The 288,358-nt window shown below is 38.9% G+C and overlaps 2 protein-coding genes and 1 pseudogene across 2 annotated transcripts; 2 read left to right on the top strand and 1 right to left on the bottom strand.

Annotated features, from left to right (window-relative positions):
- Positions 1–77,955: 77,955 nt before the first annotated feature.
- On the bottom strand, positions 77,956–265,214 carry LEKR1 (leucine, glutamate and lysine rich 1). The gene is made up of 13 exons (XM_027587434.2): positions 265,150–265,214; positions 262,222–262,289; positions 250,511–250,725; positions 187,214–187,333; positions 176,896–177,071; positions 167,462–167,647; positions 140,356–140,437; positions 128,880–128,957; positions 128,277–128,480; positions 111,057–111,150; positions 99,550–99,714; positions 96,209–96,508; positions 77,956–81,373 (listed from the first exon to the last, which is right to left on the bottom strand). The coding sequence occupies exons 1-13, from the start codon at positions 265,199–265,201 to the stop codon at positions 80,960–80,962; spliced, it is 2,154 nt and encodes a 717-aa protein (XP_027443235.1). The 5' UTR covers positions 265,202–265,214; the 3' UTR covers positions 77,956–80,959.
- Positions 265,215–272,622: 7,408 nt separating this feature from the next.
- Positions 272,623–274,048, top strand: LOC113918519. Its single transcript, XM_027587022.2, has one exon. It carries the CDS (start codon positions 273,380–273,382, stop codon positions 273,752–273,754), a length of 375 nt encoding a protein of 124 aa, XP_027442823.1. The 5' UTR covers positions 272,623–273,379; the 3' UTR covers positions 273,755–274,048.
- A 6,393-nt stretch (positions 274,049–280,441) lies between these two features.
- On the top strand, positions 280,442–281,814 carry LOC113918581 (annotated as a pseudogene).
- Positions 281,815–288,358: the final 6,544 nt, after the last annotated feature.

The raw sequence follows: 288,358 nt of genomic DNA, 5'->3' as shown, positions 1-288,358 counted from the left end.
GCATCTCAATTTTAGGTATAGAAAGTCCAGGCTAGTCTCACATCCAAGCTTTAGTCTCTGATCTAAGATACAGCTTTTTCCCCGCCCTAGTTGGGGCCTGAGAAAGAGTCTGAAGCCTGCGGAAGTGCAGACGGTGTGTTGGGGAGAAAGAAGGTTAGCTTCCTGACCAGTTTCCCACTGGGTCCTCTCATTCCTCCACCGCTCACATTGCTGGCTCTGGCCCCTTCCCGGTGGGGAAGTAAGAGGCAGGAGGACTCTCCTGGCTTGGAGGGTGGCAAATATTCCTCAGGGAGTATTCTGGACATGTCCAATCTCACAGTCCCCTGACGAAACATCCCAATCGCTGGCTGCCTCCCAACAGCCCCTCCCTCAGTCCCCACCGACAGCACACTCCGGAAAGAACCCAGCTCTGTTAGGAACCCCTCACTCCGTCTTGTGGGGTGGGGGTCTCTTTCGTGATGACACCTTCCACAGTCTCCACTGGACCCATGTGAATGCACCTCTTTGCTTTGCCCAGCACTGGGGTTGCCTGCCATCTTCACACAGCCCTTCCTTTCTACTCTCCTGTCCCAGGCAGCTCCAGCCAGAGCCTAGTGCTTAGATTTTCCAGGTTTAAGCTGCAGTTTTAGGAACTGTCCTAGGCAGCTGGGCAGTGGGAAGTTAACAGGAGCCATCAGTATGTAGAGGTAGGTGGGGATTAATTATTCCTTCACAATTTTGTCACTAGCTAATCATGAAAGCTCTTTGTCTTTGCACAAAAGAATCATTTAAGGGAAACATCATGATATTGCAGAGGCAAGATTCAAATAAACTATAGGGTTAGCATTAGACAACCAGATTCCTTCAAACCAATTGCTGGTTACAGGACATTAGACATCAAGCTTCTGGTGCCTTTAAGGGCACAGGTCATAGGCCCCCCAGACATACGCTCAGTCCATAAATATTTGGCTAATCCACCTAACTTGAATAATATTAATTTCACAAAATAAAACCCATTTTAAGCATTCATTATGCTAATTAGCAAAGCCCCTGGCATTGCTCAAAGATAAGGTAACTATGTATCCTGTGGGGTAGCTGCCCCTGGAGTGTGGGTAAGGCTAGAGCTTAACAAACACACATGATATCACCCTGCCTGTGTTGAAGCAGCGATGGGGATGATTCGTCAGGGGACTGTGAGGTTGGACGTGTCTAGAACGCTCCCCGAGGAATATCTGCCACACTCCGATTACATTACAGACATCATAACAGCCAGGCTCCAGTCTGTTTCCCTAAACTCCTGATGACACAGGTCAAGTCCTCCTAAGAAGCCTCTTCCCACATTCTGTCTCGGTACTGTGACGGCATGGGGCCGGGCAGTTTCCACAGCTCTGCCTTGCTCAGCCAGGAGGCGAGATGTCGGCTTCCCTCCTGGGAGACACCCCACCTTCCCGTGGTTCTCTCAAAACCCCTCCCTGCCCTCGGCCCGTGGTGGAGATTCACGTTCTCAGCGTACCCATGACTCTCCTCAAAGAAGTCCCACTGCCTTCCTCCCCATGAACTTTCTCCTCTTCTCTCCACCCCCCTGTAGAGGTGATAGGCTCAGGGTCACTGGGCTGGGTTTTATAGGTCACTGCTTAGCAAACTCTGTGTGAGGGTCTAGCTCCCCTCCAGGGAATAGGTAAGGGCCACATAATTTCCCTGTTTTTAGCTCTGAGGGATGAGCTAAAATTCCGTAGTCACAGAACAGCCTCCTGCCCGCCCCCCACTGCCCCTTAATGTCCCCTTACAGGGCAATGGGATTTGTCTTGTTTCCCTTTTTACTTCGATTGCCAAGGCTGACTTTGAGACCTGCGCACAGTAGCTTCTCCTCAGCCTAGATTTCAACCCCCCCCCGGAGGAGGGGGGGGTCCAGCTCTCCCTCTGCCTCCCTCCCTCTCGTTCCCTGCTAATCCCTCACAGCTTCTCCCTCCTGTTTCCTTCCCCGTGTCGCTCTCTGCTGCTCTTCTTTTGCCCTCGCTTTAACAACTCCGATGTTTGCTCACTTGTTTAAAGCCGAGGCAAAGTTATCTAGAAGTAAATAATTTTTTTAAAAGTTATAAAGTTTTACTGTAAGTTTCTCAGCTGATGGCTACATGAAGGCATGGGAAAAACATGAATATTCTTCCCTGTGAGAAGTCACGACACCAAAACACACATTTGTTTTGCTAGTGGCTGCAACGGCATTTCTCTTTAGTCGGATGATGAAAGATCAATCGTACGACATCAGAGAAACATCTTCTGATCACAAGTTCCACAGAATCTGGAGAAGCAACGAAGGTGAATGTTTAACACAAACATGTTTTATTTTCAGAAGAGACTAATGATGGCTAAAGGAGTAGGAACAAGACACACGTGAAGGAGAGTTTGAGCGCTCTGAAGAGTTGCTCTCTACAGAAAAAGTGGGAAGTGGATACCCATCGCTCCAAGAGCGATGGGTATAATGTGCCTACTTCACAGGCCTGCTGGGAAGGCTAAAAAAAAAATATTGCCAAGTACTCCGTACAGCGCCTGGCACTTAGCTGAGTTGCAAGAAATGTTCTTCCCTTTCCCTTCTCCGTCAGCCTTTCCTCTAAGGGTCCTAAGAACCCAAAAGAGTTTTTTTTTCCCAATTGCTCCTTGAGCGACTTTGCAAATACAACTTTCCTCACAACTGACTGAACAAATAAATTTGGGGGGAAATGAGAAGTTTTCCTGCTGGATACAAGGAAGCACAGATGTTAGGCTTTGTTGAACAATGAGTTGCGCACTCACGACACTTGAAATTGAGGAAATCTGTGCTGCTAGTCGAGGGGAAGTCAGGAATGATTCACAAGCTGTGGCATCCCAGCATATCCCAGAGCAGCTGCACTGCACCAAGGGTCGGGGTGCTGGGTGGGGCACCCACAGCTGCAAGGTGTGCTTTGAGTCAGTTGTTACTAATAAAGAAAGTACTGAAGCTTGTGACTCACTCAAACAGTGATACATTCAACTAGATAGGTTTTCTTGAGGGGAGGGCAGAAGCAGAGCCTAGCTCACTGGGATGGTACACAATTCTGGGTGGGCCTCTGGGAGTCTCGCAAGTGAATGTCACCCAAATGGAGGCCAAAACTAAAAATGATTGCATATGCCATTTAAGGCAGATCGAAAGAACATTTTGAGGCAATCGAGAATAACTAATTTTTATAGCCTCTCACTTCTGAGAAGTTTTGAGGGGAATCATTAAAGAAGACGGAGGTACCTCAAACAAAGATGGGCTGAGTAAATCAGACAAAGAAAAATCTGGTGGTGGTTGGGGAAAAATAAGGGATACAGAATGGGAACTAATCCAGAAAGCCTATGCTAGGAGAGATTCTTGAAACCGGGCAGAAAAGCTCAGAAGCTCTGAGACTCCTGGTCGTGAAAGCAAAAAGTACTGTACAAGGCATTCCGTGGCTTCCATTAATTGATAAAAGAAAGCACAGCCCAACTTTATCCTAGTACTGAAGTCCAAGTGAAAATTAATGGCAAGGGTTTCTTATATTAGACAACATCATGTCTATGGCAATTTTACAGAGATCTTAAAGTTGTTCTTCACCCGAACATTTCTTAAAATGATGCTGGATTAAAGTTTAGGGGCCTAATGTTAAATTATCTGAGAAAACATCTCTATTGAGCACCGGAGTGACCTAATCAGGAAGAGAGCCTTGTGATTCCAGAGAAGGAAAAGTTTAGAAAATTGCAAAGGACCTTGCATATTACCACCATGCTGACTGTTTGAGCAACATCTGACCCCATTTTATTTTATTTTTTTTTAAGTAGGTTCCACGCCCAGTGTGGGGCCTGGACTCAAGACCCTGAGGTGGAGAACTGAGCCGAGACCCAGAGTCCAACACTTAAAGGACTGAGCTACCCAGGCACTCCTTTAACCCCTTTTTATATGCAAATATAAACATCATTTGAGAGCACCATTTAATAGCTCCTCAGTAAGAGTCTATTGAACAGTGAGCAATCTGATGTGTACGTAAATTTCGTGAAACGCAGTCTGTGGAAGGAAAAGAGAAGTACACTTTTGGGCTTCTATTTGGACAAAAGGTGTTGAGGTGAAAGGAATTTGTGCAAATTCCAAATAGATTTTCAAATCTAGAGAAAGAAAACCTCAGTTATGGACTAAGTTGTGTTTCAAGCAAAAGCTGGAATAGCTCGCTTTCATTTCTGGAGTTAACGAGAGCAAAAAGGGGACTTTTGATTTTAAAAGAATCTGGGTGAGACAGAGCTAAAAACAATAGAATTACTATCGTCTTCCTAAATTTATTATCATTATTAAATATATTAGCTTTTTTAAAAAAAGTTAAAATTTAAATTCAATTAATTAACATATAATGTAGTACTAGTTTCAGAGATAGAGGTCAGTGATTCATCAGTCTTATATAATACCCAGAATATATTAGCTTCTTAAGAGTAAAGAGGGCTCTGGAATGGTCAAATTCTACTAGTCTCTGAATTGTGGCCCAGGACACCCTTCGTTGTGGAACTTGACCTAAGGACGCTTAAGGAACCTTCAGAGCTGAGGGCAGGGCCCAGGGGTTCAGCCCAAGTGGCCAGCAGCCCCTGGTGCGTCCAGGGTCACCTCCCATCTGGAATGCGAAGCCTTCCACACCGGCCTTCAAGCCTGCAGCCTGCCACCTGCAACCCCCTGACGCTGCTCAGGTTGCTGAGCAAACACTGGCTGTTTGCAAAAGTACAAGGTTCAATTTTGTAAGACAGGGCAAACCAAACACCCAAGCACCGGCACAGACACACGAGCCCACGAGCCTTGGCGAGGCTGCGGGCGGGAAAGCTCGCTCGCTGGGGTCCAAGGCCAGACGCAAGTCCGCAGGGCCCCAGGTGTTGGGAGGGCCGCGGCCGGCGGGCCCAGAGCCCCGTCCTCCCCGTGCTGTGCGCCAGCTTCCAGCTGGGGCTTCGCGGAGGGACGCAGGCACAAGCAGCCCGTGCACGACTGCGGCCACAGGCTGCCAAGCACCTCTGAGCTCGGTTCCGGGTCGCCGCTTCCTAGAAGCGCAGTGGGTCCCTACCTTGAGCCTGCCGGTCCGGTAACCCCGAACGCACCGAGCCCCAGCCGGCGCGGGAGGGCCTAGTCCAGAGCTGCTGCGGCCGTGGGACTCCAGCCCTCCTGCCGAGGGCTAGCTAGTCACTGAATTGTGGCCCAGGACACCCTTTGTTGTGGAACTTGGCCTAAGGACGCTTAAGGAAACTTCAGAGCTGAGGGCAGGGCCGGCAGCGGCAGAAGGCAGACGGGCTCTGGGCCGCACTGCCGCCGCCATTTACAGCATGCAGTCACGCCACCCGCCTCAGGCTCCTTTCCCGCTTCCGCGCGGTGGGGGTGACAGCGCGGAGCACCTGCCCGCGGCCCCGCGTGGGAGGGTCCTGCGAACCACGGAGTGTGAAAATACGTTCCGTGGGCCCTTAACTCACTAACTTAACCCTCGTGAATCGCATTTCCTTTCCTGATGCCTTTCTAGATTAAAGGAGAGTTGGTTTTAGCCTTTGGGTTTTCTTAGCTTCTTTTCTCTTATACTGACTCTGTAAATTTAGCTTTGTTTCCCACACCTAAAAGAATCACGTGACCTGTGGTTTCATGTTTCTACTCTGCTGTTTTTAAAGTCCTATGCCTATGCGGTCATGGAAACTAATGGCCATATATAAAATTTTTCTGGACAGGGCCTGCTTCAGAACCACTTTTCTACTTTAGTCTTCAAACATTGAGAATTGAGTTAACGGTGAAAACAATTTTGGGTATTTTAACCTTTGCACAATAGTATTTTGCCTCTTTTTTCAATGTACAGAAGCAAGTGCATAGTGACATAACTATGCAATTTTACTAATAGATTAACTTTATGTAGTTTTGTACCCTACATTTTTCATTCAATATTATAAGTGTTAATATTTTTCCACCTCTCTTAAAAGTCTGTATGTAAATATTATTAATAATGGCCATTTCTCCAGTTAGTAGGCTATATCATAATTTACTAAATCATTTCCCTATTGTTAGATATATGAGTGGTTTTCAGTTTTCCACTCTAATAATACTGCAGTGAACATCTTTCTTCGTCAAGTTTTTTCTGCTTTCTATTTACCTCCTTAGAGTAGATTTCTATAAGACGAATTTTGGGTTAAAGGCTATGAACATTTTCAAAAGACTTTGATGTGGTGGTATAGAGGGGTAGCACTAAAATAGTTTTGAGCAATAGGAATTTCACCAAATAACTATGATTGATACTTGAATACAGAAAGAGAGAAGGATGGCATGTGGAATCTTCTTGAGCTTTAGGAACTTGTTCATAAATATATGAAATAATTCTGTGCTTTAGAGAGTCTTATCCCTGGGTGTTTAACCAACTTCACTCTTAAGTAGAAAGTTGAAGAGTATTGGCAATGTGGTAAGATAACTGATTACCCCAAGGACAAACTGGGGCTTCTCAAGCAGCAACTGTCCCCATACCACTGTCATCACAGTTCTGGTGGCTACAGAAGTAGGAAGGATCTTAGAGATGTCTGTCTACATTCCTCATTTTACAGTTGGAGAAACTGAAGCACAGCACACCTAGTATAGTGGTTCTGAACCCTGATTTCATGTTATAATCATATAGGGAGGTTTTTCAAACTCCAAATACTACCCCCAGCTATTCTGATGTCATTGGTCTGAGGTGGAACCCAGGCATCAGTATTATATAAAAACTCCTTAGGTAATATTAATATAACCTAGGATTGAGAGGCTCGGGTAGAGCAGGAAAAGAATGGGCTTTAGAGTCACTAACATCTGGGTCAAATCCCAGCTTTGCCATTTATTATCTGTGTGATTTTGAATAGATGAATGATCTCTCTCCTCCTCAGAGTCCTTACTTGTAAATCATAAGATTGCATGAAGACCACATGATATAACATATGTAATGTGTATTTCAAGGTTCCTGGCACATGAATGGCATCCAAAAATGTCCTTTAGTAGTATATACCTAAGATCCCATAGCTAGTTAATGGCAAAACTAGAAGGGCAGTTAGAACCAAGCTGTGCACCCAGTAAGGCACTTAATGAATGCTTGAATGATGTTCCTTTATTTTTTTTTTTTAAGATTTTATTTATTTATTTGAGAGAGAGAGAGAGAGAGCGTGCACGAGATCCGAGAGGGTCAGAGAGAGAAGCAGACTCCTCGCTGAGCAGGGAGCCCGATGCAGGACTCGATCCCGGGACTCCAGGATCATGACCTGAGCCGAAGGCAGTCGCTTAACCAACTGAGCCACCCAGGCGCCCCTTGAATGATGTTCCTTTAATAGGATAATCTTTGAACATCAATATGCATGTTACTGAGACTTCCAAACTCTGTGTTGAGTTGATATTAGAACAAGGTCTTACCTCACACAGAGAGAGATCTCATTTACTAGGTATTAATTTACATTCTACCTTCAGTTCTTCAGCTAAAAAGGAATCTATTTTTATTCTGATAAAACAATTGATTATGATTGAACTGCTAGAAAAGAATTCATATTTTTATAATTACATAGATGTATGAGAATGTTTATGTAACTCGTGTTTTAAGCTAGGGATAGATCAGTTAAAATGTCCTTCTAAAAAAAATTGACATGAATATTATAAGACCCCTCAAGCAATGAGCAAATACTATTTCATCTTTCACTGACTTTAGCCTAAAGGTCTTTAGCATATTTTCTATCTGTCATATTTTTTATAATAGATAGATAAATACAGCTGAATTTAGTTTCAAAAGACCCAGGATTGAGGCTTGGTTCTGTCATTCACTGTGTGTAAACCTTAGATGATCATTTTTCTTTGCCCTTTTGCCTTCTCATGAGTAAAATGAATGCCATCATGGCATGATCTGTCTTTAGCACAAAGTGAGACTTGTGATGCTGACCCAGTAGGACATAATTATTAAATATTTATTAAGCACCTGCTGTGTGCCCTATTCTATGGTAGGAGGCCCTATGGGAATTACAAAGCTCTTGGCTTTCTGGAGGGCAACTTGGAGTCCAGCTAGAAAAGAAAAATCCCACATATGAGGAATAGCTAAGGACCAATTTCCACCTAAGAGCTGTGGTAAGTCCAGCCCAAGTGACTCATGCAAGAAATAAATGGAAACATTTAAGAGATGACAGTCATGGAGAAATGAGAGGGACTTGAAATTCAATTTCTGTCTCTTAGCTCTTTATTTCTCTTCAGTCTCTTGCACAAAGTCATGGATAGCAATAACCTGAAACAAAACTGTTTCAAGCTGATGGAACCAGACATTTTCCCAACAGCACATTCCAGCCCTTTGTCTATGTTCTTCACCCCCATTACTTTGCCTGGTTTTCTGCAGACTTTGCAAGCCCTAGGGTTGCCCCCACCCCTATTTAGCCCTTGTGTGCCTCATACAGCTTTCGACAGAGCCCATACTGTGTAGTGGATGCACAAAGGGGACACAGTCTGCAAATAGCCGTGTAGGAAGTGTGGTGGCAGGAATGTTTGAGCTGTGCCATCTCACAGATGGCCACTGGGAGGGCAAGTCCTTGCTGTGAGTCACAACCCTTGGCATGGGTGAGCAGCTGATGAGATGGGTGGGCGTTTTTGTCTGACCCCATTCTAAGCTACGTTCCGAGTACTTTAATTACCCATTTGTAACATTCTCTTCCAGCAGCCGGGGGGAAAATAATAATAATAGTGGCAGCCCATATATTGAACCTCAAAAGTAAAGCTCTCTGGATTATGAAGATGGAAGAGGAAGTTTGAGAGACTCATAATGAAAGGATTTAACAAGAGCTGCCTGTGAAAGTGTTGATTCGCAAACTCTTGGAGCATTGGAAATGATTTCCTTAACAACGGAAGGAAAATTGACCAGGGCCATGAGTGTTTCATTCACTTTTCAGATGAGTACTGTGGCATTGCCAAGAGAAAGTGAATGTCGGCTCTCGCCAGAGCTTTAGCCCTCCGCACAGCCACCGACTCCCTGTGTGTCCTTGCACAAATTATTTCATCTCTCTGGGTCTCAGTTTAGTCATCTGTAAAATGACAGGTTGATCTAAGTAAATTGTGAGGTGCTTTTTGACGGGAACATCCTGATTCTATGTGAGCCATCTTGAGGCTTGCTAAATTATGCATTGCCTAGAGAGATCAAACTGTGTAAGAGCCAAAGGAAGCATATTCATTGACTTTCTGACTAAGTGGGGCTCAGGCACCTCCATGCTGCTGTGCAGGGGAAGGATGACGAGTCTCCGCCTCAGGGAAAGAGAGCTATTTTGAGGCAGGGCTGATTAGAGATAAGGTGTCTCCTTTCTTCACCGTGCTCTGGCCCTGACTCACCCAAAGTTCTCGGGCTTAAAGCTTAACCCTTGATGGATGGATGTAAGCTAATTCCTCTGGTCGCCTATGAAAGTGGCGCCCAGTAAATTGCTTCCTGAGCCCCAGCTTTATCAGCGTCCGTTAGGAACATTCTTTGACCTCTCCTTGCTTAAGGAGCTTCCCTGAAGTGCAGCCCTTGCTTGTAACCTCTCTCCTTGACATCTCTTGTTTGCTCTTTCCTGTTATTCCCAGAGTCTTCTGGGTTATATAAAGGGGAACGTCTCGGTAATCCTCTTAACACCAAAGAAATCCGGCCACCCCTGTTAGGTAGGGGGGTTGGAAGTGTCACAAAATTCTTGAAAGAAACACTGGACAAAGCAGAAATACTTTGCATGGAAAAGCCCAGAACATGAATGGCACAAAAGACCACTAGAGTTATACTGCTTTGCGTGCCAACAAAAGTAAACTCTAAGGTACAGTGATGCTAACATTTTAATTAAAAAATTTAAAAAAATCAGACCATGTTTTTTAAAAGATATAATGTTACAAAATGTTTTAATTTCTTTCCCTTTTTTTCATTTCTTTCCACTCTTTGATTGATTTGTTTATTTTTTGGCTTGGGAATGTTGAAAGCACCCTTGTGACACTTGACATGATAGGACTGTGGGGCCATAGCTTGGACCGCGCTGATTTTATTCAGTCACTTTGTTCCTAACAAGCTGGATGCAGATGGAATTGTTAAAAACTGACTCATATTTCAAAGACGCTGGAGAGAGTTCACTTTAAAAAAATACGCACCAAAGCCCTTTCTAATGAGAATAATCACCCCTCTGTTTGTTTTGAAAATTAAGGTTTTTGAATTTTAAGGTTCTTGAAGTAAGAGACCCAACCCCGTGTGGGAAACACTGCTCTTTAGAGAGAACTATGGAGTCAAAATGACCCAAGCCCATGGGACAATTATATTCGCTTCTTTGAAGTTCTCTTTCTTTACCTCGGAAGATAGGATGGCCCATATGTGTCAAATTCCCAGCTACAGAGCTGGGTGCCATAACAAAAAGGGGCTCTGAGTTCCACCTTAGGCTCTGTCCCCTACCAGCTGTATGACCTCAAAAAAGTCACTTCTCGGTGTTCTCATCAATAACACGAGAATTTTGTACAAAGTGACCTCTAAGTCCCTCTCAATTATGATAGTTCAGGATTTGAACAATTTATTGTTTGGAAACAGCTGCAAAAGAGAAAAGAAGAACTTGGTAGTATCAATTTCAGTTCAAGTTAAGAAGCAATTTGAGGCACCCGTGCTATCTTGGTGCTGTGTTAGGTCTTGGGTAGGATAGGATATAGCGTTCAACATCTATTCACTCAACAAACCCTCATGAGCACCTACAATGTGCAGGACACTGTGCTATGGGTTCAGGATACAGATACAAATAAAACCCAGCACCTGTAGGAAGTTTACACAGGAGATAGGCACGTGAAAATTTTTAAATTTTTTAAAAAAGTTAATTATTTATGTATTTAGTCCATTAGACTCTCAGATTCTTCATTACCAAGTAATATACCAAAGAGACATTTTTCACCATACTGCTCAGCTTTTACCTCATGTCTCAGAGTCACTGGGTTGAGGTGAAACCAGGGTTCCCTATTGATTGTTTTAAAAATTTTATCATGAAAATTTTAAATACGAAGAGAGAGAGAATACAAAGAACGCTTATGTAATCATTACTCAGCTTCAATAATTATCAATTCATGACCAACCTTGTTTAATCTGTAACTTCCCTTAACTCCAAATGATTCTGAAGCAAACCCAAAACATCATCATTTCATCTGTAAATGTTTAAGAATATATTACTAAAAAAACAGTGCTTTTTTAAATTTATTTTTTTAAAGATTTATTTATTTACTATAGATATAGAGGGGAGGGACAGAGAGGCAGGGAGGGGCAGAGGGAAAGGGAGAGAGAGAATCTCAAGCAGACTACCCGCTGAGTGGAGCCCCATGTGGGGCTTGACATGATGCTTGATCCCACCACCCCAAGATCATGACCTGAGCCAAAATCAAGCGTCGACGTTTAAACCGACTGAGCCATCCAGGTGCCCTGCTTCTTCTTCTTTTTTTTTGTTTGAACATACTATCATGCTTACAATGGTCTGTTTCTTGATCTGCAGGCTGGCAATACAGACAGATAATTCCCCTTTTTAAAACATTCATCAGTTGTGTACCTATGATTTTTTTCAGTGTAGACATTATACTTCAATAAAAAGATAAAACAAAACATAACCACAATAGCACTACTGTGCACACGAAGGGAGTGAGCATGGCCTCAGGGGCACAGTCTCTGGTAAAGCTCTCAGAAGAGAGGAGAAGGTCGTCAGGGTTAGCTAGGCGCCCTAAGTGACAGGGGAGAGATGAAGGATTTTCCCTGTCTGCCCAGAGCAGGGCTCACCCAGGTGCTTAGCATTCTCAGAGCTGCCCACAGTGGGACCACACGGAGCTGGGTCTAGGTCACGTGGGTGGCCCCAGAGAGGCCTGCCCTGGCCCGTGGCCTATGCACACACGTGGCTATCTTGCATAATAAAGAAGAGGCAAGGAACTCTTTCTTTCTCACTGACTTATTTTCCTTCAGATGTGCCCGTAAGCGCTATAACTTTTGTGTGGAATCTTTGGAAAGGCTTCCTTCTTATTCCCCACTCTCAGACTCTCTCTGTGTGTTTTGAAACAGTCAAGCATTTTGCACCTCCCCTGCCATCACCCATAGCACGCCACCCTTGGATTTTTCAGCTGCCAGGCCTGCCCACACCGTGGAGGCAGCTCCCTAAACTTCCTTTCTTCCCTGCTCTCTGGCGATTCCTCAAGGCCAGCACCTCTGCGGCTGACCCTCTGGTATCAGCAACCTCAAGAAGGCTACTGTCAGGGACAAAACTGCGCCCATCTCCAGGGTGGCTGGGAGAGCAACAGGGGATGATGCAGGCAATGCATCTGTCATGTCAGTGAGCCTCAGTAAGTTTGAGCTTTTGGTAGTAGTTGTTTTTATTTTTTTCAAATTTCTATTGTAGGAAATTTTATTTATTTATTTATTTATTTGCGAAAGAGAGAGAGCATGAGTGAGAGGCAGAGGGAGAAGCAGACTCCCCGCAGAGCAGGGAGCCCAACGTGGGGCTCCATCCCAGGACCCTGAGCTCATGACCTGAGCCGAAGGCAGTGCTTAATCGACTGAGCCACCCAGGCGCCCCTGTATTTTTTTTTTTTGAATAGGTAATATTGACATGACTCAAATTCAGAAAGTACAAAGGGCTAAAAGAGAAAAGTCCCTCCCCACCTCCTCACTTCTGCCCCACCATGTGGTAGATGAAAACTAATGTCCATTATACTTTAAGCCATGGAGCCTATTTCTCTTCCTTGAATTTGGGCTTGGTTGTGTGAAGTGCTTTGGCCAAAGAGACTCTAGCAAACAACACACAAGTAAAGGCTTAAAAGTGTTAGTGCACTGGGTCTGCTCTCTTTCTTTTGGGGGCTCTGACATCACCATGTGAAGAAACCCCAGACAACCCACAGAACTGTGAGCTGGATAAAATGGGTGTTTTCAGCTACTGAGTTTGAGCTGGATTGGTATACACCACAGGTCAACTGATACCTTCCCAGCTCCCACACCTACCTGGGGACACTGCTTCCCAGGGGAATACGATATTACCAGCTTGTGAATCTTTCCAAAGACAGCCTCTGTATAAATATACATCTCCTCCCTCCCCCACATCCCCTTTTTCAAACACGCAGCTCTTAACCCAGTTGTACTTGTTTGACATAAAATATTTTGGAGAGCATTCCCTCCCAGTGCACGAGGAGCTTTATAGTGTGTCATCGTAGGCACAGATCATAAATTATTTAATCAGGCCTTTATTGATAGCATTTAGATTGTTTCCAGACTTCTGCGATTTGCAGCAACACTTGCAATGAACGATGTCGCACTCCAACACCCGCACACACGTGAGCATTTCTGCAGGATGAGTTCCTGGCTGTACCTTGCACCATATAAGTACAATAGGGCGGCACATGGAATATAACCTGTGGGGAAGGAAACGTTTTCTGCTCCTCGGGCTCCCCTTTTCTCTCGGGCCAGTTGTCCAGCTGCATATTTCCAATGTCCCTACTTGTCTCTTTCGCCGATGAGGACAAAGCTGCCAGTTCTGGCTCAGCCCGCCCTCTAATGCCCCGGGATGAGGCCAGGCGAGGACTGGTGCTCCGGTGGTGAGGGGGTTTCTGACCCCTGCCTCCCTTCCCAGCCCTAGAATTTGCAAACACTGATGTGTGCAGCTTTGGGGAATTGCATTACTATGATTCTGGGGACAGTTCAGATCAGTTATCATTTACTGACAGACACTGACAAGTCCAATAAAGGCAAGGGTCTCCGCGCAAACAAGTGGCTGGAGCCGCAGGACAAAGGAGCCTGTGTGTAATGAATTCTAATTAAATACCCCGCTCCCCACTTTGCCTCCAGGCCATTAACTCCAAGGAGCACTCAGGCTCGCAAACCTCAACAGAGCTGCGGTCACCGTGAAGTGTCCTTGGCGACTGTGGAATAGGAGTTGGCACAAGCACCTGGGACCATGCCTGGGTGCTGGGGAGCAAAGGGCCCACGCCCACTCCCTGGTTCCGGGCCAGCTCCCTCACTTCCCTTTCTGCCAGCCCAAGGCGGGCTTCTCCAAAGGCAGGGTGGGGCTGGATCTCCCTGCTCCCTGGGAGGAAGCACATTCTGGAGGAGACTGGATCTTCATGGTGACCTGCTGCCCTTTGCTGGTGTCCTGTTGCGGGCCTGAACTGGGGATTTGCTGTCTCTCTCCGTCGCCCTCCTCCCTTCTCTCCTGTTTGGCAGAGTTCAGCATCGGCTCTGTTCCTTGTCAACACTTACATAAACCTTCCCTTTCCTGCCGGAGTCTGGGCCCCACGGCCGTGCTCGCAGACCTCTGTGGCTGTTCCCGGTACGGCACGTGACCGCCTTGCTCAGTCTCCGAGGTGCCCGGCCCTCCTCTTCCCCGGGTGTGAAGAGAATCCTGGGCTCGGAGCTCCCCGAGCAGGGAGACAATTCTGTCCACACCTGATAAGACTGACGCCGAGGTGAGGTCAGAGCCTGGTGAGGAGCCAGCCAGGCCTGCCGCAGATAACCTGAGGATGCTCTGGATCCTCGGTAGCTCTCAAGGAGAGTAGATGCACAGAGCAAAAAAGCAAACTCTGGGGAAGGGAGAGAAAGGACCAAGGCATGGAAACAAAGCCTCTGAGGAGGACCTGTGATGTGGCCTTGGGAGGTCTCAGCCGGGGGTCTCCTAAGGGCCTTCATCGGCCCACACTCACAGCCTTTACCTCCAAAGCTGCAGACACCCTGGAGACTTGTATATCTCACTTCCGGTATCTTGGATGCTTGAGCTGTTGGAAGTTGCTCATTACCATGGGTTTTATTTACTCCCTGCCTAGCGCCCTCACTCCTGAAGTAGGTGGGCAGGGTTTCTCTCCACCTTCCTGCCTAAAATAAATCTTCAGTAAACACTTGTTAGTTCATGGTTTTTAAAAAACTCACGACTCTGCTTTTAGGTGGAATTTAATTTGGGCAATAGTAAATGATGACTATTGATTGAACAACCCTGTACTTTTGTTACCCAGTTGGAACCTCTCTGCACGGTAGGTATTGCCTCCACTTAGTGGGGAGAAAATGAAGCCTCAGGGAGGCTTGCACGAGCTCACACAACTTGTGAGAGGTTGGGCTGGGGTTTGAACCCTTGTCTGCACGACTCCTGAGTTCAGGCTCCTTTCTCTTAGCACCCAAGTGCTGCTTTGGGTTGAGGGAAAAAACATGGAGGTCAGAAGCAAAACACTGTCAGGGACCAAAACTTCCTCTCCTCCTGCTCATCTTGGTCGTGGGCCTGTGATCACCCCTGCATCTCTTGGCACCACGTGGAACGCAGGCATCCACAGACCACTGAGAATAAATACTGAGCAAGGACCAGTTGAACTTTGGTTTTGCAGCCTCCCCCAGAGACTCACCGGTGGGGGAAGAGATGAGCCCAAACCTCTTTCCTACTCCCCTGGCATGAACTATAGCTGGTTCTGGGTTAGTGAGAGGGAGGCTTACACAAATGTTGGCTTAACATTTCTAAGGCTCCTTAAGTGGTACTTAAATGATAATAAAAATAATAAACTGTCAGATTCGTTCCCTTTATTCTAGTTCCAAGTCTCTTACAGACTGTGTGGCTGTGGGCAACTTGGGGAAGTCGTATAAGCTCCCTGAGGCTCACCCCTTCACTTTTAAAGCAGGATAATGACTGCAATGTGCTATAAAACCCAGTGCTGTGCACAGTGTTTGGTGCATCGAAGGATCTCAATCAATGTTTGATGCTTGACTGAATGGAAATATAGGGATTGTTCTACTTATTTTGCATCTCCTGCAGCACCTAGCATGTTCTGGGCTTGTGCATAATTAATGAATATTTTGAGGTTGTCCTCATAGTTAAGAATGAGGACATGCTCCATTAAAAAAAAAAAATTAGCTCCACTTAAACACAGAGAAACTCTTGTTAAGAGAGCCCGTGATTTGCTGCAGGACCCATGGGGTGTTATGGTATTGGAATTAATAATAAAGATTTGCTCATTCTCTGCTTTTGCCCCGGCTGCCTTCTAAGAGGTGATGTGGAATCCTGCTGTTTCTGCTCCAGATAAATCAATGATCATCTTCAACCCAGTGAGGGGCAAGTCATAGGGATGTGCTCCCATGTCAATGGCGGGGCTAAAAGCCGATTTCTTGGAAGTCATTTACGAGAGGCTTTGAATTTGCCAGATTGCTTGCTGAGCCTAAAATACTGCACCCATGTGGCAACCTTGACTTGACGAGTTCCATGAATCCTCTTTTCCCTTAAGCCACGGCCGACATTTCCAAGTCACACGGCAGAGATCTCTGTCTTTCCACTAATGATCATTGTGCAGGTCCAGCCCATTCTCTGTGCACCGCTCACTTCCTGGCATTGATTCCGCTCTGATGGGAGTGGAGGGGAGGGGAGGGGGCTGCATGTGACCTTCTCTTCCCTTTTGAGATCCTTTGTTGGGTAGGAGAACCTCTTCTCCGTCCTCTGTCCACTCCTCCCTTTGTTTATCCACCCACTGTTGAATGGGAAGCATCATGGCAGCTGAGAGCCTACAGAGAGGGGGCCAGGTGTGGACTTGGCTTTTGACGAGCTGAATGTAGGCAGAAAAAAAAGACATGAGTCTGAATAGTGCTAACACCCCAAACATGAGCAGTGATGATCTCCAGGTGGCAGGTTTAAGAGTGGTTTTTATTTTCTTCTTTGTGGGCATCTGCATTTCTGATTTTTTCCTTCACTGAGCATATATTAGTATGTGTGCAATAAAAGTCATTCAAAGGGTGAGTACATGGTCAGAACAGGTGCTGAGTGCACAGGGAGGTGCGGATGAAAATATGGGAGAATAGAGAGGAGGACAGTGTTATTGCCTGTCCGGGTGGATTTGAAAAGGCTTCTGGAGAAGGTCGTCATTGAGTTGAGCCTTGAAGTTGGAGGGAGGCCTTGGGTGGATATCCGTGGGATGGTCTGCCCTGCACTCCTCTCGTGTGACTGCCCCCCAGCTGAGAGCTGCCTGGTTCTCAGATGGCCTTGCCCTTATCCCCACAGTATCGCATTGCTCCTTAAGAAAGACCCTTGTCTAAAAGCTCGGAAGGGCCTCTCTTGGGGGAAAGCAGGAAAGCTAGGGGCACAGATTTCAGAGATGAGGGTTAGTGGTCATGCCCCCTGCTCTCTCATTCTGTAACTAAGGATGGGCAGCTAGAACCCAGGCCTCGGACAATTTCAGTCCTTGTCACCCTCTGCCAACTGGCACACTCCAGCCATTTCAACTCCTCACTCTCTACACCCCACCACTCCCTGGCTTCAACATCTTGTCTACCCAGGAAGAGTGTTCAGAGAATATCGACTGCCACACAGCTCAGGTGTTTCTTCTTCGGGGGTTCCTCACACCCAAACACATGCTTGGCCCAAATCGATCCACCTGACTGTGGCTTTCTGGATGAGATGACCATGTGGGTAGAGGCAGCAAGACCACGTGGGCTGTTTCTGTTTTATGTTCACCCAGTTGCCTTAGCAACAGGAAACAAGAGGAGGCACAGCACTCTCTACTAGGGCCTCGATCCATCCATCAAGAGGCAGGGGGAATGAAGTCTGGAGGCTAGGCTTCCCACCTGGGCTCTGCTGGCCACTGGCTGGCTGCTTCCCACAAGTCACCTCCCCACTGGCCTATTCCAGACAGAATGGGGACTGAGGGCTCTCTGACGGGCTAGTGGTAATGTCAAGGAGCACAGTCCTCTGGGGAGAAGGCCCTACTATTTCTGTTTCCTGAGGCTTCGGGCACGGGAATGGCATCAGGGGGCAACTCTATGTCAACCAATCTTCAGTGACTTAACTTGCCACCCGCCACCTGTGATGCAGGAGTGTTTGCTGACCAAGCAGACAATTGAGCTCCAAGCAAGCTGGCTCTTGGCACTGCCTGGACTACCAAGATGGGTATCCCTTTATCTGGGGTAGGAGGTAATCCGGACTTGGATCCTTGAACACGAGCATGTAGAAAGGAAGCTGAAGAAATCAAAAATAATTACAAGCAACACAACTGTACAAATATCTGTAATAAAAGAAATGATAATAAAAATAATATCCTTGGCATGGTCTTTGAAGTTTTCAGAAAACTTTCATCTCCATGCTCTTGTCATGTTCTCATAATCATCCGGTGAGGCAGGCAGAGCAGATATTGCAACGTCTATGTTTCAGTGGCGGATACTGAGGCACAGGGAGGCTGAGATCCTAGGGTCTCAAGGACAATGGTGGAGCCAGACCTGGGCCTCTGTCCTCTGCCCCTTGGCCTCAGGATCTTTTCACTGGACACGACCCATGAGAGCTATTACGATGTAACAGAAGGCTTCTCTAACCTTGTTTGTGGCCATGATTGTTGGACTTAACACGTGTCAGACACCTATCTGATAAAGAAAATCAAGATTCATTCATTCAACAAACAATTTTATTGAACACCTACCATGTGCCAAGCTCGGAGCTAGGCCCTAAGGCTTCATAAATGAACAAGATGTGGTCTCTACTCCCGAGCATCCATCTATCAGGCAGTTACTCTGGCTTAATTAAATCTCTCCCAATAACCCTGGATAGAGTTGCCAACCAGGAAATCCCCAAAGTGTCACCTCCCACCCTGCAACCATATTGGTATCCTAACAGAATTCCACTGGGGCTTCATCTGTGACAGGAAAAGGCCTACTTCTCCTAAAGTTGGTGGAAGGAGAACCAGGAACAAGGAGCAAAGCTGGAAAGCCTTAAGCCAATGCTCACACACCTCTGGCTCTGGGCCGGGGCTGAGGGAGAAGAGGGAGGCCCCTCAGGTTGCTGAGGAAAGCCATTTGGAAGCAGCCTCCTGGGCAAAGGTTGAGGGCTGACAGGGAGTTGCAAAACAGCAGCAAATGGACGTCAGAAGAAAACCTGAAGCTCATTCTTTGAATGTTCATGCCATTAAAGTCCCATTTCCACGGATGGGGAGTTGGGGGCCACACTCCAACTACAGCAGATCATTTCCTGAAATTGACATGACAGGAAGATGAAAAGACATCTTCAAGGCAGAGGTCTAAAGGTCCAAAGCAGCTCGACAACGGGGGATCCCATCACTAAAGCCTGAAGACAACAGTTTAGCATTTTTACCTTCTTCTCTACACTGGGCCAACCACACCTTGTTCTACGAACAGAAAAAGCATTCATCAGCCTTTTATACTTTCTTAAAGCAGCTTTTATCTGCCCAATAAAATGGCAATGAGGGGACACATTGCCACACAAAGAACCCACATTTCCAGGCCAACGTAGGGTTTCAGCGATACTCTCACAGAAAACCACCTCTAACTTAGCTTTCTGCTTTCCTCTGCAGAATTTGTAGCCCAAACACATACTGTGGGTTAAACTTGGCAGATCTGAAGGCACAAGTGTAAGGGATTCGAAAACCCACGTCTGACTGAGTTCATGATGCAAGTAGGAACATCCGAAGGGAAATTAGGGCCCACATGGTTTCATTTTTAACATACACAGACGTAACCCACATTGGCGTAAAAGATATGCTTTGCTTTGTTTTGTTTTGCCTTTTAAGACCACCTTTACATGAGCCCATCCTTTAAAAAAGCAAAGAAATGCCGTAAGAACTGGACCACTGGGGCAAGTGGCAAGGGGAGCTGGAGTATCCTCATGTTGTCAACATAGAAAATTAGACCCAAAACTTGGAGGAGGCCTTAGAACTCATCTCACTCACAGGCTTTATCTCCTGCAGCCTCTGTAATAAAGGTAGTAACTGGGTCAGCTACCCTTTATTGGTCTCCCACTTGAAATCTGCGACCTGTGTAAAGAATGTATATTTGTTTGCTAGGGTGGCTGTGACAAAGTTCCACAAACTGGGGGCCGTGAACACCAATCTGTCTCACGTTCTGGAGGCCAGAAGTTTGAGAGCAAGGTATCGGCAGCGTAACTGCCTTCTGAAGGCTCAGTGAGACGGACGTTCCACCCTTCTCTCCTAGCTTCGGGCATGTTTCTGGCCATCTTGGGCACTCCTTGGCTTATAGAAGCATCGTCCTGATCTCTGCATTATGTATTTACGTGGCATTCTCCCTGACTACCCCTCTGTGTCCAAGTTTCTTTTTTTAATAAGGACACCAGTCATATTGAATTAGGGCTCATCTTAATGGCTTCATCTTAATTTAACTAATTATATCTGCAATGACGCTATTTCCATAAGGTTAAATTCTGAGGTACTAGAGTTAGGACCTCAACATATGAATTTGGGGAGGAGACACAATTCGGCCCATCACGGCACTCAGCCTACACTGTATCTTGTCCTTACAGCAAGGCTGCAAGCCTGGTGGACTATTCTGCAGACACAGCATGCCCTGAGAGGTGGGCAGTACTGAGGGGCACAGCCAGGCAGATGTGGGTGGGAGCCCAACCCCACCTCCCATGAGTTAATGAATGTGGATAAGTTGTTTTATCTCCCTGTGCCTCAGTTTCTTCATCTGTAGGACAGGGACAATATGGGTTCACAATTTCAAAACCCTATAAGCTCCAAATACCAAAAATTGGATTTATAACTCATTTGACAACAAAACTTGACCTGAAATAAATTCACTTGGCCCCCAAACCTGTCTTGAGTTGCTATTAGGCCACTTATGGTCTTTATTTATACAACATATGCATCTCCCTATAGAAACATTAGCGTGTTTGATTGCAGGATACTGTTGCTGATGCTGTAGGATGTTAAGTAGCTGGAATACACGCACGCACCGTATTATCTTTCTCAAGCTCCCAAGTTCTGAGGCCTTGGTGTGCATACGGCTGTCTACTTACTGTGTCCTCGCATGCTCTTTCCTCTGGGGCTGTCTGTGTCCTAATCTCTCCTTGTAAGGACACCAGTCATATTGGATCAGGGTCCATGCCAGTGACCTTATTTTTCATTTAATTACCTCTTGAAAGGCCCTATCTCCAAATGCAGTCACATTCTGAGGTACTGGGAGGCAGGACTTCAATGTACAAATTCAGGGGTGGGAGTCACAATTTAGCCCATAATACTATCTTAAGAAACTAGATGAATTACCACTCACACCAGATGTATATCCTACACTTGCTGGCTTATTTCTGCCCCAGGGTTTCTCAAAGTGTGGTCTGGGACCACCTGCAATCGAAATCACTTGGGCCCTTAATAAAAATAAGCCTGCCCCATGCCCCTGAGTCAGAATCTGGGGGAGATGACCACAGGGCCCGGGGATGGAGCTTGCTTGTTTCTTGCATCCATGTGAAAGCTTAATTAAGGGGATTCAGGAGGAGCTATAGAGCGAGGTTGCTCCCCATCCCCACCCCGTTGTCACTGCAGTCTCCCAGGTAAAGGGCAGGAGACAGGGAAGCAGCCCGGTGGGAAGTCTGAGTGAGAAGCACAGCTCATCCTGACGGCTCCTACCGTGTGGTTCACCCCACACGGCTACGACACAACCTGCATTTCTGCTCAAAGCTAGTCACCTGGTCCCGTCAGAAGAGAGAGCGCAGAGCTTTGCAGTGTAGATACCAGCAGAAGAGGCTGCCGGTGCTGGCATTCTGCAGAGCCAAATGCTGAACCAGAGAGCAGAGGTGGAGGTGGTTCAGGCCCTTGCGGAGTCTGCTCCAAAACGTCAGGTGCTGTCACAGGAGGTGGGGGAGGGCACAGTTTCACCATCCATGTGAGCGCAGCCTTTTAACCATGACCCAGATAGCCAACGTGAGCCTGCTGGGGGGTGTCCGCTCTAGGTGCACATACATACCCATGGCCGTGGCGATGCCCCGCGCCTGCATCAGGGAGGCCACCAGTGTCCCATGTCAAACAGGCCAGCAAAACAGCGGGGAGTGGGACTCTCAGTGGAAATGATCTTCCTGGCACCATGACAACAAATCATCATCAAAGCTAAGGGTGATGATCCATCCCTCATCTTTCTCTGCTGGTTCCAGCTTAGATTTCTCATGCCTTAAAATACTCGCCTGACTGAAAATGTGGGGACTCACCTGGACTGGGATTGAACAGAACAGGCAGGAAGTGCTTTCTTCTGAGGGACTGTCAAAAACCAGCATAGCCCCTGAGGTCCTTCCTTTCACACATTGTGTCTGTCAAGGGGGAGGCATATTTCTTACTCCCTCATCAGAGTTGGAGCTGCCAAGGAACGTAAAGCGGTCAGGATGTGTCAAACTTTGGCATTTGTACTACACAGAGTTTGAGGAAATGGGATAGGTTCCCCTGAAAATCTCCTCCTCATTCTCTACCCAGTGCAAGGTGGGTCCCATTTTTGATAGGGCACTGTCTTTGAATCCTGAGTACCTCAATGACTTAAGAACTTTCTGAAGCTGGTAATTTGGAAACTGCATGGTCTTTAAACTTGAATTAATAAAAAAAAAAATAGGATAAAAAATTGTACTGTCAACTAAACTGTGTTCATGGGTCCCCTCAGTTCCACCTGAATTCCACAAGCTATATGCTGTGGTATATTGGGAAATGTAGCACTCCAAAGGCAGACCTGGATTCAAAGCCTAGGTTTGCCACTTATTAGCTGTGTGACATTGGCCAAGTCACTTTACCTCTCTGAACACGTTTCCTTCACTGCCAAATGGAATTGATATCATCTTCCACATTACGCTGTAATGAATATTAAGAGGGATCATGAATGTGAAAGGTGCCGGTAGAGTCTGGCCCATAAATGCTCATTCCTTTTCCTGTCTCCTGGGTTTTTTTCTGCAATTTGAAATGAGCATAATTTCTGGTCAACTAATATTCTCATATTGGCACATTTCCACATGTGACTTTGCATACTTTTAGAATGTCATAAATAATTCTCCAAGAAGAATTAGAAATGACAGGGATACAGACCCTGAGACCAGCAGTCGCTGAAGTCATGAGAGGTGATTTGGATGGTCCAGACGCTGCAACAGGGGCAGAGCCTCCGGTGTGACTTCCAAAGTCTCCGGGGGAGTAAGTTGGAGTTTCTTTTTGAAAGGCCTTAAAGAGTCTCTGAAATGGGATGAACCGGGGCAGCTCCAGCACCAGCCCCGGGAGCCTGCCCTCCCGCACGTGCGTGCTGCCTCCTTCCTACATCCTGTCTCCCGTGTCCTATCCTCCTTCCCCGCAGTGCCCCCTGGTTAGACCCAGCTCCAGTCCCAGCTGACCTCTTCCGGACGTCCAGCCACAAATCCAGAATGCCAGGATTCCACATGCAGAGAAAGCCAGCCCCTTCTGTCTTTCTCTCCAGCTCTTCCAATCAGAACTTTAGGTTTTAGTGTTTGCGGGGTTTCCCCCTCATTCTTTCATTTGTTGGTCTCCAAAGAGAGTCCAGTCACACCCCTTATTGGCTAGATCATTACGGAGACATTACTTGACTTCTTTGAAACTCCATCTCCCAATCTGCAAACGGGGATCCTACATTGTTAGGTTGTCGTGAAGACTAATGGGAATAAAATGCGTATCAGGGTAGTTTGTAAACTGCCAAGTGATGAGAAAAGGATAATTCAAATCCCTCTTAGCAGGTACACCTTACTGGCACATAGTAAGTGCTCGAACATACATACCAGGTTACTTTTGGATTAAGTCTTTGCCGTGGGAATGCTGTTTTAATCCCCAAACTCACCAGGACATGTCCTGAGCAGTCCCCCAAGAGCTCCGTTGGGTCCCTCATGTGGTTTCTGAAGGGGATCTGGATCTGACATTTACTGTGTTCTTGCCACATCCAGGCTCATGCGTGGGAACCTCCTCACTTTCAACCAAGAGTCTCTCACCTGGTGGGGGGCAAATGAAGCCACAAGGCCAAGAATCCAAATGTTAGTTTGTTCCCAACATCTCTCAGCTAGGACTTCATCCCAGCAAAGTACCTTGCCCCCTGTACTTTTGGGGAGTCCCTGGGGGAAGGCATCTTGCATGTACTCACTAACAAATCCGTGCCCAGGTGCCAGGCACCACCCCTTCCCCTACTCTGCTGTCCTTCTCTGGCAAAGCTGCCCATGGAAATGATGTCTTTCTCCTCTGTTATGCTCCTTTATGGGGGTGCTCATCACAGTGACCCTGTATCTCAGTGTCTTATAGAGTACGTAGTAAGTAATCCCGTTAGCTTTTAGTGACAGCTCTGTCCAGGAATCTCATGGATCCAGCATGGGTAGGGCCAGGGAGAGATTCAGCCATTGTTACCATGGGGTTCTCAAAACTACTCCTTTCTCCGACACGGACACTTCTCCACTTGGTAAGCTCACTGTACTTGGCTCCTTGCAGCTCTTCAAGAAAGGCAGATTGCGTGATCCCTGTGGGGTTTCCCACTGGCTCGCCAAACATGACTGAATCTTAGCGCAGGCTCCAGCTTGTACCCTTCCACTACCCAGATGAAGAAACGAAGGCTCAGAGCATCAGGTCACTTACCCAAGGTCATACAGCTGACAGGTGGCAGAGACCAGGGCCAAGCCCCAGAGCAAAGTCCAAACCCCATGTTCTTTTTGATCCAAATCCCATGATCAAAGTGGCAACATGACAAGTTGTTCCGGTCCTGGCGTCCATACAGGAGAGCATGCTGTCCTGGTCAGTTTATTGTACGTACTTTTATCCTCCCTAGGGACCTAAGCCTCTTTCTACTTGGTTTCTACTGCAGTTATGCTTTAGGCACAAAATATTGGAGATTCCTTGCCACTTCACCTTCCTTCTCTCTGGTCAGTGTGAGAAATGCAAAGCCCTCTCACCTGGTGGGGGCCAAATGCCACAGCTACCCTCTGAGCCATCCACTCTGCTGAAAAATCAATTGACTTTCCTTCCTACAAGCCCTCAGCATGCCTGCACACCTCTGTGGACCTCCCTGTTACTCGCTTGTCTCCTTCCTTCCCAGACATGAGCCTGTCTGACTCATCTCTGCATCCCCAGTGCCCAGCATAGAGCAGGGAAGCTATAAGGGTATGATAAATATTTGATGAATAAATGAATGCCAGGATTCCACATGCAGAGAAAGCCAGCCCCTTCTGAATTAATTATGTGACTCAAACACCAGGGCATGATGAGTTTATTTCTACTTAGTGTGATTAATGATTTTTTTTTCCAAAGAGTTTTTTCTTTTTTTTTTTTTTTAAGATTTTATTTATTTGACAGAGCGATAGAGAGAGATCACAAGTAGGCAGAGTGGCAGGCAGAGGGAGAGGGAGAAGCAGGCTTCCCGTTGAGCAGGGAACCTGATGCGGGGCTCGATCCCAGGACCCCAGGATCGTGACCTGAGCTGAAGGCAGACGCTTAACTGACTGAGCCACCCAGGCGCCCCTCCAGAGAGTTTTTCAATTCTGAGATGTAAATTTTTTAAATTGTGAATTTTAAGATATCCCTTATGGAATAATACTATTTCCAAAAAGACACAGCATAAATTTTAGAGTAAAATTGATGATTATTTTTCCTTTCCTGAAAACTTAAATATCTCCTTTTACTTAGAGCCGACTTTAAAAAAAAAAAAATTACGGAGTGGAGTGTTTTACGATATTGAAAATAAGTCTGTGAAGAAAACCCAATGCTGTCTTTACTATCTCTTCTTGGATAATTAAACTATTTATTTATTACAAAAAAAATTTTTTTTTACAGGCAATAACGAATTACCTAGTTTCTCTAGGACTTAGGAGAGGGTGATTTGCTTTAAAAAGAGAAAATAATACACAGAGGAAAAAGTAAGACAGCTGTTTCCACATTCACAAGAGAGGAGATAATTTTCTAAATGGATTTATGAAAGGCACTATGCTTTAAACCATACTGGACACTTAGTTGATTATATTCCTCTAATTCAATTATTAAAAATTAATTTAATCAGTATCCTAAAAAATTTTAAGAGGGGAAGAATTCTGCTTTGATTTACTGTTTTTCTATATTAGTTATCTACATGGATCAATTTATGGGTAAATGCTCAAGTGACAATTCATTTCATGCTGTGGAGACACCCCACTCTCCCTGAGTTTTAGAAAGTTAAATCCCAGAAGGCAACAAAGGTGTGTGCCTCAGTGTTCCTGCCTGCCCAAAAACCGGTACCTCATTTTCTACTAAGAGCATCCTGATTTCCCTTGGGGAGCCAGGCCTCTCCCCACTCTCAGTCCCTGAGGTGAGAAATAGTCATGTGACCTGGGCTTGGCCAACTAGGGATTGGTTCAGAGATGGGTAGGTGAATAAAGCTGGACCAATGAGAATGTGTCCTGGGACTGTTGTCGGCACTATTGAGAAAGACATGCTTTGCCCTTCGGGATTGCTAATGCTTGGAGCTACTGCCTGACAGTGAAGCCAACATAAAGGAACGCAAGATGGATGGTAAATTCAAAACACACAGCAACGTGGATATATCAATAAGATGTAATTTTTCTCGTTTGTCCCCATCAGTCTGGAGGCACTGGTTAGTAGGGGGAGACACTGGTTTAAGTCTTGGTCTAATCAATAGTTTCAATATCCCCTTCGAGAACATGCTCAATTTCTCAGATGGCCTTGCCCTTCTCCTGCTTCACCAGTGAAGATGATGGTGTTTGGCTCATATTCACCTATACCCACCATTATGATTGACCTGATTGATACAATACTGAAATATGCCCGGGTCAGCTGGTAAACAGGTGCCACCCTGAGTTCCCTGAGCAACCCCAAGTGCCCCTCATCTGGGACTTTTCCACAAGCTCCTCACAATCTGTCAACAAAATGGTGAATGCTGGAGCAGCAGAACACCTCCATTCAGGTGCCTGAGCCTATAAGGACTTTTAAATGTTCTGATCACCCTGTAGGGTGTAAAGGGTAGAGGTAGGGTGGTGTGTGGCTTCTGTGCCCTCATGGTATTGAGAGAAAGGGAACTCTTGGCTTTGTATGGTCCTAGAGCATAGCTGCCTGGTGTCTGCCCATCTCAGTGGCCACTTTTCCTGTCCTGGGCGGCCTGCCAGCCTCTTATGTGCATGTCTGTGGATGTTGAGTTGGCGGTCCATCCTCTATTCTGAACTAGTGCTCCCAAAGGTACTCCCTGGCTGATTTAGCCTCTTCTCTGCTCTCTCAAGTGCTTCTGACTTCTGGCCATGACCTTCTAACTGTCCTGAACCTAGGGGTTTCCTTGGCAGTCCACATTACTGAGTCCCCTTGTTACAGTGCTCACCTCTGGAAAACTGGTCACAGACTTGCTGCTACATCCGGGTAGGGTCTAGGCTATAAGGGGCCTAGCATAGCTTGGGAAGTCCATGCTGGGCCTCCTTCTGCCTGACCAGCGCAAGGCTACCCCGGGTCTCCCTCTCATAATTCTAGGGGGGAGGGGGTAACGGGAGAGAAGGTCTTCTTAAGCCTGTGGGGTTAGTCATTGCTTTTTCAATACTATTGCTCCTCCTAGGCCGCCTTCTTGTCTTGTTCTGCTGCTTCTGTCCCCCCACAAGCCCCCCTTCTCTTCCTCTCCAGACCTCTCATACATAAAACTCCAATTTTAGTCTTAATCCCTATTATTCCTAACAACATATTTTAAGCACCTAAAATCTAACCATACCTAAAGCCAGTCTACCCAGTTTAGCAAACTAATGGATTCCATTTTTGGTTTAGCTAGTCAGAGTTAGGTTTCGGTCACTTGCTACCCAGAGTCCTGACAGACCTGGTAATAACAGGATCTATGTCACATTATTTGTGGTGGCGTTGATCACAGCTCCACATGCAAATGAGGTTAATTAAATGCATTTGGCAGTCATATTGATGCCATGGCTAGATCCATGACTCAGACAAAGCTTGTTTTGAAGAGCTCCTCAAGTCCATCCCTAAACCTTTCAAGTGCCTTGCTTCCTCTCACATGGTAGAGGCAAAAGAAGGAAGAGGAATCCTTCGTTTGCGTTACATGGGGACAGAACACCTTTTCCACCCATTCACTTCTGTGGAGGCTGTACTGAGACCTAACTCCATTTCTCCCTATTGACCCGTCCTGTCTCTCTTTACCCTGTCAGCATGTTTCAGTTTCTCATAGTAAAAAGACACTGACAAAAAACTTACCCAGCCTCCCTGGTTGTCATTTCCCCTTCTCTGCCCAACCAACTCTTCTGAAGCAGTGAGCTATACCCACTGTCCCTGCTGCCCCTCTTCCCTGACTCCATTTGCCTCTAACCCCTTGTGACCCGGTTTCTGCTCTCATGACCCCACCGAAACCGGGGTTGCACGAATCATCAACGACTTGACTTCCTCATCGTCCAACTCAATGGTTACATTCCAGTGTTCATGTGCTGGGCATCTCTGTGGCATTTCCCACTCCTGATCACTTCCTCACCCTAGAGAACCTCTTCATTTGGACTGCTTGATGCCATTTTCTTCTCTAGTTTTCTTCTCACTTTTCTGCCCTCTCCTCAGGACCCCTATTTGACCCTTAGGAGCTGGTATCTGTCAGGTTCACTTCTCATCCATCCCATGATCTTCCCATTGGGCCTGCTCTCTCCGGACCATCTCAGCCCAAACCCAGCTTGACGACCTCTGTGTTGACTATTTCCCAGGGGGCACTTCCAGGCCTCTCTCTGGTGGGCTTGGCACCCATGTTCTTAACTGCACTCTGGAGGTCATCCCTGGAAGTCCCATGCACATAAAAAAAAATCCGTTCAAAACATGTCATCTTCTCGGAGGAGTTTCTGTTCCTCCAGTCACTATCACAGTAAATGGTACCACTATCCATGAAGTTGCACAGAGAACCTGGGAATCCTTCTGGGTTCCTATTTTCCTTTTCCCTTTCTCTGCTTACTGAGACAGAACCTTGTACCTGGCAGTATATAATGTACCCCTAAAGCAGTGTGCATGAGTGGATGAATGAATTATAGGGACACAGAAAATCAGGGCTCTCTAACTTGAATCTAAAGCTTGATGTCATTTTACCTTTTACAGTTTTTCAAGGCTCCTTCATTAACATGAAGGCGTTGTCCCAGATGATCTTCAACTCTGATGATCTCTGATCCCAGACTCCTTCAATCTGACACCTTAGGTACTTAAACACCGTTCCTTCTTCTTCACTTAAATCGATTGCTCCTTCTTGCACCTACCCTGCCTGTAAAAAGAGAGAGGCCCCTGTAATAAAATAGGACTTCAAACATAAATTAAACCACCTTTGCAGAACGCATTTCACTCTAATAAGAGGTCCTGAGGTATCTCTGCAGCCACCATGAGTCACAGTGAGAGTTGGAAAAGGAGGAAGAGGAGAGGGCGGGTGGGAGCAGCGGGTGGAAAGATAAACAGAGACCATTTCCTCTTGTCTCTGTAGTGCCAGGTCATGTCACCCTGTGTGAGTCTCCCCGAGTGCTGCACAGGGGAAAGTACCTTCCCTCTTGTTCTGCATGACTTCTGTCTGGAAACAAGTATCGTGATGGTCTCATGAACGCCTATGTGCCTACCACTGCTACCTCTCAAAATATTGCATGAACACTCATTTGAGTGCCTTCCCCGGGCGGTGGCCCTGCTAAGCAATGTGCACCTTAACTCTTTTAAACTCTGCCACCCAGCAGGTCGGTCCTATTTTATCTCCTTTATGCAGACCAGGAAAACTACCGCTCAGAGAGGTTAACCACTTCACTAAGGCCAAGCAGCTCATAGTGTAGTCCCGCAAATCATCAAAATCAAACCCAGGGCTGTTCATTCTATGCCCAAGTCTGGGGCACCCATGTTTACACTGCTTCTGATGTATCCGTGGTTATCTTTCATACCATACATACATTTAGTACACCGCATCCAGGAGCTTGATAAATGCTCACTGAAGGAGTACCTAAACCATGCCAACAAGAGCTGGATCTGGTCCCAGGTGTCAGAATTCAGAAATGCAGCTTTGGTCACTTCCCACCCCTTCTTTGGATCAATTTCCTCATCTGTAAAATGGAGGCATGAAGCAGATGCCCTGTAAGGAGCTTGTGCCTTTGGCTTTCTGTGGCTCTCTTCCAACGGTGCAGCGTCCCCGAGGTGCAGCCAGGAAACGGGAGGAGAGCCTGACCCAGGTAGCTCCATGCCCTGGGACACACCGCTGACGCATGCGCCACCCGCCGGCCGCGGGAGCCCGGGAGCCCGGGAGTCCGGGAGCCCAGAGCGGACGCGGCCCTCTCCACGCATGCGCTGGCCCCGGCCGCCTGAGCGGCTTTGCGGGGAGCAGAAGCAAGCCCCTCCCCTCCGCGGTGGGGAAATCGGGGTTCCCCGCCGGGAGGGGGAGCGCCTGCCAGGAACGAGCCCACAGGGGAGGCTCTCGGCTCTCATTAGGAAAGGCCAGAGCTTCTCCCAAGTCCCCTGAGAAAGCTGCTCCCCGTGCGGGAGGGCGTGTCCCGGCCCGGGCGCCCTCGGACAAAACGTGCTGGGCGGCACAGAGAGGCGGTTCTGTCCGAGCACAGATGGAAGCGGTCTCCCGGCGTGGAAGAGGGCAGCGGGGCGGGGGCGGGTTTTCCTCTGAAAAACGACACTCCTGATCAAACGAAAATTTCTAAGGTCACTGAAGACCTGTATCTGGCAAGGGGTGGGGAATGGGAAGTGTGAGGCGTCACCTGCTAGTACAAGCCCGCTCTGTGTGTGTGTTGGGGCTGTGGCGGGGGGGGGGGGGGGGGGGGGGGACAGGTGGGGGGGAGAACATGTGCAGCCTTTTTTCTTCTCATCCTGTGATCTTATTCCTCTTCCTGCTGCAGAGTCCCTCCTCAGAACTTAAGGATTTTTATTTTTTTGAAATCTGGGAAGGAAAAAGGAGACTAATCAAAAAGTTCCCTGATGGTGAAAATAAATGAGATCTCAGCATTTTGATTTTGCCTCTTTGATCTCCTCAGTCCTTCCTCCACTTTGCTATCTTTTGGAATGTTCAACTTGGAGGTTATCTTTTCACCGTGGGATGGCCTTTCGGAGGGTTGGATCAGTGGGCTGGAGAAACCGGGAAAATGGAGCCCTTCTGCCAAGTTGCCATTCAGGTTGTCACTGTTAAGGGTATGACTTTGTCCTGCTGGGACTTAAAGGAAAGTCCTTCCTCAAACAGGGATTTTTCAGGGCATGATAAGTGCTGGGAAGGCAGAAAGTGGTCCAGAGAGGGTGGTTGCCTTGAATTTTCAGCTGGTCTGGGCCAGCCAAACTCTGTGTGTGCTTTCCTCTGTCAGAATAAATGCAGTGCTGAGCTCACCACTCCCAGGAGATGTGATGTGGGAGAGAGCTGCTTGCAGAATCATTGCTGACATCAATTCATTTCGGATTACTCAATTTACTTTGAGTTCATTTAACTTCATTCCATTTTCTTCCCAAGCCCAAAGAAGTCTGGAAAAGGAGATACTAAAAATAATTTAAAAAGTTAAACTAGGCATGAAATAACCCCCCAAATTAAAGTGAGGCTGTCGAGATTCACCATCTTAAGGGTTTGCTTAGGTGACTTTTAGCTTTCTTTTTTAAGACTTACGGAGACAAAAAAAAAAAAAGCAAAGAAAACCTCATGGAGACAAAAAGTTTACCTGGAAACTATTTAATTCGTCACTTCTAAGATTCACCAGATCATGATAAGAATATAGGGTGGGAATGTGTGGGGTTGGGGGGTAGTTTTAAATGAGCTTCATCCATGACTAATGTCTCCAACAACAGGAAGAAAGTACTCCTTGCCTTCTGCAAAGGGAGGTTGGACTTCAAAGTTATGGAGAAGCAATGTACCCTGAAAGCTGCCACAGCCTCCTAGGTTCCAGCACAGCTGGGCTCTTTGATATTCATTTGCTTCTGCCAATGGCAGATCAAGGAAGATGGTGTTTTATTAAGGAGAAAATACAATCCAGGGGCTCTTTTCATAACAGAAAACCTCCAAACACTGACATTATCTATATGCCAGTTGCCTTTTAGCCAAGTTTGAGGGGAGACCCTCAAGTTATCATTATTATTGTTTGTTCTCATGTATGTTTGTTTTGCTTTTAAAAACACAGGAGAACTTCTGTATTTAAAAGGATGCAGACCCTGAGAGCTTTCAGATGAACAAAAAAAGTGGGAGCAGAGCCATCCACATACATCTCTGGGGATAATTCTGTACTAGTCCTCTCTCCTCCACCCTGCCCCCCCCGCCCCCCGCCACAATGCGGTATACTTCAAATGTGGGCAAGTTGCTCTCCGCTCTAGTCACTCTTACCAGCCTGTCACTCTGTCCAAAGCAATTATACCCAGGGCTGAAAATCAGAAAACCAGACTTCTGAAGAGATGAGGTCTCAGAAGAGGTTAGTGTCAATAATCTGCCATTGTGGATAGTCTATGGGATATCACATTTATTTGCAAGAAAAGAAGCAAAATTGAAACTGTCAGAGTTCAAAAATCAGTTTCTGTTTTGTAATATAGTACAGGAGAAAGGGTTCCGGAAGTGGCAACTTAATTTGTGTCTAATTTCAGCTAAGTAATTGCAGACTGCTTCCAGCTTGAATAAACAGTGAGGTATAGCTCCCAGTGTTACTTGTTTCAGTGGCACTCCCCCAGGATGAATGTTAGTTATTTTCAGTTGCATGTGGGAAAACCAAGGTCCGCTGCCAAGCTGTGGCAAGTTGGCATCGCGTGTATGAGCTGTCAACCACGATACTTAGTTCCACTCAGATTCATTTCTAATTTTCAGTTGGCGTGTGACCTTTTTCTTGATTCAATTTGGGGTCCTGATCACTTCCTTTCTCTGCCTCCCTACCTTCCCACCTATCTCTACCCACACAGGCAGCTTTTGGCTGAATCCATCTAATAATAACAGCGTGAGTGCCAAGTGGGTTGTATAAAATCCTTAGAGAGAGACGTGAAATGAAGCACATTGTTCTTCAGGGCTCCTAGGGACCAGAGTGTATCCATCAATGAAAACAAACTAATATGCAGTGAAATTATATGTCTCCCTATATAATTTATGCAGAATGGGATGATGCTGGGATTGTGTTTTAAATAGCTCTCCTCTGTGTGGTAGGTGGCCTCTAAAATGACCCCAGGGATCATTACCTGCTAGTATTCACACTGTGAAACTCCCCTCACTTGTGGGCATGTGGGTTGGATCTGGTGACTCTTTAAACAAATAGAATAAAAAAAGTGATGGGATGTCCCTTCTGTGATTAGGTTTAAAAAAGACTGTGTCTTTCTCTCAACCTCTCTCCTTCCATCTCTCTCTCTCTCTGCCAACTGACATGTTCTCTCTCCTTCCATCTCTCTCTCTCTCTGCCAACTGACATGTTCTGAGCTGCCCTATGGAGAGGCCCATGTGGCAAGGAACTGATGTCTTCAGCAAGAAGTCAGCAAGGACCTGAGATTGGCTGACAGCCACGTGAGTGAGCCTGGAAGTTGACCCTCCCTCAGTTGAACCTTGAGGTGACCACAGCCCTGGCTGATACTTTGATTGCAGCCTGTGAGACCTTGATTGAGTCAGAGGACCACTAAGCTATGCCTGGATTCCTAACCCACAGAGATAGTGAGATAATACATGTTTGTTGTTTTATTTATTTATTTTAAAGATTTTATATATTTACTTGGTGAGGGGGGAGAGAGCACAAGCAGAGGGACAGGGAGGCAGAGGGAGAAGCAGGCTCCCTGCTGAGCAAGGAGCCCGATGCAGGACTTGATCCCAGGACCCTGGGATCATGACCTGACCTGAAGGCAGACGCTTAACCCACTGAGCCACCCAGGCGCCCCAGTGTTTGTTGTTTTAAACACCTAAGTTTTGGGGTAATTTGTTACGCAGCAATAGAAATGCTAACACTAACGTCCAAAGCAGGTAGTTCAGAGCCTATTTGACCCACCAGTGCGGTCTCCAGTCTCACCTCTTGCTACAGCCGACTATCACCCCTGGGCCATCACTTTTTGGTCACACCACATTCTTAGGTGTCTGTGTATAAGCTATTTTTTTCTGCCTGAAACAACCAGTCTCCACTTCTCCAGGTAAATTCCTGTTCACCCCTTGACATCTGGTTTAGCTATGCCCTCTGGAAAACCTCCCTAATTCTGCTGGGCAGAGCTATCCCTTGCCCGTGCTGTCACACATCACACCGTGCCGTCCTGATTGACGGACCTGCGAGGCTGCAACTCCTGGAGGGCAGGAGACTTTTCGTCATCTTCTAGTCCCTGATGCCTAGCCTAGCACAGAGATAGAACACCATTCCTGAGATGGATCCATGGCTGTGTTGTAGAAGCAAGGATCCTAGCAGGAGGGCATCTGGTAGCTAGGTGCATTCCCAGCTGATGCAGGAATCTTATGAAAGCATCCCCTAAGTGTGTAGTAGAAGAATACTTTGATTAATTGAACAATACATGAATTTTGAGCACTCGATCAGCCCATCTAACGCTATGGATGCCCTTGGTGTTGTTAAGCTCTCTTGGTCTCGTCCCAACCCTTCAGCCCTTCTGCTAAGGTCAGGGGAGCTTGGAAGTTGACAATCCTCTAATCTGAGTTGTTATCATCATTTCACCTCGTGACCTTTGAATTGATATGTTCCAGGCATCATGGACCTTCCCTCACTTCATTTTTAGAGAAAACTAGAGAGGAATCATGAAGGCATCCCTAAGGACAAACCTGACAAAGAGAATGTTGTATTTGTGTCTCAGATAGTAATCTAGCCATGAAGAGAGGGCTTATTGCAGGGGAGGTTGCTGGAAGATTGGACAGGTGTAGAGTACCTTGTAAGCCTATCTATTCCATCACCATGTTTTGACAATTGTGCATCCTAAATAGGATTGCTCTCCTCCTGGTCTCGAATTCACCTGTAACGACTTCCTAACTGGTCTCATGACATCCACTTGAGGCCTTTTCCATGCTCTTCTCTGCAGGGCAGCTGGGATAATCCTTCTGCAATGCCTGTTTGATCACATCGCCCACCTGCTTAAACCCTTCAGTGGCTCCCCAGGCCACGTCTCGAGGCCAGCCTTGTGCCTCCTGCCTGCCTTGTTGTCTGTGCTCTGGTCACACTTGAATCTTTCCGCGGCCGAGAAGACACAGACAGCGTCCCTCCACAGAGAGGCTCAGGACCAGCCTGGCCTGGTTAATCCCATTGTTCCTTCAGATTTTATTTCACTCATCGCTTCCTCAGAGAGTTCCCTGACATCTCTGATTAAACCAAACCCCTTATTATAGCCTCAGAGCTCCACGCACTGCAGTGTCACATTAACTTGTGTGGGTATTCGATCAAGGTCTCTCCTTTTCTACTGTGCAAGTGCCATGAAGGCAGGGCTCTGTTTGTTTTCGCTGACATCATATTCTTGGTACCTAGCCTGACCCAGAAAAAGGCGGGCCTTCAGTTAGTATGTATTGAGAGAAGGAAGGAATTACGAGTGCTCTTGAGGGTCCATGCAGGGAAATGCAAGGGGAATGAGGGTTGCATGGCACCTAAAGCTGGGGCACGGGAAGAGAATCTGAACGTACACCATCCTAAAACAGGATGGTGGAATGTCTTTAGACTAATTATAAAGTTTGCAGAAGGCACAACATTTATAGTTGTGTGTAGTTGTGTGTCGCTTCCCTTCCTCCAGGCCCCAACAGCCTCAGGGAAAGCCGCAGATTTCAGGTCTGTCCCCAGAGCTCTTTGGCGCTGCCTTCCCACCTCCTCCACACTCTCCAGCCACATCAGCTCTGCCCCCCGGGGCCTTGTGCCAGGGCGAAGGGCTGACTTGGGCAGAGAGCCCCCCTGACCCCCTTTCTCAGGGGTGCCAGTGTTTGCCCCCTCTAGCCCAGCACTGCCCTGCGGTCCTTATCCCGGGCACCGCCTGCTGCTGACGCAGCCTCACCCCTCCCCGCAGGGGCGCGGTGCCCACATTGCTCTGGCTGCCCCTGCTGGTGTTCCTGCCCCAGGGAGGGGCATGTGCTTTCCTCCGAGTGTGGACAATTTGTCAGGCAGCCTACAATGGAGCATAATCCATTCTCCTCTCCTCTCCCTTTGGGGGATTCCCACCCTTCCTCGAGTGTCATCTTTCTTAGCAGTTTTGTAGCAGGTAGGTTACTTCCTCTTATTTGTTCACGAATCTTCAGTCGACAAGTCTAAGGCCTGCCAGTGGTTTCATTTCCCAACCTCTGTTCCTTTCCCAGGTAGCCTGACAGGACTCAGGGTGGCAGCCATTCTTCCCACAAACATTTACTGCCTCAGAGGGAGAGAGAGAGAGAGAGAGAGAGAGAGAGAGACAGAAACTGAGACAGAGAGAGAGAGAGAGGAGCGAGGTGATGCCCTCACCCCAGGAACTTGTCATCTTCTGGGGCTCTTTACAGGTACCTTCACCTCTGGATGAGAGGCCTTCACCTCAGCTGTCAGGCCAGGGCTGAGAGTCTGTCTTCTCTACACTAATTTCTGCCAAGAGGCAGGAGTTTAGAAGAACATTCATCTGTTTCCTTCCAGCTTTGCCCACACAGATGACAATATTATTACCCTCAGGCTTTTCAAGTGAAAGTCTACACAGAGATCACAGAGTCCAGGAGGGCTCCTGAGTCATTTGAGATAATTATCTTTTTTTTCTTTTCCATATCTGTGAATCAGCAACGTGGACAACAGGGAGCTTCAGAAAAGTTAAGGGAGGCTTGAAGTGAGCAAAGCAGAGCAGAATGTGGGCAGGAGCCGAGGGCTGCCACAGTGGGAAAATCATGCAGTGCGTCATCTAAGGGAGCCCCCGGCCACGTCTGCCTCTGCTGGGAGTCGGATCACTGTGACTCGGGCAGAGGTGAAAATACCCCGTGCGGCCAGGGTACTCTAGAGGTGTGCGGTATCAGGACGGCCTGTGCCAGCCTCATGTATTTTCCTGAGTCATTTGAACAAAGCAGTTGCCGGACTGACTGCTGTGGCGAGCGTCCGTGACACATTCAAATGCCTCTTCCCCTCCCACCTTTGCTCCCACGGCACAGCGCTTATACCTTCCTAGTGGCACGGGCCTGATCACATGGCCGTCGATGGATGAGCTGTCCCTTCCCTGGGCTGTGAGCTCCTCCAGGTGGGAACCTTGGCCTAGTTTCTTCCATGTCTCCAGGGCTGGGCATCTAGCAGGTTTCTGACAAACGAATGCCTCTCTGGACATACAGGAGGCACAAGAGGCTCCTACAGAGGGAACATGTTCAATAGACAGCACCCTGTCGGTTCTCTGCAGTTGGTTGGACCCAAAGAAGGAATCATTAGTCTCCTGGGGAGACGGCACAAGGGAAGGCGACAGCAAGTTGGGGATCAGGGCGGGCAGAGATAGACAAAGGCCCCAGGAAAATGATACAGGAAGCAGAGGTGTCCATCCCAGGGAGACCCTGGGGCCTCCAGGCCGAGCTCTGATTCTCCAGGAAATCCACAGACAGCGCTTGGGAGGAGGGTTGGGGGAGACACGCTCTCAGGGAGCCATATCTCAGTCCCCACAAAGCCGCCCCGCCACCCCCCGCCCCCCACCCGCGGGCTGACTCCCGCGCTTTCCCAAGCTTGTCCACTAGGGGGCAGGCAGAGGCAGGGGAAGAAGTGCGGTGGTGGCCAGCGGGCTCCCGCGCTAGGCTCAGCAGGCGGCAGTACCCAGGCTCACATCCAGCACACTGGGCTGTTTGTATTACTCAGACAACAAGGCCAGGCCTCTCTTCCTGCCTGTCGTGGCCTCTGCGATTTTATATGCTGTGGCTTGTGACATCAGATACCACACGACCATGGTAACCAAAGTATACAGTTTGGTGTGAATGTTAATGAACAGGGGGGGAAAAAAGTGATCCCTGGTTTTCTTATTTTACTCATCATTGGTGGTTTTCCTATTCATGTCTCTTGTATCCTTTATTATCCAGAACAATCAAGATGTACCCGAATTCCGCCACTTTCTAAAATGAGAAGGTAAATGAGGAAAATGTGCACCGGTCTCCTGTTCGTCTAACCTTCAAAACATCTACTCATTTCCTCACGGGCTGGGTTACTACTTCCTCTTGCTATCCTGCCCGGCACTTCTCTTGCCCAGCACTTACCAACACATCATTTCAAGGGAAAATTATTTTCTTGACAATTCCCACATGCCTTGCAAAGTCATTTCCTCCTAAGAAACTCCAGGTGATGGGAATCCTTCACTGGTTTAAGTATTTTCTAATCACCAAGGATTAAATGAAAACAGCGCACCTTTCCTTCTGTACACATCATCCTCTTACTGAAATTACTGGCCCATAGATCTGGGCCTAAAATAACCAAGCTGAGCGTAAAGGAATTAACATTTTACTAGGTCAGACTACAGAAATGAAAGTCTTTGTGTAGAAAGGCGAGTGGCTTCAGACAAAATCAGAGGGTTTGAAAGTGGCATTCTCCAGCCTGCAGAGAATGTCCGATTAGAAGCCCATCAGTGCTTGATAACCTTAACAGAAAGCTTTGCTTTCATGAAATTAAAGACTCTTTAATGAATTGCATCTTTAAGTGGCACGAGAACAAACCAACCATATTACATGAGCCAGTGGGGAATGGAAGAACTGGCCTAAGGAATGGTTTTCTAATGGAATCAGAATTCTTATGCAAACCTTTTTATGCTGCAGTCTTTTTTGAATGCCACCCCGATTTCATTCCAATAGTAATCACAGCTGAGAAATATCTTTTAAAGATAAAGCATGATGTCGCTACTTTAATGGTTTGCAAAATGCTCTCAAGAATTACCTAAAATATGCATTTGCAATGATACCATAGATGAGTTCATCTAAAATTGTTTGATTTCCAATTAAAAACATAAACAGGATTGGATATATTTGGACACAGATGTTGCTGGAGTTTCCAGATTCCATTGTTTAAAGGTATTCCATAAATATGACAAAAAGTGTTGAGAAGGCATCCATCTGATTGGGTATTCAGGCTTACAAAGAAAGTAATTACAGGGCCAGAGCCTGTGAGCCAGCCCTCATTCATCTAAATTCCCTTTCGCATATCAACATAGCTTGACCTTGATTTTTTAAATGCAAGTAAGGGACATTGATGTAATCTGAATAAACCAGTCTTTCAAATGCTCTGAGGAGTCTGGAATCAAATGACAGACCTGATGGACAGAAGCTTGAAGGACTAACCAACTCTTAAGTAATTGTGGTGGTTTTAAAAACAATGTCTTCCCTTCCTATTGAGCTCAATTTTCATCTTCTTTCTAGGGAACATTTGTTTGCCAGGCCCTTTGGAAAGTGACGGCTCTCCCTGCCCTCCTGTTTTTGAATCTCCCCACCGCCATCCCCAGCAGGCCCTTGGTGTCTCCACGGTGGCCTCTGTGATCAGCCACCACCTCTGCGGCCAAAGCGACCTCCAGCCTTCCTGGCCTTTCTCTGAGGGCAGGGGCCTCCCTTCTCTCCCTGACAAAGCACTTTCAGTCAACTCTTGGATTTCTTCACGGGTGATTAAACTGTCTGTGTGTATTCAGGACCCTTCTCCTCTTTCTGTGTCCGGCTGCTGACCTTTCTGCGAGTTCATTGTCAGAGGAGAAAGCTCACAGGGCAGTCCATCTGACTACTCGTTAGCAGCTCTGGTAAAGATTTGGTCCTGGAAAATGTTTAGGCTGCCGAAATATTAGTACCTCTTCAAAGCATATGTCTTTTCGTCTGGGTAGGTTTCTGAGTTGCTGTTTCTGAGTGAGGCAGAGGCACGGGAAAGGAAGCAACACCCGATAGCCTGTGAGGTATAACCACCAGCATCACCAACGTTGGTCGGTTCGCCATTAACCTCTGCAGGGCTTCCCACGGTCCGTGATTCCTAGTAAGGGTAGGTATGGCCTTATTGCTAGGAAAGAGGAGGGAGAAAAACGGAGCACGGAAGGTTTTGTTGAGTGACCAAAACACAAGCCAGGACAAAATCCTTTAAGCTAGAAGCCCCTTTGCAGAGATTCTTGGCAACAGGACAACCAACAACCCCCACCCCGCCGCCCCAATGGCCGCCCGGGGCTGGGGCTCTCAGGCAAGTTCAGCTCCCCCAGCAGCCCCCAGGCTCCAAGGCCCAGGTCACGTGCAAGTTCTATCACGTGCAGGCAGCGCTCCTGCCGAGGAACACCGTAACCTGTGCTTGCGGTACCTCTCAAAAGGACATTTTCGTCTTTTGCTTATTAGCGACTGAGTCCTCCGTCCGACGTGACTGCGCGTGTTTGGAGCGCGGGGCCGGTGCCCTCCGTGAAGGCCTGCCCCGGGGGCGCAGGGCACTGCGCGTGTTGCAGGGAATTTATTTGGATTCCTAGGATCAATATGGAGCAGCTTTGTGGATCACGGGGCGGGGAGGGGGGTGGGGGACGGAGGTGACATGGCCGCCCTTCCCGGGCCTTCCCGTACATTCCTCGGATGCCACCATACTTACCTGTGAGCACTCTGTCCTCCCCTCCGCGTTTCTCAGCATTGGACTCAGCTTCCGGCTTGGCTTGTGCAATCAGTGGGGCCTGTATTTCAGTTTTGTTATTTGTCCGTCTCGTCTTTCCCTGGCTGGTCTGTCCTTGCTCTCCATCTCAATCTGTAAGCTCTAGGAGGGCCCGAGGTCCATGGAACCCCCTCGGCCTCTAACTCGACAGCAACACTGCGAGTGGCTAGATGCTTAATGGACTTCAGAAGATGGTGGTCGGGAAAGGGGGCTCACTCACTAGAGCCCATCGCCCATCCACTTAGAACTCATGTTTAACAGTCCAGGAATTTGTGCATGTTCTCAACCACTACTGAGCCTTCCCTCATCATGAATCGCCCACATACACTTTTTCTGGTGTGGCTGCAAGCTGGTTGGTGAGAGATCAGAGAATCTTTCTCTGCAGTTTCTCAACAGGGGCACTCTGACACTTTGGGCTTGACAGCTTGGCCGTGGGGGCTGCTGTGGGCGTTGTGGGATGGTTGGTGGCGGGCCTCATCACCCTCTAGATGCCCGACTGGCATCCCCTAGTGCAGCAACCGAAATGTCTCCAGCCTTGGCGAATGTCCCCCTTGGGAGCGGAACAAATAGTATCATTTGGTTTGTAAGTCTAGTTTCTGGTGAGTTCAGTTTGTGTGAGCTATTGTCCCAACCACGTATTAATTGCCTGGTTAGGAGGCAGTACCCTGAGGGATGAGGAGGAGTGGAGGGAAGGGAATGAGCATCATAACCAAGAGTTCTTCCTCTCTTTGGAGGTTTTGCTTTGTTTTTGTTTTTGTTTTTTTCTTTTTTTAAAAAAATTATTTACTTAAGGGAGAGAGAGCACAAACAGGTGGAGCTTCAGAGAGACAGGGAGAAGCAGACTCCCCAGTGAGCAGGGAGCCTGATGTGGGGCTCGATCCCAGGACCCCTGAGATGATGACCTGAGCCAAAGGCAAACACTTAACCAACTGAGCCACCCAGGTGCCCCTTGTTTTTTAGTTTTTTGGTTTTTTTTTTTAACGTAACCAGCATGGTGTTCTGCCCTAGTCATTTTCGGGCATTTCCCAAAATGCGTTTACATTATACAGCACTTCACCACTTTGCCCCCTTTTCCCCCTTAGGGGCCGTTATTTTTCACCATTATCACTGGGCTGGGTCCTGCTTTCTGTGGTTCAGTCTCATCTTGTTTTGGAAATTCCACTGGCTTTCAGAAAACTCTGAGGGGCACAAGAGAAACTGTTAGGAGGGGCAGCCAGTCAGAGGTGTGTGGCAGGGCTGCCTGCTGTCCCAGAGCCTGGGGGAGGGGGCGCTGTGCTTGGGGACTTGCTCCTCTACCTTGCCCATCCGGGCACTAGATTTTTATCTCTTCCCTGGCGATTCATAAGCCGTTGGGGCAATAATTCACACAAACTGAATTCACCAGAAACTAGGCTTACAAACCCGAAGACACTATTGCTTTAAAAATGTGCATCTTCCCGGAGCTCTCACCCCGGTGTGGAATGCAGGGCAGGCAGCATGAAATGGGGTCCAGAGTGCACTCAGGGCCCCCGGGCCAGTGGGCTCCAGGCTCTGGCCCGTCGTCTGGCTCCTTCTGTCGGCCTCAGCTGCCAGGGAGATGACCCTTGTGGGCTGGCTGGGGAGAGGGCAGGCAGGCTGGGATCTCAGAGGAGAGAACTGAAAGACAGCACAACCTTTAGAAATCATTTACAGTTTCTGCTTCATTTCAATGTCAGTGTCCTGGGGCCCAGCGTCAGTTGTCTGTCCCCAGTGGACACCTTTCCAGCGTTGCCACCCATTATCAGGATGACCAGGAAACTGCAATAGCTCTGGCAGATGAGGAATTAGGACAGAGGGAGTGGGGCAGCCTCATGAGATATTCTCTCTGGGCTGTGGAAAAACCTGATGAAATCGTCTCGCTTCTGAGACGAGCTCATCTCCCGAGAGACGGAAACTGTCACTGCTAGCCCGGAAGCGCTGCTTTCTTGCTGAAGGGGGCTCACGGCCCCAGCAGGCTCCGGCTCTTCAGATCCCCTGGCCCTCCCTCCCTTGCAGACCACCCTCTTCTGTCTTCAGGTGATTTACCCAAAGGTCGGGTAACCCACATTTGCTAACATGGAGTCTCCCAGGTGTGCCCCTTGGCATTCTGTGCTTGCTGAGCATTGCTTCTAGAACCCAGGGATGGGAAGGGATTTCTCCTGAATGGAGCTGCAGCTTCACAGCTGCCCTGAGCAATAACCCAGGTTAGGTGTGTTCTCCAGGCTTGTCTGTTGGCTGGATCCTGTGGGCTACCCCTTCTGCGTAGATGTCCTCTCCTTGACTGGCGTCTCACTTTGATGGACACTTCTTCGAAGTGGACAGTGAATGCCTTTGTAGAGTTTATATTTCTCCTACTAGAGAGAGAGGAACAGGGTGGTCTCTGTGTTTTCAAGCGGTGGAAGCAGAAGGCTGCCTCTTTTTCCATGCTGTCGAGGTTCCTGGGGCTGCCCTTTGAGCCCTGTCCGTCAGAGGTTCTCTCTGGCTTCGGGGCCGGGCAGGAGTGCAGCCCCGCAGGGCTGGCAGCGGGCCCTCTGGGTGTGGAAAAGCATCGGCTCAACCCACTTTCCAGGCAGGAACCAAGTGGGGCAAGAAGCTAGCTAGCCACACCGAGAAGGCCTTTCTGCCACTGAGTCATTCTCACTCCCGCTGCTGGGCCTTTGTCAGAGTCCTTTGTCACTTTTGAAAATGTTATTTCTTTGGAAATAAAAGAACAGTATGGCCGTGGTTAGTGTTGCTGGTAAGTTCTATTACTTGAGGCGCATTTACTGTAATAGAAAAATATGAATCTGATCAGTGTGTTACGAAGCCTATTACTGCCACAACCGTCATCTTTGTCCCCAAACACCACGGTACCTGAACTTCAAAAGCATGTTCTTCAAAAGCCATTGTGCTGGGGAAACAGGATGAACAGTGCTTATATGACGCTGATTTCCTTTAAAAAGGAATGAGAAACAGACGTGCACTTCCAACAGGGCTCTCCGCAAAGCGTTTCCACACTGGGCTGGTTCATCATTGATTCTGGTCAGGGATGGTCCATAGTTTCCCTGTGTGTTTAATTTGCGTGGTTTCTTCGTCAGCCCTGTCTAAGTCAATATTCTTCATGCTTGTTTAGGTTAAGTATGCCTTTGCCTTCTTACAAGCATCTCTGCTTCTTGGGGCTTTCACACTTGCTATGAACCTCCTCGAAGGACATGAACAAGTGTGGGATAGGGGCCTGGCAATGGGGTTTTGGATTCCTAGGATCAATATGGAGCAGCTTTGTGGATCACTAATTTTACTCACAGGCTTTTGGAAAATGTTTTTATATTAAATAGTGAGGTAACAATGGATTTGCCTGAATTTTAAAGATAATGCACAACATTTCAAAAACATCAGACTCCTGAAGTGGGTAGTGTTACGGATTGAGTTGTGGCCCTCCAGATATCTTGAAGTCCTAAACACTAGTCCCTCAGAATGCGAACCAATTTTGGAAAGAGGGTCATTGCAGAGGTAATTAGTTTAGTGGAGGTAGTACTGGAGTAGGGTAGGTCCTTTGAAAAAGGGACAATTTGGACATAGACATGGACCCAGGGAGAATGCCACGTGAAGATGGAGGCAAAAATGGGGGTGATGTGTCTACAAGCCAAGGAATGCCAAAGACTGGCAGCAAACCCCCAGAAGCTGGGGAAGAGGCCTGAAATAGAGTCTTCCTCACAGCCTCAGAAGGAGCCAATGCTGCCCCTGCCGACTGTCGGTTTCAGACTTCTGGCTCCCAGAACTGGGAGACGATCAATTTCTGTTGCCCAAGCCACCCTGCTTGTGGTACTTTGTTGTGGGAGTTCTGAAAAATTGAATCGAAGGTATTAGTCTTTTCTCTTGCTGGAGATGCTTCACCGGTAGAGTTTGAGAAGCACTGAACTGTGTTGTGGAAGGAGCTCAACTTTAGGGGCCGCCAGACCCAGTTTTGGATTCTGGCCATGCCACCTACTGGTCACGTGGCCGTGGGTATGGATCCACATATCCCACTGTGAGGATTAAATGAGAGACTTCCTGTAATCCTACCACAGATGGGACCCGGCAACGCGTTGGGTTCTTAGTAGGTGTTATTCTTCTTTGCCCTTTTCACTTGGACCTTCTTGCCCCCAAAGGTCATTTTGTCTGAGAGTTGAGGCTCCTGCTCAGGGCCTGGAGGGGGAAGACGATTTGTCTTCTGTCACTCCATGGGCTGGTGCAAGGCTGGGTATCACATACGAGGCCATCTGACTCCATATGTGTACTGTGGTTCCGCTTGATGTCGTCTTTCAGAGCTCCCCAATAATAGAATTTCTCCATGCATCATCTCTTACAAACAGTTGTAGAGGTGATGAAATGTGTGGGCCTCTAGGCCCGGGATGCTCTTTACACCACCTAGTGAGAAGTACCTTATATGGAAAGGTTCTCACACTACCTGGAAAACCTTCTTAACAGAAGAAATGCCCACTTCACTTTATTCTTTCTACATATTATTAACATGTAATTGTTAGCAGGAGGTAATTACTACCTCATAACAAATTATGTTTTGTTCAAAAGTGTTTTGCAACATTCATTACATGATAAAAGGGCTTAAGCCTTTTAAGAAGAAGCCAAATAGGGGGCCACCCGGGTGGCTCAGTTGGTTAAGGGTCTGACTCTTGGTTTCGGCTCAGGTTGTGATCTCAGGGTTATGTGATCAAGCCCCACGTCTGGCTCAGAGCTCAGCGTGGAATCTGCTTGAGATTCTCTCTCCCTGTCCCTCTGACCCTCCTACCCCACCCCAATCCCACGTGTGCTCTCTCTCAAATAAATATATCTTAAAAAAAGAAGAAGAAACCAATTAAAGTCTGAGGGCTGATCAAGGTTTAACAACTATGGAGGCCTGTCCTACAGGAACTCACCTCAGTCCCTGGTAATAAGGCATTGATAAGCAAGGGATTCTAGCAAATTAGTGGGTGGTGACCTGTGCCCGATGCAAAATGGCCTGAGTTATGTTGTTGTCCTGATAGAACAAAGGTATCAGGGAGAAATCAGTCTGCAGATCTAGGACGGTTGCCTAAGTTATGTGTCAGTATGGATAAAGATCGTGTGCTGGAGTCAGACCTGTGTGGACCTTGCTCCTTCCAAGAAAGTTGGGCACCATCTGGAAAAAGCCACAGGCCCCCTGCCCCAAACATGCCCCAGTGTTGCAAACAATCGTAGGGTGTTCAGGCTTCTCCTTCCACTCACTCTTAGGTCCCCTAAGCTCAGGTGAAGACACAGCACTTTCTCCCTTCTTGGCCCCTTAAAGGAAAAGCTATATGCTAGCTTCAAGGAGCATTTATGGCTTCTCTCCTGCTTAATGACTAGAGCTGACGTGGAAAAAAAAATTATGTGGCTGGAGTGAAGAGTAGTTACTGGTAGAGAAGCACTGGGGGAAGAAACTAAAATTCACAGCTTCCTGAATGAGCAGCACCGTCAGAGGAGGAAAGCCTTGGCTGGGTTTTAGGCTGCCACCACATGGTCATGGGGTTCTGATTAGTCACTGGGCTTCTCTCGGCCTCAGTGTCCTTGTGAGCACCTGTGGAAGGGATGGCGCCTGCCTCACCGCTGCCTTCTGAACAGCCAACAGGATAATATCCTCCCTCTCAATGCACTGTGGAAACTGTCACATGGATAGAAGGTGAGCTTAATATGAAAAATGAATGTAGTGACAAAAATACCGAAGCAAGTATATTTTTAGAAATTTGTTCTGAATTTTGAAAAATTTAACGCATCTAATAAAGAGTATATGTCACGAACAAAAAAAGGGTCCCATTTTATTCTACGTGTGAATGTTTGTATCTAGCAGAAAGCCTACTCCATAAACTGCAAACCAGCCCACAAATGTCCTACTTCACCTGCAGGGTATTAAACAGGTTTTGTTTTGTTTGTTTTTTAATCAACTGCCAGCAGGTAAAACTAGAGGATTTCCCATTAAAAAAAGAAAAACCCACTAAACCAAATCCTAGATTTCAGCTTTTCTTGGGGAAATAGAAGCAGAGTTGCTATCACCACTGGTGAGGTTTCTCCCAGCACACAGATCCCCGCTCGCTCGGATCCTCAGTTGTTTACTACCTGCCCCCACCCCCACCCCGCACCAGCCACACCCACTTCCCTGGTGTGGCTTTCCCACTGGGAGGTCTAGAGTTGGAACAGCAATGTCCTTGCAAAATCAAACCGGTAAGTCTCTTACTTGCAAATGTGTGATGGATGCAGGGGTGCGGGAGGGGGTCTGCTCTCTTATCCTTAGCTGGTCTACATGACCCATGTGTGCTGAAGTGGAGTTTCTTTCTTGTAAAATGAGCACTGGATCCCTGGGAGGATTCAATGAGATAGCATAAGTGAACCCCTCACAAGAGTCAACACTCAGAAATGGTAGGTGTGAGCCGGTGCAGCCCAGGCCCCTCAGGGCACCCTCAGATTCTGACAAATGATCTGCAGTTCAGACTCCAGGAGTGATGCTCACCGTCCAACAGGAGGTCCCTAGAGTAGTCAAGCACCTTTAAAGGATCAGGCTGAGGAAGAAAGTGCTCTCTGAGACCATGGTTTCTGAGAGCAAGAACGCAGGCTGCCCGGACTCGCATGAGACCGGAACCCCGAGGTGAACACAGATCCTCAGAGTAGCACAGACACCCTCTGTTTTTGGTGAATCACTCCCATGGCACCGGGAATGCTAGAAAGCCAGGGTAAATGTGATGTGCCAAGAGATGTCTCTTTGTTTTCACAAGGCAACACGTAGCAGATTTGATATGTACCTGCATCTGCTCCGAAGAAACATTAACCCCAGCGAGAGCCCAGGGCACCGGCGCCAAGTCCTCACCTCCAAGTCCTCACCTCCAGTGCAAATACACAACTGGCTTCCTGCATTGAGTCAGAGCCCCGGAGCCTGGAAACCTGTCCCTACCGCCTGAGCTGCTTTGGGGTGGGAGGGAGGTCGCTGTCGGGCACTGCTGTGACCCGGATTGTGGTTATCTCTGAGGATATCATCAATCCCTAGAAGCTGTGCCGGGGAATGATCTCACTACTCTCTTCTCCCTGCCAAGGGTTCCGCCTGAGCCTGTTTTATACAAAGGTGCCTTCCTTCTGAATAGAAGGAGACTACCCCTGCGTCGAGCAAAAGATGAGTAAATGATTGCTGGATTCCCTAAAAGGATCTCGTAAAGCATTTCTGTTGTCCCACGAAAAGGATCTGGTTTTTACACATCTGCCTTTTTTGTTCATTTGTCACAGGTAGAAGGCTGCCAAAGCCCTTCGGTGACACCAGGAGAAAGGCTTGCTTTGGGAAATTGGGGTAGCCAAGGATTTGGGATTTCCCCACAATGCTTCCTTCTCCATCTCATGACCAGACAAAAGTAGCTCTCTGTGTCACACCCTGAGTAGACTTGTATTGAGGAAATAATCCATTTGCTATTATAAACTAGGGAGGCCCTTAGAAAGAAAACCAGGGCTTTTTCCTGGGTGGGCTGGCCCTAAAGTGGGGCAAATGATACAGCAATGCGGATGTCGAAATGAAGAGGGTGCATTTTTGAGGGAAACTTGAGGTCATTTAGGTTCAAGCGGCAACCCAGGCAGAGATTGGGAAGCAGGGTGGGAAGGTCCCCAGGGAGTCTGGATTCAGGGAAGTCTGGGCTGGATCTCCAGATGTGTGTGTCTATTCCACAGATTCCTTGGAATGCTGTATGAAAGTGGGAGTGACACTGACTCGATGTTGTCAGGGTTTCCCAACTTTGGCACAACTAACATTTGGGCTGGATCATTCTTTGTGGGGTGGAGTGGGGGGGGGGGCCGCTGTGCTGTGTACTGTTGGGTGTGTAGCAGCGTCCCTGGCCTCTGCCCACGCGATGCCCGTAGCTTCTCCCCCTCCACCCAAGTGTGACAACCAGAAATATCACCACTGGCAATGTCCCCTGGGGGCAGAACTGTCCCTGGGGGAGAACCACTGAGGTAGGAGAGTCCCCGAGGAGGCAGAGAGGGGGCATGAGAGGCGCCCTCCCTGGTGAGGCTCCCTCGCAGGCCTGCCCCATGCCCCTCTAATCATTGTTTTCATACATCAGCCTCAGGCAGCTCCTTATGCCTTCTGGCCAAATATTTTGCCCTGACAGCTAGTCAAATGTTAGAATTTTCTTTCTTCTTTCTTTTTTTAAGATTTTATTTATTTATTTATTTGAGAGAGAGAGAAAGCATTACTGAGGGGGAGTGGTAGAGGGAGAAGCAGGCTTCCCGCTGAGCAGGGAGCCCGATGTGGGGCTCGATCCCAGGACCCCGGGACCCCGGGATCATGACCTGAGCAGAAGGCAGATGCTTCACCAACTGAGCCACCCAGGCTCCCCAAACGCTGGAATTTTCTTAAGTGAGGTGGAGAAACGGAGAAGTAGGTAAGGCTCTTCCCTTGTGAAATATGAATATTTGGGGGGGGGGTTGTAGCCTTGGAGACAGCACAGCAGCTACCAGGAGGTGCCTGGGGTCATACCAGCAAGAGCACAAAGGAAAAGGCTAACAACAAAATGAAATGAAAGACATCTTTTTTCTGAGCAGGTGGTGGGGGACCATCCCCACTTAATAAGCGAACACCTACAAATTCAAGGAAAGTACACATCCTATTTTGGCACAAGCCCCGGACCTGGGGGTAGGAATGGTCTGAACGTTTTGGGTGTGCAGGGAGGTAACCCCCATGCATCATCACCCCGGCCTCTGGGGGCGGGGGGCCATCCATCAGTCGCACAGCAGCCTACAGGCAGGTGGAGCTGCGAAGTGCATTTGCTCGGAGGCGGCAAATGGTGTGAGAACAAACCACCGCGCTCGCTCTTCTTTGAAGCTATTACACTCTGTCCTGTCCGGGGGATGCCCAAGTGGCCAGCAGGCACTGGCCGTCCAGGGCCCTGGAGGAGCTGCAGGATTGTCTTCTCTCCCCCCCCCCACCCCTCCCGCCCCTCAGGCAGTCGGGATTGGTCTTTGATGCAGTGACTGAGGCATTCCGCATTCAAGCCCAGGTAGGGACTTTCATTTCACACGTCACACTCGGACACTGGAAACTGGGGCTGTTACGTAAAGCGTAGGCTTGATGCCCTTTCGTGCGTGTCTCCTTCCTCACGACATCTTTCACCTGCCGGGGGCCGAGGCCTGTGGCGTGTGGCTGGGCGAGCAAAGGCCTGCGGTTGGGTGCGGAGCGTCTCAGGCCGCGATCGGAGGACTACCAGCGGCCGAGATGCGGAGGTCGGCCTGCCGTGGTCACGGCCACCCGCTGCTCTCAACGTCTGACGTGCTGCTGGCTCCATCTGGCTTGGGGGAGCCAGCGGGGTGGGGGCTCTGATGAGAAAACCAAAGATTCGAGGCAGCTAGCAGGTTGTTGAGATCCTACTCTCCTCTCTGACACCAGGAGAGAAACTTGCTGGCAAGGGATGCAGCTGGGCTCTGCCAGGCACTGCTGCGTTAGAAGCCAAACATCGTCACAAAAGCCAGAATGATAGGAATTACAGTTCTGCACTGACGCACAGATACTGATGGAAGAGGTATTTCTCCTGTTGATTTTGCACTTCTAAGGGCACATCTGCAAACCGATATCAAAGGAGACGGGAACCTGGGCAAGGAGGCACTCAGAGCAGCCTGGAGGAGTCTCTCTCCCAACCTCACTTTTCCCACCTGCAAGACGCACGTCACAATGCTTGTGGCAGCAGCTGTTAGCTTGGTCGAAAGAGCCAGTTTAAACAGGGGCTCTTAGGGGCAACTGGGTGGCTCAGTGGTTAAGCATCTGCCTTCGGCTCAGGTCATGATCCCCGGGTCCTGGGATGGAGCCCCGCGTCGGGCTCCCTGCTCAGCGGGAAGCCTGCTTCTCCCTCTCCCACTCCCCCTGCTTGTGTTCCCTCTCTCGCTGTCTCTCTGTCAAATAAATAAATAAATCTTAAGAAAAAAAATAAACAGGGGCTCTTAGCTTAGGGTCAATGGCTGGACAGGCTTTGTGGGGGCTGCAGAGCCCTGAAATTAGCACAAGCATTTTATTTACACATGATTATGTGCATCTTCCTGGGGAGAGGGTCATAGTTTTCTATTCTCACGGAATAGAATTACTCTTAAAAGATGAAGAATATTGGTTTGGATAATGCGTGAAAGTGATGTACAACTGTTATCAGCGAAGATTTAAGCTGTGATCAGCGAGGAGAAAGGGACCCAGAGGAGCACCGTACTATGTGTTAGGGTTTGTGTGGGACACACAGAGAAGTAGGAAGATTTTTGGCCTCCAGGAACATCGGACAGATTTTTGGACAGGGGAACAAAACAGATCAAAAATTAAGAAAAAAAGGTAACTATCAACAAGGTGGCTGAGAGGTCAGAGGAATTTAAATGCCACATAATTTCAGAAGTGGGAAAGGGTCTGGAAGGAGGGCAGGGCTGGGCGCAGGCGATGGCAGAGAAGGGCCTCCGTGGAGGACTGGCCCCAGGGAGAGCCCACACTCCCAAGCTTGCAGGGTGAGGGTAGATACACTTGGGGCTCGGGGCGCTCTGAGAGGGACTCGGGGTCTCAGAGGAGGAGGTTCCCAGGGTGATAGTCCATCCTGGATGCCCCTTCAGACATTTGGCTGGTTCTTGGTCCTTCAGCCCTTGCCCCATTGGAAGGGGCTGAGAGGTTCCCCTGGAGAATCCCTGCGGGGAGCACAGAGCCTGCCCAGGACAGAAATCCTCTTCCTTGGGAAGGGATCCCAGTGACTCACAGGTTCTGGGCAGGATATTGTTCACGTCTAGACTTCGTACTTGCTGTGATACATCCAGGCTGCCTCCGCACAGTTAGCAAAGTCCCTCTGGTCAGGCTTCATGGAGTCAGCATTTAGTTACCCCAGGCACGCTAAGCAGACAGAGCACTGGAAAATGGAGAAAAAAATTGGAAATAATTTGGTATTTCAGAAAAAAAAATTACTGAAGTGTTCCCCATGAGAAAAGTCACGATGTAAATGTCTTTGCACTTATCCTGTGGTGTGGCAGCTTCTAAATTCTCCATATGGCAGGGCTACTGAAACCCTTCTTTAAAAAAAAAAAAAAAAAGATTTATTTATTTTGAGAGAGAGTGGGGGGAGGGGCAGAGGGACAGAATCCTCAAGCCGACTCCACACTGAGCGCAGAGCCTGAGATGGGGCTTGCTCTCACAATCCATGAGATCACGACCTGAGCCAAAACCAAAAGTCGGGGGCGCCTGGGTGGCTCAGTCGTTAAGCGCCTGCCTTCGGCTCAGGTCATGGTCCCAGGGTCCTGGGATCGAGCCCTGCATCGGGCTCCCTGCTCAGCAGGAAGACTGCTTCTCCCTCTCCTGCTCCCCCTGCTTGTGTTCCTGCTCTATCTCCCTCTCTGTCAAATAAATAAATAAAATCTAAAAAAAAAAAAAAGACAGAAAGAAACAAGAGTCGGACGTTTAACCGACTGAGTCACCCACGTGCCCCCATGTAACCCCTCTTGTGCCCAGGGCCCCTCTGGCCCTGCTCTGACCCTGGGCCCACTGACTGACAAGACCATCCTCCCCAACTCAGCAAGGCCCTCGAACAAATGTCCATCTCCCCACTCCCCTTCAAGGTGCTGGAAAAGTTTTCTTGGGAACTCTTGAGACCTTGCCATGGTTCTGCAGATGTAAAAATCCTGTAGTTTTTTTTAGAATATGCTCTTGAAAACAGAAGTTGACTCTAGCAACCAGTACAGGACCACTCTCCCCACCTTGTACCCCAATACCAATGTCTCAAGGGAGCAGCTAATTTACCTACCTTCCTGATGACTCAAAGGGAATATTTTAAGAAGTCTGATCTTCATACCCTAAGATGATTCTCCCAGTAAGGGAAGCAATGGGGATCTGAGACCAGGGCTCTTGGCCTCTTTCCAGAAAGAGTGGAGTCTGTCATTCCCTGACCACCCTCCCATCTTCATGGGCACCTCTTCCCCTTTATAACACTCTCCCAACCTAAGAACCCCTCCCTGACCCTGACTTTTCATGTCCTCTAAGTGCAATGAGGCTTGTATTACCTTGCTTCCGTCCTTAAAACTTACCTGTCCTTTTTGTTATGCTGCCACTGCCTGGCTAAACAACAGGAGTCTGTGAGGGGGGAATCTGGTCTCTTCTTCCTGTTTCCAAGCACCAGAGGTAACTTCAGGGCCAATGGCCTCATTTTCATCTGTTGTCAGCTATCAGGGAATGACAAGTCTGGGAGATACTGCCCTAAGGGTGTCCTCTTGGAGAGAGCCAGCCTCCTAAGGTTACACCCCTGATCCATGTTTGGCATCCCCTTCAAATGAAGCCACGTGACAATTTCTTTTGGATTCTCTCTTCTGCACCGGGCTTACCAGGCGGTGGAGGGACTCAAACCTTGCCGAAGGCAGCATGCATGGTGTGGTTCTGGCCCTCTTTTGGGACTGCTTCCAGTCTACTTGCTTTCTGGTTGCTTTTAATCTAAGCCCAGATTTCCAAACAAAAAGAAAGTGGGGAGGGGAAGAAGCTAACACTCAGTTCAAATTAAAGCAGAATTATTTATTTTAATTATTTATTCATCTCATCATCAAGCACGGTGCCTCACACATTGTAGCTCATATTTACAGGTTCCCATTTGTCCCTCATCAAAACCTAACAGGCCCTGGGTCTCTTATTCCCACAGATTCCTACTTTGGTATGGTGGGGTGGCGTGGGGTAGAGAGGCAGAGGCTCAGTGTGGCAAATGAATTTGGGCTCAGGGATTAACAATGGTTAGGTATTAGTGTGCCTCCCCTGCCAGGTAACATGGTATGGTAGATAGTTTTTGGTTTGGGCTGGCTATTGATTTACCTCTGGTAGTTACTTCTCCCATACACGGGAAGCTGTTTAGTCAAGGTGCCTTCCTGTCTCTGGCTCCAGGAGAGGCACTTGAACTTTGGGAGGTTGGTTGGATCTGTCTTCCCAGGAATTTGAAATTTGAGCCAAGTCATCAAAAGACAGAAGCCAGTTGGAGCTTATTCATTATTCATAGCGATGTACCTTAGCAGGGAACCCTGCTAAGAGGTCCTGTGTCTTAGACCCTCGATCTATGCGGCTTCCTGCCCACTGAGTTTCCCACTTCCTGTCCATTATGTTCTGGTTTCTGAGCCTGGTTTCCCAGCCATTGAGAAATCAACTGTTTTTCCAGTAAATTCCCCCTTGGTTTAGATGAGCTGAGGTTGGCCGCTATTGCTTACCACCTAAGGAGTCCTAAGTCACGTCCACAATGAACCTAGGTTTCTGACTGTCCCTTAAGTCACACTTAGTTTTAGAACATTGCCCCCAAGCTATGCTAGAAGCCAATGAAGCCTTTACATTTACCCTGACTCTGCAGTAATCATTTCCTAGAATCCATCTCTTTAGCTGCCAAGCCCACGCTGCTTATTAGTTGACTACGGTTTATAACCGCCTTTGGTTTCTTTCAGTATTTTTTAGTTCAATTCAGACCGTGCCAAATCTCTCTACCCCAAACCTGGGGAACAGGCTTTCTTTCCATGTGGTCTGCAGCTTGATGCTCCTCAAACACATGCTAGGGAAATGTAAACCAGGACAGCACTTTTTTTTTTTTAAGATTTTATTTATTTGGCAGAGAGAGACACAGCGAGAGAGGGAACACAAGCAGGGGGAGTGGGAGACAGAGAAACAGGCTTCCCGCAAAGCAGGGACCCTGATGCGGGGCTCGATTCCATGACCCTGAGATCATGACCTGAGCCAAAGGCAGCTGCTTAACCGACTGAGCCACCCAGGTGCCCCCAGGACAGCATTTTTGCAAACCAAATTGGAAAACTATAATCAAGAGCTTCTAAAAGTTCTTACTGAATTAGTAATTCAACTAACTCAGAGATTAATCCTATGAAAATTGTCAGAGAAGCATAAAGATGAGTAAGTATGTTTAGTACAGTATTATTTGGTAAGTAGCAAAAACTTGAAGGCAACCTGAATGTCCAACAGCAGGGAAAAGGTTAAATAAACGATGGCCTATTCAAACGATGATATATGATACATTCATTCAAGATCACAGCTTTATAGAATATTTAATACAGCGAGGAAAATTCCCATACTATCTTGTGTATCAGGGGAAACAAACAAACCAGGACACAAAAACGTATGTATAGGATAATCTCAATTTGTTTTATTTAAATTGGGAAGGACTGCACCAACATTTTAGCCATGGTATCTCTTGATGGGGCGATCATGGGTGGCCTAGTAGGCTGTACACTCTTTGAGGGTAGGAACTATTTCTTATTTATGGTGGTAGCTCTAATGCCTACTTCAGGTCCAGGCACATAGCTTGCCTATTGAAATAATGAATGAGTTTCCTTCTACTTTTCCACGGTTTTCATTTCGTTTAATAATGAATGTGCATTCTGTGTAAAATCAGAAAAAAATCTTTAGGAAATAAAGCTTTGGTATATGAGGTTTATTGGAATCCTATTCATGCTTCAAGGGCATGATGGCAGTTTTAAAATGTGGCAATAAATATCTGATTACTCCTTGCATAGAGAGGTAGAGTCTGTGTCCCGTCCTTTTAAATAAAACTGCTTCCACCAATGAGCACAATGGAAACGGTGCTATGTGATTCCCGAGGCCAGGTCAAAAGAGGCTATGTAGTTTCTGCCTTGTTTGTTAGGAGCACTTGATATGGAAGCCCTGGACCTCAGTGTAAGAGGTCCAGCACCCTGAGGCTGCAGCACGGGAGAGGCCAACCGGTCCGCTATGGTTGATATTCGAGCTGAGCCTGTCCTTCATTCCAGGGATGCGCGGCCCAAGAAGCCATCCTAGAAGCGGATGCTTTCCACACTCTGTCCTTTGAGTAGCTCCCAGCCAAATGGGCTTCAGACAGCATGGAGTAGAGACAGTCTATCCACATTGTGTCCTGTTCCAATTCATGACCCAAAGACCCCTGAACCTTATAAATGGGTGGTTGTTTTATGCTGCTAGTCTGGGGTGCTCTGTTAGATGTCAACAGATACCAAACAGTTCTCCTCAAACTTCTCCCTCTTTGTGAAACCTTCCCTGCTCTTTCCTGTCCTTCCCACAATCCTAAGCCCCAAATTAAAATTAGTCATTCTTGTCTCCCAGAGTCCTTTGTTATACCTGTATCAGAGGACTGACTCATCTTGTCTTTCTCCAGATGATGAATTAAGGGCAGCAACTCTGTGAATCATTTTTGCTTTTTCAGAACACCTACCAGTGTCCAGCACATTGAATCGAAGGGATGGCTCCTCTATGCCTCGTGCTATTAGTATAATGCACAAGAGAGATGGAAATTGACACAGAGGCCAAATTCGGTGTGTACGTCAGGCTTTCATGGAATTCTGGCTACTTCCTTGTTTCTGGGCTGCAACTCAGTATCACAGTGGGATGGCATTATAGCAGCAAACTGTCCTAATGTCTTAAGTTTGTTTGAGCTGCCCTAACAAAATACCACAGACTGGGTGGCTTAAACCACAGGAACTTATTTTTTTAAGTTCTAAAGGCTGCAAGTTCAAGATCAAGGTGTTGGCAGGTTTGGTCTCTCTGAGGTCTCTCTCCTTGGTTTGTGCACCACTGCCTTCTCTCCGTGTCCTCACATGGTCTTTCTTCTATGCACACACACCGCTTGTGTCTCTTCCTCTTATAAGGACACCAGTTCTATTGGATTAGGGTCCCACCCTTATGACCTCATTTAACTCTACCTCTTGAAAAGTCCTATCTCCAAATACAGTCATGATAGGAAGTAGGGCTTCAACATATGAATCGGAGGGGTACACAATTCAGGCTAGCACACCAAAGGACACAATGGATTCTTATTTGCACTCCCTGTAGTTGTAGGTGTCAGTGAAAAGAACTAATGAACTCAGTGATCCAAATTCTATCCATAAACACTTCCCTGGTTTTCAAAGTTCCAGGCTTACACCATTCTCCCTCTCAGAGCCTTTCAAATAATGGCCTGCTTAGGGGATGGGACGGCTGTGATAACCTGTCCTTCTCCACACTCAGTGACAATGTTTGATATCATGTAGGTTTTATTTGTTTGTTTGGTTTTCGTTTGATACCCAGTGCAACCTCCAACAAATCTTCGGTATCACTGTCAGCAGTGACACAGTGCAGACTGGAGAGTGATCCACACACTTGGCCGTGTGTCAGTGGGTGTTCTTCCACTGCAACCTGTCGGTTTACTGACGCTGAATCAAGCGTATCAATAAAGGGGCTTGGGAAGGAAATTGTCAAAAGTGATCGGAGAATGATGTAAGGAAATGCACGAAGGCCAGGAGCTAGAGTGACCAGCAACCACTTTCTGGAGTTTTTCTTTTCAAATTAATTCCTAGCAATTTCCTTTTTGGTCAGCCTCTGTTTTTATTGTCTTATATCCTATTCCAAAAGTGAGTGAGTGAGAGAGAGAGAGAAAGAGAGAGAGAGAGAGAGAGAAAACACAACCTTCTATTGAGTAGAATTGGATCTGGGACAATTTTATGCCCAGATCTGTGAGCTACAAGTGCTGAATAAGGCATGGAGCAAATATTCAACATCACAATTTACCCTTTGCAATTCAAACGAAAGTGCACCCATCTTGCCGTTTTCACCCTGGTGTTCAGCTGGTCTTTGTCACACTACCTTGTTGTCATTCCCCAGCCCTCCGCCCACCATACTTTCACCACTTATGGGATGAGGAGGCGTTGCTTGTTCTGATCCATGCTATCACCAAAGCTCCACAAGAATCGACCAGCTCTCATTTTCACACAGGGTAGCACGTGTAGCCCATTAGCACCCTGCCTGTACGGAGTGCTCGAATTCTAAACAGTTTTTTATGTGAACATCACTTCTGAAACGCATTTGATCTGTTGGTTGACACTGGTAAGAATTTTGTTCCAAGCTGTAAGAAGGCTTTATCCCTGCTCAACACCATAAAGCTCTCAAGATTTTCTTTCTTGAATTGTCTAAAGGTAGGATGAGATTCAATTTGCTAAGAGTCCTTGTTTTTGACACAAAGACAAATATGCACTCCTGCGCTACTTCACAAATCAATGACTCATTTGAAAAAAGCCTCCCAGGATCATGAATTCTCCAGAGAGAGAGAGAACCCAAGTCATGCTTTCTTTAACAATTTTAGTATGTTCTCTCTCTATTGCTTCATTTCAGAAAAGAGGTATAATTACTATCTTTATGAGTCAGACTCATAGCCCAGCACCTGTTAGAAATTAAAAAATATTTTCCCCACATATTACAAAGCGAGGCCCATTGTTTTCTTGCAGTTGTTGGTTTTAAAAGCCATAGTGATAATGAGAAACAATGACTAGAGACTTTTCCAAATGCCAATACATAAAGATAATAACATGAACCTGATAAACTCTGATTTTTATTCCTTTTAAATTGTTCATAAATTAATAAAGGGGAGTCTGTTTCTCCCACGCCTGACAAAATGGCAGATACAGACCGTTCAGTTGTTTCCTTAAAAACACACCCCAGGGGGCGCCTGGGTGGCTCAGTCGTTAAGCATGTGCCTTTGGCTCAGGTCATGATCCCAGGATCCTGGGATTGAGCCCCGCATTGGGCTCCCTGCTCCGCGGGAAGCCTGCTTCTCCCTCTCCCACTCCCCTTGCTTGTGTTCCCTCTCTCACTGTGTCTCTCTCTGTCAAATAAATAAATAAATATCTTTTAAAAAAAAAAACAAAACAAAACACATCCCAGGTAGTCACTTATACATTAGGTGTGGAATTCAGTCAATGCTAAGTATGGAAGGAGATTCGATATATTTGAGTATATTGTGGACATAAAAAGAATAATTGTAAGTAAGTAAGACTGATATCATGACATAAAAACTAGCTCAGGAAGGGGCAAGGTGTGATAAAAAAAAAATCTTTACACAGTCCATCTCTTGCCTAAATGCTGTATAAAGAGATAAAGGTCAAAATACTATGGTTCTGCAGATGATAGATGTAGTGTTTGATCCCAACGTCAGACAAAAAGACAGTTAGATGGTCAGCTGTCACAGCTTTGCCATACTTCCCCAGCAACTTCACATGGTGTTTCTTAACACGACTAACTTGAAATTTACTTTGAATGAGAAATACATGCTGCACAGTTACATATCATTTGGAGTACCACAGGCAGAGTTCCACTAACCCTTGCAACCAGCCCAGCATACAGGTAACATTTCCAGGTCTCTGCCATGCACATAGTAGGGAAAAGCAAAGATCAGAGAGGCGGTGCAGTACATGCCCTTGGCCAATGATGACAGTAAGTAAAATGCAAAGAGTTCAGATGCAGAGAGAAATCTGTGTCCTTTTTACCTAGGCTTTTTGATTAAAGTCATTTTTAATATTCTTTCCCTTTTCCTGAAGCCATGAGTCAATACTGAATGAATTAGTGAATTACTGGTTGAACAGGCAATATGTTCTTCATGTCTTAAAGAAATTTCTTATTTTGGGGCACCTGGGTGGCTCAGTCGTTGGGCATCTGCCTTTGGCTCAGGTCATGATCCCAGGGTCCTGGGATCGAGTCCCGCATCGGGCTCCCCACTCAGCGGAGAGCCTGCTTCTCCCTCTCCCCATCCCCCTCCTTGTGTTCCCTTTCTCGCTGTCTCTCTCTCTGTCAGATAAATAAAATCTTTAAAAAGAAAAAAAAGAAATGCCTATTTCATCTATTTTATAAAATAATTATAAGGTCAACAGTTTATTAATGACAAGGTTAATGGAGCACCTGGGGTTCATTCAAATTGGAGCATTATCGAGGAGCAATTTTAAGCCAGGCCAAGCAGTTTTATGGTCAAACACTGAGTTGTGATCTGTAGAAAATCAGAGTTTTGATTTTCCTCTTTAAATTTTTTTTTTTTTTACAGTATTAAGTATAAGAAAATTCACCATCTGGTAAAGATATTCCTTAATTTACTACCTCAGCATAATGATTGGAACAAAGAACTTAATAAATGTTTGTTGAATGAATAAATGAACAGACAATGATATAAAATTAAAAACTATGGATGACCATTGTACTTAAAAATCAGCATTACTTTTCAGGATTAATTTTAGATAGCAATGTTTATTCTAATTTGCTATGGACTAAAATTAACCACTGAATCAAAAGAAATAAAACATATATCCTGGGTTGTTTTTTTTTTCCCCAAACAGAAAAATAGTTTCTTCATTAAACACTGTATCAATTTGCTTCTCGCAGAAACAGATAACCAAAGGAATTTTCTAGCTTTGAATTCTTATATTAGAAAAAGAGAAATGTTTTAAATAGTTCTGCTAAACTTGTACCTTCACAAGCAGGAATGGGAAGAAAATTTAAAAACAAAATAAATAAAAGAAAGGTAATAATAAGGTTAAAATTTGGGTCTTCTGGGAAGGAGACACAAGACAGAATTAGAAGTGTATGTAATTGGGGCGCCTGGGTGGCTCAGTTGGTTAAGCGACTGCCTTCGGCTCGGGTCATGATCCTGGAGTCCCGGGATCGAGTCCCGCATCGGGCTTCCTGCTCAGCAGGGAGTCTGCTTCTCCCTCTGACCCTCTTCCCTCTCATGCTCTCTATCTCTCATTCTCTCTCTCTCAAATAAATAAATAAAAGATCTTAAAAAAAAAAAAAAGAAGTGTATGTAATTTATTAGGGCAAATTCCTTTAAAGGGGAAAGAGGAGAGGGAGAAAGAGCCCGCAGGGAAATCCTTCAGGCCATGAAGCAGGTGTGGTACCTGTGAGTGAGAGAAAGCAGTAAGGAGGATTGGGGGTGCAAAGCTGAGCACGTCTCAGCCAGCCCAAAGGGAGTGGGGGGGCCCCAAGAGCAGTCCTGCACTGGCCAGAAATTACAACAATGTTCAGTCATTGCCCAGGGTCTTCCTGGAAGCATATGGCTTCAGCTTGGGAAAAAAAGGCAGATCCTAAAGGATCCCATAGCTGGAGGATATTGGCGAACTCACACCACTTGGAGCAGGTACTTAATTGGAGATTAGAATAACACTTTTATGTGGCTGCCACAGTTTACTCCTTGTGCCACATGGATTTGCTTCCTTTATACGTTTGGGGCACAGATCTGCCACAGTTCCTGTATTTGTTATCTACTGCTATGTAACAAGTTATCCCCAAATTTAGCAGCTTAAAGAACACACATTATTATCTCATACAGTTTCTAACAGCCAGGAATCAGGGAGCAGCTTAGCTGCATGGTTCTGCTTCAAGGTCTTTCATGAGACTGTAGTCAAGATGTTGGCTAGACAAGGAGCCATCACAAGACTTGACTGGGGCTAAAGAATTCTGCTTCTGAGCTCACTCTTGTCGTTGCTGGCTGGCCTCAGTTTCTTGCTGGCTATTGGTCTGAGATCTCCATTCTTCTTCATGTGGGCCTCTCTGAAAGCCACCTGAGTGTCTCATGACCAACTGTAGCTGGCAAGTTGGCAAGTGATGTGAGAGAGAGCAAGGAAGAGAGAGAAAGAGAAAGAAGGCATAGGCTTTTACAACCTAATTTGGAAGTTATATAACCATCCCTTCCACTATATTCTATTGGTTGCCCAGAACAACCTTGACACAATGTGAGAGGGACCACCCAAGGGTATGAATATCAAGGGGCAGGGATCATTGGGGCCTGTCTTGGAAGCTAGCTAATGCAGTTCCCATGAACGTCCCTTCCTGAAGGCAAATTTGGAAAAGGGAAGGTAGTGGGACAAAACTAAAGCCCCTGCCACAGCAGCTGGGTTTAGGGTCATTACAGGTACTCATTGTCACTCGCCTCCACTCTCCATTCCAAATTCCCCCAATCACCTGCTATTACCTCTGCTGCTCTTTGTGGTTGCCAGCATGATGACACCTTTTCTCACTTACTGCTACCTGGGCACAGAGAATACAAAGGAACCCAAAGAACCTGGTGGTATCTGGAGCTTGTAATTCAAAGGGGCTCTTGATGTGTTGGGGTGAGAGTGTACCCCCTCTGGAGATCGGGACTGCAGAGGCCAGAGTTGTAGAAACAGGATGGAAAACTTATGCCAATGGGTCATTGGAATGATGGTAAGTGGGGCCACTCCTGGTTCCATCTTTTGGTTCCCAGACTTCTGTGTTCTTTCAACACAATCCTTTAGAGAGGTCTTCAATTCAGCATATGTACTGCATTCTGGAGGAAGCTCCACACAATATCACCCTTAGTTTATTGAATTAGGCATGCTAAAACGTTTACCCAATGAAAACAACCAAAATGTTAGATAAAATAACTAAGAAAACATTTTTAAAAGACATCACTGAGATGGCACAAAAGTAAAGAATCTGCAGAGATCAAAAACAAGATAAAAGTAACAACTTTAGGAGAGGAAAACCAAAGCCAGTTCTCTTTGTATTAGGCCCACACAAAATTGGAAATCTTTTTTTTTTTGTACAATATTATTTAACAATTCTATACATTACTCAGTGCCCATCACGGTAAGTGGACCCTTAATCCTTTTTAACTATTTCACCCATCCCCCACCTACAAAATTGGAAGTCTTACAGAAGATTCTCACATGAAGCTGGAATCTCAAAGGGCTTTACCTTCAATTAAGGATGAGTGAAAAATGAACCTCTATGCAGAAGGGGACAGCAATACGTCTGATTTGATTTTTATGCTGGGGGAGAGTGGTACGAACTCTCACTTGAGAATTTATAACTACAGCCTGGCCCTCATGTGGCTTTTTGTATGAAGTTATACCACCTGTATCTGAAAACTTAAAATAGGAGAATTTTAATTAAAGTGCTCCCAGAATGTTTATATAATCAACCGGGAGGAGCAAATGAAATATTTTCTAGAAGAATGCAATCTCAACCCAGGTCTCAAAGAATTCCTATAAAGTTCCAAAGAACATAAGCTCACATAAAACCACACATAGGCATACTCTGCCTTCTCCCCTCCCCCGCAGGAAAATAAAGCACCGTGAGTGAGAACAACCAGAAACAGGTAGCAAAATCAGATTGGTAAAGATGATCAGACACAGAATATAAAATAACCGTGTTTGGTATGGTGAACAAATAAATATTTTTGAGCAAGGACTAAGAGATGGCTTATGAAAAAAACAAATCAAGCAGATTGATGAAAAATTGAATAAAATTTTCTGAAATGAAAAATTGCTTTATGCAGAGAGATTATGAGACCAAATGGAGGAAGGTCTGCAAGAAGAAATGGTAAGCAAAGAAATGGATAAATACATTGGGTAAATCTAAATAAACACTGACTATATATCATAGTAGGAATAGTGCCTAATTTGTGGGGTCTAAACAAACAAGATAGAATTCAAATACTGGTCAAACTATAATATAAATTGGAATGGGGTAAAAAAAACTGTAGTCTAAATATTCTAAGGTTCTTGCATTGTTTGGATCAAGCATCAAGAAATGAAGTAAGTGTGTTCAAATGCCTAGGTATCTCTTAAAAATAGACATAGAGTGATTAATTCCAAAGGAGAGGTAGGGGGTGGGGTAGGAATAGCAAAAGATGAAAAGAAAAAAGAAATCTATTCAGAAGATGGCAAGAAAGGAAGAAAGAGAGAGAGAAATGGAGAGCACATAATAAGATGATAGAAATAAATCAAAGGAAGAAGAGCAAAGACAGAGTCTTAAGATCCTCTGCCCCAAATCAAAACAATGGAAGTTTATACACATTCTAAATGATGGGTGTTAATTTCATACTGTTATTAACAATGGAAAAAATGGGCATAAATGACCTTTGAGAATAAAAGGCTTTATTCCACAAAAGAAACTTTAACTTCTGAAGACCTGCGTCTCAAAAATGGGCTTTTATAGACAATTTTTATGAGCACTCTATGATTACTAAATTTAGAACATGTTTTTATTCATATAAATTTTGGCCTTTGACTTTATCTGGAGAGTTTTTCTTGTGAACTGCTGTATAATTCGTTATATCTCTCTCCTTTTGTACCAGTTTTAACACTCTTTTTCTCCTTTGTCTGTATTTAGAAGGACTTGCTTTTTTAAGGCTACAGCTAGGACATCATATTCTAGAAATAAATCAGAAAGCACAGGACCTAAAGACCTAATACAGAAAATGACACATTTTAAAAAAAGGAATATGAGACCTATAATATTCTGCTTCTACAGGATGCTAAATAGCTTCCTAAAGGGTCTTTATAAGATTCTGCAATAGATCTTTTCCATAGATGTGTTTTGTTTTTTCCTACCTGCTCTTTTCCCCTCTTTGTTTTATAATGCTTTTTCCATGGGTTCTAAGCTCTTTGTCTTTTCTTTCAGTCTTTTTCTTTCTCTCTCTCTCCCTTTCTCTTTTTTTTTTCTTTTCCTTTCTTTTCTTCTCTTCCTTTTTCTTTCCTTCTCTCTCTCTTTCTCTGTCTCTTCTTAATTGCTCATCCTCAAATGAGGCTAGATCATTATGTCAACAGACACAGTCTAGAGATGTCACTCAACTTTGCTCTGAAGTGAGGGTCCTATCCCTTTTCAGAGACACAACTGGAGGGCAAGGTGATGTGCCTCGTCCCCAGTCCAGTTCTCAGCTTACCGTGCCTATTTGCCAATCCAGACTTTGCCACTTACGAGCTGTGTGACTTTGGGTGAGCTGCTTTGCCTCTCCATGCCTCAGTTTTCTCCCCTGAAAAAGTAAGCTAATGTATATACCAACCTCACAGAGTTCCTAGGAGGATGAAATGAAATACTTTTAAAGCTCCTAGTGCTGCAGACTGCCCATCATAAGCAATAAATATAACTATTATTGCCATTGCCCCTCCCACCACACTTGCTGTCATTCCTATGGCCAGTTCTGTAGGGCAGCCGGCCCTTCGGACAGGGCACACCCTTCCCCTGTGCTCTCAGTCTCCCCCATGCTGCCCCACGGCTGCCCCAGAGAGACTTCCATGTTCCGGGATGTAAGCCCTCGCTGCCCGTCTCTCCCTCCCTACTGCCACTAGCACGAGCTGCTTCCCTAGCCTTTTTTTTTTTCCCCAGGAGTTTCCATCGCAGGGTGTTCCCAGCAGAGTGGACTGGGTGCTTTGAGGGGCAGCACCCCTGTGGCACAGGAGTGGGGGTCCAGGTTCTCGTGATTTTGTTGCCTGTGTGCTGTGAGTGTGGAACCTTTTCTTTTCTGTCACAGGGGTTTTAATGAGCTATTGGAAGGGACTGCACCAGGGCCTGTAAACTGGTGATCCCACCATTTTACACCAGAGATCTAGTTGCTGCTTTTAAACTGGGAACACAGAGTGAAGGCACAGCCTGATGCCTGTGAAGGGGGCCCTTTCACCAGGCGAGGCATCCAGGCCTTTCTTATTCACGCTCTCTCTGACCTGCGGAGAAACCTTGATTTTAACCTGAGATGGCCAAGGGAGTATGATAGCTCCCTTTCTACACACATTTAGAGAAGTTGGAAGATCGGAGGTTAAATTTTCTCCTCAGGAGTGCTAAGACGAAATCCAAAGATGGCCAAGGAAAACTGCTGAGACAACATTCTCTTCATGTTTCCAGGAAAATTCAGAGCCTTTATGAGAAGTTCTGTGTACGGAACCCAACAAGATTACATTTGGAATCAGGTTTGTATTAAGCCTGTACCTGTAGTGACTGAGTTTCAATAATGTATGAATACACAGTTCCTTCATTAAAAGTTTGGCTGCTTTTATACTAACAAAGGCCAGAAGAGGCATACGTAATAAAAATAAATACATGAACAGTTTACAAAGATGTTGTGGGTGAAATATAGTCAGGATCATACACTCAATCAGCTCACGTGCCCGCAGACCCAGTTGGACACCTAGTTTTCCCTGTGTCCTTCTAATAGCTATCCTAGTTCTGGAGGGTAGGGATGGAAGCAGAAGCTCTTGGTATCTGGGGGCCATTAATAATTAAGAATGTCCCTATGAAGTTAGCATTAGAAACATCCAGGACATTGTAACTAAAGTAAGAGCAGCATCTACACAGCCGCTACTGAAATGCAGCATGACCAATGTAAAGCATGGAACTGTAGATTGTTTAACAAACATTTTCAAGGCCCCTTAAAACATAAGCAAAAACTCTAATATTGGTTGTAAAACTGTATCTGAGTCATGAATAATAACATCAAAACATGGAAAAATCTCTCTTTCCATCAAATAGGGCCATCCAGTATACTATGTCCAGGGCACAAATGGTCAAAAGAAACTCCTCACTTCTACATGAATTATGTAGATATCAAGAATTCGGTGACATTAACAGTTACTGGATCGGAGTTCCAGCCACATTATTTACAGAAAGTTTAAGCCCTCCTTGACCCCAAACTTAACTTTAATGCCTCACATTCCTCTTCACTACTTCTATTGTTGCTAGGGACTGGAAAATGAACTTTCTTCTTGGTGATTGCAGGTGTGCCTTAGACTGTATAAGGTGAATAGGCTTTGTCCATTTGGGGGTCCTTTGGTTAAGAATGTTATAAAGAGTTCCACTGGGACATGATCACAGAGAACCACAAAGACAGCACCAATGCTGAACTCGGAAATTTCCCTCTTCTCTGATCTGGGCCCAAGGCTAGAAGAATACAGTATGAGGTAGCTCTCAGGATCCTCTCCCTGACACTCTGTACCCTGGGTGGAGGCAGGGTGAGAGAAGGGAGTACAACCTCCATCTTGGATCTGAAGTCTGGGAGCCGCCCAACCCTCTAATCTGAGGTTTTGTACTTGATTTTGCGCAGAAGGTCTAATGCTCTGATGCAAACAGGATTCTGGTTGCTTTGACTTGCTAACTTAGAACAGTGGCCTTTACATGGAGAACATGTATCCCAGGGGTACTTGAAAGGGTTGATGATCTTAAGTTCATAGATACTGTGAACTTAAGATTCCCCTAATTCCCTGACTTATAAATATTGCTGTTAAAGTGTCATGTTAGAAATGTAATATTTTAGTACACATTGGGATTTTCTGGTAGATTGCAGAGATGGGAGTTAGACAATTTTGGACTAATGATTTTCTTCTTCTGTGCCCTGTATTTGTCAAATATCCATCTGAGGGACAGTTTCATGAAAGCAAGGCAAAAATAATGTTAACTAGTGTTGAGTAAGAAAGGTTGATTATTGAAAATGCCCCCTCCTGCAATGCATTTAAATATAAGCAGCTCTTTTCAGCTCTTCTTGATATTTATCCTTCAGACATATTATTAGCTAGGAAAAAAAAACAAACTTCAAATAGCAAAGTAGTATAGGTTAGTGTCCCTAATTCCTTTAAATGTAATCAGAATGTTTTCTCAGATTTTCAAACTTTTCAAGATATACTAGATAAAAGTTCTATGAGATCTTTTCACTTGGCACTTACTCTTCAGGTAGTTAAAACTAATTTTTATCAGACACTGCTTGAAATGTTTATTAAAATACAGTAAAACCCTCATCTTCTTTCATCATAAAAGTTAAATATTTTTAATATTTTTTAATATTTTCTACCTCCCGTTAATAAAAAGTAAACAATACCCTGTGTACAGACCAATTTTTTTACTGCATCTACTTTCTCTTTCATTAAATGTAAAAGGAAATATTAGATATTGATTCATTTCATCAAGAAGTGCAATGTAAATAAAATTGAACTTTTATGCTTAATAATTATCACAATTTGTGCTATATTTATGTTGTTTGAATAGTAGTATATTAATAAGCGATCCTGGAGGGAGCTTGGAAAGATAGAGGAGTAGGAGAACCCTGAGCTTACCCTGTCTCCATATTCTCAACTAGATACCATCCTCATCCAAGTCAATAAACTGGAGAGTGGTCTGAGCAAAGGGTGGCAGAACTAACTCCGCAAGTAAATATAGAGAAGTTGCATCTGAAGAGTTAGGAAGGTCAGAAAGGTGGAGGGAGGCTGCCTGCAGGAGGAAGGGAGCTGTGCATGCCGAGAAGGCAGAGAAAGGGGCCCTTGCAGCAGGGGGCTCACATGAGGAAGACTAATCCCTGTAACATTTGGCTTTAAAAACCGGAGGGACTGAATTCCATGAGTTTGTAAAGCCAGTGGGACTGGAGCCTGAAACTTTAAAAGGGTGAGTGATAGTTGGGTTGCTGCACTTAAAGAGACAGCAGCCTGTGCAGAGAGGCAACATAAAAATGGCAGTTAGCACAATGCCAGGGGCAAATGGGAGATAGATGTGTTCATACTGATTTCAGAGTGTGGGGGGCCACTTCTCTGAAAATGAGGGAGCTAGCAGGTGCTCTTTTCCTCCCCTGCCCCAGCATAAACACAGAGGCACCCGTGGGAGGCAGTGCTGCACAGACACTTGCCATTAACCCCCTAGCAGTGTGCTATGCCCACCAGTTCTTCTGAGGACTTGCCCACTCCAAGCCTGCTAGCCTCAGCCCTGGGCTCAGAGAAAATTTTGTTAAAGCCCTGAGTGCACCCCATGCGGCTGCCAGGTACACAGCTGTCCACGCGTGCCATACCCACCTACTGCACCATGCCCAGCCATGGGCCCCCAGCCACTGTTGTGTGCTGCACCCAGCTGTGTGCCCCCAGCCACCCTGGCATGCAGCCCCCAACAACCACAGCACTTCAGGGGAATCTGGCATAAGACTAGTGGCCCAGTGCAAATTTTGCTAACACAACTGCCCTGCTCCCAAGTTCCCTAGCGGGCAAGCCCCCTTGGAGCTGGCCTGCCTGGGTCCACTACCACCACAGAGAGCAAGCACAGCCTACAGCAGGCAGAGCATCAGTGCAGATGGTTGCACTGAAAGGAAAAGTGACTCAGTGACAACAGCAGGGCATAAGCAACACACATAGGATACTCTCCTGATGTTCCAGGTTCTAGTGGACAGGGGACACTGCACTGGGGCACTCTAGTACCTCTTCTTCATAAAGTCACTATTTTGAAGAGCAGAAGACACAGCTGACTTTCTTAGCACATGGAAACACAGAGAGGCAGACAAAATAAGGAGATAGAGAAATTTATTCCAAATGAAAGAACAAGACAAGGCCACAGCCAGAGATCTAAGTGAGACATCTAAGTAACATTCCAGATAGAGAATTTAAAGAATGATCATAAGGATACTCACTAGACTAGAGAAAAGAGTGGAAGACGTGAGTGAGACCCTTAACACAGAGATAAGGAATAACATATCAGAGATAAAGAGTTCAATAAATGAAATGAGAAACACACTTGATGGAATAAGCAGCAGGATGGAAGAACCAGAGAAGTGAATCACTGAACTAAAAGAAAGAGTAATGGAAAGTAATCAAGCTGAACAAAAGAAAGAGAAAAGAATTATGCAAAATAAGAATACACATAGGGAACTCAGTGACTCCCTCAAACACAATAAGATTCATATTACAGGAGTCCCAGAAGATGAGAGAGAAAGGGGGTCAGAAAATTTATTTGAATAAACCATAGCTGAAAACTTCTTTAATCTGGAGAAGAAATATATATCCAGATCCAGGAGGCACAGAAAACTCCCAACAAAATCAGACCCACACCATGACATATTATAATTAAATTTGCAAAATTTAGTGATAAAGAAAAAAAATTTTTAAAGCAGCAAGACAAAAAATAAGTCAGTAACTTACAAGGGAAAAAACCGTAAGATTAGCAGGAGATTTTTTCAAAAAAACTTTGTAAGCCAGAGGGGAGTGGCATGATATATTCAAAGTGCTGAATGGGAAAAAACTGCAGCTAAGAACACTCTGTCCAGCAAGGCTATCATTCAGAACAGAAGGAGAGATAAAAAGTTTCCCAGACAAACAAAAACTAAAGGAGTTCATGATCACTAAACCAGCTTTACAAGAAATATTAATAGGGGACTCAAAGAGTCCACTCTTTGAGTGGAAAGAAGAGACCAAAAGTGACAGTGTATAGGTAGGAAAAATGAATATTTCTGTAAAAAATCAGTCAAGGAATTCACATTATATAACATATAATTCATATATATAAAAATATAATAACATATACCTAAAATGTGGGGAGGGGAGGAGTAAAGAATGGGTTCAAACTTAAGCATCCATCAATTTAATATTGACTACTATATTCATAAGAGGTTATATACAAATCTAATGGTAATCATATATCAAAAACCACTAATAAATATGCAAAGAGTAAAGGGAAAGAAATCCAAATATATAACTAAAAAAAATCAGCAAACCATGAAAGAAAGACAAGAAAGGACTAAAGAAGATCTTCAGAAACAACCACAAAACAAGATACAAAATGGCAATAAATACGTATCTAGCAATAATTATTTTGAATGTAAATGGACTAAACGCTCCAATCAAAAGACATTGGGTGACAGAATGGATAAAAAAATAAGACCCATCTATATGGTGCCTACAAAAGACCCATTTTAGACCTAAAAATACCTGCAGATTGAAAGTGAGAGGATAGAGAAACATCTTATCATGCAAACGAATGTCAAAAGAAAGCCAGAGTAGCCATACTTACGTAGGACAAACTAGACTTTAAAATGAAGACTGTAACAAGAGACAAAGAAGGACACTATATAATAATAAAGGGGACAATGCAACAAGAAGATGTAACAATTGTAAATATTTATGCATCCAACGTAGGAGTGCCCAAGTACATAAAACAGTTAATAACAAACATAAAGCAAGTTATCAATAATAATAAAATAATAGTCGGGGACTTTAATACTCTACTTCCTTACATCAATGGACAGATCATCTAAACATTAAATCAACAAGGGAAACAATGGCTTTGAATGACATACTGGAATAGATGGATTTAATAGATATATTAAGAACATTCCATCCTAAAACAGCAGAATACACATTCTCTTCAAGTGCATGTGGAACATTCTCCAGAATAGATCACATATTTAGTCCACAAAACAAACAAATTTAAGAAGATCGAAATCATACCATGCATATTTTCTGGCAAAATGCTGTGAAACTGTAAGTCAACAAGAAAAATCTGGAAAGGCCACAAGTACATAGAGGTTAAATAACATGCTACTAAACAACAAATGGGTCAACCAGGAAATCAAAGAAGAAATAAAAAAAGTACATGGAAACAAATGAAAATGAAAACACAAGGGTCCAAAACCCCTGGGATGCAGCAAAAGCAGTTCTAAGAGGGAATTTTATAGCAATACAGGCACACCTCAAGAAGAAAAAATCTCAAACAACCTAACCTTACACCTAAAGGAACTAGACAAAGAACAACAAACAAAACCTAAAACCAGCAGAAGGAAGGAAATAATAAAGATCAGAACAGAAATAAATGATAGAGAAACTAAAAAACCCAATAGAACAGATCAATAAAACCAGGAGCTGGTTCTTTGAACAAAATCAATAAAATTGATAAACGTTTAGCCAGAATTATCAAATAAAATAAAATAAAATAAAATAAAAAAGGACTCAAATAAAATCACAAATGAGAGAGGAGAAATAAGACAACCAACACCATAGAAATGGAATCATAAAAGAATATTATGAAACACACATGTATGTATGCCAACACATTGGACAACCTAGAAGAAATAAATTCCTAGAAACATATAAACTACCAGAATTGAAACAGGGAGAAATAGAAAATTTGAACAGACCAAAAACCAGCAAAGAAATTGATTGAGTCAGTAATCAAAAAACTTCCAACAAAAAAAGTCCAGGACCAGATGGCTTCACAGGCAAATTCTACCAAATGTTTAAAAGAGAATTAATACTTATTCTTCTCAAATTATTAAAAAAAAATAGAAAAGGAAGGAAAACTTCCAAATTCATTCTTTAAGGCCAGCACTCCTCTAATACCAAAACCAGATAAAGACACCACTAAAAAAGAAACCAGATAATGACACCACTAAAAAGGAGAATTACAGGCCAATATCTCTGATGAACATAGATGCAAAAATTCTCAACAAAATACTACAAAACCGAATTCAAAAATACATTAAAAAATCAGTCACCATGATCAAGTAGGATTTATTCTCAGTATGGAAAGGTAGTTTGATATTCACAAATCAGTCAACATGATACATTACATCAATAAGAGAAAAGATAAGAACCATATGATCATTTTAATAGATGCAGAAAAAGCATTTGACAAAATACAACATCCATTTATGATAAAAACCCTCAACAAAGTAGGTTTAGAGGAAACATTTTAACATTATAAAGGCCATATGTGAAAAATGCACAGCTAACATCACCCTTAATGGGGAAAAGCTGAAAGCCCGTCCCCTAAGGTCAGGAACAAGACAAGGATGTCCACTCTCACCACTTTCATTCAACATAGTACTGGAAGTCCTAGGCTCAGAAATCAGACAACAAAAAGAAATAAAAAGCATCTAAATCTGGGGCAACTGGGTGGCTCAGTCATTAAGTGTCTGCCTTTGGCTCAGGTCATGATCCCGGGGTCCTGGGATCGAGCCCTGCATATGGCTCCCTGCTCAGTGGGAAGCCTGCTTCTCCCTCTCCCACTCCCCCTGCTTGTGTTCCCTCTCCCACTGTGTCTCTCTCTGTCAAATAAATAAATAAAATTAAAAAAAAAAAGGATCCAAGTCAGTAAGGAAGAAGTAAAACTCTCATTATTTGCAAATGACATGACACTCTATATAGAAAATCCGAAAGACTCTATCAAAAAAGTACTAGAACTGATCAACAAATTCAGTAAAAGTTACAGGATACAAAATCAATGTGCAGAAATCTGTTGCATTTCTATATACTAATAATGCAGCAACAGAAAGAGAAATTAAGAAAACAATCCCATTTACAACTGCATCAAAAATAATAAGTTACCTAGGAATAAACCTAACTAAAGAGGTAAAAGACCTGTACTCTGAAAACTATAAAACACTGATGAAAGAAACTGAAGATGACACAAAGAAATGGAAAGACATTCCATACTTATGGACTGGAAGAACAAATATTGTTAAAAAGGCCATACTACCCAAAGCAATCTATAGATTTAAAGCAATCCCTATCAAAATAACAACAGCATTTTTCACAGAACTAGAACAAACAATCCCAAAATTTGCATGGAATCACAAAAGACCCTGAATAGCCAAAACAATCTGGAGAAAGAAAAGCAAAGCAGGAGGCATCATAATTCCAGACTTCAAGTTATATTACAAAGCTGTAGTAATCAAAAACAGTATGGTACTGGCACAAACATAGACACATAAGTCAATAGAACAGAATGGGAAACCCAGAAATAAATCCACAATTATATGGTCAATTGATCTTTGACAAGGCAGGAAAGAACATCCAATGGGGAAAAGACAGTCTCAACAAATGGTGTTGGGAAAACTAGACAGCAACATACAAAAGAATGGGACTGGACCACTTCCTTACAGCATATACAGAAGTAAGTTCAAAATGGATCAAAGACCTAAATGTGGGACAGGAAACCATAGAGCAGAGGCAGTAACTTCTTTGACATCAGCCATAGCAACTTCTTTCTAGATATGTCTCCTCTTTCTAGATATGTCTAGATATGTTTCCTCCTATATATGTTCCCAAGGGAAACAAAAGCAAAAATAAACTATTGGGGCTACATCAAAATAAAAGGCTTCTGCACAGAGAAGGAAACAACAAAACTAAAAGGCAACCTATGGAGTGGGAGAAGACATTTGCAAATGACATACCTGATAAAGGGTTAGTACCCAAAATATATAAAGAACTTGTACAATTCAACAACCCCAAAACAAATAACCCAATAAAAAATGGGCAGAAGACCTGAACAGATATTTTTCCAAAGAAGACATCCAGATGGCCAACAGACACATGAAAAGATGCTCTACATCACTATCATCAGGGGAATGTAAATGAAAACATCACCTCACAACTGTCAGAATGGCTAAAATCAACAACACAAGAAACAACAGGTGTTGGAAGGATGTGTAGAAAAAGGAACCCTCCTGCACTGTTGATGGCAATGCAAACTGGTACAGCCACTCTAGGAAATGGTATCGAGGTTCCTCAAAAAGTTCAAAGTAAAACTCTTATGATCCAGTAATAGCACTACTGGGTATTTACCCAAAGAACACAAGAACACTAATTCAAAGGGACACATGCACCTCTAAGTTTATAGAAGTATTATTTGCAATAGCCAAGATTTGGAAGCAGCCCAAGTGCTCAATTGGTGAATAGATAAAAAAGATGTGATTTTATATTCATATATATATGATTGATATATATATGTATATATATATATATATATATATATAGTGAGTCTCAGTCAGAGAAAGACAAATACCCTATGATTTCACTCCTATGTTGAATTTAAGAAATAAAACAAGCAAAGGGAAAATGAGAGAGAGAGACAAATCAAGAAACAGACTCTTAATTATAGAGAACAAGCTGCTGGTTACCAGAAGGGAGGTGGATGGGAGGATGGGTGAAATAGGTGATGGGGATTAAGAGTACATTTATCACAATGAGCACTGAGTGATGTATGGAATTGTTGAATCACTACATTGTACACCTGAAACTAATATAACACTGTATGTTAACTATGCTGGAATTAAAATAAAAACTTAAAAAAATAAAAAGGTAATAAAAAGAGTATTAAAAATAAAAAATAGTATATTAATAACTAATAATGTATCAATCCACAAGAACTTTATAAAGTTATGTATATGTTTTGGTAGTAACTTAATAACATACTCCTATGTTATTAAATACAAGGTTTGTGATCATAAAAGTATCTTAAGCTTTTATTTTTTTATTTTGAAATGTCTTATTTATAATATAGTGATTATCTTTACAACATCCTTTGCAACTATTTAAATTTATGATGAAATATGTTAGATGTAAACTTTAAAATATGCAAGAGGTATGTAGTTTTTTTAAAAGCAAATTTTCAGGGTACATACCTAAAAACATTGACTTAAAATTCTGGAGGGAAGGGATGCCTGGGTGGCTCAGTCAGTTAAGCATCTGCCTTTGGCTCAGGTCATAATCCCAGGGTCCTGGAATGGGTCCCTCAAAGTGCTCCCTGCTCAGCGGGGAGCCTGCTTCTCCCTCTGCCTGGCATTCCCCTGCTTGTGCTCTTGCTCTCTCTCTGACAAATAAACAAAGTCTTTAAAAAAAATTCTAGAGGGAATATGTGGGTTGAGCCCTTACTTCATGACTGCTACTAAATAAAGTAGTGGATTCTTTTCTCCCTAACTTCACCTTTTCTCACTAACCTCCATTCTATACTGAGTACTGTGTACCCCTTGGAAAAATAAAAATGGCTCTGGTTTTGAGATCCTATGAGATCCCAGCTAAAACCTCAACCATTTGAAAAGTCTAATAAATAGAGAATGGAAATTTGGCCACCCTGGGTTTTAGGAAATTCTGCTTTATATCGGTGAAAAGAAGTAGTCCGTTCACAATCTTGGTAGTGACCTTAATTCCCTAGAAATTTAAGGTTCCAGATAGAAAATTACAACTGTAGAACTCATTCATTTTAAGAAGACAAAATACAGAAGGCATCTATTTAAATTAATGTGTTAGACCATGTCAAGCTTACTTAGGAGAAAGGTGGATATATCTGACAATGGTGCACAATGCAAAGCCAGATGTTCATACTTTTCAGAAAAAAATATATTTCCAATGTTAAATCTTATAAAAGGCTCTATTTTAAAATGCTCCAATATTTTCAATTATATTCTAATTCTTGTGTTTGAATTATTATTGATGAGAATTATTAATAATAAATAACAATACAAGTTGAATATCAGCAGTAAGAATGTTAATAAAAGATATTTAAAAAATTTTAATGGCAAATGAAGTCAATCCTTTCATTATTTTCTGAATTGAAGGTTTAAAGAATGTAGCCACTCTATAGTATAATGACATGAGTTGACTTAATACTCATAGGCAAGTGACCGTAATGCCTTATTGTGTTAAATACAGATTTTGAAATTATAAATCTGACTCAAATTCTTATTAATGCTGTTATTTCTAACTTAAAATAAATTGATCTAGGCATAATACTGCAAGTTACAGTTTTATATTTAAGTGGTTAAGAGCTACTTTCAGGGGGAATAATGGTATTCTAGTATCTCTTTCATGATTCTAATAAGTTATCTAAGTATTCTACATTTCACAAGCGTCAAAAGACAAACAGCATTACCAGTTTTTCTTTTTTTTTTTTTTGGGAATCAGATATCCAAATATGTACCATTATGAGATTAAAATTTAAGATTATTCAATGAGTTGTCAATGATCAAAATAAAAGCATTTCTATTGGATTTTTTTTTAATAACAAATCTTCAGTTCTTTGCAGGCTCAGAAACTTGGATCATGACAGATTTTATGAATATTGATTGGATATTGATTTCCTTTAATTCACTAGTTTTTCTGGAGAGTTTTCCAGATTCACAATCAATTGGGGAAAAAAAAAGAATTGGAATGCATTGGGACCTGAGGTGTTGGATGGGTCAACAGGGGGGATGGGTGGTCTCAGAGCACCATTGGTTTCAGTTAGGCATAAAGGAACTGAGTCTAGGAATATTATTTGTTCAATACTAATGCACGGCTCTTAGAGGTGCAATATGCCAGGGCCAATGGCACCACTGTGAGCAGAGATTTTCATACTTTAATAAGAATCACCTGCGGATCTCATCAAATTAGATTTCATTCTGTATGCTTGGGTGTGAGACCTGATAGTCTGCATTTCTAACAAGCTCCCTGGAGACAGTGATCCTGCTGGATCACTTTGAGTGGCAAAAATTCACAGCATTTGTATTATTCTTCCAGTCTAGAAATGAGATGTTTGGCCAAGAGCTGGAGGCCATGACTTTCTCATCAAGTCAGCTGTTAAACAGTTATAAGGATTTAAAAGATTATTTAACCTCTAAGGGACCCATTATCTCCTTCTGTAAAATTACAGGTCTGGACTAGGAGATGTGTCAGGTCGTTTCAGAACGATAAAATTTAAGGATTTTAAGATAACACTCATTTTTATTTTGGCTGCCATGTCTTGTATTTTCCCTCATAAACAGTTAACAAAAATCAGAAAAAGTTTCCTCGTACTGTATTACCCCCAAAGGTCACCAATGAGTTGTGCTTTGCATTCTTTGAGGCCAAGATGATAGCTATTTTTTTAAATGTCAATTTCCACATTCTTCCTCCATAATTCTTAGAACACTATTCAGATTTGAATTTTCTTTTAACTTTAAGGACAATTCTTATGAATACTGAGTCTATGGGATTACTTACCTGTCACCCAAATGAAAATGTAGTTCCTATGATTTCACATTTTTCAGAGAAGCTGTAATATTCTTAAGTAGAGGGTAACCTTTAATTGGAGTTGATCTCATACACTGCACCCCTGCTAAGGGGCAATCACTAGTAACAGTTTCAAAATATATTTAACAGGGAACAAATTCTTTCCCTTCTCTGACTAGAATTGGAGTCAGCTCCTTCCAGTTTATTTCCATTATCAACATCTTTACCCACAACTTCATGTAACTCTTGTCTGAACTACTGTACTAATCTACCAAACTTGTGTTCCATCTCCAGTCTTTCCACTCCATAATTATTCCTATAAAGGCCTGCCAGATTTCAACAAAGTGCATGCCTCTTCTAGTCAAAATGCTGCAAAGGCCTTTATTCAACACCTTCATGCTATGGGGTTCCTACTACTTCCCTTCAACAAGTATTTTCTACCCTTCTCATATCTGTGCCTCTTTATACATCTCCTCTACCTGGTATACCTTCTTCTATAAAACCCCACCAATTCTTTAAGACCCATGATAAACACCAATTCTTGCTTAAAATGTTCCCTGATTCTTCCAGCAAGAAGTTGAATTCATGTAACACCTTGCTTTTGACTCTTTTCAACATCTACTGCCCTATGTTACAATTTTTGTATATGCTTCCTCTCACTCTCTACTATACAATTCTTGGGAATCTGTAGTCTGTCTTTATTACTGTAACTCTCACAGTGCTTTTTCAATTCTCTGTATCTGTGGAAGAAATGAGTGAATGTATAATACAGCTTCACTATTATTCTATAGATCAAGATGCTCAGAAACTGTACAAGTTTTAAAATTATTCCTTGGTCTTAATTAGTATTTCTTTTGGATAAATTACTTAATCTCTGTGACATAGTATTCCTTATATATTTTGGGGTGGGTGTAAAGGATGTCCAGTAAATTTTTTTACTCACTTAATGGATATAAAACACTATGCTATATGAACGCTGGAGAAGGAAATCCTTTGACTTTCCGGATCATGGTAAATATTGTCATAGGATATGTGTGTTTCAGTTTCAACTACTGTGCTGCCAAGAAAGTTCCATGTGTGAATTAAGAATAAACCAAGATGACATAACTTATATTTAAGATTCTAAAGATGCAATCTCATTATATTGGCTTCACAATTTATCGCTATATAGGGTTAATATTTTCAAAAGGAAAAGTAGAATTTCTTCCTGAAGATACCATAGACACCACCTTAGAAATGCTATTATTGTCCATCATGGCGTGGGGACCATAAAAGGTGTCCTGTGCAAGGTACAGTGCACATACATTATTTTCTTAAAACATGAAAGTGAAAAAGTAAAGAAAAAAGAAAAAAAACCAACCTATAATCATTGTAGGATTTGTGAACTTTGGGCACATATTAAATTGCTTTCCTGTGCTCCATTAAATACAACATGATGGTCAGGAATTTTCAGCTCCAGTGCATTAACCCTTTTGGGTTACTAGGTTGCTCTATCAGTGCCTTATAATAACCTTATAAGATAAAGCTTGAGAAAATTTGTTCCATAATCAAAAAAATTAGCTATAATTGACCTGTAATATTACAAAAACTTTTCAGACTGACAGAACATCAAAAAAATCTTAGTTTTACATAATTTTCTTTTTTTTTAAAAGATTTTATTTATTTGGCAGAGAGAGACACAGTGAGAGAGGGAACACAAGCAGGGGCAGTGGGAAAGGGAGAAGCAGGCTTCCTGCTGAGCAGGGAGCCCGATGTGGGGGCCCGATCCCAGGAACCTGGGATCATGACCTGAGCTGAAGGCAGACGTTTAACGACTGAGCCACCCAGGTGCCCCAGTTTTATATAATTTTCAACATTAATACCTCTTCTAGTCAATTCCATTGCCAGGAAATATAACTTTTAAGTAATTCTAAGTATAAATATGGTAATTTAATTCAATAAGACTTTCAAAAATTACTTGAGAAATCTACGTTAACTATAGATGAATTCTCCCATCTTTGTCTATCAACAGTAGTTTAAGAAGAAAAAACAAATATGGTATAATTCTGTGAGGAATATTTTCTGTGGTATTCTTTTCTTTTTGTACCTATCAATGCTTCCATTGAGGTCATGGAAAACATATATATAGGGAGAAATTAAAACTAATAGATTTAAATTAATATCCATTATATGCATTTGAGAGCTTTAGTTTGCTATAGTAGTCACTACTTCCTTAACATTCCTGATACTGTTTCATGGTAGGAGTTAGCTCATCAGTGAGAAGATCAAGGAAAGTTTGTGTTATTAACCCCCCCTTTACATACGCTAATGTGATTCTCTTTTCTTTGTCTCTTCTTTGAAAGATACCAGCACATAGCTTAGATGGCACCATTCAAGTGGTCTAGTCTGAAACGAATGTAAATATTGTCTCTTTGTTTATCCACAGAATTACCTTTCTAATATACTTGTGGAATATAACACAGCCATACTGCACATCCTGATTCTATTCTCAGAAAGATTATTTACATAATTACTCATTATAAAGCAAGAGTGTAACAGCAAACCAAGAAACCAGGTTTTGCACTGATGGTCTTTACATCGCTTTAGAAAAGCTTATGTATGACTTTCTTCACAAATTTAAATCTGTTCATATTTTGGGAAATTATATCCCCATGGCTCCTGAAGATAGCTGAAATTGCGAGACTTGGAAAAACATGTATCATCTGATGACAAAGACTGCTGCCCCAAATATTCTTGTATACTTTTTACTAAAGATTTCACTAGCTTTTGCCATCTACCTTATGTCACCGGTACTTGCAATAAACATGCAAATACCAGATCAGAAACATTGAGGTTCCCAAAGTGTGGCATGAGTACTACTGTCATTATACAAGATGATTTTTCGGGGGTACAATAACATTTCGTACTTTAATAGATACACATTTAAAGTATTAGAAAAAATACACCTAGCAAATCAAACTCATTACTCTACAGTTATTCTTTTTTGGGTCAAGTTTTCTTCTTATATAACTTTAAGTTTAAAAAGTAAGTGCATTTAAAGAAAATATTAGGTAAATACTATTTAGAGCTTCTGTCATGATGGAGGCTGGGCAATGTGATGAGTGGAAAAATGAGGTGGAAACTTGGGGTCAGTTAAAAGTGGTCTGGTTTTAGCTGCCACTAATTAGCTGTCCTGCTTTAGCCAAGTCAGACTTCTTTGGGCATCTATTCCATATTTGGAAAGAGATGGTTGGGGGTCACCATTCTATGATGTTTTGTTCTCTTTTCAAATGCCATTATAAGGAATACTGATCTCTGTAAAGCAAAATGCAACATTCTAAGACTTAACACAAGATGTACTCATTTCAACCAGTCAGGGAAATCAGAAGAACTAATGTGGAATTGATTTATTTATTTTTTTAGGAAAACACTCTACTGGTAGATTAGACTAATCCTTTGAAAGATTAGACATAAACCTGAATTTACTTAGTAGCTTTACTTTTTTTTTTTTTTTTTTCAGATGGGAAGGATTCCAAGTACCTTTGGATTCTCTCATCAGTATAAAAGCCAAACAGAGGAGAGTTTTACGTGCCATATTTCACACGTGTTACTATATCCTCATCCGGGAGCAAGAAGCCTGGATGTCCCTGATAGAGTCAGATGAAGGATTTAAGTAAAGTCAGTCTTGAAAGAAAAATACATTTCAGTTTGAAGGGGGAAAAGATAGACAAACATTAACTTAAGGTAAAGAGTTGTATTTTAAGAAACAGGAGGGGCCTGAAGCTCTATAACTTAAAATAGCTGGTTTTGGTTGCTGGTTTTAGTTTTTCACTCTGAAAATAGAAAATATGTTAACCAGTTGCCTATCTTGGGGAGTAATAAAATGTGAACCCCAAATTAGCACTACGTGACTCTATAGAATGGTCTTGAGTTAGTTCCTTTCCCAATGGTTGAAGGATACAAGTTCAAATCAAAATCCAGCAGTGATTACCAAAAAGCATTCAATGTAGAAAATCTCTACCAAGTAATATTTTCATGGTCAGCCAGGCTCTTTGTTTTTTTTTTAAATAATCTCTATAGTTTGAAAAGTAAACCACCGTTTCCTTGAATTGGAGTTGCTGTCCCTTTTCCTAGAAGGTCCCAGGTTCACAGGGAGGACTGCCTTCTTGAAGGGTACCTATCTTTACTTCTGGCCTAAAAAGAAATTCGATTAACCAATTAGATTGTGAGATGAAAAAGAGAAGGTTTCTATGATGATGATGAATTCTGTGAATATTTGAACTGAACATTTTGGAAATTATCCGATTTAGGACTAAAGTACTTCCATTTTCTATTTGGAATATGAATTACATCTATTTAACCTATTCAGCTCAACAAACAAAGGAACAAAAACAGACACAACCAATACAATCTATTTTTTGTGGAAATATATCTGCTTGTAATGGTGCAAAAAAAATAGCAAAGATGCCATGAGTGAAAAATTTTACCTATGATCTCTAAAAGGGCACATTCATAGAACACATCTAAACATGCAATATAGAAGTATAGAAACTGGCCCTCTGGAATATCAGCAACTTCATTATCCGTGGCAATTTCAAAGGTCTCTTAGAAAATGTGGCTTCACAATTCCTAGTTTTTCCAATTATGCTATTAAAAATATCTATAACCGTGCATTCTTGATCTGTGATAATAATATGGCCTTTGTCACCCTCAGTCACAGTGCATCTCTGGCCCGCTGGGTAAGACCGGGTGTGCTGTGTGGAGCTGCTCCGGACTGGACCAATCACTGCTGGCTCAGTCTCCTCCGCAGAATGGTAGCCAGCCTTTGTCTGGTCTCATTTACTGACGATGCTCCACCCCAGGGAGGATGCGGTTGGGGCACAGTGGGCAAACCTGAGCTGCTGAGCCTCTGGGACTGAGCCAAGGTTGGGGAAGTGGTAGGTTTTGCCACTCTGTGCAGGCTGGGAATTTTGATTCCTTTCCCAGAGTTCAGTCTTGTAAGGCTTCTTTCCCCCTGATTACTGACCACGGCAGCAGAGGAGGTTAGGCTGCCCTGGTTAAGGGAACACGGTGACAAAGGTGAACTTCCACTGAGCTTCCTGAGCTCCAGAAGTTGTTCTCTGGCTTGACTCAAAGCCTCTGTCAGTTCAAAGCGTTCTTCGCACTCCCTACGCACTGTTTCCTGAAGAAAAGTGTTCTGAAATGAAAAAGGAGTGGGGAAGCATCCCCAGCTTTAAACTGTACATATGGAAAGTCACTGGCAATATAAATGGAGAATTAAACCAGAAATCAGAGGTCTTGTCTTTGACAGTCTTTGTGGATACTCTACCACATGGGTCAGACAAGTCAAAAACACGAATGATTTGTGAAGCTGGAAAGAAATTTAAGAGGACATTTGATTCAACCCTTGCAGTTTGCAGAATAGGAAACAAGAACCAGGATCACTCAGATGGGTAGTAGGGGGCTGGGACTGGAACCCAGAACTTCTAATGCCTACTTTAGTGGGGTTTCAGCTTGTTGGCACATGTGATGTCTAATAGTTAATATCTGTAGGGGCAAGTATGTTATTTTATAATAAAGGTAAATTGCAATACATAAGACAGATAAAATTGCTTGAATTATAAGACTGAAAGAATTATATCAGCTATGATATTTAAACAATAAAATCAGTTACTTTATATGATCCTTTCTCAATAGAACTTAAATATACTGATCATTTGCTATTTTGTAAGATATATATCAAAATAAAGAACAACATCTTTTGCTTTTAATTCTATTCAGCAATCATTTATCAAGTCATTAGAAGCTGTAGTGGATACAATACCTGCCATCAAGAAGTCTGCAGCCTTGTGAGTTTGAGCAGAGCCATTTTTTTAATTTCTCTAACAGAATTTGGAGCCAAGGGTAGTAGCTATGGGGTTGAAGATTAAGGAAGAACTTTCTAACAGCCAGAGCTGTCCGGAGGATACTCTGAAGGGTTGACTCTCGCTTGACTGGGATGTACTGGATCAAATTTAAGCTTCAAATGTGTGACTAAACTAGAGATCACTAAGGCCCCTTCAAATTCTGAGACTCTACAGTTTCAGTTGAAGTTACCCATCTTTCATCTATGGTATTCATCCAAATTACTTCAAGGCCCATGGTAAGAATTAGGTCTTGGATCTTTCTAACCTCCTGACATTCATGTGTGTAGGATATCAAAAAAGAGGTTGAAAAGTAAACAATTCAAGGTAGTACACAATTAAAATGATTGTGCCATAGGATTCTCCAGATAAAAATGAATTTCCATCAGGTTAGTTTGTTTGTAGAACTATCCAAGGCCTTCCCAAATCTGACTCTCAGTGGGAAGTATCCTCCTAAGGCTTTACTGACTAATCTGCTGTCAGTGGAACTAAATAACAAAGCATTCGAGAAAGTAGCATCTTCCTGTATTTGAATTTCTTGTGATTATGATCAGAACTCTATTCAATTCCAAATTTGGTAATCAGAATTGAGGAATATGGCACAATTCCAGATTAACAGTTGCTCCATAATTTTCTATAAAATCAGCAGCATGTCTGGGTCAAACAAAGTCTCATCATTTACATATATTATTAACATACATATGTGTCCATATAATCATATATTTTTAAAAAATCATGAAGGTTAAGTATTTGCTTCCAGTTAACTTGTTTTTTTGTTTTGGGTTGTTTGTTTTTTTTGTTGTTGTTGTTTTGTTTTGAGGAACTGGAGACCAAGGATGGTGTTTGTGGCTTTCTGGCTTTCTCTTCTGGTTTTCCTTAACTTTACCTAAAATACTTGTTGAAAAGGTAAGGGAAGGAGGGCTAGAAAAGATTAATCAGTTGCTACGTTAGGTGTCATCTCATTTCCTGCTCTTAATAACTATTTTTGACAAAGAAAGACACCTAAGCCCCACTGCTTATATAACTTGCTGAGAGTAACTCAGCTCTGAAGTGGCAGGGTCCTTCCTGCTTCCAGAGCCCTGCTCCAAGCTGCCCATGCCTAAATGAATTGTCTAATTAATTATATCAAGCATGCAGGGACCATTTTATTCTAGGACATGGAAGCAATAAAAAAAAAAGACACTTCATTTGGTTTTGCCCAAGTTTTCTAAACATAACCTAAACTTTATTTTAAAAGGCACAGCAATGCTTTATTTCCTCTCTACTACTGAGTTAGCTGGCAAATGTGTTGAAGTGATTAGATTTAAGGGGCTTTCAATAACTTTGTATAAAAAAATTCCCTTGATTAAGAAAGCTATAAGAAAGACTTAAGTTTATTTGAATACATAAAAGAAAAAAACTAGCAGTTAACTAATGAGGTCAATAAATTGGTGACATGAATAATAGGTCCACCAATAATGAAGGATAACATGATGCGTGATGTAATGACAAGAGCTCTCATTAAAAGAAAAATAAAATTCAATCCATTTACTAAAATTAAATTCAAGTCTGAAAGAAAGGGAGCAGTGTTCTATGGAAAACATCCATAAAACAAGTCACTTAAAAGCTACTTTAGGCAAGTGACACTCCACTGAAGGAGGAAATGAAAAGGTGGAGTGAACCCAAAGATGTCCCCATAGCAAGTATAATGGGACCAAAGTGCCTGCCAGCTCCAGATTGAACTTTGGAAGGGCTGCTGACGATCTTGGTCTGGGGCCCACTACTCTGGAACTCATCCTTCTTCAAGGCTATTAGCTTCCAGTACAAAGGACTATTTCTTTCTTCTATTATTTCCAAGCCAGGAGGACCTCTGAACTGAAAACAAGCTGCAGAGTTAGAACTTCTATTTTTGTCTTTGCCACAAATGCTGTGAAATCTCAGGTGAATCTCACAATATCTGCATATCCTCTGCTACCATCCTCTTTTTTTTAGGGGGTGCAGAGAGAGAGGGAGAGACAATCCTAAGCAGGCTCCATGCCCAGTACAGAGCCCGAAGCAGGGCTTGATCTCATAACCCTGAGATCATGGCCTGAGCTGAAATCAAGAGTCAAACGCTTAACCAACTTAGCCACCCAGACTCCCCTGCTACCATCCTCTTTCAAAATTGAGATTACAACTCAGTTTTGTACAACAGGCAATTCAGATGTTATAAATTTATCCAACTATGGAGTAACAAAATGGAAATAGAACACATCAAGTTGAGAGGATTGCTATTTCAGGGGTGGACTGTGTGTGACAGGGCATGACAAGAGCACATGTGGATGTGGCCAGAGTCAGTAAGGCACATTAGTGGAAAATTCCATCATGTGTGGAAAAGAATCATTCACTTGTGATTAGATTGCTTTCAGTGATTTAGGCAAAATGTCTCTTTTGGGGCTGTGTTTTTGGAAGGTTGTATTGTTACAGGATTTTATTGTGTGTTTTCATTGAACAACATAGGAAAATGTGTAAGATAGAAGTGCAGTAAGATTGAAAACACTGGGCAAACATGAGAATAATCAGTGAAGCCATACATTCTAAATGTTTCAGGTAAAATTATCTTTGGCCATATCTTAGCATGGTAAAATGGTATCACTGGATTGCAACTAAATTGTAAGTCAAACCGAAAAGGGAGGCACAAGCCGGGTGAAGAAGGGGCAGTGGGGTTTACCCAGGCAAAGTGGGCAGGGAGTACAAATGCCTGGCAGCATGAGAGGGAGAGGCACATCTTGGGACGACACGTAGCTTAGTAGGACTCAGGTGCAAAGTGCAGAAGAGGAGGAGAAACCAGGACTGAGGCAGAGAAGAGTGAGCAGGGTCAGACTGAAGATGACTTTAGTAACATGATAATAATAGAGTTTTAACTTAATTCTGAGGGCTATATGGAGTCATTGAAAGGTTCATTTCAAGCAGGGGGCTGGCATGGCCAAATGTGCATTAAGGGAAGATCCCTTTGCTAGCTCTAGGGAAAACGGCCCCAAGTGGGGCAAGATGGGAGGCAGGGAGGATAGTAGGAGGCCAGTGTTTTCACAGAGGAGGTTCCTATCCCATGTGCCCCTTGATTAGGGTGGGCTGGGCATGGAAGAACTACTGTTTCTGGGTCCTTAAGCTCTGTTGATGGTGAAGAGCATTATCTGTAGATACATCTATAACATTTTCAGATGAAGGCCCCTTTGAGTGGGTTTAAAATATGGCTTAATTGCACTCCCAATGGGTAAGAAAATGTCAAAATGAAAATATAAATTAGCTCGCCATCTGTTTGAAATTTCTAATATTAAAAAAATGGCCAATTTCCCCCACTCTTTGCAATGTAAGTGTGGTTTATTTTTATGTTTGTTTTCATTTTTATCCTTAGAGACAGCTGGATTGCTTTCAATTCCAAAAACAGTGGAAGAAGCAAGAGAAGGCTTTGCCGGCTAACTTGATCACTCTGAAGGTGAGAGTCCCATTTGTGATGGCAATCACCTGAATCTGGCAATTAGGGGAACATGCCAAGAAAGCAAGTCCTCAGTGAAGAATAAGTACAGATGGGTGTCTTTCTTTGTGCTTTATACCCAGTGAGGTCTGAACTAGTCATGGAATGATCAGATTAGAGTTTTCATCCACCCAAACTAGATATGTTCCAGGGTGAGTGGATGGCTGAACAACTTGGCGGGGGGGGGGGGGGGGGGGGGGGCGGACCATGAGGGGAGTGGAAACAAAGAGAAACTGTGGGAAAGGTGTGGAAATCAGAACAATGAGTAGGAGCTAGCCTTCCATTTAACACTTCTGGTCAACTAATCTGATCAGCCCAAAACACTGCAGAAAAACAGTGGAAATGGCCCTTTGGTAAGACAGGAATGAGAATCTGAGTATATTTCCAGGAAAGAAGTAAGATGGATGTTAGGCAGGTTGTTCTAAAATTGTATCCCTATGCTCACAAACATAATGGGCACTGTGAAATAACTACTGCTGATAGATCAAAACAGAAGTAGAAACAGGGAAATAATCTCCTGGACTAATATGCTTCAAGAGCAAATTTTCAGAATGGGGAGGAAAAGCCCCTGAAGGCACAGAGTTCAGGATTCATTCTTCTAAGTCAACAATCTACTAAGAATTTAATTGGTATTAATTCAAAACAACAGAAACAATTTCTTCATATTTTTTCTCATTCTGTCAATTTTCTGGCATCTACACTTTGCATCAGGACAAATGGTCTCTGACATGTAAAAGGCAGCCTTGTTTAGCTCTCCCTCTCCTCTACTGAAGGCTCTCAGTCTGACTGCCACATTCCTATCTGCCCCATGCCCCACCATTAAGGTTCTCAGGCTATCAGTTCACCCAACCTCCCTACCAACCAACCCTAGGAATAGCCTCTGGCCCCTTTTAGGGGGCTTCCCCAGTTAGCTTCCCCAGTTCTCCCCCTGCTCCCTGGGGAGCCAGAGGTTAGAGAAGAGATTCAGATGTTCTAATTCTATTTGGTCCCAAAGTTGAGAACTACTCATTTGTTGATATACTAACTGGTACTTTGTTTTCTCATAAATGGAATTACCAGAGAAATGTGTGCCATTTTATCTATATCGATTGAATATGTAAATATAGAAAATGCACATCCTAAAACTAAGCAAATCCCTCTTGCAAAAAGCTATTTGTGTTTGCAAACACCATGTATTCCTCAAATTTAATCTTTGAGTTTACATAAATCCATTGTTGCCAGATTTATTAGTAAACTTTCCTAAATAAATGGATTTTCCTTTTTAATAGATTTTATCTTTGGAAAATATTTTAAAAGCACAAAAAAGTTTTAAAGTCATTGATGATCCCCAAATTCTTTTAAAAGTATGAGAAGTGAAAACCTTGCTATCTCTTCCTACCCCCAAAAAAGTACCACTGTAGATAGTGTGGGGAAAGTTCTTCCTTCACTTTTTCCTATCACCTCTCTGTGTCTGTAACTCTACAGAGCAACCTCATGCACTCTCATTTTTTGTTTTCTAAACAAAATCATATCCAAGATGCCAAGAGATGGTCAGGTGAATGAACAAAACCAACAAAAATAGCTGTTGTCAAGAAATTAAGTATACATCTACAATCCATTAGCCACAATTTTGACATCCACAAAGCTCTGAGAAGAAAAATTTGTGTAAATTATAACATTTGGTAATAAAATCTGCCTGGACTGATAATCTTTATTTCACTCAGTGGGAACATTCCTATGCTTCACTGCAGAAATATTGATGTCATTGCATGGGAGGACCTGCCCTAGATCTCTGGGGGCATAGGTACTTCACTAATTTTCTAAAATATGAAATAATTTGAATTCCAAACCTATCTGAAACCAACATTTTCTATAAGGGATTGTGGCTCCATAGAAGTTGTGTGCTCCCTTCTTTAAATTTATTATGCTAAGCAAAATAAGTCAATCAGAGAAAGACATGGATCATATGATCTCACTGATGTGAGGAATTCTTAATCTCAGGAAAAAAACTGAGGGTTGCTGGAGTGGTGGGGGGTGGGAGGGATGGGGTGGCTGGGTGATGGACACTGGGGAGGGTATGTGCTATGGTGAGTGCTGTGAATTGTGCAAGACTGTTGAATCACAGACCCTACCTCTGAAACAAATAATACAACATATTTAAAAAAAAGAAGAAGATAGTAGGAAGGGAAAAATAAAGGGGGGATGAATTGGAGGGGGAGACGAACCATGAGAGACTATGGACTCTGAGAAACACACTGAGGGTTCTAGAGGGGAGGGGGTGAGGGGATGGGTTAGCCTGGTGATGGGTATTAAAGAGGGCACATACTGCATGGAGCACTGGGCGTTATACGCAAACAACGAATCATGGAACACTACATCAAAAACTAATGGTGTAATGTATGATGATTAACATAATAAAATAAAATTTAAAAAAATTCTTTTTCTCCTTATAATCTTTGGTAGTATTCTCCAATTTTCCTTCTACCTCATTAGACATTCCTTCTCTGTCACTGTTGCTTAATTTTCTCCTCCCAGCCTCCAAAATTTGGAGTGCCTGTTCTCAACCCTCTATTACCTCAATTCCCTGGTGATCTCATTCAGTACCAGGGCTTAAGTATCAGCTACATGTGGTTGTCTCAAAATCAATCTCTAGTCAGCCTTCCCCTGAACATACTGCCCATTCAATACCTCCATTTGGATATCTAATAGACACGTTGAGATTAACATGTGCCAAATCAAATTCTTGATATTCCTCCCCAGTTGTATTCCTTTCCTAGTGTTTCCCATCTCAGTATATGGCACTTTCACTCACTCGGTTGCTGACATTCCAAACTTTAGAGTTAGCCTTGATCCCTCGTCTGCTCTCACATCATCCAACCCATCAGTAATTTCTGTTGCCTCTACCTTGAAAATATATCCTGAATCAGGCCACTACTCACCTTCTTCAGCACAATGACCATCCATGCATTTCTAGACCTTTTCAAGGGCTTTGTAATTGCTGCTCCTGCTTTCATTTTTGTCTCCCTTCAACCTATTTTCTACACAGCAGAGTTATCCTCTAAAAATAAATCAGATCATGTCACTGCCTTGTTCATAATTTCTGGGTGGCTTTCCATCACACCAAGAAAACAATCCAAAGTCCTTGCTGCAAGACTACAGACTCCACATGATTTGGTCCCACCAAACTCGCTTTCTCCCACTGTCCTCCTTGCTCACTAAGCTTCAGCAATGCTTGCTGATTTCCCTGTGGTTTCTCCAAGGTTCCCAGAATGTTCTTTGCTGCAGGGCCTTTACATCTCACATTTCCTCTGCCTGAAATGTTCATCTTCTCACTTCAGGTCTGCTTGACTATAACATCCTCAGAGAGTCCTCTGACCAGCCCATCCCCCACAGGACCTCTCTTTCAGAAAGTATCCCTTTACTCTATTCTTCTCAGCATCTATTTTTTATTTTCTAAAGATTTTATTATTTATTTTGAGAGAGAGAGAAAAACTAAAAGGGAGAGAAGGCATGCCCATCAGTTGAGAGGGGGCAGAAGGGGAAGGGCAACGGATGGGAAAGAATCTCAAGCGGACTCTGCACTGAACTCAAGAGCCAGAAGTGGGGCTCGATCCCATGACCCTGAGATCATGACCTGAGCCGAAATCAAGAGTCAGATGCTTTATCACCTGAGCCCAGGTGCCCCAGCATCTATTTTTTAAAAACCTGTTTACATGTTCTAAACCTTGACTTTTATCCTATCCTCTGCCACCCTATTAGGCCCTTTTTATAAGTTACTCCTTTCCATTGTTTTAAATTATTTTTTTAAATTAAAGTAATAACTCACATATATTTAAAAATTAAAACAGTACTATAGTATACTGAAAAAAAGCAGTCCTTCATACTTCCAAATCCTATATCCCAGGAATAACCATTTTCAGATTTTTAAGCAGTTTCTTGTGATATTTATTTCCATATTCCTAAATAATAACATTATGTAGTTATCTCACGGTTTTTCAGTTTTGAAGTCATTATCTCCTGGCTTCATAGAATGGAAAATGAAGATTTAGCTTCCTATTCCAACTCCCGGTAGATGTTTCACCAACTGCCCCCCTCGCCCACGCCCCAGAGCAGATGTTTCTCTTCCCCTAGGAGAAATTTCTATCACAATTTTATTGGAAAATCTTCCCAATCTCCATCACGATTTTTAGTCAAATCTATATTTTACTTTATATGATTATAGTATACAAATTTTATGTATTCCTGAGCCATGCAGTGTACTATGATTACATTTCCCTTCTTGCATAGCATCCTTCCAGAGTTAATTATTGTCCCACTATTTATCTGCTTAGGGTTCTAGGTGTTGATCACTAATTTTTCATTAAACCCACTTATAGAAATGTAAATATTCTTTCAACATGTTCAAACTCTCCATGTAATCCATCAGTTTCTCTTTGTTCTTGGAAACATACTTCTAAAAATGCTCTGTTCTTCTGCTGACCCCAGGCTGGTTGTTCTCTAAATCTGGTGCCCTGCTGTAATTCTTGGATTTCTCCCTACCATTGTCCTGGGGATTCTCTCCACTTCTCTCCTGTGTTGGAACTCTTACTTCCCAATTCCTGTATCTTCTCCTTTCTTATTTTGTTCCCTCATTGTGGTGTCATATATCATCTGATAACTTCCCAAGAAAGGCTGCAAAGGGAAGTATCATTTTTGAGAACTCTAAAATCTGAGAATATCCTTATTTGACACTTACTTGATTGATCATTTGTCAGGTTATAGAATTCTAGGTTGAAAATAGTTTTTCTTCAGAATGTGGAATCTACTGTCTTCTAGTTTCTACTGCTGTTGTTAAGAATTCTGAGGCCATTTTGATTCCTGATCCTTTTTAAGTGACCCTCCCAACCCCCACCCCCAGCCCAGAAACTTTCTAACTACTTATATTTATCCTTAAGGTATTGCTATTTCATGATGAAGTGCTTTGGTGTGATTGCTTTACCATCCATTATAGAAATGTATGTCCTTCAGTATGTGGAAATGACCTTGATTAGTTTCTGGATAATTTTATTTCTTCTGCTTTCTCTGTTCTCTCTTTCCAAATCTCCTCTAATCTTCTTTTTCTAATTTTCTTTTCTTTTCTCCAACTCTGCTTTTTTCTTCTACTTTCTGGGAGATTTATTCATCTTTATCATCTAACCAAAGTATTGAATTTTTTATTTCAGCTCTTATATCTTAATATTTATTCTCATTCTTTATTCATAGCCTCCTGCTCATGTTCTATGGATGCAATATCTTTTCTCTGAGGATATTAATTATGCTCTTTTTTGAAGCTCACATTTGCTCCCTGTATTATTTTGTATCTTTTTCTTCTGAGTTCTTTTTTGCTTGTTTGATCCTTGTTTCTATCTCATATTAGAGGTATTCCTAAAATGTCTGGTGATCTTTTGGTTGTTCATGTTTAAATATGAGTCTCTAAAATGTTACTGGAAGCTCTGTGTGCCTACGTGAGGGCTTATTGATTGGTATACTTCTTCGTGGGTAGATACGACATGACTATTGCCATTTCACTGGGAGACCCCACTTATCAGGATCCATAGGTCTTTTCTTTTCTTTTCAGCCACCTCACTTCTCCAGAGAGGGCACTTCCAATTTCCTAGCTGTTGATATATAAACCTAGTTGTCTGTGTTCTGGGAAGTAAGTAGGTAAAGTGGACCAGGAGGTCTCACTCTTTAAGATACAGACTTTTCCTTCCAGCCTTCTCCTACATTCTGCTGTTCTGTACCCTCAGGTCCAAAGCCTCTCACATCCAGAAAATTTATGTTTTCTAGAATGTAAATCTTTGATACCCTGCTAGAATAGTGAGTGAGGATTGCTTAGAGGTTAGGGAGGCATCTGAGTATCTATCTGTTCCTTTTATAATCATTCAAACAATCCTATTTTCAGATCCACTCTTCTCTCTTTCAGAAGAATCTCATGTCTCCAATTCCTGAGCTTTTCCAGTGCTGTGTCACAAATTGGATTTGCTCCTTTTAGGGTTCCACCCCACTCTCCCAATCCCCACAGGCATTAGGTTTCAACATCCTACAGTCTACTAATTACTTCTGAATTATTTTCCAAAATTTGGTCAACATCTCTTTCATCTGGTGTCAACTCCTTCCTCTCCTGTTCTCTTTTCCTTATGGATGTATTCACTTTTTATTAACTTACTGTCAATTTCGTGCTGTTTTGAGATGAAGCATAGATAAACATATGTATTCAATTCTCTACTTTAACCAAGAGTATTCCTTTTTATCTTTGAATGTCTTTGAGTTTCATTAGATGGTTAGAGGAACTGATAGAATTTAAAACTTCTGTCCCTTTGTTTTCCTTATTGATAATCTTAAGACAACAAAAATATTGAACATTCCATACCAGTTTTCCTTTGGTAGTTGTATGTGAACTCTCTCTCTCTCTCTTTTTTTTTTTTTTTTTTTTGGATTTACCACATTCTTCCTCTGGATTACAACAAGACCCTTGACAGTGGGGCCTGGCCACACTGTCTTGACAGGACTCATATGAAGCTAGTAGGAAGGAAAACTGGTAGCAAGAAGCATGTGAATCTATTTTAACCTGGTTTTAAATGATGATGTTCTATTCTCTAACATACTAGGTTTCTTTTCTGACTTCTTTCTTCTTTTAAAAAAATATTTCAGGGACGCCTGGGTGGCTCAGTCAGTTAAGAATCTACCTTCAGCTCAGGTCATGAACCTAGGGTCTTAGGATCAAGTCCCACATCGGGCTCCTAGCTCAGCAGGGAGCCTGCTTCTCCCTCTGCCTGCTGTTCCCTCTGCTTGTGCTCTCTCTCTCTGTCAAATAAATAAATAAAACCTTAAAAAATATTTTCAATTTTTTTAATGTGTGTCTTCTCCCTATGAAGAATTTTCATGGGCCTTCTTTTCTTATTCACATTTCCCATTCAGTTTTACATTCTATTTTCTCCTCTTATTCACCTGCACCTCTTGTTGCTTCACCTTGTTGACCCTCGTTGTCTCTGTGGACACTCTCCAATAATCCTTGCCCCACGAAGGAATGCCCATTTGCCCTTTAGAGGCTCTGGCTTTCCTCCTATCCTTGAGAACATTCTTTCAAACAATTAAAAGCAAAGTCCACCCATTCTCTGACCCCTTGAAAGAGAATAGGGCTTTCCTGACCTTAATTAGCTTCCTTATTAGACCATTAATTTATCTTTATTCTAATGAGAATTTGTTCTTAACTTAAATGTGGCTTTATTTCTCTAGAATCTGAGAAATTTCAAGTGTCTGGAATGTATGATCAAAATAATAGTGTTTTTCACCTTACATGCTACCACCTCTATTCTTTCTGGCTCATACATCCTATCAGTTATTGTCTCATTTCCTCTTTTTACAAGAATATTCTGGACTTTGGCATGCTTAACCAGAGAAGCAGCCTTAATTATTTACTCTTACAGTTCAATGGTAATTATTTAACTTCTAATGGAAAATCTAATCTACCTCCCTTCCTCCCACCCCAGCTAAAGGAAGTCTGTCCCCAGGCATGTCCTTAGGTAACTTTACTTTTGGAATGATGCCATTCTATTCCCTAGTAATGATCAATGATTGTTTATGTGCCAAACCGGTGTCTTGTATTTTTCAAGAGTGTGCATTAAAAAAACAAAACAAAACAAAAAACAAGCTCCATCTCTAAGTGGCTTCCTTTTACAACTAATGAGCAGGAAGAGCACATCTAGCTCCTTTTGTCTGAAAAAGAAATTCACTCTTCACTTTTAATCTAGTTTCTCTTGACAAAGTTACCTCCAGCAGCACTGAGATTGGCAGCCTCTAGAATGGCTCCCAGTTATCCCTGCCCTCTTTTATTCACCCCCTTGTGCAATCCCTTTGCTTTGAATGTGAGCTGGACTTACTGGCTCATTTATAATGAATCGAATTTAGCAGAAGCATTGGGATGTCACTTCCGAGATTAGGCTAAAGACTGCCTTCTATCTTAGACACCCTCTCTTGCACTCTCAGTCTTGTTAACTTGCTTGCTCTGAGGGAAGCCAGCTCCATGTGTAAGTTGTTCTATGGAGAAGTCCTTATTGCAAGGAACGGAGAGAGTCCTCTGACCAATAGCCAGCAAGGTGCTAAGGCTTTCAGCCCAACAGCCATAATAAAATAAATCCTGCTAACAACCACAAAGTGAGCCTGGAAACAAATCCTCCTCTAGTTGAGCCTTTAGGCAAAACTGTACCCCTAATCCCCTGATACCCACCTCACGAGAGGCTTTAAGCCAGGGGTACCCAGCTAAACCACATTCTGACCCACAGAAACTATGAGATAGTATATGTTTGTTATTTGAAACCACTGAATTTGAGGATAATTTATTGTGCAGCAATGGATAACCAATACAGGTCCTTAAGGCTAATTTTTAAGACTAGTCTATGCTTTTTATATGTTAATTTTTTTAATTTTATTTTATTATGTTATGTTAGTCACCATACAGTACATCATTAGTTTTTGATGTAGTGTTCCATGATTCATTGTTTGCATATAACACCCAGTGCTCCATGCAATATATGTTAAGTTTTTGTTTATGTCTTTCTTTCCTCTGGATGTCAATTTAATTTTTTTTTTTTTTTTTTGAGAGGGAGAGGGCGAGAGGCAGAGGGAGAGAGAGGATCTTAAGCAAGCTCCACATTCAACGCAAAGCCTGATGTGGGGCTCGATCTCATGACCCTGAGATCATGACCTGAGCTGAAATCAAGAGTCAAACGCTTAACTGACTGAGCCACCCAGGTGCCCCTGGATGTCAATTTAATTACTCATATAAGATTGTCTTTAAATTCTTCTTTGAGAGCAGGAAACGGCAGTTGTCAGTCTTGTTCATAATTGCACAGATAGGGCCTAGCACAGCGCCCGGCCCCTACATAGAGGTTCAGTATATACTTACTGGATTCAACCCTTCTATCTTTTTCTGCTTGTCCTAGTTTATAGGTTACTCCTTACTTTCCATATTGCCATTTCTTTAGTGATTTAAGAGTTAGAAAACTTGCTGGTCTAATTGCCTTGACCTTTCTTTCCTTTAACCTACCATCCCTTCTCTAGAGCTTCACCACTGCTGTCTCATTTGAAGCAAACCTGCATCGCCTCTCTCCTTGGGGTTTCTTCAGTGGAACTGAGTCCATGTGTGCTCTCCCTTCCCCCTCCTGCCTGGCCTGTGAAGCAGCTCACTTTATCAGGGAGGCTGTGCTGCAGTGTGTCTGCAGGAGACACTCAGCTGACCCCCTAAATATCTGGAGAGGTGAGTACTGTGCTTAGTGTTATTTTAAAAGGAAGGAAGGAGTAAGGAAAGAGAGAAAGAGAGAAAGAGAGAAAGAAAGAGAGAAAGAGAGAAAGAGAGAAAGAGAAAGAAAGAAAGAAAGAAAGAAAGAAAGAAAGAAAGAAAGAAAGAAAGAAAGAAAGAAAGAAAGAAAGAAAGAAAGAAAGAAAGAAAGAAAGGAAGGCAGGGAGGAAGGGAGGGAGGAATGAAGAAAAGAAAGAAGAGAGAAAGAGAAAGAGAGAGAAAGAAAGAAAGAAAGAAAGAGAAAGAAGAAAAAGAGAGAGGGAAGGAAGGAAAGAGGAAAGGAAAGAGAAGGAAAGAGAAGGAAAGAGAGGAAAGGAAAGAAGGAAAGAAGGAAAGAAGGAAAGAAGGAAAGAAGGAAAGAAGGGAAGGGAAGGGAAGGGAAGGGAAGGGAAGGGAGCCTGGAGATGTTGAGTGCTAAGCCTGAGGGTCTCTTTGAAATTTAGAAGCAGAATCACTAGAATTCAGGTTTCCTGAAATAGGAAACATCGTATCATGGAGATTCAAACATGAATCTCCTCCATGCTGTGTGCCCTAAACTGCTTAGCAGTTCAGAAATAAGACTTTATTAGAAAAGAAAATTCAAATCAAAATAAGTCCATTCTAGTTTAAATAAAAACATTGCTGAAATAATCATGCATACATAAGATAGACCAACACATGTAAATTATCCTATAGTTTAGGTTGACGGAAAGATAAAGCCCTAAAGAGAAATTACTTTTAAAATATATTGTTCCAGGGTTCATAGGTGGCTCAGCCAGTTAAGCGGCTGCCTTTGGCTCAGGTCATGATCTCAGGGTCCTGGGATAGAGCCCCACATCTGGGCTCTCTGCTCAGTGGGGAGTCTGCCTGTCCCTCTGCCCCTCCTTCTCCCCTCCCCCTGCTCATGCTCTCTCTCTCTTTCTCTCTCAAATAAATAAATATCTTAAAAATAAAATAAAATATATTGTCCAAATTATTTTTTGAACTTAAGCAGCAAGTGCTCTAAAAGTTTCTTTGGCAAAGATTTAACATCAAAACAAATAAGACATAAATATACAAAGATTCCTAGTCTTAGAAGTTTTAAATGGTCATTTACAACATTGTAGAACTGTGTGCCAGGAAACTGCAGAGATTCTGTAGTTCAGTGAATTCATTTTATAGAAAAGGAAGCCAGGTGCAGAGTTAAGTGACTGCCTAGTTAAGAACACAACCAGGATGTAATCCCAAGTCCCTGACTAATAGTCCCCAACTCTTTGCATGACACCAAGCTGCCGTTCAGGTTTTTGTCTGCTTGTCTCGTTTTTGGAAAGAATGTGTGCTCTTTCACTAATGGCGAGGGCTCCACCCTCTGCTTCCTACCTGTTCCTGGGACTGGTGAAACTGCTGTATCAGTTGTGTTTGTGCCAGCATTACTCTTTCTAGCTCGTCTGACTTCTGCTGCATTTCCTTCCTCAAGTCCTCTGAAACAGAATCATTACTATCAATTTCCTTCTTCAAGTGGGATTCAAATTCTGCAACCACATTTTTAAGGTTTTCGATTTCTTTCTCCTTTGATTCAGAATCTTCAGTATACCGGATATAAGATTCACGGAGCTTCTCTTCAAGAGTGGTCACTTCCAGCCTTAGATCTCTAGTAGCACTTGCGATTAAGTCCGATATCTGTAAGATAAATCTTGTATTAACTTGTAGGCAATATCTCTAGGTAACCACCGAGTTCTTAAGGTTCTAAGAGGTTTATTCTAAATAATCAGTGTACGCTTCTGATCAAATGAAAACAAATCCTATGATATTATGTAGGTCTTCAAGATTTTTTTTTTAAGTTAAAACTAACATGTATTTTTACCACCTTAAATGGAATTGCATATTAATGACTTGGGCATCCTTGGAAATATATAAATCTCTGTGTCTGGACTGAGCTACCAAGGACAGCTCAAGTCTTGATCCAGGTACCTGTCTGGATTCAGTATGAGGTGACTTTGGGACCTAGAAATGCCTGATGTTTGGGGGTGCATATAGGGGAGCACCACAGTTATATTCTACTCATACCATAGCAGTAAGTTTTCATTTGATATATTTTTTCTTTCTTATATACAATGATTGGAAGTACCCTAGATACTACAACTTTGAAAGCAGCACTGCCCAATAGATGATAAAGATACTCTGTGATATCCAATATGGTAGCCACTAGCCACATGTGCCTACTAACAGTAGTGTGTCAATAAATATTCAGTAACTGACTCATATACACAAAAGCCAGATTTGTATTGAGTCTCCATAGTGTAAATATTCTCACCCTGACCGATTCCAAGGTGACATCACCAATTGCGGAGTTGGGAAGAGATGCACTCCATAGGCTCTGGCTTGCCAGGACTGGCTAGTGAGCATTAAAAGTGTGGCTAATGTGACTGATGAACTGAATTTTAAATTTTATTTAATTTTAATTAATTGAAATTAAAGTCACCATACATGGCTAACATATTAGACTGTGCAATTCTAGAGAATACCAGAAAATATATATATATATATTTCAAAGTATATTTCAAAGTATATATATATACTTTGAAAATATACTGTCTCTGTAAGTGGCACCTCTAGATAAAGAGATGAGAGAATGAGAGATAAAGAGATGAGAGAAGATGAGCAGCTTTTGCTGAGAGTCCTGGGAGTCTTTAGAAGGGAAAAGGCTGCTTGTTTTTTTTTCCCTTAAAAAACAAAAGAAAGAAAAGAAAACAAACCAGGAAGAGCAAAGTTGCTTCTGATGAAACATATCCTTATTATTTATGCTATGGATATAGTCATATTATAAATATTAGTATAACAAGAAACCAGTCCGTGAAGAATCTGGAAAATATTCATAGACCAAAGTTCCAAGGATTTTGTGAACTATTACTTAATAGTTATATATCCAAAATTTGTTTCAAATGTTAAATTTACATTAAGAATAACTTCTGCACGAAATCTATTTACACTTAGTAACTTTAAAAATTAAATTAACATTCCATTATATTCAATTAATCCAGGAAGGAAGAGGGTCATTGCTAGGTCTGAGCAGTAGTTTCCATCATCCAGAGGCGAGTCGACACTGAAACAGACCAGATTATCTTTGGGAGAGGAGACTCACATAGCCACAAATAAGTTTTGACCTCTTCAAAAAGGGAGTCAGCTTTTAAAAATAAGAGAATTCACTTACAAAATCTGTATTTATGACTTACTTTGAAAAATCATAACCCCTGGCAAGTTGGGGTCTGCCTTAAGAGGCCTCCTCTCGGAGCAAACGAGTCTAGGAGAGGTAGAAATTTGGGTGAGCTGAGACTTCAAGCTCCCAGCAAGTGCGCCATTGTCCCAATAGAACTTTACTTACAGAACACAAATTCAAAGGTAAAATTACGAAGAATTTCAAGACAACATTTGCAGAGCATTACACCCAAGTAGTATGAGGCCTTTTTGAGTGTGGGACCCTGTGATATTGTACTTGTCACATACTCACGTAGCTGGCCCTGCCTATCATTGACAGTGCTATTGAAAAGGCTGTACCATATCTCCTGTACACCAAAGTAGAGGCCATTAAGTCTCATCTGATACTTAATTTACACAGACTATTAGTGAGTTTATTTGAAGTATGATTTCCCCACTGAATCTTGGTTAATATACACACACATATACATACACACAAACACAAATATATACATATACACAAAAACATGCATATATATGACACTCAGGTCTTATAATAACAGGGCAACCTAAACAAAACCTTAGACTATGTTTAGGGGGGCCCCAGATGGCTCAGTTGGAAAAGCATGCGACTTGATCTCGGGGTTGTGAGCTTGAGCCCCATATTGGATGTAGAGATTACTTAAAAATGAAATCTTTAAAAAAATTATGTTTAGGACATACTGTTTCAGAAATTATGGAGGTAATTACATTTTTAAAATATTTCCCTTCATTCAAAAATATCTAGAATTGGAAATACTTGCAATTAAAGGAGATAGGCTTTAGTTGTTGGTAAAATATCTAACCATGCTAATTATTAGTTATGTAATTTATGCTTTTATTTGTATTTATTTATTTTAAAGATTTAATTTATTTGAGAGCGAGAGGGAGCATGAGGGTGGGGGGGCATAGAGGGAGAGGGAGAGACAGACTCCCCATTGAGAGCTGAGCCAAACATGGGGCTGGATCCCGGGACCCCAAGATCATGACCTGAGCTGAAGTCAGATGCTTAACTGACTGAGCCACCCAAATGCCCCTAATTATGCTGTTTTAAAAATACGTTTATTTTGGGGCAACTGAGTGTCTCAGTCAGTTAAGCGTCTGACTTCTGGCTCAGGTCATGATCCCAGGGTCCTGGGATCCAGCCCCTAGTGTACCGGGCTCCCTGCTCAGTGGGGAGTCTGCTTCTCCCCCCGACCCCCATTCGTACTCTCTCTCTCTCTCACTCAAATAAATAATCTTTTTAAAAAGTTTATTTTAGTAGAAAAAATTCCTTACAGAGCTGTATCGTATGCTTATATGATTTATCTCAGCTATTAATTCTGGAAATGATCTAAACCACTCCACCGATGTCACTAAGACCAAGGCGCAATGATCCTGAGGAAAGTTCCTTGAGTTAAAAATACTGTACAGTGCTCTTAGAAGGAAATGACCAACATCTACAGTTTCAAACCCATTAAATAATAATGAACATCATGATGACAGACCTTTGTTTGTAGTTCCTCTTGTTCTTTCTTATACTTTTGGATTATTTCTTGGTGTTTTTCCTTTTCAATATCAAGCTCTAGCTTAGCTTCTTCCTTAAAAAGCAGAGCTTGCTCCTCAAATTCAACTAAATGTCGGGCTCTTTCCTTGGCCAGCTCAGCTTCAGTCTAGAAAATAGCATTTAACACACATATAAAGCCATTTGACCTTAAGATGAGTAAATTAAGCTTATTTTCAGACTCTAATTTTTTTAAAAAATTAATTCTAATATTTATTTTTTAATGAATCTAACTTTTTAATTCTAATATTTAAAAATAATCTGACTCAGAACTTAGGCCAGAAAAATTGACCTTGGGTCAAATAGTTCAAGATCTCCTAAGACCTTCTAAAGACTTGTAAAATGAGTAGAGAAGTTAGGACAATATCTTACGACAGTTTTCAGAAATATTAAAAGCTTAATCTTCTGTATATGTGTATTATAAACTCAGTCCCACCCAGAAACCCTATAAGAAAAAAATAAAAAAGATTTTGAGGCCTTTAGACTACGTTCTGTTGAAAGCTCAGAAGGGATACAAAGTACAAATGTTGATTTTTTTTAATGGTCTTTTCTTGATGGAGATCCCAGAAATTTTTGGAGTCACAGATTATCATTTTAATGTGATTGAGGCCAGAAGGATGATTAAGGAAAACACAGTCAAGTCAGTGATGACTGTATCCATGTTGTACTTATATAGAACCACAGCACTGCAAGGGACCTTAGAAATCCCCTGGTTCCATTTCTCAAGCTTCCATGAATTGTGGAAAGAATAAGCAGGGGCTTTGGATTCAGATGAAGTTGAGTTTAAATCCTGGCTCTAAACCCTGGCTCTGCCACATTCTAGCTGTATAATCTTAAATTGTGACTGTAACCTCTCCTGGTGGAGTTACAACTAGTTGCCTTGGGAGTTGTTATGAGGATAAACGGGACAACACATATGTATAAAGCTCTAGCACAGGCAGAGATTCAATAGTCAGTGGAGATTACTTCTATGCTCTGACTCTCCAGTCTCTACCACAGAATCTGCACCAAACGATTGTCTGCCCTGTGCCTCAATACCACTAGAAACCATAACTCACTCCTTCCCAGCAAGCATTTCCATTTTCAGTCAGCACTAAGCATTAGACAGTTTTTCCTTTAGTTGAGCCAACATCTCTCTCTCTGTGGTTTTTCACCGTTGGTTTTGGCTCTGCCTATTAGAGCAAGAGAGAGAACAAATCTATGAGTACTGGAGTCATTCAGGCCTGGTTCGTCTAGTGAGATTAGAGAATCTCAGTGACAGGCTGGCTCTAGATTTACATTGTGCCATGATTATGAATTCTTAGAGGGAGTAAATGCCAGATAACTTGGAAGAAAAACTGTCAAACTTGACTTCCTGTGACTCTGTGATTCAGATCACTCTGAGAGGAGGAAAGAGGTCAACATTAATTTCTCAGGGAAACACTGAAACCAGGGTACCAGAAAACAGAAAATTTGCCAAGAAAGTTTACATAAAGTCCTTTAAGTTAAATAAAATACAGATAAAAGACTAGCCCCAGTGTGGGGTCAGTCGAGTTTGTTGCACTGGTTATAGGACTAAGCATTTCCTCCAAGGCAAAACAATTATGTTTATACTAAATGCAAGGAGTTATTTTGGCTCTCTCAAAATAAGTTTCTGGACCGTTTGAGAAAAAGGATGCTAAGGATCATTTAGGAACATGATAGCATTGCTCAAATGTATTGTTCTCAGACTCCTAAAGGCAAGGGAAGCCTCAGGGGCACTCAGGAAAAAACAAACAAACAAAAACCCCAAAACAGATGTTCTTCTGAATTCCAGGTACTTACATCTACCCATCTCCTGCTAGCCATCGAGATATACCACAGGTGTCTCAAATAAACGGTATGAACCAGAAACCTAGATACAATCCCCTCCCCACCTGTTCCTTCCCCAGTCAAGACACAGTAACCACAATCCATCTAGTTATTCAGGTCAGCAACTGGGACATCATTTTTACCCTTCACACCTAATCCAACACCAAGTTCTATTCACTTTGCCTCCCAAAGATGCCTTGAATCCTTTCATTCCTTTTCATTGCTTGAATTAAGAGAGTAAGAATATATACAGACTAGATGGGACAGGACAAACTATAAATTAGATGACAGAAAGAATTTAGGACTTTAAAAAATTTTTTTTTAATTTATTATGGGGAAGAGGCCATTTAGGAAATCAGTGGAGTCCCTAGAAGAGGATGGAACACAGAAGGTATTCAGGGAAGAAAAGGAGGTAGCTGATGGACTGAACAAGTCAAGTAGCAAGTCAGGTAGCAAGTCCTTCTTGTCCCTAAACTATTCCTTGGAACAACTATTGTAGGTAAAGAGAAAAAAAGGAAGGAATAGAAGGAAGGGGGCACCTGGGTGGCTCAGTTGGTCAAACATCTGCCTTTGGCTCAGGTCATGATCCCAGGGTCTTGGGATCGAGGCCCGCGTGGGGCTCCCTGCTCAGCAGGGAGCCTGCTTCTCCCTCTGCCTCTACTGCTCCCCCTGCTTGTGCACATGCACGCTCTCTCTCTCTCTCTCTGACAAATAAATAAATAAAATCTTAAAAATAAAAAGGAATAGAAGGAAGGTGGGAAAGAAAAAGCATGTAAATAGAAGAGAGAAGAGTGATTTACTATTACTGAGTTGATTTTTAATGTGCACAACCAGAGAAAGAGAAGCAAAGTAACGAGCTTCAGGTGGGATTTGTAAACATTTAAGGAAGCTGCAACAATGCCAAGGGCCACCTGAATGTGTTGACACTGTAGCATAGAAAGATACCACTGGTTCCTTCATAATCTGAATAGATTGAACAAAATGATGAGCCAACAAACACAGTGATTTTTTTAAGCCAGTATATTATTTGTCATTGAGAAGATGAATTCATGCCAAATTATGTTTATGTTTTTTATATGTTGATATAAGCTCTTTAAAATATCTTAGATAGGGGCACCTGGGTGGCTCAGTTGGTTAAGTGTCTGCTTTCAGCTCAGGTCGTGATCCTGGGGTCCTGGTATGGAGCTTGGCTCCCTGCTCAGCAGGGAGCCTGCTTCTCCCTCTCCCTCTGCCCTTCCCCCTGCTCCTGCTCTTTCTTGCTCGCTCACTCTCTCAAAGAAATAAATAAAACCTTGAAAAAAATAAAATAAAATATCTTAGATAAAAGAATAAAATATCTTAGATGGCAGAACTTATGTTTATGCAAAATAAATTAATCTGGTGATGGTGCTTATATAAAATATGAACCACTTATATAATAACTAATAGTAATTTTAATAACCATGGGGAAAATAATATATGAGCTTAGGAGTTACACAAAGTAAAATAAATTGTTATCTCTGTACACATTTCAGTTTTTAATTTTTTTGCTTTTTATTTATCCATATCTCCCATTACTTCAAACTCCCTCCTTGGTGAAGGCTTCCTGATGACTCTAGAGCATTCTGAGTATGTTGTTTTTAATTCCCTTTGTATTTGTATTGAAATGCATAATTAGTATTTTATAACACCTGTGTCTAATACTGATGTCCAAAATTCTGTCTTTTCACTATTTTCCAAGTGAGATATTTGTGGTTGATTCTGCAATAATTTTCTGTTTTGGAGCCAAATACCATGTTGTAACATATTCATTCATTTATGACAATCCCTATAAAAGCAAAGGAATTTCAGATGTTGAAGTAGTAATTAGGTCATTTGTTTATATTTGATGTACGTATATAATTTTAAAAAATATATCTCCTAAAAATCAATTATTTTACTGTTTTCCAAAAGTTAAAAAAATGCTGGTTGAAAACTAATACTTCAGATTATTTATTAATTAACTGCTGAATAAATATATTGTAAAAGTAGATGATTATTCAAATACATAAACTTTGCAGTAAAAAAAAAAAACAATGCTAAGGGATCAGAATATGTGTTGAAGTCCTGCCAAGAACTGTGTAAACTCAGTATGAAAGGAGAGAATATTCACTTGGTACCAATACAAGGTAGGATCGCATGGTACAGAACACATTTTATATATTAACTCATTTAATTCTTATAACATATAATAATAATATAATTATTATTCACAGTGGATTATGAAATAGGCTCAGAGAGGTTAAGTACCTTCATCAAGATCACAGAGGTACTATGAGATGGAAGGGGTGTGCACACTTCGATGTTTCTGGTAGAACCCATGGCTCAGCATGTTTCATTTTTCCATGTAGCCTGTCTCCTCACACATCTACATAGCATAGTGATTAAGGGCATGGACTTGGTATTTATTTAGTTTCAAAATATTTGGGGATCTTTCCAGATAACTTTTTGTTAATAAATTCTATTTTAATTTCACTGTGGTCAGAAAAAATACTTTGTATGTCTTGAATCCTTTCAAATTTATTGAGAGTTATTTATGCTCCAGAATATGATCTATTTTAGTAAATGTCCCATGTGCACTTGAGAAGAATGTTTATTCTGCTGTTAAATGGAGAATTTTATAAATATCAATTAGGTCATGTTAGTTAATAGTGTTGTCCAATATATTTCTTAAAAATAAGTTGTTCTAAAAAAACTATTGTATTATTTTCCACAGAATATATCTCTAATAATTTTCTAGGTATTTTTCTATCAATTATTGAGAAAGGGCTATTATTGACATCTCTTACTCTAATTATGGATTTGTCTATTTCTCCTTGCTGTTCTATCAATTTTAAAACCCTGTTATTAGGTGAATAAACATTTAGGATTATTATGTCCTCTTGGTGAACTGATCCCTTAAACATTATGAAATGATGTTCATTACAGCCCTAATACTCTAAATATTCTGATCTTTGTTTTGAAATTTACCTTTTTTTAAAAATATTTATTCATTTATTTGAAAGAGAAAGAGAGCACTGGGGGGGGGGGGTCAGAGGGAGAGAGAGACTGAGAATCCTCCAGTAGACTCTGTGCTGAGCAGAGCCTGACTCATGGCTCGATCCCAGGACGCTGAGATCACAACCTGAGCGGAAATCAAGAGTCAGCCACCCAACCAACTGAGCCACCTAGGAGCCCCAAAATTTACTTTTCTAATAGTAACTAGTTCCTCTTTCCTTTGGTTTGTGTTAGCATATACTTTGTGTTATGCATCCTTTATTTTTAATGTATTTGTTAAAATATTTCTTTACATTAAAGTGTATTTTTTTGTAGGGAACATATAGTAGAATCTTGCATTTTTATCCAACATGACAACCTCTGTCATTTAATGGGGATATTTAGGCCAGGGCTTGGCAAACTATGGCCCACAGACTAAATTCAGCCATGCCCATTCATTTGCTTATTGTCTATGGCTGATTTTAAGCTATGCTGGGCAGAGCTGAGTGGTTCCAAAAGAGACTCAGTGTCCCCACAAAGCAAAAATATTTACTAACTGCTCTTTTATTGAAAAAGTATGCTGACCCCTAGTTTAGATGATTTACATTTAACTAGATTATTGATATGATTAGCTTTAAAGCTATCTTGCTATATGTTTTCTATTTGGTCCATCTCATCTTTTTTCTTCTTCCTTTTTTTTTTTTTTTGTCTTCTTCTGAATTGAGTTTTTTTTTTTAATTCAATTTTATTTCCTTTGCTGGCTTGTTAGCTATAATTCTTTTTCTATTTTTGTGGTTGCTTTAGAATTTATAGACTACATCTTTAACTTAATGCAGTCTGTGATAGATCACTTCATGTATAGGAATCCCATAATAGTATACTTCTAATTTTCCCTTAGACACTGGGCTATTTTTGTAATATATTTTGCTTCTACATCTTATAAATCTCATATTAGGTTGTTAATATTTTTGTTTCAATAGTTAACCATATTTTAAAGAAATTCAAATTATTAAATGACTCATGTTTTTCCACATTTTTGCCATTTCTGATGCCCTACATTCCTTTGTATAGATCTATATTTTCACGTGGTGTAATTTTTCTTCTGACTAAAGAACTTCTTTTAACATTTCTCACAGTGTGGATGTGCTGGTGATATATTTGCTCAGCTTTTTCATCTCTGAAAAAATCTTTCACCCTTATATTTGAAAGATATTTTCACTTTGTGTGGATTTCTAGATTGGCAGCTTGCACTCCCCTCATTCTTTCAGTACTTTTACTTCCACATTCTTTTTGCTTATATTGTCTTTTTTTTCTAGAGAATAAAAGGGGGGGAGGGGCAGAGGAAGAGAGAGAATCTTAAGCAGGCTCCACACCCAGCATGGAGCCCAATGCGGGGCTTAATCTCACAACCCTGAAATCATGACCTGAGCCAAAGTCAAGAGTTGGACACTTAACTGAGTCACCTAGGTGCCCCACTTATACTGTCTTTGATGAAAAATCTGCTGTCATCCTTATCTTTGTTCCTCTTTATATGTCTGTTATCTTCTGGTTGCTTTTAAGATTTTCTTTCTATCACTATTTTTGAGCAATTAGATTAGAATGCTCCTTGGTGTGCTTGAGGTTTGTTGAGCTTCTTGAATGTGTGGTTTATAATTTTCATTAAATCTTAAATTTTTCCAGCCATTATTTCTTCAAATATTTTTTCTGTCCTTTCTTTCTCCTGTCCTTTGGGGATTCTAATTATGCATATATTAGTCCACTTGAATTTGTCTCCTAGCTCACTGCTGTTCTTGTTTGTTTTGAGTCTCCTATTTTTATTTCATTTGGATTGTTTCAGTTGTGTGTCTTCAAGTTCACTAAACTTTTCTTCTGAATGTCTAATCTGCCACTAATCCCATCCAGTGTACTTTTTATCTTAGATATTGTACTTTTCATCTCAGAAGTTCACTTTAGATCTTTTTTTATATAATCCATATCTCTACTTAACATGCTCACCTCTTGCTCTAGTTTTTGGGCAAATGGAATACGGTTATCGTAACTGTTTTAACGTCTTTGTCTGCTAATTCTAATATCCGTGCCTTTCTGAGTCAGTTTTTATTCATTGATTTTTCTCTCATCATGAGTCATGTTTTCCTTTTCCTTTTGGATGGCAATTTTTGATTGAATGCCAGACATTGTAAATTTTACCTTGTTAGATGCTGGATATTTTTATATTCCTATGAGTATTATTGAACTCTCTTCTGGGATGTTAAGTTTCTTTGAATCGGCTTGATTTTTATAGTTCTTCCATTTAAAATTTGTTAGGCAGAATCAGCTCAGCATTTAGTCTAGGGCTAATTTTTTCCTACTACTGATGCAAGAACCTTCTGAGAAGTATCTACACAGTGCCCTGTGAATTATAGGTCTTCCAGTCTGGCCTTGTGTGAGCATATGGTATTCCTCTCTAGTCCTTTCAGATGGGTCTTTCCCTGCCTTTGGGTAGTTTCCCCACACATATGCACTGACCATACATATACTTAATGGGGACTCTTTGTAGATCTCCAGCATTCTTTCTGTGTGCAGCTCTCCCCTGAGAACACTATCCTGTGAATTGTAGCTATCTTGATCTCTCTGGTCTCCTTAACTCAAAGAACCTGCCAAACTACCTAGATTCACACTTCCTGCACTGTGGCCTTAAATTTATTTCAAGGAACTAAGTTTGGGCAATCACAGAGTTTATCCCATTTGTCTCCTATCTCTAAGAATCATTGTCCTTCATAGTCCGATATCTAGTGTCTGGAAACCATTGTTTTCTATCTTTTCTCCAGTGGCTTAGTTAGTTAGGAACGAGGGTAAATCTGGCTCCTATTAGTCCATCTAGGCCAAATGCAGAAGTTTTGGATTTTGTAGTTAGCTCTTCTTTTTTTTTTTTCCAGGTTTGTATCAGTTGTTATTTCCTGGCTATATAACTTTGGCAATTTACCTAACTTCTCTGAGCCTTATTTTTTTCCATGTGCAAATGGGAATAATAATTAAAATTACATTTATGGAAAGCATTAAGCACAAGGCCTGGCATATAATAAATGCTCTAATAATGGAGACTATTCTTATTATCTTGATTAAGGGTTTAAATCAGATGATATTTTGCATAAATGAAAATTTATATTTTATGACAAGTTCAGCCCTGTCAAATTCTGTTATTTTACAAGTTATCCTTCTAAATTCCATTAATAGTACACTTAAACACATTAGGAATTATTCAGCCATTTGGCTCTTCTATTTTGAAGAATTTTAGATGTTCTGTTTGCTTCCCTTTGGTGATAGAATTGACTATTTCTTGAGATAAACTCCAACTACCCTTGCCCCCCCCTGCATTTTCACTATTAATCCAGTTGCTCAGCCAGGAAGTAATGTTCAGTTTGTTTGTTTTAACTATTGGTTTTTAAAAGCTCTATGTACTATTTAAAATGAGGTCAATAGTAGTACAATTCTAAAGTGTTCCTAAATAGGATATGTTAATAATAATCTAACAAAATATTTGGTTGGAATTTGTTTATCACACTACCAAGTAATAGTCAACACATGACTATCACTTAATGTCAGCAGTTTGGCTATAGGAAATTTTTTAATTACAAAAATTTTAACTGAAAAGCAACAACACTGTGTATTTGGGACCAATTTTAAATGTTCAGTATGCACATTAAATTATTTTTTTCATATCAAAGGAATACTTTAAATAAATAAAAATCCATGGCAATTAGTAAATACGCAGTTTATTTTAAAATGTGCCATCCTTGTTGCATAGCAACTATTGATTCTATTATGTGCTTTTTACATACTCTAAAATAATTAAGTACAGGCACAAATTGCTATCTACTTTTTTTGAATGTTAAAAGCATTTAGTTATGAAGTTTATTCTAATATGTGTATTATATATTTGTAAAGGGAACATTTCATTCCTACACAAAGGCACAGTGACCCAAAAAAGAGATGACAATGTCATATTAGTGATTTTCCTTTCTGATGAGAGGACTTTTAGGGAACTCTTTATTCATAGTCTCAATAACTAGCACAGCCAAGACATAATTATCATTCCTTGGCTTTACTAGTCTGGATCTTGATTTACTGTTAAGCTAAATGATAAGATTTATTAACAAGAAGTCATGCCCTCTCAACAAAATGAAATGCCCATTTATATCATAGAAAATTATACATGCCAAAATACATCTATGATATAATTAATTTATTAGAATGATATCATGGTCTTAGCAAGAACTTAGAAAATCTTACATAGGTTTATTTTCATCGTCAAATTAAGAGCATGAAGCAAGACCATAATGCTTTTATAAGATCATTATATGATCAAATGCTAACATTAACTTGGTCCACTTGCTGTGTTAGCACCTCACAGACAGGGTACAGTAAACAGCAGTGATAAATTGTAAATGCAGAGACTTTTCCAGTAGATTGTATCTGAAAGTCCTTCATGGGGTGTTACCATGAAGATAAAGAACTTCTACACAGCAAAGGCAGGAAAGTTCACTCTACCAGTCTAAGAGGAGCTCAGGTGTTTGAAGGAAGGGAAGAATCTGTGAATCTCTATTCACATTAATTCCATCAGGGAAATTTCTGCATCAAAAGATGAAATGTTTACAATCTCTCTTCACACATACTTCCAAATTGCTCTCCAAAGGGTTGTTGTAACTTCCAGCCCCTTAAAGAGTGAGTATGAAAGATTATCTCACAAGACCTTACCACAATGCCAAAACCACTCTGTTAACTGCATGGGTTAAAAAAATAATCTCATTGTTTCAATTTGTACTTTTTGGATTGCTGGTTAGGTTGATCGTCTTTTTTGTATTTTCAAACATGGATTGGTAAGGATGGAGGAAGTGAATAAGAATAGACTAGCCAAGTGAATACCCCAAAGCTAATAAAAATTAGAAAGAATTAAAGAAATGCAGGCTTTAGAGAAGAAGGAAAAGAAAAAGTCCAAACTTCGGGCACCTGGGTGGCTCAGATGGTTAAGCGTCTGCCTTCGGCTCAGGTCATGATCCCAGGGTCCTGGGATCGAGTCCCGCATCGGGCTCCCTACTCCTTGGGAGCCTGCTTCTCCCTCTGCTTCTCTCTCTCTCCCCCCCCCACCCCTGTCTCTCATGAATAAATAAATAAAATCTTTAGAAAAAAAAAGTCCATACTTCAAAATAAAACAAAGAATGAACCACTTAGAGCAACTTTAGTCTGCATTCTCAACGTTTAATTGTTGCCTCTATGCAACTGTTGTTATAGTGATCATTTCTCTTAGAGCCTGAATGTGCTATCCCTGAAGGACAAGGAAAGTGGGATTGCTTTATAGAGAGCCAGTAATGCCTGAGTCTGGCCAACTGAGTAAGGAATGTAAATGAAAGTGAAAAATTTAGGACTGACCTGAGCCAGCAACAATATCTAAAGGGTTTCAATTTGGTGGATGGTAGGGTGTGGAAGAGTCCAGGTGGAGATGTTAGTTTGACGTGGCCACTGCTTGTTGCTTGAGGTTACAAGTTATAGGGTCTAGTCATCTGGGAGAAGAATCTGATAATAACCAAACAGGTTGTCAGGACTTTAGTCAAGCAATCTGAATTTCAGTAGCCAGCTCTACCTCTAGATGCAAATTTACAATGTTATCAGAAAACCAAGGATGAAGGCTAGTGCTAGGGCAGGCATCAGCTGGGCAAGAGTTGGAAAGGCTTCAGGGAATTTTTCAGGATAAGGCCCAGGGATCAATCAAGGAGTATCAGAAGTTTATGACAGGGAAATGATGGGTTGCAGCCTCAATGACTAGAGATGTACAAGGCCTGAGAAGGTAGGGACCAATAATTTTTAGAATATTATTTGTATCCTTTAAAATTATGCAAGTAATACATCTTTATTACTGAAACTCTGAAAAATTTAGAAAAATCCAAAGACAAAAATTAATGCATTTTTCAGTACTGTAAGAGAAAATATTTTCTTTGTAAACAGTGAGCTAAATACTTCCTCATTTTACTTTGCCAAAAGTTCATAACTGAGTAATTTTGTCATTTTACATTCTCTTGTAGTATCTTCTTAAAAGCAGAGAAATTGTGAGAATAAATAAATATTCCCCTGCTTTTAAGGATGTAGTCAAATGCAGATTCTGTCCCTTTACAGGAAAAAGGTAAATACTTAAAAATAAAAACTATACTTTTACATGAGCACTAAGGGCTATCTTAATTTTACAAGATTTTAAGTTCCGTTCTTACCTTTTTATTTCCCATTGTTGTCTAATATTTTGGAAAAGACACACACTATAAGCATGTTTGGTCTAGGAAATTCCAGAAGGAATCATAGAAGCAAAGATATCTGGAATAGTCTCCTGGCAAACAGATATAAATTTTTTTAAAGATTTTATTTATCTATTTGACAGAAAGAGTGAGTGAGCACAAGCAGGAAGAGCGGCAGAGGGAGAGGGAGAAGCAGGCTCCTGGCCGAGCAGGGAGCCTGATGTGGGGCCCAATCCCAGGACCCTGGGATCATGACCTGAGCTGAAGGCAGATGCTTAACCGACTGAGCCACCCAGGCGCCCCAAAGAGATAGAATTTTTAAAAACCAAATAAGACACATGCTGATGAAAGCTTACATTATCATTACCTTCTCTCTCCAGTTATCATCGTTCAGCAGCTTCTGTCTGAGGGTTTCCTGCAGCTGTTCGATGCTTTTCTGATGTGAAATCAGCATTAATTCCCTGAGAACCATAAACCCAACAAATGAGTCAAGACCCTGATACTCTTCCTAAATTGCAGTTCCTGGCTCAGAGAATAGTAATTCACAACTTAATCTGTTTCTTCTCTTTAACAATATATACACTGCCACTAGATACTACTTTTACCATTAACAGCCATTTACAAACACTACATACAAGGTAAGTATTTTCTCATACTTAATTTTTGCTTAATAAGTTATGTTATTACTTTTGCACGAAATAGTAACAACATATGTGGAGTCATAAATATCATAAAACATTACACATGGTTCCAAAGTTTGACTAAATTCTAACACTAGACAATATTTTGCTTCCTAAAAAAAGGGAAAATATGTTGGGATATGCCATAAAATCAACACGTTTGTGGTTCCTGCTAGATTTATTTTTCTTTTACTTGTCTCAAGTGATAGGAACAAACCAAATTAAGTAGAAGATAATGTCTCAAGTACGGTATAGTACAAAACATATTAGAAAATTGAAAACACAAAGAACATTTTAATAGTTTAATCCACATAAATGGATCTTAAAGTTTAGTTTGTAATCCCCCGGGTGGAGGTAAGTACAGAAGATTCATAAGAGCATCTCAAAGGGGCACTGAAATTAAGCCTTTGAATATCACAAGTAGTGGCAAAACACACTTGTTGATCAGGTCTCCTTCCCTTTTCCGTAATCACTGCGTCCCTCCTTAGTTTCTGTGTAGGTAATTCTTCTACATTGCTTATTCCTCTTTCTAATCTCTTGTTTTCTATCACCACCCTGTTCCTTTTAGCTCAAACTCCTTTCTCAAAATTGTGGCTTTCAATTATAACTGCCTGTTAGATATCCCCACCCTAATGAACCATTAATACCAGATCCATTAAAAAACAAATTCACTATCATCTCCTGCAATCTTGCTTTTCCTTTTGACTTCTGAAAATCTTCAAGAGTCAAAATCTTTGGCTTGAAATCCCTGAGTTTTCTCTGACTCTTCTCCTTGTCCCACCGCATCCATTCAATACCAAATTCTATTATTTTGCTTTCTGAGTGAACCCCAAACTATTTCCTCTCTCCCTTTCCCACTACCAACAGCCTTCCTTGTTAAGGCTCTTGACTTTTTCTCCCACCTATAGTATTATAATAGACTCTCAATCTATCTCTTGATTTCTTTTCTAGTCTCACTCTTAAAATATTATTAAATATTTTTTTACCATAGTAAAAATAATGCCTACATTTCTAAGCTAGAAAAATTTAAGGACACAAGCATATGAAGACATGTTGTACTTGGTAACCAGGATTATGAATATCATTTGAGGGAAACTTATTAAAAAAAAACTACCCAGACTTCTCTTTCCAGAAGTGTATTGGACTAGGTACTTTGACAACTCTCCTACTGAAAATAAGTAAACATTTTTTTTAACTTATAAAAAAGAATCTTAAAATTCATCAGTAAGCTGGACAAAAAGTGGGAAGGATGCAGAGAACAAAACTCAAGTGAAAGAACAGGAAAAGGATAGGAGTGGAAAACTACCGAAATCTGAATGAGATCTGTAGTTTAGTTAATTGTATTATACTGTTAATTTCTTAGTTTTTACAGATGTGTCATTGTTATTAAAAACTGCCAAAGAGAAACATAAACTCTCTCTTTACTGTCTTTGTAACTTTTCTGTAATTATTTCAAACTAAATCTTTAAAAAAGTGAAGTAAAAGGAAGAACCCCCAACAATAAGTAGAGCATTGAAACCAATTCTCACCTTGAAGGTACCTTCCAAATCTGATGAACTTGAGCTTTAAATTTCATAGCCATGAAGGGCTCGGGCGAGAGAGTCTAAAAGGAAACTCACCTGCATGAAGCTGCATCTCAAAGAACTGCACATGCAGTAAATGTGTGAAATTCACACCTAGTATGTGTAAAATTCAAATAACAACTCTCAAGGTACAAAAGAAAATTACTGGTTTTGAATTTTGTTGCTAGGTAGAGGGAAAAATATAAATCTCTCATAGGAATTTGTAAACACAAACTAACCCTAATGCAGATTTTTATTGTGAATTCATACAACCTGAGTGGTTAGAAGAGCTTCATGTTGAAAAGGTATCTTAAAGTGGTAATAGGTTAACTTTATCTCCAGATGCCTGGTAGAAAAAACACCAATATTTTTGGGAGCAAGCTATCTTCAACTTGGGACTCAAAGATTTTCTACAGATAAAAAGTCAAGACCTATGCTATCCTGATTTTTTAGAAATCACAAAACTATAAAAGAAAAAAGAAAGCCATAATGCAGCAACCCAAGGTCAAGCAGACAAATAATTCAGTAAGAATATAGAGGATTTTAACAATGCAAATAAGACTGATTTAAGGTTCATGTATAGAACCCTGTACCCAATTAGTAGAAAAACACACAATTATTTTCAGCTCACATGAAATGGACATCCTAGGCCAGAAAGTAAATTTCAAACAATTGTTGTCTGATTAACCTGTATGGTCCAACATGGTAGCCGCTAACCATATGTAGCTTCTAAGCACTTAAAGTGTAACTGGTTCAAATTAGGATGTGCCTAAATCTAAAATGGACACCATATTTGAAAACTTAGTACCTCTAAAAAATCTAAAATATCTGTGATAATTTTTAAAGATGATTACATATTTAAATAATTTGTATATATGGAGTTAAGTAAAATATATTACACATTTTACCTATTTTTCTCTTTTAATGTGGCAATTGAAAAATTTAAAATTACATGTGTTTCACATTATACTACTGAACAGCACTGTTAAGAGTCCATAGTCTCAGAAAACAAACGTCTGTAACAAAAGATATGTAAAATATCTCCATGTATTTGGAAGTTAAAAAATTTTATTTCTAAGTCATGGGTCAAGTAAAAAATCATAACTGATATTTAAAAATATTTAGAATTGAACAATAATGAAATTGCTACATATCAAAACTTACACAATATAGTTAAAGCAGAAAGGATAACTCAATTGTGGTATAGTTTAGAATACAATACAGATAAAGAAATGAAAGCTTTTCAGCTACATGCACCATAATAGACAAATCCCAGAAACATAATCTTGAGCACAAAGAAAAAAAACATTGGGTAACACTTATAGTATGATTTTATTTCTATGAAGATAAAATATATGCAAACCCTAACTTTTTTAAGGAATGTAAACAACTTGGTAAGATTATAAAGTGAAGAAAAGAAACATCAGGTGTTATCTATAGGTTTTAATAGATACTCTTTATCCATTTGAGGAAGTTCCCTTCTATTCCTAGTTTGCTGAGAACCACAAAATGCAAGTTGGTGGTTTCCTCTGCGGAATGAGGCACTGTGGTGGGACTGGGGAGAAACACAAAGGGACTTCAAAGCTAATGGTAAGGTTCTTTTCCCTAAACTGAGTGGTTGACACAAAAATGTTCACTGTATTGTACTACTTTATACTTTACACCTATGTTCAGCTCCCATGTATCTATTCAATATTTATTTAAAAAATAATTAGTGATTAAAGCCTGAGCACATGCATGTGGAGGAAAAGGAATCAAAGGGAAAGACTATGGTGAAGGACCAGGCAGGTGACTAGTAGGGTAGAGTTTACCGTCAGCTATGCACACTTGGGATAAGGCAGTGTCATTGGGCCCTGAAAGGACAGAGGTGAATTAGGAAGGCAGGATCCCTGTCCAAAAGGTGCTCAAAATCCAGTAATGTGAAAGAAAAATTTATCTTTCAGAGTGTGAGGTGCACCCAGCAGGTTCTGATGCTTGCTTAGTAGTTGCTAGGCTGAAGTAAGTGAAACAGAAGAAACAAAGAATGAGGACAGCAAAAGTGGGAGTACATTAAAAATCTCATTTGTGGCTTTCCTACAAATATTTGTCCATTCCTGTCTCCCTTGCAGACTCATCTTCCCGTACTTGTCGTTTAAATGTTTGTGTTCCTCAGCACTTTTTCCTTTCTACTCTTTCTCTAGGTGATCTTATCCACTTCTATGCTTGAAATGCAATCTAGATGCTGACAACTCCCAAATTTTATCTCTGGCTCAGATCTATTCTCTATTCTGAGTATCTGACTCATGAATCCAACTCACTGACTGCTCTACTTTTATATTTCAGGGACAACTCAAACTTAACATATTTGTAATCTCAGAGGCTCAAAGTACTAGAGTTTATTTTTTGCTCATGTTATGTGTCATCTGCTGCTTTGTGCCCCACGTTTTGTTCCAGGATGTAGCTCAAGGAGCAACTCTTACCAAGGAATGCTATTTTTTGTGGCAGACGGAAAAGAAAAATCTCCAAAACTTTGGATCTGTTAAAGCTTCTACTCAGAATTGGTGCATTCTCTCACATTTCAGTGGCAAGAACAAGTTGAGTGGCCAAGTCTGACGACAGTCAGGCATGGACAGAATAGTCCTCTCACTGGGAGGTGTGCACCTGGCATGGGGCGGAGCCCATCGAAATTCTGAAATTCCCTTGGAAGCCAACGTGAGGATCTCTACCCTGGAGGTGGAGGATATTCCTTGCTCAGATTATGGTTCATTTTTTTTTTAAGATTTTATTTATTTATTTGACAGAGAGAGACACAGAGAGAGAGAGGGAACACAAGCAGGGCGAATGGGAGAGAGAGAAGCAGGCTTCCCGCTGAGCAGGGAGCCTGATGCGGGGCTCAATCACAGGACCCTGGGATCATGACCTGAGCAGAAGGCAAATGCTTAACGACTGAGCCACCCAGGTGCCCCATCATTTTTATTGCTGAGTAGTATTTCATTGTATGGCCACACCACAATTTATTTGATCAACTCACCTGTTGATAGACATATAGGTTGTTTCACAGGTTTGCGCTATTACAAATAAAGCTGCTATCAATACCTCTGTACAAGTTTTTTTTATAGATAATCCCTTAATTTCTCCTGAGTAAAACACCTGGGTAGCAAGGTTAAGTGTAATGCTTAACTTTTTAAGAAACTTCCAAACTTTCCCAAAGAGGTTATACTGTTTTACATCCCAACCAGCAGGGTACGAGAATTCGTTTCTCCACGTCCTTGTCAACACTTGGTTATGTTCAGACTTTTTAATTTGAGACATTATGAAAGTGTGTAGTAGTATCTCACCATGGCTTTAATTTGCATTTCCCTAATGACTAATGATGTTGAGCGTATTTTTTGTGTACTTATTGACCACTTGTATATCTTCATTGGTGAAGTGTCTGTTCAAATCTTTCATTCATTCTTTATTAGGTTGTTTATGGTCATATAATGGAGTTTCTAAAGTTCTTTACATATTCTGGAAACAAGTCTTTTATGAGATGTTTATTTTGCAAATATATTATTCCAGTCTACAGCTTGTCTTTTCATTCTCTAAACTGTCTTTATAAGAAACAGAAGTCTTAATTTTAATGAAGTCCAACTTATCAGGGTTATTTTTTTCTTTTATGGAGTGTTCTTTTAGTGTTGAATCCAAGAAATCTTTGCCCAACTCAAGGTCATAAAGGTTGTTCTTCCATGTCTTCTTTTAGAAATTTATGATTTTAGGTTTTATATTTAGATCTATATTTTGAATTTATATATTTCATAGTATGAATCAAAGTTCATTTTTCACACATGTATATACAATTATTCTAATACCAATGGTTTTAAAATACTATCTTTTCTCCAATGAATTGTTTTAGTACCCATGTAGAAAATCAATTAACCATATATGTGTGCCTATTTCTGGATTCTCTATTCTGTTCCACTGATCTATTTGTCTTTCTTGAGACTAGTACCACACTGTATTAAATATGTAGCTTCATAAGAAGTCTTGAATTCAGGTATTGACTTTGATCTTTTGACCATTTAGGTTTTATTTATTTATTTATTTGACAGAGAGAGAGAGAGACAGTGAGAGAGGGAATACAAGCAGGGGGAGTGGGAGAGGGAGAAGTAGGCTTCCCTACTCTCTCTGAGCAGGGAGCCTGATGCGGGGCTCAATCCCAGGACCTTGGATCATGACCTGAGCCGAAGGCAGAAGCTTAAGGACTGAGCCACCCAGGTGTCCCAATTTAAATTGTTTTTTTTCCAAAGTTGTTTTGATTATTCTAGGTCCTTTGCATTTACATGTGAATTTTAGAATTAGCTTGTTAATTTCTACAAAAAGTTGTGTTGGAATTTTGTGATTGCACTCTTTTTTTTTTTAGATAGAGTGTGTGTGTGTGTGTGTGTGTATGTGTGTGTGTGTGCACGCGCGCGCGCGCGCGCGAAGAAGGAGAGCTGAGCGTGGAGCTGAGCACAAAGCCTGACACGGGGCTCCATCTCATGACCCTGAGATCATGACCTGAGACGAAATCAAGAGTCTGATCCTTAACTGAGCCACCTAAGTGCCCCGATCCACTTATCATTATGAAATGAATTTCTTTATTCCTGGTAATATTCTTTGTTCTAAAATCTACTTTATATGATATCAATAGTATTTCAGCTTTCTTTTGATTAGCATCAACTTGGTGTATTTTTTTCATTGTTTTACTTTTAAATTATTTGTGTCAATTACGTTTTAAATAAACTTCCTATAGGCAGATTATAGCTGAATCTTACTTTTTTAAATACAATCTGATAATCTTCACCTTTTAATTGGAATGTTTAGACAATTTACATTTAATTCAATTGTTGATATGGTTAGCCTTAAATCTACCATCTTGCTATTTGTTTCCTATTTATCTCATCTGTTGTGTGCTTTTCCTTCTTTTTTCTGCCTTCTTTTGGATTTTGCATGTGTCTTATGATTCTATTTTATCCACTGTTTTGGCTGTTTAGCTATAAATCTTTTGTTTAGTTTTATTTTAGTGGTTGCTATAGGATTAATAAGGGCCATCTCTAACTTATCACAGTTGTGGTAGACTAATTGCCTTCAAAGATATCCATGTCCTAATCTACAGAGTCTGTATGTTACTTTATATGGCAAAAGGGACTTTGCAGATGTGATTCAAGTTAAAAGTCTTGAGATGGGGAGATTATCTTGGATTATTTGGCTGTGCCCTAAATGTAATTACCAAGGCCTTTATAAGAGAGAGGCGAGAGCATTAATGTGGGTGAAGATAATGATGTGACAAAGGAAGCAGAGATTGGATTCATGAGGCTAGGACGCAGAGTGCCAGCAGCCTCTTAAAGCTGGAAGAAGCAAGGAAGGGGCTTTCCCCTGGAACTTCCAGAAAGAACCAGCCCTAGTGACACATTGATTTTAGCCCCTTAACACTCGTTTGGACTTCTGACCTGCAAAACCATAAGATAATAAATTTGTGATGTTTTAAGCCACGAAATTTGGGGCAATTTGTTATAGCAGCAATAGAAAACTAATGCCATGTTCTACCTTCAAGTGGTATTATACAACTTTAGGTATGAGATTAGAATTTTATAATAGTAAACCTAATCAAATAAGGAACAGCAGTCGATGGAAACTGAGTAGCACTTGACCTGGTTTTTAAAATGCTAGTATACAGAATGGATGTGGTTGGCCATGCCCTTGTTAGAGGTAGCAGACAGCACAGTCTTGGCAATTTGGTCCATTTTATTTCTTAAGCCTGGTTTCCTATTTGAAAAGAGGTCTTACTGATTAGAAAATTCCAACAAGCATTTCCAGATGGGTGCCTGTCAGTACACTAGAAGTTACCTTTATTGTAAAATGGGTGTTGCTGAGTATTCGAGATGCTCAAATTTCAGTCTCTCTGGAGACAAATATAATTTAGATACAACCCAAAGTGGAATCCATTCCATATACATTCCTCTCATAGGCTGAGTGCAAAACACCACTGCTGTTATATGTTCCCTTTTAGAACAAAAACTGAAAATCTAGTAGATTATAGATGCTAAAATATAGTAGGCCAAGATTTAAACAATGTTAATGAAGTGATAATTATTCACTGAATTTTCAGAGTTATGAAGTTCCCTATGACATTTCCACAAAGTATAAGGTGTTTTGAATGAACTCTTTTAAAAATCATAGACTTAAAGTCTGCAGTGGTAAGTTTGCTTGACATTTATGACTATAGAAATGAGAAGGACTTTCAGATTTCTTTGATACCCTGTTGAGCCTCTGACCCAGACTCTAAGACTCTTGTGCGATTCTTTAGTGGGACAAGGCAGAAAGAATAATTATATGTGATTATACAAATACTTCCCCTGATTAGCATGAAATGGGCATTGAGTAATGTAAACAGAGATGATTATATATTTGAAAAAGATAATCCCAATTCCAAAAACAAAAATCACACTTATATACTATACCCATGGAAGAGCTTACACATTGTTCAGGAATACAAAACCATTTTAAGACACTGATGATGAAAAAAAAAGCTCGTGTTGAAAGAAACTAAAAGGGATCAATTTTGACTCTTGTGAGTCTTTCTGCTAGAAATCTAGAGGAATGATAAGAAAAAAAACATTGTTAGATGCATATTCCATGTTTTTCCATGTTATAAAAAGCTGAAAATATGTAGCCCTTTTTGAATATCATACAGACATCTAATTTCCTCTTCAGAACCAGTTCTAGAGATAAAGATGCCTTAGAGTTACAGGAAACAACACAGATTTAGGTCCTAAATTTGGATTTTACTAAGAATCTAATAAAGAAGATTATAACTAGAATCTAGGAGTTTGGACTGTATTCCCACCTCTGATTTTTGATAAGTCAGAAGCTTTCTGGACCTGAGAGGAACACTGGGAGCTTTTGAATTTTAACTCATGCAATCATGGTTTCATTCGGATTAAATTCTCATCCATACATCCATCTATCCAGCAAATATTTATTGAGTGCCCATTATGTGTCAGGCATTGTTTTAGTCTCTGAGGATATAGTGGTTCTTTCTTGCCATTTTTTTGGTAATACACTAATGTAATTACCTAAATGTTCAAAGAAACAAGATCATGAAGTAGAAAATGACCATCTAAAGTGACACAATTCATAAGCAATGCTGGCTCAAGCTCATACCAGCTTTGAGCTTTCTGCCGTGCTATGCTGTCTTGGCTTTCTATATTTGGGAGGGAGGTGTGGCTATCTGCAGCACTCTCCCCTGCAATTTCATGAAATATTGTTTCAAAATAACATTTCTGGAGTTGACACAACAGGCAAACTAGGATCTCTCGCAATTAAGAGTATTTATTTTAGAATTTTTAACTTTTAGATCCTTAGACCCAAAAGAAAATGAGAATCTAATTTCTTATATACATGCAAATATCTTGATTCCCTTAATTGTAGTTAAAAACGTAACTGCAAACAAATGTCAAACCATAATGCCAAATGACAGCTTTAAATTCTATTTCACAAGTTGTTCTTTTAGAGATGTCTTCACATTGTCAATCAAAGAGATAATTTTGATTTTGCCACAACTCTTGCCTTAGTTAAAAGCAGTTAACTCTGTGGTATCATAAGAAGTTTGGCCAGCCTCTTGTTCTGAGAGCTGTTGATAGATAGGAAATCAGAGAAAGAGATGAGTCTTGGAAAAAAAAATGATAAGGTTTCTTATTTTAGAGTGATGTTACTTAAAACATTTTGTTTCATAATGCTTTCAACTAATAGGATAGCATCGAAATTGAATCACTCCACAAACTGATCTTATAACTTGAAGAGTAAAGCAGATAATATTGAATTTGACAGATATTTAATAAATAGCTACATCACCAGTGCAGGGTATAAACATTAATAAGATAGGATGCTTTAAGGAGTTAGCAACCTAAGAAAAGATGAAAAGAGGGGGAATACATTTTCCAAGCACTTACAACCTAGCAGGCAAAATGTTAGATGCTTTAGTCTTCATGAGAAGATAGCTATTATTACTATCCCCATTTTACAGATAAGGAAAATGAGCCTTAAAGTGGCTGAGTTGTCCAAATTTGATACTGGTCAAGTGGAGACTTAAACCTATTTGCTTAACTCTAAAGTCCGTTTTTTTTTATACTTAAGCCACAGTACCATGAGGTAACAGACCCTTTATACACTGCTTCTGAATCCTTTTTTATAGTCTACATTTCTCATTTTTTTAATCTTCTTGAAAATATGGCAAGCCTCATTAAAGGAATTAAACATTAAGCTTCTCTTCTTCTAGAATGTGCTGTGAAATGTTATTATTCTATTTTCATTCTGAAGATATAGTTCCACTTCTGATTTTGCCAAGACACTAGAGAATAGAAGACAAAAGTCACCATCTTATATTTATTGAGTGAATGGAAGAATCCTGAAAGAGTAGAGAGGTGGGGTAAGAAAGTGAGGGGGCGGGGAGAGGAGACACAGAGGGAACACTCTGGGTTCTCCCAGGGCTGGGAGTCCCCTGAAGGCTCAGTGTTACAACATGGTTGAGAAAGAAGTCACACAGAGAGGAGCTGACAAAACAGACCTTCAAGACAGATGCTGAGGGAACTATGTGAACTGTAGTGGAGGGAACAAGGGCAATGAGGTTAGACACAGCAGAGCTTGAGTTCTGTCTTTGCCAATTATGTGACCCTGAGTGAGAGATTTAGCCTTGCTTAACCTCTTTCCTTATGTAGAAAATGTGGGAAAATGTGGAAAATGACCTGCTTCACAGGTGAAGGTTCCCAACTCTGCTAACCAGTGCCTTTGGGCAAATTTGGAAATGACTTCCCCTCTGGGTTGGTAAATTAGAAATGATATTCCTTCTGGCTGGGGTCAGACCTAGAGACAGAAGGCTTGATAAGGGAAGAAGGGAATAGCATACTTATGAAAGAAAACTGAGCTCCTTCCCCTGTGGCACGTGGCAAGGACAACAGAGTCCTGACTGGTTTTCTGATCCCTTACTCCTTCCACTGAGTGCCACATAAGGATGCATCTCATTCATGGGGCGCCCGGGTGGCTCAGTCGGTTAAGCACCCACCTTTGGCTCAGGTCATGATCCCAGGGTCCTGGGATTGAGCTCCCAATCATATGGGCTCCCTGCTCAGGGGGGAGCCTGCTTCTCCTTCTCCTCCCTGCTCATGCTCTCTTCTCACTATCTCTGTCTCTCTCCCTCTCTCAAATAAATAAATAAAATCTTAAAAAAAGAAAAAAGGACGCATCTCACTCAGGACATGATCACAGAAGCCCTTAGAGGGCTCCCCGGAACTGTGATACCTATGGATTGTGTGTGAGAGAGTTTGAGGGAGGCGGGGTAGGGGGAAAAGAGAGGGGAGAGAGAGCATGAAGAAGCCTGCATGTTTAATTATGGGGTCATGTCATATACAGGAAAGCAGGAAACTCTCTGAAACTCCTGAAAAATAAATTGCTAGATTTTTGTATATGTTCTTCTGGGGTGAGGGTTTGTAGTTTTCAGTTAAAAACAAACGAACAAACAAAAATCAAAGACAAAGGGAGAAAGGAGAGGACCTGGGAACTGAAAAGAAGTTAAGGTCACATGTGTAAGGGAGGCTGAATAAAACCCTTCCTTATAGCCTATAAGATACCCTTCTGGAGGGACAGGAAACACTTAAGAAAACTTCATTTAAAATAGATAAAGAGGAGCACCTGGATGGCTCAGTCGGTTAGCCCCGCATCGGGCTCCTTGCTCAGCAGGGAGTCTGCTTCTCCCTCCCCCTGCCTCGTCCCAGCTTGTGCGCCCTCTTGTGCTCTTGAACTCTTCCGCGCTCTCTCTCTCTAATAAATAAATAAATCTTAAAAAAAATAAAATAGAGTTAGACAGACAAAGAGATACAGACATATATTATTTATTTCACAGAAGAAATAACACGTAAGCAACTTGCACATAACTTTGGTTACAACAAAGCTTTTCCTCCAACAATGCTCTTCACTAATTCCATTCTATTATTGGCAAGTCAGTCAAATAAGTATTTTCCTATAGTTCTTCTTGGAATGTACCAAGATGGTGCTAATACAGCTCTTGGGAATGCATAGAGTATGAGAGCTGTTACAGACAGCTGCGTGTTTCAGCACTATGGTTGTAGCCCACGTGTTAGTGCATAAATTTCTCTAAGTGTTATATGTGGGCAGTCTCCAAGCTTAAACACATATGTCCTTATAAAACGTTATTTGTAAGTTGGTTATAGGGAATTCCAAACACATTTTACCATAGAAATACTTTTCTATAAAAATGGCATTAGGCCTGCAGGCCAGCCCACAGAACCCTATTTAATCCACTATAGGCCTGAAGCGCTGTCACAAATTCACAGTCTGGGCCGAGTTCTGGCTCTGGCTGATGAGCCCCTCTAGCCCAGAAGCAGGAGAGCAGAGAGCTCTTTGTATAGAATTGAGAAAACAGCTGCCCTTTTCTCTGGCGCTGGCCACTGTGCTGGCTGCATCCTTCCTCATCCACCAAGGAGACCTCTCTCTCCAGCCTCAGTGTCTGTAACCAAGCTGGCCAGACCTCTGCCCCCAGCATCCGTGATCTCGAAGGACCTACTTTTCCTCCTTCCAGTGGAGCCTCTTGTCCTAACAGAGCTCCCTGAGTGTGGGGCAGAAAGCAACGCATCATTAAGTAGATTTGTCCTAATACTTCAAGTATTTCCTAGTTACCAATTCCTCTCCTGCCCCAAATTCAGTTCTACCAGTTTTTTCCTAGGGTCAGTTTTGGCTTTTTACATCTTCCTTTTCTCCTCTTCTGAAGCTACATAGCATCTAAATTGCACCTTTCTCATCACGGTCTCAGTGGAGTTTTGGCGGGGGTTCTGTATCAGGCAAGGGGAGGGAGGGGCGGCATGTACGTGAGGCTGCCTGAGCTTATGGAAGCACACACCGTCACTGGGAGCAACTTGAGCTTTGGCCTTTGGAGAGCACATCTGCCAGCCTGGTTGGTTGCAAGTCCTTCCGTGACGGTGGTTTTGGACGTTGCTGTGTAGCAGATTTCCAGGCACCACCCAGTGCTACTGAACAAGAATCTCTGTGTTATCAGTATCTTTATCATTTCTTCTTTGGAGGGACTTTTCACATCTCCAACTGCCTAGGAACACCTCTATTTAGAGGACCCACTGGCACTTCAAAGCAAAGCTTTACAGGGAAACTTGCTCAGTTGAGAGACAGGTTACTACTAAAGGGAAGAAAGCGGAGAGAGGAAAGCCAACACCATGCATGAACCTTAAGGAATGTCTGTGGTCAGGAGGGGATGGAAAAGAACCAGAGACAGAAAGGGGGCAGGTTAACTGGTTGCCCCAGCTGTCAAAGGAAGACTTGTATTATTTACATATATAATACCTAATTTATATTTTAATATCTTGAAGCTGTTCATTGATTTTTGCCTTTGCCTAGATGGGGAAGTTTTAATATCACAGAACTATCCATTTTCTTAGTATTTTTAAAATTGTTCTTTAAAGTTAAAATTATAGTCTTTTGTTTCAAATGAGATTTTCATATATCTTTGATAAACATAAAGATCTAGTGTCTAATGTGTATTGGTGGTTTTTTTTTTTTTAATCCTGTACCATTTTAGGCATAACAGATTGCTTAAAGAGAAAGAGGATTCTTTGATTGGCTTGTCAACAAAAGTTTCAAGGTAGGTTTGGACAGAAATGTCAAAAGCTTCCAAAAGGTCATTATTCTTCAAAATATCCTTTGAACTTGGCTTTCTTTTATTTTTAAGATTTATTTATTTATTTGAGAGAGAGAGAGAGTGCATGGGGGAGACGGGCTGAGAGAGAGGGAGAGAAGACGACTCCCTGCTGAGAGCAGAACCTGATGCAATGCAAGGCTCCATCCCACGACCCAAGATCGTGACCTGAGCTAAAATCAAGAGTCAAATGCTTAACCGCCTGAGCCATCCAGGTGCCCCTAACTTGGCTTTCATATATCCCTTTTGGCTCAAAATGGAGTAAATCCTGGCTATTTTGCCACTACCCACTTGGTACAGACATTTAAATAACCCAGCACAAGCTGGCAAGGGGTAGGAGCTGAAGATTTTCATTTTGCTCATGTCTGTTAGGCTTAACCATACATAAAGTCCTTTCATTAATATCAAAGCAGTAAATGACCTGAGCTGTTCCCACTGCCCATCGCCATACCTTCTCCACTCAGCATCAGAACAATCTTTCCACAGGGTCACTCCTCTGCTTAAATCCCCTCAATGGTTTCTTTTCATTGCACTGTATATAATACCCAACTCCCAAAGGCCTAGGAGACCCTGCATGGTTTGGTCCTCGTCTGTCTCATTCACACTTGTTAGGCCTAAAGTCACACTGCCATTTCTGAGAACTCACCAAGCTTGCTCTTTGCTTGTAAAGCTCTTCCTGGCTTTTGGCCCAGTTACTTTTACTTGTCTTCCTTTGTGTATCATCTTGGAAGTCACTTTTATGACTGCTCTTTCCAAATCAGGACCCCTTTCTATCAGTCTCTGCAACAATACCCTTTTACTTATTTTATATCTGTTATTACAATCTGTAATTATTCTAGTTAGCTCTTTACTTTTTTTTTTAACTATGCATCTCTCATTAGAATGTAAGCTTCTTGAGGACAGGGATGTTTCAGATTCACTCTTATATCCCCAGGGTACATAGTACCTGGCATACAGTAAATGCTCAACAAATAATTGTTGACTGACTAAATTACCCAAAGCAAGTCATTCATTCCCTCAACAAATATTTATCGAGTGGATACATGCTAGACTTTGAGGATACAATAGAGGACAAGGCAGACAAAATTTGAAGGTGGCCTAGGACAAAGAAAAAGGACAATGGGTTATGTCTAGGAGTAATCCTATGATAGTATGATAACTTACTGGTGCATAAGCACATTTTTATTTGTTATGTGGCAGATAGTAAACTTAGTGTCACCAAATGATTAGGTAATACCATGCCTGCTTTTGGATAGACCAAAGTGTAAAGAGCAAAGAAGGAAACAGGGCAAGTATATGAAAGAAAAAAAAGGGGAGAAGAAGAGAAGGTGGTAGTTCAGTGATGTCTCTATTCTCTGAAAACGTAAAGAAATTATCTTTCTCATTCAACACTTAAAACATAAGGTTAAGATTAGAACCATACTTAATGTCTTTAAAATGTGGCAAAACATACACATCCAGGTGAGCATGTATTTCAAAGCAATCCTCCAAGAAAGTTCTCTATTTATTCTAATGATGCCATCAATCCTCAAAACACTCATAAGACTGCCTTCTTCAAACTGCAGCAAGGGATAATTTACTAAAAAAAAAAAAAAAATACAATTTATTTTTTATCCCACATGGTATTTCCCAGATTGACTTCCTACCATGTTCACAGGACTTGCTTTCACTGAACCTACTGAGACGGTTTTTAAAATCAAATTCATAAAAAAATAAAAAAATAAAAAAAATCAAATTCATCCTAAAGGGCAAAGATTCATCATACAGAGACTATTCTAAAACATATGCACTTAAGTCAATCCTCAGAAAAGAGTTCCAGAAATGTTTGAGCAAAGACAGGATCTTTTCAATGACCACTGTAAAGAAGATGGCATTCATTCTGATAAACAAGTAAATCTAATTAATCTGACACCATTAGAAGTGGGGTATTCTAGGTAATACAGGAATATAAGGAAATTACTCAGATAACCAAAGTTATAAGCAGATTTTTAAAAATTTCTTTCTTGGTGTCCTCGTACATATGATTCTGTACTTTTTAATGTAGAGTATAAAGCTGATTTTTATTTTTCTCACTCAGGGTCATCATGATGGCCATCAGTTATTAACCCATGTTATAAATATAGGAACACTCAAAGTTATTGATGTGTGTTAGGCTGTCTTTATTGCATATTAGGTCAAATTGCAATGCTTTTCAAGTTTTTGTTTGGATTTAGAGGTTTTTTTCTTCTTATGCATGACCAATCTTTCAGCTGCCATTCCTTCTTGTTATTAGTAACTTGGCCCTTGCAAATTCCATACTTATGAAATTGCTGCTTCTAATGGGCTATGGGCTGAGTGACCATGCAATTGTGAAATGGCAGAGGTGGTGGGGTGGAATGAAGAGTCATGTAACTATAAGCTATACCATCTTTGCAAGAGGCAGGTTGTTGGTATGGCTGAGTCAGGAACAAATCATGGGTGGCAATCAGCATCGCAGTTGTTCATCTTATCCCAGGTTGGACCAGAGATAAGACTTGTTCTCCTATGAACTGGACAGAACCCCTTCTAGCCTGGAGTAGAGACAGATATAACCCAGGGCAAAGAGTTGATGAAAAAGTTCTAAGACAATTAACTTAATTCTAAGCCGCTTGCTACCCACTCCCAGACTTTTCCTCTGGGAGCAAATAGCTGCCTTTGTAAAGAACTAAAAAAAAGTTTATAAATCTTCTAAGTTAGAAACTGGTCTAATACTCATAAAATGAAATTAACAAAATAAAAAATAAACTAAAAGAATTCTGGGAAGAATGAAAAACAAATAGCCAATTTTGCATTCTGTGCACAGAGAATAATGTAAGACAAAAATTCTTGCCTTATGGAACTTATGTTCTTCTGGAATATAATAGTTATATTGATAAATGTAAATGGGATATCTCCCATTAAAGACTCCCAGATTTGATAAAAACTAATAAAATAAAAGCCCCAAATGTGTGTTACATATCAGATACGCCTTTAAAACTAAAGAACTCAAAAAGAATGAGTAAACACATACGAGGCAAATGAAAACAAAAAGAAAGAAAGTGGGGTTGAGAATATTAAGTACAAATAAGGTTAATTTAAAGACAAATTAACTGAGCGACAATATCTAGGAAGGCTAAATGAACATGCTTTTTAGCTTCCCTTTACAACCTGAATGCAAGAGGTATCTTTGTGGAGAGTCCTCAAAAAGAGGTGTTGATAAGTAACAGAGAAGAAACGTAGGAGCTAATAAAAGGAAAAAGTGATACAAAAAGATGTTTTCCTGTTGCAAAATGATAGAATCCAACAATTATTGGCCCAGGTGAAATTCAGTAGTATAAGATCACACATGGTCTTTTTGATACTTTTCAATAAAAGTCTAACATCAAATGCAATGTGTATTCCATCTCTACTTTCACTAATTATGTGACTTTAAACATGTCATTTAACCAATTTGATTTCAGTTTAATCATTGTCAAATGAGGTGGTGGGATGTGATGACCTTTCCTGTAAAATATATCCTTAATGCCGTGATTTCACTGTCATTAATATATGTAAGACCTTGATATTTCAAATATATATGGAATATTGACTTAAATGAAATATTTGGAAGAAATTATTAGGGACTGCACCTTTCATTTTTCAGTGTTACAACCTCTTCCCTTGTCTGAGTCAGAAGAGTTTTGGTTATCTGTAGTTCATTTTCTGCAAGGTTAATTCTTCTTTTTATGTCTTCTTCTTGCCTTTCTTTTGCAGTCAGTTCTTCCTGTAAAGTTTTATATATTTGTTGACAAGCCATTAAAGAATCCTCTTTCTCTTTAAGCAATCTGGTATGCCTAAAATGGAACGGGATAAAAAAAAAAAACAATAAACATTAGACACTAGATTGTTATGTTTATCAAAAATATATGAAAATCTCATTTGAAGCTAAAGACTATAATTTTAACTTTAAAGAACAATTTTAAAAATACTAAGAAAACGGATAGTTCTGTGATATTAAAACTGCCCCATCTAGGCAGAGGCAAAATCAATGAACAACCTCAAGATATTATAAATGTGAATTAGATATTATATATATGTAACATATATGTGTATATATTATATATATGTATATGTAATATATATGTAAATAATACAATAAGAAAAGCTAAGTACATAACAGATAAAATGTTACTTAGAGTATGGTTTCAAATTCAATGACTAAAAATATTAATTTAAAAATTTGCAATGTGTACCGTGACTCAGAAATAATGGATTCAAACTTCAGTTTTCTAAGTTCTCTTTGACAGTCATCAGCTTCATTAGATTTATTCCTAAAATAATATAAAAGAGGTTAAAATATTTTATTTCAAAATAGTTCAAGTATAAATGTTTTCCCTTTTTAAAAACATGTTTTTCCTTTATTACTTTTCTTATCTTTATATTCTATTTGTGATTATATATGCATACTTCCTTGAAATGAGAAATATAAAAGTTTTTTTCTGCCAAAAAATAACCTAATCTGTTAGTCCAACAGTATGTTTTTCCGTATCATTATTTTATTCATCCATAGGAGAAATTTCTTAGCAACTTTATATTATTATTTCTTTAAAGAAATAAACATTCAGGTCACTTCTATAATGGCTAAGTAGGCCCCTGTCAACGATCTGCATATAAATAAAAAGTCTAAACTTTGCAGAACATTAAAAAAAGAAAAACCCCTATTCGAAGGCATTGGAAAGTGAACAAAAACAAGAAGATTCTGGAGGGAAGCTGACACTTGGAATGAGGTGACAGCATGAAGGTCAGGCTTTTTGTGTTGTTTTTTGTTTGTATGTTTTTGTTGTTGTTTTTAATGATTTCAAACCTGAGGCTCCAGTCTGCATCATGAAGGGGAACTAACATTCTGAAAGAAAACACAGTCTGGCCTAAAGAACTAGAGCACAGTTTGGGTCAACCATAGTGCTGAAAAGTGAAGAGTGACTCAAAATAGGAGAGTCAAAAAGGAGTCCCAATACCTCAGATAGACCCTACACACACACATCTGACTGAGCCCTGAACTCTACATGCACAGGGCAGACTCCAAGCAGGCTAAAGATAAAAGAATTAAACAGAGATCTGAGCTGTTGCCCCAGAGACAGAGTTTACAGTCTGAGGCCAACCAAATTAACTAACTGCTTAAAGCAGCACCACCCTCACCCCCACCAACAATAGTATTTGGAGAAATATAACAGAATCCAGAATTTCCATAATATAACATTTTTACAATGCCCAGAATATAATAAAAATTACTCAACACAAGAACAGAAAAGCATGACCTATTCTCAAGAGAAATGACAGTTAATAGGGACTGCCTCTGAGATGACCCAGATACTGAAATGTGCAGACAAGGATTTTTCAAAGAGCAGTTATAACTCTGCTCAAAGACATAAAAAAAAAAACCTCTAATTAGTGAAAAGATGATAAATCTCAGCAGAAAAATAAACAATTAAAATGAACCAAATGGAAATTCCAAAACTGAAATAAACATATGTCTTGATTTTATGTAATTGGGTTTTGTACCAAAACTCAAAAAGTGAATATATTAAGAAAGAGTAATATTCCAGTTTAAGTTTGTATAGGCTGCTTATTAATAAGTCATTATCCGAAAGTACCTTAAAATAGCTTATAAACTGTACAATGAATTATATGTTAGATTGTCAATGAGTTTGCCCTACTTGTAGAATGACTTTAATTTCTTATAAGTAATAATTTATTTGCATCATGAACATAAACATTCATTTATTTTTAAAACTATTTTTATTGTAAAATATGATAAAATTGTAAGCTACAGGAAAATTACATAAAAAAATTATATAATGAATTATTAGGAGAAAACTCTTATAACTACCATCCAGGTAAAAACATAAAACCTGACCAGCTACCCTAGAAGCTTCATGTCCCTCGTCCCAGTCACAGCCAACTCCCTCCTCCCTAAAATAACCATTTTCATGAATTTTATGGTTATTACTTTGATTTTCTTTAGCATTTTATTACCCAAGTTTTATCTGTGAACACTATATTTTAGTTTAACTTTTTCTTTTGCAAAAAATGTCTTTTTAAAACATGTTATTTTCTTTTATTATCCACTTTTTGTAAAATAGATTAAGGTATCATGTTGACATACAATGAAGTACATATATACTTTGATATGTCTGCCATATACATAAGCCCACAAAACCATCAACAGACTCAAGCAGCACATGAGCATACTCAGTCTCTAATGCCATTCCTATTCAAAGGAACTAAGAGTACTCAGAGAAATGGCTGCTTCCAAGACTAGGCAGAGTAAGTATATCTGAGATATCTTGTTATGTCAGAAGGTGAGGAAGTGCTTATAAAAGATGAGGAAACCATGTTCCAAAGTCACGGGAGGCAGCTTGAAGGGGCTCTTACTGGCTAAGCTTAGATAATTTATGTATCAAAACAATTCAGTACAGTAATCAATTATAAACCATTGAAAAAATAAGTTCATCAGTCTATACCAATAATAAATAAATAAATAATGAGAAGAAGTGAAGCTCTTGTTTAAAGTAGGATGCTGGGGGCTAATTAATGGGGAGGGAGGGCTGGAGTCAGAAAAATCTTCATTTAGCAACCACTGTAGCAAAGTTTAGATAAGGTAAAATCATTAATTGATGCTATATCGAGGGATAAATTTTGATGAGGAGGAAAGATTTAAAGTGTATTTAAAGTGCCTCTTATAGACTGCTTACTAGTTGAAAAGGAACAACAACAACAAAATAAAACCCAGGAATAAGGGAGTGAAAAAAACTGAGCGGTACCTTTACCAGGTGATCAAAATTAGTATCACCAAATAAAGGCAGGCCGATGGTCGTACCCTGAGAAGGACACATCCTCACTTATATGGTTTTCTGGCTAAGAGTACATGCCCTTAATCCAATCAAAAGGAAACATTAGACCAACATAAAATGAAAATTTTTATTTAAAAAAGTTTGAGGGGTTCTACATTTTTCAAAAAATGCCAGTGTCATATAAAAAGATAAACTGAAAGTATTCCAGAATTAGGAGGCTAAAAAGACATGCCAAACAGGCTGACTCTACTAGTCCTATACGAGTGGAGAAAATGCTATAAAGGCCAACTAACAAAATTAGAATATGGATGGTAGATTAAAGTACTGTATGTAAATTTATGACACAGATTCCTGTGCTTTTGTAAAGTATCACCATCCTGAGGAAAGGCAGGCTAAAGTATTTAGAGGTAAAGCATCAGGTTGTATGTAACTTATCCTCAAATGATTTAGGAAAGAAAAGTGTGTGTGTGTGTGTGTGTGTGTGTGTGTGTGTGTGTGTGTGTGTGTGTGTGTGTGTGTGTGTGTGTGTGTGTGTGGAGAGAGAGAGAGGAGGGGGCCAGGGAAAGGATGAGAGAGAAAGCAAATGGGTTAAAATGTTAAAACTGGGTAAAAGCTATTTGGGTGCTCTCTGCACTATCATTATGTTTACAACTTTTTAAAGTTTTAAGTTATTTCTGAACAAAACATTAGAAAAGAAGAAATAAGGAAAAGATTGACATACCATTAGAAAAGTGGACAAAGATTATGCTCAGGTGAGTCACAAAAGAAAGAATTCAGAGTCAAATATGCAGGAGTAAAATGTTTCATCAATCAAATCAGTATTTTTTTTTAGTTATTACACCCACTATTAGCTAGGAAGTGGAAAAATGGGTATGAACAAATACTGCTGAGATTATAAATCAGTATACTCTTATTGGAAGGCAATGAGTCATTATGTATTAAAAGCATTAAAATTATTTGATTCTAGCAAAAATTATCCAAAGGAAATACTTGTGAGATTTATCTATATGAATTTCAAAGTACCTTACTCATAAAAGTGAAAAATTTAGAAATTCTAAAAAAAAACAAAAGCTTAGTAAATAAGTTATGATTCATCTACACATTGAAATACTGTATAGCCATTTAATAGTTATCTATAAATGTATCATGTAATGACATGGAAAATATTTTTTTGGAACATGTCATATATTTATCACTAACTGAAAATGATACATTTATATCACTAACTGAAAACATGTTAAAATACACATTACTTATAAAAAGAAGAGTTTAAGAAAAAATTCTTAGAAAAAGGACTACAAGAATTTATCAAAATACAACTATGATGTTCTTTTTTGCATATTCCTGTATTTTCCAAGTTTTGTATATCTGCTTTGAAATCAAACAAAAATGTTACTTTAATAAATGCTTTGAGGGGTGCCTGGATGGCTTAGTCGGTTAAACGTCAGACTCTTGATTTCAGCTTGGGTCAAATCTCAGGGTCATGAGACTAAGCCCTGCCTTGGGCTCCACATTCAGTGTGCTTAAGATTCCTTCTCCCTCTCCCTCACCCCCACCCCACTTGCACGCTTTTCTCTTTAAAAAAAAAATATGCTTTGAGCACAAGGTGATATACGGAATTGTTGAATCACTGTATCGTACATGTGAAACTTAATATAACACTGTAAATTAGCTAACTGGAATTAAAATAAAAACTTTTAAAAATGCTTTGAGGTACAGCATCCCCACCATGACATTCACTCTATGTTCAAACTCATATACAACTTTTCCAATCTAGAGGCAGGGCCAGTAGAACTTCTTTTAGTGGTTATTTTGCTAACTATATGGACAATTAATCTAGAGTGCCTACCATCCCAAGGATTCCCCTCACCATGGTCAGCTCCCACGCCCATGCCAGTTAAGCCACTCTTTCTATGGTTTACCCTCATGACACAATAGCTATCTTCACCTTCATAAGGATGGGGAGAGGGGGAATTGGAGGGAATAAAAAGAAAGCCTACATCTTTTTCAACACTACATTCTTTCCTTACCCTCAGCAAATAGTGTCAATCCTTTCTCTTCAACTGCTTGGAATAAGCCTTCAGAAAGGCCCCTGCTAAACAAACATAAAGGAAATAAAGTGAAATAATTGGATATTTTTCTTGATTTGAAAGGCATGTTTCAGGGTGCCTGAGTGGCTCATTCCATTAAGCATCTGCTTCAGCTCAAGTCATGATCCAAGAGTCCCAGGATTGAGCCCCGCATCACGCTCCCTGGTCAGTAGGGAGTCTGCTTCTCCCTTTGCCCCTTCCTCTGCTTGTGCTCTCTCTCACTCTCTCTCTAATAAATAAATAAATAAATATCTTTTAAAAAAGGCAAGTTTCCATACCATTCCACTGCTTCATATGAAATAACCATGTTCAAACTGTCTCCTTGATACTTCCACCTTGCTGTCCAAAAGGCATTCCAAATCTAATACATCAAAAGCATAGTTTATTTCCCTCACCCCATACCTATCTCTTCTACGATTTTCCCATTTCAATCAATGACACCAACACAATAATGACAAGGTAGCCTTTATTTCCTTCTTATAATTGAAAAAACTGAGACTAGAGAGATTAGTACCATGCCTAAGGTGACATAACTACTAAACAGTAGTGCTGGAAACAGTCTGGATCTAGAGTCGAGGCTCATAGTCATCTGCTCTAGTCCCTCTCGACTGTCTACCCTGATGCTGAAAATCCCCACATCCTATCCTTTATTCTTTCCTTTCCAGTCTTCTTGCTCCCCAGTCACATCCACTCCACCGATAAATCCTGTCAGATAGAACTGACACATATTTCTCTCCATCTCCACACTATATACAGCCTTACACTCAACCAGTCACTTCTCACTTGCATGAACTCACACCCTCCCACCTGGTCTCCCTGATCGCTCTTGTACTCCCACTCTAGACCATTCTCCAGGTAGCTGCCTTGCTGACCCTTTAAAACAAATCGGATCAGTTCACTCTCTTGTCAAACATCCTCTAATAGTTTCCCATTGCCCCCCACATAAATCCAGAATCCTCATTAGGTTCTGAACACACTGGTGTGTTAATTTCTTATTGTTGCTGTAAGAAATTACCATGACCTTATGGTTTAAAACAACACAAACTTACTCTCTTACAGTTCTAAGGTAAGAAGTCCTAAAATTAAGATATCACAAGGCCTGTGCTCCTTCTGGTGATTCCAGGGGAAAATCTGTTTCTTTGCCTTTTCTAGCTTCTAGAGACTACCGGCATTCCTTGGCTTGTGCCCCCTTCTTCTATCTTCAAATCACAACATTCCAAATACTGCTTCCACCTTCACAACTACTTTTGTGACTCTGACCCTCTTGTTTTCCTCTTATAAGTATCTCTGCAATTACATCAGGCCTGCCTGAATAATCCAGGATAATCTCCCTTTCTCAAAATCCTTAATCACATATGCAAAGTTCCTTTTGTCATATAGAGTAATATACTCACAGACTCCAGGGATTAGGACATGGAAATCTTTGGGTACTACTATTCTGTCCACCACAACTGGCCTTCCTCATGTCTTGAACTTGGCCATCAAGTTCAACTGGCCTTCCTCATGTCCTAACTTTTCAAAGCATCATGAATGCTCTACCACATTAGCATTACTGGTTACCTTCTTTTTTTTTTTCTTTAAATTTTTTTATTGTTATGTTAATCACCACACATTACATCATTAGTTTTTGATGCAGTGTTCCATGATTCATTGTTTGTGCATAACACCCAGTGCCCCACGCAGAATGTGCCCTCTTTAATACCCATCACCAGGCTAACCCATCCGCCCACCCCCTCCCCTCTAGAACCCTCAGTTTGTTTTTCAGAGTCCATCGTCTCTCATGGTTCGTCTCCCCCTCCGATTTCCCCCTTCATTCTTCCCCTCCTGCTATCTTCTTTTTTTTCTTAACATATATTGCATTATTTGTCTCAGAGGTACAGATCTGTGATTCAACAGTCTTGCACAATTCACAGTGCTCACCATAGCACATACTCTCCCCAATGTCTATCACCCAGCCACCCCATCCTTCCCACCCCCCACCACTCCAGCAACCCTCAGTTTGTTTCCTGAGATTAAGAATTCCTTGTATCAGTGAGGTCATATGATACATGTCTTTCTCTGATTGACTTATTTCACTCAGCATAACACCCTCCAGTTCCATCCACATCGTTGCAAATGGCAAGATCTCATTCCTTTTGATGGCTGCATAATATTCCATTGTGTATATATACCACATCTTCTTTAGCCATTCATCTGTCGATGGACATCTTGGATCTTTCCACAGTTTGGCTATTGTGGACATTGCTGCTATAAACATCGGGGTGCATGTACCCCTTCAGATCCCTACATTTGTATCTTTGTGGTAAATACCCAGTAGTGCAATTGCTGGATTGTATGGTAGCTCTATTTTCAACTGTTTGAGGAACCTCCATACAGTTTTCCAGAGTGGTTGCACCAGCTTGCATTCCCACCAACAGTGTAGGAGGGTTCCCCTTTCTCCGCATCCCCGCCAACATCTGTCATTTCCTGACTTGTTCATTTTAGCCATTCTGACTGGTGTGAGGTGGTATCTCATTGAGGTTTTGATTTGGATTTCCCTGATGCCGAGTGATGTGGAGCACTTTTTCATGTGTCTGTTGGCCATTTGGATGTCTTCTTTGGAAAAATGTCTGTTCATGTCTTCTGCCCATTGCTTGATTGGATTATTTGTTCTTTGGGTGTTGAGTTTGATAAGTTCTTTATAGATTTTGGATACTAGCCCTTTATCTGATATGTCATTTGCAAATATTTTCTCCCATTCTGTCGGCTGTCTTTTGGTTTTGTTGACTATTTCCTTTGCTGTGCAGAAGCTTTTTATCTTGATGAAATCCCAATAGTTCATTTTTGCCCTTGCTTCCCTTGCCTTTGGCGATGTTTCTAGGAAGAAGTTGCTGTGGCTGAGGTCGAAGAGGTTGCTGCCTGTGTTCTCCTTTAGGATTTTGATGGACTCCTGTCTCACATTTAGCTCTTTCAACCACTATATGCCAACAAATTAGATAACCTGGAAGAAATGGATGCATTCCTAGAGATGTATCAACTACCAAAATTGAACCAGGAAGAAATAGAAAACCTGAACAGACCTATAACCACTAAGGAAATTGAAGCAGTCATCAAAAATCTCCCAACAAACAAAAGCCCAGGGCCAGATGGCTTCCCAGGGGAATTCTACCAAACATTTAAAGAAAAATTAATACCTATTCTCCTGAAACTGTTCCAAAAAATAGAAATGGAAGGAAAACTTCCAAACTCATTTTATGAGGCCACCATTACCTTGATCCCCAAACCAAAGACCCCATCAGAAAGGAGAACTACAGACCAATATCCTTGATAAACATGGATGCAAAAATTCTCACCAAAATACTAGCCAATAGGATCCAACAGTACATTAAAAGGATTATTCACCATGACCAAGTGGGATTTATCCCTGGGCTGTAAGGTTGGTTCAACAACGGCAAATCAATCAGTGTGATACAATATATTAACAAAAGAAAGAACAAGAATCATATGATCCTCTCAGTAGATGCAGAAAAAGCATTTGACAAAGTACAGCATCCTTTCTTGATCAAAACTCTTCAGAGTATAGGGATAGAGAGTACATACCTCAATATCATAAAAGCCATCTATGAAAAACCTACAGCGAATATCATTCTCAATGGGGAAAAACTGAGTGCTTTCCCCCTAAGGTCAGGAACGTGGCAGGGATGTCCACTATCACCACTGCTATTCCACATAGTATTAGAAGTCCTAGCCACAGCAATCAGACAACAAAAAGAAATCAAAGGCATCCAAATTGGCAAAGAGGAAGTCAAACTCTCACTCTTTGCAGATGATACGATACTTTATGTGGAAAACGCAAAAGACCCCACCCCAAAACTGCTAGAACTCATACAGGAATTCACTAAAGTGGCAGGATATAAAATCAATGCACAGAAATCAGTGGCATTCCTATACAACAACAACAAGACAGAAGAGAGAGAAATTAAGGAGTCGATCCCATTTACAATTGCACCCAAAACCATAAGATACCTAGGAATTAATCTAATCAAAGAGGCAAAGGATCTGTACTCAGAAAACTATAAAATACTCATGAAAGAAATTGAGAAAGACACAAAGAAATGGAAAAATGTTCCATGCTCATGGATTGGAAGAACAAACATTGTGAAGATGTCAATGCTACCTAGAGCAATCTACACATTCAATGCAATCCCCATCATAATACCATCCACTTTTTTCAAAGAAATGGATCAAATAATCCTAAAATTTGTATGGAACCAGAAAAGACCCCAAATAGCCAGAGGAATGTTGAAAAAGAAAAGCAAAGCCAGCGGCATCACAACTCCAGACTTCCAGCTCTATTACAAAGCTGTCATCATCAAGACAGTATGGTACTGGCACAAAAACAGACACATAGATCAATGGAACAGAATGGAGAGCCCAGAAATGAAACCTCAACTCTATGGTCAACTAATCTTTGACAAAGCAGGAAAGAATGTCCAATGGCAAAAAGACAGTCTCTTCAATGAATGGTGTTGGGAAAATTGGACAGCCACATGCAGAAGAATGAAACTGGACCATTTCCTTACACCACACACAAAAATACTGGTTACCTTCTAGACATACACTACAGCTTTCTTCCTGGCCATCAGAGCCCCATTATCATAATCCTACTTGGTCTAAACTAATTGTGGTAGTCTTGTTCCCCTTGCCAGTGATTCATTTAGGAGAGGGTATGTAAAGGGTTTCAGCCAAAGAGATGTAAAGAGAGGGCTGTTTGGTGGCTTCTGGGACATTTTTTCCTCATTTCTAAAGAGATAACCAGAAAAACAGGCGCTTCCTGTCTCTGGGTGGTTCCATTTGGATGTGGTACCATCTCGTAATCACAAGAGACTTAGTAGTTCTTTCATAACTCAGTTTTCTAAAAATGGATACTCTGCCCATTTTCTAATTTTAAGAAGTTCTTATATAGGGCAGGAAGCAACAGTTTTATAAACTGAAACAAAAGCATTTCCTCCAGCTAATTTGTTCGATGGACTTTAGTGAGGTGGTATTTCTCACTCCATCTCCAATCTATTCTGACTCCTGTCATTTCTCAGTATTTACATTATAAATTATGTTAAAAATATAATTAATAATGGGGAGCCTGGGTGGCTCAGTCGCTTGAGCATCTGCCTTTCGCTTGGGTCATGATCCCAGGGTCCTACCCACATGGGGCTCCCTGCTTAGCAGGGAGCCTGCTTCTCCCTCTCCCTCTGCCTGCCGCTCCCCCTGCTTGTGCATGCTCTGTATCTCCTTCTCTGTGTCAAATAAGTAAAATCTTTAAAATATATATATATATATTTAATAAAAAATACCACAAACTATGTTAATATTAAATGGGAATGTTCCCTGTATATATAGAAAATTCTGTGCCAATTTATCAAGTGAAAAATCAATTCATGTCACAACCAATGAGCTTTATTCTTTTTCCTCAGAATGCTTATTTCTGTGGTTAGCCTCTCTCCTAACTTGCCAGGACTCCACTACATATGATAAGTCTTGGTGGATCCACAAATTCCCTTTTTAGTTTAGTCAGTACCAGCCCTACTCCTCTATTCCTAGAATGTGCCTTTGTCACTTATTGAGATCTAAGAAGCCAAAGTCACAGAGTAGCCGTGGCCTGATTAGGTTGCCCTCCACATGAGAGGTCCATATGGCCAAAGCCCTCCCTAATGTTACTAGAGGGTGGGGAACAATGGGTTTTTTGGGAGGGGGGGTAATCACCATTTTGCTTCTCTCTTTCATGCTTGTTTTCATCCAGAAAGTTACTTCCTGGGCCCAGTGAGTCAACCAAGGACCCCCTGCCCACTCATTCCCTCAACCTTAGCCATTATACACAGATGGTTGAATTACCGTATTTACGGTACTATTAACCACAGTTTTGTAAAGCTTGAATATTTGCTTTCTTTTGTTTTTAAAAGACAAATTATTTTGCTACAAATAATTCAAGTATACATTAATTTGGTAGGGCATTTTTGGAATTTGTTCTTCCTTGCACTGTTAAGAATTTTATTAAACACATTGTTTTTAGGAGTAGTTCATGGTCAACACAACATTTGGTTGCTAAGCATTCTAAATATTTATATTTCTTGTGAGGTTCATTCTTCCAAAATACAGGAACTGAAAACCAGAGCTACCAGATTATATACCACAAAATAAAAAAATTTATTTTTCAAAGATTATATAAATTCTATTTTAGTATTATAATTATAGATGTATGATATTTATACCATAAAGTAATTTTTGAAACTTCTGAAGTAAATTCATTTCTAAAAGCAATAGTGCTCTGGATATTTTACAAGGGCATTTTCTTATCATTTGTTTTCCAATATTTTCTTTCTTCCTTGTATAAAGCGTAAGTACTCCAGCATTTCAAAGATACTCAAAGATACTTTTTCAAAGATACTCTCATTTTGAACTTAAAATTGGTAATTTTAAGAAACAACTTCAAAGTTGTTTCTTCTGGATGGATAATAAAGAGACACATTAAGAGAAAAAAAAATCAGAATATTTCACATTGAGTTATACTTGAACAACCAGGGAAAGCTTTAATACATGAATAGGTTAAGTTTCTTATTGAGTGAAAGAAACATTTTATGTATTTAAAAATATTTACATGTCCTTTAATATACAAGACAGGCCAGAAAAGTGCCTGAGAAAAGCAGACCACACTCACACAATGAAATCACTGCCAAAAGAGTCATAGAGAACAGATGGTAAGGGTGGGAGAGGCTTTCTAAAATCTACAGGTTGTTCAATGTTTACCATCTTACATGAGCTTTGCTTTATAGTTGTCAATCTTGGTCACTGCCTTCTGAAGGTTTAGCCCAAGTGCCTCTACTTGACATTGTAAATCTGAAATGACACAGTGTATTCATCTGATTAGTACATTCAAAATGTCCAGATAGTTTCAGAGTGTAAAACATATTCTTTTAGAACTGCCATTCAGTTCCTGCAGCATACTACAGCTGTTTACTCCACTTTGCCTGGATATGCAGCTCATCTCTTCGGAAACCCCACAGAATTAACGGTTTTTGACAGATCCAATTTATTGGCCTCTTTCTGCCACCAACATCTTGCTAATTTTCAAACAGCTAATAGGCTAAATTTTACTAATGTTTTTAAAGGAAATTTATGTCACTGACACACATATGAATTTCTGATCATGTGGCTCACCTCTGAAACACCTGACTGCCTGAGCTCGCTCTTGTGGCCAGGAACTGAGAAGTATTACTGAGACCTCCTGGTAGAACTGAAATAGACAAACCATGTGCAAGGCTCCTGGTAAAGAATTTGTTAACTCTGGGTAGCATCTAATAGGCATTTTAATAACTTTCAAAGCCAAGAAAATACAAGCAGGAAATTGGCTTCCATAGTCTGGGGAATTCAAGCAGTGTTTGAGAAAGATTATTCAAGCAGCCGTGTCTAACGTGTGCAGATGCAGAACTGAAACTAAAGCAGAAAGAACAAATGGCTTGAATGAAGTGGGTCCTGCCATTAGCCTGTGTGTGGGAACTATGATCTGAACCCCCACTGCAATGACAGCTCTTGTTGGCACTCTTTTTGAGAGAAAAGTAGAAAATAAACTTACACAGATGGACTAACTGGTTTCTATGGAGAAAATAATTTAACACACTGGAACTATAAAATTTCTATGCTACACCTGCTCAGATATGTTTTAATAACATAGCTTTAATAGTAAACTTTAAAATCTTTGTGCATCCATACAAATATATAACATTTCTATATATATTGTCAATCTGCCTTCTTAGCTTTGTTTTATGAAGAAAGCCAGTTCCTTTAAATTAGAAAACAAAACAAGACAAAAATCACTCTAAACGGATGTTTTAATTAGAATTTGCCAGAAATTAGTATAAATCTTCATGTTTATCCAGTACTTACACATACATTATTTAATGTTATCCCTCAAACTTCTATCTAGGTACAAATAGCCCCATTTTTCAGATGAGGAAAAAAAAAAGGAGATACTCTCTGATTCTCTTGCCTGGTATCTTACAATATGCTTTTTATTTTTATTTATTTATATTTTTTTGAGAGAGGAGGAGGGACACAGAGAGAGAGAAATCTTAAGCAGGCTCCCTGCATGGTGTGGATCCCAAAGCGGAACTCGATCTCATGACTCTGAGATCATGACCTAAGCAGAAATCAACCTTAACCACCTGAGCCACCTAGGCACCACTTGCCTAATATCTTACAATGAATTAATGCATTAGCCAACAGTTTAACTGACTGAAGGTTTTTAACTCAGCTGAAGGAATCAGTTTGAAAGAATGGCCACTCAAAGTAAAAGTCAATAAGGACTTAACTGATAGATAGTATTTGTAGGGTCCATTTTCCCCAGTTATCAAGTGATATCATTATATGAGGGAAAAGATGACATACATATAATTTATTTTTGAGCGCAACCTTCTGAAACAAAGCAATCTCTTATGAATGTTGCACAATGGATTGCTTTGTCATTAAGTTCATATGGACTTGTAGAGGGGTTCTATTCACACAGGCACAGCCAAAAGATTTCAACCCATCCTCTGAAGAATAAGGAAGGAAAGAGATTAGTGTTTGTTGATGGTGCACTCTGTGGCACTGTGCAAAATGTTTTCTCCTATATCATTTCATTTACAGTCACAACTACCATGAAAAACAGATACATATTTTCACTAGTGAAGACTCTAAGGATCTGAGTAATTAACTAACTTATCAAAGGTGACATAGCTAGTTAGAAGTGCTCCTGTGATTCAAACTCAGATTAGACTCATCCCTAAGTCCTTATCTTTCTAACTCTCCTACATGGGCTCTCAAAATATAAAAGCTACAAGGGGATTTGATATTCGTCCACGAAAGTATGGTTAGTGTAGCTATAGATCTGTTTAAGAATCTTTAAAGGGGTATACTTAAGATGAATAAAAAGTATTTTACATAAAATATGTAGTAAATTAGCAGAATGTCTAACTCCAAGAGATGGTTTAAATTTTGAAAGTTTAAAAATTATTATAATTAATGAAAGAAATTAAGACAAATATGGTATTATTGTGACCAACTTTATGACACTGACTTCAGAAAGAACAAGTATGCCTTCTTATTAATGTCCTTTGGTGCTTTTGTCAAAACATAATCTTAAACTAGATGAAGCATGGGTCTGAGCCTATGTAATAAATTTCATGTTATCATTTCTAAATACAGCTATTGTTAAGAGGAAGAATTGATTATCTTGACCAAATAATTGGTACTTGATATGTGAATTTTATGCAATTAATTCTCAATTTTCTGATAATTACAATAGTAGATAGTAAAAATGGCAGCTAATTTACAACCCCATTTTTATAGCATTGGCAAGTATTCTTTTTTTTTCAGAGAGAGAGAGTGTGTACATGAGAGAGCACGAGAGTGCGCAGGGGTGAGGGGCAGAGGGAAAGGGAAAGAGAGAACCTCAAGCCGACTCCCCACTGAGCAAGGAACCTGAAGTGGGGCTCAAAGCAGGGCTCAATCTCACAACACTGAGATCATGACCTGAGTTGAAATCAAGAGTTGGAGGCTTAACCGACTGAGCCACCCAGGCACCCTGCTTTGGAAAGCATTCTTAAGCTCACATTTGAATATACTTGTGCATTATATTTCCAGAATTTACTAGGTTTAAAAGAAAATAAACTACACAATCGTGACCCATGCAAGAAAGGAAAAGCTACTATACTTTCCAGTATTATTCTCTCTGCATACCCACCCCGAATATCCCTTTCTCCCTGGTTCAAGATAAGCATAGACAGCTTAGTCTATTTCACAGTGCCCAATGAGTGAAGAAGCCACTTCCTTCAGAAAGTTTACTATGTATTTACAGCAGCTCTGAGTCAAAACAGGGAAAGGAAATAAATGTTTTACTCTACAACACAGAAACCACTGAATGCTGCCATGTGAAGTAAATAGAAACAGAAAATACAAGTAATGTCAACAAAGAAATCACTTTATATAAACAGAGAAGATACCACAGAGAATTGAGGAAAAAAAAGATTCATCATGAATAATCCATAATGTAAACTGACCAGCAGTATATAATTAAGAGTTAACATATTTTCATGGCTGTTTCTTTTGTTGTTGTTTTTACTTTTGGTTACATTTTCTCTAATAAAGAAGCGCTAAGAATTATTTTAAAAAATACACAGAACTTCTCTTTACTGTTCTGAATGAGGAGTAAGCATGCTATTGGTTTATTATTGGTTCTGGTAGACTAGCAGGGTCATTTTGTTTTTGGAAGCAGAGTGCCCAGTTTCTGTCCTTAATAAAGGAGCACAGTTAGGATAAGCACCAGAGAGATTAAGCCACCTGCACAAGACCGCTCCTTCAGTTCCTGAGGCAAGGAGTTCTTAAATAAGTGTATTGTTCTGTGCAGGCCTTCTCTATAGTTAAATAAATTCAACTTCAATTTTCTGTCATTCAGCATGACATTGGATTATGAGGCAAAAGGCCCTAACTGCCTACAAAAAGAAAGGAAGCATTGGCTTTAAACACCATGCAGATGTAAGGCGGAACCCATGGAAACAATCCAAAATTTACAACAGCAAATTCTACTATGATGTGACTGCGTTCTTTACAGATATTAAATAAGAAGCAAATGATTTTGAATGAACAAGACAAAAAAGAGCTCTTAGCCTCTCTTCATACGAAGCCAGCTGCTTGCTGGATAGCATTACACAGGCATCAGATTTGGGGTAATTAGTCATTTAAGAGAATGCTGCTATTCCAAAATGTTTCCAGAAACTACAAATACAAAAGGTATTCATAGTTAGCTATTTTATAGAAGGATAAAAAAACATTACAGTCACTTGGAGAGTATATTTAGTATAACGTTTGAGAAAACAATAAATAGAACCTTTATAGTGGAAAGATATTTCAAGCTTAAAGCTTTCTGTATAAACACACACACACACACGCGCGCGCACACACACACATACGCACACACACAAAATCTGGTTCAAAGTGGAGGAAACTGATTGTAGGTTCAAGAAGCAGAATGAAAGAACAACCAAGCAGAATTGGCCCTCAGAGATCCCAAATGGGAATTTTTTCTAAATGAGAAACTGAAGGCTCTATACTTTTTTAAATGGTTGAGGAAGAGGAAAAACAGAAGTTCACCATTTTTAACACTCCTATGACAGGTAATATAAAGGTGTCGTGCATGATCTCTAAAGCCAGACTGCCTATTTTCAAATCCTAGCTCTGCTTCTATGAGCTGTGTGACTTTAGGTGCTTTAGTTTCCTTATCTATAAAATGGTGACTACAGCATAGGATTGAGAATTAAGAGATTTAATGTATGTAAAGAGAACAGTGGCAGGCACATAATGAGTACTCCCTGCTCGCTCTTATCATTGGTGGCAACGAGTGAGGCCACCTGGCTCCCACACTCACTTCCTCTCTGAATCTCATCACTTTTTACCTTGAGGACCTTGTTCTTGCAGTCAGTCCAAGTGTCACCAGTGGTTATCCTTGTATGGGCAAGGGTAAAAATGAAGGGTTTAATTAAATATTTTCCTTTAACAATATACAGAGTAACAATGGCCATGTTAAAACTTGTTAAATATGGGTGATGAATTCACCCACATTTGTTATATTATTCTCTGAATTTTTCTGTTTGACATATTTTATAGAAATATTGTTTGGAGAGGGGTCTTTCTTGTACAGTCAAGGATGATAGCATGCTCTGTACTAAGGTGTCTAATCAACTCAGTTGTGTTCAAGGTACAAAAGAAAACAGGGTTAGAGAACTTGATGTGGAAGTGGGGGATGAGGTTGAAACTTTAAAGACAATGCATTTGATTCTGTGAATAGCTAGCTAGAGGGGTATATAGTAACAAGGAAGGTTGTTAACTTCATTTTTAAGACATTGGGACATATTATTTGGATTTGGGAATGATCCATTCTAGAGGGAACCATTCTAGAGTGTTAGTGAATTTGATGTAGACTTTAATTTGCTTATGTGTGGAAAAAAATAGTACTTTTTGCAGGTGTTTTTAAAAACTACACAAGTGATGTTAAGCTATGCATATCATTTTCATTCTTACTTGTCTTCACTACACATTATTTTTGAGACCTACCCATGCAGCCATATATAAATATGATTCATTTCTTTCGGACTGTCCTATAATATCTAAAGTGTTTACATGTCACATTTTACTAATCTAGTCCGTGATGGAACCCAGTTGCTTGCAACTTTGTGTCACCACAAATAATCCTGTGACAAAATCTTTCTACCCATCTTCTTGTGTACTTACAAGGGAGTTTTTCTGCAGCATGTCCTCAGAACAAACTTATGAGGTCATAGGCATACACACACTTAACTAATGCCAAATGGTTCCCAGGATGGAGGCACCACTGTACATTTCCACCTCACTAAATGAAGGTCCCTGCTTTCCTAAATACTTACCAGAAAGAGCTATTTACTTTTTTTTTTTTTTTTTTGCCAATCCACAGAGTGCAAAGTAGTGTCTCATTGTTGGTTTAATCTGCAGTTCTCTGCTCACTATTGAAGCTGATCATCTCATTTTATACTTCTTAGTCATTCCTGTCTCTCTTTTCATGATTTGCCTTTTTTCCCCCAGTCTCTTTTCTATCTACTCCAATTGAGCTTTCTTCTTCACTCTTCCACAGAAATAGTTTTTTTTTCTTTTTTAAAAGATTTTATTTAAATTCTAGTTAGTTAATATATAGTGTATTATTAGTTTCAGGGGTAGAATTTAGTGATTCATCAGTTGCATATAATACCCAGTGCTCGTTACATCATGTGCCCTCCTTAATGCCCAACACCCAGGTACCCCATCCCCCCACTGACCTCCCCTCCAGCAACCCTCAGTTTGTTTCCTATGGCTAAGAGTTTCCTAAGGTTTGCCTCCTTCTTTGTTTTTAAACTTACTTTATTTTTCCTTCTCTTCCCCTATGTTCATCTGAAATAGCTCTTTTTAAAGTTAAGAATGACATGCTATCCTGGCAATTTCAAAATTCAATTCTTTGTTCTTATATAATTCAACCTTTTAGCAGCATTTGACACAATTGTTTACTTCCTCTTTGAAACACTCCTCTTGTCTCCATTACACTATACTCTAGTTTCTTCCCATCTTGTTGGCTAATTGTTTCTCAGTCTCTGTTGAGGATCCTTCTTCTTAGAACACTCCAGGGTTCAGTTTGTAGCCTTTTCTCTACCTGCATTTTCTCTCTAGTGGATCTCATCTAGTTTCATGGCTTTGAATAGCATTTATATAAAGGTGTCTTCCATCATCATCACAACTAATAAGTGCTGAGTACTTACTCTACCAGGCACTACATTCTATGTGCATTACACTAATTTAATCTTCACAATATAAACTCACTAGAATGTAAGTTCCACGAGAGCAGAAACCTTATCTGCTATATTCATAGTGTTTGAGGCATGGAAGTATTCAAAAAATAATTGTTGAATGAATAAATGAAATGTTGTAGATAGTAGAATAAGAACGCCTGCAATTAAATGCTTAAATTTATGTATCTAGGGTTAAAAAGCATGGAACAGAAGAGTTGTGCAGTTTTCATTGATAATATCTAATATGTGCTTGGCATTAAAATGCAAACTTCCTTATAAATAGGTTATTTTACTTCACTAGACACTCATTGAGCATCTACTGTGTTATAGGTAGGGTCCATGCGAACTGGATTCAGTCTACAAATACCAATAAAATATATTCCCTTGTCATTAGAGAAATTATAATCAAGTGCCTCATTTTGCCTTCAAGATGATTAATTATGTTTTAGAGAAATAAATAACTCCTTTAGACCTAAACCTGTTTTATTTTTCCAATATTTTCAATGACTTTATTTAGCTAGATGGTTAATTATATGGCTGAAATTGTGGGATTTTTGATTAGATATAACTGATGTGAATGAACATAATCAGTATGCTGCATTTAGAGAATATTTATATGTATATTTCATTACACCATAGTTTAATGAGCTTTGACTTTTACAAAAGTAATGTCTCACTTAAATTTTTTTTAAAATGAGCATTAACAGAGGAAACCTTTGCAGATGTAAGAATATATACCAATAATAGAAGAAAGTTCTATAATGAGTATTCAACTGTATCAATTGCAAATTAACATATTTTAACTTTAGCAAACATTTTACAAAGCTCAGATGTTGATATAGCCACTTGGAAAATTCATTTTAGGGTTTATACTTCAGAGATTTGATTCACATCTATTTTGAAACAAGTATACTTGAAGTACATTAACATTTTTCACATAATGCCAGAAAGGACTGAAATAACATTTGGACTTTAATACATCAGATGCTAGAACAGGTGTGGATACACAGCTAAAAAGTCGCAATTCAGTCCAGATGCAGTTATATTAAAACCAGAAAATTATTTAGCTAGGTGTGTGTGGGCAGGATAGAGTAGGGATATGCATTAAATCATGCTAAGGAGAAAATCAGATATTTAAAATTTGGAAATGAATTACATTCTAATATTAAGAATCAAAAATTTACTTCAGAATGCAAAAAAAAAAAGCTTCTAAACCTTACTGAAGTTTATTCTGAACATTAAACCAATCCAATATAACATGAAAATAACTCTAACTTATGGGGGGGCTTATGAAATACTGTAAATTATGAACAGATAAGATAGGAGAAGCCTTAAATTCTAATGTTTTTACCCTGAATAAAACTATTCTCTCTCAACTGGCAAACGAAGATAATACATCATCTATATCATTGGAATAATCCTGATGGACTTAGAAACTTCTGAATACTTTAGAACAGTACTCTGTTTTCTGACAAATTTGTACATACAAATAAATTCACAAATCATACATATATATTATAATGAGATTTTTCAAGACTGGAAAATACTAGTAATGGATATGGACAGGGACCCACCATGAACAGAGTATTAGCTAAAAATACTTATGGGATAAAAAGAAATATACTTAGGGTTAATAATAAAGGAAATGAATACATGGAAGACAGAGAAGTTTAGATCTAAAAATATTTAAGACATTTTCAAATAGAGTCACATAACCATATAAACATCAGTTTCTTTAATGAATCGGTATGTTTTACAATCAGAATGCTTACAGAGATTTCTGTACGCAGGACAATTTTATGCAAGACTGTGAAGGAGATGAAGTGCATCATCAGCCACACAGAACTCTGATTCTTCTTGTTATACCCTTCCCCCTTGTTGTGCTGGGATGGCAGTAAAATAGGTAAAGGGAAAGAATTTCTTCAAAAGATTGCTTTCATACTTTGTGCTAGTTGCATTAAACAAATTCTAACACACAATCACATAATTTAAAAGTGTCAGACAAAAAAAACCCAAAAGTTTATAATTTGAAGACGAAAGAGATCATAAGGCAACACTCACAGATATGTGAAAAGATTTAGCATGAGGTTATGTATCACAATATCATTTTAACAGAAAAAAAAAGAGAAAACAACTGTCCAAAACTAGGATACAATTAAATAAATTATGATTCACCCTAAATCAAAATACCATGGATACTTCTGACCTGGAAAATTTTATAAAAGAGGAAATGGGGGATTGGAGATTATAAAACTCTATTATTCCATTCTTTTTTTAAATTAACATACAATGTATTATTTGTTTCAGTTTTACACAATTCACAGCACTCACCATAGCACATACCCTCCCCAGTGTCCATCATCCAGCCACCCCATCCCTCCCACTCTCCCACCCCCTCCACTCCAGCAACCCTCAGTTTGTTTCCTGAGATTAAGACTCTCTTATGGTTTGTCTCCCTCTCTGGTTTCATCTTGTTTCATTTTTCCCTCCCTTCCCCTATGATCCTCTGTCTTGTTTCTCAAATTCCTCATATCAGTGAGATCATATGATAATTGTCTTTCTCTGATTGACTTATTTTGCTTAGCATAATACCCTCTAGTTCCATCCACGTCATTGCAAATGGCAAGATTTCAATTTTTGATGGCTGCATAATATTCCTGTGTGTGTGTGTATGTGTGTGTGTGTGTGTGTGTGTGTGTGTGTGTGTGTATCTTCTTTATCCATTCAATCTCTTGATCCATTCAACGAGGCTCTTTCCATAGTTTGGCTCTTGTGGACATTGCTGCTATAAACATTGGGGTGCATGTGCCCTTTTGGATCACCCTTCGGATCACTACATTTGTATCTTATTCTTATAAAAACATATATTCAAAACAGAGTCTAGGAGGATCTGCATCAAATGTTTAGAACTCTCTGTGAATGTTGAAATTTCCCAATCAATTGTGAACATGGCTTGAGTAACAGAAAACAAAAGAATCATATTAAAGTAGCCTAAAACATACCCATACCCATCTCATAACCCATCACATAACCCATCAGGAGTTCCCATAACCTGTCATCAGGTGTCTACTGTCCTCCAGACCTCTTCTGCCTTCCCCTTATGGAAACTTGTGCTTATCACCAGTACTGGAAGTGGTCTGGCACAGTAGCTCTCCTGAAATATAAATTAATGATAATAAGATATATGTTTTAATGCTCCCAGGTGGTGGAATTTAAGGGTTAAGAGCCCAAGTTTTGGCAGCACAGTTCTAGAGTCAGGTTCCAATTGTGCTCGTTAGTAACTGTGTGGCTTTGGGCAAATGACTTAATTCCTCTACACCTTGGTAATCTGTAAACTGGAGATAATAAAAGTGATTAATCTTGGAGGGCAGGAGGGTAATGATAAATGAGTACGCTGTGACTATATTGTGCCTGGCATGTGGTTAGTAATTCGTGAATGTTAGCTATTATTTAGACTGTCGTAGGAAAGCTACCTGAACTCATAGGAATGATTTTTGTTTTTTAATGATGTAAGAATAGTATTAGTGATTAGCAAGTAGAAGAGGGATGCTGGTAAGAGGTGAGACATTGGACACAGAGAGGGTGGGGTGGTCATTTATTTCTCATTCAGACAGGGTTGCTCTTACTCATGCTATTGGCCCAGAAAGTGGATAATCTATAAATGTCTACAAGCAGCAGGTTGTGTGCCTGGGTGAGTCCATGAGTGAAAGAGTGACTAGTATTGTTAAAGCTAACCAAGGCTGACTATAATATAAATTAGTGGAGGCAAATGGACCTTTAGGCAAACAGGAATTAAAATTTATAGTCTTCCTTTATTATTAAAGGAGTGCTTTTTTAATCCTAATACTTTATCCCAAATATAATAATTTGGTTTGCTATTAGACCAGGAAAACCAACTTAAAATGCAGTTTAATATTCTATATTTGTGTAGTTCTTTGGGGGGTCCTACATTTTTTTTGTTAATTCTCTTAATGTTCTAAGATAGGTTAGAAATACTATCATATTTCCATTTCACAGATGAAGTAATTGAGTCAAAGAAATTAATAACTTGTCCAAAGACCTGTAAAAGGCATAAACAGAGCCAGAAAGCTGAAGTATTTGATTGCCGGATCACTATTTTTTTTTTCAACTGAACCACACTGCTCATGATTATTTTTCACTTTAATAAAGAAGCTACTGATTAAGGAATATAGTACTTATCCATGCTACAACATGGATGAAACTCAAAGATATTATGCTAAGTCAAAGAAGTCAGATATGAAAGATTACATATTGTATGGTTCTATTTATATGAAATGTCCAGAACAGGAAAATCTATGGAGACAGAAAGTAGATCAATGAGTGATGTGGGAAGGGCAGAAAGGTAAGGGTAGTGACTGTTAAAGACCATGATGTTTCTTTTTGGGGTGATAGAAAGGCTCTAGATTTTGATGGTGGTCATATACTTCTATAAATATCCTAAAAACTATTAAACTGTACACCTAAAATGGGTGAATTTTATGGTATTTAAATTATTTCTTGATAAGGCTATTTTTTAAAAATGCAATGAAGACGTTAAAATATATACAAAATAACTTTATTAAAATATTTGTATGTTATTTATTACACCAAAAAGCTTACTGAAAAAAAATTTAAGTTTTTTCACTTGGAATAAATTTGAAATTTGGTCAAATAAATTTTAGGAAAGACAATAATGCTGAAATGATTTATTTGAATTCCGTCTTCCAATATTTGTGACTACTGACAAAAAGTAAAGGACACTCTATTCTGCCAGGTGAAAGGAAAATCATTTAAGTGGACTGATTTGTGGGTCACAATGACCTCTGAGAGGAGTACTATCAATTTAGATAAATTGTGCATTTTGGAGGTTATATTAGTGTAAGCTAAACATAAAATTACAAAACTTATGTAAATAAATCTTTAAAAAAGAACCAAGAATTTAGTCTTCAAAATTTTATATGCTTACTTTCCTGTGAAAAAGATTAAATTTTGGCATTAAGAATTAGGCTGCTATAGGGCCCCTGGGTGGCTCAGTCGGTTAAGCAGCTGCCTTTGACTCAGGTCATGATCTCAGGGTCCTGGGATTGAGCCCCACATTGGACTCCTTGCTCAGCGGGGAGCCTGCTTCTCCCTCTCCTCCCCGCTCATGATCACTTGTCACACCTGTGCTGTCTGTTACTTTGTCTCTCTCTCAAATAAATAAATAAATAAATAATCTTTTAAAAAAAAAAGGAAAAAAAAGAATTAGGCTGCTATTAAGAGCTTTTTACTCTTAAAACCACTATTAAACTATATGGACCAGAGTTATCACTTGAATTTAAATTTTTTATTGTTATGTTAATCACCATACATTACATCATTAGTTCTTGATGTAGTGTTCCATGATTCATTGTTTGTGCATAACACCCAGTGCTCCGTGCAGAATGTGCCCTCTTTAATACCCATCACCAGGCTAACCATCCCCCCACCCTCCTCCCCTCTAGAACCCTGTTTGTTTTTCAGAGTCCATCGTCTCTCATGGTTCATCTCCCTTGAATTTAAATTTTTGAATGTCTATATTTTAAAAAATAAAGGGAAATGTGAAAAAAAACAAGATTAAACATATTTAGATAGAAAAATAACGATCATAAAAACTATAAATTTGAATCAAAGTTGAAATTGTTTAATGGTGATTTAAAAGAAAAAAATCAAAATGTAAAAATAAGAACATTTATTTAACTTTGAAAACAAGCTAACAGCATCAGAGTTAGAATCAAATTACAGCACATTATAGCCCAGAGGGGCCTCCAAGGCCTTAGTCCAACCCACCCATTGCCTAGATGTGGACATACACTCATGAGGGAGAAATGGCATGTCAGAGTCACCTGGCTAATGTATGGACAGTCATCATCTTCTGATTCTTGGCCTAACATGCTTTCATTTAATACCACATTAGTGGGGAATGTTGGGTGGGGGGTAGGTAGACAGAAACAACAAAGAGATAGTTATGTAGTTTAAAATGGAGAAAGATAAGTTTATTCTAAAAGTGAATTCTAAAAGTAAGAGAATTGGGAATATAAAATATTAGAATGATTTTTAAAATGTATTTTTAAGGGAACACAATAATGATATAGTAGTGAGCATAAGTCTAAACTTGCAAGTATAAAGAAATATATTTCTACAAACTCCTTTTACTAGGCCCTCATTACCCTGATATCAACCAGACAAGTACACTATAAGAAAAGAAACATATAGGCCAATATTCCTGATGAACACAGATGCAAAAATCCTCAGTGAAATATCAGCAAACCAAATTCAACAATACATTAAAAGGATCATACACCCTAATCAAGTGGGATTTAGTCCAAGGATGCAAGGATGGTTCAACATCCACAAATAAATCAATATGATACATTACATTAACAAAATGAAGGATAAAAATATGATCATCTAAACAGACACAGAAACAGCATTTGATAAAATTCAACATTTATGATAAAAATTCTCAATAAAGTAGGTATAGAGGAAAAGTACGTCAACATAGTAAAGCCATATATGACAAGCCCACAGCTAATGTCACACTCAATGATGAAACACTGAAAGCTTTTTCTGTAAGATACAGGAACAAGACAAGGATGCCTACTCTTGCTACTTTATCCAACATAGTATTAGAAATCCTAACCAGAGCAATTAGGCAAGAAAAAGAAATAGGTATCTAAATTAAAAAGGAAGTAAAACTGTCATTATATGCAGATGACACAATATTATATATAATGGAAATCCCAAAGACTAAACCAAAAACTTTTAGAACTAATATATGTTGCAGGATACAAGGTCAATAAGCAATAATCGGTTGTGTTTCTCACTAATAACAAACTATCAGAAAGAGAAATTAGGAAGACAATCTCATTTGCAATTGCATCAAAAAGAATAAAATATCTAGGAATAAATTTAACCAAGGAGGTAAAAAGCCTGTACACTGGAAACTATCAGACATTAATGGAAGAAACTGAAGGAGCCACAAATAAATGAAAAGATATTCTGTGTTCATGGATTGGAAGAATATTGTTAAAATGTCCCTACTACTCCCAAAAAACTTCATTAGTGCAATCCCTGTTAAAATTCCAGTGACATTTTTCACAGGAATAGATCAAATCATCCTAAAATTTGTAGGGAACCACAAAAGATTCTGAATAGCTAAAGCAATATTGAGAAAGAATAGCAAAGCTGGAAGCATCATGCTAATTTCAAACTTTCTTATAAAGCTGTTGTAATCAAAACAGTATCATATTGGCATAAAGACAAACATATAGATCAATGGAACAGAATTGAGAGCACAGAAATAAACCCACACATTTATGGTCAATTAATTTACAACGAAAGAACCAAGAATATATGGTAGGGAAAAGACAGTCTTTTCAATAAACGGTGCTGGGCAAACTGGATAGCTACATGCAAAAGAATGAAACTGGACCATTATCTTACACCATACACAAAAATTAACTCAAAATGGATTAAACACTTGAATAAAAGACCTGCAGCCATAACACTCCTAGAAGAAAATATGGGTAGGAACCTCCTTGATATCGGTTTTGGCAATAATGTTTTGGATTTGACACCCAAAGCAAAGGCAATAAAAGCAAAAAAATCAACAAGTGGGACTATATCAAACTAAAAAGCTTCAGTACAGCAAAGAAAACCATCAACAAAATTTAAAGGCTATGTACGAATGGGAGAAAATATTTGCAAATAATATATCTGATAAGAGATTAATATCCAAAACACATAAAGAACTCATACAATTCAATAGCCATAAAACAATCAGATTAAAAAATGGGCAGAGGATCTGAACAGACATTTTTCCAAAAAAGATATACAGATGGTCAACAGGCACATGAAAAGGCGCTCAACATCACTAATCGTTAGGGAAATACAAGTCAAAACCACACGGAGCTATCACTTCATACCTGTTAAAATGGTTATTATCAAAAAGACGGGAGGTAGTGGTTGGTAAGTGTTGGTAAGACTGTGGAGAAAAGGGAACCCTTGTGCACTATCAATGGGAATGGAAAGTGGTGTAGCTATTATGGAAAACAGCATGGACATTTCCTGAAACATTTAAGAACAGAACTACCATGTGGTCCAGCAATTCCACTTTTGGGTATTTATCTGAAGAAATAAAAACACTAACTTGAAAAAAACATATGTCCCCGAATGTTCATTGCAGCATTATTTATAATAGCTAAGATATGGAAGCAACCTATGTACCCATTCATGGATGAGTGGATAAAGAAAATATGGTAGATATATACAATGTGGTATTACTCAATCATAAAAAAGAATGAAATCTTGCCAGGGATGGACCTTGGGGGCATTATGCTAAGTGAAATAAGTCAGACAGAGAAAGACAAATACTGTATGAATCTCACTTATGTGTGGAATCTAAAACATATTCAAATACATGAATATATTTAGTCAGTCAAAAAAGTACATTGACCTGAACAACATGGGGGCTAGAAGCACTGACCCCCTGCTCAGTTGAAAATCTGCATATAACTTTTGACTCCCCCCAAACTTAACTGCTAATAGTCTGTTGTTGAATGGAAGCCTTACCTATAACATAAACAGGCAATTAACATATATCTTATATGTTACATGCATGATATACTATATTCTTACAATGAAGTAAGCAAGAAAAAAATATTAAGAAAATCATAAGGGAGAGAAAATACATTTACAGTACTGCACTTGTATTTACTGGTACCATAGGTTTACATTATTTGTTTACAAAATGGTCATCTGTCAGTACCCACCGCAATATTTTCTTATATGCTATAAAAGACTGTAGATGTCATATGTGTTACTAACACTAGACATCAAAAATGAAAAGATAATATATGGTCTATGTTCGTATGTGTAATTTTGATAAATTTTATCTTTTTATAATAGATTTGTGTATATTTTATGGTAGTAAATGATAAAATAGACTGGTATCTACATATGTACATCTATTATGCATTCATGACATACCTTTTTCTTATTTTTTGCAATATTTCTAGGCTATAAAGTTTGTTTGAGTTTTTTCATATTGGCCCAAATCTCCAAAAATGTTTCCAATATATTTGCTGAAAAAAAATAGGCATATAAGTGGACCCGTGCAGTACAAACCTGTTGTTCAAAGGTCAACTGTATAACATGTTAGCTCATTTACTAAGAGAGGGTATCTAAGAGAGAATAAGAAACAATTAAGAGCATGGAAAATAAAAAGTGGATTCCAGGACAAGGGAGAATATATAGTATAGGGCTTGAATGAATGCTCTGAAGGAAATAATGGAAGGCAGAAGGTGGGGCAGAGAATTAGGCAAGGAAAACAGAAGGGAAGTTGTTCAGCTAGTACTAGAAAGGAAGCCTTATTGTGATGCTTATCATTTAAAGCTAGTTTTGCAAAAATGGAGGCCCAGTAAAATGATTCATAGGAAGGAGTATAAAGCATGTAAATGCTTAGAATTGGATTTAAGATTATAAATGATAATAAGCCATTTACAGCACTCATCCAAAATGAATTTAAATACTATCTATTGTATTCTTTGAACAAATTATTATGTTTCTTAAAAATAAGACATAGGAAGAGTTATGAAATGAGTAATTTATCAGTCTACCTTTATTTTAATTTGCCCAAAGAAAATCTAAAACGCTATGCCCATTATGTTAATCTAGTCATTCATCTGGGAAGAAGATATTTGCTGTGATATGCTGGTTTTTCTTCTTCTCAAATGGTTGACATGATTTCTGAAAAGACATTAGTAAGTTGGAAAAGCTATAGATGATGATTATCAAGATAGCTGAAAATCTTAAGGATATTAATTGGTTAGTAAGAGAAAAAATAAGCATGCATTTAAAAGAAAGCCGAGCAAAAGTAAGAGTGTTGAAGTTCATGAAAATCATGAAAGTAAATGCCATGCGATGGCAGAAAAAGCACAACTAAAAATAATTTGAATGACAACAAAATTGGAGCTAAAGAAATTTGTAGACTATTCTTAATATAGAAGAGAAAAATGTCTGTCAAGAATGGCTAAAGTTAAAGAGTGCCAGCACATACAACCAGTGTGGAGTTAGGAAGTCAGAAATCCTGTGAAGACCCATAAAGAGCTGGAGAATGCCTACATGCCAGAAGTCAAAGCAAAGATGAGGCCAGTTGGCCACATGTGGTCAATGTCCAATAAATACTTGTTGAAAAAATGAAGTTAAACTCAGGGGCATGGTCAGCCCAGGGCCAAGAGATGGGAACAGATGAGTTGTGGGAAGAGGCTAAGGACTAGATTCATGGATAGTGGGCAGAAATAAAATTAGGTTATCAGAAGTAAAAAATAGTGAGAGGAGGGGAGCAGAAGGGCTGGTTTGGACCCCTGCAGGTGAGAACACCTGAGAAAATCCCCAAGAAAGTTTACCAAATTTGTGATACAACACTGCTAAGACCTGAGACATAAACTTTGCTGTCTCTCCTGCACTTGTTTTCCTAAACCACTGTAACCACTTTGGAAAAATGAATTAGAAAGAAAGGATACATTGGTACAATTAGTTCACCAGAAGGGTATTTGTGGATAAAGCAAGAGGCACATTTATGAACTTTTTTCTAAATGTTCTGACAATTTCTATACTGAGACCCTAACATGGGCATAAAATTGTGGTGGGGTAAAAACAAATGAATAAACAAACAAAACAAAATCCCCCAAACCCAGTGCCCTTCATAGGTAGGCTCATAGGAAGTGCTATTTGTCATAACTAGTTGAGATCACTAGTGTCATCACTAGCTTTAATGATTCTGTCCACTCTGACTTGCCAATTTTAGTTTTAACTAAGAGAGATGTAACAGATAGCCTTTTAAAATTCTTTCTCTCTCTGATAACATAGTTTGGGTGTTACCCATGGAGTGAACCTATTCAGCAGCAGCAGCAAAAATGAAACCTTAATTTAGTCTTAAAATTATGTGCCACTTTGCTCTGCAATTACACTGTCCATTAGATGAATTTATATTGCATCCATAACTATACAATCTCTACATAAAGTACTGAATAGATTAGAGTCTCCAGGGGCACTTTCGATTTGAATATAGCTGTACTTAAATGAAGGTGAGGTCTTAATGAGTATAAAAACTGTGACTAATTTGTACTACAATGTTTTGGTGAGGTTTTTTAATGTAGGAAGTGGAATGTGAGCTAAATTTTTTTTAACATATAATGTATTATTTGTTTCAGAGATACAGGTCTGTGATTCATCAGTCTTACATAGTTCATAGCACATACCCTCCCCAGTGTCCATCACCCAGTCACCCCATCCCTCCACTCCAGAAACCCTTAGTTTGTTTGCTGAGATTAAGAGTATCATATGGTTTGTCTCCCTCTCTGGTTTCGTCTTGTTTCATTTTTCCCTCCTTTCCCCTATGATCCTCTTATTTCTCAAATTCCTATCAGTGAGATCATACAATACTTGTCTTTCTCTGATTGACTTATTTCGCTCAGCAAAATACCCTCTAGTTCTAGCCACATCATTGCAAATGGCAAGATTTCATTTTTTGATGGCTGCATAATATTCCATTGTGTGTGTGCATGTGTGTGTGTGTGTGTGTGTGTGCGTGTGTGTGTATATTATATCTATCTCTTTTATCCATTCATCTGTCAATGGACATCTGGGCTCTTTCCATAGTTTGGCTATTGTGGACATTGCTGACATAAACATTGGGGTGCATGTACCCCTTTGGATCACTACATTTGTATCTTTGGGGTAAATACCCAATAGTGCAATTGCTGGGTCCTAGGGTGGCTCTATTTTCAACTTTTTGAGGAACCTCCACACCGTTTTCAGAGTGGCTGCACCAGCTTGCATTCCCACCAACAGTGTAGAAGAGTTCCCCTTTCTCCATATCCTCGCCAACATCTGTCATTTCCTGACTTGTTCATTTTAGCCATTCTGACTGGTGTGAGGTGGTATCTCATTGTGGTTTTGATTTGTATTTCCCTGATGTCGAGTGATGTTGAGCACTTTTTCATGTATCTGTTGGCCATTTGGATGTCTTCTTTGGAAAAATGTCTGTTCATGTCTTCTGCCCATTGCTTGATTGGATTATTTGTTCTTTGGGTGTTGAGTTTGATAAGTTCTTTATAGATTTTGGACACTAGCCCTTTATCTGATATGTCATTTGCAAGTATCTTCTCCCTTCTGTTGGTTGTCTTTTGGTTTTGTTGACTGTTTCCTTTGCTGTGCAAAAGTTTTTTATCTTGACGAAATCCTAATAGTTCATTTTTGCCCTTGCTTCCCTTGCCTTTGGCGATGTATCAGGAAGAAGTTGCTGAGGCTGAGGTCGAAGAGGTTGCTGCCTGTGTTCTCCTCAAGGATTTTGTTGGATTCCTGTCTCACATTTAGGTCTTCCATCTATTTTGAGTCTATTTTTGTGTGTGGTGTAAGGAAATGATCTTTACATATAAATAATTTTTCCTCTTCTGCTATTTCCCAAGCATAGACTCTCAAGAAGATTACTTGATCACAAACATTTCTGTGGGTTATAAAAATACATAATTTTTGTCATCAAAAGAAGGGAAACTTTATCATTAAAGTCTTTATACTAGTTTTTAAAAAAGGTGAATTTTTTGTTTATTTAATTATTAGTGATCAAGCATTTTGTGCTTATTATATTTCCGGTGTTTGTTTCTGTTTCTCAACCATTTGCCTATGTGGGGTCTTGGGAGTTTTCACACATAGTTAAATAAATTCTTTATATGGTATGGATAGTAACTCTCTCCATACATGATACACACATTTTTTGTCCATCTTCTACTTTTAGGTTGTTTGGCAGTTTTTAAAGTCAGAGATTTTGTATTTTTTATAGGCAAAATCTATCTTACGCTTTGTAATTTTTAAAGTGTTGCTTTGGATAAGCTCTGTATCCTTTTTTTGATACTAGTCTTTCCTGTTATTTTTTTCTTACTTAATTTGAGGTTGATTTTGGAGTATTTGATTTGTTTTAGTTATCCCTATACCACTTACCACATAATTTTTCTTTTCCCCATTTGTTAATAATGATCCTTACCTTAAAATCTGATTCACCTTCTGAATTTGTTATTCTTTTTTTAAATTTAATTCTGTCATGTTAGTCACCATATAATCCATCATTAGTTTTTGATGTAGTGATCCATAATTCATTGTTTTCGTATAACACCCAGGGCTCCAGGCAGTATGTGCCCTCCTTAATACCCATCACCCGGCTAACCCATCCCCCTACACCCCTCCCCTATAAACCCTCAGTTTGTTTCTCAGAGTCCATAGTCTCTCATGGTTCGTCTCCCCCTCCGATTTCCCCCCCTTCATTTTTCCCTTCCTTCTCCTAATGTCCTCCATTCTATTCCTTATGTTCCACAAATAAGTGAAACCATATGATAACTGACTTCCTCTGCTTGACTTATTTCACTTAGCATAATCTCCTCCAGTCCCATCCATGTTGATGTAAAAGTTGGGTATTCATCCTTTCTGATGGCCGAGTAATATTCCATTGTATATATGGACCACATCGTCTTTATCCATTCATCTGTTGAAGGGTATCTCGGCTCTTTCGACAGTTTGGCTATTGTGGACATTGCTACTATGAACATTGGGTTGCATATGGCCCTTCTTTTCACTACATCTGTGGCTTTGGGGTAAATACCCAGTAGTGCAATTGCTGGGTCATAGGGTAGCTCTATTTTTAATTTTTTTCAGGAACCTCCACACTGTTTTCCAAAGTGGCTGTACCAACTTGCATTCCCACCAACAGTGTAAGAGGGTTCCCCTTTCTCCACAACCTTTCCAACATTTGTTGTTTCTTTGCCTTGTCAATTTTTGCCATTCTAACTGGTGTAAGGTGGTATCTCAATGTGGTTTTGATTTGAATTTGCTATTCTGTTCTAAAAATATACATTGCCATTTTTTAAAACTGCAACATACTCCTATAATAACATATTCTAAATATGCTAGGGCTAGGTGGCCAAACATGGTTCTTACTTTTCAGACTATTTTTAAAATATATTTTTCCCAAGATCTGACCCAAGAACAATTGACACCAAGGAACAGAAGCAATGAGAATTCATTCCAAGATCAACCAGTATTCAGGACCAGAGGAGGAGGTGGGGGGGTTAGGTAATATTATATATGTTATAGTTTCTTAAAAGAATATAAGATATCACATTCTCTAATGTTTTACTGTTCTTCTAAGAAATCATAATAGTCAAAGAAACTGCTTATTTCTAAGCCAGATTAAAAGGATGAAATAAAAGAAAGTCAAGAATGATAATCTTTGTTTTGAAGGAAAACTTGCACTTTTTTGGGGGGGCGGTGTGGGGAACAAGGGCAGGGGTAGAGGGAGAGGGAGAGAGTCTCAAGCAGACTCCACACTGAGCACAGAGCCCAATGCAGGGCTCAGTCTCACAACCCTGAAATCATGACCTGAGCCAAAACCAGGAGTCGGATGCTCAACCAATTGTTCCACCCAGGTGCCCCAAAACCTTGCATTTTGAAGAAAGTTATTTACAAGTGTGAAATGCATATTTTAGCAAATGTATCTTAAATTTGTCTTCCTCTTTTAAGTCTAAAATAAGTAGCATAGCATTTAGAGTTTTATTTTATTTATAACTTTAATTTTATAAATAGGTAATACACTTAGGTGATTCAAAATATTTTTTTAAATATCATACAGTTGAAATTGTTACATTGACATTCATAATATAAATAGGCCTATAATATTCCCTTCTTTTAATATCTTTGTCTGATTTTGGTAACAGTGTTGCCTTGGCCTTGTAGATTGAGTTGGGAAGTAGTCCCCAGTTTTCAGTTGTTTAGAAAATACTGTATCAAATTAAGATCTTTTATTCCTTGAAAGTTGGTAGAACTTACTTGCAAAAAAATTTGGTCTTTTCTCTGTGAGAAGACATTGCTCCAATTTCTTTAATAGTTATAGGACCATTTAACTGCTTTGAATCTTGGTAAGATAAATTTTTCTAATAGTATGTCTATTTCATTTAAGATTTCAAAGTTGTTGGTGTAAGCTTGTTAACAGCATCCACTTTTATTTTATTTTTTTACTCTTTATCTGTAGTCATTGCTCCTCTTTCATTGCTTATATTTTTCATTTGTGTTTTCTCTCATCCTGTGATCAAACTTGCCAAAGGTCTACTTTGTTTGTTTAAAAAAATATTAATGCTTTATTTTGCTGATTGTCTTTATCATCTCTTTGTTTTCTACTTCACTGACTGCTGCTCTTATTTTTATTATTTTTTTCTTCTACATTCTTTGAGTTTGTTCTTTCCTTCTTATATGACTATTTAAAGCTATACATCTCCCTCAAAATACCTCTTTGGCTGTATCTCACGAGTTTTGATATAGTGTTTTTAATGTCATTCTTTAGGTATTTTACATTCATTATAATTTCTGCTTAAACCCAAAAGTTATTCAGCAGTGTATTTTTGTAAAACTGTGAATGAGACAAGGATGCCCACTATTACTCTTCTATTCAAGATTATACGTGAAGTTCCAGCCAGTACATATATGTCATGAACCAAGGATTATGAGTGATCCAACTGAGGTCCAATGAAAAAAAGAGAAAAAAACCAGAGAAAGAAAAATCTAACAAAAGCTTTCAGGAAAAAGAATGAGTTACCTTCAAAGGAAAAAGGATCAGAGCTACAGTAGACTTCTCATTTGCAGTACTAAAAGCTAGAAGTCAGAGCATCTATAGTCTACTGAGAGGAAAGAACCCAAGAATCTTACACTTAGCTGAGATACACTTATATCCATCAAGCTGAGAATTATTACATTTTGTATTTCTAAGGAACATTTATAACACTGATCATGTACACAACATAAAGGAAAGCTTAACAAATTCAAAAAGGTATTATAAGTCACATTTAGTCAGAATACCTCCAAGTTAAATAAATAAAAAGTAACTCCTTCCCCAAATAATTAACTACTTAGAAATTAAGAAATATACTCCTAGATAACCCTTTCACCAAAGAAAAAAATAAGAAATTAGAGTATTCAGATAGCACTGAAAAGGAGAATAATTCATATTAAAAATATGACAGAGAAAATTTTACCCAAAGGAAAACTTATTCCCTCAAATGTCTCTATTATTAAACAAAAAAGGATGAGAAATAAAAGAACTAAGTACTCCCTTCAGAAGTCTGAAAAATAAAAACATACAAACAAAACAAAAAGAAACTAGGGAGAGGAAATTAATAAATATAGAAGCAAAAAAGTAAATGTTATGGAAAATAAAATTAATGGAAAGCAAAAAAAAATACAAAGGCTAGTTCTTTGAAAAGACTAAAAAACAAAGACTTCACAAGCTTGATAAATAAAAGATAAAACAAAAATAGACAAAATTAAAAATCAGAAACCAGGCCTAGCCACAGATGGAGAAAATATTTAAAAATAAGAACATTTATGATATTCACTTAATTTTAATACAAAACTGATAAAATTAGTGCCCCCTAATAAAGAAACATTTATAAACCAATCTCACTTAATATACATGTACCAAATTTATAAATAAAATATAACCATGTAGGAAATGATATATTTAAAAAGTAAATGATGTAGGGCTTATTCCATGAGACCAAAGAAATTCAGGAAATTCAATAATACTAATCCATTTTACCAGTTGGTTAAAGGGGGAAAAAATGCTATTATATCAATAGATGCTGAAAGGCATTTAACAAAATCCAAAAGCATTTCATATAAAACATCTAAGTAAAATTGGAATAGAAGTAAAACGGTTAATTAAAAATAAATATTTACCAAAAACATCAAATATAATCCCAAGTGACAAAACACCAAATAATTTCAATTAAAATCAGGAAGTAGATGTGGATGCTCAATGTCATCATTATTATTTAACACAGTCTCAGTTCAAATGAATTTAAAAAGATATGAACAAGACAAGAAAATAAAATAACAGGTATAAACCCTGGAAAAAATAGATGAACTCTTTTTCAGGGGTGTTGGAACAGGTGATATAATTGTAGAAAATCCAAGAGATACTAGTAAAAAACGACTAGAATTAATATGAGGATTTTATAAAGTTGATGGACATAAGACAAATACACAAAAACCAATAGTCTTTCTTTATTCTATCAACAAATACCAAGATTTCCAATCTTCTTCCATCCTCTTAATTAAAACTGCTCTTGTTCCTAAAGCCCTGAAAACTGATGCTGGACAACTTGAGGGTAGCTTCAAAGAAATTGCCACAAAACTCATGTACAATCTTTGTGCCTGTTGCACTATGGGCCATTCAAAAGGATCACCAGAGACATTTAAATTACAAACCAGAAAAATTCATCTGATTCCCACAGCCTGATCCCAGTCTGTCTGAGGATGCTTCAAACCTGAGATCTGGAAATCTCTCTGGCAGTACTGGAGATTCAGACACTGGGTTTGTAATTTGCTCCAACCACGAACTTATATTTTTCTTTTGTTTCCATAAAAGTGACTCTTGTTATCTGATTGCTTGCTAAACAAAACAGTCTATATGATGGCTAACACCACCTGCTCCACAATTAAGGCCTTAAGTGACTCTCAAAAATAGCATTACATTATTAAACACTGAAATAACTCATTCATAAAGCAGTTCTCCAAAATAAAATGGCATTAGATATTTTAACTGCTGCACAGGGTGAACACGTGCCATCATAAAAACAGAATGCTATGTATATATTCCAGATTATCACAAAAATGTAACAGAATTGCTAAAAGATATAAATATTCAAATTGGCAATTTAAACAATCCCTCCCTCTCCTTTCAAGATTGGATAAATTCCTGGACTGGAGGAGGATTTTAGCCAACTATCAAAGGTCTCTTTATTGGGATTCTTTTTCTCATAATAATTTTAATCATGTTTCTCTGTTTTTTTCCAGTGTCTCTCCACCTGGTGCCAAGACTCCTTCACTGCCATAAGATCAAGCCGACAGATGACCCTTTCTACTCAAGGAGATTTCATATATGTTGTCTACCTTGGATTCAGCTGTCTCTGCCTTTCATAATGCCTACATCCCCAACTGACTAATGTTGACCCCGAGGTAGGGACATCTCTACGCCCCTATTCATCAGGGAAAAGTTACAGAAGATAAAACCTTTCACCCTCAGCAACCTTAAAAATTTAAGTCAAAACTGTTCAGGGGATAAATGATGAGGAGAACAAAGGCAAGAGAAATGCAGCTAAAATAGTCTCCTTACAACTTGCAGGTTGCTGATAAATCCGAGACATGCAGAGTGTGACATTCCTCAAGGAACTCATGGCTGCCTTACTGTTGATGTTTCATTGAAGACTAAAAGCAACTTTATCTTAATAATAGCTAGCCCTCCAAGATCCTGGAGACCTTGCTTTTAACATGCACAAATTCCTTAGAGACTATCCCTAACTCCCACTAACTAAAGGGTATATAACCCGTTAGTCCTCACAATCCCAGTGCAGCTCTTTCTGCCCATGGTCCTGTCCCTGTACTATAATAAAAACACCTTTTTGCACCAAAAAAACCCAAAAACAAAAACAAAAAAACAAATATCAAGAAGCTGAAATAGAGAAAATAGTCCATTTATAGTAGATGCAAAACCATGATAGTCATAAACTTAACAAAAATGACAAAGAAACATATTCAAATAAAACTATGAAATCATTTGAAAACAAATTTAAAGAAATGAAAGGACATATTATATTCTTGAATGAGGACTTTGATAATATTAAAAAGACTTACTATCACTAAAATGTCAATTCTCCAAAATTTACTATATAAATATAATGCAATTCCAGCTAGAATCCCTGTTCGGATTAGAATTAAATGAATTACCTTAATGTTTATGTGGAAGAATAACTGCTTATGAATATGTAGAGAAAAACTTGACTACGTATCTATTTAGAGTCTTTGGATTAGAAGTAAATAAAAGATCTTAAAAAGTTCAAATGAAAGAATAACTCCTCCAAATATGTATTTAAAAAGAACAGTAGAGAGAGACACCAGCTATGAGAATATGCTCTTTCGTCACTATATTCAAATGAATATGTATTAGTGGTATATTAAATAAATTAGGGGAAAAGACAGAACACAGTAATCAATGCTAGCATATATAAAATTTTAACATACGACAGATGATAGTTCTATTCAGTGGAAAGGATGGATTATTTAATATATAATACTGATACAACTGGTTATCCATTTGGAAAGAATAAAACTAGATCCCCACATCTCACACCATATAAAAAATAAATCTTACATGTACTAATGACTTAAATGTAGGAAAACTCAGGAGACTATCTGTATAATTTAAGAATGGGAGGTGCTATTTTAACCAAAAACTAACCCGAAATAGTAAGACAGTAATTTGATCATACCAAAATGAAAAACTTTGATATGGTGAAATTTACCATACAAAGTCAATAGACAAATTATATGTTAGAAAAAAATGAATATAAATTATAATTACTATACTTACAAACTGCTTTTAAAAATTATCAAGGAAAATTCCAATAATGCAATAGAAAATTGGCAAAATCTATAAATAGGCAATCCACAGAAGGGAAAATTAGAATGTCTGATATCTGCTCCAAGTTCATGTAATGAATCCTTATTTTCCATTCCAACACCAGTTTCTTTCCAGATTTCCTAGTCTGTGGTATGTTCCCACTCCCAAGAAAAGAGGTTCAGAGTCCTCTGTGACATCCTTCTCTCCCTGGCTACTCAGTCAGGTGTTTATCTCCCTAGTCTGAGTAGTCTGCTCAATCCTGATTCTGTCTTAGCCTTCCCATTGTGGCCATAAAGAGGACCAAAGAGACATACTAAGACAACCATGAGTCCTGCAATCTGACTAGGTTTGCTTTCACTCCCTGCCATTTACCAGCTATGTGAAAACAGGCATGTTACCTTTCTAGGCTTTTTTCTCTCCTCTGCAAGATGGGATAATTATACCTGTTTTCACGGTCACTGTGGGAATTGACAGAAGTAATTTATATACAGTGCACATTAGGACCTAAAATATGTTAGTTCCTTTTCTACTTCAGTTTCTTACAGTTAGTCTGGGCCTGGGTTACCAGCAAAGATAGTTTCTAAATGGCTACTTGGATCCAACTGCTTGATGTTTGGAACACCTCCAATCACTGCTAATAGCTCAATTTTGCTAAAACACTGCTTGTATTATATCATTCTCCAGATTACCAATTTTCAACAATTCCTACTGCCTCTAGGGAAAAGTACAAATTCCAAAGCCTTAGTGCCAAGACACTTATTCATCTGAGGTAGAAATTTAAAACTTTGCCCAAGGTGCCCAAAACACAATTTTTAATATTTTCATTTGGGAAAATGAAAGAGTATATTCACTTAAGTCTCATCACTCTAAATAGCAGAATGGGAAGGGAAGATAGTAAACATTGATCACAGACACAGTTATTGACATAGTTACTAATTTTGCAACACAAACTAATTAAAGCAAGATTTTATTATGGCTAGTTGCTAACAGCAGCAAAAAATAATTCTCTTTTACCTAGTACTTCTTTTTGCAAGTCATGGCATCTGGTTTGCAAGTTTACTTCCTGTTGTTTGGATGTCTGAATCTGCTGAGACCTCAACATGTCTGCATCTGACAACAATTTCAGATTTTTCATTTCCTCTTCAAGGCATATCTTATTTCTCTGGGACACTGTCAAACTTTTCTTTAGTATCTCTATTTCTGTAAGGAAAATGTAAAGTTTACAAATACACAAAATTGAATCATAAATCATTTCCCCATAGAATGATTATTTCCTTTTAGAAAATTAATAGTTGAAAGTCAAGATGACTTCTCTGTCAGCATAATGACACCTAACAAAAAAAATTTAAATTTAGTAGTTATTCTGAAAAAAGAAATAAGAAAAACGATTATATTGCTAAATGATGTATGAAAACTTTTAGTAGTTTAGCCTTTAAATTGTATTAAATGGCAATCCATCCTGCTTTTCAAATATTCACATAAATGAGTAACACAATATCTGCATAATGTTCTGAGTTTTATTGAAATTAAATTGTTTTCTTGGCAACATGATTTAGAAAAGTAAATTTAAATGTGCTAGCATGAGCTGGTTGGGTGGCATTTCTAGGAGAATAACTAGGGTACATTCTATACAAATTATGAAGAAAGGCAGTAGGGATGGAGAGGAATAAAATGATGCAGTGTCTAAAACTAATAAATTTATGGGCAGAAAGTATTAGTTAATATACCTTAATGATTCTAATAATACTCTGTGGCCTCAAAATGAGACCAGAATTTCATTATAGCAATCACTTGTCATTATTCTATCTACTTAGATTAAGCTTAATAAAAATATGCCTTCATAGCATTATGTAGATTTAAATGTGCTAATTTTATATAATTTTGTGAGAAATGCATGGAGCATATTATCCTTCAGAATAATTATCAAGCTCTCCCTTAATCAGTCTCTTCAGCACTACTGTCTTAAACCAGTATTAAAACATTTAAAGAACCACACAATGATAAAATACTATAAAATTTGTACAACCACAATTAATTTGAATTGATGAGGATATGATCTACATGCAAATCTGGACAGTCTGCTTTTTCAGATAGTTCACTTGGAATCCCCTTCCTTGGTTAGCTTGTCCTGGGCCATGTGATGGGTTTAGCACGTGACTGGGTATCAGAGGAGTTTGGCTTGGTCTTGGAGCCACCATGGCAGAAATAGCAGCCACAGGGGCGAGTGAAAACCAGAATCAGAGATCCATAAAACAGACATGGCAGCAGAGGCAATATGGCTGGCAAGTGGTTACAGGAGAAGTAAAGTGGTAGGCTAGACAGAACACAGAGAAGAGAACATGCCTTAAAGGATGGTGATGGATAGGATTAGGAATGTGGTCCAAGGAGAGAAAAGCAAAATATCTTTCTGTGGGTAAAGAGTATGACGGGAAGAAAACATGACCTTTAAGACAGATCTAGGGCATGAGCACAAGGGGTCTAGCATTTTCTTCACTTTTAATTATTGCTCAAAATGGAAAACCTGGTGGGGCGCCTGGGTGGCTCAGTCAGTTAAGCGTCTACCTTCGGCTCAGGTCATGATCCTGGAGTCCCGGGATCGAGCCCCACATTGGGCTCCCTGCTGAATGGGGAGCCTGCTTCTCCCTCTGCCCCTCACCCGACTCATGCTCTCTCTCCCAAGGAAATAAAATCTTTTTTTAAAAAAAAGGAAAACCTGGAGAAATAAATTGAAAAAGACCAAATAAGTAAGGTTTTCTATATTCCAATGATTACTTTATATGGAAATCTTTTTCCTAGAAATAACTATATGCTTCTAAATACTTATGGATATGTACCCATTTGTACAAGGAAAACTGATCACACACTAGTGCATAAAATTTTTAAAGAAGAGGGTTTTAAAAAATATGGAGGTTGCAGTTTTTCTTCATGCCTAAAAAGTCTTGCGTATTTCTGTATCCATAAAGGTGGCTCCTTGTGCTGAATAAATTGTATCCTATCCTAATCATATCTATGTTTAAGTCAGAATGACACTGCAGAGGAGCCTGCACATGCTGTCACCTATTTTTCATTTGCCAGAATGATACTGCTTAGGTTAGTAGGCTGACTCTGTAAGTGTACACTACTATCTGTCTCTAAAATAACTACTCATGTCAACATGACTTTCTATCTGACATTAAAAGAATAAAAATCTGCAATACAAATTTATTTGTGAAATATATTCTAACACATGGAAAAGTACAGCAAGATTTCCAAACTAACAGGAGCTGTGTTTCTAACATGGAATTAGGAGAGTAAACTCAATGAATTTGGAGAGAATTAACTCACCCTTGGCAAATTACACATCCCTCTTGTTTGGCAATCCTACTGTCAAATATTCAATCCTACATTCATCATTCTACAACTTCGTATCTGTCAGTCATGTGTCCCAATTTGGAGTTCAGAAGTTATGATCTCCACCAGGTTAACCTATTCTGGCCATTGTACCCACCTTGTGTTTCCCCTGTCTCAGCACCCCCACGGAGAAGGTCCTCCTAACCTCATTCATTTGGCCTGCCACTGCCCATATGCTACCACGGCCTAGAAATCTTTTCTGACCCAATCTGGAAGTGACTTAGATCTTCCTAGAACTTGCTCCAATTTACACCATTTTTACTGCACTGATCATATGTATACATATGATCAACTATTAGACTGTAAGTTATTTTAGGCCAGAGATAATATCTTAATTTTTATTCCACCCATAATTATTACCAGTGATGTCCTAGAAATAACAGGAGCTCAATAGATAGTTACCAAATGAGTAAAGTCATTATTGAGCAAAACTTCTAAGTAGTTTCTGATATACTAGTTGAACATCCTGAATATTTTTTTTTGTCTTACCTTACCTTCACTTCATAGGCAAGCATTTTGAGCCCCAGATTATTTAATGTCAGACTAGATAAAGCAATAAACACACACAAGCAATTGTGTGTTTTAATAGGATAAGCAAATAGGCCTATTCTATCCCCAATTTCTTCAATTTTACGAAAAATGTGGACTACATTTCTAAACCTAATTCAGAACTTGAATTTTAAAAGTTCAAGAGCTATTCAATCAAGTTACTTTGAGAATGGAAGCAAACTGATTATACACTTAAAATATCCTACCTTTAGTGTGGTGATTCTACACTAAAAATATTTTTTTCCTGAAATTTCTCTTATTAAAATAGGTGTGCTCTGGTTTAAGAAAACCTAATCTATGACATTTGAACTTAAAAAAGTCTTGATTACATAAAGAGAAAGCCACTCATTAGAGGGGTAAGAAATATTTCACTCATATCTGCTATTCAATAATTAACATACTTTGTCAGCAAGAAAATATTAAGCAATGCCTTTTCTAGGAATATTGTTTCTGTTTTGGACTTTGATTTTAAACCTAAATTTTAATGTGCAAATCTTTTAAAGTATCTCGAATAATGTTGTGCAATGTTTATGTGGTTCATGATATTTATTAATTTGTTAGGGCTGCTGTAACAAAGTACCACAGACTGGGTAGCTTAATCAACAGAGATTGCTTTTTTCACAGTTCTGGAGGCTAAAAAGTCTGAGATCAAGGAATCAGCTGGGTTGGTATCTTCTGAGGGCCACGAAGGATGGATCTCTTCCAGGCCTTTCTTCTTAGCTTGTAAATGGCCATCTTCTTCCTGTGTCTTCAAGACTCTTCCCTCTGTATGTGTCTGTTTCCAAATTTCCTCTTTTTTTTTTTTAGAAACACCAATCATATTAGAGCCCACCTACTTAAATTTATTTCTTTAAGGACCCTAACTCTAAATACAGTTATATTCTGAGGGATTGGGACTTCAATATATGAATTTGGGGGAGTGACAAAATTCAGTAAATAACACTACATTTTAGAATATAAATTGGCATTTAGATTGTGATTACAAATATGCCAAAAATAAATGAGCATGTGTTGGACTAGAAGATAAAGTGGGAAAATGAAAACAATTATGTTAGGATAAAGGAATTAGGATTATGAATTAGGAGGTTATTTTACTTCTTATAAAAATGTTTCATGTTTTTGTATCTTTTCAATTGAAGAACTATGCCATGCACAATCAACTCACCCCATAATGATATATCCATGTAGATCACAAATAAAAGCTGGTATTTAAAAAAAAAAAAGTATTTATCATGTAAAATGCTTGTAATACTGTCAAAGTTTATAGATAATATAGGTTTTTAGATTTAGACTAAGTATTATATAATGTTAGCTAATGTAAGTACAATTATTAGTTTTAATCTGATATAATCAATTTCTGTATCTTGATAAGATTTTTCTGTTCTTCTTAGTCCTGTTAGCTTAGCCACGTGGACTTAAAATTATTTTAGGTTATTATGTTTTTAGGAAACCTCCACAATTTTAGACATTCTAATAGATGTGTATTTCATTTCATTATGTTATAATTTCCATTTCCCTAATTGGCTAATGATGTTAAACAATTTTTCATGTGCTTTTTCCATCTGCATATCCTCTTCGATGAAATTTTTGCTGATATAATTTGCCCATTTCCTAATGAGTCTGTTTATTTAAAATGTAGAGTTTTGAGAGTTTTTCATGTATTCTAGATAAAAGTCCTTTGTGTGGTCCACAAATATTTTCTCCTGATCTGTAACTTGCCTCTTCGTCCTCTTAACAGGGTCTTTCACAGAGCAAAACTTAATTTTGTTGAGGTTCTATTTATCAAGTTTTCCTTTTATGTATCATGCTTTTAGTTCAAGTCTGAGAATATCAGGTCCCAAAGATTTTCTAGTTTTCTAGTTTCCTTTAGATCTATGATCCATTTTGAATTAATTTTTGTATAAGGCACATGGTTTTGGTCAAGCATTCTTTTTTTTTTTTTTGCCTATGGGTAACCAATTACTCTAGTAATTACTCCAGTTACTCCACTGTCTCTGTTATTACTTTCAATCTGTTAAAAAAAAAAAGGGGGGGGGCTAGGCTGTCCTTCCTCCACTGAACTGCTTGCTTACCTCTGTCAAAAATCAGTTTAGCATACTTATGTGGGTCTAAATTTATATATATAAATATATTTAATATATTAAAATATATTAATATATTAATAAATATATTTATATTTATAAATATATTTATCAGATAAAGGGCTAGTATCCAAAATCTATAAAGAACTTATCAAACTCAACACCCAAAGAACAAATAATCCAGTCAAGAAATGGGCAGAAGACATGAACAGACATTTCTCCAACTGGCCAACAGACACATGAAAAAATGCTCAACATCACTTAGCATTAAGGAAATACAAATCAAAACCACAATGAGATACTATCTCACACTGGTCAGAATGGCTAAAATTAACAAGTCAGGAAACAACAGATGTTGGCAGTGATGCGGAGAAAGGGGAACCATCCTACACTGTTGGTGGGAATGCAAGCTGGTGCAGCCACTCTGGAAAACAGTATGGAGGTTCCTCAAAAAGTTGAAAATAGAGCTACCCTAGGACCCAGCAATTACACTACTGGGTATTTACCCCAAAGATACAAATGTAGTGATCCAAAGGGGCACGTGCACCCCAATGTTTATAGCAGCAATGTCCACAATAGCCAAACTATGGACAGAGCTGAGATGTCCATTGACAGATGAATGGATAAAAAAGATGTGGGGTGTGTGTGTGTGTGTGCGTATATGTATACACACACACACACACACACACACACACACACATATACATACAATAGAATACTATTCAGCCATCAAAAAAATGACATCTTGCCATTTGCAATGACGTGAATAGACCTAGAGCGTATTATAAGTGAGATAAGTCAATCAGAGAAAGATAATCATATGAATCTCACTGATATGTGTAATCTAAGAAACAAAACAGAGGATCATAAGGGAAGTGAGGAAAAAATAAAACAAGATGAAACCAGAGAGGGAGACAAACCATAAGAGACTCTTAAATCATAGGAAACAACCTGAGGATTGCGGGCAGGGACGGGGATGGGGGGATGGGGTAACTGGGTGATGGACATTAAAGAGGGCATATGATGTAATGAGCACTGGGTATTATATAAGACTGGTGAATCACTGACCTTTACCTCTGAAACCAATAATATATGTTAATTAATTGAATTTAAATTTAAAAATATATAAAAAAAGAAAAAATAAATAAATGGAATACCATACCATAAAAATCAGTTCAGCCTATGCATGTGGGTCTAAATTTATATATAGAAATATATTTTATATTAGTTTTATATTAATAAATATATTTAAACTATAAGAACATTAATTTTCTTCCCTTATTTAAGGCTACAAGCCTGCCACAAGGAATACTTCTTTAGGATAAATGTGTGGACATACGTTTTTACTTGCAGGAGGGCATCAATACCAAAGAGAAAAATTTCAAGGATCATTGGATATGTGTATATTTAGTTTTATAAAAAATACCTGTCAGATCTTTTTTCAAAGTGGCTATAACATTTTATACTCTCACTTATTTGCATAAGAGTTCCAGCTGCTGTCCTTCCTCACCAACATCTACTGTTTTAAATCTTTTTCATTTTAACCAATTTGGTGGGTATATACTATTGACATCTGCATTTCCCTTTTGACCAATAACGGTGAGCACTTTTTCATGTCCTTATTGGTCATTTGTATGTGTTTCCTTGTAAAGTGTCTGCTTTTGGCCATTTTTGATTGGATTTTTTGGCCATTTTTGATTGGATTTTTTGTCCTTTTGTTACTGACTTGTCAGTGTTCTTTATGTAGGCTGGACAGCTGTTCTTTGTCACATGTTTTTTTTTTTTAGGTATCTTTTCTGTGTGTGGCTTACCTATTCATTTTCTTAACAGCATCTTTTGATGAATAGAAGTTTTTAATTTTGATAAAGTCTAACACATCAATTTTTGGTATTTTTCTTACTTCTATGCTCTATCTAATAAACCTTCATTTACTACCAATTCATGAAGACATTTTGCTCTATTTCTTCTTCGATAGTTTTAGCTTTTATATTTAGTTTTACAATTTATCTTGAATTAATTTCATGTACAATGTAATGAAGGAGTTGAGGTATATTTTCCCATATGGGTATTTAGTTGTTCTATTACAATTTGTAGAATTTCTTAGAGAAATGAAAATACTTTGTATGATACTATAGAATAGTATACAGTATAGATACTGTAGAATTTCTTTCTCCCATTGGATTGTTTTGGCACATTTGTCAAAAGTGAAATAATCATACAAATAGGATCATTTACCTGGCTATTTTGTTCCAGTGATCCACTGATGATCCATATGCCATTATGCATATAAATCTTAGAGACAGGTGACATTAATTCTCCACTGTTTGGACACTTTTAAAAGAGTCACTTTTTAGTTTATTATCTTTTTAGCTTTGTCTTTTTGTATTTATTTTTTAGTGGTTGCTTTATGAGTTATATATCCTTTTTAGTCTACATATATATATTGCATTATATCACATAAAATACAAAAAGAGTGCAACCATTTGGGTCTATTTACTCCTTCTCTCCATCCTTTATGTTCTAGCTGTCATAAGTTAAATCAACATACTTTATAAAACCCACATATAATAATTCCTACTTTAAATAAGAATATACAATTTTTTTAAATTCAAAGGAAAGAAGTCTTTTTTACTTACCCATATTTATCACTTATGGTATATTTTAATCCATCCTAAGGGCCCTGGGGTTCTGTTCATTTTTTTTCAATGTTTATCTCTGTTCTTCAAAATGAATAATTTCTACTGATCTCTCTTAAATTCACCAGTTCTTTTTTCTATAATCACAATATGCTATAGAAGTCTATCCAGTAAATTTTTATTTCAGATATTGTATTTTTCCATTCTTGAATATCCAACTTTTAATAGTTTTCTGAGATATTCTATCTTTTCACTCATTACTAGCTTATTTTCCTTTATGTCATTAAACATAGTTAACAGCTAATTTGAAATCCTGGTTAGTTACTTCTATCACCTGGATCAACTCAGGGTTGGTCTCTGCTGACTAATCTCTTGAGTATGGGCCATGTTTTCCTGTTTCTTCCCATACCAAGAAATTTTGGGTTGTATCCTGAACATTGGGGATGTTATGTTATGGAGACCCTGAATTGTTATGTTCCTCTAAAGGGTAGTGATTTTGACATTGTTTTATTTTAACAAGCAGTTAACTTGGCTGAACTCAAACTGTAAAATATGTCTCCCCTTGGGTAAGCAGCAGCGAAAATATCAATTATTTTGGCCTTTGATGGGTTATTTCAAGTCTTCCCTGTGCACATGTATTTCAGGAATAGGCCAAAGATTTGGAAAGAGCTTACATGCAAACTCTGAGCTCTTCCTCTCTGATCATCTCTTTTCTGGAATATTCTTTCTCAGAGGCTGCCTTAATCTATGTCCTCCAATCTTCAAGCCAAAAGACTATAGATTTATATCAGAGTTTTAGCTTCCCTGCATGGAACACACTGTACCCTGCCCTCAATCTAATAGCCTTAAACAAACAAACAAAAATAAAAACCAAACCCCAGGGAATTCACCCAGTTCCATTCTCTTCTTTTAACTAAAAAAAATTCATAGCCTTTTAAAAAAATATGTCAGTTTTAGGTTCATAGTAAAATTAAGCAGAAAGTACAGAGAATTTCCATATAAATTCTGTCTTCACACATGCATAGCCTCAAAATCCTGCACCAGAGTGGGACATTTCTTATAATCAGTGAACCTACACATCATATTCACCCTCAAATCCTTAGTTTATATTAGGATTCACTCTCGATGTTTATATTCTATGGGTTTTGACAAATGTATAAAGACATGTATCCACCATTGTAGTATCATACAAAGTATTTTCATTGCTCTAAGAATCTTCCATGCTCAACCTATTCTTCCCCTCCCACCCTGGCAAAAACAGATTTCTTTACTATATCTATAGTTTTACCCTTTCCAGAATGTCATTTAGTTAGAATCATATAGTATGTAGCCTTTTCACTCCAGGTTGGCATCTTTCACTTAGTAATATGCATTCTTTCAATATTTGACATTCCCTCTGTTATGTGCTTGGTTTTGGTCACTCTCCAGTGTTTTTAAGTAGTTATTCTGTCCAGAATTTATCAGTTATCTGAGGGAAGGCTGATCCGACATAAAATACTAAATCATGAACAGAAGAAAAAGTTTTAAAATACAAATTGGCACATTTAACAGTAATAAACAGACTTCTGGTCACAGCTCAAGATAGATGTATCATGGTTTATTTTAGATCGGCCTATAATTATTGAATTTTAGGGCTCAAAGAAGTCATAATGGCCAGCCAGTTTACCAACCAACAACAAATTTAAAAGTTGATCATAAGTCCCATCAGATAAAATGAAGGATTATTTCATTACTTATGATGTACAATATAGCAAAAAAAAAGATGATTACATTCTAAATATATACAACAAACCTGTCAAGGCTGTTTCACTTATGGATTTAATTTGTAGAAAAACTTCTCCTTTCAGTGAAGTCCAGTTTTGAAAATTATCATATACTTCATTTTTAATACTGGTTAGCTCCCTTTTAGTAAAAGTAAGTAATGAAAGAGTCTTATTCCAGAAATATTTGTACTCCACCAATCTTTGACTGTAAAATAGTTTAAAAAATTAGAAATTTTTAAAATAGCAAGCATAACAAATATTTCTTTGAAAAAATGGTTTTCTTTGAAAAATGGTTTGAGAATGACCATATAATCTACTGTCTAAATGGAGACAATTTTGAATGTAAAAGGAGGTGCTATTTGTATTTTGCTGAGATGACAGATATAAACTGGAACCATCCCAGGAAAACAGGTATATGGTCACCCCAACTCATTTCCATTATTTTAACTATAAAGAAAGACAGCTAACTTTTTCATACACATTAATTCAATTAATGTTTTAAATTCATTCAACAGTAAATACTTAGTGAAGAAAATTAGGTCAAAGTGACTTAATCACAGAGCCAAAATGAGAATCTCAGATTCTTAGACAGTATTCTTGCTACATACCATGGTTCTCCAGGTATGTATAAAACCTAGGATAATAAAGAATACCTTTTAAAGTGATTGATCTAGTGCTTTTGCTTCGTGAAATGTCACAGTTCAAAAGTAATCACAGATTTTCTGCAATCTCAGTGATTTTATTACTTCAGATGTTCTGGCTATAATTTACCTAATAATCAAAAAAGATTCAGGCATAGATCTGGGAGTTATTAGCAAAAAAATGATGACTGAAGCCATGGAATTGTAATTATTTGGTTAATAATTATCTTCCTGAATGGACTAAATCTATAATGCAGAGACTACATCTGTCTTATCCATCACAGTTTCCCAAGCACCTAGCACAGTACCTACCACATAATATATGCTCAACAAATACTGATGAATGAATGAGTAAAAATAATAGATCACCCAGCTGGAGGGATGAAGAAGTAAGAAGTGCTGAGGATAAGACACTGGATAACACTAATGTTTTATGGGACTAAAACAGAAAAGAATCTCTCAAAAAAAAACGAGGGAGTAAAAGAGAAGAAAAACCAAAAGAATTAATATCTGAAATCCAAGAAATAAGAGAATTTAAACAAAAAAGTAGTGGTCAGTGTTTAAGCCTTCAGATAAAGGCTGAACAGAGTGCACTGTATCTGGAATTAAGGAGGCCTCTGGTGATCTCAGAGAGAGGCATTAGGTAGGAAAGAACAGAGAAACAAAGCAGAAGTGACAAAACAGGTGATACCAGCAATCAAGAACCTTGACTTAAGTGGCAAGAAGAGAAAGAGGAAAATACAGAGTAGAATGGTTTGTTAAGACAGGAGACACCTGAGTGTGCACACAGCTAAGTAACAATACAAGTACAGTCAGAGGCTAAATAAAAACACAGAAAAAAGATGTAGTCAATTTCTTGTGCAAAGTCCTAGAAAGGACAGAGGTAGGGCAGAGGCTGAAAGATTAGCCTTTGTCAGGAAAATGGGTGGCGTCATTCTACTGGTAACTAAGGTCCACCTGAGTGATGAGAAGCCACAGGAGATGCCTCTATCAGCCTGCAGAGCTGGGAGCTAAGAGAGATGCTAATTTCAAAAAACAGAGGAGGAGTCAAAATAGATCACTTAATCAAGGGGGCCAAAAGTGAGAATGGGAAGTCTGAATGTAGAACCAGAAACTGGTAAGACAGGGAGACAAGAGCTATGAACTAAGTCAAGGTCAAGGGGCTAATGGTTTGGTGTAAGGCAGCTCCTGAGAGTAAGCCATGTGCATGGGAGTCAGGGCTTACAAGAATATTTAACAGAAAAAAAGACTGGGTGTGGATTCAAGGGCTTCTGTAGGGAGAAAATTCAAGCTTGTTAGCCAAGAGCAGATCCATATTCTATGGAGTCTAAATCTTATATGATTAGTGGTGAGTGGGAGGAGAGCTTCCTTGAAAAAAAGAATATAAGAATGATATCTACATGAGGCACCTAGGTGGTTAAGTGACTGACTCTTGATTTAGGCTCAGGTCATGATCTCAGGGTTGTGAGATTGAGCCCCACCTCTGGCCCCGTGCTAGGTGTGGAACCTACTTAAGATTCTCTCTCCCTCTCCCTCTGCACCCCCACTCTCTCTCAACCATTCTCTAAAAAAAAAAAAAAAAAAAGGTGACTACAAAATTAGGTTAAAAGTGTGTAATTATCCATAGAATGAGAAAAATCATTACAAATAAAAATGTTAAAGTTGATGAATTCCACCAATATCACAAAATACAGGAAAATAATATAACTTCCTAATAAGTAACAGCTCTACAATACCTTTTATTTTTTGAAGATTTTATTTATTTATTTATTTTTAGAGAGCAAGCATGTGCACCATGCGTCAGTGGTGGAAAGGGGTGGAGGGAGAGGGAAAGAATCTAGAGCAGACTCCGTGCTGTGTACAGAACCCAACTTGGGGCTTGATATCACAACTCTGAGATTATGACCTGAGCCGAAACCAAGAGTCAGAGGCTTAACCAACTGAGCCACCCAGGCACCCTCTTTGCAATTTTTGTCTACATGTCCTACAACCACTTGTCCATATGAGAACCATTTTATATAACTTTATGTGGAGAAAATATAAAAATTATATAGCCTTTCATCTAGTATGGCCATTAGTTTTTTATTATTGGTAGTTTTGAAAGATTCAGCTTTATGGTTCATTATTGATAACACTGTAAATATACATTGTCCAATTTGGAAAAAACTTATCAAATTTTTTTTATATGATTATAAGATTAGGAACATTTCAAGTGTTTTCAGAAAATGACTAGGCTTAAATTGTCTTTGAAATGAGGAAGTTCATAAGCCAATTTATCTTAGATGTCCTTGAAGTGGTATGATTTTTATCTTGTATTCAGTGATAGTAGCTTTTGTAAATCGGCAAGACGCTTAAATCTTTCTTCAATGTGTTTGAATAATTAACTCCACTTCATTGAATGGATTATGAAATAATCCAAGAGCTTTTGTTTAAAATATCTTTTTCTTAATGAATTCACCTGTAATATAATCTGAAAAAAAGTTACAATTTTTATGTGAGAATAATTTCTATGTTTAACTTGATCTTTCTTGTTTTTATTCCATTAATTTTTTAAAATTCACACACATACAAATTTTTAGTCGGTGATGTTTTGCTTTTTTTTTTTTAAAGATTTTATTTATTTATTTGTCAGAGAGAGAGAGGGAGAACAAGCAGGAGGGGAGAGGCAGGCAGAGGGAGAAGCAGGCTCCCTGCCAAGCAAGGAGCCTGATGCGGGACTAGATCCCAGGACCCTGGGATCATGACCTGAACCAAAGGCAGATGCTTGACCAACTGAGCCACCCAGATGCCCCAATGTCTTGACTGTATTATTGAAGCATTCTAAAATGTTTTTCCAAATGGCAGCTTTAATAGTGTATTTTCAACTCAATTTTCCCTTACTCAGACTCCCAAAATATTTGTGACTACCCAATGGCACACCAACATCAGAAGTTTAAGAAAGGGGAAATCAGAGTGGAAAAAGAATTTTAACCAATTACAATTAGGCCACCTTACTATTGGTAGGGGCCCTCTGAGAACCTTAGAAGTGGCTCCTGAGTGAAGGGATCTGAAATTTAAGCATCATTTCATTCACAGTAAATGATGTCTGTGTTTATAACATTAACTCCCTTTGTGAAATAAAAGGAAGACACATAGCTGCTGAGAGCTGAGTAGTCTAAGCAGAATAGTGAGGATTTAGAATGGTATTGTAAGAACTGAAGGCCTGGTGTTTAATAGTCGGTAAGTATGAAGACTGACAGTTGTAAGGGTAATGACAACTAAATGAGCAGGGGTAAAAGGAGTTGGAATATTGGTAAACTCCTCTAGACAGAAACATCCTCCATGTAGAAAATCCTAAAGAACATACACACACACACACACACACACAGCCCAAATACTAGAACAAATAAACAGGTTCATCAATGTCACAGGTTATAGGATATATGATCCACATGCAAAAGTCAGTTTTACGTCTGTATACTAACGGTGGTCAATTGCAAAAATAAAATTAAGAAAACGATCCCATTCATAATAACACCAAGAATAAAATACCTAAAAATAAGTTCTAAAAGGAGTGCAAAGACTTATAAAGGCATAACTTGGAGACATTGCAGGTTTGGTTCCAGACCACCACAATAAAGCAAACTTCACAATAAAGTGAGTCAAATGAATTGTTTGGTTTCCCAGTGCATATAAAAGTTATGTTTACACTATACTGTAGTCTATTAAGTGCGCAAAAGTATCATGTCTTAAAAAACAATGTATACATCTTAATTAAAAATACTTTATTGCTAAAAAAAATGCTACTGTATGCGTTTTCAGTGAGTCACAATCTTTTTTGCTGGTGGAGGGTGTTGCCTCAATGTTGATGGCCTGCTAAAACTGATCAGGGTGATGGTTGCTGAAGGTTGGGATGACTGCGAAAGTATCTTTTTTTTTTTTTTGATGGTACAAAAAAGGTGACTTTTGTTTTCTTTTTTGAAAAAGGTGATTTTATTAAAGCATGGGGACAGGACCTGTGGGCAAAAAGAGCTGCTGCCCTGGGGTTTTGAGGATGACTGATTATACATTTGGGAGTTAGGGGAGATAAGGAAAAAAGGAGGTTTTCAAAAGGACTTTAATATGCTATAAGAGGACTTAAAATAAGATAGCAATGAAGTATGCCATGCCAATTGACTCTTCTTTTCACAAATTATTTCTCTGTAGCATGCAATGCTGTTTGAAAGCATTTTACCCACAGAACTTCTTTCAAAATTTGAGTCAATGCCCTCAAATCCTGCCCACCACTTTATCAACTAAGTTTATGTAATGTTCTAAATCTTTTTTATCATCTCAACAATCTTCCTAGCATCTTCACCAAGAGTAGATTCTATCCCAAGAAGCCAGTTTCTTTGCTCATCCATACGAAGCAACTCCTCATCTGTTAAAGTTATATCATGAAATTATAGCAATTCAGTCTTATCTTTAGGTTCCACTTCTAACTTTAGTTCTCTTGCTTTTTCCACCACACCAGTTACTTCCTTCACTGAAGTCCTGAACTCCTCAAAGTCATCCATGAAGGTTGGAATCAACTTCTTGTAAACTCCTGTTCATGTTTATATTTTGACCTCTTCCCATGAATCACAAATGTTCTTAATGGCATCTAGGATGTTAAATCTTTCCCAGAAAGTTTTCAGTTTACTTTGCCCAAATCCATCAAAGCAATCACAATCTATGGCAGCTAGAGCCTTACAAAATGTATTTCTTAAGTAGTAAGACTTAAAAGTCAAAATTACTCTTTGATCCGTGGGCTGCAGAATGGATGGCATGAAAACATTAATCTAATTGTACATGTCCATTAGAGCTCTTGGATGACCAGGTGCCTTGTCAATGAGCAGTCATATTTTGAAAGGAATATTTTTTTCTGAACAGTAAGCATCAACAATAGGCTTAAAATATTTAGTAAACCAGATGGTATACATATTTGCTATCATCCAGGCTTTGTTGTTCTATTTCTAGAGTATAGGCAGAGTAGATTTAGCATAATTCTTAAGGGCTCTTGAATTTTCAAATTTATAAATGAGCATTGGCTTCAACTTAAAGTCACCAGCTGCATTAGCCCCTAACAAGAGAGTCAGCCTTTTTTTGAAATTTAAAAACAGGCATTGACTTCTCCTCTCTAGTTAAGAAAGTCCTAGGTGACATCTTTTCCCAACAGAAGTTGTTTTGTCTATATTGCAAATCTCTTGTGTAGTGTAGCCACCTTCATTACTTTTCATAGCTAGATCTTCTGCAAACTTGCTGTATAGCTTCTACATCAGCACTTGCTCCTTCATCTTGCATTTTTATGTTATAGAGATGGCTTCTTTTCTTCAACGTCATGAACCAACCACCACTAGCTTCAAACTTTTCTTAAACAACTTCCTTACCTTTCTCAGCCTTCATAGATAGAATTGAAGAGTTGGGGCCTTGCTCTGGATTGGGCTTTGGCTTAAGAGACTGTTGGGGCTGGTTTGATATTCTATCCAGACCACTAAAACTTTCTCCATATCAGCAATAAGGCTGTTTTGCTTCCTTATCACTCATGTGTTCACTGGAGTAACACTTTTAATTTACTTCAAGAGCTTTTTTTTTTTTTTTTTTTGCATCCACAAACTTGGATAACTGTTTGGCACAAGAGGCCTAGCTTTTGGCATATCTTGGCTTTTTGTTTGTTTACTGACTTCAAGTTTTTATTTAAATTCTAATTAGTTAACATATATGGTAAAATTGGTTTCAGATGTAGGATTTAGTGATTCATCACTTACATATAACACCCAGTGCTCATCACAGCTAGTGCCCTCCTTAATGCCCATCACCCATCTAGCCCATCCCCCACCCACCTCCCTCCATCAACCCTCAGTTTGTTCTCTAGAGTTAAGAGTCTCTTATGGTTTGTTCCCCCCTTCTTTTTTTCCCTTCCCCTATGTTCATCTGTTTTGTTTCTTAAATTCTACATATGATTGAAACCACATGGTATGTCTTTCTGTGACTGACTTATTTCGCTTAGCATAATACACTCTAGCTCCATCCACATCATTGCAAATGGCAAGATTTCATTCTTTTTGATAGCTGAGTAATATTCCATTACACACACATATCCACTGATGAATGAAAAAAGAAGATGTGCTAGATTAAAAAAAGACATGAAATAACAAGTGTTGGCAAGGATGTGGAGAAAAAGGAACCCTCATGCACGATTGGTGGGAATGCAAACTGATACAGCCACTGTAGAGAACAGTATGGAGGCTTCTCAAAAAACTAAAAATAGAAACATCTTATGATCCAATATTTCCACTATTGGATATTTACCTAAAGAAAAAGAAAATTATAAATGAGCATTAATATATGCTAATTCAAAAGGTATATGTACCCCTATGTTTACTGCAGCATTATTTACAATAGCCAAGATATGGAAGCAATCTAAATGTCTACTGACAGATGAATGAATAAGGAAGATATGGTATCTCTAAACAATGGAATATTATGCAGCCATAAAAAGGATGAGATCATGCCATTTGCAACAACATAGATGGAGCTGGAGGGTATTATGCTAAGTAAAGTACATCAGACTAAGAAAGACAAATACCATATGATTTCACTTGCATGTGGAATCCAAAAAAAGAATGAATAAACAAACAAAAAGTAGAATCAGACCACACTGTCTGATTCCATATATCCAAAATGTCCAGAAAAATGCAAATCTATAGAAACAAAGAAGATTAGTGATTATTAGGACAGGTGGTAAGAACAGAGACTGAGTGCAAATTGCATGAGAATCTTAGGAGTGACTCAAATGTTCTAATATTGGATGTGGTAAAGGTTGCCCAACTTAGTAGGTCTTACAATGTAAAAATCATTACATTGTGCTCTTAACATGAATGAATTTTGTAGTAATTGTATACCAACAAACCTGTATAAAATAAGATGTGATATGATAAACTATGAGATTGAGAATACAAAACAAAATAAAGCCAGATGACAGAGTCTAGATTGACAAATTAAAAAAGTAAGGGGGCATTTGGGTGGCTCAGTCACTAAAGCATCCAACTCTTGATTTTGGCTCAGGTCATGATCTCAGGGTTGTGAGATCGAGCCCTGCACTGGGGTCCACACTGGGTGTGGAACCTGCTTAAGATTCTCTCTCTCCCTCTCCCTCTCTCCCCCTTCCATCTCTAAAAGAAAAAAGGTAAGTACTTTATATTTCAAACAATTTATGAAAGATTCACAATAGGAATCCTCTAAAAGTAAACACTGCCTAAAATATTTCAAATACAGATTGCTTTGGAGCACTGGATTTATATACAGATTTACAGAAAGTGAAGTATACTTATATTCCATACTATTTTTTAGTGTCCATTTTACAGGCCTTCTAAACTTAATTCCCATTCTCAAAGGCATTTTATTCTGAATAGCAGATGTGCTGAGCCAATTGAGGCAGACCACACACACTCCTGATCACCTCCTTGGCAAGAGACAGGTTGGAAATGATGTCAGGAAAAACAAAGCATGATGAACATTTTTCTGGAGGCTAGGTGATTAAGCCCAGTTGCAATTAAGTAAATGACAGAATAATTTTAAAAGAGCAATGTGACTCAAAGACATAGTTCATTGATCTATTAAAAGTTCCTTTTGGGACACCTGGGGGGCTCAGTGGGTTAAGTGCCTGCCTTCGGCTCAAGTCATGATCCCAGGGTCCTGGGATGGAGTCCTGCATCAGGCTCCTTGCTCGACAGGGAGCCTGCTTCTCCCTCTGCCTGCCACTCCCCCTGCTTGTGTTCTCTCTCTCTCTCTCTGATGAATAAATAAATAAAATCTTAAAAGAAAAAAAAAGGGAAAGTTCCTTTTGGGCTCCACAAATAAAATGATTATATCTGAGCACCTAAAGTTCATGCTTCTTTTGTTTGCCACATTTAGAGAGATGATAAGCTCCTTTTCTTCTGTATTCTAGTAGAAATTTTTAGGATAAATTACTATAAAATCAGCTTTTAGTAATGCAACAAAATCACTGACCCTATAAATTTTGCTTTTATTTTCACCAGACTGCCTGTTCCTATGCAATGTAACTACTAGTGAGGAATAAAACCAGTAATCATTTCTATTTGTAGATTATAAACTTTTATTTGTACTAAGTGTTTAGTTAGATGGTTACTTCGAAACTTGCTTTTTAGTAAATGCTATGCTTTTATATGTCAGACCCCAGACTCCCAATTTATAATCTTTTAGCTAAAAATAAACAAAAGTCACATATCTATTGAAATTTTTTTTAAAATAAGCAGTTAAAGGTATAACTCAAAATGATAAAACCAGAACACCATAAAAGTAACAATATGCCTCAGTTTTTTTCAAGAATTTAAAATGCTACAAATCACATGTAAAATGTGAACATTTTATCAGTCTTAATATTTTAAAGCAGCATTAATTATTTAATCTAGTCCTGGTCTAACCTTTAAAATTCAGTCAATCCTACCACCCACAATGGCATTAATGGATAAAATAAATGGGACTTTCTTAGCAGACCTGAGCCAGAACTATTGGAAGAGCCAACTGGTCAGCCTGACTAAAGTGAAGAACTGGAGTCACCTGCTGGTTCAATACCAGATTTCTAGGACAAGGCAGAAAAGATTTCTGATGACAAAAATGATCATCTGTTTTATGAGTAGACTCATTGATTCAAAAATTATTTATTGAGCATCATTATGTACAAGGCATTTATGAGAGGTAGTTGACCAGCAGATGATCACCAGACAGTATATTAAAAAATTATTAGCCCAGGTAATTTTTTTAATGGAACAATGTCTCTGGCAACAACTAGTAGACTGAAAAAGAAAAGAAAGGAACCTAACATTCAAAATATTCATTCAACATATTTTTTTAGTAACCCAGAACCTGTGTCTATTTATAATGTTCATTTAACTAACTTATTTCCCTTTTCTAAAGATAAGTTACTCAATTTTGAAAAGAATCACTGTTTCTGATATTCTCAATATATTCAATTCCAATTTTATAAAAGAAAATGAACTTCCTAATTTATTTAGAACATTGGGTTTTACCTGTAGGTATTATAAGCCCTCCAAAGATTATATAAAAGCAGGATTAACACCATTTATGTTGGAGATTTTGAAATTTAGGAGGTCTATTACTATCATTTAGAAAGTTACCCTATTCTAGGGGTGCCTGGGTGGCTCAGTTGGTTAAGCATCCAACACTTGGTTTTGGTTCAGGTCATGATCTCTGGATCCTGAAATGAGCCCCTAGCTGGGCTCCACACTCAGCAGGGAGTCTGCTTGAAGATTCTCTCCCTTTGCTCCTCCCCTACTCACGCCCACATGCACATTCTTTCTTTCTCTCTCAAATAAATACATATTTTTTTTAAAGTTATTCTATTCTATTACTTTTTGTATCACGGACTATCAGGCAGGGAATTGAATATACCAAGAAATACTGGTCAAGAGAAAAATGAATTAGTTACTGTGCTTTCATTCTAAATGTTACTGCACAATAAAAGCAAGGTGTTTGCCTGATTTAAATATATTGCTAAAACTATTCAGTTGAGCTAATGGTCAAAAAAACCCCAAGAGAAGTTGTTTCCTTTTTTTCCAACCACACCAAATATAGAAACTATATTACTAAAATCTGTTTGAATGTTTATAAAGTTAATGCACTTTTTCAATCCTTATCATTTTCAATTCTCTAAAGACAATCTTACCTGAATACTTGTGATTGTCTCTGCTTAATTTTTAATTCATGTTGCAAATGATTCAATTCTTTCTGTACTCTCTGAAATTCATATTGTTGACTTTTTAACTGCATGCTTACATCTTGAATTCTAAAAATATAAACAAACAACATCCATTACAAATATTCCTTCCTGAGAATTTTATTAAAATTTAAATACACTCTTAATAAAAATAAATGTTAAAAAAACTATGCATCTTTATATATGCTAAATGAATGTACAGAAAAAGTATGGAGAAACACATATCAAACACCATTATCCCTGGGGAGGAAAGTGGAACTGATGGGCAGGGGAAAGGCAAAGAACATCGAAGGGAGGCGTAACTTTTACTCTGTATCTTTTGTATTGTTCAAATTTTTCAATGAACATGCATTTTCACTTGAATTACTAATTAAAATGTAACTACACAAATATCAATTTAATTTTTATTAAAAGTAATACATCTATACAATTTCAAATGTCAAATATTACTAAAAGAGCTAAAGAAAGAACAGTAATCATTGCCTTTACCTCAATTCCCACGTCCCAAAACAACTTTCAACATTTTTTCTGATTCCTCTAGTATTTCCTTCTATATAACTAAATAACATGCTTATATTGTTATTCCTTAATATTTCAGTGTTCCTTAATATTTAGATATTACTTAGTAAATTACAAATCAGTTGAGATCTGATTCTGCTAGATATAACTGAGACCTAAATATGATAGCTTAAATATACAAGAGTATATTATATTGCATAAGACAAATGTATTGTTAGCCAATCCGATGCTGATAATAGCCTTATAGAGTCATCAGAGTCCCAGGATCCTTACAACTTTCTGGTCTACCACCTTTGGTGTGTGTTCTTTATTTTCATTGACCATGATAGTGGCAGAAACCCCAACAACTCCTTTCCCATTCCAGACCAGCAGCAAGAGGAGAATAATGGCTCACTCTGTTTTAAAGAGACTTCTTGGAAGTACCACCGATTACTTCTGCTGAACTTAGACATTAGACACATGGCCATACCTATTTCAAGTAAAGCAGATATATCCACAGTTCTATTACTAAGGAAGAAAGAACAATGATGTTAGGGTAGGTAGCTAGCAGCTTATATCACAATCCTAATAAGAACTGACCCTCCTACACATACCTATACTCATACACAAATACAAACACACGTCTTTCTCATCTCACCCACCCAGTTTAAATAAACCTTTCAATTTAGTATTTACATTATTCTTAACTAGTGAGCCACATGTTATGATATGATCACATTTCTTTTCTTGTACAACTTTTTGTTGTCCCTGGATTAAAAAAACATCTCCTTTTCTTCTTAGTTTTCTGTGTGCCTATCACTGATACATCTTCCAAATCTGACAGAGGTGTAATTCTTCTTTCTCAACACCTTCAGACACAGCAGAAAACTCTTCAATATCATATCTTTTCTAGGAAATATCCTTCCCAGAGCTCTCTATTCCCCTGCTCCAGTGTGGGTATTCTCTCAATTGACTATACAACTGTCATCCTGGGACTTTCCTTTCTTGTCATTTCAGGAACTGTCCTCAGCTCTCTTTCATGTCAAATCCTCTGTATCTTGGCTCTAAAGTCTTCCTCCTCTATGGTGTACTCCTTTTGGTGGAATAAATCCTCCAGGAGCATTTTGTGCATGAGAGGTAAATTTGAGAATGTGAATATCTGAAAATGTCTTTACTATATATCAGACTGGACAGTTTAGCTGAATATAGATCCATCCATGAGAAAAATATTCTTCATGTGCAAATTAGGGTACCGTCCTCTGTTACCTAAATTCTGGTGCTGTTTTGCAAAGTCCGATGCCATTCTAATTCCTACTTCTTTGTATGATATGTGGTAGCTTCTCCCCACTCTGCCCCTGCCCTGGTTCAGAAGCTTTAACATTTTTCTCTCTTCACTTAGTATTCTTAAATTTCATCACAATATATTATCGTGTCAGTCTTTTGTCATTCTCTGTGCTGGGCACTTCATGAGTATTTGTTTTGGAAACTGATGTTTAGTTCCAGGAACTTTACCCTAAGGAGAATGATTCCTTCCCTACCATTTTCTGTTTCCTTTCTGGAACATCCTTCTATTTGGATGTGGAACCATCTGGAGACATCTAATTTTCTTAAATTTTTTTGCCATCTTACTACTTTGGAAATTTTGTTTTAATTTCATTACCTTCCATTCTGCCTCTAAAATTTTTAATTTCTGCTATCATATTTTAATTTTCAGGAATTCTTTCTTATTCTTCAAAAGGTCCCTTTTTTATTACCCCTTGTTCTTATTTCATGGATACAATTTCTTCTCTTATTCTTTTGATGATAATTTTGGTATCAATTACCCTGTGTTTTAAAGTTTTCTTCAGCTTATTGCATTGCTTCTGTTTCCTCTATGTTTTTAAATTTTTTCTTTGCTTTGTTTTTTGTCTTTCACATTTGAAGCCTCCCTTACAGTCTGGAGATCCTTTGCTGTCTATTCATATTTACAATGAAGACTATTGGTCCAATTTCTACAAATTAATAATGATGAAGGGAGAAAAGGGGGGGAGGGTGGCTTTTCTAGATAAAAAAGAAGCAACAAAAGTGACATGTGGATCTTGTATAGAACCAGATTCAAACAAATAAACTAAATTTGTTTAAATACTAAGGAAATTTGATTATGAACTGGGAATTAGAAAATATAGAGGAATTATTCCTAATCTGGGGATAATGATACTGTTGTTATATAACAAAATGACACATCACACTGAAGTAAAGAGGGATGAAAATAGCATGCAGTCTTGGGTTTTCCTTAAATTACTTTAGCAAACAACAGAAACAAAGGGACAAATGAAACACATATGACAAAAATCATGGTAATTTTTGAATCTGTAATAATGGATATTTATTATGCTATTTTCTTTAAAAAATATAACAAATGAGACATTGAAATGCCTTAAGCTTCTGTGGTGTGTGCTGGAATTATTAAATGATGGGCTTCAACTGTGGGGAGATCATGTGGGGAATTAGATATTTTGATAGTACCTATGCCATCTGCCAGAGTTAGGACAAGGTAATTAAAAGTCTTTGGGGAGAAAGAATGGGAGAGAGGTTCTGAAAGCCTAAATGCACTTCTAAAATATTTTTAATAAATTCTATTTTCAGCCTCACTTTGTATCCACAACAAGTATTTCTTTTGGCATACTAAGGGAAAAAAAATCAGCCAAATGTTGTTTTCAGGAGTCACATCTAAAAAAAAAAAAATTAACAGAAATGTAGAAAATAAAAGGTTAGAAAAATATATACCAGATGTTTTAAAAATTATAAAAGATATACATTAATATTAACAACTAGCAATACAATAGAACCCTTTAGTTTTAATAAAAATCCCAATCTACCAAGAAAAATAATGATCATGAACTTTCATATACCCAAAACATGGCTTCAAAACATAAAGAAATATCTGTTAAAAATCCAATGAGAACAAATTATTCATCATAATGGGAGTTATTAACACATTTCTCACAGAAATGGAATGGTTACACTGATATGAAAAATAGTAAAGATACTGAGGATTTGAATAACATAATTAACAAACTTGATGCATGGATATAATTAGAGGTTATATCTAATAATCATTCTTTCAAACACATGGTATAATCACAAAAACTGACCATGTAACCAGCCACAATTAAAATTTTAATATGTTCTTAAAAAGAAAAAAAATCATATACACAATTCATTGCTTATAGTAAAATTACATGAAACATTTACAACAAAAAGCCAATTAAAAAATCTACATACTGGAAACTTAAACGTACATCTAACAAACGTTGGGCCAAAGAGGAAATAAAAATAAATACTATAAACTATTTAGAAATAAATAAGGGAAACATGATATGCCAAAGGACTCAGAGAAAAACTTATAGTCTTAAATTCATTTATTTAAAAAAATGAATGGGTATTCTGAATGTCATGATCCAAGAGAAATGTATAAATGACAAAAAACAATCAATGCTCAGAAGCAAGGTACCCCAGTAGCAATGAGCACACCCAATTCTCACATCTTGGTTTCTAAATACCACTTCCCAATAAAAGAAACCAAGGCATCTTAGAGAATTGGTTGATTCCAGAATTGGCTGGGGCAGGGAAAATCTAAGGCAAGCTTAGAACATTTTGTGGTGCCAGAAAGTAAGGAAGAGCTCAAGAAAGATAGGGCACAGGTGCCACCTGAAATCTCCTAACAGCCAAAACTGGAACAGTTTAGAAACAAAATAAATAACTATAGTATTTGAGTATAACCCACAAAATAAAAGTGAATGATCCCATACTGATATTAAGTAACTGAACAGATAAATAAATGGAAGAGAAGGAAGAGCCCTTCCCTCACAAAGAAACTCCAATTAATAAATATAGAAGGAATAAGGGAAGTATTTACTCCAAGATATGTATTAATTGCAAAGGAAAAAATAATAATTTTACAGTGGAGGAACCTGGCAAACACCACCTTAGCCAAGTGATCAAGGTCAACATCATCTGTAAGAAGACATATTAACAGCATATACACTCTACCATGATATACACTGAGAAGGGCACATCACTTCTGTGGTATTCTTGCCAAAAATGAATAATCTCAATACAATTATGAGTAAATATCAGACAAACCCAAATTGAGGGATATTCTACAAAATAACTGAGAAGTACTCTTGAAAAGCCTTGGGTCATGAAAGGCAAAGATTAAGAAACTGTCACAGCCCAAAGAAGGCTAAAACAGTATGAGCTCTAAATGCAATGTGTGATTCCAGACTGAATCCTGGACTGAAGAAAAAGATGTTAGTAGCAAAACTGATACAATCAAATAAAGTCTGTAGGTTAGTTAATAGTATTGTACCAATTTTAATTTCTTAGTTTTTATAGTTGTACCATAGTTATGTAAGGTATTAACATTAGGGAAAGCTGGGCATATGGAAACTCTCTGTATTATTTTTGCAATCTTCTACAAATCAAAATTCTTCTACAAAACTTCAAAATAAAAAGTTAAAAAATAATCACACATACATATGCAATGAATAATTTGTACACGTCAAACATATCTGTAGTATAAGTTGTGTAAAAAGGTGGGTGTGTTTTAAATTTTGGAGGTTATCCAATATTTTTAATGGCAAAATAAAAGGAAATAACTTTCATGGTCAATACTGGAGGAACACTAAATAACCTATATTCCTATGTAATACTATATAAAAAAGAAAAAAGGAATAAAGTAGATCTCTATGTCCTGGCATGGAAAAAATACCGAAACTAATTATGGAGGAAAAAGCAAAGCTGTAATTTACAGATCAGTAAAAGCTTTCAAACACTTCTTGTGGGAATGTAAATTAATACAACTACTTTGAATACATAGTTGGATCTATAAACCTGGCCATATGTATATGGCCATAATCCAGAATTTCCACACCTAGTACATACCCAACAGAAATGTGCTCATATATTCACCAAAGACATGCACATGAATGCTCACAGCAACAGTGATTATAATAGCCCTGAATCAAAAACAGCCCAAATGCCCATCCACAGCAGAGCAGATAAATCCACTGTGGTATATTCATACCATAGAAAACTGAACAGCAACAGGAATGAACATCAGCTACCCAATACAACATAGATGCATCTCACAAACATAACGTTAAGTGAAGGAAAGCAGACAAAAGAATGTACACTATATAATTCCATTTACATAAAGTTTTAAAAAAAGGCAAAATTAATCTATGGTGTTATAAATTAAGATAGTAAATTCCTTTCGGTGGGTGACAGTAAGAGAGGTAAAGAAAGCTTCTGGAAGGATGTTATGTTTTGTTTCATGATCTGGGTGCTGATTACATGGGAAATTCAGTTTGTGAAATTTAATTTAGCTGTACATGCATATTTATGCATTTGTCTCTATATTATACTTCAATAAAAATTTATAAAAATAAAATGGAATTTAAATAAACACCTAGACAGCTTATTATGTGTGTATAAGCAAGCATATCAAGATTGATAAACGTGGAAAAATCCAGAAATATTAGAAGAAAATTTAAGTTAATATACTGCTGGATTAAACGACATTTGTGTTAAACATTCCTTAATTAAAGCCCACTCTAACTATTGAGATTTACCCAAAAAGAATTCTAAGCTTGTATTTGTACAAAATATTTTCCTTTCTATAATTAAAAAAAAACATATACATTAAAACACTTTCCAAGTTTACTTCTTTTAATATGTTCCCCAAATGAATGTTACATACAAAAAGCTCTCAGGCCCTCTAACAATAGTCCCTGAGAAGTTAGGCCACATTACTTCATTCTGTTCTGGCTATGTAAGTTAACTACACTTCTTTCAAATTAAACTGATATGGTTTAAAATGCCATGCCTGGGGGCGCCTGGGTGGCTCAGTCATTAAGTGTCTGCCTTTGGCTCAGGTGGTGGTCCTGGGGTCCTGGGATAGAGCCCCACATTGGACTCCCCACTAGGCCGGAAGCCTGCTTCTCCCTCTTCCACTCCCCCTGCTTGTGTTCCCTCTTTCGCTGTCTCTCTCTGTCAAATAAAATCTTCTAAATAAATAAATAAATAAATAAATAAATAAATAAATAAATAAAATGCCATGCCTGGAAAGGCACTAATGTTTGCTTTTACTGTATATATCAACTTTATGAAATAAGCAATTCACATAATAGTGTAATAAAGTGTGTACTGTGCAAGCAGACATTTTTCTCTAACAGCCACAATTCTGCATTAAAGTTGAATACTATGTTGATGTGAGGACATGTTGTCTAGTGAGAGGGTGTTCCTGAAAATAGTAGGGACTAACAGCATGTTCTAGCATAGAGAGTCCTGTGCTGGAAGTTAGATGACTTGTATTATAAACCTCTTGCCAATGCATCCATGAGAACAACACATTTATTACCCTTATCTATTTCCTAGCTTTTCCCTTAGCTAACTTGACTAAAATAAGTTGTGTGAGAATCACAGAGTTGTAAAACAAATTTGGGAAAGGTGTTATAGTCTCTTAGTTATTTCCATTTGGATCATCTATTAATATCACTCATAATGAAAATATTCTAAAGGAAAATACTTTAAAAACACCCTTTTAACTTCCCTCCACTCTGTAACACAAGAAAACTAATCACATCATTGGGGATTTTACTACCTGTAACCTATATTCTTTTATGTCAAGCTCCTGGATCTAAGGATTCCTTTATTTTTAGTCTTTCCCTCAAACTGGTTTTGCAGCAATCTAAGATGACAGGTGGAAGCTCAGGGTCTAAAGAAACGAGGTGGGGGATTTTCAGGATTATATCCCACCAAGATCTGACAGGCAAAGGCATCTAATTATCAAAGGGAAAATTAGGACTACAACAAAGAAATCAATCAAAACAAGATAGTACTTCAAGAGTTCTTGGGAAATGGATTTCAGAAATGGACATGCAACTAACTGCCAATTACAAAAAGTGGCTTCTGTAACTGCTCCTCTGGAATTAACCACTGCCTAAAGGCATCCAGAAAATTAAATTGCCTTTCAAGAAAGTAGGGAATATGGGGTGGGGAGTCCAAGTATATAGGTAGAAAATCATTTAGGATTCAATAAAACCAGAAAGAATTCTTATTTTGCAGAGAAAAGTCACTAAGCACTTTGTGAAACTCTGGAGACAGAAACCAAACTTCTTTACCTACTATCAGGAGTATGGCAACTTCAAAAATGTCAACTAGAGAATGCCCAGGACCAAAAATGTCACTAACATTCAAGTGCATAGAACAGTAGCAATATTTAAAACAAAATTATTTATGGGGCACCTGAGCAGCTCAGTTGGTTTAGCGTCTGACTCTTGATTTCGGCTCAGGCCATGATCTCAGGGTCATGATCTCAGGGTTGTGGGATCGAGCCCCGAATTGGGCTCTGTGCTCAGCACAGAGTCCACTGGAGATTGTTTCCCTCTCTCCCTCCTCCCCCGTCCCCCCGAGCTCGCTTCTGCTCTCTCTCTCAAATAAATTCTTTTTTAAAATAAATAAAATTATTTGTGAATGCAAACATGTAATTTCCTTTTGAGTGATATCCTATTGCTTTTATTTATAAAATTACTATAATACCTATTTATATCTTCCTACAAAAGTTCTGGCTTAGTTACTAAAACATATCCTTTTTTCAGGTAGTTAATTTTATCCCAGTCATTATTGTATATATTAGCAGTGTTCTTCCAGTATATTGATAACTAATGTACTCAATAGTTTGGCTCCTTCTAAAGGGTGATTGCCCTATTGAGGTAAGCCTCAGGAATATTTACCTTTGCTAAAAGGTAGAGGTCTCAAAAGCCTAACAATAATAAGCTGTTGTCCTGACTTTGATATCACACATTCATATCCGTTCCCTCCCGTCTCCTCTTTCCTCTGTTTCTGTCTCTCTCCACCCTCTTCCAACAATGTGAGAGAATCGTCCCTTGCATTGGATTGAATTAACACAGCTTTTCAAACTAACTTCATTTAATTAATCTCATTTGAGCTTTATTCTTAAATTTCTCCCTTAGTCTCTTTTTTAAAAAAATTTTTTAAATGGATAAATACCATAACCTCCCAAAACTGAAGGAGAAAGAAATAGAAAATTTGAACAGACTACCAGCAATGAAATGGAATCAATAATCAAAAAATCCCCTGGCCTCTTTAATATGTAGAGACTCTATTAAATAGATCTTCCTTTGACTAAGTATGATACTCTTAAGCTTTACTAGTACAGAAGCAGAAGTTAAAAATCTTAACCCTGACTTAATAAATAAACATAATTCTGTATTGTAGGGTTGATGTATATTTTCACAAAATGGAAGTGAAATGTTTTACTGCATTTTCCTTGAAGGTAGGGGGGATAGAAGACAATTTGTAGAAAAATGGAAATTTCCATCATTTTAAAATGCTCTTAATAAAATCACATTATTTATGTAAAACACTTTTAAATATCGATACCATTTTAAGGTACTCTCAATGATTACATTATTTATTCTTTATTGCAAGAACTTATGATTCTTATTTCCCTAATTGTTCTGTCCCAGTTTTGGTAACAGCAGGCATTGATAAACATTCTTCTTTTGATTAACTCTAAAGGATGGAAATGCATATAAAATCCCTGGATATTCTCTTTTTCATGTAATGGTTAGCTACTGTTTTGTCTACCCTATATGATTCCTTTTCTACAGAATCATCAATACTTTATGCAAGGAATTATTTTTTTCCACTCTGCTCTTAAAGTTCCAACCATTCATATGACTGCCACAGAAGTTTCCATGTTCTAGAACCCAACTCCACTGGCTAGGTGGATGAAACACCTCCCCAAATAGGGTCAATCAGAGCTCTTCTCTAGGATTTGTTTTTCCCCCTGCACTAGAGAAAACAGCAGGTAGTCCCTCTCAGGTGGCAGTAGATATAAGAACTAAAACTTAGGTGTTGTGGGCAACTGCTTTTCCTTCTGAAAGGAGAAAAGTAAATCTGCAGTGTTAGAGAATAAAGCCAGTATGCAAAGAAAAGCAGAGATGAAAGACAAGAAAATCAGGGCGCCTGGATGGCTCAGTCCTTAAGCGTCTGCCTTCGGCTTGGGTCATGATCTCAGGGTCCTGGGATTGAGCCCCGCATTGGGCTCCCTGCTCAGCGGGAAGCCTGCTTCTCCCTCTCTCACTCCCCCCGCTTGTGTTCCCTCTCTCGCTGTGTCTCTTTCTGTCAAATAAATAAAATCTTAAAAAAAAAAAAAAGAAGAAGAAAGAAAGAAAGACAAGAAAATCTTAGGGGTGGTCATGTCCTTTGTTCAGGTTATTCCTGAGGCCTAGTTTCATAGGCCCTTCCAAGGTTTAATTTTTTTCCTTAAAATCTGTGATCCACTAAGCACTTTTTGCCCAAGCTAGTTCAAGCTAGATTTTAGTTACTTACAATTAAGAGTTTTAATTAATAGTGTATGGCTCAGGATCCATCATACAGCAAACTTAACTTCTAAGGTTAGACTGAAGATTGAATGCTTTCTACTAATCCTTAAAAATGAAAAACATTTGGCAAAATAAGCTCATGACAATAAATAAGCAACTTGGAGAAAAGCAATATTCTGAGTAAACTGAAAACAAATGTACACCACTAAAATTCAGAGAAATGGAACCTGAAACATAAATGTTAATTATAACAATTATATCACATACTTACATACAATATATATAACATATGTATTTAAATTTCTACATGTATAAATCCCTCATTGTAGGGTTTCTGTCCCCTATAGCAGAATCCACTTTAACCAGTACACTTTGTGTTGTCTAGGACTTGGGACTTCTCCACGGGGTTTGTCTTCCCTTCAGAGTTACCAAAGGGAAGGGAGCACAGGTTCTTTTTGCTGTGAGATCTTCAAACTAACTTGAGGAATCTGTCACGCACTCTCCCTTTCTGGGACACTAACCAGTGCCTAATCTCTCTCTTCTCTACTGACTTTCTTCTCACTTCCTCAATTCACAAGTCTTTATCTCTCCTAGTACAGGAAAAAAATTATTCTCTTACATTCATCCAAATCTATGATTTTTGCCATAAACTGCTTGCTCTCAGTTCCTTGGGGCTTTGACTTTTCTTCTTAGTGAAGTATAATTTACATGCAGTTATATTAGCTTTGGTATACAACATATTGATTCAACAATCCTATCTATAACTCAGTGGTCATCACTATACGCATAGTCGCCATCTGTCACCATACAACATTATTACAATATTATTGACTATATTCCCTAGGCTGTACTTTTCATCTCTGTGACTTGTTTATTTCATAACTGGAAGTTTGTAATTTTCTTAGTCCTCTTTGTCTATTTCACCCACCCCCCCACCCTCCACCTCTCTGGCAACCACATTCGTTCTCTGTACTTGTTTGCTTTTTATTTCTTTGTTCATTTGTTTTGTTTTTGAGATTCCACATATAAGTAAAATCATATGGTTTTTGTTTTTTTCTACATGACTTATTTCACTTAGCATAATACCCTCTAGGTTCATCCATGTTGTCATAAATGGCAAGATCTTTCTTTTTACAGCTGCATAATAGTCCAATACACACGTACACGCACACACCCCACATCTTCTTTATCCATTTGTCTATTCGATGAACACCTGGGTTGCTTCTATATCTTGGCTACTGTAAATAATATTATAAACAATATTTTAATCTAGTAAGTTAACAAAGATTTTAAAAAATGAGTATCCAATCCAATATTGGCAAATTACAATGAAACAACATTCTCTTAAATCATTTGTGGGAGTATAAATTTTTAATGGTCTGTTTTTGTAATGTATTTGGAAACTATGGATTAAAAAGATTAAAATATTCATATTCTTTGACTCAGGAATTCCACTACAGAAAACTTTTTTGTTTTCTTTTGCCTTGAAGAAAGCCAATCACCATAGTAATTTGCAGTAGCAAAAATCTGAGAGTAATACAAATGTTCAGTAAGAAAATGATTAATTGATTTACTAATGCAATTTTAGTTATTAAAAATAATTTTATAGTAGGTGTGCAATAATACAGAAAAATACTTAACATTATGGTGTTAGATTTTTAAAAATCAGGATGTTAAATTACATAACTGTTTTTTAAACTATAAACAATGAAAATTTTTATAAATGTAAGCTAGATATTATTCTATATGTTAGCAGGGAATATGATTTGCATTCCAAAGACTGCTATTAGTGAAAGGTTGATCTCTATGAAAGTGCTAGCACCTTAAATAAAGGGACAAAAGCCACTGTTCTCCAAATATAGGAACACACTGCTACCCTGTATAAGGGGCTAGCTGCTCAGCTGACCTTGCCTCCTTTTAAGTCTTGGTGGTTATGACATATATAATAATTTCTTAAAATCCAATTTTAGTGCAGTCTTACATACTGTTCAGGAGCTCCTCAGTGACATTTAGGTATGTCCTTTTAGCTAAAATACATGTATTTATTCTCTTCACCCTATAATAATAAAATAGCTATATAAGATTAATTTTAAAACCTTTCATTAAAATTCTTATAGAAAAAAATAACTTACTTTGATTGTGAAACTCAGCTTCTAAATCTCTTTCTCATTAAAATAACTTTTAAAAATGTGATTTTTGATGCTCTTTAAAATGAACACATTTTAAAAGAAGAGATTGACTCCAAAAAGCCAGTATCAGTTATCTCGGGAAGTGACATTAAGGGCAATCTTTTTCATCTACTTTCTACTTTCCAAATATTCCATAATATGCACATTAAAAACAAGAGGCTTAATTTAAAAAAAATAGACAACAGCAAATAATTTATAATGTTTGAAGCAAAAAAAATGAGTGCATTTGAAACACAGTATGAAAGCCCATTGGCTAATGCACCCCAAAACATCATTAGATTACATTAGTTGTTTTAAACATTAGTTTATATATCTGCTCTTCTTTGGAAAGTTTCAAGAGTTATGTGTGAGCTTCTAGAAGTAATGCATAGAACTGTAAGATATTCAAAGAATCATTAAAATTTGAGGCTTCCTTTCTTCCCATTTTTAGGTTTGAAGAAATAGTAAATCTGCTTCAATTAGGGAAAAGAGAATATGTAACAGCTTCAGGTCACTATTTTTAATCTTCAGATAGAACTGCAATTACACTATGGAGGAAAAACAAAAATAGAAATCATTCACTCAAAAGTATGTATGACATGCCCACTATGTACATGATAGCATACAGGCACCATTAAAGATTGGGAAATAAAGGCATGGTACCTGTCTTCTAGTGACTCAGGGTTAGATGTGGGAGAGGATAAACACGAAGAGTTACATTACAGTGGGATGAAGATGGTAAAAGAAGAAGGCAGATGAGAGGAGGCAGAAAGGCAAGGAACCAGCTGCTCTTTGTGTGTTCTTGAAAGTATGAAGAACTTGCTGATTAGAGAATTCTCTGACTGCACCATGAATGCTGTTGAAAACAGGCAAGGAAGAAGGGGAGGGGAGGGAAGAGGTTGCCCAGGCGAAATGGAGGGAAGAAAAGAAAATTTGTAAGACTTTTATTTTCTTCCCAAAATATTTAAAACTAGAGGAAAAAGCTGTGAGTTATGGTTACTTCCAAATGAAAGATCAAAGATTTTCATTAATACTGTAGTGACATTTAAAAATGTCCAAGGAATCTTATTGACAAGATGTAACATGTACTTCATTTTTCTATTCAAAGAGGATAAGGAAAGGAAATGTAGTAGTATTTGTTCAAAAGTCAACTTATTGCCTGCCATATTCTGAGGAAATACAATTATGAAATATTCTCCAACTACAAATTTTTAAATAGCCAAATATTCTTGTAGTTAACAAACTTATTTTATTTTTGGCCAGTTTTTCTGCTATCAGTGTTTCACTAATATTTTCTAACTCAAATCCTGTAGCCTTAACAATGAAAGTTTTCTAACTGCAATGCCATTAGGAAATGTAATGTGACTTTTGTAGATCATCAAATAATGGCACCATGGTCTCGAATTAATTTAAAGCAGACATTTATCAGGGTGACAAAAAACATCTCAATTATGGGGTTGGGTAAGAATCGTTATACAATTTCTCTGTAGAGGGTTCAGTGATAAATAGAACCCAGAGTGAGCTTGTATGAAGACTTGCCTGGGTTCTGCTGTGTGCAGTCTTACAGGTGCCCAATTTTGAAGTTGCAAACCAGTCCCTAAACATGCTTTGACTTGACTTCTCATGAGAACCACCATTTCAAAATTCAGAGATTTTACATAAAGATCCAGATTCCCTACTTTTCTTTAAAAATCAAGTAATTCTGAAACAATGGGCCCACATTCCCCCAAAAAACAATCTCCTGGACCAGCTGCCTCCTTAATGAGCACACATTTTCCGGTTTACTGTAGTTCATACCCAGCCTGTTTCACTCATTTATTTGAGATACCTGCATTAAAGCTTGCCATTCTAAATTGTAATTCCAAAAATCCACTAGCAGGATTTTAGATGTTTTTATAAGCCATTTTAAAGTCCATCTGAATGAGCCTTTCACTACCTCAAATATTTTTTCTCTGAAAATTACATAAGGTGGTTGCCTGCCATTCACCTGAGGAATTCTTTAGATTAAATGAATTACATTTTTATTTTGCATAATAAAAAATATATATATATATATTATACACAGAGAGAGAGAGGCAGAGACAGAGAAAAACAGAGATAGAATGAGAAATAGAATGATCAAACCATAGAGAAAAATCAGAATTTATACTGACAGTTACCAAGATACTAAAACTTTTTTTTTTACAATTTTATTTATTTATTTGACAGAGAGAGACACAGCAAGAGAGGGAAAACACAAGCAGGGGGAGTGGGAGAGGGAGAAGCAGGCTTCCCACTGAGCAGGGAACCTGATGTAGGGCTTGATCCCAGAACCCTGGGATCATGACCTGAGCCAAAGGCAGTTGCCTAATGACTGAGCCACCCAGGAGCCCCCCAAGATACTAAAACCTTTAAAATTATTTTTATTTAAATTCAATTAATTAACATATAGTGTATTATTATTAGTTTCAGAGGTAGAGGTCAGTGATTTATCAGTCTTACATAATACCAGTGCTGATTACATCATGTGCCCTCCTCAATGTCCATCACCCAGTTATCCCATCCCTCCACCCTCCTCCCCTCCAGCAACCCTGTTTCTTATGATTAAGAGTCTCTTATGGTTTGTCTCCCTCTGATTTCATCTTGTTTTATTTTTCCCTCCCTTCCCTTATGATCCTCTGTTTTGTTTCTTAAATTCCACATATCAGTGAGATCATATGATAATTGTCTTTCTCTGATTGACTTATTTCACTTAGCATAATACCCTCTAGATCCATCCACATCGTTGCCAATGGCAAGATTTCATTTTTTGATGGCAGCATAATATTCCATGGTGTGTGTGTGTGTGAGTATATACACACACACTTCATTTTCTTTATCCATTCATATGTTGATGGACATCTAGGCTGTTTCCATAGTTTGGCTATTGTGGACATTGCTGCTATAAACATTGGGGTGCACGTGCCCTTTAGGATCACTACATTTGTATCTTTGGGGTAAATACCCAGTAGTCCAATTGCTGGGTCCTAGGGTAGCTCTATTTTCAACTTTTTGAGGAACCTCCATACTGTTTTCAGAGTGGCTGCACCAGCTTGCATTCCCACCAACAGTGCAGGGACGGTTTCCCTTTCTCTGCATCCTTGCCAACATCTGTCATTTCCTGACTTGTTACTTTTAGCCATTCTGACTGGTGTGAGAAGGTACCTCATTGTGGTTTTGATTTGTATTTCCCTGATGCTGAGTGATGTTGAGCATTTTTTTACACGTCTGTTAGCCATTCGTATGTGTTCTTTGCAGAAATGTCTGTTCATGTCTTCTGCCCATTTCTTGACTGGATTTTTTGTTTTTTTCGGGTGTTGAGTTTGATAAGTTCTTTACATATTTTGGATACAAGCCCTTTATTTGATAAGACATCTGCAAATATCTTCTCCCATTCTGTCAGCTGTCTTTTGGTTTTGTTGGCTGTTTCCTTTGCTGTGCAAAAGCTTTTTATCTTGATGAAGTCCCAATAGTTCTTTTTTTGTCTTTGTTTCCCTTGCTTTTGGAGATGTGTATAACCAGAAGATGCTGTGGCTGAGGTTACAGAAGCTGCAGCCTGTGTTCTCCTCTAGGATTTTGATGGATTCCTGTCTCACATTTAGGTCTTTCAATCATTTCAAATCCAATTTTGTATATGGTGTACAGAAATGGCCCAGTCTCATTCTTCTGCATGTGGCTGTCCAATTTTCACAACAACACTTGTTGAAGAGACTGTCTTTTTTCCATTAGATATTCTTTCCTGCTTTGTTGAAGATTAGTTGACCACAGAGTTGAGGGTCCATTTCTGGGTTTTCTATTCTGTTCCATTGATCTATGCGTCTGTTTTGTGTCAGAACCATACCATCTTGATGATTATAGCTTTGTAATAGAGCTTGAAGTCTGGCATTGTGAGGCCTCAAGCTTTGGTTTTCTTTTTCAACATTCTTTAGCTATTTGGGGTCTTTCTGGTTCCGTACAAATTTTAGGATTATTTATTCCAGCTCTGTGAAAAAAGCTGAATGGTATTTTGATAGGGATTGCACTGAATGTATGGATTGCTCTAGGTAGCGTAGCCATTTTCACAATATTTGTTCTTCCAATCCATGAGCATGAAACATTTTCCCATTTCTTTGTGTCCTCCTCAACTTCTTTCATGACCGTTCTATAGTTTTCCAAGTACAGATCTTTTACTTCTTTGGTTAGATTTATTCCCAGGTATCTTATGGTTTTTGGTGTAATTGTAAATGGGACTGACTCCTTAATTTCTTTTTCTTCTATCTCATTGTTAGTATATTGAAATGCAACTGATTTTGTGCATTCATTTTATATCCTGCCACACTGCTGAATTACTGTATGAGTTCTAGCAATTTTGTGGTTGGAGTATTCGGGTTTTCCACAGAGTACCATGTTATCTGTGAAGAGTAAGAGTCTGACTTCTTTGCCAATTCAGATGTTTTATTTCTTTTTGTTGTCTGACTGCTGAGGCTAGGACCTCTACTAGTATGTTGAACCAAGATACTAAAACTTGAAGGCAAGGAGAAATTATGACTGTTTGCTCCAAAGTTGCATTGGATCCTTAGTTGAAAGATTAGCTAATATCTACCCAACTGACAGCAACCTGTCTCTCATTCTGCTGGCAAGAGTAAGCCCGTGCCATCTTCTTTCCCATTAAACAACAAAAACAGTAACCACAGCAGCAACAAACAACCCAGCACCAACCACAAAAGGCCCAATGCAACATACACTACAGGTGTTTTCTCATTTAAACCTTTTGGGAATCCTAGCTCCAGCTTCTCAATTTCCTTTAGATTAGAAACAAGGGATTTTTGCCTGATTTTTAGCAGTTTCTTTGCCATATCAAATGTTTTATTAACCTTTATTTTAGTGTTGTGAAAGTTCTACAGTAAGCCCCCAGCCCACTTCAAAAATGGTTTCATAGTAAACTAAAATTGGAAATAACAAATTTTTTGTACTGTAAGATTTCTTAGGGATTTTACTATGCCAATATGTAAAGTGAATCACCAAGAGAAGATAGATGTGGAGTACGTTCCAAACTTAAGATTTGGCCATAGGATACTTTTTCAATGACACTTCTTAGGAATCCCTTGGAACACACTTTGAGGAGCAATGTTCTATTTTTAGTATTAATTTTATAATTATTCTATGTGATTACTTTTATTGAAAATGGTGTTCATTTCAAAAGGTTATCAGAAGGTATCAGCAAAAGGCAGAAGGTTAAGCAAATAGCAGGCACTCCCAACAAGAATAGAGGTTCCTCTTTTTCTAGTGAGTCTTGCAGAGGCTCTACCTGGCCAAATGAACTCTTCCTTTTATGAAGACTCCTGCCCAGGATGAAGTCTGCCCCATCAACGACATCCTTCTCATACACACTATTTTAGGGGTTGTCTGCAAGCTCTGCTCTACAAACATGCTTGATCATCAAACTGGTTTCCAGCTCTTGACCCGTTACTTCTGCCCATCTAAATTCACCCTTGGCCCACTGCTTTCAACTTGGAAGATTGCTTGGACAGGTCAATGTACCCCAACCTTTGCCCAACCTGGAAGGGGTAGCTGGAGCATGTTACCCAGCCCCCAACCAATTTTCTACTCCAGACCCAGATAGTTTCTTTGACTATGTGATAAGATTGATAGTACCATACCTAAAGAAGCTACTCCTATCATCTTGGTGAAGTTGAATGTTAATATTTTTCTTGTTAAAGATCAGTAAAGCCAATCCAAAAGACACATAAAGGGAGCCAGTAAGAACAGAGTTTTCTCTGTTCTTAGAAAAACATCAGAAAAAAACACCAGAAAACATCAGTTTTCTGACTCACAACTTGTCAAAATGTCAAACAAAGCACAGAGTTTGACCTATCTGATCTTCAGATACTTGCCAAATAGCCCACACTGTGGACTTTAAGAGCCATGGTAAAAATTACAGCTAGGGAAGGTCTTTCCAATGCCATTCCTCCACCAGGGTCTTAAAGACAGAAACTACATTATTTTTTTAGATTTCTCCACTCTCCAAAAAACAGAACCTAATACCTCCCAGGACAGCAAAGGCATAATTAGAATTCCAGAGGCCCTCAATAGCAGAAATTTTCCTATATATCCTGTCATTACAAAGGCTCCAGTATCCTACATAGGGCTCTATTGAGAAACAAACAAGCTAAGGAGGATCTCTTGCAAGTTTTTGGATTGCTCCCTTACTGCAAACAGAAAGTTATCATTAGTAGGCCTAAGGTACTTCAAACAAGCTAACTATCAAACTGGACTATATCTTAGCAATAATTCTCTCCACTCAGGGTTTCATCTGTGTCATGCATTTATTCATTCATCAAAGAACTTCAGTTAATGCAGAAGACTGGCTGATCAATCAGCACTAAATGTTAAGTACTATAACAGCAGGCACGTACATAGTTTATGTGAGCTCAGGAGGTCAGTCAAGGAAGCTGAATGGTAAAGGATGAGTTAGGGTCAGTATGAAGCAGGGGAAGGCATAACAAGTAAGGAGTTCCAGAAGGGCATTAGCCAAAGCACAGAAGAAATTCCATTGATTGATAATATCAATCACACTTATTTTACCATGATCACAGCTATTGCCATATGATTTCCCTACGTAGAGACTCAACTTGACCTCTGACCTTCATGCCTTTTCTCTTCTCCTCCCCCCTCCCCTACTCAGTAGGATCAATTCTGACCTCAGACCTAAGTTCAACATCCCTGTCCACCTCTCCACACCCATTCATTCTTGTTGCTGATTCCTTTATCCTCCTTTAATAAATAAGCTTATATCTTGCTTTCTTGTAATCTTGTCTTCTATTGGTAACCCCACCTAAGACCAGATCCTTAATTTTCTCTTTCCAGGCCAAGACCACAATCTTGCAATTCAGCTTTCTCTAATTATCACTGACTGAGTGATTAGACATTTTGGATTTATAAACATGAGCCCTGCTATCTGTTGGGGCAAGTTATTAGTACTTTGCCTTGAACTTCTCTTGTTAACTACTTATCCAGATAGATCAATTCTCTTAGAAACTCAAAGAGGGTGTGTATGGTGGGGGGGTGGTTGGGGGCAGTGGTAGTGGAAGACTATACCTATACAGTTCATAAGGCTGAGGCTGTTTTCCTTAGCACCTGATAGAGCCATTGGATAAGTGTAATTCCAGGTCCTAGCCCCTTCTAGTGAGCTATATATTTGTCTTAAGAAACTGAGCCAAGCTCAATTGAGTTCAGGAAGGTGACAAACACCATTTATTCTAACTGTTCTCTGAGATGATAACCTGGCCCCTCAGGTGATCCTCACTGACACCTAATCTTATATGGCACACCATAAAACAATCACCTTATGGTTCTCCCTTACTAGCCCTTTAAGCCTTCCCTTCCCTTTTTAGATTAAAAAGGTTCATAATCCCTTCATTCTTCCACTCTGTCCATAAGCTGGACAGTATTGGGCCTGTCCTGTAGTACTAATCATCTATTAAGTATGGAATCCTGTAACCTCACAAGGCAAACATGTATACTTTTTTCTCACCCTTAAGTAATCTTGGATTGCATTTCCCCAAATTAAAATTCTCCTGGAGTGTAATGGTGTAAACAAACAGAAAAATGCTTACTGGCTTCCCATAAATACTGCAGTCCTCTCTGTTAAAAAGAACCATGGCTTTTAGAAAATAACTGCCTATACCCCAGTTGCTGCCTCTTCTCATCCACCCTTCTGTCACAGTAATGCTGGCAGAGTGTTACTTTGGGGTAATCTCAGAATGCTGATAGTTAACAGCCCAGAGAGGCCTCAGAGATGCCTGGTAAATATAATGCTAAATTATCATTTGATTTCAAATACACTAACAGGGAATTTCTGATAGTTGGAAAAAAAGGCTGGGCTGAAGTTTGTCTGCATTATTTATGATGGAAATATTAACATAATACCGCTTTTAAACTTCAGAAAAAAATACTTAAATATGAACTGCTTATATTTAGAAATAAATAAAAATTGTAATATTAGGTTTGGGGGATTACTAAAGCTAACCCATGAAGTATTAAATCACACAGTACTTTGTTGTCCTGGTTTTATTAGTTATCTGTACTTGCATGAATTAAAACTGAGCACTTACAAAATATTCTATCAGTTAGATACTAATTTGGATTGCTCTGGGCAAACAACTGGATGGTGAGATCATACATTATATATTGGGCCAATTACGTTATAACTTCTCAGATTTCACTTGTCTTCATTTTGGCAGTTAAGTAAACATCACAATATTCCTAGGAGGTAAATCCTTTATCAGCCCCACTTGACAGATAAGGAAATGGAGAGGCAGAGAGATAAGAAAGCTGCAACAGGGCACACAAGTGACCAAGCTGGGATTTGAACCCACGCAGCCTGACTCTTATCCTGCTACTAATATATAGTTGACAATATTTTACTCTGATTTTGTACTATTGATTGTTGCTTTGCATATCATTTTAGAAGATGGATTTTTATTGCATATTGTACTTTGAATTCTGCTTCAATTAAATTGATACTTAATAGCAATAGATAGGAATTGAAGAGTGGGAAATGGCATTACCAAAAAAGGAAAGTGAGCAATGGCTAAGAATGAAATATGTTATGCACATGAAGAAAAGTGAAACACCAGGTTAAATTTACACATATTTCCAAATGTATGTCTTTTTAAAATCCCCTCACAAAACTCAGGGGTTGACAGAGGGAAAGAGTTCAGTGGTAATTCTCACAGACATTTGTTTTCATGGGCATAAAATGTTTTCAGAACCAACCCCAGTTAGTCTCTGTCCTTCAGCGTGGTAAGAATTTGGCATGCTACTCCTTTCTTCCTGAGAGAGAAATCTAAATGCTTGCCAAAGCACTTAATATTCTAGCTTCCACAGCAAATCGCTTTCATCTCCTTCAAACTGACTTCAGACGTGGGTAAAAGAAAGAAAAGCATTGGAGGAAAGAGGCACAGGGGTGGTGGTGGTGGTTGTTCCTATTTTTTCCACTGCGACAAACAAAACATGCTTATAATTATGTGAAGCATAATTTTTTTTAGTATAATTCTTATCAACCCTAGAAAGCTCTCTAATTGTAGTCTTCCTTCCCATAATAGCATAAAATACCAGGCCAATATAATACTGTAATAGCTTCTTTAACTCACTGACAATTTTGAGTTTTACTTCAATAGCCAACTTTTCTTCCCTTTAAAAGAGGATAGGAAATGAAGAAAATTATAACCTATTCTTGTAGATATAAAGATATGAGTGATTAAAATATCTAGCCAAAGGAAATAAGATTAAAAAGAAGTCTATGATCTAGCATTTACAAGAAAATAAAACTTTTCTTTTTAGAAGATAGGAGCTATAAAACAGGTTATCCTAAAGTTAATTTTTCAAAGGCATAAACATAATGCTTTCAGCTCATACTCTAATTAGTTTCACATTAAGTCAAGCAGAGAAAAAAAGACAGGCTTATGTTTGGACTGCATTCTGGTAAGAGAGGACTAAGAACACTGGACAAAGTCTGACACAGAAGAACAATGGTGATAAATATTCCAAGAAAATGCTGCTTTTAACAGACACAATTTACAAAATAAAGACAGGCTAAAAGCAAAAGGTTAGAGAAAGAGAAACTTAAGCAAAAGAAAAAACAGCAGAGCAACACAGAATGTTTAATTGGTTATCTCTTTCCTTGGATTAGCAGCCGCCCAAATTTACAGAATGTTCTTACTAGGCATTTTCTTTTCTTTTTTTAAGATTTTTATTTATTTATTTGACACAGAGAGAGGGAGAGAGAGAGCGCAAGCACAAGCAGGGGGAGCAGGAGAGGGAAAAGCAGGCTCCCCGCTGAGCAAGGAGCCAGATGCAGGGGGGTGCATGCGGCTTGAGGCTCTGGGATCATGACCTGAGCGGAAGGCAGATGCTTAATCAACTGAGGCACCCAGGCACCCATTACTAGGCATTTTCAATCCTTTAATTTTTGTTTCTCTCTCTATGCCTCTCCAAATTTTCTGGCTTAATATTAGAAGGCCACTTACTTCATTTCACAAAATTATTTATTTTGCAAAAACAAAGTTATTAACAAAAGGATAAGAAAAAGTTAAATCACAGAGCTATGAATGGCTCAGTGAAGAGTGTTGTGGATTTGGCCTTAGTTCTTTTACTTGGCAATACTGTACTTCCAGTCTAAGCTTGAGTCTGAGCTATCCTGCTGTTTAGATTGGTCATAAATACTACCATGTTTCCCAACTGCACATTTGCTTTAGAACAGAAGTGTTGACCAACTGCTTTGTTTTACTTTTTTGTTCCTTCCCTATACTAATCCTCTCCCCACTCCTAACTCTCCTACCTTCTTTGACCATCTCTTATGCAGTCCCATTAAACTAGATAGTTTCATTAGACATAGTGAAGAGGTATGTGAACTGAGACCACATTTTTGACAAAATTACATTTGAAAACAAAGACATTCTTTGAATTCCCTGATTATATCATTATGTTTATTGTTATCACAATTTTATTTGCATGTTAATGATAGAATTTGGACTAAACAACTCTCTTGAGATTGTCAAAAATAACAATGGAATGATGCAAAATACATACAAATGAATATTCAAATGTCTTTCTCAAGATACACCATCTGGCAAAAATTAGAAAACGATGAGTCTTTCATGAATGAATGAATGAATTAACCTAAATCTTTGTCTATAGAATTTTTTCAAATGGCAGGGAGAGGGGCAGAAGGATTACCCGGATTCCAGTACCTTAACACAATAATTATGTACCATTTTTAATTTTTTAAATTTCTAATAGATAAAAATAACTCTAAATTAGAACAATAATAGGATTAGGGGCACCTGGGTGGCTCAGTCGTTAAGTGTCTGCCTTCAGCTCGGGTCCTGAATCCCTGGGTCCTGGGATGGAGTCCCACGTCAGGTTCCCTGCTCAGCTGGAAGCCTGCTTCTCCATCTCCCTCTGCCCCTCCCCACTGCTCATGCTCTCCGGCTCTATCTTTCTGTCAAATAAATAAAATCTTTAAAAATAACAATAATAATGGGATTAAAACTCATATAGTTATAGGAGTTGCTGTTTGATTGCTCTTCCCTGAGCAATTACCAGGGGACTTTCACTAATATACCAATAAAGCAGAATGTATAAACTAATCATCAAATATTTTTCAACAGAGAATTCAGAATTCAAAATGGCACATAAAAAAATCCATAATATTTATGAACACATTTCTAAGTATGAAGTCTTGTTTCCTGAAAAAAAAAACCTATTTTACAAACAAAAAATACGTGAAAAAAAAAGTTCTCTGTGAAAATAAATGCGATTTTCTTTATCCTTATCTCATATGCAGTATGAGATCCTTTAATCCTTTAACACAAAGGATCCTGAAGGAAAAAAAAAGCTCTAAAAAGATTTGTTCAGCTCATCTATATAATCACTGACACAAAAAATGTATAATTATTACAAAGTAAAAATTTTTCTCGTCTTCTGAGCCTTGATTAACTAAAATCTAATACTTTTAAATATGTATTTTCCTCCTTCCCATCCTCCTTGCCATGCCCCACCCCTAACATGGGTAAGGAAAATGTTGTAAATTATTTTCCACTTTCCCTCTATCTGTTTTTCTGCTCCCCTTTCCAAGCTCAGGCATGGGCATTCCACAAGGTGCCTGCTGTCTGGCAGCAGATGAGAAACACCCTCTTCTTTTGAGGGCAGACAATGACAAAACCCAGGAATAATCAGATACAGGCAACAAAACTCAATATAAAAATTCATGTCCATTAAAAGAAAAAAATAGAATATAAATTCTGGGAAATTATTATGATTCCATATTTTAAATTATATTTGAATGATATACTTTCCAATGTGTCACTGACATTCATCTGAAACCATGTAGAAGCAAAGAAAGAATATCTTTCACAGCTCTCTAAGCATTTATCTGGTTACAAATATTAGAGGATTCAGCATGAGTGAGGTTGCCTGCTGAGAACAGAAACTGAAATGCCAGGAGGCATATTAAAAGCCAATGTAAATGATGCAATTCATGACAGAGAGCCATCTATAGGCCTACATGCATCTACTGTTAATAGGAAACAGAAGTGGCAGCAAGAGATATACTGTTCCATATCAATCCTTTCTTGGCATGGATATCATTTATACTACAGAACAACACATTAGCTTGAGTGCATTTCAGGAGATGTGTAAACATTCTTAGGTTGTGTAGAGTGGTAAAATCAAAATGAAATGTAATATGAAAACCTTAGCTTCACGATTCATTTCATACATTCCAATCACTCAGCAAATCAGCAAACACCTACTATCATGCACCCACCATTGTGCTAGGTCCTACGGGTATTACAAAGGAAAATAAAGACAGTTACTATTCTCAAGGATTCTGACATGCAGAAAAGGCAAGACGTAAGAATAAGCACCAAAAAAATAAATAAGTAAATACAAAATAAGACATACTCAACTGCCCTAACAGTTTAAAAATATAAGTGCTATAAGGTATCAAAAAGATCATTATAGGCTAGAGTAACTGTAGGTTAACACCATAAAAAAAGAAGTATCTTGAAGAACCAAAATAATCTAATCACAAAGAACGCAATGAAACGAGTAGTTTATTTTGGCTAGGGAAAAAACATGTGCAAACACACTGAAATGGGAATGGCCTCAGATAGTTTTATACTAACTCTAATCTATATCAAAATTACAGATTTTTTTTACATATGTAAATGAGTTATTTTCTTAAAATTAGTCATAAGTCATAGGACAGTTCTGGTTTAAGCTTATTATTCAAGAATGGTTATTGAGGGTAAGAAAACCTGAACTGGAATTGATAAACTGCTGGAGGCTCATGGTGGATAACTGTAAGAGTTAAAAACTGCAGGGGGACCATCATAGTGCTGCCTCCACAACATTGTGAGACTTACCCCTAGGAACTTGACCAGGTTCTCATAGCAAATATCAAAGAAAAATCCCCTTGTGATTCCAGCAGGGGGAGGGCAAAAGGAATATGGCAGATCAATCTGTTCTCTTAACAAGGCCTGCTCTCAGGGGAATGTAGTTAACCAGAGCCTAACCTGCATAAGTATTATTAGATCCTAACTGGCCTGGCAAAGGGAAATACCCAGCTCCAATCTAGTCTAGCCATCCTGTCTTATCTAAGGGCAGGGGGCAGGGGAGGGGGGTATGTACAAGGGCAGAACTGAGACCCTTGTGAAGTTCACAATCTAGAGGCTCACTACAAGAATGAGACTTAATCACAGGGCTATAGATTGCTTCCCCTCCCCCTATACCTCACTACCATATTACTAAAGGCTGTTGACAGCAGTTCCTTTTACACAGATCATGTCTGGCTATCAGGAAAAATAACAAGGCATACCAAAAGGCAAAACACACAATTTGAAGGGAAAGAGCAAGCATCAGAACCAGATATGCCAGGAATGTTGAACTTATCAAACGGTGAATTTAAAAAAAACTATGATTAGGGATGCCTGGGTGGCTTGGTTGGTTAAGCTTCTGACTCTTGATTTTGTCTCAGGTCATGATCTCAGGGTCAGGAGACTGGACCCCATGTCTGGTTCCACGCTGGGCGTGGAGCCTGCTTAAAATTTTCTCTCCCACTCCCCTGCCCAAAAATAAGAATGAAATAAAACTATGATTAAAACGCTAACGGCATTAATGGATAAATTAGAGAGCATGCAAGAACAGATGGGTACTGTGGGCAGAAAGATGGAAATCCTAAGAAAGAACCCGAAAGAAATACCAGAGATCAGAAACACTTTAACAGAATAAAGAATGCCTTTAATGGTCATGGTAGACAACATGGCTGAAAAAAGGATCTCTGAGCTAGAGGATTTATCAATAGAATCTTTGAAATCTAAAAAAAATCAAAGAGAACAAAGACTTAAAATAAACAGAAGAGAATATCCAAGTATTATGGGACAACTACAAAAGGTGTAACACATGCACACAGGGAATACCAGAAGAAGAAAGAGAGAAGTAACAGAAGAAATATTGGAAACAATAATGACTGGGTATTTCCCAAATTAATGTCAGGCAACAAAGCACAGACCCAGGAACCTCAGAAAACACCAAGCAGGATAAATGCCCCCCAAAAACATACTTAGGCATATTATCTCCAAACTACAGAAAATCAAAGAAAAAATTCAGAGGGCAAAAGACCTTATCTATATGAGAAAAAAGATAAGAATCACACCTGACTTTTCGTCAAAAACCAAGCAAACAAGAAGAGAGGAGAGTGAAATATTCAAACTGTTGAGGGGAAAAAAAAAAAACCCACCAACCTAGAATTCTGTATGCTGCAACATTATCTTTCAGAAGTGAAGGAGAAATAAAGACTTCCTCAGGCAAACAAAAACTGAGGGAATTTGCTGGGGTATACCTGCCTTATAAGAAATATTAAAGAAATATTTTAGAGAAAAGGAAAACAAGTCCAAAACATGGATCTATTTAAAGAAAGGGAGGGAGGAGCAAGATGGTGGAGGAGTAGGAGACCTAAATTTCATCTGGTCCCAGGAATTCAGCTAAATAGGGATCAAACCATTCTGAACACTTATGAAATCAACAGGAGATCGAAGAAAAGAATAGCAGCAACTCTCTGAATAGAAAAGCGACCACTTTCTGGAAGGTCTCTTCTGATTTGTTTAGTGTATATTTTTTGGGTCGTTGTTACCCTGTTAGCATTTTGTTCTCTCATTCATCTATTCTCCTCTGGACAAAATGAGAAGATGGAAAAAAATCACCTCAAAAAAAAGAACAAGAGGCAGTACAGACTGCCAGGGACCTAATCAATATGCACATGAGTAAGATGTCGGAACTAGAGTTCAGAATGACGATTATAAAGATACTAGCTGAGTTTGAAAAAAGCATGAAAGATATTAGAGAAACCCTTTCTGGAGAAATAAAAGAACTAAAATCTGACCAAGTCAAAATCAAAAAAGGCTATGAATGAGATGCAGTCAAAAAAGGAGGCTCTAATTGCTAGGATAAATTAGGCAGAAGACAGAATCAGTGATATAGAAGACCAAGTGATGGAAAATAAAGCAGCTGAGAAAAAGAGATAAACAACTACTGGATCATGAGGACAGAATTCGAGAGATAAATGATACCATAAGACGAAACAATATTAGAATAATTGGGATCCCAGAAGAAGAAGAAAGAGAGAGGGGGGCAGAAGGTATATTGGAGCAAATTATAGCAGAGAACTTCCCTAATTTGGGGAAGGAAACAGGTATCAAAATCCAGGAGGCACAGAGAACCCCCCCTTCAGAATCAATAAAAATAGGTCAACACCCCGACATCTAATAGTAAAACTTACGAGTCTCAGAGACAAAGAGAAAACCCTGAAAGCAGCTCAGGAGAAAAGCTCTGTAACCTACAATGGTAGAAACATTAGATTGGCAACAGACCTATCCACAGAGACCTGGCAGGCCAGAAAGGACTGACATGATATATTCAGAGCACTAAATAAGAAAAATATGTAGCCAAGAATACTATATCCAGCTAGGCTGTCATTGAAAATAGAAGGAGAGATAAAAAGCTTCCAGGACAAACAAAAACTAAAGGAATTTGCAAACACGAAACCAGCCCTACAAGAAATATTGAAAGGGGTCCTCTAAGCAAAGAGAGAGACTAAAGCAACATAAACCAGAAAGGAACACAGACAATATATAGTAACAGTCAACTTACAGGCAATACAATGGCACTAAATTCATATCTTTCAATAGTTACCCTGAATGTAAATGGGCTAAACACTCCAATCAAAAGACACAGGCTATCAGATTGGATTAAAAAACAAGACTCATCGATATGCTGTCTTCAAGAGACGCATTTTAGACCCAAAGATACCCCCAGATTGAAAGTGAGGGGGTGGAAAACCATTTACCATGCGAATGGACACCAAAAGAAAGCTGGGGTGGCAATCTTTATATCAGACAAATTAGATTTTAAACCAAAGACTATAATAAGAGATGAGGAAGGACACTATATCATACTTAAAGCATCTATCCAACAAGAAGATCCAACAATTGTAAATATCTATGCCCCTAACATAGGAGCAGCCAATTATATAAGCCAATTAATAACAAAATCAAAGAAACACATTGACAACAATACACTAATAGTAGGGACTTTAAACCCCCATCACTGAAATGGACAGATCGTTTAAGCAAAAGATCAACAAGGAAATAAAGACATTAAATGACACACTGGACTAAATGGACTTCACAGACATATTCAGAACACTCCATCCCCAAGCAACAGAATACACATTCTTCTCTAGTGCCCATGAACATTCTCCAGAATAGATCACATCCCAGGTCACAAATCAGGTCTCAACTGGTACCAAAAGACTGGGATCATTCCCTGCATATTTTCGGACCACAATGCTTTGAAACTAGAACTCAGTCACAAGAAAGTCGGAAAGAACTCAAATGCATGGAGGCTAAAGAGCATCCTACTAAAGAATGAATGGGTCAACCAGGAAATTAAAGAAGAATTAAAAAAATTCATGGAAACAGAGGAAAATGAAAACACAACTGTTCAAAATCTTTGGGATGCAGCAAAGGCAGTCCTAAGAGGAAAGTATATAGCAATACAAGCCTTTCTCAAGAAACAAGAAAGGTCTCAAATACACAACCTAACACTATACCTAAAGAATCTGGAGAAAGAACAGCAAATAAAGCCTAAACCCAGAAGGAGAAGAGAAATAATAAAGATCAGAGCAGAAATCAATGAAATAGAAACCAAAAGAACAATAGAACAGATCAACAAAACCAGGAACTGGTTCTTTGAAAGAATTAACAAGATTGATAAACCCTGGCCAGACTTATCAAAAAGAAAAGAGAAACGACCCAAATAAATAAAATCATGAATGAAAGAGGAGAGATCACAACCAACACCAAAGAAATACACACAATTACAAGAACGTATTATGAGCAACTATATGCCAACAAATGAGATAATCTGGAAGAAATGTATGCATTCCTAGAGATGTACAAACTACCAAAACTGAACCAGGAAGAAATAGAAAACCTGAACAGACCTATAACCACTAAGGAAATTGAAGCACTAATCAAAAATCTCCCAACAGGGCGCCTGGGTGGCTCAGTGGGTTAAGCGACTGCCTTCGGCTCAGGTCATAATCCTGGAGTCCCTGTATCGAGTCCCGCATCAGGCTCCCTGCTTGGCAGGGAGTCTGCTTCTCTCTCTGACCCTCCCCCCTCTCATGTGCTCTCTCTCTCATTCTCTCTCTCTCAAATAAATAAATAAAACCTTTAAAAAAAAATCTCCCAAAAAACAAGAGCCCAGGGCCAGATGGCTTCCCAGGGGAATTCTACCAAACATTTAAAGAATTAATACCTATTCTTCTGAAACTGTTCCAAAAAAAAGAAATGGAAGGAAAATTTCCAAACTCATTTTAGAAGGCCACCATTACCTTGCTCCCCAAACCAGACAAAGACCCCATCAAAAAGGAGAATTAAAGACCAATATCCCTGATGAACATGGATGCAAAAATTCTCTCCAAAATACTAGCCAATAGGATCCAACAGTACATTAAAAGGATTATTCACCACGACCAAGTGGGATTTATTCCCGGGCTGCAAGGTTGGTTCAACATCCACAAATCAATCAATATGAAACAATACATTAATAAAAGAAAGAACAAGAACCATATCATCCTCTCAATAGATGCAGAAAAAGCATTTGACAAAGTACAGCATCCTTTCTTGATCAAAACTCTTCAGAGTACAGGGAGAGAGGGTACTCAATATCATAAAAGCCATCTATGAAAAACCCACAGCGAGTATCATTCTCAATGGGGAAAAACTGAGAGCCTTCCCCCTAAGGTCAGGAACACAGCAGGGATGTCCACTATCACCACTGCTATTCAACATAGTACTAGAAGTCCTAGCCACAGCAATCAGACAACAAAAAGAAATAAAAGGCATCCAAATCGGCAAAGAAGAAGTCAAACTTTCACTCTTTGCAGATGATATGATACTTTATGTGGAAAACCCAAAAGACTCCACCCCAAAACTGCTAGAACTCATACAGGAATTCACTAAAGTGGCAGGATATAAAATCAATGCACAGAAATCAGTGGCATTCCTATACACCAACAAGAGAGAAGAAAGAAAAATTAAGGAGTCAATCCAATTTACAATTGCACCCAAAACCATAAGATACCTAGGAATAAATCTAACCAAAGAGGCAAAGAATCTGTACTCAGAAAACTATAAAATACTCATGAAAGAAATTGAGGAAGACACAAAGAAATGGAAAAACTTTCCATGCTCATGGATTGGAAGAACAAATATTGTGAAGATGTCAATGATACCTAGAGCAATCTATACATTCAAAGCAATCCCTATCAAATTACCGTCCACTTTTTTCAAAGAAATGGAACAAATAATCCTAAAATTTGTATGGAACCAGAAAAGACCCCAAATAGCCAGAAGAATGTTGAAAAAGAAAAGCAAAGCTGGCGGCATCACAATTCTGGACTTCAAGCTCTATTACAAAGCTATAATCATCAAGACATTATGGTACTGGCACAAAAACAGACACATAGATCAATGGAACAGAATCGAGAGCCCAGAAATGGACCCTCAACTCTATGGTCAACTAATCTTCGACAAAGCAGGAAAGAATGTCCAATGGCAAAAAGACAGTCCCTTCAACAAATGGTGTTGGGAAAATTGGACAGCCACATGCAGAAGAATGAAATCGGACCATTTCCTTACACCACACACAAAAAGAGACTCAAAATGGTTGAAAGACCTAAATGTGAGACAAGAGTCCATCAAAATCCTAAAGGAGAACACAGGCAGCAACCTCTTCGACCTCAGCCGCAGGAACTTCTTCCTAAAAACATCGCCAAAGACAAGGGAAGCAAGGGCAAAAATGAACTATTGGGACTCCATCAAGATAAAAAGCTTTTGCACAGCAAAAGAAACAGTCAACAAAACCAAAAGACAACTGACAGAACGGGAGAAGATATTTGCAAGTGACATATCAGATAAAGGGCTAGCATCCAAAATCTATAAAAAACTTATCAAACTCAACACCCAAAGAACAATCCAATCAAGCAATGGGCAGAAGACATGAACAGACATTTTTCCAAAGAAGACATCCAGATGGCCAATAGACACATGAAAAAGTGCTCAACATCGCTCGGCATCAGGGAAATCCAAATCAAAACCTCAATGAGATACCACCTCACACCAGTCAGAATGGCTAATATTAACAAGTCAGGAAACAACAGATGTTGGCGGGGATGCGGAGAAAGGGGAACTCTCCTACACTGTTGGTGGGAATGCAAGCTGGTGCAGCCACTCTGGAAAACAGTACGGAGGTGCCTCAAAAAGTTGAAAATAGAGCTACCCTAGGACCCAGCAACTGCACTACTGGGTATTTATCCCAAAGATACAAATGTAGGGATCCGAAGGGGTAGGTGCACCCCAATGTTTATAGTAGCAATGCCCACAATAGCCAAACTGTGTTAAGAGCCAAGATGTCCATCGACAGATGAATGGATAAATAAGATGTGGTATATATATATACAATGGAATATTATGCAGCCACCAAAAGGAATGAGATCCTGCCATTTGCAACGACATGGATGGAACTGGAGGGTATTATGCTGAGCGAAATAAGTCAGTCAGAGAAAGACATGTATCATATGATCTCACTGATATGAGGAATTCTTAATCTCAGGAAACAAACTGAGGATTGCTGGAGTGGTGGGGGGTGGGAGCGATTGGGTGGCTGGGTGATAGACACTGGGGAGGGTGTGTGCTATGGTGAGTGCTGTGAATTGTGTAAGACTGTTGAATCACAGATCTGTACCTCTGAAACAAATAATACATTATATGTTAAAAAAAAAAAAGAAAAATGTAGTAGGAAGGGAAAAACGAAGGGGGGGAAATCGGAGGGGGAGACAAACCATGAGAGACTATGGTTCTGAGAAACAAACTGAGGGTTCTAGAAGGGAGGGGGTGGGGGGATGGGTTAGCCTGGTGATGGGTATTAAAGAGAGCATGTATTGAATGGAGCACTGGGTGTTATATGCAAACAATGAATCATGGAACACTACATCAAAAACTAATGATGTAATGTATGGTGATTAACATAACATAATAAAATAAAAAAAATAAAGGAAGAGCATCAAAGAAGGAATAAGTGAAAGTAAAAAAATTTACTTTTCTTATTCTTAATTGATCATAGCAACAATATACTTATGTATTCTTATGTCTATATTTTATGTATATATGTACATGCTTTTATATAAGTGAAATGAATGAAAGCAATGATACAAGGGACAAGAGGAAGGAATCGGAATTATTTTGGTTATTATAAGGAACATATAATATCACCTGTGATGTGTCTAGTAATATAAGAAAGTGAACTTGGATTAGTTGTAAATTTTTTTTTATTTTTTTATTGTTATGTTAATCACCATATATTACATAATTTGTTTTGGTGTAGTGTTCCATGATTCATTGTTTGTTCATAACACCCAGTGCTCCATGCAGAATGTGCCCTCTTTAATACCCATCACCAGGCTAACCCATCCCCCTACCCTCCTCCCCTCTAGAAATAAATTTCTAATACAAACTCTAGGGTAATCAATAAAAAAGTAAAAAAGAAGTATAACTGTCATGCTAATAAAGGACAGAAAAAAGAAGTATAACTGACATGCTAATAAAGGACACACTGTAATATTTATAATCATATAAAATGCTGAACCACAAAAGACAGAGAAAGAGAAAACCAAAATCAGAACAAAAAACAATGGTAATAAATAGAAAACAGTAAGAAATATGGTAGATACTAATCCAACTATACCAATAATCATTTTAAATGTCAAAGGTCTAAGTGCACCAATTAAAAGCCAGAGATTATCAGAATGAATCAAAAAACACAAACCAATTTTATATTGTCTGCAAGAAATCCACTTTAAATATAAAGACACATATAGACCAAAAGTAAATAGATAAAGGAAAATAAACCATTTTAATTAGCTAAGACTAATCAAAGGAAAGCAGAAGTAACCATATTAATTTCAGACAGAACAAACTTCAAAGCAAGAAAAGTTAGCAGGGAGAAGGAAGGGAAGTATACAAAAGTATATAAAGAAGGGAATATACAAAAGTATATAAAGAAGTTAATTCTCAAAAAAGACATAAGAAATCTTAACATGTATGCACCTAACAACAGAGTATCAAACAACCTCTCAGAAAAACTGAAAGAACTGCAAGGAGAAATACATGCATTCACTACTATAGTGGGAAACTTCAACACCCCTCTATAAGAAATGGACAGGGGCCCCTGGGTGGCTCAGTTGGCCAAGCGTCTGGTTTTGTCTCAGGTCATGATCCTGGGGTCCTGGGATTGAGCCCCACGTCCGGCTCCCTGCTCAGCAAGGAGTTTACTTGTCCCTCTCCCTCTGCCCCTATTCCGCCTCGCTCACGCTTGCTCGTTGTCTCTCTCTCGAATAAATAAATTAAAAAAAAAAACTTTATAAGAAATAGATCCAATAGAAAGAAAAACGGTAAGGACATAGTTGAACTCCACAATACTACTACAACTGATATAACTTACAACTACAGACTACATCCAACAAGAGCAGAATATAGATTCTTCTAAAGCTCACACGGAACATTCTCCAAGAAAAACAACCTTCTGGGTCATAAAACACATCTTAACAAAATTTTTTAAAGATTTTATTTATTTATTTGAGAGAGAGAGAATGATAGAGAGCACGAGAGGGAAGAGGGTCAGAGGGAGAAGCAGACTTCCTGCTGAGCAGGGAGCCCGATGTGGGACTCGATCCCGGGACTCCAGGATCATGACCTGAGCCAAAGGCAGTCGCTTAACCAACTGAGCCACCCAGGCACCTGACATCTTAACAAATTTAAAAGAATAGAAATCATACACTACCTGCTCTCTCAGACCACAATGGAATTAAACTAGAAATCAGTAACAGAAAATTATCTGGAAAATCTCCCAAAGTGTGGAGAATAAATAATTCTAAAAATACATGAGTCAGAGAAAAAATCTCAAAAGAAATTAAAGAATATTTTGAACTAAATGAAACCATACCTTATCAAAATTTGTAGGATGTAGAAAAAAAAGTGTTTAGAAATTATAGTATCTAAAGCATAGATTAGAAAAGAATAAAGATCAAAAAATCAATAATCTAAGCTTCTAACTTAGAAAACTACAAAAAGAAGAGCAAATTAAATCCAAAGTAAGCAGAAGAAAATAAATAAGAAGAATTAGAGCAGAGGGGCGCCTGGGTGGCTCAGTCAATTAAGTGTCTGCCTTCAGCTCAGGTTATGATCTCAGGGTCCTGGGATCGAGCCCCACATTGGACTCCCTGCTCGCAGAAAACCTGCTTCTCACTCTCCTCCCTGCTTGTGCTCTCTCTCACCATCTTGCTCTCTGTCTCTCTCAAATAAAATCTTTTAAAAATTTAAAAAAATAAAGGGCTCACCTTTAAAAAAAGATTAGAGCAGAAATCAATGAAGCAGAAAACAGGAAATCAATTGAGAAAAATCAACAAAACCAAAAGCTGTTTCTTTAAAAAGAAATCTATAAAATTGATAAACTTCTAACCAGCCTAACTAAGAAAAGAGAGAGTACACAAATTATTAACAACAGAAATGAAAGTGGAGAGAAGGGGCACCTTGGTGGCTCAGTTCGTTATGCATCTGCCTTTGGCCCAGGTCATGATCCCAGGGCCCTTGGATCAAGCCCCAAATCAGGCTTCCTGTTCAGCGGGGAGTCTGCTTTTCTCTCTCTCTCTCGCTGCCTCTCCCCCAACTCGTTCTCTCCCTCTCAAATAAAATCTTTAAAAAAGAGAGACATCACTACAAATACTATGAATAAAAGGATAATAAAGGAATACTATGAACAACTCTATGCCCACACATTTAATAACCTAGATAAAAATGGATGAATTTCTTGAAAGAATTGCAAAAACTCACACAGGAATAGACAATCTGAACAAGACTATATTTATTTAAAAGACTGCATCAATAATTAATAACCTTCCAAAAAGAAAGCCAAGCCCAAATTAGTTCACTGGTGAATTCTAACATTTAAGGATAAGTTATACCAATTCTCTACAATCTCTTTCAGAGAGTAGAAGCAGAGGGAATCCTTCCTAATTCATTTGATGAGGGAGGCATTACCCTAAGTGCAAAACCAAAGCCATTAGAAAAAAAGAAAACTCAGATTATCTCTCATGAACACAGATGCAAAAATCCTCAACAAAATATTTATATACCATGACCAAGTGGGATGTACCCCAGGTATTCAAGGCTGGTGCAACATTCAAAACTTAACTAAAATGATAATATTAGTTAAGATTAATCACATTGACAGTATCAGATAGAAAAATTACATGATATGACCAGATGCAAAAAAATCCAATATCCATTCATGAACAAAAGCTCACAGTAAACTAGCAATAAAGGGGAATTTTCTCAACTTAATTAAGACTTTCTAAAAAAAAAAAAAAGTATAACTAGCAACATACTTAATGGTGAGACACCAAAGCTTTCCTGCTAAGATCAGGTACAAGTTAAGGATACCCCTCTCAACACTCTTTTTCAACATTGTACAAGAAGTCCTTGCTAATGCAATGAGGTAAGAAAAGGAAATTAAAAGTATATAGATTGGGAAGGAAGACATAAAACAGTCTTTGTTCTCAGGTGACATGATTATCTATGTAGAAAATCCAAAAGAATTCAACAAAAACACTTCTGGAGCTAATAAGCGGTTAAAGCAATGTTGCAGGGTACAAAGTTAATACACAAAAGTAAATCACTTTCCTATTATAAATAAGATACAGAAGATATATGCCAGCAATGAACACATGGAATTTTAAATTAAAAAGCACATTAGCATTTACCTTAGCATCCCTCAAAATAAAATACTTATGTATAAATCTAACAAATATGTACAAGATCTATATGAGGAAAACTAAAAAACTGATGAAAGAAATCAAAGAAGTAAATAAATTGAAAGATATTCCATGTTCATAGATAGGAAGACTCAATACTGTAAAAATGTCAGTTTTGCCCAACTTGATCTACAGATTCAATTCAATGCCAATGAAAACCCCACAATTTATTTAATGGATATTGACAAACTGATTCTGAAGTTTATATGAAAGGCAAAAGAGCCAGAATAGCCAACACAATATTGAAGGAAAAACAAAGTTGGAAGACTGATACTACCTGACTTTACTATAAAACCACAGTAATAAAGATAGTGTGGTAGTGGTGAAAAAATAGACAAAGAAATTAAAGGAACAGAATAGAGTCCAAAAATAGACCCATATAAATATTGCTGGACAATTAGACATCCACACGCAAAAAAAAAAAAATGAATCTACACAAACCTTACAACCTTCACAGAAATTAATTCAAAATGGATCACAGACCTAAATGCAAAGGGCAAAAGTATAAAACTGCTACAAGATAACACAGGTGAAAACCTAGATGAGCTTGGGTATGGTGTTGCCTTTTTAGTTACAACACCAAAGACATGATCCATGAAGGAAATTATTGATAAGCTAAACTTTATCAAAATTAAAAGCTTCTGCTCCACAAAAAAACAATACTAAGAGAATTAGAAGAAAATCCAGACTGGGAGAAAATATTTGCAAAAGACACATCTGATTAAGTGACTGTTATTTAAAATACATGAAGAACTCTTAAAACTCAACAATAAGAAAAGAAGCAACCCAATTAAAAAGTGGACCAAACACCTTAATAGACATCTCACCAAAGAAGATACACAAGTGGCAAATAAACAAATAAAAAGATGCTCGACAGGATATGTCATCAGGTAAATGCAAATTAAAACAACAACGAAATACCACTGTACTCCTATGTGAATGGCCAAAAGTCAGATCACTGACAACACCAAATGCTGAGAAGGATGTGGAACAACAAGAACTGTCACACATTGCTGGTGGAAATGCAAAAAAATACAGCCACTTTGGAAGAGTTTGGCAGTTTCTTACAAAACTAAATATACTCTCACCATATCATCCAGCAATCAGGTTCCTTTGCATTTACCCAAAGGAGCTGACAATGTATGTCTACACAAAAACTTGCATGTGGCTATTTAGAATAGTTTTATTCATAATTACCAAAATTTGGAAGCAACCAAGACGTCCTTCAGTAGGGAAATGGATAAACAAACTGTAGTACACACAGACAATGGGGTATTATTCAGCACTAAAAAGAAATGAGCTATCAAATCATGAAAAGACCTGGAAGAATCTTAAACATGTATTACTAAACAAAAAAAAAGCCATCTCATAAGGGTACATGCTGTATGATTCCAACCATATGAAAAGGAAAAGGCAAAACCATGGACACAATAGAAAGATCAGTGGTTTTGGGGCAGAGGGATGAATAGCTATATCACAGAGGATTTTCAGGGCAGCATATTTTAGATTTCATAGTGGTTAAGGGATGGATACATGTCATTGTACATTTTTCCAAACCTATAGAATACAACATCAAGAGGGAAACTTAAGGTAAACTACAAACTTTAGATGATCATGACATATCAATGTAAGTTCGTCCTTGTAAAATATGTACACTTCTGGTGAGTGATGTTGATAATGGGGCAGGTTATGTGGTGGCAGGGAGGATATAGGAAATATCAGTACCTCCTTCTTAATTTTGTTATAAACCTAAAATTGCTCTTTTTTAGTCTTAAAAAAGAATAATTTTTAAGAATACCCCCTTTTACTCTCAAAAAGTTCCCAATATGGACTATAAATTTTATGGTTATCTTACTTATAATGTGCTATCTCAGTAGAGAATTATACTACTTGACATCCTTCCATTCAATAAAGGTTGTTTTGTTTTAAACACCACTTAGAACATTGATTCTAACTTTTATAAAGATACTTGGTTTTCTAAATATCTGGGATGTACCACAGATTAATCCAAATGCTTATCAGTCTTTTTAGATTGTGAAAGGGAAAGATTAGATTTAGGGAAAGATTTAGATTTAGGGAAATTTAATTTTTAGAATCCAAATTAAACCTGTAACTCAGAGCCACCTTTATTTTTTTTTTAAGATTTTATTTATTTGAGAAAGAGAGATCACAAGCAGGAAAGAAGGGTAGAGGGAGAAGCAGGCTGCCTGCTGGGCAGGGAGCCTGACGTGGGTCTCGATCCCAGGACCCCAGATCATGACCTGAGCCGAAGGCAGACCCTTAACTGACTGAGCCACCCAGGCGCCCCCTCAGAGCCTTCTTTAATGAAGTAATATCTTCAATCCACAATCAACATCATCATCAATAAACATTTGTTGGGCATCTACTACATGTAGGATAGTGCTCAGGGTGGACAGAGTTGGGTGGAGTAGAGGTGATACAAAATATATAAGATGAGGTCTTAATTCTCTAGCAATTTATAGTCTAGTGGTTGCTGTTCATTCACTCATCTCATCCACCTATCCATTCATCCGTCCACCCACTATCATAAAATAGCTCATGCTGGGTACCAAATAAGTGATGTGGATAGGAAGTTTATGTATCAGGAATTATATATGGCTACATATAACAGAAACCAAACAGTATATTAGCCATATAGTGGTTAATTGTTCACACATAACGACAAGTCTGGAGAGAAACATTTCAGGGCCGGTAGAAGAGCACCAAGATGTTATCAATGACCCAGGCTCCTTCTGTCTTACTTAGAATGTCATGTTCATCCTCACAGGAAACTTACCATTGCAAAAAGGCTGATCTGCCTCAACCCTGTCCTCTGAATTTCAGATAGGAAGAATAAGAAGGAAGCAATAAGGGAAGAAGTGGTGCAAAGTTTCCCATAAACCCCCAGCAGAATTTTACTTACATATAATTTGATAGAACCTTCACAGAAAGTCACCCTTAATTGCAAATAAGGCTGAGAAAGTGAGTGTCCAGCCTTTTTAACATCTACAGGGAAAGGTCAGCAAATACTTTGGAGCATTACTAACAGAGACACTGTGTTAAGTGTTTGAGATAGGTAAAGCAAAGAATAAGGCTGGTTTTCATAGAATTTACATTATAGCCAGAAATGCAAACATTAAACAAATAATGGTAAATGTGAAGAGCACTATAATATGGGGGAAAAAAGAATGTCATGGAACCCCATCAAAGGTCAGGGAATACCTTCCTGACAATTTGACATTTTAGCTAAGACCAGCAAAAAATGGTAGAGAAAAGACGATAGAAGGGGGAGGAAACCCCAGCAGATGGTACAGTACATTCAAAGGGTCAGAGGTGAGGCGCCTGGGTGGCTCAGTTGGTTAAGCGTCTGCCTTCAGCTCAGGTCATGATGCCAGGGTCCTGGGATTGAACCCTGCTTCTCCCTCTCTCTCTGCCCCTCCCTCTGCTCGTGTGCATGTGAGCTCTCTCTCTCTTTCTTTCTCTCTCGACTAAATAACTAATATCTTACAAACAAAACAAAACAAAAAACAAAAAAACAAAGGGTCAAAGGCAAGAGCATGGTACCTTTTAAGAACTGCAAAAAAAGTTTAAGGTGACTGGAACAAAGAGAGTGAGGCTGGAAGGATAATCAAGGGCCAGAGACCATACAGAGTCTCAAACCATAAAGAGGATTTCAGACTTTATTCTAAAAACAGTATAAACTTGTGGCAGGTAAAATGGTAGAGTGTAATGGTCAGGCATGTATCTGACCTAGGTTTCAGAGTAAAGAATGAATTAGAAATGGGCAACAGGTCATGTAGGGAGACTATTGCAAATGTCCAAACAGGGAATGGACCAGGACCGTGGCTGTATGGTTTGAGAGGCATACCAAGTCCACACCAGTAATAATAAGACTCAAGAGATACTCAGTAGTAAGGTGACAAAATAGGAAGAATCAAGAATAAAGCCTAGGTAGGCTAGATGATAATCATAATCATAGTTTACTATGTAAGTAATTCATGTATTTTACTAAATTTACATATATATAACCTCACAACAACCCTACTTAATGCTTGGAATAACCCTATGATGTAGATAGTATTTTAAAGAGTAGGAAGCTAAGGCAAAGAGTAGTTAAATAATTTACCCAAGTCCACACCACTAATAACTTGTGGTACCAAGATTCAAACCCAGGCAGTCTGACTGCAGACCACAAGACTCTCAACACTACCTTAATGCTGCATAGTGATGATGAAGGTAACATTTTCTTAAGTTAGAAACACAAGAGTATCAGATATACAAGGAGGATGACCAGTTCACTTTGGGGCATTGTTGAAGCTGTAATGCCTCCAAGTGGAGATGTTGAATGAAAAGCTGAATAGATTAATCTGGAGCTCAGGGAAGTTAGAGATGGAAGTAGAGATTCACAAGCCTACAACACAAAGTAGGCAACTGAAGTCTTGGGCTGGGTTAAGATAAACTGGAAAGTAAAGAATAAAAATAGAAGAGAGCTATGGACAAAGCCTTGAAAGACTCTATTATCTTACACAGCAAGAAAAGGTGAAGAGGCCAGGAAAGGATAATGAGAAGCACAGTTATGAGCAGCCACACAAAAGCCAGAAGAATATGATATGGAAGTAAAAGAAGAGTATTTCGAATAGAATGGGTGAAATACTGTGTCAATGTTACTAAGAAGTCAGGAAAAATAAAGAACTAGCATATTTTTTAGATTTAGTAACATGAAGTAGCAGGTGACCTGAATTAGAACATTTTCTTTGCAACGATGCTGAGTGAAGCCAGATTACAGGAAGCTAAGGTGTGTGTGGAAATAAGAAAATGGAGACAGTTAAGTTCAGAAAATTTATTTAATAAGACTAGCACGAAAAGGAAGAAGGGGCTAAGGAAGTTGCTGGGGGAAGCCTCACACTGAGTGACTGTTTGATTTGTTTGGAGAGTCCTATGGAAAGGAAGGAGTTTGTAGAGAAAGAGAAGGTAAAAATACTCCAGAAAGAGGAAATAATAAGTAGTATCAGGTTCCTGGCAGCTAGGGTACCAGTACAGTGTGTGATAGTTGGAGTCAGCCATGGTAGGGGTTTTCCAGGCTGATACAATATAAGGATAATGGGACAAGGGTCTTTAACATACTGTCAAGGGAATAGTTGATATCACAGACCATGGAGGCTAAGTTGAATCGGAAAAATGTGATAAAGAAAGAGACAGAGAAGGTAGAGGCAGAAACGGATTTCAGGCCTCAATGAAAGTAACCAAGTTGGAAGGTGAAGAGGCTATAAACAAAGAATGGATGTCCAAATTAGTCATTTCAGATGTGGAGTCACTTCGGCTAATGGAAAGAATTTTCCATTTTTATCACATCTTCAATTGACTTTTTCAAAAAGGCATGTAATACATAAAGATTTCTTGTTGTTCTTCACATTGTTTCCAGAGATAGCTTTCCTATTAGTTCTGCAAATTCAACCAACCCATTTCTTGCTAATGATACTGGATAGCTTTCTATACAGAGGGTTTCTTCAGTCCAACAGCAAGACTCAAGATCTGGTGTGCCCTGTCCCTTCAAAACAACTCTCCAATGACAGTATCTTCATGCTCTATTTTGCCATAGCTATATTTGTTTGGTTTCTTCAACTAATTCAAATGGGAATATTATAGAAAAGACAAAGTATTTAATCAGCTATGTGACACTGTTATTTAATCTTTTTGTTTATCCAGCTATGAAATGGATGTAAAAGAAGTTATTGATCATACCTTGTTCAGTGAGTTAATTCATTTTTCTCTAATTTGAAACCGTTCCCATTTATAAAAATGTAAATAATATATAAAGAACCTAAGAAGAAACCAAATTGCATGTTTTTGAAGATGCATTAAATCAAATCTGCCACAAATAAAAACCATCCTATTCTTAAGCTAAAATAACATGATCTGACTTGTTTATTCAGGCCTGGTGATAAGTGAAACAATAAGAAGGTGGAGGGAGAGATGAAGATGAAGAGAAACTAACAGCAAGATAGGCTGGGGCTGCGTTCTTTAGAAAAGTTTTGCTGCCTCCTCAATGAACAGCAGAATTAGAGGGGCAGCCACCTGTCACCTATCAGGATTGGCTTCATGCTACACAGATAGTGCAGGTTCTCACTAGGGCCTAAGGGCCCTCCTACTTACTTCCTACAGACTTCTTGTTGATTTCTTCTAGTGCTAAGTCAGCCTTGCTTAAATAAACAAACTAAATAAACCCACCTCTCTAACCCCTACTCCGCTCCTATTCCTAGAAAAAGGCTATTAACAGAATCCCTCAAGTTCAGGTAGGATTTTCAGGAAAGCTGCACTTAACTGTTGACTCTAGGGGTTCACCTATCCTGTTTCTTGGTTTTTGTCCAACACCTTCCTCCCTTTTTTTCCATCAAGTTGTTAATTTTATTATGTCCTTTTATAACACCTCATATCCTTTTTTGAAATAAGGGGGGTATAATAAATAAAAGTAACAATTAAGTTCTAAAATTATGCTTTCTACAAAATCTCTACTCCATTGAGCAGAAACACAGGCTGTGGACATAATCAAAGTTGGTGAGGCATTTTAAATCACCAATTAAAATGGAATTCATTGTTTTGGTAGAGCTGAGATCGAGATATTTCCTAGACCTAAGAACTTCCCTTATATCAGGTAATGTTCAGATATCCAGGATAGGTGGGAATGTGATGATATCTATGGAGGAAAAAACTGTATGCTATTAACCTTAGTTAAAAAAAAAAAAAAAACAAGGAAAGGGAAAAAAAGGAAGATGAAGGAAGTAAGACATAACTGAATTCCTGCCAGGCAGAGTAATGTGTACATCATTCCTGTGAAGTAGCTGGTTCTTTGACCATTTTCTAGATGAAGAAGCAAACGTATGAAAAGATTACAAGCCAAGGTCATGGGGCTAGGTAACAGCAGAGCCTCTACTGTTTATACCATATCATACACGGCTTTCCTTCATTCATCTTTATAACTCCCACTAGGATTTAGTCCAATAAAAATTGCATTTTACAATGATAAATGACTAATTTTAAGCAAGGAAAATTCAAGGGGAAAAGATAAATAGAAAGAATATTGAATGTCTGGAACCAAAATTCCACAGTACTGATTAAAAAGCTTGGGGAAAAAGAGACCTCCTTTAAAAAGACAAAGCAGAAAAAATATATATTTTGGTAACTACGTTGCTATAGCAACAACATAATGATACACAGAAGAGCTTTCAAAGTTATACTGGTAATAAAAGATATACATGTATACATAGGTCTATCAATGTTGTTGAATAAATATCAATCTCCATAACCTTTCCAGATCTAGTAACAAGGAAACCCATGTAAGCATTATTTATACCAATTGTAAAAACACCTGTCAAACTTTATTTTCTGTTTGCACATGCCCACAGAGAGAAGGAATAAAGGAAAATAGTATGATGTATACCTAAGGACTTTGGTCTCGAACACAGTCTAGTACTGGTGAACAACGAAAAGACAATAAAAAGATTAGCTGGTCTTAGACTATATGATGTGAATAAAATTTGTTTAGGTTTCTCAAGGTTTAAGTAATGCATAGTAAAGATATCAATATAATAAACTCATATGTATACACCTAGACTGAAAAAAAAAACGATATGAACTTCTAGGCTTAAATTATTTGCTAATGACCCTCTGTCTATTAAAGCCATTTTTCAGTGACCTGAAAAAGAATAAATACTTTCCCCGGTGGAACTCAACCTTACTTTTCCTGCCTTCCCCATGTTCAGCCCAACCACCCTCCCATTAATACCAGCTCTTATTTCACTGCAGATATTCTCACTGTACCCCAAAAGTGACAATCCAGGATCTCATAAGAGAGGTGAAGGCTTGAAAAGCCCTAGAGATCTTGAAGTGATTACCTAGGAAGTACCCCACCCCATGAGAACTATAGTTCTGCATCAGTTCTTTGCTCTATAAAATCTTAAATATTCAAAATCATTTGTCACATTTTTAATGTGTGCCTCTTAACACTACTTCCACAAACCCCAGAGAATACTGTAAAAGTAGAAAAAGCAGAGCCTTGACAAGATATGTACAGAAGACCTTTTTAAAAAGGGAGTCCTTGATACATTTTCTTTCCTTGAGATACTATTTTTCTCCCACTCAAGGAACCAAAGTTAGCATGCACAATTATTTTCTGGAAGAAGATGTAATGGTCCAGTGAAGCAGGCCCTGCTAGTGTATTCTTCCTTACAACAGAACCTGATATTTCAGCAAGCAGTGAGCCAACTCCCTGCAGTCAGTTCCCCAGAACCCCTGCAGTTGTAGGAAAGCTTTTGATCTTCTAATACAGGCATTTCCCCTGAGTGCTTCGCCCTTCATATTCCTGCCTAGAAATGAATGTGACATCTGGCAGTGCAGAAGCCATCTTGAGATCATGAGAAGACCAACATGAGACTCAACTCGTTAAGAAAGACAAAGTGAGAGATGGAAAAGGGTTGGGTCCCTGGTGACATTACTGAGCTGCCTATATACCCCTTCTTCTTGATTCAAGAAACAAATAAAGCCATGTCCACTTAAGCCACTTGCTGCATAATGCATTCCTAACTGATAAAACTAGTCTATGTGGAAGGTAGATTGGGCAGGGGAAGATAATTCACAAAATCTACTTTGTTTGCCCAATGACCCTCTATTTCAGCCAAGTACATTTATAAACTCAGAGACACTCTCTGTATTAATTTTGATCCCAAACTGAGGACTTGATCTGACTCTCTGAACCCTTGGTACCTACCTATGCCCATTCCTTGGGCTGACTGCTTTAGACTTGACTTCTGTAGCTCACCTGATTGTTGAGAACAGCCAACTATGATCAACAAAACTCTTAAATCTAGTTCCTCACAGTCAGGCCTACTGTAGAACTGCTTAAATCTCCATGCCACAGTCTCAGTTTGGCATTAGCAGAACAGAACTCAAAGAAGAAATGTTTAGCAGAGACACAGAGATGCATTTATATAACTACTGACTTTTGTGAACTAGCTATTGACATTTGTGAAAACTTAATCAATTACTTAAAAAAGTTTTCAGTTATTCAAAGCAATATTTAATTTGGCTAAAATATCAACCCAAGGTCACAACCAAGATGGAGTAGCCCTATTAATCTCAGGTCCACTAAAAAACCCTGATTGTAACACAACATAAGTATAGAAAGCCTCTGAAAGGTGAAAGGAAGACAGATGGCCTAGGAATCTCAGGACTTGAGAAATACCAAGGCAATGAGATCCCTGAATTTCCTTATTATCTCCATATATCCAGACAATGTACCAAAGTCTCCAAAGCAGAACCACCAATAGCCACAGACAAAAAAGAAAAAGTCCATAGCTGATCAGGAATAGGGTGACTAAACAACAAAAAAACATTCTTGGCACTACCCACCCTCTCAAGCTAGACATCAACTGTACCACTGTACCTCCCACCCCCCGGTTTCAGTGGGGCTGGGGCCAAGTAGAAAGTCAATCTTCCACACCATCCCATCCCTTCCCCTTAGAAGCAGGTGGTGTACTCTAATTCACCTGACTGGCATTGTCAGTGGGCTGATCTGGGAGCTGATCTTCCATTTCCCTCTTCTAGGAGTTAAGATCTGCTCCAACTCCCCAACCAGGGGAAGTGTCAGCAGGGCCAATGGAAAGCTAGGCCTCCACCATGCCCCCCCTGCACTGAGTCTGAACAGTCATATAAAGAAGTAGTAGTGACCACTCCACTTTCCTCCCACTCCTGGTGTCAGGGAGGCATAGTGGGGAACTAAACGTCCATACCGAGTGACAGCAAAGAGACGGAATGAAGCAGTTAAAAACAATACCAGCAGCACTCCTATTCCTGCTCGCCATCCAGATCCTAGAGGATCTCAATTAGGAGCCTCCAGCCTCCTCAATACCAATGAGGTAGAACAAGGTAGTATGAAACCCGAGTAGTCAACAATCTGCTTCCTTTCCTCTGGTGCCAGTGGGACCAGCAAGGAGCTGAGCCTCCACTCCAAGCTGGCATCAACAAGGCAGAATAAAGTGGCAGGAAGCAGGGCTGGGTGGCACTCTACTTCTCCCATCCCTTGGTGTCAGTGGGGCACATAGAGGAGTCAAGCTTCTTCTAACCATTCACCTGCAACAAAGCAGTGTGAGTCAGCCCTCTGACTCACAGTCTTTGGTGGCAGTGAGTTCAGCAGCAGGGAGCTAATGTTATAATCCAAGCAGAGACACAAGACAGTGCAAGTTGGTGACCCACTTTAGCCAGAAAAATGTGAATGGAGCCAAGGGGGATAGGTGAACTTCCACTCTACCAGGTAGTCTGATACAAGGCAGTATGAGTCAAAACCCACTTTTGCTGGAGTAGTGTCAGTGAGCCCAGCAGGAAGCTGAACAAATATACCCCATCTGGCTTTCATGCTATACCTCAATAGGGGGAGTGCCTGCTTTAAAAAAAAAAAAAAAAGATGAAATAGGATCCAGAGCCTCACAGTATAACATCAAAATAACCAGGATTCAATGGAAAATCACTCATCATGCCAGAACCAGGAAAATCATAACATTAACAAGAAAAGATAAACAACAGACCCAACACTGAGATAAATCAAATGTTGGAATTATCTGACAAGGATTATAAAGCAGCCAGCATAAAAATTATTTTAAAAGCGATTAAATATTCTATTGAAACAAAAAATAATCTGAACAAAGAAACAGAAGTTACAAAAAAGAACCAAATAGAAATTATAGAACTGAAAAATGCAAAAACTGAAAGAAAAAACTCACTAGGCAGGCTCAATAGCAGAGTATAATGACAGAAGACAGAATCAATAAACTTCAGGATAAATCAACAGTATTCACCCAAACTGAACAAAGAGAAAATAGAAAAAAAAAAAAACACAATTAACGAAGTCTCAGAAACATGTGAGACAATAACAAAAGAGCTAAAATTCATAGGATTAGAATCTAAGAATGAAGAGAGAAAGTAGAACAAAATAATATTCAAAGAAATAATGGCTGAAAACTTCCTAAATATGGCAAGAGATATAAACCTATAGATTCAACAAGCTTTAGGGAAGATCTTATTCTACCCAAATAGAATAAACCCAAGAAGTCCACGTAAGACACATCATTATTAGACCACAGACTACAAATTGTATGTCTATATTGCAATAATGAGAACATCCACCAAGAAACCCATGTAAAGCAATATACATAAAATCACTATAAATATATCAGAATATAATCCTAAAAATTTTCAAGAAACCAAAAGAAAGGAAAAAAAAAGGAAAAAAAGCAAACCAGAGGAAACAAACTGAACACAAATAATTCAATGGCATACTTAAACTCTAACATACCAATAATCACCTTAAATGTAAATGGTCTAAATACATAAATTAAGGGGTGCCTGGGTGGTTCAGTCATTAAGCTGCTTTCAGCTCAGGTCATGATCACAGGGTTCCTGGATCCAGCCCCACATCAGGCTCCCCGCTCAGTGAGGAATCTGCTTCTCCCTCTCCCTCTGCCTCTCCCCGTCTCATGCTCTCTCCCTCTCTCTCTCTGTCAAATAAATAAATAAATAAAATATTTTTTAAAAATACATAAATTAAGAGAGACTGGCCGAGGGGCACCTGGGTGGCTCAGTTGGTTAAGTGACTGACTCTTTATTTCGGCTCAGGGCATTATAATCTCAGGGTCATGAGATCGAGCCCCACATTGGGCTCTTCATTTAGCACAGAGTCTGCTTGAGATTCTCTCTCCCTCTGCCCCTCCCCCCACTTACTCTCTCTCACTCTCTCTCAAATAAAAGAAAAAGAGAGACTGGCAGAGTAGATTTAAATTACAAAACAAAACATGGTTCAACAACATGCTGTCTACAAAACTCAAAATTTGCTCATAGGTAGATTAACAGCAAAAGAATAGAAACAATATACCATGTAAACAGTTTTAACTTTTTTTTTTTTAAGTAGGCTCCACACCTAGAGTGGAGCCCAACACAGGAACCTAAACACAGAGCCTGAACTCATGACCCTGAGATCAAGACCTTAGCTGAATTCAAGAGTTGGATACCTAACCTCCTGAGCCACCCAGGTGCCTCTGTAAACTGTTTTAAAAAAACAGTAGTGACTATATATATATATATATATCAGATAAAGTAATGATGTACTGTATGGTGACTAACATAATAAAATAAAATTTAAAAAATAAAAAAGCAGGAAAAAAAGTAGACTTCTGAACAAAGAAAATTACTAGAGAGAAAGAAGGACATCACGTAATGATAAAAAAGGATCAATCCACCAGGAACACATACCAATCCTAAAGGTGTTCACATCAAACAACAAAATCACAAATTATGTAAAACAAAATTATAGACCCCAAAATAGACAAATCTACAATTTAAGTTGGGGACTTTCAAAATTCCACTTTTAGTAACTGATAGAATTAGACAGAAAATCATCAAGGAAATGAAAGAACTCAACAAAACTATCAATCACGAGGTCTTAATTGCCATATATAAAAAACTCCACCCAACAACAGCAGTATACATATTTTTTTCAAGCACCCATACAACAGTCACCAAGGCAGCACATATACTGGGTCAGAAAACAAATTTCAACAAATTTTTAAAAGCTGAAATTATGTAAGTATATTCTCTGACTATAATGGAATCAAGCTAGAAATCAATAACAAAGATAACAAGAAAATCTACAAACACTTGGAAACTAAACAGCACACTTCTAAATAATGTATATGTCAAAGAAGTCTCACAAGAAATTTTTAAAATTATACATACACACACAGATAACTAAAATGGAGATGAAAGTATAGCATATCAGAACATGCACAACACAACTAAAGCAGTGAAGAGAATTAAATTCATGAGTAAAATTTTCTATTGGAAACATTAAGTGCTTCCATTAGAAAAGAGGGAAGTGCTTCCACTAAAAAAGAGGGAAGTTCTCAAATAAATAAGAATCACTATATTGTATACCTGAAATATTAACTAACTGGAATTTAAACAAAAACTTTTAAAAAAAGATCTAAGTTCCTATCTCAAGAAATTAGAATAAGGAAAGTACAATAAAACCAAAGCAAGCAGAAGAAAAATACCAGAAAAGCAGAAATCAATTAAATTGAAAACAAAAAAAAATTTTAAAAAGAATAGAGAAAATTTATGAAACAAAAACTGGCTCTTTAAAAACATCAACAAAATTTATAAATCGAGAGCAAGAATTAAAAGGATAAAAAGAAGACAAAGATTAACAACAGCAGGAATGAAAGAAGGAATATCACTACAGATCCTCTAGCCATCAAAAGGATAGTAAGGTATTAATATAAACAATACCCCCCAAAGTTTGACAACTTGGGATAGAGTTGCTTGAAAACCATGAACTATCAAACCTCAACCAAGATGAACAAAAGAACTTAAGCAGTCTTATAACCATTAAAGACATGGAATCTGTGTTTTAAAAGCTATCTACAACAACAAAAGTCTTCAGGATTCGATGGTTTCACTGGAGAATTCTACCAGACATTTAAAGATGAATTAATCAATCTCTTCCAGAAAATAAAAGAGAAGGAACCACTTCTCATTAACACAATACCAACACCAGACAAAAACATAACAAAAAAAGAAGCTACACACCAATATCTCTCAATAATTTAGACACAAAAACCCTCAACAAAGTATTAGCAAATCAGATCTAGTAAACATATATAATATACCAGGACCAAGTGGGATTTATTCTAGGTGTACAAGTCTGGTTCAATATTTTTAAATTAATCAATATATTCCACTATATATACAGGATTAAGGAGAACAATTATATGATTACATCAAAGGACAAAGAAAAAACATTTAACAAAATCCATCATCCATTCATGATAAAAACTCAGCCAACTAAGATTAAAGGTGAACTTCTTCAACTGGAGACAGAACATCTACAAAAAAAACCTTAGAGCTGATGCTTAATGCAGTGAAAGAGTGAATGCTTTCCCTCTAAGATTGGGAGTAAGGCAAGAATGTACACTCTCACCACACTTAACATATTATTGGAAGTTCTAGTCACTATAGCAAAGCAAAAAAAAAAAAAAAGTATAAATAGTAAAGAAAACTGCCCATATTTGCAGACACCATGATTGTCTGTATTTCTATATACTAATGATGCCTTTCTCTATACTAACAATGAGCATGTGGAAAGCAAAACTAAAACAAATACCATTTACAAATGCTCCAAAAAAATAAAATACTTGAGTACAAATCAACAAAACATGTACAAGCTCTGTATGCTGATAATTATAAAATGCTGATGAAAGAAACCAAAGAAGACCTAAATAAATGGAGAGATATACTGTGTTCGTGAATTGGAAAACTCAATATAGTAAAGATGTAAATTCTCCCCAAATTGATACACAGGTTAATTTAATTCCTATCAAAATCTGAGCAGGATGCTGTGTAGACATAAGCTTATTCTCAATTCTATATGGAAAGGTAAAGAAACTAGAACTAAAACAATCTTTTTTTTTTTACGAATTTATTTATTTATTTATTTTAGAGAAAGAGTGTGTGCGTGAGTGAGGGGCAGGGCAGAGGGAGAGGGAGAGGGAGAGAAGCCCAACTAGACTCAGCACTGAGCACGGAGCCCAACACAGAGCTCAATCTCATGACCCTGAGCTGAAACCAAGAGTTGGATGCTTAACCAACTGAGCCACCCGGGCACCTCTAAAACAATCTTAAGAAGAATAAAATAGGAGGAATCACTCTACCTTTAATATAAAGACCTACCAAATTCCTACAATAATCAAACTGTGTGGGATTGGTGGAAAAATAGACACATGGATAAATGGAACAAAACAGAGAACCCCAAAATAAACCAACACAAATGTGCCCAAATTAATTTTTGACAAATGTGCAAAAGCAATTCAGTGAAGGGAAGGTAGCCTTTTAAATAAATGGTCTCTCATGATTCATATGGACTCTGAGAAACAAACTGAGGGTTCTAGAGGGGAGAGGAATAGGGGGATGGGTTAGCCTGGTGATGGGTATTAAAGAGGGCAGGTACTGCATGGAGTACTGGGTGTTATACACAAACAATGATCATGGATCACTACATCAAAAACTAATGATGTAACGTATGGTGATTAACATAACGTAAAAAATAAAACTTAAAAAAAGAAAACAGCAAAAATAAATAAATAAATAGTGCTGGAGCAACCGAACATTTATAGGCAAGAAATAAAATTCGACCTAAATGCCACACCTCATAAAAAAAAAACGAAGACAAAATGAATCATGTTCTTAAGTGTAAAATATCAAAACTTTTAGAAAAAAAAACATAGAGGAAAATCTCTAGGATCTATGGTCAGGCAAAGAGTCCTTAGGCTTGACAAAAGCATGATCTATAGAAAGAAAAACCGATACCTTATATCTCATTAAAAGTAAAAAGTTTTGTTCTGCAAAAGACCTTGAGAAGAGGATAAAAAGACTGGGAGATAATATTTACAAACCACGTATCCTGAAAAGAACTAGTATTGAGAGTACATAAAAAATTCTCAAAACCCAACACTAAAAAACTCAACATTTCAACTAGAAAATGGGCAAAAGATATTAACATTTCACCAAAGAGAATATACAGATAACAAATGAGCACAATATCAAGGACTGAATATGTCCCTCCAAAATTTTTATGTTGAAGCCCTAACTCCCAATGTGACCATATCTGGAGACGGGCCTTTAGGGCGGTAATTAAAATTAAATGACATCATGAGGGTGGGGTCCTAATCTCATAGCACTGGTATCCATATAAGAAGATGAGGAAACATCAGAGATCTCTCTCTTCAAATGTACAGAGAAAAGGTCATGTGGGGACACAGCGTGCAAGTAGCTATCTAAAAGTCAGGAAAATAGGTGTCAGAAATCAAGCACTTTGATCTTGGACTTCTAGCCTCCAAAACTGTGAGAAAATAAATTTCTGTTGTCAAAGCCACATAGTCTGTAGTATTTTGTTGTGGCAGCCCTGGCAAACTAATACGCACATAAAAAGATATTTAACATCACAAGCCATTAAGGAAATGCAAATTAAAACCATGATGACATCCCATTACACACCTATCAGAATAGCTAAAATAAAGAATAGTTGACATCAAATGCTGGTGAGGATGTGGAAAAACTGGATGACTCATATATTCCTGGTGAAAATATAAAATGGTACAACCATACTGGAACACTATTTGGAAGTTGCTTATAAAACCAAACATGCAAAATAAAATAAAATAAAAAATAAAACCAAACATGCAATTACCCTACAATCCAACAACTGCACTCTGAACATTTATCTCAGAGAAACAAAACTCATGTTCACACAGAAATCTGTATATACATATTCATAGCAGCTTCCTTTGTAACAGGGAAAAGCTGAAAATAACCAAGATGCTCTTTAGTGAATGATTGATATAAATCAAAATGTGGTACATCAATACAATGTAATACTACTCAGCAATAAACAGGAATGAACTATTAATACACACAACTTGGATGCATCTCCAAAGAATTATGCTGAATGAAAAGGCTATCCCAAAAGACTCATATTCTATGATTCCATCTATATGACATTCTTGAAAGGACAAAATTATAGAAATGGTGGTTGCCAAGGTCATGAATGGAGGTGGGAAAGGGTGATTGTAGCTATAGAGAGCAACATGAGGAATCCTGTGGTAATGAAACTGTCCTGCATCTTGACTACATCAATGTCAATATCCTCATTGTGATCTTATACTATAGTCTTACAAGCTGTTACCATCGCAGGAACTGGGTAAATAGTACACAGGATCTCCATTATTTTTTATACTGCATGTGAATCTATCATCTCAAAACTAAAGTTTAACGTAATAAATTCATTCAATTCTAAACACAAATATTTCTGACCAACAATCTGCCATTATTGGTTCTTGGATTCTCTGAAACACCCAGCTGTGATCAGTATGCTACTCTGTGATGAATAAAGGTAAAATGTACTACGTGTCATTCTGACCAGTTGGTGAGCACCATAAACTTAAACTAAGAGTTTCCAATAAGCTTAAAAATCAATAGAATAGGGCGCCTGGGTGGCTCAGTCGTTAAGCGTCTGCCTTTGGCTCAGGTCATGATCCCAGGGTCCTGGGATCGAGTCCCACATCGGGCTCCCTGCTTGGCGGGAAGCCTGCTTCTCCCTCTCCCACTCCCCCTGTTTGTATTCCTACTCTCGCTCTCTCTCTCTGTCAAATAAATAAATAAAATCTTTAAAAAAAATCAATAGAATACCCTGGTAGCTATAATAATGATATATTTAGCTATTTGGTATCAATCTGTCTGCACACATAGAATCTCCTTGTGGCTACTCAAATGAAGTCCTTTCCAGAGGAACTCTGAAGTAGACCTCCCAGAGGAGTCCCAAAAGATATTTCTGCCACAATGTCACATTGGCAGCTCAGTACTAGACTATGACAGATACCAAAGGAATTGATACAGAAATAATAGCATTAACGTATTATAACCAGAAAGTCAAGGTTAGGAAATGTTATTTGAAATCCATATGTTTTTAAGTTTTCGACTCTCATATTTTTCTGCTTATTTCCTTTGTCTACCATGTTCTGTTCTTCCCCTTGGTATGTCTACACTTTGATTCAGGTTTCATGAGACTTAATGAGTCCAGCTATAAACATTTATAGAACATGAAAAAAATAAAAAATTTTAAAGTATTAAGTCTTTTTTTTTTTTTTTAAACGCCAGCGTTAAGACTTCCGGTTTCCAGTCAGGAATGGAAGGAGCTTAGAAGTCAATATGCTACCCTAACGATAGTTAAAAAGTGAAAATGAACAGCTCTTGCTAGATCTCTCAGAGAAGTGAGGTCATAAGGCAAACCACTGCCCCCAAAACTGGAGACAAAGGTAGAGACAGAGAATTACAACTTCTCAGAGCAGAACCCCAAGAGAAACCGCCATGGGAACCAATGCAAGGAAACAAAAATCTGAATCGTAACTGGCAAATGACTAGAAACTCACTGTGGACAAGTCTGAGAGATAAAAACTCTAGGGGAACCCCACATTTTTGTGAGTTTTACATCCAGGAGCCCTATCAGGTCCTCACAGTGAAGGTTAGAGAAAAATCCACTTGTGCCTCTGACAAAAAGTAAATATGTTGAAATATAACAGAGCTTTGTATTCTGTTTAACAAGGCCTGCTCTCAGGAGAAACTATCTTATCAGAGTTTAACCTGCTGGGGTTTTATCAGAGCTCAACTAACCTGGCAAAGGGAAATACCTAGCTCCATTCTAGCCATCCTGTCCCACGTAAGGGTGGGAGTAAGGAGGGGTAAGGCGCTGGCAACTGAGGAACATCTGTGAAGTTCACAATGCAGAGGCATAGGCTTACTACAAGACAGGCCCAATCACAGGACTATCCCCTCAACTCCCACCCACCACATTATCATTGCATTACTAAAGACCCATTTACCTAGTACATTATGTGCACCTTTCAAAAAATTGCATGGCATATTAAAAGGTAAAAAAAAAAAAAAAGCAGTTTGATGAGACTGAACAAGCATCAGAACCAGAGGCAGATATGACAGGAATGTTACAATCATCAGGCTAGTAATTTTTTTAAACTATGGTTAATATGAAAAGAGGTTTAATTGAAAAAGTAGACAACATGAAAGATCACATGGATAAGTAAGCAGAGAGATGAAACTTCAAAGAAAGAATCAGAAAGACATGTTAGAGATCAAAAACACTGTAACAAAATGAAGAATGCTTTTAATGGGCTTATTAGTAGACTAGACATCATTTAGGAAAGAATCTCGGAGCTTGAGGATTTGACAATAGAACTGAAAAGCTTCTAAAACTGAAATGCAAGGGGAAAAAATGAAAAAAAAAAAAAGAATATCTAAGAACTTTGGAACAACTATAAAAGGTGTAACATACACATAACAAGAAAAAGAAGAAATAAAGGAAAAGAAATATTTGAAATGATGACTGAGATTTTTTTCCAAATTAACGTCAGACACAAAACCACAGATCCAGGAACCTTAGAGAATACCAAACAGGATAAATGCCACCCCCCCTAAAAAAACCTCCACACTTAGGTATATCATCTCTAAACTACAGAAAACCATCACTAAAGAAAAAAATCTTGATAGACCGCCAGAGGATAAAAACACCTTACCTACAGAGGAACGAAGATAAGACTTATATCCAACTTCTCCTCAGAAATCATGCAAGCAAAAAAAAAAAAAAAAAAAAAAGAGTGGCGTGAAATATTTGAAGTTTGAGAGAAAAAAAATTAATCTAAAATTCTGTACCCTGTAAAATTATCCTTCCAAAGTGAAGGAGAAATAAGACTTTCTCATACAAACAAAAATTGAGGGAATTTGTTGCCAGTCAACCCGCTTCGCAAGAAATGTTAAAAGATGTTCTTCAGAAAAAAGTAAAAGAATACAGAACAGAAACTCAGGTCAGCATAAAGAAAGGAAGAGTATCAAAGAAGGAATAAGTGAAGGTAAAATAAAAACTTTTCTTTATTTTTAGTCTAATAAGTAACAATTCATTCAAACTAATAATTGAGCAGTAATGTATTTGATTATGTATACTTTTAAAAATATATATGAGTATTTATGTATGCTTACTTAAAAGTGAATTGAGGGCACCTGTGTGGCTCAGTCAGTTAAGCATCTGCCTTCGTGTCAGGTCATGATTCCAGGGTCCTGGGAAATTGCCCTGCATCGGGCTCCCTGCTCAGCAGGGAGTATGCTTCTCCCTCTGCCTCTGCCCCCACCCCCACTCGTGCTCACTCTCTCTCTCTCTCTCTCAAATAAAATCTTTTTAAAAAAATGAAATGAATGATAGAATGGTATAAGAAATAGGAGGAAGGAATCAGAAATGTTTCATTATTATAAGGTATTTACACTGCCCATGAAGAAGCATAGTGTTATTTGAAAGTAGACTTGGATTAGCTACACACACACACACACACACACACACACACACACACACACACATATATACATATAGTAAATTCTAGGGCAACAACTAAAAAAACTTAAAAAAATAACTGATATTCTAAGAGAACATGGAATTATATAAAATGCTCAAATCCACAAAAGGCAGAAAAAGTGTGGAAGACAAAAATAAGAACAAAGAACAAGAGTATCAAAAATGGTAGATAACAATCATTACTTTGAATGTCAATGGTTGAAATCCATCAAGAGACCAAGATTGTCAGAGTGTATTGAAAAATAAAACCCAAGTATATGTTGTCAGCAAGAAACCCATTTTAAATATAAAGATGCATTAGATTATAAATAGAGCAGTGGAGAAAGATATATCATGGTACACTAATAAAAAAAAAAAGTGAGAATGTCCTTACTAGTTTCAGATAGAAAAGACTTCAGAGCAAAGACAGTTACCAGAGTTAAAAAGGGGTATTACATAATGATAAAGGGGTCAATACCCCCAAAAAACGTAATAATACTTAACAAGAGAGCCTAACAACAGAGCATCAAAATATGAGGCAAAAGCTTATAGAATTACAAGAAGAAATAGATAAATCCACAATTATAGTTGAAGACTTTATCAAAGATGGACAGATTCAGCATGTAAGAAAATCAGTAAGGACATAGTTGAACTCAACAGCATCATCGATCAACGATATAATTGACATTTATGGACTACCTCATCCAAGAACAGAATATATATTTTTTTCAAGCTCACATGGAACATTCACCAAGACAGATCACATCCTGCACCATAAAACACATCTTAACAAATTTAAAAGAATAAAAATCATAGAATGTCTGTGCTTAGACCAAAAGGAAATTAAACTAGAAATCAAACAGAAGAGCTCGGAAATCCCAAAATACTTGGAAATGAAAAAATAACCAATGGGTCACAGAAGAAATCACAAGAGAAGCTTAAAAATACTTTAGATAAAAATGAAAATACAACTTACTGAAATCTGTAGTATGCAAATCTATATGATCACCTGTGTAGAAAATATGAAAGAATCAACAAAAAACACCCAGAATAAGTGATTATAGCAAGGTTGCAAGATACAAGGTTAACATACAAAAGTCAATTTCCTATATACTATGAACACATGGAATTTGAAAAACAGATTACCATTTACATTAGTATCCCCCCACAAAATGAAATACTTAGGTATAACCCTAAAAAACTCTAACAAAATATGTACAAGATCTATATAAGAAAATGAAATGTAGATAATCCAGTTAAGAAATGGGCAGAAGACATGAATAGACATTTTTCCAAAGAAGACAAACAGATGGCCAACAGACACATGAAAAGATACTCAACATCACTCATCATCAGGGAAATACAAATCAAAACCACGATGAGATACCACCTCACACCTGTCACAATGGCTAAACTAACAACACAGGAAACAACAGATATTGGTGAGGATGCAGAGAAGGGGAAGACCCTTACACTGTTAGTAAGAATGCAAACTGGTGCAGCCATTCTGGAAAATAGCATGGAAGTACCTCAAAAAGTTAAAAACAGAAATACCCTACGGCCCAGCAACTGCACTACTAGGTATTTACCCAAAGGATACAAATTCAAAGGGGTACATGCACCCTGATGTTTACAGCAGCATTATCAATAATAACCAAACTATGGAGAGAGCCCAAGTGTCCATCGGCTGATGAATGGATAAAGATGTGGTATATATGTGTATACATATATATATATATATATATATATATATATATATAAAATGGAAGACTACTCAGCCATCAAAAAGAATGAAATTTTGCCATTTGCAATGATGTGGATAGAGCTAGATAGAGTGTATTATACTAAGTGAAAGCAGTCAGAGAAAGACAAATACCATATGATTTCACTCATATGTGGAATTTAAGAAACAAAACATATGGGAAGTGGGGAGAAAGAGAGAGAGAGGAAAACAAACCATAAGAGACTCTTAACAATAGAGAACAAACTGAGGGTTGATGCAGATAGGTGGGTAGGGGATGGGCTAAATAGGGGATGGGTAATAAGAAGGGCACTTGTGATGAGCTCTGTGTGTTATATGTAAGTGATGAATCACTACATTCTAAATATTACACTATATGTTAACTAACTAAAATTTAAATAAAAATTTGAAAAAAAGAAAACAAAGAAGAACTAAATAAATAGAGAGATATTCCATGTTTTGGATAGGAAGACTCAATATCGTCAAGGTATCAATTCTTCCCAACTTGATGTATAGATTTAATTCAATATCAATTAAAATTCCACAAATTATTTTGTGGATATGAAAACATGGATTCGAAGTTTACATGGAGAGACAAAAGACCCAGAATAGCCAACTCAATATTGAAGGAGAAAAAAAATTTAGACTAACACTACCTGGCTTCAAGATTTACTATAAAGCTACAATAATCAAAACAATGTAGTACTGGTAAAAGAACAAAGAGATTAATGGAACAGAATAGACAGTCCAGAAACAGATCTACATAAATACAGTCAACTGCTCTTTGACAAAGGAGCAAAGGCAACACAATGGAGCAAAGATAATCTCTCTAACATATGATGCTGAAAGTAACCATAAGATATCCACATGCAAAAAAACAAATAAACAAACAATAAAAACAGACCTTACAACTTTCAAAAATTAACTCAAATGTATCATGGACCTAAATATAAAATATAAAACTAGAAAATAACAGGAGAAAAATTAGATAACCTTGGATATGGTGAGAACTTTTTTAGATACAACACCAAAGGCAAGTTTCATAAAAGAAACAATAAGATGGACTTCATTAAATTTAAAAATATCTGCTCTGCTAAAGAGAATGTCAACAGAATTAAAGACAAGCCAAAGACTTGGAGAAATACTTGCAAAAGACACATACAATAAAGAACTCTTATCCAAAATATGCAAAGAACTCTTAACAATAAGAAAACAATCAATCTCATTTAAAAATGGGCAAAAGGGCTGGGGAGCCCTGGTGGCACAGCTGGTTAAGCATCTTGGTTTTCACTCACGTCAAGATCTCAGGGTCATGAGATAGAGCCCCACGTTGGGCTCTGAGCTCAGTGTGGAGTCTGCTTAAGACTCTCTCCCTCTCCCTTTGCCCCTCCTGCTCATGCGCTCTCTCTCTCACACATAAACAAATAAATCTTTTTTAAACAATGTGAGGCGCCTGGGTGGCGCAGTCAGTTAAGCATCTGACTCTTGGTTTCAGCCCAGGTTGTGATCTCAAGGTCCTGATATCAAGGCCTGAGTTGGGCTCCACATTTAGCATGGAGTCTGCTTGAGATTCCCTCTCCTTCCCCCTACCCCTGCCACTCATGTTCTCTCTCTCTAAAATAAATAAATCTTTTTTAAAAAATGGGCAAAAGATCTGAACAAACATGCCATCAAAGATGAACAGATAACAAGCATTTGAAAAGATGTTCAACATCATATGTCATCAGGGAAATGAAAATTAAAATGACGAGATACTACTACACACCCATTAGAATGGCCAAAATCGAAAACACCAACACCACCAACTTCTGGTGAGGATGTGGTAACAGAACTCTCATTCATTGCTGCCAGGAAAGTAAAGTGATAGAGCCACTGTGGAAGACAATTTGGCAGTTTCTTACAAAATTATACATACTCTTACCATATGATCCAGCAATCACACTCTTGGGTATTTATCCAAAAGAGTTGAAAATGTAGGTCCATACAAAAACCTGCACACGAATATTTATGGAAGCTTTATTCATAATTGCCAAAACTTGGAAGCAACCAAGATGTCCTTCAGAAGGTGAAAGGAGAAATAAACTGTGGTATAACCAGACAATGGAATATTACTCAATGCTAAAAAGAAATAAGCTGTCAAGCCATGAAAAGACATGCAGGAAACTTAAATGCTTATTACTAAGTAAAAGAACCTAAAAAGGCTACATATTGTATGATTCCAACTATATGACATTCTGGAAAAAAACAAAACTATGAAGACAGCAAATGGATCAGTGGCTGCCAGTCCTTAAAAGGGAGGGAAGGATGAACAGGCACAGAGGATTTTTATCCTCATGAATGGGATGAGTGTCCTTCTAAAAGAGACCTTGGAGAGCTCCCCTGCCTCTTCTACCTTGTAAGGATACAGCAAGACAGCTATCTATGAATCAAGAAGGGGTGGAAGGAGCTACCCTTCCAAATACACCAGCACCTTGATCTTGGACTTCCAGCCTCCAGAGCTGTGAAAAATAAATAAATAATGTTGTTTATAACCACCCAGTGTATGGTTAATGCTGAAAAGCAAAGTTCTACTGAAGATGTTATTGCAACCATGCTGGTCAAATCAAGTAAATGTACACTGGACTATGCCACGGAGTGATAATTATGACACTGCTGACATCTGGATAAAATTTTTTTAAAACTGGCATGATACTGACACTGACACAAAATCTTGGAATTAGAAAAGGGTCTTTCAGAGTGATTATTTCTCCATAGTATCTCTAAGAAAATTTACTCTTGAAATAGTTTCCATGAAATAAAACTAAAAATGATGAAAACATCTTTAAAATTCTTGTTTTAAGAGGAGTCTTCCACAAAGTGGAGAGAAACCACGGGCCATTTACTGCCAGCTGCACTGTGAACCTGGAGATGCTTCTAGACTTTTTCAGATCTTATTTTTCTTCATTTATAAAATTCTGGCATTGGACCAAATGAACTTGTTATATTTGCCCAAATGGACTAAGACATCAATAGCATAAAACAGAGAGTCCAGAAATAGACTAGAATAGAAATTAATAGGTAGCATTTCAAACCAAGGGAGAAAGAATGAAAGATATAATGAATAATATTGGGATAACAAGCCATACATTTAGAAAACAACAATAAACATGAAATTATAAATCCACCAGACAAAAATTAATTCCAAATAGATTAAAAAGGTAACTAAAACATCAATGCTATAAAAGTTTTAAATATATGTTGGTTTTTCAACTTGCCTGAATCTAGGTTAGTGTTAATCAGGTGAGTTTCTGTTGTTCATAACCAAAAGAACTTGACACAGAACTCTGACCAGAATTTAGCATAGAATATTAAAAAAAATCAATGCAGAAAAAACACAATAAACAAAAAGATAAGCAACCATGAGAAAATATTAGCAACATATATAAACAAAGTATAATGTCCATGTTATATTAAAATCTCCTATAAGTAAAGAAAACTAAACAACCCAATAGAAATTTGGACAACAGATATGAGCAAGTAATTAACAGAGGAAGAAATATAAATGTCTAATAAACATATGAAAAAATGTTCAACCTCATTAGAAATAAAGAAACACAAATTAAACACCCATGAAGTAACTTTTTTCACTCAAGAAAAAAGCAAAAATTTGTTGGGGCACCTGGGTGACTCAGTCGGTTAAGCATCCAAGTCTTGAGTTTGGCTCAGGTTGTGATCTCAGGGTCATGAGATCGAGCCCTGTGTCAGGCTCCACACTGGGCATGGAGCCTGCGTGGGATTCTCTCTCTTCCTCTATGTTTGCCCCTCCCCCTCTTAAGAAAAGTAAAATCTGAAAAACTCTAATATTAACGACAAGTAGGAAAATGGCCACTTTATCAACTATTGGCCAAATATAAATTAACACTATCTTCTCAAAGGACAATTTGGTACAACATTTATTAGAATTTTAAATTGACTTTTCCTTTCTTTCAGCAATTTCACTTCTAGGAATTTATCCCACAGAAAACATACATACATAAGAATATAAATATAGGTACTATCTGTAGTAAGTATTGGAAATAATCTAAATGTCGAAAAGAAAAATGGTTAAGTAAATTATGGTATATTCTTAGTAAAGAAAATGTTGTAACAGTTAAAAACAAGATAGATCTATATGTATTAACATGGAACAACTTTCAATATATATAAATTAAGTGGCAAAAGTCACAGAATGACATATTGAATATATTGCTTATATTTAAAACCAGTCTATCAAAAGATGAAGATTTTTAAATTATACATCTTATATAATACATTAGATATCTTAAAGAAATATATCTATAATAAAGGTAAAGGCACAATAAAGGATCTAGAAAGATATACACCAAACCATTAAAAGCGGTTTTATCTCCAGGAAGAAGAAATCAGAATAAAAAGGGAATTCCTTGCCTTTTCTTCTATCTACTTCTTTTACTTTGTGTGTTTACATATGACTTATATAATTCACTATATTATTAAAGAAAGTAAAATGTAAATATAGCAAGCAAAAGAATTTCTGCTCTGACAGGCAAAAACCCTCCAACTCTAAAATTTTAAACTAAATACTTCAAACTTTTTATTTTTCCACTCAAATATTACAAAATACTTTAGTACTCAGATTTGAAATTGAAGAAACTGTAACAAAATTTTCTTAGTAAAGGTCTAAGAAATATCGGGCTCAATGGAGGTTTAACGTATAAAAATGTATAATAAAATGTAATTGAAGTTCTTAATCCTAAGAGATTTAACAAAGTTTCTACTCTTACAAAGACATATTCATTACATTCATTAAATTCAAGATTTACTAACATCAACTGTTGATACTTTAAATGGAGAAATAATCATTAATAAGAAAAAGGAAAAGCCATAAAATACCAGCAAAAACCCTTCTATAGAAGTGTCTGTATAAATCCACTGAAGTGTCTTTAGGCAGACTAAATTGCTGATTAGATTCAACAGCATTAAGAACTCATTCTTCAATTTTATTCCAATTTCAGTGATTTAGAATCATATACCGATTTTAACATTTTGGCATCCTTTTCAAAACATGAAAACCTTATTCTATAAATCTAAATATTTGAGGCCATTTAAAAACAAATGTTAAGTATCAAAAACTACCAAAATTCACCTGGTTTTTGATAGACAAATCTTCCTAATGATAAAATTAGGATATATATCTGGGGAAAAATAAAACTTGACCCATCTCAACATATAATTACTGAATTAACTGATTTCTAATTATTCAAATAGTAAATACATGTCTCAAAGAAATGTTCAAACTATAATATGTTTAATAATTATTAATGATAAAATGAACTCAAATATATTAAAGTGTAACTTATAACTGATTTAGAGAAATTCTAGAAAAACATTCAAAGTCTATTTATTTCCTGTACTTTTCTTTCAAACTAAATAAATGACAGGAGAGAATAACAGACTCCAACCTTTCTGTTTTGGATTCACTGTCAATTCTGTACTGTTCAAAATCTTGACTAAGAGACCGTAGCTTTTCTTGAAGTCTCTTTTCACGGTCTACGCTTCCTTGATAAAATTTCATCTCTTTTTCCATCACTTTCACTTTTTCTTCCATAGCCTTAAACTCATGAAGAATAAGATAGCTGACTCCACAGTACTTACAAACTTTTTCTTCAGGAGACATCTAGAAAACAGACATACATACATACAGACAGACATACATAAATTAAAATGATATTTTTTAAATTCTGAAAAGCAAAGTTCTCTACTGAAGATGTTATTGCAACCATGCTGGTCAAATCAAGTATGCCACGGAGTGATAATTATGACACTGCTGACATCTGGATAAAATTTTTAAAACTGGCATGATACTGACACTGACACAAAATCTTGGAATTGGAAAAGGGTCTTTCAGAGTGATTATTTCTCCATAGTATCTCTAAGAAAAATTTACTCTTGAAATAGTTTCCATGAGATAAAACTAAAAATGATGAAAATATCTTTAAAATTCTTGTTTTAAGAGGAGTCTTCCATGAAGTGGAGAGAAACCACGGGCCTTTTACTGCCAGCTGCACTGTGAACCTGGAGATGCTTCTAGGCTTTTTCAGATCTTATTTTTCTTCATTTATAAAATTCTGGCATTGGACCAAATGAACCCTTAAGTTCCTGTTCAGTTTTAACATTGTATGCTTTTTACAGAATTTAACAGAATTTATGCTAGAATTCTGTCATAAAACCACAAATCGCAAAAACATTTTGAACCTAACATCTTCTCTCCCAGTCCTTCTCCTTTCACATAGGTATGGTAGATACCTATGGTAGATTTTATAGACAGGGAAATGGCAACCACTTAAGTTGAATAACCAGCTGATACATGGAGACATTGGGATTAAACCCAAGTCTATCTAAACCCAGCACCTACTCCTGTAACCATTTGTGTCATATTTATCTGCCATGTGAAGGTCAGCTAAATCATCTTCCTTCCTTCACATAAAATGTTCGTATATCTCTGGTCAACATAAGGGTAGTGAAAAATGGAATTTTAGCAAAGTCAAGAGAGAGGTAATTCTTTTTTCTGTCTCAAGTATATAAATGTTCTTCAAGTAGACTCTACTCTACTTGTCCTGCTATTCAAAAAGGATGAGAGACAGCTTCATTAAATATTTGCTCCAGGGTACTAAAATGAAAGCAACACTTTTAAGTGCTACTTTTAACGCAACCTCCCTCAAGATTGTAGAAACTGCTCCCTTAACTAAGAGTGACACCACCTCATCTGCCTATCAATGCCATTACACAAGAGTCAGATGAAACAAACTAATAACAAATTTTTACATAGTAACATTTTGTTCATCTAAAGTTCAATAATAAAAATTTCAAATCAAAAAACATAATATTATGGGATACGGACAAATGACAACATCAATCATCTAACTGCCAGCAATACCAAAATTACAGATTTGTAAAACAACAAGTTTGGAGGAAATCATAAAGATAACTTGGTTCAAGCTCTGGATGGGTTCATAAAGTCTACTCCACTCTAGTAAGTCATTATCCTGACTATTTCAACATCCCAAATGATGGGAAACTACTTTGTAAAGCAGCCTGTTTATCTTCTGATGGCTTTGTCTCCCAGGAAATTCTTTCTCATGTTGACCCCAGATCTGCCTCCCTGGAATATCCACTGGTCCTAGACCTCCTAGGAACCATGTGGAACAACCCTAGAGCTCTTTCTAATATTTAAAAACAGCTTTCAGGAACACTCCATATCTTCTCTTCTCCAGGTCAACACTTCCAGATCCCTTAGCTGTTTCCCATATAACATGGTTTTGAATTTCTTCCTTATTCTAAATAATTTTCTCTGAACTTGTTCCAGTGTTCTATATATGTCTCAAAGTATGGTGCCCAGAATTTAATACTCCAGTGTGGTTGGTCTCACTGAACAGAATAAGAGAGGGCTCAAGCCTCCCTCATTCTAATATCTCATAAGTAATATCATTGGTAGTACCTTCTAATGCAACCTTAGATCATGACTGTCTTTTATATTTTCAGCAATTATATGTTATTATATACAACAGACTTTTATGTTAAAAAAAAAGCCCCTATTTTTTAAAAATATACTTCAGTACAAAACCATCTTTCATTATATTAAATATACCAATCTATTCCTTCCCATGTGTGTCCGCTTTTTTAAGAGAATCCACCTTCTACAGTCCTGGCTGCTCTGTTTAGTAAAATAACTAAAACTCCCTCCACCTATCCACCCTAGCCATGGCTGACTGGGGGATGAGGATTAGACATTAGACCCAGAAGAACCAAGCCCTAAGCTGGGATGAGCCAACCAGACTTATAAGTGCTGAAGACCCAGGTATTTGGGACACCTTTAAGCAGTCTTAACAGAGAAGGATCATATAAGGTACAGAGTTAGCCACATTACTGGAATGAGGGAGAAAAATGAGCAGACACACAGAGACAAGATAAGACAAAGATAATCTGGATCCAGAGTAGGAGAGGAAAAAAGGAACCAAAGACCTTCAAATTCCTCACTTCAGTTCTCTTGAGACCTAGCTGCCCTTCTTGCCCTTTGGGGTCCACGCCCAATCTTCCTGCATTATTCTCTTTCCCTCTTATACTACCTATTTCTTGCAACCAATAACCTTCATTCTATCATGTGAGTATTTGGCTTTTCAGATTGAAGTGCTGGAAAATAAATATAATTATAAATATAAGTAAATAAATAACATATATTTATACATAAATATCTTAGACACACATATATTTTGAAGATAGGTATGTCTTAGTCTCAGCCTTTAGTTACTGACTTTTGTATCCAGGAAATTTTAAGCTTTGTGTCTTTTTCAAAACTGATCATTGTAAGTTGCTTTATCCATCCAATTCATTGATTAAAAATGTTGAATATGACAAAATTGAGGAAAGAACTCCACAGCATGTCATAAATACTTGGTTGATACTGATCTATTATTCAGCACATTTGAAGAGTTGAAGCTACAACTTTCAACTGGTTATTAAACTACCCAATTATCTTTATACTGATTCATATTGTCTTCAGGAATATTATGACAAACTTTGTCAAATGTCTTCATAAACTCCATATATTCTATGGCTACTACAGTTCCTGGATCTAGTAACGGTACACAAAATGGAATGGCAGGACCTACATGCCAGTTCCCTTAATGAACGTAAAATTGGCTCAACGGCTATTGCTTTCTAGTATATACTCACAAACCACCTTTTATTTTTTTAAGATTTATTTATTTGAAAGAGAGAGCGTGTGTGCTCCTGCACATGAGTTGGGGGAGGGGCAGAGTGAGAGGGAGAAGCAGACTCCCCACTGAGCAGAGACCCGATGCCAGCCTGGATCCCAGGGCCCAGAGACCATGACCTGAGCCGAACACAGACGCTTAACCAATTGAGCCACCCAGGCACCCCCTACAAATCACCTTTTAATAAATATATTCTAGTATATTGTCTGGGATTGAAATTGAGTTCACTAGTTGTAATTTATGGTTATTTTACACATGGGATGGCATTTGTACATTATCCTCTTACTCTCTACATGTTCTCAAAGATCACCAACCACAGGCCCATTCAAAGGTACTATCAGTTCCTGGGAATATAATTTATCTAGGTCAAGAGACCTGAACTAATTCAGAACAGATGGGTATTTTCTTATAATTCCTTTCCTCACTGTGAGTTTTGGTTCCTTCTCATCAATTTGAAAATTATATTGCTTACTTAAAGGCACTTTCATTCTTAACCTTATGTCTATTAATCATGGTTCTTGCCCAGATTCTGGCAAAATGCCTTATCCTCATCCTAAAGAAAACTCTTGCTGGGTGGAGCTTATTTGCAGCCTGATGTACAAAACAAAAAGAGTATACATTTCACAGTTACAAAAGCTATTAGAATGTTATTTTACCACAGCCATTAAGTGGGGGGTGGATGTAGCTGAAATATATGAAGTAATACATTTTATAGAATCTTCTAGACGTTCAACAAAGAGAGCCCCAACATGACATTATGAGCTAGGAAACAAGACAATCAAATTATAAAATAATAAGTCCATAAAAAGAGTCTCCAGACTTGGCCTGGTACAATCTGAATCACTGATTGATCTATGTTAAATAAGTATATTGAACAAAAGTTTTCAATGTTGTTAACTTGTAAATAATTTTCCATAAGTAAAACTACAATGGAAAGAAATATAATAACCCTTTCAAATTCTTTGTGTTTGTATGGGCTAATTACTTAAGACATTTTTGTGAAACTTGAGAAATTATTAAATACTATAATTATGTTCCCAAATGAAGTAAAAGTGAAGTAAAAGTTACCTGTTTTTTGTGAAATATAATTTGTGCTTCATTCTTATAACCTGGTGTTATATCACGTCCTCATTTTGTAAGTAAAATAACGACATGCTGTCATTCTTGACAAAAGAGCTAACATTAGGATGTTTTTGCTTTCTACAAGATGCACTTTAGAGGAGGCATCAACAAATGCAGTATATTAAACGTACAGCTATTTAAAATAAATTATAAAATAAACTTCACAAGTTCAGTGTTTGTACTTTTAAAATTATAGTTATTTAATATAAAAATGATGCAAAATTTTTAAAAGGTTAAATTAGGCTTCGGATCCTTTTCAAAGTTCCTGTCTTTGCTTCAACTAGGAAAGGCACTCCAGTAACCTCCTGCTGCCCAAATGAGGCATTCTCTGCTCCAAAACTGTTCCTTCTTTCTTCCCCCACCCATCCCATGCTTTTTGTCCTTGGATAAGGAAGAAAGAAACATAAACTATTTCACACAGGTAAGAGTGACAGCAGTATAAAATGTTAACCTTTCTAAGAGGTCTTCCATTTAAAAAGATGCAAAGAGCGTCTAGCTAGTGAATTTCATTAGGATTGGGAGAAACACTTTGAGACAGGACAGTGTACCTTTTGAATCATTAAGTATACAGGCCACCTGACCATTTCATAAAGCCATCAGGAACCTTCTTTATCAATAAGTCAAGTTGCTACACCATCAATTTAGAGATCAATTGGCAAAGAACATCTACAAAAAACCTTTGCCAACATTATATGTAATGGTGAAAAATTGTGTGTTTTTTCCTCTAATATCAGTAACAAGGCAAGGATATCCATTCTCTCTACTCTTATTCAACATAATTCTGGAAGTTCTAGCATAGAAGAAGGCAAGAAGAAGTAAATGGTATATATACCAGAAAGAAAGAAAGAAAACTGTCCCTATTTGAGAGGACATGATTGTCTACATAGAAAATCCCAAAGAATCTACAATAAAACTAGAACAAATAAGTTCAGCAAGGTCAATGATCAAAGAATAACATAAATAAATTATAGTTGTACAGATTGCCAGTGAACACCTGGACAGTGAAATTAAAAATACAATACTGATGATTGCTCAAAAAAACGAAATACTTAGGCATAAATCTAACAAAACGTACAGTATTTATATGCTAAAAACTATAAAAACACTGAAGAAAAAATAAAAGATCCAAATATACAGAAAAACATACTGAAGACTCAAAATATTAAAAATAGCAATTGTCCCGAAATTTATATATATATAAGCTTAATGTAATTCTTATCAAAATTTCAGCAAAATGTTTTTAAAGATATAGACAGGATTGTTCTCAAATTTATATGGAAAGGCAAAGGAACTAGAAGAGCTAAAACAATTTTGAAAAAATAAAGTGGAAAGAATCATTTTACCTGATTTCAAGACATACTATATTGCTACAGTAATCAAGACTGTGTGGTATTAACAGAGGGACAGACACATAGATCAATGGAATAGAATAGCAAACCCAGAAATAGATCTGCATAAATATATCAAACTGATTTTTTGCAATGGTCGAAAAGCAACTCAGTGAAGGAAAGACAGCCTTTTCAACAAATGGTGATGGAACAATCAGATACTCATAGGTTAAAAGGAAGGGAAGGAGGGAAGGAGGGAGGGAAGGAGGGAGGGAGGGAGGGAGGGAGGGAGGGAGGAAAGGAGGGAGGGAGGGAGGGAGGGAGGGAGGGAGGGAGGGAGGGAAGGAGGAAAGAAGTTATACTAAACTCATACCCAATACAAAAATTAATTCAAAATGATTATGGACCTAAATGTAAAACATAAAAATATTATTTTAGAAGGAAAAAAACCTAGGAGAAAATTTTCAGGATTTTCTAGGCAAGGAATTCTTATACTTGATACCAAAAGCATAATCCATAAATGGAAAAACTGGTAAGCTGGATTTCATCAAAATCTGAAACTTTTGTTCTGCAAAAGACCATATGAAGAGGATAAAAAGACAAGCTATAGACTGGGAAAAAAATATTTACAAATCACATATCTGACAAAGGACTGTTATCTAGATTACACAAGAACTCTCAAAACTCAACAGTTTAAGAAAATCCAATTAGAAAACACATGGTCAAAAGACAGGAAGAGAGACTTCACCTAAGAAGATATATAGATGCCAAATAAGCACATGAAAAGATATTCATCATTAGCCATTAGAAAAATGCAAGTTAAAACCACAATGAGATATCACTATAGATCTATCAGAAAAGCTAACATAAACACTAATGACATCAAAGTCTGGTAAAGATGCAGAAAAGGTGGCTCACTCATACACTGCTGTTGAGAATGTAAAATGGGACAGACCTCTGGAAAAGTTTGACAGTGTCAAAAAACTAAACATGCAGTGCAACTACTGTACAACCTAGCAATTGCACTCTTGGGCATTTATCTCAGGAAAATGAAAACATATGTTCACATAAAAACATATACATGAATATTTACAGCTTTATACATAATAGTCAAAAACTGGAAAAAATCCAGATGTCCTTCAACAGGTTAAACTGTAGTACCTTCATACCCTGGAACACTTCTCAGCAACAGAAAGGAATAAACTACTGATACATGCAACAACCTGAATAAAGCTCCAGAGAATTACAATGAGTGAAAAAACTAATCCTAAAAGGTTACATACTGCTTGATTCCATTTAGATAACACTCTTGAAATGACATAATTATTGGATATTGATGGTTCCAAGGGGTCATGAATTAGGGGTGGGAGGTGGGGTAGTGGAGGTGTGTGAAGAGGTAGTTGAGGTGAGGGTGGTTATAAAAGGGCAACACAAGGACCCCTTGTTGTGACAGAACTGTTCTACATCCTGACTGTATCGATGTCAATATCCTGGTTATGAGACTGCAGCACAGTTTTGCCAGATATTACCACTGGGGGAAACTGGGGAAAGAAGGGGAAGCTGGGGAAGAAGAAGCTGGCATCTCTTAGTTTCATTTCTTGCAACTACATGTGAATCTACAGTGATCTCAAAATAAGAATCTTACTTTTAAAACCGTAAAAGTAAAAATAAATCAATCTGGGACTGAAACACAGAGATTAACCCATAAAGAAATTTTATTGAGCAATTTTAAGAAATGTTGGCTTCACACATAAATTATACATGACACACTCGTGTTTATATAAATACACTTCCAAAGTGTATTTCCTCCAATACCTATTTTTCCACTGGGAAACCTCACCTTAGACACTATGACCCTCTGCAGCCAGCCAACAAAAGTATTTTGGACTTAAAAAAAAGAAAAAAAAGTATTTTGCAGATTTTTCAAGATTCATAGTAAAAAAACTGTTTTTCCTAATGAACTATCTTGGATTACAAGATTAACTGAATAGTCTCTCCAAAAATTACATTGCTTCCTATTTCTTTTGTCATTAAGTTTTAAAACTACAATTGCTTAAAATCACAACACACGTACTCACACCCACATACAAATATCACTTTTTCAGGATGCTAGTGCTAATATTTCTATGACTATATTCTCTTTCTTTTTCCTCTACTTTAACTCAACACAAAATCTGACCCTAGCCACAGTGGCCCAAAATGACCTGGAAAATTACGTTTATTTTTTCTGGCAATGACAATCTGTGCTTGGAAACATAAAACTGTTATTCTGAATAAATTTCAAAGTTCCAAAGTACTAAAATTACTTTACTGAAACAGGACAAAATGAGCTGTTACTGCTAGAGAAAGGGATTGTTATCCCAGAAAGAACAGTGTGCTCTCCAGCCCTTGCACCATCACTTCTGTTTTATAAAATAAACAACTCTGGTCTCTTTATTTTACTTCATGTTCTGTGGTAATAAATATCTTTTGAAGCTAAAATTCTATTACAAGTGTTCATTTTGTCACCGTTTTAAAAAACAAGAGATCAGTTTTACTTTTGCAAAAGAACTAATTTTTCCATTAGTTTGCTGGAGTTATTTTGACTTCTGCATATGTCCCCTAACAAAAACAGCCAAAGGAAAGTTGTTCGTTGCTTCTTTTTCTAAAAAAAAAAAAAAAAGTCCACCTGTCTCTAACATCAGTTGACATTCAGAAGGGGAATAAATAAAGAATTATTACTTTGCTGATCTATAAGTATTGTTTTAGTTTTAAATTGTGGCAATTCTAAACTTAGACCAAGTGCATTCTGCTTTCAGAATGCTGGATGAAAATTCTAGCAAAGCTGTTGGATATTGGAAGTCAGAGACCGGTGGGGGTTAGCTCAGTCTAGAGAGAGTAGACTTAGAGATATGGTCTAAGAACATTCACAAGTGAACTATAGTCTAGCAGCAGACAAAGTGGACAAGTGTGGTCCTGCTGCCCAGCCCATGGGCCTGTTTTACATTTTCTGCCACTTAGGGATATGGATGTCTGAGGTGTGTTTTATGCTTAGTCAGAAACTGTGATAAAAAGCAAAAAGAGTTAGGAATGGGAGTCAAAAAGAGTATTTTATTTTTTCTTCTCTAAGATTTCCTAAGAAGATGAGATCGGGGGAGTTAATTTAACAATTGTAGGCTTCTAATCAGGAAATGGATTCTCTAACTGTGCTGCTTGTCATCAGCATTTCTTCTTCACACCTGTCCCCACCACCCTTACTTTTTCTTGCAACTCTTTCAATTACTACCTATTTTGCTATTAATAGTACAGTATAGTACATTTTCACATTATCATGTATCTTTCATGGGATTTATTGACCATCTATTTCCAGATCATACAGCAAAAGTACAGAAAGAAATAAATAGGAAAGTTCACCTTTTCTTTCCTGATTTCTACACTAACCTTCCTTGCCTACACACAGGGGAAAAAAAAAAAAAAAAGGAAAACCAGCAGGTGCTTCTCTAGGAAAAAGAGCCAGCATAAAAACTAACACAAAAGGTTAACAGAAGAATTAAAAAAAAAAAAAAAAACCTTTGAAAAACCTGTCACCACATACTGATCCACAAACCTCCCGTACTTGTTTATCTAATAAAGAAATGAGCACAATTTCAAAGCCATTGTGGAATAAATGATTTTTCTTCATATTAATAATGAAATGGTTCTAGAATTGTTGAATCACTAAAATGCATACCTATAACTAATATAACACTTGTATGTTAACTGTACTGGAATTAAAATAAAAACTTAATATAAGAAACTGAAAAAAATAATGAAACAGTTCTAATCTGAAGTATTCTTACCATTATAAGCTATTTATCTATTTAACATGGTTCTTTACGAAATGATGTATGCAAGCTGACTAAATAGATATACTGCCTGATCAGTGAGCAATTTAACAAGTTGCATTATGGACAATCTAGATGAATCAAAGGTAAGTAAGAAGTTGTGGAAAACAAATAACTGACTTAGACTGTGCTTAATAGGCTGTGGCTACATGTAGACATTTTCATTGTGTTATAATCAAGTATCCAGAACAGTGTCTAGCACATAATAGGCACTTGATAAATATTTGTGGTATAAATGTATCTAACTTAGGTCTGAAAAAGTGCAGAGCTGCACTTTACATTCTAAACATTCAACAGGACAAGGGCTACAATTGGCATAATTGTCCAGGGCTTTAGGCAGCTGAGTTTCTCCTGATGTCCCTTCTCTGCACTGTATGGACAGCTGCCTGCCATTCCTGCCTTAAGAATATATCTGTAGATTTATGAAAGGATTGGTTTTACCATTTTTAAACAATTTACTTATATAGTACCTTAAACATGAGAAGAAAGCATTCTGCAACTTTGAGAACAGTATCATTAAAATAAATACATACTCTTTCACATATTCAAAAAATTTACATTGTTAAACATTCTCTAACTTGGCCAGCTTTTTCTCACCAGTAAGCTTCTGTTACCTTGGCCTAGGATGCCTATTCCCATCTGTCTACAGAAATACACAGCCTTCAAGGGCTTTCGCCCACCTAAAGCTCCCCCGCTGACCATCCCAATATCAGGGATTCCTCCCACCCCCCACCTCTCCACTCTCAAAGAAGATACTACCTTATATGACATTTAAATCATTAACTGTCTTCTAGAGTTATTTTTTCATGTCATTATACATCCTCTTCCTTAGGATCTGCAGTATAGGTATTGTTTCTTTCAGACTGTTTTGTTCTGTTTCTCTTAATCTCTACCATACCAGCCTAGTACATGGAAAGAACTCAGCTGAGTGAGAGAGGAAGAATATACCATGTCTTCAAATACATATAAGCACCATTTCTCAGATAAATATAGCATAGCTAAACTCTCTGTGCTTAATATCTCTTACATATAACTTAAAAGGTGAAGCAAATTAAATGCAATGGTTTAGAAGGTCTTTTTCTGCTCTTTTCCCTTCCAGTTCCTGCTAGGTTGCATTTTACATAAATCTGAAAGACATGCAGTAACATTAAGCATCAAGTTAAATCAATGGAATGATTAATGCTAACAGGCAGCCCAAAGCAATGTGCACAAAGGATAAAAGCATATCCGAGGAATGACTGAAATTTTTAATTAAAAAGTAACGGACTGGTGGTTAATTAAGAGCTGACTGTAGATTTACCGAAAAATCTCAATGATTAATGATAGCTAATGTCTGAGGTTTCAATACACAATTTGTCAATCAGTTTCAAAGAGATATTTTAAAAATTAAACTGTTAACAATGTATGCATTGCCAAACTAAATATAGGATAAATGCTTCTGCCTGAGGATAGCTATGAACTCACAGGGAGGAGAGCAGGATAGAAACTGTAAAGAAAAATTGATTGTTAACCAGATTCAATGAGTTGATACATATGAAAGGGTTTAAAACAGTGCTTGGTACATAAGTGGCAAAAATTAAGGTGAAACTGAAATAGACCTTTATATGGAGAGAGACACCAACATTTAGCATCACATAAACTTACAAACTAATTGTAGTTTCTATAATAGCTTACTACTAATTATCCATTTTGCAAATACAGAATAAGATTCACTTAAAATTTTAAACAGGCCCATGTATTTCCATTTTTTACAACAAGATTTTTTCTCCTGAAAAGCTGCTAGAAAAATATTTAAATATAGTATTTGGACACTCCTGAGTCCCTCTTTTCACAAAAGCTCCACAAATACCTCGTCAAATACTGTGCTGGAATTAAAGATGTCTTCCTTCATAGGTTAAACATTCTTTGCACTGAATTGAATTCTACAATCTGGCCATTATGGTTATTCCCCTTACCACTCCATCAATTCATTGCAGATGCCCTGACCAAAATAAATGTAAAACCTCTGAAATCATTCCCCCAGGTTTTATATCTACCTTAAAAGGCTCTTAATGTTATGCTGTAATAACACAATACAATATCATACCTTTTGGATTTCTTCAGGTAATTCATGCATGGGGATGTGACGATCCATAATTTCCCAAAATATGAGTTCTGAAGTAAAATAATATAAAAACATTTATAGCAATAGTCAGAATTGAAATAATGTGAGTAAAATTCAAATTAAAAGATATAAATTCTTGGGAGTACTCAAAGATGAATGGTGATAACGGTTATTTCATCAACTCAATGTTAAAAGGTACAACCAACTGGGCTTTTCTCAGTTAGCTATTAGGCCAATAGAATAGGAAAGATAACAGACAACCGAGTTAGAAACATTTTCTTTAGAACTTTAAAGTCTAATTGTAATTTCTGTGGTAGTTTACTACTAATGATTTGTTTTGCAAATACAGAATAAGTGTCACTTAAAATTTTAACAGGACTATTTCTGTTTTCTTAAAAAAAAGGTGGGGGTCCAAAAACTTAAAAGTATCTAAATATAGTATTTAGTTCAGCAGATAAGTTATATAGTTCAGCAGATAAGAAAAACAATTGTGACATGAATGCTGGTTTAGAGGATGAAGTATGAAAAAAACAGTTATCAAATTAAGTATCATATGCAGGCCCTGAAGAGTCATCAAAGCATGAGAAGTGTTCATTTTACTTAAGATGAACATTTACATAACTTTATGCAGATATTTTACTTTAATAGATTTTCATTTTCTAATAAAACAACTCAACATAAAATTCTATCACTACTTTCATGTAACTACCCAAGATGAATGGAGACAGTACTTTTGGCGTTTTTTTTAATCTTTCCCAAATATGGAGAAAATACAGTTTCCTGAGAAATGTTTATATATACATCTAAGGAGTGAGGAGTAGAAAGAGGGCAGCACAGTAAGATGATACAGGCACAATTCTATAGGAAGGAAGAAAATCTGAGGGCCAGTAGTAGACAAGGAACAACCTAGGAGTTCAGGAAGGAAAAACGTCTTATCTTTCTGGTGGGAATGGGAAACTAGGGAAGGCTTCCAGACGCTGTTTGCTTTTGATCAGAGAAGGGTTTTGACACAAAGATAGACTGGAGGCGTAGTACTCTGAGACAGCAACCTCGGCCACAACAAGGTGTTAGGGAAATTGTCGACAAAAATTTCTGTAGTGGCAGTATTTTTTTTTTAATAGTGCAACCATTGGTGGAAAGAAAATTCCACAAAGCATGCTGTTTTAATGAGATGCTGTTTAAAACAAATAATGAGCTGTCTTCCCATATAAAGATAATGTGTGTGTGTGGTAAAGTTAACTGACATAGCTAACATAGGCCCACATAGCCAAGTACATGATAATCTGATGTTTGGCGAACTGTCTCTGATGTGGCAAGAGCTCATTATTCACAGGAGGCTCATTATTCTCTCTTCTGTCATTTTACAATGGACTCACCATCAGTAAAATAAGATGGCATCATCTTAATTAAACTCTGGTGGGAGTAGAATTTTTCCCAAAATTACCAACTAAATCTTTTTAAATTCCACCCATAAAATTATTTGAGAGCATGGATCTAGTGACAGTATAAACAAGGGACCAGTGGAACAGTTTTTGTTTATTATTTTCTTTATCTCTAAAGCTATTCCAACTTTGTGTCATTATTATAGCAAGTAGGGAAATTTGGCAGGTTCTAATTATTGAAGAAAAATTAAAAATTAAATACTGCCAACCCAGAAAATCTCTCCACAATGCAGAAAGAAAACAGTCTCATTACTGAATAATCATTTAACTAGACTGATGCGCATCAGAGCCAATCTGCTAATGAGACTACAAAGACAGAAATCCCACTTTTTTTATACAGCTATGTAGATACAATCCATTACATACATCTTCTCAAGAGAAATGGTAACTCGTCCTCAATACAGTCTGTTACACAATTTCATAGTTCGTTTTCAGTTCACCTAGTAATTGAAGTAGCTATCTGCGCTAATTGCGACTGTGCTAAGGAATACAAATCTCTCTGACAGAGCCCTTGGTACTAAAGTAAGGAGCCTAGGCGAAATTCCCAAGGTGACAGGGAGATAGCTTCCTTGATGTTTACATTTTAAAGAAATGGCTCTCACGCCCTCAAAAACATTCTGGGTCTTTAAAAAGATTTGCATAGGTATTAAAGGAACAGAGGAAACATTCACAAATACAGTTTCTCAAGAAAGGGAGGGGGTAAGGTCTCTTTCCTCTTTGGCAACACGGCAATTTTTTAAAATTGTTACTTCACTCTTACATTATTTTGCATGTTTTATCAAATCAATTTCTTTTATTCTTTCACATTACATACACGTAGACTGCCCTTGAGCAAGAGGTGCGGTGAAACTGACAGCAGCTACTAAGTATTTGTGAACCTGCTCTCTTAGCAGGATCACGAAGAAGACGTCGAAAACACAGAAACGTCTGGATTGTTCACTTCCGATTCCCTTCCTCACACAGCAGTGTCACGTTGGGCCATTAACTCACGTTCGGCTTTCAGACCCTTCCGTAAACACACCCTTCCCGTAGTGTGAACCACCCGCAAATGAGCGGGTCAGGGTCAGGTGAAACGGAGTTCTTGTTCTAAGACATTCCTGAAGCGGCGGCATTTTCCAAATAGAAACCAACTGCAAGGCCAGCCAAAACTGCTGGAAGGGTTTTGAAACCCGTCCCTTTCTAACCCCGTTCCCTCGGGACCTAAAGTGGCGGGAAGAGGGAGGAGGGTGCGGGACGGAGGCTGAGCTGCGTTCTCAGGGAGAGTAGAGGACGCCGGGGCCGAGCTGGCTAGCGGAAGCTGTGCGGCGGCCGCAAAGGGGGGCGGAGGAGACGCTCGGGGCCACATTCCCTCGCCGCGGCTCAGCTCTCCGGCCCTCTCCCCACGATGCCAGCACGCCTCCGCTCCGGAACTGCGTCCCGGGGGACTGGGTAGGCCGGGGGGCTCAAGGAAGTCATTTCGTTGTCTCACCTAGACCTCGACTCCCAGTGCGAACGGCTTTCCCGGTCTCCCGGGAGACCATGCTACATGTCGGCCCGACGTCAGGGCGCAGTGACGTCACGGCCCACGCCGTTCGCCAGCGCAGAGCGGGGCTCCCTTGCCACGCTCCGGGCCCCACGCGCCGGGCGGAAGCGGGAAAGCTCACGATGGGGTTGGGAGGGGAGGGCTTGTCTGTAGAGTGCTGTGAGAGGGAAGGAAGGGGCGCGAAGGGCAGGGCGGGGGAGGGCGGGCTGGAGTCGTGGTAGAAGCCGCTGAGGAGAGAAATGCCCCTAGCATCTAGGTGGGTTGGAGAGAGACTCAGCCTGCAGTGGAGGCCCAAGCCCCTATACCTCTGATCCCTGGCTCTAGAGCCCGCATGGCGGACACAGCAGCGGGCAATTATAGTTATTGAGCGCTAAGAGGAGAGAAACCTGTAAAGAGTGTAAAGGGAAGCCCTGGTCATTGGCATTGCAGCGAGGGCAATTGGGAAGGTGTTAGAATTTTCATCCTAGCCCCAAAATAGTCGGGATGTAAGGGCTTGTTCATTGGGTATCTTGAGAACCCCTGGTACACAAGTTATTTATAGGAGGCTGCACACCTTTACACATGACTTACTTTCCTACCTTCATAAAGCAAGTATTTGTTAATGACCTACTACTAAGAGACAACCACTGCCTACCGGAATGGGGTGATTCTGTGACTAACCCAGGTAGGGGCAGCTATTGGTGTGATTTTGCAAGTGTCTCAATAGTCCCGATCTCTCCTCTTTTTTTAAGATTTTATTTATGTATTTGATAGGGAGACGCGGGGCAGGGAGCCCGGATGTGGGGCTTGACTCCGGGACCCCGGGATCATGACCTGAGCCGAAGGCAGAGGCCTAACGACTAAACCACCCAGGCGCCCCCCCATCTCTCCTTTTTGAGGATTATATGAGGTCAAAAATGCAGCTCTTACAAGAAAAATAATCTGTGGCTCACTAGCAGAGAAAGAGACATTACTATCAAATGAAGTAAGGTTGAATAAATACAGAGAAAACTAAAACCTGTAGATTTAGAGGTGATCAAACGATGCAGAGCAGTGCTGAAACAATAGTCAAACTACTGATGAGAGCTGTTTATTAATAAGAATGACAGCATGAAGTACTGAACACTCCTAAAAGCCTTGTTCCCCAAAGTCTTAGAGATAGATCTACCCTGTACACTTAACCTGGCTGATAGTTTTGCCCCAAAGCCTACCAACGACTTTGAGTTTTCACCCCCTCAAAGAGCATTTTTCTTCATCTGGGAAAGATAAGCAATAAGAGGACTGAAGAAAGGATTAAGGGGGATAGAGGACAGCCGACAAAGTGGTCAGGTACGGCATGCTTATGAGAAGTGCAAAGAACTCTCAACAGCTATTCATGTTCGGCCTGTTTCTTTGAGGGACAATGAAGGTAGGACTCTTCTCAATAATGGGGTTTAGACTTGGGGCACAAAAATGGCAGTTCATCTAGGTCCACTGAGTGCTTTATCTGGAACAGAAATTGCACACGTAAAGCAAGATGACTCTTCTGAGGCTAGTTTAGCTAGTAGTATGATTATCAGCAATACTATTTATTGAGTAGTTCGTGTATAGGATAAGAAAAGGAAACACTTTAAGGTTGGGAGAAGATACAGCTAAAAGGCTGAAATTCATTCTGTGATTTAATTTCATCTGTCCTTAGTCATGTCTATGTGGCCTCGAGACCATTTTTCCTCCCACCATAAATGTCCACACAGTAAATGTACCTTAGACCTGCACTGTCCAATAAGATAGCCATGATAGCGTGTGACTATTTAGTTAAAATGAAATAAAAAAATTCCATTCCTTTATTGCACTAGCCACAGTACAAGTGCTCGGTAGTCACATGTTGCCACAGCATCAGACAGCCCATATCCAGAACATTATCATCAGAGAAAGTTCTCCTGACCAGGGAGTGGTAGGCCCAGTAAGAATTTCAAGGACAAAGAGAGTTAATAAATTGTGAAGAATAGCTTTGGTAAAAAGCAATGAAAGGTGTTATTCCTGAAGACCTCAGCAGAGATGAAGAGTTTTGACAGGGTGTTATTTTTTTTTTTAAAGATTTTATTTATTTGACAGAGAGAGTGCCAGAGCATACAAGCGAGGGGAGCAGCAGAGGGAGAAGGAGAAGCAGGCTCTCTGCTGAGCAGGGAGCCTGATATGGGGCTCAATCCCAGGACCCTGGAATCATGACTTAAGCCAAATGCAGACACTTAACCAACTGAGCCACCCAGGCATCCAGGGTGTTACTTTTTCAAAAAGTAATCCAATAAGCCTCTCCCCAGTGTCTTGTGTGTTTATTCTTGACTCTCTGTTGATCTCAATCTCTCCCTCTCTCCCTCCCTCTGAGTTTCTTTCCTTGTCTTTTTTGTTTTTCCACTACTTTTCTTTTCCCCATTATTGGCCATACTAGAACTGAAGTAGAATTTAAAATGTTCCTATCATTGGACATACTGAATAAGGTTTTGTGTTATTCTGTTCTTAAATTTTAAATCAGCTAAGTTTCACTTTTTACTGTGACTTTATAAAGTAATCCAGTGATAATTAAGTTCCTTTTCACCTCCTGTGAGACCCTTTGTTATTTGTTTTCCCCTGTAGGTCAATGACCCCTGGAAGAAAAAAATATAGTCCCTAGTTTTGGGAGAAGAGTCTTTGTAAAGTGACTAAATGAGGGCTTTCCACAATGTCTGCAGACCTTTGTCTTGTAGTAGTAATATTTATGAGAACACAGTGTCTGTGCTTTTGTTTCTATTATGAATTTACCTAAGATACTGATCCAGCAGGGCACTGTCATTCATCCCATTCATTTCGGTGAGTAATATTATTTCCTCCTTTTCACGCCCCCCCGTGAAAAGCATGTGGAAGAATAGGTACTTTGTCGGCAAGTCTGATAAAAATATCAGGAAGTCTCCCCAAGATTGCTAATTTCAAAGTGAGTTCAGAACTGTACCAAAGGAGCATGGCAAAATTATAGTTAGCCTAATTTTATTTTTATCCTGTGAACCAGAACACAGTACCATATATTCCTGCAAAAGTTTGAATAAAATGGTTGTAGACAGGCCTCCCAGGTTGGAAGCAACCACGGCTCTCACTGCTATTTCTGGGTTCTATCCAATGCAATTGCAGAATTTTTTAAAATCTAACATTTATTGGGCGCTTTCTGTTTGCCAGGCACTTCATACACAATTCTCATTTATTGAGAACCCTTCCAAACATAACTCAGTCAGATCCTACTTATTGTTTACTTTTACCCAAATGGTGGAAGTGGCCAAGGGCATGGCCCAACACGTGAGCACTGAAGTGTTCTTGGACTAGAAAAGTATAAGCAGAAGCACCTGGCCCTCATGTATTGTGTTAGTTGACTCTGCCAGCCAGTCAGTACCCAGGAGGCATCAGCCTACTGTGGATTAGTAACATATGTAAATACTCAAAAAGTATTGAATTCTGGAAAGTTAACTTTGTCTTAGATTTACTTTTTCCATAACTTTTCTGATACAGCTTCCAGTTTTCAAAAAAGAGAGTTCAGCTGCAAGTGACTACTTGCTTTGTTGCACTTACCCCAACACATTTTATTCTCACCAAGATGTAGATTAGATTTTTTTCCTAATACTGTTTTGTTTTTTTAACTGCTAATCAACATTTAAAATTGTAGACTCCTTTGTAAAGCTGCTTTGCATAGTTTGAATTCCAAATAACTGGTCTAGAGGTAGCTTTGGCCACAAAATACTACTTGTGGGTTTTTGCTCTGCATATTTTTGAATCCCTCCTATGTGCAGTATAAACTTGAGTACCTAATAAAATGAAGGTCACAATGTTTAAATAGCATTTCTCTCTAGGAGTTCAAATGTGTTGTGATCTGTGCAATAATAAATTCTATACTGAATTCTTTTTAGCCCTCAGAATATAATTATTGAACAAAGTTTCCAAGGAGACATCAAGTCTTTACGTGATAAATGTCTATTCACAAATATTAAAAGTAAGTCAGGCAAACTTTAGTGATTGTAAGTATATTGTCTTGTGGCCATTCACTACTGATAAGAGCTTTACTCAAAATGTACTACGTGCCAAATATAGTTCAATATTTGTTACATGAATATATTTATTTTTATTGAGATATAATTGACATATCACATTATATTAGTTCCAGGTACACAACATAATGAGTCAATATTTGTATATGTCTTGAAATAATCACAATAAGTCTAGTTAACATCCATTACCACACATAATTATAAACTTCTTTCTTGTGATGAGAGCTTTTAAGACCTTCTTAGCAATTTTGCAAATATACAATACAGTATTATTAACTATAGTCAATATGCTGTACATTACATCCCCAGGATACATTTACTTCCATGAACATATTTAAAAACAAAAAGAATAAAACTTTCATGGCACTGACTTAAAACTCTTGTAATGAATTTGATGCTCCAATATATGCCCCTGCTAGTTCTTTAAACTCTTAGCATCCAATATATAGCCTATAATAAATGTTAATGAATTCAAAGACTGAAAATTGATAACTGTCTTATATATTTAAAAAACAGCTTTTGTAGAATTTGCTTGTTTAATGAAATTAGAGCTTATTTCTGAGATTTCCATAGGATTCTAATGAAGCATCTAAGGGTCTAACATGTGTTTTGATAAGTGATTGGCAGAAGTGATTTCATTCTACCTTTGTAGATATGAAGTTCATGTTTCTGTACCTATAATTTTAGGTAGCTATGGAATTTATAGGAATCAAATTATAGCAATTTTCCTGTCATTTTGTTATATTTCTATTAATAGAATGATTTAATTCCATTAAATAAGGAGTTGTGGATCATCTTAATGATATTTTATGAATTATTGATAAAAAAATATCAAGTAGTGTTACTGGATCTATTAAACAGATAAAAAAAATTATAGTAGCCCTGGTTTGCAAGGGTATAGAGCAATAGCACTCTTAAACATTGCTTTTAGGGTCAAAAATTAATACATATATTGTGAACACCTTGAAATGTTCAAAACAACTATTGTAGTGGACATCTGAGCCCCCTTCTTCCTTTTGTTCAGGAATCCAGACCTCCTGACCCTCCCCTCCCCGCTTACCCCAAACGCAAGCAAATCAGCCCAACTCCAGGAATCAGCTCAGATTAGGTCAATTCTGCTAGCCCCTTCCCCTTTACCAGTGATTTAAATCAGAAATGGGCCTATTGGGTCACCCAGGTGGCTCAGTCTATTGGGCGTCAGACTCTTCATTTCAGCTCAGGTCTTGATTTCAGGGGTCCTGGGATAGGGCCCCAGGTCAGGCTCCTGGCTCCATGGAGAGTCAGCTGGAGACTTTCTCTCTGCCCCTCCCCTGGCTTGTGCTTTCTGTCTTGCTTTCTCTCGCTCACTCGCTAAAATAAATAAATATTAAAAGAGAAAAAAAAAAAGAAATGGGCCTATGACCCAATTTTGATCAAACAGTCTCCAAGAGAAGGCTGCCAGAAGCTTCTGGGCAAGTTCTTTCTTATTAGTACATAAATTTAGTGTTCATCACAGTCTTGTTTAATGTTTAAAAGTTGGAAATATGAAAATGTGAAACAAATTGATATATCAGATATCAAGGTTGTGCATCTTTTAGAAATGATGATATCGTTCTTTGGTAATTAATGTCCCAAAGGATTGTTCTGTGAAAAAAAGCAAGTTAAAAATAATATTATAAATCCAAAAAAATTATTCCAAATAGCATTCTAAATATACATTCTGTTTATTTCTATAAATGTATATTTTATTAGGATAACAGAGCACCTCACAGAATCAACAGAAGAGCTAAATAACCAAGCTTCAAGAAAGCAGGAAACAGGACTGCTTTGAGAACTTCAGATATGGATTCTTGAACTATAAAAATCGTGGGGCATCTTGGCCCTTTGAGTTTACCATTTAATGAAGGTTGGTTCCATTCTTTTACAGCCTCTGCACATGGAAGGGCAGCAGTGGCTGACAGTCCAGATTTGTCACCAAGAGGAAAAGAGGAGGCCTCTGTTCCCAACCTCCAGTTAGAAAAATGCCAGGAAATGACTGTTTGGCACACCTTAAGTTATACAGCAATCCTTTGACCACATCGCTGAAGCTAGGAGGTAACAGGTACATGCCTCCTGACCAATTGTGAGGATCGGGTAGGCAAGGCCACACATGATGAACTTCCCTTTCTAAATATATCCCTAGAAGAGTAAAGGGGCAGTTCAGTCACAGAGGAAACAGAGTGCTGGGCAGGCAAATATAAACATCCCCAAATACACTTAAGTGAGGATCAGTTAGCTGGGAAAACTTTTCAAAATTGAGCAGTGAATCTTGCTCTCTCTTTACACATGTGATAAGTTGGGAGGTAAATATGTGTATTTTGAAAAAGTTTCCTAAGAGTTTATAGTAGGTATCCTAACCCAGGAGAATCCCCCTCTTTGATGATTACGTGACTTGTATAACAAAAATCAATGCGTGTGTCACTAGGCACCATAGGTCTAAGGTAACAGTAAGAGGGAAATAAGATCCACTATATCAGTTTATAAATAACTAGCAAATAAGCTGAAAGCTTTTAGTCCGCTGGATTGCTTTTGTGTTGAACTATTTTGGTGTTAATATTTTTGTTCTGCCCTCCAAACTTAATTTATCTAAATATCTACAAACATATGAGTTACATAAATAGATATCTGAGCGAAAAACACCGTTTCTCAAGATCTTGACAAAGAACTTAGATTCTGGCTTCTTATAGTGCCTGTAGCCTTTTCTTTTTTAAATGCGCTTGGACTCTTGAGTCGCCTCATAAAAGAAGTCTCTCCAGTCAGTATGCCAGGGAAATAGGTACTTCTGATTTTGAAATAAAACACTGGAAAGAACGCTTCGAGGAGGAGTAACAGCATGCACAAAATTCAGACTCTGTTATTCATCTTTGTGCAGAGTGGACAAAACCGCCTTCCAAAGCCGCTGTCCTTGCCCTGTTCTTTTCCGTGTAAGCTCGTCACACGATTCGCACCTGTGCGCCCTGCCTCTTAATTTAAAATTTTCTTTGTAAAGTTTCCCGGCATGATTGCTTAGATGAAGCAGCTCTGGTTCTCAGTTCGTCTAATACATCCTGTGTGAGCGGGTTTTATTACCGAATGTTACCCACGTTCTAATAACAAGAAGATGCTGTGTCCTCCCTGGTGAGCTCATTCCCTTTCCCAGAAACATAGCGTGACTCCCCTCCCGGCTGGGGTTGTAAAAGTGGAAACCGGGTGCCGCCCTGCAGCACCTGCGCCTCCCGCCCCGCGGCGGCGGCGGCCGGCCAGGCTGCAGAGGGCCGCCACCGGCACGAAGTGCGTGCGGCCGCCGGCCGGCGCGTCACGCAATCCCGGCGGCGGCGGCGGCGGCGGCGGCGGCAGCCCCGCCCCCGCCGCCTGCTGTCGGCGCTTCAGTGCTCGCTTGGGGCTTCCTGGCGGGCACGGAGCCCGCCTTGCGTGCCGACCCGAACGAGTAATTCGGCGAGGAATCTCGGATTCCGCCGAGCTCCTGACACACCGCGCCCTCCGCCAACTTTAGCCGAGAGGGTGATGCCCTCAACTTAACGTCAAAAAGTTTCCATCTCCGCTGCTGTAAAGCAAACCCCACGGGCGGCGGAGGGAAAGAGAAGAGGAACGCCGGCGAGGAATCGGTCTCGCCCCGCGGACCCCTCTCGGTTTCCTTAGCAGGCGCGGCGCCTGCTCGGCGCTTTCCAAGCCTGGCCTCTCCGTCGTGGGGGTCTCAGGCCCTGCCCGTCGTGCGCAGAAGGGCTGCGGAGGGCCCGCCTCCGGCAGGGAGACCCGGGAAGGGGCCCTCACTGCGCCCGGACTGCCGGGAACCCGGCGCGCTCTGACGCCCGGGGCGCGCGGGAGGCGAGCTGCGTTGCCGGGCGATTGACCCCGGCGACCTGGCGCCTACTGCCGAACTCGGAGCGGGTGGTGGCTGTGCGTAAGGGGGCGGTGAGCGGCAGGACCCGCTGAGGCCGAAGAGGGCGAGGGCCAACGCTTGGGAGGTTAGGTTATCTGTTGACGTACGGACACCATTTTTTTGAAGGCAGGATGGTGACGTTCTAACCAGTAGCAGGGACTTGCTGCCTCGCGGGTCTCGAAGGGGCCCGCAGAGCGCGTCTGCCCGAAGGCTCAGGGGTGAGCGCGCCGGCTGTCCCGGCGCCTCTCACGCTATGCCGCGTGCAAGCAAGGAAGCGCGCGTCGTGACGACAGGCGATGAGATCAGTCTGAATTACCACAGCGTCGGGGCTGGGGAGTGCAGCCTGTCACGCAGCCGCTGCCGGGCCCCGGCGCCGGCTCTGCCCTGGTGGCCGTGGCTGCGGCCGCCCCGCGCGCAGGCTCCGGCAGAGGGAGCTGGGGGTGAATCAGCCCCTTCCCGGCGGTCGCCGGGGGAGCGTCGCAACTCTCAAGGGGGTGGGGAGCCCGAGAAGAAAACCGTGCAAAATGCAACTTGCACAGTTCGGGGACTGGATCCTATGAGCAAACCCGGTTGGCACACTAAAAATTACTTCTGTGAATCAGTGTCTTACACTGTGCCCAGTAGGTAACTGTCTAAAAACCACTGTAACACGGAACTCAAGGGTCATTAAAATGTGCCTTTAATTTGTTTATATTACTTCGTTTAACGGGCACGGCTTGCACATGCATGCATGAAATTTATACAGTCAAGTCTGGAGGCATGGTTTGGCAAGAGGAACGATTGCGAATTCAGTTAGGATACAAACAGTAAGATTACTTAAAAGGACAAATGAACTGAAAAAAAATTCAGACCATGACACAAGGAAGCCATTACATTCATCTTTTCATGGTCTTGAACATCTTGTACCAACTCAACTATAATACACGGCGGAAACTTCTAATTAGACACAGAAAACGCAAGTATTTAGCTGTACCAGGCAAACGTTTTCTTTTTAAAAGCCTTATGTTATAGACACGTGATTAACAGCCATAACATGGAGAAGTATATCTTTAATTTTTTTGTATTTCGGTCATTTCCTTAGTGAGTCAGTGGTACGTATGTCACTGTGAAACAATTAGGATTAATCACAATGTGCTGAAAAATCTCTGCTCTGAATTTTAAATATTTGTTATGAGATTTTTCTTTTAAGATTGTAATGCTTATACAGTGTGAGTTCAGTAAGGAAGTAGGGACTTGACCCTAAGTACTTAGTAAGCTGCATCAAATAAGTATTTTCAATGAAGGAAGGAATGAGTGAATGAATGAATGAACGTGTGAGCAGTACTCTCTGATAGAGCTGTGAACCAAAGTGTCATGAGTGAGTAATGGCAGCCCTACCACTGCCTTATGACTCATGTGTGATCCTGGTATGATGGAAATAATGCCTACAGCATACCTACCTCACCAGAGGTGTGGGGAGGAATATTCCTTACTCACAAAAGGTGCTTTGAGATCTTCGGAGGAAGGTGATATATTCAATTATTACAAATAATATACTGCTGTTATGGCAGCCCATATATAAAATTACAAAAGTATAAAATAATGTTTAAATACAACTGTGCCACCATTTTTTTTTTTTTTTTTTTTTTTTTTGGTATTTAGCCTATCAAATATCCGGTATCCCACTGGAATACAGTGGGAGGCTGCGTCCTTATGTAAAATATTTGACATACATGTTTCACTGTCAGTCGACAAATACGATGTGCGCGTTGGAAGGTCTAAATAATCAGTATTGAGTAGCACTTGTGGTGACGGTTTTTTATATGAAAGCTGAGACCTCTGGCCTATGAAGTGCCTAGGAGAAAACTAATTTTTGATGACCCTTCCTAATTTGATCTGTGAAATACTGAAAATGAGAGATCTTCTTGGCTTAATTTCCTTTTTTTAAAGATTTTATTTATTTGAGAGAGAGAGAGGGAGCATAAACGGAGTATAGGGGGCAGAGGGAGAAGCAGGCTCCCCGCTGAGCAGAGAGCCTGATGTGGGGTTTGATCCCAGGACTCTGAGATCGTGACTTGAGCTGAAGACAGATGCTTAACCAACTGAGCCACCCAGGCGCCCCTTGGCTTAATTTCCTATTGCTCAATGACCAAAAGTCTTGGATTTACTCAACATATTAAGGGACCTACTCTGTGTCAGGCATTGTTCTAGGTATTAGAGGTTCAGCAGTAAACGGACAAAACTGGTAGATTATGTAATATTTAAATAATTTTGGTCTCTTTAAGTGCATATCACCTCAGAAATGGTAATACATTACATATATTTTTGTGTAAATGTAAAACCTGTTCCGGGTCGCAGCTTTTAGAATAGATCTCTAGAGAGGGAAAGGAAAAGTCAAAACCAAACAATACTGCTGTTTTCCATCATGCTCCATATCCAAGTGGCCCTTATCTTTCTTACTGCGCTCTGCCATCATTTTAAGGCTACACATACCCTTCTTGCCAGGACACCATACACGTGTGCAGTTTGTTGACTGTTTACTATGGTGCCTTGCTGAGGAGGTGGGTAGGCATTGAATTCCAACATCTACCTTCACCCCCTAAGACATGTGTTTTGCATCCACCTGAGGAAGGGGTGTCTTTTTCTAATTTGAACATAGCACTGTAGGGCCACCATGGCTCTCTTTGTTCTTAGAGTTCTCGGGCAACCAGCTGCCATCTGCCCTTGACATGTATTTTCATGTTATATTGAATAGCACTGCTCTGAGTAGCAAGACAGGGAACACTGGGGTTGGGGAGAAGCCAAGGCTGAAGAAGTGAACCAGTGACCCCTATCTGCTTCCACAATTTCAAATAATATCTAGATAAATAAAAACTAGCTGAGGCACGATGCCGTGTGAAATGTTCTGCAGCAAAGAGGAAGCAGTGATAGAGCAACAAAACTGCCTTTTCGGTTTTAGCAAACTGGAAGAACTGTCAGCTCACAACAGGTTTCCTCAGTATTGCATTGCAGCTGAAGAACATGATACAGTCAGACCACATGGCTGAACCTTTTGGCTGAGCTCATTTGTAGGATTTGATATCAGGTGATTTGATATAGGATCCATGTCCTGCTGAACCCTAGGGATGGCCTTGGGTATTAAAGTGTTTTCCTTTTCCCGTTGCTAACTTCTCTGTGGTCTGTTGACATTACATCATGTTGCAAACAATGAGTGGTAGAGACTGCAGTGTCAGGATGTAGTGACCTGATTAGTCCAAACTCCTGCAGGGGAGACGTGCAGATTAGATGAGCCCCAACAGGACCTGAAGAACCATGTCGTTTTGAAATCCTGGGTGGATGGGCCACACCCTGAATACACCTTAAATCTCTTGCTGCTTTAAAGGTATAATCATTGCTCAATAACTCCCAGGATGGAGTTAATTAGTTCTTTGTATGATTTGATTATAATAAAATCAGAGTTTGAATGTAACATTAAAATGTGCAAATGTGGGCATAATATAAATATATTTTTTAAAACTTGGAATTAATATTGTATAAGAGCATGGAAATGGTCCAACTGCATTAACACCTTCTAAAATATAGTCTCTTTCTAATAGTAGTCAAGCAGTTAGATGCTTGGCTTAACATATAGGCCTAAAGCAAATGAAACATGAAGAAATATGATTACTTTGCACTACACAATTTATCATTTTACTTATCAAGTAAAGATTCCTATGGTATTTATTAAATTAATTAATGATTATTATTTACAAAAGCCTTCAGAGAGTATTGCTTTCAATTTTATTGAAATTGAGAGCATTGCTTTTCAGTTTTCAAGGTGGGGAAACAAAGAGATTAAGTAAAATATGCCGTGAGTCCTATACCTACCAAAGATAAGAATTAAAGCAATTGTGGAACTTTACACACAAAACACACCTAGTAAAAATAGTCTACTACTATAAACTGATTAATGTTAATTCCTTATCTGAGATAATAAATGTTGCATGTAATAGATTGTTTTCTGCTTGAGGACAGATACTGCTACATGTTGATATTTGCATTGCTAGTACCATGCAATCAATCATGATGATTGAATGAGTCAATTAATGAATGAGTATGAAAGAAAAGCCGTAAGAACTAACCTCGAAGAACTCCATTCTAATCCCTAGGCCCTCCCGGTTTCTCTCTTGCTCAGTGCTTCCCAGATTATTGATGCCTTACATGAGCAATCAGGAAAAAGGAAGCAATCCAGATGGGAGACTAGCTGTGGTCAGATGCCTCTGAAATGAAAAAAGTATTTGCAGATGTTTCAACAAGTGGAGGGGTAGGGCTGAGTCTAGGCCACAGGAAACAACTTCTACACCTTGGGGCTACTACAATAAAGGTATCATCACTCACCAGCACAGGGTTCTGTTGGAAACTTGAAAAGGCACTCAGGACTGGAATGTTGCATGAATCCAGACTTGCCTCAGGAATGCCACAAGTGATCAGAACTAAGTATAGAAATTAATGTGATTTGTAAAAATAGCAATAAGGATCATAGTTATCTGGGAATCAAATCCTTTCATCACTTTAGACAGAGCAAATGAAACTAGGAGAAACCATCACTGACTTTGGAGAGTCTCCTTCTAAATTAGTTGGCCTTTGGCTTTTGGAGAGCAAAGTTCAAATTCCAGTTCCTGCCTGACAGGAAAATAAGTCAGACACAAAGTAGATAGATAGTCTTTTAGACTCCGAACTGAAGTAGCAGTGCATAAAGAAGATCTGAGTCGTCTTGAAGAAACTTTGTTTTTAGAGTTGCTGAATTCACTCACCTACTGTGTGATATTTTCCATTGTGCCTTTTGAGGCTGTTCACTAGATTTATGATATTTGCCTTTGTTAGCTAATCCCTTCAAATGTAAATAAGAAATTTTAGACTTTTTAACGAGAAAGTGCTAAATTCAATTATGTTCTGTGCATGCCCTCTTCCAGAGCACGTTAGCTTTCTAGCTGCACAGTGGATGATGGAGCACATGATCATAAGTACCAGTTGCTTAAGAAGATACTAATAAAATACAAATAAGTACCAATTGCTTAAGAAGATACTAATAAAATACAAAGGCACTTTCAAAAGTGCTTGGAGGGACACCTAGGTGGCTCACTTGGTTAAGCAGCTGCCTCTGGCTTGGTCCTGATCTTGGGGACCCTGCTTCTCCCTCTTCTCCCAGCTTGTGCTCTCTTGTTATCCCTGTCTCTGTCTGTCTGTCTCTCTCTCAAATAAATAAAATCTTTAAAATATAAAAAAACAAAAAGTGCTCAGAACTAGGCTCAGCCATTTACTGTTTCTGTGCCCTGGTCATATTACTACGTGAGCCTGTTTTCTCATCTCTAATATGTAACAACTGGAGAATGGTTTTGTTTTTGGCTCAGTGGACAAGGAAGAGATTTTCTAAAACAATGATCTGAACGCTTGGCAACACTGGATTTGTTCCATAAAATCCTAAACTTTTAAATCGAGAAAAACTTAGAGTAGCATAGCTGTGGACACTTGACTAATAGAGAGAAGCTGTTCATCAACCCAAAATGAAAGTTTTTAAAAAAAAATTATAAGGATTGGATTACAATGCTGGCACTATTACTAAAATTGACCAGGATATTTGGAGGATAGAGAAAAATTAATTAACCCTAACATTATTAAAGAATTATACATACGTTCACTATACATAGTGAATTGCCTTTTGTGAATATTGGAATTCAAAATACGAAGACTAAATGAGAATGCTAGCAGCAAATCTTTTTGTTGTTGTTGTTGTTGTCATTAAACGTAAAAAAAACACAGAGGTGTATCAGATTTGCTGAGATTCTTTATTATAGAATCAGATCATTAGAGCAAGGAAGAGATTTAAATGTCAAGATCAAATTCCTCATTTTATGAGGAAGCAAATTCAGAGAGAAAAATTATTTTATTTAAAAACAGTATTATTGTTGTTATCATCGTCATCACTACAGGTGCTTTGCAAGGCACCCATGTCTGTTCTGGGAATCCAGCAGTGAGCAAGAGAGATGTGGTCTCTGGCCCTGAATCCCTCAGTTAATGGAGGAGCTAGAACCAGAAATGAGTCTGTGGATTTCTAGTTAAAAGAGCTTCCATTAATCCAGTACTGACTCTAGACCAGACCCTAAGTGTTTCACCTACATTAAGTCACGTAATCGTCACTAATTTACAGTAGGATGGAGCATGTCTTCCCACTCCTGACGTCTCCTTCCCTGTGAAGGGAGCTCCATTAACGTAACCATCCTGGCTTTTCTCCCTGCCTTATTTACTCTGCTCAAGGGGAGATAAAGTGACATCTGAGTTTAGAAAGAGTAACTGTGCCTGAGTAGCCCGGTCCCTTCCCTTCTCTTTTCTTAGGACAGCAGTGCCTAAAAGGAACGTCTGTTCTTTGCTCTTCTAGGCCCAAAGATGAACAGGGCAGAAGGAAGCCTCTTCAGGTCTTGTGAGTGGGGAAACAAAGTTCATAGTGGGGTTTTACATCAGGAAGCCCACTTTCCCATAGGTACCAGCTTTCTCATCAATAAAATCTCTGTGTGTATGTATGCAAGAGAGAAGCATTTCATAAAAATAAAAGAGCAAATAAGCAAGTGTGCTCTCTTATTCGAATCATCCAAAACCAGCCAAGTTCTATCCAGTGTGCATGTCTATGCCCCACATTCTGACCCCACCTGCCACAGCACTGAAGAAATAGTATCTTAAAATAACCTCAACATACCCTTCTGGGATCATATGCCCAAGCAGCGGAGCAGCTGGGCACAGCAGCCTGGTCCTGTCACAGATGGCACAGAAAATTAACCGTCACACACCTTCTAAGCAGTTTTGGCCTAAGTTTTCCAAATTTCTAAAACTGTTTGTTGCTAGGCCCTTTAGGAGACAAAGTGGTGAAATAAAAATACCTTGGGATTTATAGAACTAGAAGCCCCAGATTTGAGTCCACCCTAAGTAAGTCTCTCTGACTTGGAACCTCTGTTTTTCCTCTAAAGAACAACATAGATTGCCTTAATGAGCTCACACGGTTGTTTGAGACTCAAAGAGGAAAATGTATGTGCAAGTGCTTTGTAAACACTTTGTAAACAGTAAAGAGCTATAGAAACATTAGTTGTCTTACAGACTTAAAGATACAAGCTCTAACCCTTGGCTCCATTGGGCTGGTTGGCTCTTACTATTGCAGTGGTGACCCACTTCATCGTGTCTTTCTCAGACTCTTAACATCTGGAGGTCTTCCTACTCCTCTCAGTTCTTCCACCTAGATCCATAAGCTGGGCCTTTCTCACAATCTCGCTCTTTCTTTTTCTTTTCCGTCTACCCTCAACTCACCAACATGAGTGCAGATCCAACTCTGCCCCCATGCCCGCCTGGCCCCAAGGTGCCAGTCCTAGGGACTCTTCTCCAATGCCTGAGATTTATGGGCCTGAAGAAAATTATGCATCCCTGCAAATGTCATCTGCTGAGACACCCCACGCGGAGACCGTCTCTCCTCTTCCCTCCTCCATGGATCTGCTTGTTCAGGACAGCCCCGACTCCTCCACCAGTCCCAGGGTAAAACTACCACCCACTTCTGGAGAGGAGAGAATAGTGAGGAAGGAAGATACGGCCCAGGGCAAGAAACAGAAGATCAGGACCGCGTTCTCTCAGACCCAACTCTATGTCCTAAATGATCGATTTCAGAGACAGAAATACCTCAGAACTTTCCAACATTCTGAACCTTAGCTATAAGCAGGTGAAGACCTGGTTCCAGAACCAGAGAACAAAATGTAAGAGGTGGCAGAAAAACCGCTGGCCAAAGGAGAGTGAGAGTGTGACTCAGAACACCACAGCGACCGCAGAATACCCAGGCTTCTATTCCGACCACCAGGGATACCTGAGGAACACTTCCGGAAACCTTCCACTATGGAGCAACCAGACCTGGAATAACCCGAACTGAGGCAACCAGCCCTGGAACAGCCAGTCTTGGAGCAACCATTCCTGGACCAGTCAGACCTGGTGCCCCCAAGCTTGGAACAATCAGCTCCAGAACTGTGGAGAGGAATCCCTGCAGCCCCAGATCCAGTTCCAGGAAAATTCCATCAGTGTTTTGGAGTCCATCTTAGAAACTTCTGGGGAAAGCCATAATGTACTACAACGATCTGCTAAGCATTTTAGTACCCAGCAAATAACGGATTTGTTCCCAAATTACTCTCTGAACATACAGCCTGAAGATGTGTGACGATGAGTATATTATTTGATCTCAATTTGGGCGGTGGCTGTATTACTTCTCCTAGGCTTTGTCTTTTAGGGTCCTATAGATCTCTGCCTCGATATTCTGTTTCCCATTATTCTTATTGTGTCCACTGAGGGGGTACGATTGGAGTCAAAGAGGTTTCAGTAGCGTTGACTGCTATGGACAACATGATAAAAGGTGTTTCTGGCTATAGATAACTAGATACAATCCTAATGTGGATATCTTTAGAATCTAACCTCAAGAGTAGGAAGTGAAGATACAAAGACATGTGATGAAGGATAGTTTGTATTTTCTGAGATTGTGAGGCTTTTCATGTTAATAACCTCAGTTGTTAACAGTGAAGGGCTAAGCTATAATGTGCTTCATTGATTTCCTCTGTCCCTTGTGATGTTTTACTACAACTGTTAATTTGTTCATTATTCTAGAATTTATAGAAAGACGTTTTGTATTTTAATGTATCATGATAATAGTCCTAGTTTGGCTGATTGGTTTATAGGTTTTGTTTATAGGTAATTTGTACAAATTCAGTACAAATAAATAAAATACTCACTTTCCCCTTAAAAAAAAAAAAAGATACAAGCTCCAGATAACAGTTCTCATGTTTACTATGCATTTTAAGCTTATTTATTTTTTATTTTTTTAAGATTTTATTTGACAGAGAGAGAGAGAGAAAGAGAGAGGGAGCAAGTACAAGCACGGGGAGCGGCAGGCCGGGGAGAAGCAAGCAAGCTGAGCAAGGAGCCCGATGTGAGGCTTGATTCCAGGACCCCGGGATCATGTCCCGAGTCAAAGGCAGCTGCCCAACCGAGTGAGCCACCCAGGCGCCCCTAAGCTTGACTTTATACAAAGATGTTTGTATGGCCAGGTGGTTGATAGTGATCTAGCTGGTTATTATTTAAAGACTAAGAACCACTCCACCAACTAAGCTCTTCCCTCTCCCACCCAACATTACTTAGTGTAATTAAAAAATTGCTGTCTACATTGTTGCCATTCATCTTTGGCATTAGGCAATCCCTCTCTCAGGGACATTCCTATGAATTCTGAGCAGGTTTATAAAACACTTTTCCACTAGGAAGAAGCAGCGGCACATGTGAGAAGTGGGGGTCAAATTGGGGAGGATGATAGGGAGGCTGAAGGCGGGTAAAAGGCATGGAAGCGTCTGGGCTGTCAGTTTCAACCAAAAGTTCTGATAAAGAAGCTGAGGAGGGAGATGGGAAGGTAGCCAGGAACAAGGGGAACATTGTTTCAAAGTGGCACCTTTTCCATAAATTGTTTTAAGGCTTGCTACCCCTCTGACCAGTCTACCCTATCTCAACCTGAAAGTCAGAAAAAAAATGGATTCCAACCCCGTCTCTCTGACCATCCAGCTGTGTGACCTTGGGTATGTAACTTTGCCTCCCTGGGTCTCATTTTCCTTTTCTGTAAATGAAAACTTTGGATAAACATTCTCTAAAGTCATTTCCACAAACAAATATTCTGTCATTCTAGCAAAGAGCCTGTTGAATTTCCTCCTCTTTCAACATTTAAGTCTTATCTTCCTCCAGGGGAAAAATTTAGAAGGGGGCGCCTGGGTGCCTCAGTCGTTAAGCGTGTGCCTTCGGCTCAGGACATGATCCCAGGGTCCTGGGATCAAGCCCTGAATCGGGCTCCCTGCTCAGCAGGAAACCTGCTTCTCCCTCTCCCACTCCTCCTGCTAGTGTTCCCTCTCTCGTTGTGTCTCTCTCTCTCTGTCAAATAAATAAATAAAAAACCTAACCTTAAAAAAAATGTTTAAAGAAGTAGGTGTGTGTCTGTGTGTATTGTGTCTGTATGACCATGTGTTAGCATGTGTGTGTGTAGACACCAATGGTAAAGTTAAAACATCACAGGCCAGAAAGAAGCATTTCATGAAAATTAGAACAGAAATTAGGCAATTGTACACTATCTTACTTGAACCATTTCTCTTATACGCAAAGAAAGTCTCCAAGAAGTTGTTCCAATTTTGGTTGTATTCAGACACATTCACAGTTCAGTTAAAAAAAACTGTTGAACCTTACAAATCACACTTGAAAGATGAAAGAATACATACTGGCATTTAGAGCAAGCACCAGCCTAAAAGCACACAGGCTTCCTGACAATTGCTCTATGAGTAACTAAGAATAAATGAATAAAATATCTATAATAGTTGTTAAATTCTCAAAATGATACATTTGTCTCCTGAGTGTGCAGAACAGATTCTCCATGTTTTTCTGTATGGTGATAATTCTGTTCCCTGCATAAGTAGGCTGAAGCAAAAGGAATAACAGAAAGAGGTCAACTATATGACCTCAAGCATTAAAACCAGAAAAATTTAGGGGGAGGGATTCATTGATTCAGTATTAATCATTCTGAGGATCTAGTTTGGAATCAAAGGCATTCCCAAGTCTTTCATGTACTTTAATAAGCTATTAATAACTTTGGCATCTATTAAATAAAATTCCACTCTCAGAACCAACAAAGAGCTAGGAATACTATTGTCATGTTCCTTGTTAATATAGATGACCTATCTAATTACTCTTCTCTATGAAACGTAACTACTGCTTCCAGAACTGAAGACTATAAGCATTAGCACAAGGCTAGAGATGGGAGACCAGAGAAAATCAAGAAGTTTGGAGAGGGAGGACAGTATACAGAAAAGACCACAGTCTTTGAACTGAGATGTGGGTTTAAATCCTAGTTCCACTAAATCTGGGATTTATTTGATTTTTCTCATCGGTAAAATGGGGCTGCTATCTGCCTTACAGTTGTGAAAAATCATGATACTGCATGTGAAGTACCTAATAGGCCCTCAATACACAGTAGGCGTTATCATTATTCCTTTGTTAATAATGTCTCAGTGGGGCAAATAGCTGTTCTTCCTGATTTAAATTTGAAATCATGCTCCTTCCAGGTCTTCACTCCATGAAACTCTGCTGTTTCAGAAAAGTTATGTAATATTCCTAAGACTACCTGGGAAAATAATGATGGTTTTCAGAATACAATCTATCTTCTGACCTAAGAAAAAGAAGAAGAAAAGAAAAAGAAGGGGGGAAAGGAAGAGCAAGAAAAGGAGAGGGATTAAAGAAAAACAAAAAGAAGTCAAAAGAAGAAAATGAGCAGAAACCAAAAGAAAGGAAAGAGGAGACCTAGGTCTTTGTACTGGCATTTAGTCACATTCAGGAGTTTCTTAAGGGGCGCCGAGATGGTGCAGTCAGTTAAGCATCTGACTCTTGATTTCAGCTCAGGTCATGATCTCAGGGTCATGGGATCCAGCCCCGCATCAAGTCCCACAACAGTTCCAAGCCCAGAAGGGGGTCTACTTGAGATTCTCTCTCTCCCCTTCCCCCCCACCTCTCTCTCTCTCTCTCTCTCAAATAAATAAATAAATCTTCCAAAAAAAAAAAAGTTACTTAAGTCCCCTGAATGGTTTTCATGAAAATCCCAAGGCTTCTCTTGCTTGACTCACCCAACTGTAATAGTCCTTTGAGCTAAAATACCTTTTTCTTGGACTTTTTCCAGACCACCAAATTTCTACTCATCTTCAAGGCTCTCATGGAATCTCACTGGAGGACCAACATGTGTAAAGCATATCCCATGTTCCCTGTATCTCGGTAGGTGCTTTATTTGAGCTGCCTCATTTACAATGTAGTCCCGAAAGGGGGATATCAATCCTTTATAGAAGGAGGCAACTAGGAACCAAGTCAATTAGCCAGAAAAAGAGTCAAGCCTGGAATGGATCCCAGGACTGTAGGATCCAGAAGCCTTCATTTTGTTCCTTTGCATCACAATGCATATAACCCTGACCTTCTCCATCAGAATTAATGGGGGTGGAGGGGCAGAGGGAGAGAGAGATGGAGAGAGAGAGAGAGAATCTTTTTCTTTTTTAAGATATATTTATTTATTTGAGAGAGAGAGTGTGCGCCTGCAACCTGCACAAGTGGTGGGGGGCGGGGGGCGGGCAGAGGGAGAGAGAGAGAATCCCAAGCAGACTCCCTGCTACATGGGGAGGCTGACAGGGGCTCCATTGAGTTCATGACCCACTACTTAACCAACTGAGCCACCCACGTGCCCCTGGTTTTGTTTTTTTTTTTTTTTTTAAAGGTTTTATTTTTTTAAGTAATCTGTACACCCAACGTGGGGCTTGAACTTACAGCCCTCAAATCAAGAGTCTCATGCTTTACCGACTGAGCCAGCCAGGCACCCCTCACTCCATTTTGTTTTAATTTGTTGCTTTTATTCTCTCTTCTGCCAATTCTATTTATTAAACATTTGTTGAGCATCAGCTATGGGTAAAATATTGGATTATATTCAGGCTCTAAGTAGACTATAATTTTTTTTAATTTTGTTTTGTTCTTATTTATTATTTCCTTATTTTTTAAATTGTGGTAAAAAAACACAAAACATAAAATTTACCGTCTTAACCATTTTTAAGTGCACAGTTCGGTAATGTTAAGTATATTCACATTTTATGCAACTATAAATCATTTTATTAATGTCTGTAATTCCTATAGTGCCTACCACATGTTTGCTGAATAATCAGGACTTTGCCACCCAACCCTAAAACTGCCAGTCCCCAAATCCCAATGCTCCTGAGTGCACCCTGTGGGCAAAGATAGAGTTAATATTTCTAAGCTCCTGCGTAAGAGCTGTCATATATCCTAGATCTTTAATTTGATTCACTAATTTTCAATATAGGTCATAAATTCGCTTGGTTCAAAATTCAACAAGTATAAAAGAGTGTATAGTGAAAATGCTCCAATTCACTCCCCAACCATCCAATTTCTCTCCCTGGAGGCAGTCTTTATTATTTTTATTATTTTATGCATACACAAGTAAAAACACACACTCATACAGACATTCCCTTCGCCCACCTTTTACACAAACTGTGACATACTGTTTACACTCTTTGGTACTTTGCTTTTTTCACTTATATATTGAAGGTCATTCCATTTAATACATTCATATGTTACATTTTATGGATGTATATGACTTACAAATGAGTTCCCTATTGATCAACACAGTGATTTTGGGGGGCCAGTCTTTTGCTAGTGAAACATTACTGCAATGAATAGCCTCTAAATAGAGCATTTTGCAAGTGTGCAAGCATATCTGTCTGATAAATTTCTAGACTTGGGATTACTTGGTCAAGGTTGTGTACATTTGCAGTTTTAGCAGACATTGCTGGAGATTTTCTATATTACTGTCTCCCCTCCCCACTCCCTAGCAGTTGAGAATTGTAGTGCAATGACAGGTATTCCTTATTGACAATGGCAGTGTGAATTCAACATGTGAACAGTGTGGAGGCAGAAACAATAGAATCATTACAGCCTGGCTTCTTTTGGTCAGAATTTCCAATTCATAATGGAATCTGCTTGACCAGGTTCTTCCTGTCTAGCCAAGCGTCCTTGAGGCCTCCTGAAGTCACTAGCCTCGGGTTATTTACCAGCCTTGGGTCACATGCTCAATGAGAATACAGGCTGGTGGTTCAGGATCAGCCTGGAGAGCCTGGGGCTGCCTCTCCAGTCCGGGCTGGGGACAGAACAGGATCCCTTTTGGAAGGAGCCTTGGCAGGCAAACACTGGGATTAGCATGTCTGTAGGGTGACTAGACTCTCAGTTTTCCTAGGATGGCCCCAGGTTATGTCTGTTGTCTAGCATAATTACCAATTGTACTCTGTTTAATGCACAAAAGTGTCCTAGTTTGGCCTATAACTTACTAAGATTGCCTAAGGTAGGGCAAGTGCTGTTCATACCGTGTTGTAAGGAGTCCTTGGATTTGTAAAGACTTTCAGAGGGAAAGGGAGAGAGAGGCTAAGCAGGTGACATTTGCACCCCAGTGCCACTGTCTGATGTGACTAAGAGGATATTAAGCTTGTAATAATGAACACATTTCTATCTACTAGAAGTTAGATGTTTCTCAAAACTTTTAAGTCAGATGCACTTGTCCCCTCTCTAATGACACATAAGTATTGTCCGGCATTTTCTCCACCAAAATAGATCACTGAAAATCTCTTGAGGCAGTAATCTCTTGACCTCAGCAGATAAAGCATCTGAATTTACCACTCCTTTGACAGTGCAGATGGGGCTAGGCCTTGAACTAATGGACCACTTGTGGCTTTTAACAAAAGCTCCCCCCGAATGCACTTCTACTCCATGAGAGTCAGAACATGGAGTCTGGTCTAGGTGAGAGAATGGGCAAGAATGACATTTTGAGTTCAGTTCAAAGATGCTGCACTTTGATTTATTTCCAGAGTAACATCTAAGCATTGCAAAGGATAGACATGAGGTAAGTCAGACGAGGCTGCCCCTTGCCTCCTTTATTCTTCACAGAGACACATAAATTTGGTGGTCTTGGCAGCCTGAGGAGAGTGAGATGTCTGGGAGGTCAGGGGAGCCCAGAAGCACGGGCTCACTATCTTTCATACCTCCCGCCACATCAGCAACCAGAAACAATTTATGCTACCATATAAGGCCAAAATGTAGTTCTTCAGCCGGCTGCTTCCTTCAGGCTACTGTCCAGATACCAGACCTTGAAATGGTTGTGGTGCCCAGCCTGGGGCAGTCTCCCCTTATCTACACCTGGGCGGCAGGGTGTAGGAGTTTTCCACTTAGTTTGCAGGCAGGCTTGGCCTTGGTCTACCACAAACATATTTGAGCCTTTAAGTTCTCAAACAAACTCTTGGCCTTCTCCTGAATTAACATGGGCTAAAGGACATCTGTGTTGATTGTGATCCTCTAACCCCGTGGGCCATGCTTTCCATTTTGTTAATCACGTTGCCTCATCTCTTGCTGATTACCCTTGATTGCAAAAGCCCAGCTCTTCAATTGCTGCCTGATTCTCTTTGTCCTTCAGAACTGTTCCCTCTGTGAAACAATTCATCCCTTACACACATGCAACTCTCATCCTTTTCTCCTCATTTAGAATGTTTACTCCCTCCACTTTTGTTTCCATCAGAGCCACATGTGTCTTCTTACTAGCTCTCCCAACGGTCTCACAGCCTCTCTACTCTCTGGACACAAA

This window comes from Zalophus californianus, chromosome 1 (assembly GCF_009762305.2).
Source record: "Zalophus californianus isolate mZalCal1 chromosome 1, mZalCal1.pri.v2, whole genome shotgun sequence".
NCBI classification, from domain to species: domain Eukaryota; kingdom Metazoa; phylum Chordata; class Mammalia; order Carnivora; family Otariidae; genus Zalophus; species Zalophus californianus.
The sequence above is the reverse complement of the archived record's forward strand: the minus strand, read 5'-3'. Positions and strand labels throughout refer to the sequence as shown.

What these genes read in the sequence shown, in the direction of transcription:
- LOC113918519 (XM_027587022.2), top strand. Translation starts at nt 273,380, where the DNA reads ATGCCGCGTGCAAGCAAGGAAGCGCGCGTCGTGACGACAGGCGATGAG.
- LEKR1 (XM_027587434.2), bottom strand. Translation starts at nt 265,201, where the DNA reads ATGGTCTCCCGGGAGACCGGGAAAGCCGTTCGCACTGGGAGTCGAGGT. An exon ending in TACCTGAAGAAATCCAAAAG is followed by an intron (nt 250,726 to 262,221) that starts GTATGATATTGT and finishes TCTGTTTTCTAG; the next exon opens with ATGTCTCCTGAAGAAAAAGT. An exon ending in AAGAGGAACTACAAACAAAG is followed by an intron (nt 96,509 to 99,549) that starts GTCTGTCATCAT and finishes TTTATCTTACAG; the next exon opens with ATATCGGACTTAATCGCAAG.